General features: G+C 48.1%; 2 protein-coding genes across 17 annotated transcripts; both read right to left on the reverse strand.

The window, feature by feature from the left end:
- Window positions 1-20747: 20747 nt before the first annotated feature.
- ERGIC3 (ERGIC and golgi 3) lies at window positions 20748-79931 on the reverse strand. 5 transcript variants are annotated; one of them, XM_054045633.1, is made up of 15 exons: window positions 79822-79931; window positions 67635-67705; window positions 65848-65935; window positions 64177-64296; window positions 61514-61607; window positions 59929-60094; window positions 58612-58669; window positions 46735-46749; window positions 35675-35706; window positions 35094-35190; window positions 32789-32853; window positions 28045-28230; window positions 23748-23884; window positions 22488-22543; window positions 20748-21626 (listed from the first exon to the last, which is right to left on the reverse strand). In XM_054045633.1, exons 1-15 carry the CDS (start codon window positions 79907-79909, stop codon window positions 21547-21549), a joined length of 1353 nt encoding a protein of 450 aa, XP_053901608.1. In that variant the 5' UTR covers window positions 79910-79931; the 3' UTR covers window positions 20748-21546. The 5 variants fall into 5 exon arrangements, with proteins under 5 accessions (XP_053901608.1, XP_053901609.1, XP_053901610.1 ...); XM_054045634.1 differs by lacking the exon at window positions 46735-46749; XM_054045635.1 differs by lacking the exon at window positions 28045-28230.
- Window positions 79932-111140: 31209 nt separating this feature from the next.
- On the reverse strand, window positions 111141-242860 carry CEP250 (centrosomal protein 250). 12 transcript variants are annotated; one of them, XR_008446801.1, is made up of 34 exons: window positions 242581-242860; window positions 240913-241098; window positions 235614-235679; window positions 234833-234915; window positions 233433-233598; window positions 231443-231549; window positions 201635-201880; window positions 200274-200370; window positions 199660-199758; window positions 187888-188049; window positions 187296-187474; window positions 186632-186814; window positions 178278-178422; window positions 177708-177854; window positions 177289-177519; window positions 169471-169664; window positions 162250-162377; window positions 161884-162053; window positions 158045-158224; window positions 143917-144048; window positions 143379-143522; window positions 141419-142860; window positions 139539-139698; window positions 138447-138771; window positions 136875-137002; window positions 136468-136588; window positions 134712-134866; window positions 128659-131079; window positions 122175-122282; window positions 121722-121877; window positions 120227-120340; window positions 120061-120108; window positions 116850-117481; window positions 115286-115855 (listed from the first exon to the last, which is right to left on the reverse strand). XR_008446801.1 is itself a non-coding variant. In XM_054045820.1 (33 exons), exons 2-33 carry the CDS (start codon window positions 241096-241098, stop codon window positions 111948-111950), a joined length of 8517 nt encoding a protein of 2838 aa, XP_053901795.1. In that variant the 5' UTR covers window positions 242581-242860; the 3' UTR covers window positions 111141-111947. The 12 variants fall into 12 exon arrangements, 11 of the variants coding, with proteins under 11 accessions (XP_053901795.1, XP_053901797.1, XP_053901791.1 ...); XM_054045820.1 differs by lacking the exons at window positions 115286-115855; window positions 116850-117481 and adding an exon at window positions 111141-112241; XM_054045822.1 differs by lacking the exon at window positions 116850-117481.
- Between the last annotated feature and the right edge of the window lie 36467 nt (window positions 242861-279327).

The following is a 279327-nucleotide window of genomic DNA, read 5'->3' on the forward strand; positions in this document are numbered from 1 at the left end:
CCATAACCTTTGGGCATAAGCAGCAACAGCAAATCCAGGAGCTGTGCATCAGCTTCGTGCTAATGTTTTCAGCCACCTCAGGACAAACAGAACGGGCGTACCACTCCATTAACACAGGTGATGCTCGCCCAATTAAAGCTCAACCCTTCCGGATGGCTCCTCAAGCCAAAACCGCTAAAAAGGGAAATCAAGAACATGTTACAAATGGTTGTAATCCGCCCCTCTAAAAGTGCATGGGCTTCTCCAGTGGTTCTGGTTCCCAAACCAGATGGGGAAATCCGCATTTGCGTGGACTACCATAAGCTAAATGCTGTAACTCACCCGAAAAACTATCCAATGCCACACACAAATAAGCTATTAAAAAAACTGGGACATGCCCAATTCATCTCCACCTTTGACTTAATTAAGGGGTACTGGCAAGTGCCACTAAATGACCCAACCAAGGAAAGGTCAGCCTTCATCACCTATGTAGGGCTGTATGAATTTAATGTGCTCCCTTTTGAACTGCAAAATGCATCTGCCACCTTCCAGAGACTGGTAAATAACCTTCTGGCTGGATTTGGGGAATTTGCAGTCGCCTACCTTAATTATGGCCATATTCTCAAATTCATGGGCAAAACACCTGGAACACCTCCAAGCTGTCTTCCAGTGCATAAGGAAGGCAGAATTAACTGTTAAGGCCAAAAAATGTCAAATAGGCCTGTGATAAATGAAGGGGGGGGGGGGGTAGCTCCCTTTTATGGACACCCAGCCAGCCAGTTAGCTATAAAACCCCTGTCAGTGGTTGCTCTCTACTTGCTTTACCTGTAAAGGGTTAACAAGCCCACAGGTAAAAGGAAAGGAGTGGGCACCTGACTAATAGAACCAATGGGCAGGCTAGAACTTTTTAAAATTGGGGAAAAAACTTCTCTTTGTCTGTGTGTTGTGGTTCTCCGGGAAAGAGGGGAACAGATATGCTGTGAGAAGTTGAAAGCCAGGTATGCTACACGTCTATTTGCTATCAGGTGAATCTCTACGGTGTGTTAAATAAACGTTTGCTTGTTTATGCTATAAACACATCCAAGTGCTGTGTGTTAAGTGCCGTTACCTGAGGAGAACTGGTAAGCAAGGCGGGGAGGATGCTGTTTCCTTAGATGCAGTGTCCAGTGGCAGGTGCTGGCGGCTCCAGGGGGATGCTCAGAGTGCTCAGGGGTTTGAATGTGCCTGTTGCTAACCTGCAGTGAGAAAGGAGGCCTGCAGAGGCCTAGAGAAGAGCGGCCAGTGGAGCCAGGGAGCTGACCGATGGCAGGCACAGAAGAGGCTTCCTCACACTAAGGACAGGTGGTAGCCAGGGGCCTCTCAGCCCTAGGTACCCCCAGGAAGGGTCACACACAGCAGGCAGCTTTCACTTGGAGTTGCTGTGTTTAATGAGGGCCATAGGCCTGCCCAGAGGCATCAATTTTAAAGCCAAAAGGGACCATTCTGATTGTGAGGGGTTCCCCCTGGGGTGCCATCTGGAACTGGGGTATCACTGAGCTCTCTGACTCACCAGCCTGGGCTCCTTCTCCCACTATGCTGCTGGGACAAGCTGCAAAGCCCTCCAAGTTTGCACTTTCACCAGCACTCACACAGACAGGGACACATCCAGCTGCAGTTACATGCAGGCTCTGACCAGCCACTGCATGCAGCAACAGTAGAGAGGCTACAGCCAAAATAGAAACCAGCTTCCCAACCTAGGACCCCAGAGCAGTACCGTCCTGCCCTGGTCAAATCTGACCAGTATATGGGTTTAATACCCAGCCCACCTCTCCCTCAATGTGAAGAGGATCATGCACACGTGTGGTAACCAAGCTGAGATTTTCCCCAGACACCTCAGTCAAACACACATTGGTTTAGATTAAAGCATAAAATAAGTTTATTAACTACAAAAGATGGATGTTAAGTGATTATAAGTGATAACAAACAAATCAAAGCAGATTACCTAGCAAATAAACAAAAATGCAAACTAAGCTTAACATACTGCATAGAGTGGATATGAATTAGTAGTTTCTCACCCTGATGGTACAAGCAGGCTGGCAGATTCTTAAGGCACAAGCTGCCTTTGCTTTGCAGCTTGGGTTTCCCAGGTTTTCATACACAGGCTAGCAATCCCTTTATCCTGGTACCAGCACTTCCCACCAGTTCAGTCTTTGTTCCTTAGATGTTTCCAGGTGTCCTCTTGTGTGGGGAGTGAAGAACAACAGATGATGTCACTCCCTGCATTATATAGCTTTAGCATATGACGGGAACCCTTTGTTCTCAAAACTACGTTTGTGGAAAAACACTGACATCACAAGATGGAGATCATGTGATCTGGTCACATGCCCTGGTAGAGTCATAGCAGCCTTCTCAGGAAGGCTCATCAGGTGGGGTATATGCTACTCCTGAAGCCTATTGTTTTCCCTAATGGCTCATTACCCTAAATAGGCCCTTCCCAACCAGCTATCTAGACTAAAAGCTTCTTGCCTAGTGGGCGTCACCCAGGTGTGACTACATTTGAAATACAGACACATAGTCAATATTCCTAACTTCAGATACAGAAATGATACATGCATGCAAATAGGATAATCATATTCAGCCAATTAAACTTTTCCAATGACCCCTTATATGACCCATTTTGTACAAAATGCATCATAATTATGCTATAATCATATCATAATAATATCACTATGAAGAATATGGGGTGCAGTGTCACACTGATCATCTAGTCTGACCTCTCACATTACACAGGCCAGAGAACAGTCCCGAAACAATTCCTGTTTGAACTGGAGCAGATAGTTTAGAAAAAACATCCGATCTTGATTTTAAAATGGTCAGTGATGGAGAAAAAACGGTTACCTACCTTTCGTAACTGTTGTTCTTCGAGATGTGTTGCTCGCGTCCATTCCAAGTAGGTGTGTGCACGCCATGTGCACACTCATCGGAAGATTTTTCCCCTAGCAGCACCCGTTGGGTCAGCTGTGGAGCCCCCTGGAGTGGCATCTTCATGATGGTGTATATAGGTCCCTGCCAACCAGCCGTCTCTTCAGTTCCTTCTTACCAGATACTCTGACAGAGGGGAGGTGGGTGGGCTTGGAATGGACGTGAGCAACACATCTCGAAGTACAAAAATTATGAAAGGTAGGTAACTGTTTTTTCTTCTTTGAGTGATTGCTCATGTCGATTTCAAGTAGGTGACTCCCAAGCAGGGCCGGTGCAACCTATTAGGCGACCTAGGCGGTCGCCTAGGACACTGGCATTTGGGGGGCAGCATTTTCTTTGGCGACAACCGCGGTGGCGACCGCAGTGGCCGGATCTTTGGCCGCCCCGGTCGGCGGTGGCATTTAGGCGGAGGGAGCTGGGGCAGAGGGGCGTGGGAAGGGCCTCCTGCAGCAAGTGGTGGGGAGGGTGGCACGCAGGGGAACTCCCTGCCCCAGCTCACTTCTGCTTCGCCTCCTCCCCTGAGTACGCCACCCTGCTCTGCTTCTCTCCCTCCCAGGCTTGCGGCGCCAAACAGCTGATTGGCACCGCAAGCCTGGGAGGCAGGAGAAGTGGAGCAGTGACGGCATGCTCGGGGAGGAGGCGGAGCAGAGGTGAGCTGGGGTGGGGAGCTGCCGCACGGCTCCCCGGGCCGGGGGGGGGGGAAACTGCCGTGGGGGGGCTCCTCAGGGCGGAGGGGGGGTGGGGAGCTGCTGCAGGAGGGGCACCTCAGGGCAGAGGGGGGGTGGGGAGTTGTCACGGGGGGGTGCCTCAGAGTGTGGGGGGCAGGGAGCTGCCGCAGGGCTCAGGGAGGGCGTAAGGTGGAAGTTTCACCTAGGGTGTGAAACATCTTTGCACCGACCCTGCTCCCAAGCAGTCTCCCGGAGGAGGGGTCAGAGTTCACCGAGTTACAGACTGTAGCACGGCTCTACCAAACACGGCATCGTGTCTAGCCTGCTGAGTTATGGCATAGTGTGACGTAAAGGTGTGAACAGACGACCATGTCACCGCCCTGCAGATGTCCTGGATAGGGACCTGCACCAGGAATGCTGCAGATGAAGCTTGCACTCTCGTGGAGTGTGCTGTTAACGCTGGGGCTGGTATCTTTGCTAGGTCATAGCACAACCTGATACAGGCTGTGATCCATGAAGAGATCCTTTGGGATGAGACAGGGAGACCTTTCATTCGCTGAGCAATCACAATGAAGAGCTGTCGACTTTCTAAACGGCTTTGTCTACTCAATGTAAAAAGCTAACGCCCATCTGACTTCCAGGGAATGGAGTGTGCGTTCCTTGTCATTAGCATGAGGCTTGGGGCAGAACACCAGCAGAAAGATGTCCTGATTCACATGAAATTGCAAAACTACCTTCGGGAGGAACGCCGGGTGTGGTCGTAACAGTACTTTGTCCTTATAAAGCATGGTATAAGGGAGCTCGGACGTCAGAGTCTTGAGCTCAGACGCTCTTCTGGCTGACGTTATAGCCACTAGGAACACCACCTTCCAAGAGAGGTAAAGTAGAGAGCACGTTGCCAGGGGATCGAAGGGAGGGCCCATCAGCCTGGGGAGCACCAGATTGAGATCCCATGGGGGAATCAGCTGCAGTACCTGAGATAGGGTGACCAGAGAGCAAATGTGAAAAATCGGGACAAGGGTGGGGGGTAATAGGAGCCTATATAAGAAAAAGACCCCAAAATCGGGACTGTCCCTATAAAATTGGGACCTCTGGTCACCCTAACCTGAGGGTACAGTCTGTCTAGACCCTTGAGAAATGGCCAACCATGGGGTTAGCAAATACTGAGTGACCCACTGAGTCAGGATGGAAAGCTGAAATCGCAGCCGGGTGAACCTTTACTGATGTAAGCAGAGTCAGGATGAGCTCTACCCTGACATCTGGTGGTGAATTGTGGCGAGCTAATTCTGGCACTAAACATTGAAAAGGTTGTAGAGCAGTTTTTAAACTAGGAGATGGGGGAAAGCCGACTGCTGCAGAGGAGCATGTGGATGGGACAGAGACTTCTCTTAGAGGAGAGTCTAATGATAGAGAATCTCCAGGTTATAGTTAGGAGCAGAGGATGGAGGAGGATAATGTAAGGGCCAGATCAGATGAGAAACATTCACATAAAAAAGAATCTGACACATCAGAAAAGGGCAGACAAATAAACAGTGACAAGTTTTTAAAGTGCTTGTACACAAATACTAAGTCTAAATAATAAGAAGGGTGAACTAGAGTGCCTCGTGTTAAAGGAGGATATTGATATAATAAGCATCACAGAAACCTGGTGGACTGAGGACAATCAATGGGACACAATCAATGGGTACAAAATATATCGGAAGGACAGAACAGGTCATGCAGGGGGTGGGGTGGGGGTGTGGCACTATATGTGAAAGAAAATGTAGAATCAAATGAAGTAAAAATCTTAAGTCAATCCACATGTTCCATAGAATCTCTATGGATAGTAATTTCATGCTCTAATAAGAATGTAACATTAGGTATCTATTATCAACTGCCTGACCAGGACAGTGATAGTGATGGTGAAATGCTAAGCGAAATTAGAGAGGCTATCAAAATTAAGAACTCAATAATAGTGGGGCATTTCAATTATCCCCATATTGACTGGGAACATGTCACCTCAGGACGAAATGCAGAGACAAAATTTCTCGATACTTTAAACGACTGCTTTTTTGAGCAGCTGGTACAGGAACCCACAATGGAGAGGCAACTCTAGATTTAGTCCTGAGTGGAGCGCAGGAGCTGGTCCAAGAGGTAATAATAACAGGACCGCTTTGAAATAGTGACCATAATATAATAACATTTAACATCCCTGTGGTGGGAAGAACATCTCAACAGCCCAACACTGTGGCATTTAATTTCAAAAAGGGGAACTATGCAAAAATGAGGAGGTTAGTTAAACAGAAATTAAAAGGTACAGTGACTAAAGTGTTGTAGAGCCTGCAAGCTGCATGGGTGCTTTTTAAAGACACCATAATAGAGGCCCAACTTAAATGTATACCCCAAATTAAGAACCACGGTAAAAAAACTAAAAAAGAGCCACAACCATGTAAAAGAAGCAGTGAGAGATAAAAAGACTTCCTTTAAAAAGTGGAAGTCAAATCCTAGCGAAGTAAATAGAAAGGAGCATAAACACTGCCAAATTAAGTGTAGAAATAAAATAAGAAAAGCCAAAGAGGAGTTTGAAGAACGGCTAGCCAAAAACTCAAAAGGTAATAACAAAATGTTTTTTAAGTACATCAGAAGCAGGAAGCCTGCTAAATAACCAGTGGGGCCCCTCAATGATAGAGATAGAAAAGGAGCGCTTAAAGACAATAAAGTCATTGCAGAGAAACTAAACTAATTCTTTGCTTCAGTCTTCACGGCTGAGGATGTTAGGGAGATTCCCAAACCTGAGCCGGCTTTTGTAGGTGACAAATCTGAGGAACTGTCACAGATTGAAGTGTCACAAGAGGAGGTTTTGGAATTAATTGATAAACTTAACATTAACAAGTCACCGGGACCAGATGGCATTCACCCAAGAGTTCTGAAAGAAGTTTAGTTGTGAAGGTGCGGAACTATTAACTAGGGTTTGTAACCTGTCCTTTAAATCGGCTTCTGTACCCAATGACTGGAAGATAGCTAATGTAACGCCAATATTTTAAAAGGGCTCTAGAGGTGATCCAGGCAATTACAGACCGATAAGTCTAACATCGGTACCAGGCAAATTAGTCGAAACAATAGTAAAGAATAAAATTGTCAGACACGTAGAAGAACATAAATTGTTGGGTAAAAGTCAACATGGTTTCTCTAAAGGGAAATCGTGTCTTACTAATCTATTAGAGTTCTTTGAAGGGGTCAACAAACATGTGGACAAGGGGGATCCAGTGGACATAGTGTACTTAGATTTACAGAAAGCCTTTGACAAGGTCCCTCACCAAAGGCTCTTACATATATTAAGTGGTCATGGGATAAAAGGGAAGGTCCTTTCATGGATTGAGAACTGGTTAAAAGACAGGGAACAAAGGGTAGGAATTAATGGTAAATTCTCAGAATGGAGAAGGGTAACTAGTGGTGTTTCCCAAGGGTGAGTCCTCGGACCAATCCTATTCAACTTATTCATAAATGATCTGGAGAAAGGGATAAAAAGTGAGGTGGCAAAGTTTGCAGATGATACTAAACTGCTCAGGATAGTTAAGACCAAAGCAAACTGTGAAGAACTTCAAAAAGATCTCACAAAACTAAGTGATTGGGCAACAAAATGTCAAATGAAATTTAATGTGGATAAATGTAAAGTAATGCACACTGGAAAAAATAACCCCAACTATACATACAATATGATGGGGGCTAATTTAGCTACAACGAATCAGGAAAAAGATCTTGGAGTCATCGTGGATAGTTCTCTGAAGATGTCCACTGGGTTGCTGGACTCAAGAGACTTTTGGGGTGTTGGACTTTTGGGACTTTGGGTGATTTTTTTGGGTTGCTGGACTTAACACCCTGAGGGGAAAAGGACACTGCCAAACTTACTTGGGGGTGGGACTTTTGCTCATGGTTTGTGTTATGAATTCTGTTTGTGGTGTTTCCCCAACATAATGCCACATTGTTTCTGATGGTCTTGTATAGATATTCATTGACAATTGCATGACTTAAAATGAGACTGAGGGGGAGAGATAGCTCAGTGGTTTGAGCATTGGCCTGCTAAACCCAGAGTTGTCGGCTCAATCCTTGAGGGGGCCACTTAGGGATCTAAGTACTTGGTCCTGCTAGTGAAGGCAGGGGGCTGGACTCAATGACCTTTCAGGGCCCCTTCCAGCTCTATGAGATAGGTATATCTCCATATATTTTATTTCCTTTATTAAAAGGAGTTTGCTACACTCAGACTCTCTGCTTGTGAGAGGGGAGGCCAGGGGGTGGTATGTAATTGTTCCAGGTCACTGGGTGGGGGCTCGAGCCAGCTTTGCATTGTTTATTGAACCGGAACCCCTAGATACTGAACCCAGCCCTTGTTGCTGCCAACTCAGATGGGCAGAAGGGTTACACTGATGATACTGCCAACCCCTGCTGTTTTAACTGTAGTAAATAGTCCAGGATGAAGGGAATCGTGCCCTTCTGAAGAAACCAAATTGAAAACTTCTTCCACTTAGCCAGCTAAGTGGCGCGAGTGGAAGGCTTTCTGCTTCCAAAGAGGACCCCCGAATCGAGTCAGAGCACGCGAGCTCCAACAGGTTCAGCCATGGAGTTTCCATGCTGTGAGGTGGAGAGACTACAGGTTGGGGTATTGGAGGCAGCCGTGCTCCTGCATGATCAAGTCTAAAAACCAGGAGCAGAGTTATAGGTGCATCCACGGACAGGTCTAGCAGCATGGTGAACCAGTGCTAATGTGGCCACACTGGTGCTATCAAGACTAATGACACTTTCTCCTGTTGGACCTTGAGGAAGACCTTGTGGATGAGCGGGAACGGCAGGAATGCATACAGCAGGCACCCCTTCCATGAGAAGAGAAAGGCGTCCGTGAGCGAGCGAGCCCAGGCTGTGGTTCAGAAAGGAGCAGAACTGCTGACACTTCCTGTTGTGCCGTGTCACAAACAGGTCTATCTGGAGAGAGCCCCACCTTTGGAAAATGCTGATGGTGATGTCCAGGCAAAGAGACCACTCATGGCCATGAAAAGACCTGCTGAGGTGATGGGCCAGTTCGTTCTGCGAGCCCGGAAGGTACGATGCTGTGGGGATGTATCATCCCTACACCAACCTAATGAAAAGTTCCATAAGGAGGTAAGGGTCACGATGGGACACTTGCCAGGTAAACAAATCATGGCCTTATGTAAGGCCCCCTGGTGGTATCATGGCCTTATGTAAGGCCCCCTGGTGGTCTAGGATTATATAAGATGATCATGGCCTTATGTAAGGCCCCCTGGTGGTCTAGGATTACATAAGATGAGGTAAACAAATCATGGCCTTATGTAAGGAACGGTTGAACCAATCGGTGTGGGGTTATACATGTGATAAACACATGATTCTCCTTCTTGTCCAATCCGTAGATGTGTTATTATAGCCTAATTGTGTTATGTAATGTAGAGAAAAACTATAAAAGAAAGCTTGCAATAAACAGGATTCGGATTCAACTTGCAACCACATTGGTCGTGTGCTTTATCTGCTCCATATGGAACCCCACAAATGGTGACCCCGACGTGATTCGGCTTGAACATCAAGGCAGCCAGGACTTTGCCCAGAGTAAGCTAACAGAAATCATACTAAACACAGCCGCCAGTGGAGCAGGGATCAATGTTCTCAGACAGTAGACCCAACAGGTGTTGTCTCAAAAGCTGAGCAAAGAAAAAGCAGATCCAACCAGAAGAAGGATCTGAGTGGTCAGACTCTATGTCATCTCTCATGAAGAAACTGGAACAATTGAATTTAGATATTGAAGAGGCTCTCAGTGCTGGCTCTTCTCCTTCCAGCACTCCTTCTACCAAAAGGCACAAACAGCCATGCCCTGTTAAGGTGGAGACAGACCTTCTTCATAGAAATCATCAGAGAAAGGGAATCTGTGGGAATAAAAGGGCAGGCTACCAAGATTTAGATGGTTTGCCAAGCTCAGTGTCAACTGGAGCATGACCAAAAACTGAACATGGTTTGAGAAAAGGCAGAGGTGGCAGCCAAGACAGGAGGTACCGGAGAATACCGGCTCCTGGTCGTCCGAGAGAGATGTTCGTGAGCTCACAGCTGACTGAAGCGTTCGGTGAAAAAAGGCGGAGGTGGCAGCCGCGGCAGGAGGTACCGGAGGATACCGGCTCCTGGTCGTCCAAGAGAGACGTTCGTGAGCTCACAGCCGACTGAAGCGTTCGGTGAAAAAAGGTGGAGGTGGCAGCCGCGGCAGGAAGTACCGGAGGATACCGGCTCCTGGTCGTCCGAGAGAGACGTTCGTGAGCTCACAGGTGAGCGGCTGCATTTAATAAAATGGGCTCTGCTTTGTCTGCAGAGGAGGAGACGGTGCATGATTTTTTATTACGCATCGCTAAAAAGCGGGGAGAGAAGCTTCCCTCTGACGCGTTGTCCCGTTTGTTGAAATGGGGGCAGAAACGCGGGAATGTACAAACAGGGCCTTCAGCTACAGGACATGCTAAATCAGTTGTCCCATTTGGCCGGTAAGAGCCATCCCCCGCAGTCCCACACATTGCGAGCCCTGAACCAGCCCGGCTTTCCTGTCACCAATGATGTTTGTACCCCAAAGTTCCGGGCGGAGTTCCCGGGGCAGGGTGAGAAGTTGCGGAATAGGTTGAAAAGAATGGCGGAGCCAGGCTTATCTAACTTTGAAAGGACATATACGAAAAAACCGCCGGATAAGATCCCCCCTGTCCTCGTTGTGGTTTGTGGGGCTGCGCAATTGGGTGCACTGGACGGGATAACGTGTCCACGCACCGGCCACTGGATGTCGCCAACCCGTTTGCTCATCCGATGTTTCCACCCTGCGACATGCTTCGGACAATATCCCGGGCGGCTCGGGCCCCCCAGACTCCGTACGGCGTTGGCACGGACTTATTAGGGAAGCCCATATAGAAGGGGAATTTGCGCCCGAGGCTTATCCAGTAGTGACACCGGATCCACAGGACCCCGCAGCACCGGACCTGCACTTATTGTTTGTCACAGCCTAGACACCTGATAATGTGGTACTTCTATTTGTTCGGACTCCTTATTATAGGAGCAGGGGTCTTTGTATGTCCAAACTCTGTACCTTTTGTTAACCCACGACAAAATGTTTGTATCACCTGGGCGAACCAGACTGGCCAAGAAGCCCTTTTTGCTTGTCCATGGCCACCCCGTCGGATCCCTTTAGAACATGTCTTATTGGCTATCCTTATTTACACCCCAATGGTTTTCGTGGGTATTTATGTAATATTATGTTTTTTAATAGTTCTCCATATATTTCCCAGTTGTTAAATGTCACCTGTCGTCAGTTTTATAGGTTCAAAAAAAGTAGTCAGGTGGCTAGTAATTGTCCTAATGTTAGTTGGACCCTCCTATAGGTTGTTAACCCACGACAAAATGTTTGGATCACCTGGGCGAACCCCCAATGGTTTTCGTGGGTATTTCCTTATTTAAGAAAAAGGGGGGAGGTGTGGGGATGTATCATCCCTACACCAACCTAATGAAAAGTTCCATAAGGAGGTAAGGGTCACGATGGGACACTTGCCAGGTAAACAAATCATGGCCTTATGTAAGGCCCCCTGGTGGTATCATGGCCTTATGTAAGGCCCCCTGGTGGTCTAGGATTATATAAGATGATCATGGCCTTATGTAAGGCCCCCTGGTGGTCTAGGATTATATAAGATGAGGTAAACAAATCATGGCCTTATGTAAGGAACGGTTGAACCAATCGGTGTGGGGCTATACATGTGATAAACACATGATTCTCCTTCTTGTCCAATCCGTAGATGTGTTATTATAGCCTAATTGTGTTATGTAATGTAGAGAAAAACTATAAAAGAAAGCTTGCAATAAACAGGATTCGGATTCAGCTTGCAACCACATTGGTCGTGTGCTTTATCTGCTCCATATGGAACCCCACACGATGCCTCCAAGTGTATCGAGTGGGTGATGCAAAAATCCCACAGCCTGAGGGCTTCTGACACAGGGAAGAGGAGTGAGCACCACCCTGTCTGTTTGTATAGAACATCGCTGTGGCATTGTCTGTCAACACTGATACACATCTGCCCTGTAGATGGGTTTGAAACGTCTGGCAAGCGAGGCGCACTGCATGCAGCTCCCCTGATGTTGACATGCAGCAAAAGTTCTGCCTCGGACCATAGACCCCCCAAGTCCTGAGTCCGCCTAGGTGCGCTCCCCATCCCATCACTGATGCATCTGTGACTAGTGCCAGCGAGGGCTGAGGGCTGGAGAAGGGTATGCCTGCTGTAGCGGGGTGGCCACCCACTCCTGCCCTGAAGGGCTTAAAACAGCCCTGGGAGAGGGCTGTGGTAGGGGAAAACCTGGGCTGATTGGGAAAGTAGCCACAGCTGGTCCACGCCCCAATCAGGCCACAGCTGGCCCTATAAAGAGGCTGTGGGCCGGGAGCACAGGCAGTCTCTCTCTAGGCGCAGAGAGAGAAGGGCCTGTGACTTCAGTAAGGTTCCGGAGTAGAGCAGTGCTGGGGAATAGGGAAGGGAGCCGGGGAGCTCCCGCCTGGAAAACCTCCAGGCTGCAGGCCTAGCCAAAGGCCTGAAAAGGTACTGGGGTTGCAGCCCAGGGGTAGGTGGAAGTAGCAGGTTCAAACCCCCCTTGTCGATGATGAGCGATATGGACTGCAGTCTGCCCCAGAGTGCGGGGGCTAGATGAGGACTGGCAGTGAACATTAAGGCAAGGTGGGGATAGAGGGTGCGGATTCCCCTGGGAGGGGAGCCCAGAGAGTGGGGGTACTGCCAGGGAGCAGCACCTAAGGGAAAGGGGCACCGGGGTCCGGGAGGGTCACGGGGCCAGCGACAGCGGGACATTGGCCTGCAGAGGGTGCTCCAAGGCTGGAGAGCTAATTCCCATACTGGACCAGCAGGAGGTGCCGCAGGGGTGAGTCCCGCATTGCTACACCTGCACATACTGTCTGTGGGTTGAGTCACCACCGGAGGGACTCGAGAACCTGAGGGGTAAGAGTGACCAGTCTGTCTAAGTGGTCTCGGGTTGGCCTGTAAACTCAGGCCAGCCACGCCTGAAGGGGATGAAGCCTCAGTCTGGCATGCTGTACCACGTATGTGCAAGCAGCCATATGTGACGTCCAAATAATTTTAGGCAATTCCGCACCGTCGTGGTGGAGAATCTGCTGAGATCCTCTATGATGACGCTCATGGCGAGGAACTGGGATTCCGGGATGAATGCTCTGGCCTGATTGGAGTCCAGGAGGGCCCGATGAACTCTATCCGTTGAGTGGGAGTTATGGTCGACTTCACCATGTTCAGGATGAGGCAGAGCCGGAGGAACGTCGTCTGCACCAGGCTCACGTGGTCCTCCACTTGGGCCCGGGAGCGGCCCTTGATTAGCCAGTCAGCTAGATACGCGAATACCTGCACCTGCCGCTTCCATAGGAAGGCTGCCATGACCACCAGGCACTTGGTGAACACCCAAGGGGTTGCCAAGAGGCCGAAGAGGAGGATCGTGAACTGATAGTGAATGTTGCTGACCACGAAACAGAGGAACCATCTGTGGGAGAGTTATGGACACAAGTCGAGGGCGGCGTACCAGTCCCCCGGATCCAGGGAGGGAATGATGGAAGCCAGAGACCACATGGAATTTCAACTTCTTCATGAATCTGTTGAGGTTTCGCAGGTCTAAAATAGGCCTGAGCCCACCCTTGGCCTTGGGGATTAGGCAATATTGGGAGTAGAACCCCCTGTCCCTGAACTCTAGAGCAGCGGTTCTCTAACTTTAGCAACCCGAGGACCACCATTTTGATTTAAATTTTTTCGGGGACCCCCAAGCTCCCCCACTCAGCCCTTGCCCAGCACTCTTCTCTGAGGCCATGCCCCCGCTCACTCCATCCTCCCTCCGTCCATTGCTCACTCTCCCCCAGCCTCGGGCAGGGGGTGGTGGTGCGTGAGGGGGTGAGGAGTGCAGGCTCTGGGAGGAAATTTGGGTGCAGCCACTGGGCTCTTAGAGGCAGTTTGGGTGCGGGAGGGGGTGAGGGGTTCAGGCACTGCGAGGGAGTTTGGGTGCAGGAGGGGGTGCAGGGTCTGGGCTCTGGGAGGGAGTTTGGGTGCAGGAGGGAGTGTGGGGTCTGGGCTCTGGGAGGGAGTTTGGGTGCAGGAGGGGATAAGGGGTGCAGGCTCTGGGAGGGAGTTGGGTGCGGGGTCTGGGCTCTGAGAGGGAGTTGGGTGCAGGGTCTGGGCTCTGGGAGGGAGTTGGGTGCGGGAGATGGTGAAAGGGGCGGGCTCCAGCCAGGGGGCGCTTATCTCAGGCAGCTCCTGAAAGTGACCAGCACATCCCTCTGGCAGCGGCTCCTAGGTGGAGGGCCAGGGGAACTGCGGAGTCGATGTTTGGGGCTGGGGCAGTTCACGGACACCTCCTGGGCCCCCCCACTCCAGGGGCCACAGGGACATGCCGGCAGCTTCCGGGAGCAGCGTGGAGCCAGGGCAGGTACCTTAGCCCTGCTGCACTGCAGGAATTTTAGTGTGCAGGAGGCACTGGGAGGGAGGGGGAAGAGTTGAGCGGCGGGGGCTGCGGGCCCCAGGGTACCCTGGGGGACCACCAGGGGTCCGCAGGCCCCAGTTTGAAAAAATCCCTGAAGAGGGATGGGGAAGGTGGGTGGGAAGGTGGGAGGATTCAGAATTGGAGAGAATATCCCAATTCTACCATGTGCAAGACTCACTGGTCTGGAGGTTATTTGAGTCCAAGCATGGTAAAAATGGGATAGACGGTTCACAAAGATGGGGGAAGGATCCAGGATGTGGACTGGTGAGTTGCCCCTGGCGTATCTTCAAAAGTTTTCTTGGAAGCCGGAGACTGCCTCGTCGAGCCCTGGCCCTGGTTGGAGGCGGACTGTGGAGGCCTCCTCCTATTACTCCTATCCCATTTCCTGCTACAGTCCTGTCTCTGCTGAGAGGAGTAGAAGTGAGATGGGGCTGAGGCTTAAAATGTTTCCTCTGCAGGGCTGGAATGTGGAGGCCCAGCAACTTTAAGGGTGCTCTAGAGTCTTTTAGGCTGTGGAGCCTAGAGTCTGTCTGTTCTGAGAACAGACCTGAGCTGTCAAATGTCTGCTGTACCTCTGGAGGGAGGCCCGAGACCTGCAGCCACCAACTTCGGCGCATAACAATGGCGGTGGACATTGTACAGGTGGCCAAGTCCTCCACGTCCAACGCAGCCTGCAAAGAAGTCGTTGCCATTGCCTTACCCTCCCTGAGGATAGCCCCAAAGTCGGATGAGGAGTCTGCTGGGAGGAGCGCCTTTAACTTGGACAGAGTTCCAAGAATTACAATTCTAGCGGCTGAGCACCACTTGCTGATTAGCAATTCGAAGTTGGAGCCTCCCAGTGGAATAGACCTTATGGCCGAGGAGGTCCAGCTTCTTTGCCTCTTTGGATTTTGGCATAGGGATCTTGGTGCCCTTGCCTTTCCTCGACGTTGGCTGCGTCCACGAGCAGCATACCTTGTTGAGATCGGGTGAAAAGGTATTTGTACCCCTTGGAGGGTACAAAGTACTTCCTTTCTACACCCTTCGCTGTGGGAGGAATGGAGGCGGGACTTTGCCAGAGGGTCTTTGTGGTGTTGTGAATGGTCTTGATCAAGGGCAAGGCCACCCTTGATGGCCCTACCAGCATCAGAATATCCACCATGGGATCAATGTCTTCTGACACCTCCTCTGCCTGAAGACCTCGGTTTTGAGATACTCTTCTAAGCAGCTCTTAATGGGCCCTATTGTCCAGGGCCAGCAAAGAGGCAGACAAGCCCACTACTGCCTCGTCTGGGGAGGAAGATGAAGAAGCCCCCATGGACACAGGTTCCTCCTGATCCTTTAATTCTCTGGGGTCCTCCCCTCAGTGATGCTGCCTGCACAGTGGCAGGTACGGTGCCAGCCGTCACCTCAGTGCCGACTTCGGTGCCGGGTTGGGCGCCAGGCTCTGATCCCTTTGGAGGTTCCCTCACCCTTGAGGAAGACGGGGGGGCTTGATTGAGGTTACAGACAGGGACTTGGAGCTCAGCCCCTGGGCTTGATGGTACACCCAGGGAGTCCAGAAAGGCCACTGCGCCGGAGCCTGCCATTGAGGTAGCCAGGGACCTGGTGTGTCTCCTCTCACCATGGATGATGAGAATGGTGCTGGCTCCGCCTGGAGATATAAGATTCCGGCTCTGACTCCGAGCTTGAGTCTGACCTTGGGAATCACGGAGATGCTGTGTGGGATGGTGCTGGAGAGTGGTGCCGAGGAGAGTGGAGCCGAAGCATGGCAGGTTTGCCCTGGGAGAGAACTGGCCCCCTATGTGGTGCCAGTTCCAGTGCCAGGGATTGCTGGGCTGCCATCTCTATGAGGTCGCTTGCAGCCTCAAATGTGTCTGGAGTAGATGGCAGGTCCAACTCTCCCATTTGGCTCTCCTGTGCCGGGGAATCCAATGGGACTGGACTCAAGGGTTCCATCTGAGCAGCCGGAGTCAATGGTGTCGGTTTTGCCTGAGCAGGAGCAGAGTGCACGGGACACACTCTGCAGGCACCATCATGCTCAACTGCTCTGACTGTTGGCGAACGCTCCCGCTCAGCTCTTCTTTGCTTTTTATGTGGCACCGGTGAGTGTGACCAGTGCCGAGAGGCTGCCGAACTCGTCTTCGGTGCTGGAGAATGGTGGTGCTGTGAGTCTCTGGGTGCAGGGTCCTTTGCCGACGCGCAGCCTCCCTCACTGAGAGAAGCTTAAGTCTAAGTCCCTCTCCTTTTTTCTTCTTGGGCAGAAGCTCCTGCAGATTAGGGTGACCAGACAGCAAGTGTGAAAAATTGGGATGGGGGTGAGGGGTAATAGGCTTCTATATAAGACAAAGCCCCAAAAAATCGGGACTGTCCTATAAAATTGGGACATCTGGTCACCCTACTGCAGATCCTACCTTATCAGTCTGATGGGCTTCCCCCAAGCACTTTAAGCAGGAGTCGTGAGGATCTCCCCTGGGCATAGGCTTCTGGCAGGACCCATAGGTATGAAACCTTAAGACCGAAGCATGCCCCAGTCCCCGAAGGAGAGAGCAGGAGGGGGTAGCCCTCAACAAAACTTAATTATTAACTAACTACATTAAAAACTATGCTATGCGAATACAATGATTTACAATACAAAGAAAGGGAATGCTAGGAAATCACTTGCCCAAGGCAAGAGCGAGAAGCTCCAACAACCGTCACTGGCAGTAAGAAGGAACCGAAGAGGCAGCAGGTCGGCAGGGATCTACATACACCTCCATGAAGGCACCACTCCAGGGGGCTCCACGGCCAACCCAAAGGGTACCAGCAAGGGAAAAACTTTCCGACGACTGTGCACTCGGCGCGCACACACCTACTTGGAATGGACGTGAGCGATCGCTTGAAGAAGAATCCACCACTACCCCTGTTTGAATTTGTCTAGCTTCAACTTCTAGCCATTGGCTCCTGTTATATCTTTGTCTGTTAGGTTCTGCATGTAACAGTAACATCATCTCCTTCACTTCTGTGCACCAATAGGAGCTAAAGCTGAAAAAGGCCACTACAGACCATCTAGTCACCACCCAAGGTAGGCTCTTCACTACAGTACAGCTGCTAGTGCTCTGTTTAATCTACTTAGAAATTTCTCAATCCATGAGGCTTCGCATCACCTAGTCCCCAACCATAGCACAGTTCCAGATTTCTGCTTTCAAGCTTTGGGTAAGGACCCAAAATGGCTCCTGCTCCCATCACTGTCAGTGAGTGTGAAATCAGGGGCTTCCCTTAGCAAGATGGTTGCCATGTTCCTTAGATGGTAATTACCTCCCATTGTTTCCAGTGGGTCTGATCTCAGGGAAGATGGAAGCCCATTCATCACCATGGCCTTATTGAAGTCAATAGGACTTTTACCCTGGATGAGGGCATGAGAATGTGATGGTTCCAGGAATGGGACTGAGGGGTGTGTGCAGGGTGAGGAAATTGTGTTAGGAAACAGGCTAGGAAATGACGAGTAGTCAGTGGAGGCAGACTGAAAGGGGCAGGAGGTAGACAGAGGGGTGCAGGTGATGTGGGGTGCAGGTAGCGGTCAGAGGAGTGCAGGCAATGTGGAGGCCAAGTGGCAGACAGAAGGCTGGGAATATGGGGGGGCAAGAGGGACGTGGGGCTGTGGTGGAAGAGGGGACAGAAGAGGGGTAGGAGACCCTGGAAGAGCATGGAGAGGGAATGTGAGTGGGACAGCAGTCTGTCCTGTTGAGGTAAGGAGGGGGCTAGGGCCAACTGAATGGCAGTTCCCCAGACCCCAGTGGATAGGATGGGGTAAGTGGTGAACAGGGATCTGCAGCTGTGTGTATATTTGAAGGTGAATTTGAACCTGAGATGATCCCACCCTGCCTGGGGGAAAAAATCCCAGGCAGGCAAAAACAACATAATCTATTATTTTTAAAATTCATGATTTTAAGGTCTGACTCATGGTGTTTGAGCTCTTGGGGTTGACAATAGTGGGAAACATGGTGCCACGCACAGCCTCATGCTATACACTGTTGACCTCAGCAAGAGGGAAAAATGGCATGGGGCACAAAGGAGAAAGATGGAACAGGCCCAAAATTATGACTTCTGTGATAAGTTACTTCCCGATGGAATTGACAGGAAGAGGGAACTGGGGATTTAGAACATGCTTACACATGCAGACTTGGCAAATGTCACACATTGCATGGCACATGCATTTGACAGGTCTGTCACAAAGCGAGATTACAGGCAGAGCTGGTAGCACTGTCCATGGCTCAGGCAGCATGACACTTCCCATTATAAGACCTTGCTTTCAGTTGCTTCGATGTTGCCAATTTTTGCCATTTGGGCTGAAATTTTCCATGCCATGTGTCTGCTTCAGGCTTTTGCTTTTTTTTCCAAAAAAGTTTAAGCACAACAGTCCAAGCATTTCTCAGAACAAGGCTAGGGAAAAATACAGTTCTTCCCATGTTAAAAATATTCTTCCCACTGTTAGTTAAGAAACTCTAGCACCTCCATGCTTTGGAGCAAGGATTTGGAATTTGGCAGGAAGGTTGCCCTGGTGTCAGAGCTGTGTCTTTTGCGATCCCCTATAAAAATCCACCTGAATTTGACCAAGTTACGAGCCCCTGAATTAGTTCTTAACGGTGGGGACCTGTTAAGTTTGGCAACTAAATTCTTTGAAAATGCTGTGTACTGATCCTGCTCCAGCCCACGGCTACAGAGACTGAGTAGGTCTTTAAAGAACATAAGAGTGGTCATACTGGGTCAGAGCAAAGGTCCATCTAACCCAGTATCCTGTCTGCCAACAGTGGCCAATACCAGGTGCTTCGGAGGGAAGGAGCAGAACAGGTAATTATCATACTTTCCCTGCAATTGCTGCACCTAGCTGCTGCATACTGGTCACAGGAACTGAGAGCAGACTCTCTCTCTGGTGCTCTCATTGGTCCCTGTCACAGGGTCAGTGGTGGCTCTCCCACTTTTATGCCTGCACCCTGTGTTTAGGCTGGTATAATAAAGACTCTTCCACACCTTCCTTTGCTGGGTCACCTAAGTGTCTTTATTTACAGCGTTCGTGCAGTTCCCGTCTCCCAACAGCTAGTGCCCCACAGACCCTCCCCAGGGTCTCCTGCCTTGGAGGCTTCCCTCTTTGGTAAGGAGACAGCGATACCACCCTCCTGTCTCCTCCCGGTCTAGGCCTCTGTCTGAGGTTTGTTCAGGGTTTTTATAGTCCTCACTTGCCTCAGCCCAGCTGTCAGCACTCAGCTCAGCATGTTCTTCTGAGCCAGCCCTGATTAGGGCTTGCAGCTGGGCTCACTGCTGAATACTTAAAAAGCAACAGAGGGTCCTGTTTCAGAGTAGCAGCCGTGTTAGTCTGTATCCGCAAAAAGAACAGGAGTACTTGTGGCACAGTAGTACTTAGAGACTAACAAATTTATTAGAGCATAAGCTTTCGTGGACTACAGCCCACTTCTTCGGATGCATATAGAATGGACTTCCACTCCATACGGCTAAATGCAATGCCTTGCATAATGACAGGTTTCAGAGTAGCAGCCATGTTCTTGCTTCTTCAGATGCAAGAAGTGAGGTTCTTACCCATGAAAGTTTATGCTCCCAATACTTCGGTTAGTCTCAAAGGTGCCACAGGACCCTCTGTTGCTTTTTACAGATTCAGACTAACACGGCTACCCCTCTGATGCTGAATACCTGTCTCTCTACTCGGGCCTCCTGGCCAGAGAGCAGACTGCAGCCAGAATTTTGGCAGGGCTTTAAAGGGGGTTTTATCCCTGCCCTGCCACAGTCCCCCTTGGGTGTTCGGGAAGCCTGGAATAGGAAGAGGAAGCAACCTGACTGGGCCTAAAGATGGGTGGGGGAAAGAGAAACTGGGACTGGGACAAGAACAGGCTGGAGGGGACAGGGCAGAAGAATGCAGGCTCCTTAGACACTGGAATAGTACCAAGGATTTCTGAATGTCAGGATTCCTCTGCTGCCAGTCTCTCATTGCCTTCTAATGGCTGGGCCCCAGAGAATGACAACCTACTACTGCTGACAAAGGTTACTCTGTGCGAGGGATGTAAAGATACTACCCCTGCTGATGAACTATGGGGGAGTCATTTGGTTCCACAGAATGGCATTTTTATTTGTTTGCTTTTTTATACTGTAGGAAATTACATTAAAAACCCCTACAATACATGAACATTAAGGTGACCAAGTCAAGCCCTCAAAAGTTAGGAAATGCCTGAATTAAGGGTGCCCTCACATTGGGGCCAAGGTGCCTTAATGGTGCATTTCCATACCTTGAATAAATTGGGCTTCTTTTAACTTAAAGCTTAACTCAGAATTTCTTGGACTGACAGCGTTTGGTTTGGGGATAATTGCACCATTCCTGTAACGTATTTTACACTAAATTACTGCTATACGCTCACAAACATTACTCCATCCTGATGTACACTGTTATAATTCCAGTTTGTCCCAGAGTCAGAGTCAGTTTTAGTATCATCTGCTAGCTTTGTTAACATGCAGTTTGGCCAATCACTAATATAAATGATAAGAACAGATCTAACCGTGCCATCCTGCCTGCATACTTTGCCATTCATCATTACCTTTGTGGTTCTTCAGACAGTTTTCCATTCACGTACCAGTATGGGATCAAAGTTAATTAACCAATTTTAATAAATTAATTAGTTAGTTACATTGAGTCAGTCTACCAAATGCTTTACTAAAATCCACAGATGATATATTTTATTACAAAAGGTAAGGATATGGGGAGTGAAAATACGATTCAATTTAAAAAGTTGACGAAACATTTTTAAAAACAGCCAAGATTGGTTTCTTACTAGCACAGATCACTTTTCTTGCATTGAAAGAGCAGTTTTGAGCATCCCTACTGCTGGAGTTTTGAGGTGCCCTAGGCAGAGATTTATCATCTTGTAACCATGTCTCGTGTGCTAGGTCTTACACCTTACTGCCTGAGATTCGGCAGGGCAAGATAGGAGGGGTCAGCACATTTTGACAGATGTCTGATGCTGTATCCAGTGAGCACATTTGTAAATATTCTGAACATAAAGGAAATAACTGCTGGGTGGCGTTGCCAGAAAGTTTATTTGATGGCAACTTTAATCCATTCAGCATCTCATAACTGGATGCTGCTCCTCCTACAACAGCCTCAGGGGCAATTCAACAGCGATGGGCACGAAAGGCTGCCCACAGGAGGGTCTGCACAGCCTGACAAGATGGCTAATGAAAAATCCTCACAGGAACAAGGATCAAGCTGTCCTGTCCATAAATCAATGCCAAACAAAGCACAAAGAGATGGCGATGGAAGGATGAGTGGGGGTGTCTGGTAATCCCAGGTATCTTCTCTTTGCGCACTCAGGGGGTCACTTGTGTCTTGAAGGATTTGTTTAGTTCCTCTCTGCATTCTTCATGGGCTGCAGCAATTTCATATCTACGTCGTCTTCCCAAGCTCTATTTTCTTCTGAATGGCACGAGCAGAGTGATAGATCAAGGAATCAATGAGTCCTGCCACTGAAAGAAGAAAAGAAGGATCAGCCCAGACATTCCACAAAACAGAAGAAAATGCTTTATCTCATGGGACAAACACAGAACCCTTCCCCCAAGGGCGAAGTTCCAGCTCTATGCACAGAGAACAGAATCCTTGCAGCTCCCTGGGAGATTGTGGAGACCCTGATCTCCTCTGATGGAGATGAGACACAGATGGGATTATGCTTCTCAGGACAAAGATCATTCTCACCAAGGCAGCTGATGCATGCGCTGAAGAACAGAATGGTATCCAAAAGACAAGAGATTAAACCCCATTCTCACAGAACTTAAGGGGCCAGGATTCCAAAGCAAAAGGACAAGACGTCTCCCTTTGACAGATGGGCCCCTACCCCATGTGTCTCATTGTGCATATTTATTTCCAAACCTATCTGCATACCCTGAAAGCCCCAACCACCCTGCTTAGAACAAGACAGATTCATTTGACAAAAGAAATTGCTTCTGGAAAGCTTTTCCCTGGTCAGACACATTTTCTAGACAAATATGACTCAAATGTATAGTAACAACAGAGATTCTGTTATATTTCTTCAACTTTGTTATTGTTTCAAATGGAAATTCGGTGTAAAGTTAGCTTCTTTTCGTACTGCCACTTATGCTGAAATTAGACATTATTGTCTTTATACTTCTATTGTGAACTGGATCTTTGTAAATAAATGAACTTTCATGCTAATGATAATGTATAGCTCCAAATGGGGTGTGGCACCTCAGGGACGGCAAAGAAAGCCCTAATCTCTGCCCAAAGGAGATTCAATCCACATTTCAGCCCTAGTATGAGCAGGACGACAAGCCTGCACATTTTAGAAAAAATGAAACTAAAAGCTCTGATACCTGTAAATACTCCTCCAACAATGGCACAGACTCCTGTGAGGAAGTGTGTAAAGGGCCTAGAGAGAGGAAAACAGGTTGAATAATCTCCATGAGCTCAGGTGCCATGATGACAGATCAATACCTAGACCAATCGCTTGCAAGTTATAAATATAGAGCTTAAACAAAACAAAAAGGAAGAGTTTAATGGTGAAGAAAATGAAATCCCAAAACTCATTCAGGCGAAGGGGTGCCATACTTTGCAAACAGGGCCAGTGCTATCAATGTCACTATTCATGAAGTGATATACTCACTTTATACAATAAAATATGCAGAGGTCCTCATGCCAAATAATTTACCATCAATGCCTATCTGCACTGACAATGAAAAACCTCAAAACTAAACAAAAACCCCATGTTAATACGTGATTAATATGGAGAACCATGGAAAAAGTTAGGATATCACATGGCTAAGTAACACGACCTGAGACACATTGCACAGTCTGCTTGTTTAAGGGTATATATTTAACAAAGAGTAATATATGTAATTAATGTATGACATAAGAGAAATAGGAACCGAAACTACGACATCCTGTGTGTGCTTTTCAGTTTGCTGAATTCTATCTGCACGATCTGGAGGAACTATCTTCACGATCTTCATGTAGCATTAACGTGGTTGTGTTTGAGATTAACCCCCCCAAATATGAATGTCTTTACTCTTTTCTGCTGTACTTCCACCATTGCACAACGATCAATGGGGCTCTGCTGCGAGACAGCACCACAAAAGCTCACTTTCCAAAACTGATAACACACAGTGCAATATACCGTATCCTGTGAGCACATTTGTTAATATTCTTAACACAAAGGAATTAATTGCAGGGCGATGTTGCCAGAAAGTTTATTTGATGGCAACTTTAATCCATCCATCAGTACCATTCCATAGTAACAGAAATGCTGTGAATTCTCCTTTCATCAGATCACTGATTTAAAATATGGCTATGTTAAACAAAACACTTTCGTACCCTTTGACTGTGTTTTATTTGTTGACTACTGGTTAGAAATACTTGGTGTTTCACTGTGTGTGCCATCCCCAATATAGCTGCCTACAATAAAATACATAGACACACCACTGAAAACATCACAAAACACAGATTTCACATATATTGTGTGTTACTGTCACTATAGGCCATATTATGTCAGAATATCTGGAGAGGTTCAGGTTGTATAAGAACTGGCCTCATCCTTCCAAGCAGGGTGAATGAAGTGAATAGAAACACCCCCTTACCTGTGTTTCTCTGTCAGTTTCACCATCATGGGAGAAAGCTCATAGAGCACAAATACACCAGGGAGGCCCTGATCTCCTATTAGCCCATTGGCAATTTTCTCATGCCGGGTAACTGAAAACTGGTTAGTCCTCACCACCTAGCAGGAAATAAATATGGGAAATATTGTTTCATTAATAAAGTAACTAAAAGACTACGTAGTACAGACTGCACTTTGGAGCCACTGCTGAAGGCCACCCTACCCCTAGAGGATGCTAGGAGGGGCACTCCCAGACCTAACCCTATCTTCACTAAAGACGACATCCTGCAGGATTCTGGAGAACTGAAAGCCAGGAGTGAGAATGAGCCATGCACAAGTCCCCAAGCTCTTAACGATTTTTGGTGCCTAATGGTAGTGATCGTGGGTAGGAACACAAGTCCTCCCCACCCCCCACATCATCTTTGGAACCTTCCAGACAGTTCCTCCTTGAGAGCTGCCTGCAGCCACTGTTCCAGCACTTCTCAACCCTCCCCTAATGCTCCACCCTGTCTTCCAGTCTTTGGAATTTTTATTCTGGTGACCTTTCGGCTCCCTGACTGCTGATAGTTCCTCCAGCCTTCGGAGGCTGTGGAGGAACCTTGGTTCTGTGGCCTGGATCTTTGTACTTGTGCTCTGGTATTCTTGCTTCAGAGCATCTGCATTTCAAAGCCTTGTTGCTCTCTCAAGGCCTCAGTTCTTTTCTGACGCACTCTGGAGATCTCCGAACTTCGGAGCGATTTGCCTCGAGTGTTTCTTTCCTTGTCCCCTGAGCAAATGTCATCCTCTATCTTGACACATCAGGCGCTTTCAAGCAACATCTACATGGCAGAAAGATGTCTATCATGTAAGAAATATTCACTGCTTCCTCTGCAAAGAGGTTGGGCATGCTGTGTGGCGATGTTTGCAGAATGCAGCCTGTGTACTGAACCATTATGTTTCCAATCGTTTCTCAGAGAATCCAGTAAGTTCAGCATGAGCCCAGACTGCAGGGCTTCAAAAGGAGAAATCCCAAAAGGGTAAGCCTGAGTTAGTTTTGATCCACCCTCCCTCGTAGGCCTAGGGGCATAGCTTTCACTAAAGCACAGTCTATCTTCCCATCCAAAGCAGGGAACAATGCTACAGAATGACTCCCCAACACCCTCCAGGTCTCAGTAGTTGAGTTGGTTGTACCAAGCTCCCTCTAAATGGATGAGACACCACCTTGCCTCAACAGGAGATGGAGTAGGAGACAGCTGCTCTCTGGCTCGTCACTGCGAAACCTCCTGGGCTCACATTAGTTTTACATAAAAGCTTCCTGTGTCCCCTCCCCATACTGATTTAGGATTGAGAGATTGATCCAAGGAGCCTCAATGTCATCCAGATCAATCTAGTGTCCACTCTTCAAAAAGGATCTTGACAAACTGGAAAGTGTTCAGAAAAGAACTATAAGAAAGATTCAAGGTCCAGAAAACTCACCTTACAGTAAGAGATGCGAGAAGCTCAATCTATTTAGCTTATAAAGGGTAAAGTTAAGAGGGGCTTGATCATGGGTCTATAAGTATCTACAGAGGCAGAGTTCTGATCGCATAGGGCTCTTCAATCTACCAGACAAAGGCAGAACAAGATCCAAAGGCTAGAAGCCAAAGCTAGACAAATTCAACTGGATACAAGGCGCAGTGGGGGGAATTAACTACTGGAAAAACTTACCAAGGGATGTGGTAGATTCTCCATCACTTGCAGTCTTTAAATCAAGACTGAATATCTTTCTAAAAGATACATTCTAGCTCAGCTACAAGTTATGGGATTGACACAGGAATCATGGGGTGAAATTCTATGATCCATGGTACGCATGAGGTCAGATTATATGACCATTATGGCCCCTCTGGCCTCAAAAAAAAAAAAAAAAAAAGTGTCAACATCTTCTGAGGAATGACTGATGCTCCAGGCTCCCCATCAGCTCAGCAGGTTAACCTTAACAGAAGCAGTGAAATGATCAGGGTGGCTTTGGCAGCTAGTTGGACACTGATGTGCTGGAGAACTCTTCTGATGCCAAGTATGTGTCTGTCCAATTCACAGGAACGGAAGAATAACAACTCAACGTGAGGATCCAATTTTATCTCTAAAAGAGCAGGCTAAGTCAGCCAGCTTTGAGTTCCCCGGCTCCAACAATCTCACGGGCCAGAGTGGACAGACCCCTGGAGCCTCTGTCTAATAAAGGTGCTGTGCCTTTGCACCCTCTTTTGGACCAGCTAATGAAGATGTGGCACCCTCCTCACCCTAATCCCTGTTTGAAGTTGCTTGAGAAAAAGCACATATTGCCCCAGGATGCCCTTGACAGCATCCCTCACTTCCCACACCGCCAAAAGGAAGCGTGGCCACTGTACCAGCAAAGCACACCAGCACTGGGAGCTTCAGCACTGTGGCTTATTTGGAAGAAGTGTTTCCACTCCATTGCAGAAACACTTTGCATTATGGCCCTTCTGGATAAAGAGCAGGTAGAGCTGCGGAAAAGGGACAAGTCTCTTCACCGGGATAAGTATCAGGAGCTCAGAAAGATTGTGTATGAAGGCACAGACCTAGTCTGGCAACAGGTTTGGGGGACCTCTACTTCACTGGCTACCTCAGAGTCACTATCTGAGGCTCCAGGTTCAACCAGGAGATGCAAAAAGGCTGCAGTCCCTCTTACCTGAGAGAACCTCTGTGGGGAACAGATGAAGACCTCTCTATTGAGAGCAAAGGCATTAAAGGCTACTCTGTGTTCTCTCAGATCTCTCTCTCATCCCAGGGGCCCTTCCCACAAGGAAGGAAAGGAAGAAATTCCAAGTAAAGTTGGTTTTCACATCAAAGGCCACATTCCAAGGGGCTCAGTACTCCGCAGGCTCAGGAGCGCAATTCCAAAATCAACAAGAGAAGCCAAAGCATCCTACGTTTCCTTCCAATAAGCATCAAAATCCAACGAAAATCTGAAGCTCTGGTAATTTCTGTAGCCTGCCAGAACCTGCCTGGTGGAGGCAGAATGGGAGCATTTCTTCCTCACTGGCCTACATCACTTTGGACAACTGTGTCCTTAGCGTTGCTCATGGGGTACAAGATCAGGTTTTCTGAAAATGCTCCACACCTTTCCCTAAGAACACACTTGGGGTCCTCTACATGAGGCAAAGATACTGCAGGGTATCCACTCCTTCCTGGCAAAGAAAGCCACAGACCCTGGGTGAAACAGGGAGAGGGATTACTCCAGATACTTCCTGATAGTCAGACAAGAGGGCTCCAGCCAGCCCATCCTAGATATCAGGGACCTGAAAAAGGAAATACTCAGGACTGTCACTCTGAGAGCCATCATGCCTCTTCTGGAAGGATGCTATGTGCTCTGGAGCTTGCAGATACTTCCATGCACATAGGGGTACTTCCCAAGCATGAGAAGGATCTTGGATGTGTCCTACGGAAACAGCTCTACCACACTAATTTCTGGCCTGGCATTGGCACAATGGGTTTTCATGAAAGGCTTGATGGTACCAGTACAGGCTGGGAGTGTATACATTCCCCTACTTGGATGATTGACTGATCAATGACAAGTCACTGGAAGCAGTTGAAAGATCAATCCGTGTTCAGCATCAGGGTGCTGGATTCACCAGTGTTCATGATAAACTACCCAATTCCCATCTTCTCCCCAGCAGACACCAGGGTCATGTAGGAGCCCTGCTCAACGCAGCTCAACTCAAAGCTTATCCACACCATGATGAGATCCAGGACATTGCTAGTCTGGCAGAAAGGCTATATGAGAGCCAGCAAGAGACAGCTTGGACCATGCTTTGATTATTTGGTTTCACGGCTGCACCTGTATTAATAGTACCTATGGCACTAGCAACACAACATCATAGTGGATGCTGAGATCCCAGCAGAAGCAAGCCTCCCAGGGACTCTTGCATTACACCTGGGAAATGAACAATCTCGCTGATTTGGTGGCAGTTCAGTGACAATGTGACATTGAAAGAGATTTCCAAGTCTCTCCCACTCAAACTGTAAGGATCATAGATGTGTCCCACCTGACTAAGGAGCTCATGCAGAGGAATCCTCACCGGGGACTTGGACTCTCCAGAAAGAGCCGCAAGAGATAGGAACAGTCCTGTATGCTTGAAGGTCCTTGGAGACCTGGTATCCCAGGAAGTGAGCCTGATTCATACAGACATTCAAACCGCTGTGTTTTTACATAACCAAGCAAGAAAGCAAGAGGTGGCAACTCCTGTGTCAGAAAGCCCACTCCCACATCCGTAGACTATGTCCTACAAGACATTTCCGGTTACCTGGCAGAAGAGAACAGGACTACAGACAGCCAGAGCGGATCTGAGACTGATCCTGATGATGAGTGGTCTCTGGAACTTCCAGTTGAGAACATCAGAATTAGACTCTTTACCACTCACTGAACAAGTTGCCAGACTCCTGCTCATGGTGCTGAGAAGAGACCACACTGATGAGTCAGCAATGTGATGCTGTTGCAAAAGAAGCAAATGCAATTTAGGGTTGAATTAACAGAGGTATAGCATGCAAGTCATGGGAGGAGACAGTACTGCTCTACTCAGCGCTGATTAGGTGTTGCAGGATACTGTGTCCAATTTTGGTCACCGCTGTATAGAAAGAATGTAGAGAAATGGGGAAGGATCCAGAGGTGAGCGACAAAGATGATCAAAGGGATGGAATGCAAGCAATACGAGCAAAGGCTGAAGGAACTGGGTATGTTTAGTTTGGAAAAAAGAAGATTATGGAGGCACATGATGGCGGTTGTCAAATACTTGAAAGACTGACATAAAAAAGGAGAAAAATTGTTCTTTCTTGCCACAGATGGCAGGATGAGAGGCAATGGGTTCAAACTACAGCATAGCAGATTTAGATTAAGTCTCAGGAAAAACTTCCTAATTGTAAGAACAGTAGGACAATGGAACAGACTGGGAGGTTGTGGAAGCTCCTTCACTGGAGGTTTTCAAAGGGAGGCTGGAGAACATCTGTCTTGGATGGTTTAGACACAACAAATCCTGCATCTTGGCAGGGATTAGACTAGATGACCCTTGCGGTCCCTTCTACGCCTAGGGTTCTAGAATTCTCTATGTCTTCTTTATCCACTGAAACTAACTATCTGGCCTCAGATATCAATCAGAATCAAGACACCTGACTCTATCCTAGCAGAGGCGCTCTCCCTGATTGGTTAGCTCCTGGTCGTGTAGAGCTCTGTAGGCATGGTGCCTTTGAGCAGCAGTGAGTATTTCTACACAAGGTATTTTTAGATACAAGATAATTACTCACCTGCTAATTCTGGTTCTCTGAAGATTAGGGCTGTTGCATGACTAAAAAAATTAAATTGCGCGGTGACATTGTAAATAAGAAGTGGGCAGCATTATCTCCCATAAATGTAAACAAACTTGTTTCTCTTAGCAACTGGCTGAAGAAGAAGTAGGACTAAGTGGACTTGTAGACTCTAAAATTTTACAGTGTTTTGTTTTTGAATGCAGATATATAACAAAAAAAATCTACATTTGTAAGTTGTACTTTCACAATAAAGAATCGCACTACAGTACTTGTCTGAGGTGAACTGAAAAATACTATTTATCATTTTTAGAGTGCAAATATTTGTAATAAAAAAATAATATAAAGTGAGCGCTGTACATTTTGTATTCTGCATTGTAACTGAAATCAATATATTTGAAAATATAAAAAAACATTTAATATTAATATTTAATACATTTCAGTTGGTATTCTATTGTTTAATAGTGCAATTAAAACTGCAATTAGTCACTATTAATTTTTTTGAATCGCGTTAATTTTGAGTTAATTGCGTGAGTTAACTGCGATTAATTGATAGCCCTACTGAAGATATCTCCTCTTAGTTTGGAGCGGAAGTTTTCTGAGGTGCTCTTCATATTTACATCTTTGTGTTTATTGTTCTACCTTTGAAGCACTAACCTTTCAATCATTTTGCTTTCAGGATTGGTTTGTTGTTCTTTGAATTTAACATACTTGTTATTAATATCATTGTAAAATATATGTGTTAATGCTATATATGAAGTTCTGAATTCCCTCAGTATTATGTTATTAAAATTTGTTTAAGACAAGACAGCTTAGCCTAGGTAAAGGTGATGGACAGGTCTGTCCTAGACACAGAAATGTGGGTTTACCTCAATTTACATGTTAGCTGTAAACAAAGCCATCAAGCTAAACCAGCAGGGATTATCCTGATTCTGAACTTTAGAGAGACAGAACTAGCATGGAGACTGAATCCCCAGGAGACCTTCCTGACTAGTAAGACAAAGACCGTCCCATTAGGGATACAAAGAACAGAGAGAGACTCCACCTTGTTCCTTCACCTTAGGAGACAAAGAAACCAGCTATCTGATCTCTGTGATGGGTCCTGGCCTGGCTGGCCAGTAAAAGCTGTAAAGGAGACCCGGGGGAGAGAAAAAACATCTTGAACAAAGACTAGGGTGACCAGACAGCAAGTGTGAAAAATCGGAACGGGGGTGGGGGGTAATAGGAGCCTATATAAGAAAAAGACCCAAAAATCGGGACTGTCCCTATAAAATCGGGACATCTGGTTACCCTTAACAAAGACTATCTTGCTAGATTAAATTTTAGACTTCTAGATGTCTGGTTTCACTTTTATTTGCTTGTAACCATCTCTACCATTATCCTCTATTTGGTATCACTTAATCCAGTTTCTTTTGTTAATAAACTTATTTTGCTTTCATTATAAATCATCAGTGCTGTGTAAGTGTGTGCTTCTAGAAAGTTGACAGCTTGGAGTTTGACTGTCTCTGTAAAGGCAGCAAACCTAGCACTATCTCTGTGAGGATCCCCTGGACTGGATTCTGAGGGAGGATTATTTGGGGGAAAATTCAGGGCTGGAAAGGTACTAAGGTCAGCCTGCAAGGAGTAACCAGGTTGGTCAGAGCCAGGATGAGGTTTGTGGACTGCTGGCAGGCTGCTTGGGTCAGAGCTCTGGACCAAAGCTTCATAGCCACAAGACAGCCAAGGATACAGGACAGAAACCTCTTACTGGCCTGGGTGACCCCATAACATCACACTAAGGTTCAGTATCTCTTCCAAACTTTTTGCTAGCATTAATTATTCTAACCCTGGATATTCTTGGTATCCACATAAATGTAGACATAATCCCTTTTTGAATCTTGCCACGTTCTTGACCTCAACAACTTCCTGTGCAATGTGTTCCTCGGTCTAATTACTCATTGTGTGAAAAAGTATTCCCTTTTATCAGTTCTGAATTTCCCATTTTTAAAATTCATTGAATGTCCCTTTGTTCTTGTGTTATCAGTCACAGAGAACAGAAGCTCCTGAGCCAACTTTCCTAGACCATGTATCTTGTCCTGTATTATGCATCATCTTTCTCAGGGAAACACTCTTTCCAATCTCTCTTCATAGGAAGAGTTTTCCAGGCTCCAAATCATTCTTATCTAATTGTGCAATACTCTGTGTAAGATGGGGTAACCAGTACTGCACATGGTATCCAGATGAGGCTGCACCCATTTTTTATATGACGTTGTGAAAACGAATGATGCAGTTACCATCTGAACTTCATTTCTGATCAGTCATGTGACTTGGGCTTGATTCTCTGCATGACTTCCTTGCCCTCTAATTCCAAAGTCTTGGCCCTGCCATTTCATTTCTCCTGTGAACACAAGTGAAGCTGGGAGGAGGGCATGTAACACTGAAAGAAGAAGTTGATGGTGGGGCCTGCTTTAAGGAAAGTGACAGGAAAGCAAGATTAGGTTTATTCAACCAGAGAACAATGGCCTGTTGAATAAAGTGCAGCAGGCACAGGAGTAAGGGAGACATCTAAATTAAGAACCAGGCCACACACATCTGGGACTCCCTGCCACAATCACAACAATACACAGTTTGGCATCTGGCACGGTCTACTGTTTTAAAGGGCAGAGGGCTATGTCCAGAGAGGCCACTTGAGGCCTGACAAGGTCTGCAGCCTTCAAATGACCCCCCCCCCGCTGTAAGCTTTCATTTCTGTGGGAATACACTGTATTTTACTTGGTTCCCTTGTAACCTGGCTATAGAGTGCTTTAGGGGTATGCCAGGGGTTCTTAAAAGTCTTTTCACAGGGAGGACCGCATCTCACTCAACAGGTCTCGTCTCATGGATTCCCTCCGTCCCCACTTCAATTCCATTCATTATTGCACAATATTCTTGTGGCATTTACATGCTACTGCAATAATATCTGTCTGAGTATCATATGAAAGCTAATAACAATTGCTTACATGGAAATATGACGACAGCAAATTATACAGGTCATTTTAACTGTGTTCCTTCTTTAAAAGAGTGATTTCTACTGTCTCCTCCTGTTTATCACTCCATCTACCACTCCTGTGTGTCCTGCTCCTCTCTCTCCCCCTACTCCTTCACATGATTCTCTGCCACTTGGTCCCGTTCTCCCTTACATATGCTGTCCTGCTGCTCAGACCTCTCCACCTGAACCTACTTTTCTGCAAGGTGATCTTCTTTTCCACTGGACATGGTACCAGGTTCCTCACTCCCCCATCCCCCTTTCCAGTCATTCCGCTACAACTCATGGCTCCGTGCCATTGGCATCTCTAGTCTTGCTGGTGAAGCTGGAGCATGGGGGCAGCTCCCATTTCCATGCCCACACTCTCCTCCCTTTATGTAGCAGCAGCAGCACCACATAATGGAAATGATGAGGCTAGCTCCTTCTTGTTTCCAGCTGCTTTTACAGCCATCCAAGCTTTTTCGCCATGGACACCCGAGACCCACAGAAGCAGCTGGAAGCAGATACCCCATTGATGAGTGGGACATAAATGGATAGTCAGAAGGAAGAGCAAACAAGTGCCCTCCAGCAAGTGCTCCACCAATCACAGTTTGAGAAGGCTTTACACATTCAAAGATAAGAGACGCTTTAAAACAAAATTAATAAAGCACAGAAGCATATAAACACAGGAGTGTTTCTGGGGTTGGGCCTGCAGAAAGAGACCAGCATCCCCAATGTGTGTACAGAGAAAAAAAAACGGTGCTTACCTCACCATCGACTTTCATATAGACTGTAGGGACCACTTTGACGAAGTACTGAAACATCATAGAAGCTAGCAGCAGAAGACAAAGAGACACAGTGAATAACCAGAAAAGACAGATGTGCCCATTCTGAACTTCATTGACCCTTATTAATAAATTTCTCTTTTATATGCTAATGCAGATACTTTCTACAGCCACTACAGACAGCAGAAGACAGCCACATCATGATGAATTACTTAGATGTGTTACAGGCTGGGAGAACTCTGACTAGCCATAGTATATATAATGTGGAATAACCACAGCACACAAAATAGACACAAAAAAGCATTGCCAAACCATGCTGTAGAGCCATGCTGCATGGCCATGACATAGCCATGGCACACAGAATAGCTATAGTCAAGAATGGTAGTAGAAACCTGCAGCTAAGTTAAAGTACGCTGATTTTCTCTAAATAGTTAGGAACTTGTCTACCTGAGAGGAGATCTCTCTCCCCATGCCATCACTGCTTAATTTAGAGGCCCCTTAGTTTAGACAGATGGGCCTGCTGGGAGGGCATTTTCCACAGAGGATACTGGCCATGGAACTTGGTTTGCAACAGCGCAGATCTGCTACCCTCCTGGATACCATGCTCACTCTTTTCCCCAGGCATTTAGGGTGAGGGTTAGATTGAGGGAAGGGAACAGATCTCTCTGAGGCAATGGTGAGATAAAATGAATCTCTAAAGGGTGAAGGGACTATTGCACATGTTTCTTTTAAATTGTTTACAGGGCATATTTTAATTTTGGTCAAAGGCACCTAGAGCAAGGGATTGATGCTTGAAATACAATACAAATAAATCCCTACAACCAGGCCATCGATTGTGGTCTTTTGCCACAGAGGGATTCTCAAGGGACCTTCCCCTCTGAGGGAGGCCACAGCTAGTTTAGAAAATTCACCTTTGGGGCTGGAACTTTCCAAGTTTTGTCTCAGAGAGTGAATGGCAAAGTTCTCAGGAATCAGGAAGACTGAAGGCAACTATTCTGCAAGGAAGATAGAAAGAGGAGGGGGCTCTTCTAGTCCTCCCCACAGCTTTTAGTCACATGCCCCATCAAGCTACCTGTGGCTCATGGTGGGCTGTAACTGAGAATTTCTCCTTCAGGAGGGGCTGACGAATAATGTTCTATTACAGAGAAGTCCATGACAAACTCCCCTCTTTCAAAATGGCTGCCATATCCCACTGTTCTCAATAAGACTGAAGCTACACACTGCCCTCAGGTAGCCATTTTGAGAAAGGAATTTATCTGCCTCCAGCTCAATGGGGCTGAGTATTCCTTTTCACATTCTGACACACAGGCAGCCATTTGAGGCCTTGTTTACACCGGAAATATTTTTTTGAATAACTTAAGATGAGAATTTAAACTGATACTGTTTACAGGTATAACTGCTGCGTGGACTCTCTTATTCTGGTATACAAGTGTCTTTTTCAGGTTTGTTTATGCTGCACAGGAAGGGGTTTATGCTAAATAAAAAAAAGGTACTTTATGGTGGAATACAAGTGTCCAGATGAGGAGTTATACTAGAAGAACTATAATGGTATAAACTTGGATAACTTTCCTGTGCAGACAAGACCTAATAAGAGCTGCTTACTTTTGCTGTTAGTTTCACTTTGGGAGCAATGGAAGGTGCTGGCCGGTTTGAAAGAAGGCATCTTAACTGAAGTCAGCCTATAACCTCAGTCCCACTGAGAACAATGGGAGATGGCAGTCATTTTGAAAGAAGACAATTCTTTGGGTATTTCTCTGAAGGAGAAGAACTTTCATTTATCAGAAATAATGGCAAAAATTACTCACTGCACCAGATCTACTCACCAGAGAGGGGAAGAGGGAGGGGGAACTGTGTGTGCGTGTGTGCACCTGTGTGGGCAGGGGAGTGTGTACGGGCTGTTGGAAGGAAGAGGAAACTGGTATGTGTGTTTGAGAGCATAGAGGACTGTAAGGAGGTGCACACGGCAGGAGGAATTTGGAGGACAGGAGCGAGAGGGAAACGGGGGTGCTTTAAAGTGGCATATGCTATACCAGAAAAAGACACTCATTTCTGTAGGCCGATTTGCCCCACCCCCAAGTGGCTGATGAGCAATGAGTGAGCAAATGTCAGGGAGAGCAGAAGTGTCATTTTTGCTAGGGTGGGAAGGCTCGTCCATTAGGCAGCACCATCAGGGTTCTCCCTGCAGCCTGTCCCAGTTGCTCTGGCTCTGCTGTAGCTCTTTAGGTTGTTCTGAAACACTTATTTGATACAAAAGTTTAGAAAGAGATTCTCCTGCACATGGCTGTACCTTGCTGTGCAGTGATGTCTGTCCCATCCAGAGGATTGATGAGGCCTGGATAATCCCTCCCAAATGAGAGACGTTTGATATAATGCGTCATATTGATCTGAAACAGAAACACTGACACACTCCAACAGCTGGCACAGCATCTACCCAGGGACAGGACGAGAGCCCTGGGGTTTGCAGAATATGAACAACTTTCTTTGGTGAGAGACTCTAAGGGGTAGGCATCTCCTCTCTCCCTCCCATGGGAAATTTCAATGTTCCTGCCCACTGAAATTCCAAGGTGCAAGCAACTTCCCCCACTCTTCCCACCAGGGAAGCTTCCCTCTGGGGAGAGGTTCTGAGGCACAGGTGTCTCTTCCCTCCTGGTGCAGGGCAAAGAAGAGCCAACTCAGATGCAACTGGGGGCACAGTGGGATTCTGTGCCCCCTTTCAAACAGCACTTATATGGCTGTTAGACACATGGCAAGGGAAAAAAAGAATGTCAGAGAAGAGCTAGAAGTTAAGAAGGAAGAAGAAAGGAGAAATCCAGTCTTTTTAAATAATATTTTCCATCATGTCAATAAGCATGCTCTTGCAACACTTACGTTATCAAGTCCAAAGCTCTGTAAATCATGAACTGCAATAGAGAAACAGCATGTTAAAACAATCCAGACCATGGAACCAAGGACATTTATTTGTCTCAGAAGGGAGCTCCCATCACATCTATTGCCATCTAAAGCATTAAGAAAACACCCTGGATTTCTCCCCTCTGCAGTAGGGCATAGGACAGATAAACACTAAAATTCCCCCTCCCAACATTAACTAATTATCTCCAGAAGAAGGGATGGAAAGTTAGTTGAACTTGGGGGTTTATTTAAATGACACGTCAATCATATTTGCCCATGGTCTTTAGGAAGTAAACATTCAGTGTTTGTAGGTTGGCTAGGAGAGCTCCACTGGTGTTCATGCCCACTTGCTGAGCTCCAACTCTGGTCCTTGCTTAGCTCCTCAGACTGTCGTAGAATGTGAAGGCAGAATAATATTCATACGCATTTTACACGAGTGACTGAACAGAGCATTTTCCTACAGAACTGTAAAAACCACCAGATGAAGCATCTAAACAGATCCTCTACATCCCAGTAGCAGCTAGCCCTCATCTGTCCTTCCCCGCTGCAGCTCTGAGCCCACAGAGTGGAAAAAATGGAGGTTATTTACTGTAACTGGAAGTTCTTTGAGATGTGTGGTCCCTATCTGTATTCTGCATTTGGGTATGCATGCACGCCATGAACCCAAGTCTGGAAAATCTTACAAGCAGTGTCTATTGGCCTATACATGCTCAGTAGGTCTTATCATTTTCTTGACTGAGGGTATAAGTGCCAGTGTGGGCTGACACCTATCCAGTTCCTCTTCTTACCTCGAATCCAACAGGATCCAAAGCAGAGAGGATAATGGGCGGGTAGTGAAATACATATAGGGACCACCCATCTCAAAGAGCCTCCAGTTATAGTAAGTAACCTCCACTACTTTTTCAAGTGCTGGTCCCTATGTATATTCCATACATGGGTGACGCACAAGCAACGCTCACACTGGAGTTGGGTGCGAGGAACCCGGCAGCAAAGATGCCAATCACACTGCTGCATCTGCAGCGATTGAACGTGTAGCGTATAGTGAATGGATGGAGCTCCAGATGGCCACCTGCAAATGCCCTGTATCAGGACCTCCTGCAGGGATGCTGTAGAGGCGGCTTACGCTCTTGTGGAGTGAGCCATGACACCTCCAAGGGAGGGATGTGTGCTAACCTGTAGCATTCTAGGAGGCATCCCAAAACCCACTTAGAAATCCTTTGAGAGGATATAGATTGCCCATGTGATCTTTCTGCTATGATGATAAAAAGTCTTGGTGACTTTCTGACTGCTTTGATTCTCTACACACAGAACACCAGGGCAAGCTAGATGTCAAGGGAGTTAAGTCTCTTGAGAAGCAGCATGGGGCTTCAGAAAAAAGGCAATTAAGGAGATACTTTGGTTGATGTGGAATTCAGAAACAACTTTGGGGAGAAATTTAGGATGTAAGTGAAGAGAAACCTCCTTGTGAAAAAACATACAAGGAAGGTCTGCCATGATGGCACCCAGATTGCTGACCCTTCTGGCCAAAAATGATAGCCACTAGAAATGCAACCTTTGTGGACAGGTGAGACATACAGCGTGTCACTAAGGGTTCAAATGGTGGTCTGGTGAGTGTCAACAGAATGAAATTAAGGTCCCATATAGGTATAGGTTTGATCATAAACCATACTGTAGTTGGGTGTCTGAAAACAGAACATCTGTCTACCAGAGGGAGGCAGGCACCAATTGCTGCAAGGTGGACACACAACAAACTAATGGAGAGACCCGAGGCTTTTAAGGACAAGAGATAATCTAAGATGACTGGAATACTTGCTGTAATTGGAGAATGTTGATTGTGCTGTGCCCAGGCAGAGAAAAGCCTCTGTTTGGCCAGGTAGCAGGTTCCAGTTGAATCATTCCTACTTTGGGTAAGAACAGCCTGAACAGGAGCTGAGCAGAAATGTTCTATTTCTGATGCCCATCCAAACATCAGGCTGAGAGGTGGAGTGAGCCCAGACTGGGGTGTTTGATTCTGCCCTCTCCTGAGTTAGGAGGTCTGGGGAGGGCCAAATCTTGATTGGGGGTAGGGGGGAAGGAGGAGGGAAAGATACTGGTGATACTGAAGCCAGACGCGTTCTATTGCCTGTCAGTGTTGGAGGGATTCTGCTTTCTGCCAAAGAATCACCTCTCGGTCCCCGAAGGGGGTTTGTGAGGAGGAAAGGAGAGGAACTCTATGAAGTATCCCTGATGGATAATCTCCAAGACCCAAGTGTCTGGCAAAATCAGCTGCCAGTTGTGGGTGAACAGTGTGAGATCTCCCCCAAAAATGATGGGGGAAGAGGTGGGTGGTAGGTGGGTCTGGCCAGTTCTAGAATGGCTTCATTAACCAGGAGGGCTACCTTATTTGGTCCTTGAGGTTGCAGGACATCCAGGAGCTGATGTTGTGGGTCCTGGACTTTCTCCAGTGGAATTTGGAGATCATTGGCAACCCTTTGCAGTAGCTCCTGGTACTACCTATGGTCGTCTGGCAGAGACAGGGAAGAAGGGGTGACTACTTCATTCGGGGACGAGGACGAGATACCCGTCACAAACTGTAGATCCGGGTCAATGCCTTCCTCCTCTTACACCGATGGATCTGGTTGGCGAGAAGAGGAGCAGCACGATTCCTAAGAAGGACCCAGGTGTTTGTCGTAGGGACCAGAAAGGGGGGTCAGCCGGTTGCAAGGGACCCCGAGTGGTCCCTGGGGAATTCATATCTGGAGGGACAGCAAGTGTAACTCCTTAAATGTCTGTCAAGGCGCGACTCTCACTGCAGAGACACAGGAGCAGCCAACACATCTGACTCATCCAAGTCTGAAAACCGCTCCTCTGGTAGCAATGGGGCCTCTCCTGTCAGAGGGCTGGAGGTAAAATGTCTCCTGGGACACCAAAGTAGTATCCTCCTCCAGTGTAGTAATGTCTCCCAAGGGATAGGCTGGAGAGGAGGGGAGGGGGATACATCTTGGTGTCTGGGGGGTTCTGGCAGTCAAGTCTGACGGAACTAGTGCATCCCAGGAAACAGAGCAGTCTTTGGTCAAATGAAGTGGTACCAATGATGAATTGGACCCGCACTCGTGGATGGAACTGGTGGATGTTGGTCCTTACATTTTGGTATTGGGGTGACCGATGGAACTGGTGGATTTTTCTTTCTAAATGCTTTACCCTCCAATCTGGGGGCTTTTCAGCAGAGCTGGTTCCTTAGGGTTTCCATATAAAGGCTCATCCAACCTTGACGGACTTGGGAAGGGGGAGAGGAGGACTGGTCAGTTGAGGCTGATGGGGGGTGGGGGGGGTGTCTCCCTGGCCCAGATAGGAGAGGGGCCTCACAGCATCCTCCATCAGGTGTTTTCTCAAGCGACGCTCACAAGCTTCTCAAATTCTGGGTGGGAACAAGCAACAAATACTGCACTTTGCAGAAATACATGTCTCACCCAGACTGTAGAGGCAGCGCTGATGGTTGTCGCTAATGCAGAAGGAGTGAGGGCAAGAGACACAATTCTTGAAACCCAGGACTCTGGGCATAGTCTCAGACCCAGGGAGGGAATCCCCAGCCAGGAAAAACTTACTATACAAACTATACTACTGTACTATAAATTTTAACTAGCTAAGAAGAATAAAACTATTTTAAATATATTTACAGGTTCTACAAAGGAGCTGAAGGAAGAAAGGAGACAGGATTCCGACTCAGGTGCAGTGGTAAGAAGGAACTGGCGAGGTGTCAGCCCACCCTGGCTCTTAAACCTTCAATTGGGAACACAAGGAGACCTCGTGCACATGTGTGGGCCAACAGATTCTGCTTGTAAGAATTTCTGGACTCAGGCACAGGGCGCACATGTGTACCCATGTGTGGAAGACACATAGGGACCAGCACTCAAAGAAAAAATATCTGCGGAGACTGTCTGCGTTCTGACTTTGGGTGGTTACCAGCATCTGACTTGATCTGAAATAATTTTATCATTGCCAGACCTTGAGTACAAGCCTACTCTCTCTGTCTCTCCTGGTTTCCAGCACACTTTGACACCACATTACTGGGAGCACTGCTCAACCAGAAACAGCATGATGCACTTCATTTATGCCTTTGCCCACATGAAAGGGAATCAAACAGTTGCCCACTTCAGCTTTCTCCTCTTAGGCTAACAAGCTGCGATTGCAGAGTGAGGGTACAGCTTATGTCTAAATTCCTGCATATCTCTCATGAAATGTGTCCATCAGGACTTACAACGCAGCTATAAAAATTAAAAAACAATATATAACAAATGGAAGAAAGGGGAAATTAATAGCAATGAATATAATTCAGAAGTTAGGAATTGCAGAAAACTGATGAGGGAAGCAAAGGCACACAAGGAGAAATCTATGGACAGCAGAGTTAAGGACAACAAGGAGTTTTTTAAATATATTAAAAACAAAAAGTATCCTGGCAATGGTATTGGTCCATTACTAGATGGAAATCATAGAATTATCAGTAATAATGCAGAAAAGGAAAAAGGGTTCAATAAATACTTCTGTTCTGTATTTGGGGAAAAAACAGATGATATAGTCTCACTATATGGTGAGGATAACACTCTTTCCATTCCACTGGTATCTGTGAAAGATGTTAAATCAGCAGCTACTAAAGTTAGACATTTCTGAATCAGCAGGTCCAGATAATTTGCATCCAAGAGTTTTAAAAGAGGCTGAGGAGCAAGATGGACCATTAACGTTTACTTTCAATAAGCCTTGGAGCAACTGAGGAAGTTCCAAAAGAATGGAAGAAAGCTAATGTGCCCATTTTAAAAAGGGTAAATGAGATAACCAGGGTAATTATGGTGTGTCAGTCTGAAATCAATCCTAGACAAGACAACGAAAAGTGGTTGATACAGACTCGATTAATAATGAATTCAAGGAGGGTAATGTAATTAATGCAAATCAAATTTGGCCTATGGAAAATAGATCCTGTCAAATTAACTTGGTATCTTTTTATTATGAGATTACAAGTTTGGATGATAATGATAATAATATTTATCTAATATGCTAAGACTTCTGTAAGGCATTTGACTTGATCCTGCATGACATTTGGACTAAAAAAAACTAGAATGACATCTGGCATACATTAAATGGATTAAAAGATGGATAATAGATCTCAAAATGTAATTGTAAATGGGGAATTGTCATCAAGTGGTTGTGTGTTCAGTGGGGTCCCACAGGGATCAGTTCTTGGCCCTACGCTATATAACACTTTTATTAGCCACCTGTACGAAAACAAAATCATCACTGACAAAGTTTGAAGATGACAATAATTGGGGGAGTGGTAAATAATGAAGAGGACAGGTCACTGATTTAGAGTGATCGGGATCGCTTGGTAAACTGGACACAAACAAACATTATGCGTTTTAATATGTCTAAATGTAAATGTATACATCTAGGAACAAAGAACGGAGATCATACTTGCAGGATGGGGGTGTCTCTCCTGGGAAGCAGTAACTCTGAAAAAGATTTGGGAAACATGGTAGATAATCAACTGAACATGAACTCACAGTGTGATGTTGTGGGCAAAAGAGCGAATGTGATCCCGTGATGTATAAACAGGGGAACCTGCAGAAGGAGTATAGAGGTTACTTTATCTTTACATTTGACACTGGTGCTACTGCTACTGGAATATTGTGTCCAACTCTGGTGCCCAGAATTCAAAAAATATATTGATAAATTGGAGCATGTTCAAAGAGAATGAGACACAAGAATTGGAAGTCCTGGCACAGTCAACGAACTATGATGTGACTGAAATAACAGAGATTTGGTGGGGTAACTCACATGACTGGAGCACTGTCACGGATGGGTATAAACTGTTCAGGAAGGACAGGTGGGAGAGAAAAAGTGGAGGAGTTGCACAGTATGTAAGAGAGCGGTAGGATTGCTCAGAGCTCCGGTATGAAACTGGAGAAAAGCCTGTTGAGAGTCTTTGGGTTAAGTTTAGAGGCAAGAGCAACAAGGGTGATGTCGTGGTGGGCATCTGCTATAGACCACCAGACCAGGAGGATGAGGTAGACGAGGCTTTCTTTGGACAACTAACAGAAGTTTCTAGATCATAGCCCCTGGTTCTTCTGGGGACTTTGATCACCCTAACATCTGCTGGGAGAGCAATACAGCAGTGTACAGAAAATCCAGGAAGTTTTTGGAGAGTGTTGGGAACAACTTCCTGGTGCAAGTGATGGAGGAACCAACTAGGGGCCATGCTCCCTCTTGACCTGCTGCTCACAAACAGGGAAGAATTGGTAGGGGAAGTAGAAGCAGGTGGCAACCCGGGCAGCAGTGACCATGAGATGGTCGAGTTCAGGATCCTGACAAAAGGAAAGAGGAGAGCAGCAGAATACAGACCCTGGATTTCAGAAAAGCAGACTTTGACTCCCTCAGGGAGCTGATGGGCAGGATCCCCTGGGGGCTAATCTGAGGGGGAAAGGAGTCCAGGAGAGCTGGCTGTATTTTAAAGAAGCCTTATTTAGGACACAGGAACAAACCATCCTGATGTGCAGAAAAAATAGCAAATATGGCAGGTGACCAGATTGGCTTAACAGAGAAATCTTCGGTGAGCTTAAACACAGAAAGGAAGCTGACAAGAAGTAGAAACTTGGACAGATGACAGGGGTATAAAAATATCGCTTGAGCATGCAGGGGTATAATCAGGAAGGCCAAAGCACAATTGGAGTTGCAACTAGCAAGGGATGTGAAGGGTAACAAGAAGGGTTTCTACAAGTATGTTAGCAACAAGAAGGTGGTCAGGGAAAGTGTGGGACCCTTACTGAATGGGGGAGGCAACCTAGTGACAGATGATGTGGAAAAAGCTGAAGTACTCAATGCTTTTTTTTGCCTCAGTCTTCACAGACAAGGTCAGCTCCCAGACTGCTGCACTGGGCAGCACAGTATGGGGAGGAGGTGAGCAGCCCTCAGTGGTGAAAGAAGAGATTGAGGATTATTTAGAAAAGCTGGAAATGCACAAGTCCATGGGGCAGATGCAATGCATCCGAGGGTGCTGAGGGAGTTGGCTGATGTGATTGCAGAGCCACTGACCATTATCTTTGAAAACTTGTGATGATCGGTGGAGGTACCGGACGATTGGAAAAAGGCAAATACAGTGCCACCTGTAAAAAAAGCAGGAGGAGAACCCAGAGAACTACAGACTACAGCCTCACCCTAATCCCCAGAAAAATCATGGAGCAAGTCCTCAAGGAATCTATTTTGAAGCACTAGGAGGAGAGGAAGGTGATCAGGAACAGTCAACATGGATTCCTCAAAGGAAAGTCATGCCTGACCAACCTGATTGCCTTCCATAAGGAGATAACTAGCTCTGTGGATATGGGGAAAGTGATGGACTAGATATATCTTGAATTTAGCAAAGCTTTTGATACGGTCTCCCACAGTATTCTTGACAGCAAGTTAAAAAAGCATGGATTGGATGAATGGACTATAAGGTGGATAGAAAGCTGGCTAGATCATCAAGCTCAATGGGCAGTGATCAACGGCTCGATATCTAGTTGGCAGGTCGGTCTTGGGACTGGTTTTGTTCCACATTTTCATTAATGATCTGGACAATGGGATGGATTGCACCCACAGCAAGTTTGTGGTTGACACTAAGCTGGGGGCAGAGGTAGATATGCTGGAGGGTAGAGATAGGGTCCAGAGTGACCTAGACAAATTGGACAATTGGGCCAAAAGAAATCTGATGAGGTTCAACAAGGACAGGTGACGAGTCCTGCGCTTAGGATGGAAGAATCCCATGCACTGCTACAGGCTGGGGACTGACTGGCTAAGCAGAAAAGGACCTGGGGATTACAGTGGACGAGAAGTTGGATATGAGTCAAGAGTGTGCCCTTGTTGCCAAGAAGGCTAATGGCACATTGGGCTGCATTAGTAGGAGCACTGCCAGTAGATCAAGGGAAGTGATTATTCCCCTCTATTCGGCCTGCGTGAGGCCACATCTGGAGCACTGCGTCCAGTTTTGGGCTCCCCACTACAGAAAGGATGTGGACAAATTGGAAAGAGTCCAGCTGAGGGCAACAAAAATTATTAGGAGCACATGACTTATGAGGAGAGGCTGAGGGAACTAAGCTTATTTAGTCTGCAGAAGAGTGAGGGGAGATTTGATAGCAGCCTCCAACTACCTGAAGGGGAGGGGCGGGTTCCAAAGAGGATGGAGCTAGGCTGTTCTCAGTGGTGGCAGATGACAGAACAAGGAGCAATGGACTCAAGTTGCAGTGGGGAAGACCTAGGTTGGATATTAGGAAAAACTATTTCACTAGGAGGGTGATGAAGCACTGGATTGGGTTACCTAGCGAGATGGTGGAATCTCCATCCTTAGAGGTTTTTAAGGTCCAGCTTGACAAAGCCCTATCTGGGATGATTTAGTTGGGGTTGGTCCTGCTTTGAGTGGGGGGGTTGGACTAGATGACCTCCTGAGGTCTCTTCCAACTCTAATAGTCTATGATTCTATGATGCAGGATGCTATACATTTGTAATTGTCTGTGAAGAGACCGCTTGACCCTTCATGTGATCTGCATATGACACAAACGAGATGAAGCACGAGACAGTTTAGTCCTGTCCACACAGAAGGCTAGACATTGCCTGATATCTAAGGGACGAAGACGTTGCTCCTTTAGGGATGAATGTGGCTTCGGAAAGAACACAGGTAAATATATCACCTGGTTCAAATGAAACTGAGAAACTAGTTTACACAACAATTTTGGATGTGGTCATAAAGTCACTCTGTCTTTGGAGAATTGTGTATAAGGTGGCTCTGCCATCAGAGCCTGCAACTTGTAGATTCTCTTGCAGATGTTATCGCTACTAGGAATGCAAGTTTTCTAACACACTAAGCGTACTACTAACTATATACAACAAGCGAAAAAACTAAACTAGTTGAGAGGTTGTGAGGTTAAAACCACGCAGAGCTCCGACTCCAGCCACGGGTGGTAAGAAGAAATGTTGAGAACGGTGCTGCCTCATGTAGCCAGCGGAGGGGCTATGACCACTAAGCCCTCCATGGGTACTGCTAGGCAAATTTCTCCAGCTCCGGTGCGCTGGGCATGCACACACCTAAGTGGAATACAGAGCTTCATCTACTCAGAGATGAATCATTTTACAGATGGAATAACTAAGGTACAAAGAGGTTCTGTGATCCAGCCACTGTCAGAGTAAATAGTTGTCAATATGAGGATGAGAATCCATTTCTCATTGATGAGGTTTGTGCCCAGTATAGTTGGCCCTCTCCTTTTGTTCCTACATACCATTAAAACCCATGTGTTCCACTATCATTCCTCTGCTCAGTACTTAAAAATACACATACGTTCCCCTTTCTCAAACACAGACATAGCCATCGTTGACCTCTAACCTCCAGCCCAGACCCCTGAATCCATCCTCTTGGATGTCGTCCTACCACCTTAAACTCCACATGGCTATGAATGAACACGTTCTTTCCTCCTTACCCTGTCAGCAATACCATATTCCTTGCCATCACCCACGCTTGTAACCTTAGTATCATCCTTGATCCCTCCCTTGCCTTCTCCTCCTCATATCCAAGACCTCACCAAATCGTAATGTTACTTTCTCAATGATTTATACATACAGTATACCTCTCCATGTTGAATAATATTACATATGTGTGCCCAATTGCTATAGTTAAAGTGTTTCCAATACACAGCCTATTCACCACGTATTTAGAACTCTACTGAAATGCACTTTGAGGCTAACATGAAATGTTGTAGGTGACTAACAAGTAACACTGTATTAAAGGTGAATAGGAACATTATTTATAGTGGAGATTGCAGATCAATACAATGTACAGCAGGATTAGCGGTTTATGTGACGTGATGGAGGGAATCTACGCACTCTGCGGACACTTTAGCCAAAGGTACCAAAGGGATGGCAATGGGCAACCTATGGGGTATTTGGGGTGGGAGAGCTGGGGCTGCCCCTCCCATCTTGCCTCTACACCCTACTGGCCTTCACAATTGTAACCATCCCCATTGCTTCAGCCCCTTGCTACTCTCGACTTCAGCTTCCCTTCGCTTCTTCACTAGAAGGCACAGAGGGTGGTTGGATCATCCTTGCTGCTGGCTCCTCCAGGATGTCTGGGATCCAGCACAGAGAGCAGCCTTCCACTGACGAAAGGTTGGCCGCTGCCACAACCAGGGTGCAGGGTTCATTCTTCCCACCTCGCCTATGAAGAGCAATAAGCTCTACCCCCACAACCACCAAAATCCTGCGGGAGACCTCTGCCCGTAAATAAGATTATTTTAAAACGAATGTAGAAGCTAAGTAAAGCACCGTCATTATTATTATTATTACTTATCTGTATTACTATAGCACCTCAGAATACTTGGCATGGCCCGCACTGTGCTAGGCGATGTACAAGCACAGAACAAAAAGGCAGTCCCTGCCCCATGAAGCTTCTAATCTAAGAATGCCAGGTCATTCAAGCAGGCAACAACGTTTGGATTTTTAGCTCTGAAGAAATCAACTTCTACATCAATCAATTTGTACTTAACACCTGAAAATGAAACCCATGATTTGTAACCCTCTTGATCTGCTCTAGCTCAGTCATAAGCTAGTGGGCTGGATGCAGGAATCACTGGGGCACATTCTCTGGCTTGTGGTATGAAGGAGGTCAGGCTCAATGATCATCTCTTCTGGTCTTTAAATCTATTAACTCTACCTCTCCAAATTGTTATCAGGCCTCACTCAGCTAGTCCACCAGACTAAATACATCCACCAACCTGTCTCTTACAGACTTATTAAAGTAATCCAGGCCAGAGCTTCTCAACCTTTTCTATACTGGGACCCCCAGTTAAAACAGATCCACCCTCCACTCTAGTGACAAAGAAAGGGTCAGTGGTCATGCCCTCTGAAACCTACTCACAAATCCCAGGCTAAGAACCTAATACTAATGCTCTATGTGCCCTCCCCAAGGGGATTTATGGAGACAGCACATAACAGAAATTATATTAATTCCATAGTGAACAGTATAGAAAAGGAAAGAAGTAAGCATCACTTACGCTCAACTGCGTGCACTGCAAATAAGGGCAGGAATAAGGAAAGAAAAGAGAAACATTCAGATTTTTACATTGAAAAGCACAGATTCAGATAAGGCTGCATTTAAAAATTGCACCTTCTAGAAGAGGAGGAATCATCACTTTGCCAACCAGTCCCTAGAGCAGGGGTTCTCACAACTAATTTTTGGTGGCCTCAGAGTGCGGCCACCAGCTTTTGCTAAATTACTTAATTAACTTTAGGAAAAACAAATATACACACACATCTCCATGTCAGGGTTTTTTGTAAGGTGCTTTGCACATTCTTGCCTTTTTTATTTCTTTTGCTTTTCTGGTTGCCCTTTTTTATATATATATATATATATATATATATATATATAAAGACTTGCTAACTAGTAAGTCTATTTCTGTAAAAAGTGATATTTGTATGTTTGTTCATATCACTTTTCACAGCAGCAGACTTGCTAGCTAGCTGGGAGGCAGTGAAAAGGGATATTAACAAACATAGAAATATCATTTTTCACAACAGACTTACTCAGCCCTGGCAATCTGGGGGACAAATTAAATCCTGGATGAGGAAGTGGGTACGGAGGCAGCTGGGGGCCAGAAGCAATGATGGGGTGGGAGGTGAGCCTGAAACTGGAGCCCTGCAACCAAGGGCAAAAGAAAAGCAAAAGAAATAACAAAAAAGTCAAGAACATGCAAAGCACCTTAGAATCATAGAAGATTAGGGTTGGAAGAGACTTCAGGACGTCATCTAGTCCAACCCCCTCCTCAAAGCTGGACCAACCCCAACTAAATCATCCCAGCCAGGGCTTTATCAAGCCAGGCCTTAAAAACCTCTAAGGATAGAGATTTCTCCACCTACCTAGGTAACCCATTCCAGTGCTTCATCACCATTCTAATGAAACAGTTTTTATTTCACTTATTTGTTTCTATTCTGTTTGGGTCCAGTAAAGAATAGAGATGACTGTATACTATTTTTATTATTAAGTCTGCAAAAAAAAACCCCTAAAAACCCTACATACATAAATTACAATGATGTGGACATGTGTATGTGCATATTTATTTGTTTTTCCTAAAGTTAATTAAGTATTTTAGGAAAAATTGTCAGAGCGGCTACCAGCAAGAGTTGGTGGCCACACTCTAAGGCCTGGTCCACACTAACCCCCGACTTCGGACTAAGGTACGCAAATTCAGCTATGTTAATAACGTAGCTGAATTCGAAGTACCTTAGTCCGAACTTACCGTGGGTCCAGACGCGGCAGGCAGGCTCCCGCGTCGATGCCGCGTACTCCTCTTGCTGAGTTGGAGTACCGGCGTCGACGGCAAGCACTTCCGGGATCGATCCCAGAAGATGGATCGCTTACATTCGGACCAGGAAGTAAGTATAAACGTACCCCAAGGCCACCAAAAAATTTGTTGTGAGAACCCCTGGGCTAGCTTTCCTTGAAAGAGTAAGCTTCATTAGCTAGCCCTCCTCCTAAAAACCAACTGTCCCAAAGCATGGATTCTCTTGATCTTTCTCACAGAGAAATCTGGGCTAAAACACAAACACAAGCCATGTAATCTTTTCAATAGGCAATTCAAAATGTCCGAATGTGGATCGGAAAGCAAAATTCTGAGGCTCAGTCAGCCCCACGAAAGAGGTTGAAAGATTTAAAATGTGAAAAAACGCTAAAACCTGAAGAGAAGCTGTTGTTACAAGGCGGCGGGGGAGGAGGGGGGAGGAAGGGAAGTGCAGTAGTTACCTTTCGGCATTTTCCGGACTAGGAAAAGTGATTGAGTTAAGATCAAGATTAGCTAGCCCATGCTTGCTAAACCCAACCTAAACTCAAACCTTTTTCCTAGTCCAGACAAGACCTCAGAGGTTCCTTGGTTTAGGGAAAGATCGGGGGTTGCACTTCAGCCAGATACAAAGCAATCAATTTTGTGGCTGCAACGCATGGAATTAATTCATGTGAACAAGACTGCTCAGACCCTTTACCTATACCTTTCACGTAATGCATCTATCTCTGGCTTGTGCTGCTAGACCTCAACTAACAGTGTGTGTACTACGGTCTAGAAGAGCATTTGTTTGGAAGTGTGTTTTGAGAGCAGGGTTTGTGTATGTGAAAACAAAATGTATATGTGGGAAGGCACAACCAGGACCGGCTCCAGGCACCAGCTTAACAAGCAGGTGCGTGGGGCGGCCAAGGGAGAGGGGTGGCATGTGCGGCAATTCGGGTGCGGCAGGTCCCTCACTCCCTCTAGGAGCGAAGGACCTGCCACCGATAGCGGCTTTTTTTTTTTTTGCCAATTGCTGTCGCCGGTCGCGATTGCGACTTTTTTTTTTTTTGTTTGGGGCGGCAGAAATGCTGGAGCCGGCCCTGGGCACAACACACTGTGTATGAAAATGGGGCTCTAACCAAGGAATGAATCAACCCAGACAGAGGGGAGTTGTGGGAATGAAATGAGGGGCCTGCCCAAAGGTCAGTCTATACTGAAATCAGATCAGTTGTACTTCACACTATTCCACTTTATGTCTAGACAAGCCCTAAACCTCCTCTCATCTCTCACCCTACTTCCTGGAAGTAGAAACTTCTGCCTCCTGCGTCCGCAGGGGAGAGCGGTGGGGGTGGGGGATCCCGGCCCCCCACCCCACTCAGCCCCCCCCACCCACCTCTCTCCCCTGTGGGGGCAGGAGTCAGAAGCTTGGTCCTGCGGCACCCAAGCTTCCCCCCTCCCCCGTTTCTTCCCCCAGCGTGGTGCATTCCGCCCCGCCCCTCCCTGCTGGCTATGGCCCTTGCGAGGGGGAGGGGGAGCGGAGCAGAGCCGAGCGGCAGCGTGCTCCCTGCTCCATAGAGCAGGCAGAGAGAGGTAGGGACAGAGTCTGGGGGAAAGGGGTGGAACAGGGCATATCCCTCCCAAACCCCTGCCCTGAGCGGCTCATGGCAAGGGGCTGGGAGCACCCCCATGAGCCAAGCACCCCAGCCTTCTGCCCTGCACCCCCCCAGCCCTCTGCCCTGACCTCCCCCCAACACACAACCCAGCCTTCTGCCCCGCACCCCCCACACCTCCCAGCCCTCTGCCCTGACCTCCCACCAACACCCAGCCTTCTGCCCTGCACCTCCACACACCCCCAGCCCTCTGCCCTGACCTCCCCACCTCACCCAGCCTTCTGCCCTGAACCCCCCCACACCCCCAGCCCTCTGCCCTGACCTCCCCACCTCACCCAGCCTTCTGCCCTGAACCCCCCACACCCCCAGCCCTCTGCCCTGACCTCCCCACCTCACCCAGCCTTCTGCCCTGAACCCCCCACACCCCCAGCCCTCTGCCCTGACCTCCCCACCACACCCAGCCTTCTGCCCTGCACCTCCACACACACCCCAGCCCTCTGCCCTGACCTTCAGTCCCCCCAATACCCAGCCTTCTGCTCTGCACCCCCCCAGCCCTCTGCCCTGAACCCCCCACATCCCCAGCCTTCTGCCCTGCACCTCCAAACACCCCCAGCCCTCTGCCCTGACCTCGAGTCCCCCCACACCCAGCCTTCTGCCCTGCACCTCCACACACCCCTCCAGACTTATAGAGAGAGACCTTCTAAAAAACGTTAACATGTATTACCGGCACGCAAAACCTTAAATTAAAGTGAATAAATGAAGACTCGGCACACCACTTCTGAAAGGTTGCCTACCCCTGAACTAAAGAGACTGAAGATCTGCTCTCCTGAAACAAGGATCTGATCTAGCTTGAATATTGAGAGGATTCTGACGAGTAAAAGCGTGGACTCAATTCCAAGTGGCAGCTTTATAAATTTGATACAGGCACTTTGGTAGTAAGCCAGAAGCAGCCAAGAATTTTGGATGAGGGTATAAAAATATACTTTGTCCTCATGGCAGCTGAGAGAACCCACCTTGCTCAGTTCTCATGGAGGAGCTATTAATTTGGGACTGACAATCACAGTGCCTAATTTTTAGCTGCCTAGAAAAATCACAGGAACCACACTGTGATCCACAAAGCCTGAGCTAGGCACCTAGGCTTCCTTTACAATATATGGGGAGAGACAGACACCTTCAAATGCGATTCACAACAGCCAGCATGCGAGGCAGGAAGCTGTCTAAACTAGCCAATGGCAGATGCCAACCAGAGGGATGTGTCCTAAAACCCGCCCCCTCTTGTGGTGCCTAGGTCCGAGTTGCAGGATGGTGCCTACCTCTGCTCAGCAATCCATGAACGGGAACCAGCTGCCACCTGGAGTTAAGCAGCTTCTTGGGGGAATGAGTTAGGCACAAAACAGCTGGAGGAGGAGGAGGGGCTGCCACTACCCACCTGATAAATTTTAGCCCAGTGGTTAGAGCACTCACCTGGGCGTGGGAGACCCAGGTCCTTGACTGAAGGAGGAGAAAGCATTTGAATAGGGGTCCCCACCTTGCAGGAGGATGCTCTAACCACTGAGCTAAGTGATATTCTGATGTGGGGCTTCCTCAGTCTCTCCTGCTGAAGTTGTTTCACGGTGGATAAATAAAGAGAGATTGGAGTAGGGGACCTGGACATAGGTCTCCCACCTTCCAGGTGGATGCCCTAATGACTGGACTACAGAACCATTCTCATTCTCTCTCTTTCTGTCTGACCCAATGACTATTCCATGGTGGATAAATATTTATCTAGAGATAGGTGGCAGTGTGCATGTCCAGATGCAGAAAGTTAGGTGCTGTCATAAACAGAGATAAAGGTAGCATAAAATCCCTCCTTGGCAGCTGTATGAATCGCTTTACCTGTAAGGGGTTAAGTAGCTCAAATCACTTAGTTGGCACCTGACCAGAAGGACCAATAAGGAAAGAAGATATTTTCAAATCTAGGGGGAGAATTTATTTATGACTCTCTCTTTTTTTTTGTTCCCTCTCCGGATGGAGAGAGAGAGACCAGGCAGGTACATCATCTCCTGAAAACATACCTGAAATGATCCATCTAAAATTACAAAAATTGTAAGTAAGGCAAGGAAATGCATTAGGTTATCTTTTGTTTTGGCTTGTGAATTTTCCTATGCTACAAAGCTATTTCTGTTTCTGTAACTGTGAAGCTGAGTCCAGTAAAGTTACCTTCCATCCTGATTTTGCAGGTGTGAGTCTTTTACTTTTTTCTTCATAATAAAGTTCTTCTTTTAAGAACCTGATTGATTTTAGTGTCCTAAAGATAAAAGGTCTGGTCTCTACTCACACTGATAAGACAATTAGTTGGTATATTATTCTCAAGCCTCCCCAGGAAAGGGGGTGAAGGGACTTGGGGGGATATTTTGAGTGGGACAGGGATTCCAAGTGACCCTCCCCTGAATTTGTGTGTAAATCAGTTGGTAGTGGCGGCAATACTGTCCAAGGACAAGGAAAGGAATTTGTGCCTTGGGGAAGTTTTTAACCTAAGCTGGTAGAATATAAGCTTAGGGGGTCTTTCATGCAGGTCCCCACATCTGTACCCCAGAGTTCAGAGTGGGGTGGAACCCTGACATGGTGGCAGCGTGGTGGGATCATTTTGAACCAGAAGCATAGACCTAAGGATTTTAAAAGGACATATTTTTTCCTTTTGGCTGCTTGAAAACCAGGGAGGTTTTTTTTAAAGGGCACATATTTATTTTTTTTATTTATTTATTTAAGCTGAGAGCAGCTGGAGTTTTTTCTGTGCCTGAGGGCAGAGTAGTTAAGCTACAGCAAGGAAATTCACAAGCTGTTTTTTTTTTTTCTAGCTCTTGGGCTAGGCTACGGTAAGGACGGGAAGGTTAGCAAATATGACAAAGTGAGGTCCAGAAAAAAACGGAATTAGCCAGACTGGAGGCTAAAGAGAAAAAGAAGGAACATGAAAGACAAATGGAATTCAAACAAATGGAGACTGATGCACAAGTGGCCAGAGAAAAAGCTGCTCAGGAGGAGAGGGGAAAAAGAGAGGCAGCATGCCAAGGAGGAGAGGGAAAGAGAGGCAGCATGCCAAGGAGGAGAGGGAAAGAGAGAGGAAGCATGAACTGGAGGTGATGGAGTGGAAGAAACAGAACCCTTCAGTAGCTGGCGCCACTTCCCCAAAAATCCACAAATAGGAGCGACTATGTCCACAGTATGATGAATCCAGTGATATTGCTGAATATTTTATCATCTTTGAGAGACTTTGCACCCTCTGTGCAATTCCTGACAATCAAAAATGACTATGTTAATGGCAAAATTGACTGGAAGAGCTCTGGACATATTCAACAAGATGCCTATTGAGGATGCTTCTGACTATGGTAAATTTAAGGATTTGGTTTTGAAACAATTTCAAATTACACCTGAAACTTACAGAGTAAAATTTAGAACCCTTAAGAGAGGAGCTGGACTAAGTAATGTGGCTTATGTAAGGAAGAGGTGTAACTAGCTTTGAAGGGATGTGTGATTTGGTTGTACAGGAGCAATTCCTGACTATGTCCAATGATGATGTAAAACAGTGTTTATGGGATAAGAAAATGAACTCAGCAGAAAGTCTTGCTTCTTATGCTAATAATATGAGCAGTCCCAGACCGTCAGAGAGGTGGGGCAAATCGGAACAAGATGGGTGGAGGTAGCAGAGAGGAACAACCCTGGTCGCAGTTTGGGCGGATACCAGAAGGGATGCCCCAAACCAATACCCTACCACAGGGGCAGCCCAAGGCAACCCCTACACCTCAAGGAAAATCCCTGATACCTTATTGTCCCACCACACCATCCTCCAGCAACCCACCTCGCTCCAGGGACCAGTCAGCTGGGCGATGTTTTAAATGTAACAAGCTGGGACATGTGAAGGCCAACTGCCCCAAGAACCCTAACAGATTGCAGTTCATTGCATCGGAATCACATCAAAGGTCCTCAGGCCCAGATGCCTTCCAGATACCCTCAGAGCAAAGGGAAACTGTGAGTGTGGGCAGGAAGAAGGTTATTGCGTGGAGGGACACTGGAGCATAGGTGTCAGCTATCCACCAATCCTTAGTGGACCCCAATTTCATCAACCCAGAGGCCCAAGTGACAATTCAACCCTTCAAGTCAAACTCTTTTAACTTGCCTACAGCCACGCTGCCTGTCCAGTACAAGGGCTGGTCAGGAATGTGGACTTTTGCAGTCTATGATGATTATCCCATTCCTATGCTGCTGGGGGAAAACTTGGCCAACCATGTGAAGCTAGCCAAGTGGGTGGGAATGGTCACTCACAGCAAGGCTAAGCAAGCTTTCACACCTATCCCTGTTCCTGAGGTCTGGTCTATACTACCCGCCTGAATCGGCGGGTAGAAATCGACCTCTCGGGGATCGATTTATCGCGTCCCGTCGGGACGCGACAATCGATCCCCGAATCGGCGCTCTAACTCCACCAGCAGAGGTGGTAGTAAGCGCCGCCGACAAAAAGCGGCAGAAGTCGATTTTGCCGCCGTCCTCACAACAGGGTAAGTCGGCTGCAATATGTCGAATTCAGCTACGCTATTCACGTAGCTGAATTTGCGTATCTTAAATCGACTCCCCGCTGTAGTGTAGATGTACCCTGAGACTTCTACAAGGGCCCCATCTGTGTTACCAGAGACCCAGACTGAGATGGTGGAACCGGACCCCGTGCAAACATCTGCGACAGCAGTAGTGGATCCAGTCCTAGAGACCCAATCAGAACCAGTCCCAGAACCATTGCCAGCACTGAATCCAGTGCTTGCAACCCCGCCTGCAACTCCAACGCCAGAGCCTGCACTGGCAGCAGCAGCTAAACCTGCGCAAGAGGCTCAGCCGGAGCCTGAAATACAACATAGCGCACCAGCGGAGAGCGGTTCACAGTCAACGGAAACAACCCCATCACCTACATCCCTTCCAGAGGGACCAAGCCCAAGGCCACAGATTTATATATGGGTCCTGAGATGACTCAGGAATCCGATCCTGGAACCACAGATCTACCTGTAGTAGGTACAGACATTTCCTGGTAGGTCAGCTGCCTGCTGGGAGAAAGTTCTTTCTTTTTCTTTCCTTTTCTGTCTCTTTTCATCTTTGAGGGCAAAGCGCTTCTCCTCGAAGTGGGCCACTGCCTGATGGAGGCTGTGGCACTGATTGGGGTCGGGTGGTGGCGGCTTGCCCCTCCCAGCTTGTGATGTCCACATCAGTTTTCTTGAAATACACTTTCAGTGCGTCTTTGTAGCTTTTCCTCTGACCACCATGGGATCTCTGATCATGGGTGAGCTGAGAGTAGAGGACAGGAGGTGAGAGTCTGGCATCCGCACACAATGTCTATCCCAGTGGAGTTGGTGCATGAGGATCATTGCTTCTATGCTGGTGACACTGGCTTCAGTGAGACTGCTGGCGTTAGTGTAGTGATTTTCCCATTTGATGCGAAGGATCTTCCGGAGGCATCATTGGCGGTACCTCTCCAGACTCTTGAGATGCTGTTGACAGTCACACAGGTTTCGCATCCATAGAGGAGTGTAGGAATAACAATTGTCACATAGATCTGGATCTTGGTGTCCTGCCGTAAGTCACTGTCCGTGAAAACATGTCAGAGCAATTTCCCAAAGGAAGCACTTGGCACTGGATCCCATGTTGGAGGTCACTGTCGATTTATGCGTTTTGAGAAAGTTGGCTACCAAGGTAGCAGAAATGCTCGACGATCTCCTAAGTCTGTCCCTCAATGGTGATTTGTGGTGGGTCATGTGCAAGGCTGGAAGCAGGCTGATGGGCATTTTTTTAATTTTCTACGTCTCCGCTCAAAGTCCTCAGGGCATCCACTACTGATCTTCAGTATGCTGATGACTGTGCCATCCTCACGCACACTGAGAATGGTCTTAAGTCCACACTGGATTTTTTTGCACTAGCTTACTGAAGCCTAGGACTCTCAATATGGAGAAGACTAAAGTGCTCCATCAGCCTGCTTCCAGCCTTGCACATGACCACAGAATAGCATTGTGTTGTGATAGGACCTACACTGTTTATTTCTTGTTTTTAATAGTTAACAATAAAAGTAGAATTTAGCTTACTACCTTCCTATGAGGGTAGAGTCCTCTCTCTTGGGCTATTATAGAAAAGGCAGTGTGTAGAAGGGGGGATGGCACTCTACATTAAAAATGCCATTACCTGTTTTAGAATTACTGACAATTCAGGACAGGACCTTGAATCCTTACAAATTAATGTTCTAACCAATCAATCACAAGACATCTATCTATGTGTAGAAATAAAATTTGTATGATCATGGAGGATGTCAATCTGGGGGAACCAATGTTTGAGATCTCAGACTGCCACCAGTAAAACATCTTTGGAGTTCCTAAAATTTACAGATGATAACATTCTAACACAAAAAGTATTTCAACCAATGCAGGGTAATTCTCTCTTCTTATTCTGATGGATAAGATGGACAGATGACCAAAATAAAAATTAGTGGTTGTCTGGGTGCAAGTGATCATTATCTAATTTCATTTGTTATCTGCTAACAGAATATAGCCCTGTCCAATAATATATAAATATATACTTGGTGCTTTAAATAGGTAAAATTTCCAAAACTTTAAACAATCGTGAGTCAAATTGAGTGTTAAGAAAAATTTACACATAAAAGTGTAAACAATGGTTCCTTCTGGCCTTAAAATCTAAAAATTAATTTGATCTCTTTATGTAGAAAAGTCACTTTTCTGATAGAACCTATCAAGAATTTGTTTAACTTGGGTTCCAAGTATCCAATAGCCTGTACAGGATCACAGGGAGAAAGCTGTGAGTGGTATATGAATTGCCCCAAGTACTATTACACCGACCTGGCTTCTTTTGGCTTTCATAGGCTTTAAGTAGTGAGATGACCTATGGCAGCTCCCTATCCTGAAACAAAAGCACCACTCCCTAAGACTGAGAAAGCAGAGCATATGACATTCTGCAGGACATTTTGTGAAACTGACCACCACCTAATGCCGCCTAAATTGGCTGAGGAAGCCTGACCACCACACTGAGACCAGCCAAGTAATGGCTGTTTAACCATGTGTGGAGCAGTCGCATTTGAAGTCACGCAATTGTCAATGAATATCTATACAAGACCATCAGCTCCGGGATCCTGATCTTTCAGCTACAACACTGCTACCAGGAAGTTCTAAGACAGAGATCGGCAACATTTGGCACACGGCTCGCCAGGGTAAGCGTCGGCAGGTTCAGGCAATCGCGGCTCCCACTGGCCACGGTTCACCGCTCCAGGCCAATGGGAGCTGCGGGAAGCGGCGGCCAGCACATCCCTCAGCCTGCGCCACTTTCCACAGCCCCCATTGGCCTGGAGTGGCGAACCGCGGCCAGTGGGAGCTGCGATCGGCCAAACCTGCGGACGCGGCAGATAAACAAACTGGCCCAGCCCGCAAGGGTGCTTACCCTGGCGAGCTGCGTGCCAAAGGTTGCCGATCCCTGCTCTAAGAAGTGGAGTGGAGGGAGGAAAACTGAAGCAGCACTTATATCTACCATTGCTACTATGACTGTCAAAACTTGGGTAGGTTGAAAAACACACTGTAGTGAATACAGCCACCAATGCCAGAAATCTGGTGAAAACTCTGAGGTCTGCAGCTAGCACCTTGTTTTGAAGACTGTCCCTCAGTCTGAACCTGAGGTAACTCTAGTGCAGCTGCATTATTGAGGTGTGGAAGTACTTATCTCAGAAGCCAAGTGTTTGAAACAATCCTGAGAACTCAAGAAGAGGATTCTGGTACATGGCCACCATGTGGAATCTGAGCTCTGATAGGCTAGTTGAGACTTTTCAGATTTCAGATAGGCTCCCCTTTCTTTTTTTGGACCAAGAAAAAAGAAGAATCCTCTTTAAACAGATTGAAAGTATTTCTATTCTATTGCAACCAAATCCCTTCTCCTTCAACAATTTTTCATTTGAAGGAATTCCTCAAAAGTGAAAGATGTGTGCGTGCATACATGCAGCATCATGAGGAACTGAATAGTGTAACTCCTCCCCGACCTTCCTATTACAGTCAAAAGCATATTTTCATGAAACTTATCCTCTGCATACAGGCTATAGTAACTACACAGCTCTATCCACCATTCTACAAGACCGTTCTATCCCTTCCACCCTCTCTACACAGACTAGAGCCACTATTATCATATTCATGCTCCTGATGTGGGTCCAACACCTCACCAATCACATACAGTCAGATAGTTATGCTGAACTCATCCACTGTACAGAGCCACAGACTGGCGGAGTACCTCACTCTTGAAAGTGGACTAGCTAGTCTACGCTCATATGCACAGAGGAGTTGAAATAGGCATTTAAGTCACTTCTCATTAATGTAACTATTTATTATAAAGCTGTAAATATGGGTCTGTATGTGTTACATGATGGGTTGTTACATGGTGCAGCCAATTATAAGGGTAGAGTTAAAAATCTTTGTCAAAACGTAACTCTGAACCCCCGGAGTTTCAAACATTTATGTTTCTGGAACTGCAACATACTATTCAGTTACATAAATACTTCCAATCTTTCATCTATTTTAAAAGGTTCTTGAGAATATATATTAAGGCATAAATTAAAACACTCTGTTACCCCAGAAATACTAACTTGCCTAACTTCTGTATAAAAATCACTTGAATTGCTCTAAAATTCTCCATGAAACATTTTTGGACTCAACACGCTGACAGAGCTGTTTATAGCAGAACAGGGTTGCTTAATGAGATGGGACAGGCTCCTCCTTGGCCCCACTTCCTCCCAGTTCTTCCTCAACCCAACATTTCTCCACTTGCTCCTGATGGTTCTCTTCTCCTACCATGGCACTTCTGCCAATTCCTCCCCATCCTGGCAGTGCTACTTCAGACAACTTTATCCATCATGGTTCATGACATGGAAATCAGAGGGAAATGTTCAAAGAGAAAAGCAGACATGCCAGGAAGTCAGGAGGCCACAGGAAAAAAAACCAAAATACTTTACCATGGACATGAGACTGCTGAAAGCTTTTTCCAGGTGCAAAGTGAAAGTTTCCAGCTACCTGTAGGAAACAGTCATCTTTCATTAAAAGGCCCCATTCTACATAATAAAGTGAAGCATTAACACTTGCTGTCCCCTTTTCAAAGGTGGATTGCCCCCTCCCATGTTACTTACCTGCTGACACAGTCACAGTGAACCAGCTACTCCCCCAAAGAACCTTTTTCCAAATAAAACAATCAGTACTCTTCAGGAATTTGTAGAGCAGAGATGTCAGACACCTGGCTCACAGACCAGATCTGATGTGTGTGAGGGGCCTACACAGATTGTGCAGAATCTAAGTTCTCATTTAAAATATATATATTTCGATCTTTCCTGCTTGTGAATATAATCTTGTAAATGGGAACAAAATATAACCAATGCACATGCAGCCAGCCTGAAACAATGTCTCTGAGAGATGTGAATTTCACAATCCACCTGAATTTCACTGGGGTGTCAACACTAAAGACCGTATGTTAATGTCAACATTAACTATTTCATTGTTGATCGTTTTTAGCAGATACAATAATGGGGAGGGCGTAAGAGTGAAGTCCAGAGGAGTAGAACTGAAAGTTGCTGCAGGGAAGATGAGAGGAGACTCCCCTAGGAAGGGGGAAGAAAAACAGAAAAGGAAGATGAGGAAGGAAAATAAAGTGGAGTAACACTGTTGGTCCTAAAGGGGAAGATATATTCCCAGAGTGATGCTGAATGCGACAATAAATCACTGAACAAACAATAAAGATAACTAAAAGTTCAGCCTGGGATGTTTAAAAGGGGCCTAAGGGAGTTAGGCACCAGTTCCACATACTTTCGATAGCAATTGGACACCTAATTCCCTTAGGGCCCTTTGAACATCCCAACTTTCCTTTGTAGACCGAGGCTAGCTAAAATGAGAGCCAGCAAGACCCTGCCATATGTGTTCTGTACTGGGCCTTTCAGCAATTGTTTAGACAGCATATAGAGCTGGTGGCCATGGGTTAAAAATCCACCAGCCTCTCTGTCCCCACACGTTCTGAAAGGTCCAGCCAACAAAACACACACGGCCATTCCTTTTTATTGCTTTTCTTTCTCCGATTTGCAAAACTAACTGCTGTTTTATTTAGGCTCTTATGCTGCACTTAGCACCTAACCATACCTAAGTCCCAGCACCATAGAACTGTGGAGACATTGTGCAAAGTGGGGGAAGGATGGGAATTCCCAACCTCTGCCCTTTCCTGGTCACTGACAGTGGTGGGATTTCAGGTGCCTGGCACAGCTTAGTGTTCAAGGGAAGCTCTCTCTCACCTTGTTGACCTCTAAGAATCCATACACTTGGCAGCCCTCATTCTTCTGCTCCTGCATTTTCTGGCTGAACCCTTCTCTCTTACATTGTTCTATAGTGTCAGGGTTCTTGAAGGCCCAGCCACGCCGCCTGTATGCTTCTCTCACATCATCACAGGAATTACAGCACCTGCAAAAGCACAGGCACCTTCTCACTCACCCTGAATGGAGGACAAACATAAATCAAGAGCAGAGACCACAAAATGTGGAACAATCTCTCTGCAGAGGACACAGAAGCGAATTCTCCTTCATACTGGGGGCTACTAGTCTCTCTCAGCAGATGGTCTCTGGGTCAAGGGAAGATTAAATTCCCAGAACTGAAGCTGTGCATCCACCTAGCTGAGCAGCCTTGAGTCAATACCTTCCTGAAGCTGACAGCTATCAGAGGACCTCTGCATTCACAATAGAGCTCTGAGGATCTTCCCAATGGCCTGACTCCCTTTAGAACATGGTGATATCACTTTTTAACCAGCCAGAGAAGTCCCATAAGGAGGTCTGTTAATGCACCTCTCACCTTACTGGCTTGGAGTCTCCCCTCCATGAATAAACAATTCACTCCTGCGGTGCACCCCCACTAGTCTACAGGTCTCAGGCCAAGGCTTCCAAAGGGGTGGGGAGGAAACCCCCTTCACTCCCCTGCATCAAAGGGGAGACCAGGGTGGACTCTGGACAGAGGACTGTGGTTTCTTTATTCTTTTGACATTTTTGTTACCTGAGAAGGGGAGGCTGGAGGGCTGAATCCCCAATGCCCCAGGAGAGAGCATCTCCAGGCAGGGGCTGCAACCTGATGGATTATTCTAAGCCCAGAAAAGAAAAAACAGGGGAGGATAAAGAATCCAAGACCTTGTGGGCCAGATTCTGATCTGTTCTTGCAGGAGCATGCAAGAAGATGGGGAGAGCAATGTAGCACCAGTTTGCCCCACACACAGAGCGCAAGCAAACACGATGAACTAGCCCTGAGTGTGCTCACAGCTAGTGGGGGACCCTCTTCCTTCTATACCCTGAGAATCCCACCCAAGGGGAGAGGCCCCAAGGGACACTTCTTTCCAGTCTGATCCAAGCTCACATGCCCAGAAGTGCTTAGCCCAAAACTGTAGATCCATATGGGAATTCTTGAAGGAGAACTCACACACAATATGGATTCATTCAACATCTGGGGCAAATGCTGCTGAGAAGTTATGGAACAGGTCCCCCACTTCACTCTCTGAGATCAGGAGACCAGAAAATCGTGCACTCACATGCACTCACACACACATTTTCCCCCACCCTCCCATCAGGAGAATAGAGAAGTACGTGGGGTCTGTCACAAACCAGGAGGTTATGCAAGTGTGGGCTCACCCAACTGACCTCTGTCCAGATCAGGATATTAGAGAAACACACACTCAAACCCCACTTCCCCCATGCAGGTCAGAACACCAAGGATGTGTCATTCCACCCCTCTCCTCCAATTCTAGAGGTTAGGAATATGCATACACCCCATTCCTGTCAGATCAGGATCAGCGTACAACCCCCCTCCCTAAGTAAGGAGATCAGGAAATCCTTCATTTACCGGATGTCCTCCGACTCTGCTCCATAACAGCTCTCACAGCGATCAGCATCTAAGGAATCTGGATCAAACACTTTCTCCTCCTCTTTGCCCAGCTCTGAAACAAAATAAGACTTCCAAATAGTGTGACAGTTTTATGAATATGTCTCTGTGTCATCTTATGAATTTAACTGTGGTTTGTATCACTCATGATCCCACTCTGCACTATGGATTAGAACTTCCCTTTTTTAATCTGACTCCATTTTGTGTCCAGTGTAGAGCCAGTTGTGCTGGCATTTTTGTAGTTTGTTGAGATGTATAACAAGCTGGAGGGGGTGTTTCCCACCTCAGGGACAGCAAACACAGGAAGAGTCATCCAACCAATTCCCATGAATGACTGGCTTGCTAATAGGCGACAAAGAGACTTGTGGTACCTTATAGACTAACAGACGTATTGGAGCATAAGTTTTCGTGGGTGAATACCCACTTCGTCAGACGCACGTCATCAGACGAAGCGGGTATTCACCCATGAAAGCTTATGCTCCAATACGTCTGTTAATCCATAAGGTGTCACAGGACACACTGTTGCTTTTTACAGATCCAGATTAACACAGCTACCCCTCTGATACTTGGCTTGCTAATGATTCTTAATCACGTTACCATCCTCTATGCAACCAGACTGTTGGGCTTGTGAACTCAGCATGGCTGGGGCTTGGAGCTGTATACTGGGGCTCATAACTAAGGCTACGGTTTAGTCTCAGGTATTTTTAGTAAATGTCATGGACAGGTCAAGGGCAATAAACAAAAAGTCACAGCCAGTGACCTGTCCATAACTTCTACTAAAAATACCCCAAACTAAATCTTAGGTGCTTGGGGAGATGGGGTGCTCCAGCAGACGCTGCTGCTCTGGGGCTGGGGGCCTCTGGCGGTTGCTGCTGCTGGGGTGTGGGGGGGGGCCTGGGGGCCCTGCCGCTGCTACTCCCGGACCACTGCTCCGGGCAGCGCCAGGACAAGCTGTCTGGGGCTACTCAAGCAGTTGCCAGTGCAGCTGGCCCCAGGGCCACCCCAGCTGCTCGGGTAGCCCTAGGGTCAGTCACACCGGCTGCAGAGCTGCAGTAGTCATGGAGGTCCCATAAAGTCACGGAATCCATGACCTCTGTGAAAGACTTGCAGCCTTACTCACGACCAAGACTGGCTTGTAAGCAGAAGAGGCTCTGTGTGCAGGAGGTTAAGGAATTTGCTGCAGGGGAGAGACAGGATTCTCCCACCTACCCTGAACATGGACAGACCACAGACCCAAACTGGAGACATGTGATAAGTCTCACAGGGGATGGGTGGGAGTTATGTTCAGGTATTTGTTGTTTTGCCTAAATCTATAAATCTCTTGTGCTTTGTAATAGTAAACTCTGGATGTGGATAAGAAGTTCTTACACATCCCTTACTTTAATTGCCCCTGAAGAATTAAACAATAAACTAAACTAGAGAGGTCCACACTCAGTTGGAGTTCTGGTATACACAAGCTGCTGGGGAGTGAGGTTTGGCACAAGTCTCGGGGCCAAAGGAAGTTGGACTGCAGAGTCCTGTCATCCCAAAGAGGGGCACAAGACAGGAAGTCTGTACTATGGGAATGCCCGGGAGACCAGAACTAGAAACACTATGTGGACATTGCTCAGATCCAGTTGCCTTGGAAGCATGTGGGATCCAGAAGTTGGATCCAATGCAGCAGACTGGTGATCATCCAGTAGGTTGGCTGGTATAACTTGTTACCTCATGAGTGTGACAGTCAGTGTGGATCATGAACATGGATGAGCTTTGTGCCCTTCTGGTCAAGAAATGCAGACATCACACCTCCTCCGCTGCATTTACCTTAAAGCACTGGGCCCACACCCACATTAGCCTTTTGATCCCTAAGATTCCCCACCACTGCTAACTTCAGTGCAGCTCCACTGACAGTATCAAAAGTGTGAACTCCAGTATAGACAGAACGCCACCATGGAGGGATAGCCCAGTGGTTTGAGCATTGGCCTGCTAAACCCAGGGTTGTGAGTTCAATCCTTGAGGGGGCCATTTAGGGATCTGGGGCAAAAATCTGTCTGAGGATTGGTCCTGCTTTGAGTGGGGGTTGGACTAGATGACCACCTGAGATCCCTTCCAACCCTGATATTCTATGATTCTATCTCATGTAGACTTGCTCTGAGCAAAGTCGGGGCATGATGGTCGAAGCCCACCAGTATCTTGTCCACACTGGTGCTCCCTGTACTAATGTTAGCAAAGGGAATACATTTTAGAGGAAAGAGACTAGTGTAGGCAGTCTGAGTAGCTGTCAGCTCCAGAGCTGAGGGCAGCCTCTAATGTATTCCAGCTATGCAACGACCAGGTCCTATGAAATCCCAAAGACCAAAAAAAGGAGAAAATAAATGGCATGGGGTGACAGACACCCTTAAACCAGGCTCAGTCATAGGCTCGAGCAGGGCAGATCCCTGAAGAGCACCCATCTCTGCACATCCCACACCAGTGCACTTGAGACAACAGCATTACACTGCTGTGAACTCTCTGCTCAGAGTTCAAATACCCTTTGGCTGCCACTTCAGTCCTAGGGATTCCCTATGGAAGGCAACAGAGGAAGACCAGTGGCAGTCAGGCCATTAGAGCATCCAACAGAGGAAGGCAGCAGGGCGTTGTACTACCGTGTCTCTCGGCCTCCGGGGTCACAGGATTGCCATCTTTATCCAAACGTTGCTTAAAGAGATTGTGCTCCACATCTAGCTGCTGCTCTCCTGCCACATCCATGGCATCAATGCTCAAATCTGAAACCAGCAAGCAAGGGGAATTAAGGTAGGTTCTTTGTGGTCTGAGATGGTGTATGGAAGCAGCAAGCCAGTGAGAAACCACAAGCCTATTAACAAGGGGAAGATCACCAAGGCAGGCACCTAGGAGGAAGACTTCATCTGCAGATTAGGAGAAAATCAAGGAGTGGAAGGGGACTGGCATAAGAGGCTGCATTGTGTGGCTGAGAACCTCAAGGTGACTCCAAACTGCATCCCTGCATTTCAATCTCTCCTGCAAACAAGGCTTTTGGGCTGCTGTCCAAGAGGGATCCTCTTCAGCTAGCGCTCATGTAAATCATATTTTCACCTGGGCAGATAAACTCAGGCTAAATAACCTGTCCAACCCTTTGCAGATACCTCAACTTGCTGGTCAAGCTTGAATTCATTTGGAGAACTCCCCCACCATTCCAATCCCAGCCGCTCTCCCCTGTGGCCCTTTTCCCATTACCTTTCACCAAAGGGTTTCAGATAGTCTTTGCTGGGCCCTAATGTGTTACTTGGGGACACGTCAATATCTTCCCTGGGGAAGGGGAAAGAAGCTGCCAGACCTGCTGGACTCTCCACTCCATCTTAAACATAGTAGGGGAGGAAGTCTGAGATTGGAGTAGGGGAAGAATCCTCCCTAGGGTGATGGTATCTTCCGCAACTACATTTCAATGGGGTGATCTGAGACAGAGCACACAGAACAGCCCACCTTACTAAAAACAGAATAGAAATTGCAGTGTACACTTGAGTGGTGGGATTTTTAATCACTTTCACTTTGCAGTTAAATTACCAAATCCCTATTCCTCAGAGGAAATGTGAGGCTCCAGTGTTATACTTGAGCTATCTGTGATCAAGGGCCTGAAAAAATTTTAAGTGTAAAAATATTCTCCCCTCAAAAACAGCACAAATAGCTGAATGGATTTAGTTGCAACAAACCTCACAATTCAGCTAAGAAGTATTCAGACCAATAGAAACATTTTGGAGGAAGTTATTACAGAGTGAAAAATGTGTCACATGACATCGGTAACATAATTGATTTGGTTCCACATGACATTAATGTACATGTTCAGAATTTAAACACAAGAGTCAAGAAAGTAGCTGGTTCCAAGATCTACTCTACAATGATTTCCATAATAGCTTCTGCACATTACAAAAATTAATGGCAACTGGGACAAGCCCGTGGGAGCAAGTCAGTATTGTACTCCTTTCATACAGGTTCTTCTTCCTCACATGCAGGTCTCAAAGTACTTTACAGAAGTGGATAAAGAGCTTTATCCTCATTGCACGAATTAGGAAACACACTCAGAGAAATGAAGCAACTGGACCAGAGTCCTACTGTGTCAAATGACAATGCTGGGAATAGAACCCAGGAGTCCTGACTGAATTCCCTGTTCTAACTACAGGGAAATGTAATTCCTTACTGCTGACAAGACAAGCAGATGAATAGCAAATCAAAATTCTGCATGCACTGACTGGCCAGTATGCCCAAGCTCCAGCAGAGAGTGAAAGCTCCCTTCTTCCCAACTCTTTAGCAGACTTACTTACAAGCACAAGGCATATGCGGAAAGACAACATCTATATTAATCTTCAATTTGTCTCCTCTCGATTTGTCAACATACAGTTCAGGATGAACCTAGGAACAAAGAAAACAGAAGTCTCATTCCACCTGGAAGTACATGGCAAGGCCTTTTCCCTTGCCTTCTCCCCAGCCCAGGAGCCTCTCTCCAGGTGCCATGCCACCATACTTCCAAAGCCTCCTCCACATGGGGTGCACAAGCTGGCACCTTCCAGAATGCTGTGACAGAGCAGTTGAAGTGACTTCCAAACCTGGCTGTGATGTGTGATGCTCCTAGCCAGCAAAGTGATAATTTGGGGATTTAAATTAAATAAAAGTCATTTAAAATATTTTACTTTTTGCAATTTCTTCCCCACTAGAGAGTCTGCAAGTGGGAAACTGGTGGCTATCTCCTACTGGTGACATAGGAGAGTGCTCCGTTCACAGCAGAAGCTGGAGGAACCAGCAGCCCAGTATGACTTCTGCTGCCTTCTCCAGGAGGGGGATCCAGGCCTTAGTGGAGTTGACAGGTACCGAAAGCCCAACTGGAGGCATAGGAAGCCAATCCTAGGGTGACCAAGAGGGGAAAGAGGCTCCCTACAGGGCCAGTGCTCATCTTTTTTGAGATATGCAGGGAGGAAAGAGGAAGGGAGCAGCAATAGCAATTCACTCTCATCTCACTAGTCGGGCTGTCAGCAGGGTCAGTGCCACTTCAAAACACAGTAAAGCAAAGTCTTAGTGCAAGTCACCGATCCTACTTCCTTCCCTGGTTCACAACAGAACTAGACAAAGCACTGCAAACTGCTGGCTCTGTGTGGCAGAAATTTATATTAAATTCTAGCCACCATCACAGCAACAAGGCAGGTCCTCTGAGCCACCTGGGCTGCGCAGCCTAATGACCCAAGACAATAAGGCTGCCCACGAACACAGGGCGGTGTGGCCTAGTGGCCAGAGTCAGTACAGCAGCCCTCGAGTGCAGGGCAGCGTGGCCTAGTGGCCAGAGTCTGTACAGTGGCCATCGAGTGCAGGACAGCGTGGCCTAGTGGCCAAATCCTGGGGCCATCACCAAAGGAGGTGGCGGCCAGGGTAAGGGGACCCGGGCCCACCCGACTCCACCATGTCCTGACTCAGGCCCCTAACAGTGGAGGAGTGGTACATCACTGGGTCAGCGGGGAAATCCAACCACAACATGCTGACCTTCCACAGGTGGAAGATACCACTCACTCCACCTCCCTGGGTCACTTCCTACAGGGCTTCCTGAAGCTGCAGTCTATACAACATCAGGGTCTCTGGGTTCCTTGGCGCTGGTTTTCGACTGGGATTTTGACTCCAGCCAGTCAGCTGTAGGCCACAGGCCTCCGGTCTGGGTCGTGGGATCTCTGGCTCCCGCAGGCAAGGGCTGTAACGGCTCCTGGGCCGGAGCCTCCACCAAGCATCCTTCCTCCTTACTGAGCTGGGCTGCTCTCCTTTGTACTAGCAGAGCAGTTGGAGCATGTGGAGCATGGTCTGAGGGGCAGGACTTCCTCTGCTCAGAGTGTGGGATTAACCTTTTCCTGCCTAGTGCGGGGTATGCACATCCCGTCACAGCATGGAAAAGGCGAGACAATGTGCAGTTATAGAATGGTCCTGTGCCTTGCAAAACTTGGGAGCCTGGCTCAGATGTTGACAAACGGTGGACCCTGGTTGAATATGTGGCCCTACCTTCTTCCAGGGCTCCAACAGGACAGCACAGGGAAAACATAAACCCAAAAAGACAGCAATACAAAGCTCTACTTACTTCTTTAGTGAGGTAGTACTGCAGCTCCGAGAAGAAAAGCAGGAGCATGATAAGTCCACTGATTATTGTCACTGCAAATGGAGAATGACAAGCATTACCATGGGCTGTGGTGGAGCAGCCCTGGGACTCACTAATCCGCTGCCTGACTCCAGTGAAGAAAGCAGCTGGCATTACAGCAGGTAAGAAGAAACCAGGCTGCTCATGAAAATCGCTATCCTCCTCCCAGGTGCTCTGTAAAAAACACATGCTGATAGCCCAACACAATTGCCAATTAGACAGTAAATCTTGAAGGCTAGACCACAAAGCAAATCTTTGATCCATGCATTTCAAAGTTATTAAAGAGAAGAGTGAACCAGTACCAAGTACCAAGATAGGAGCTGTTTTCATTCATTTGGGCACATTCCTCCTCTCCTGGCTACCAAAGGAAACATTTCACATGGAAAAGATGCTTTTTGATGTGGCTGCAGCCCCAACCTGACTACGATTAGACCTTTATTTGGATAATGAGAGCATGAATGAATTAGACCTTTATTTGGATAATGAGTCACAGAAGATATGATTAAAAAAGAACATAAGAATGGTCATACTGGGTCAGACCAAAGGTCCATCAGTATCCTGTCTTCTGACAGTGGCCAATGCCAGGTGCTTCAGAGGGAATGAACAGAACAGGTAATCATCAAGTGATCCATCTCCTGTCGCCCATTACCAGCTTCTGGCAAACAGAGGCTAGGGACACCACCCCTGCCCATCTTGGCTAATAGCCATTGATGGACATATCCTCCATGAACGTATATAGTTCTTTTTTGAACCCTCTTATGGTCTTGGCCTTCAAAATATATTAAAAATATTATAAATATATTATAGGTGGAGATGGTAGCACTGCCTATATTTCAGGCTGACTGACACGTCCCATTATAAGACTCTGTTTTCAGTTGCTTATAACTTTAACCATTCAAGATAAAAATTTCCATGCTTGGTGTCTGCCTTAGGCTGAATTTGTTTTTGGAAAGTTTCAGCTAAAAGGGTTCAGCCCTTTCTGGAATGAAATTAGGGAAAATATGTTATTCTGCCCAAGCTAAAAAAATCTTATAACCATTTTGTTGAGACACAGTAGAGCCTCTATGCTTTGGAATAGAGACTTGGAATTTGGGGTCTCCCTTGGGTCAGAGAGGTGCCTTCTGACATCCCCATGAAAATTCAGCCAAATTTGGCCACACTATAAGCCTCTGAAAAAACTGTTTGTGCATGCTCAGTAGAGACTTGTTAGAGTTTGACAACTCAACTATCCAAAGAGTCCATCTGCACTGAGCATGCTCCATCCCCTCACAGCTCTGATGTGCTGACCACACTGAATGCGCCATTCCCACTGAGCATGCTCCAGTCCCATGCTACAGGGGCAGAGTGGGATTTCCCTGCAATTTTTACTTCTGGCTGCCAGGGGTCACAGTAGCAGAGGGCACTAGAAGTGAGAGCAAGTACACACTCTATTCTGTGCTCTCACATTGATGCTCTCCCACCTGGAGCCCAGTCAGCCTAAAGAAGGAGGAAGCTGCCTCCTTGAATGTTGAGGAATTAGAGGGATAGGGAGCAGAGTAAAAGCAGGGTGAGAGAAGGGCAGGGATATGGGAGAATAGATAGTGCAGGACGTGTGTGTGTGTGTGTGTGTGTGTGTGGTTGGACAGCAGCTGTATGGGGGGAGGGGGGCAGAAACCTCCGTGGGAACTGGATAGGAGCAGAGCAGAAAGGGGGCAGGAGCAGGAAGATGGGGGGATGGATAAGTGCCAAATGGGAGGAGGTCAGAAGGAGAGGGGGATGAGGACAGGCTGGGCGCACAGGGGTAGAGGAGTCTATAACCAGCAAAGCACATTCCCCTCCAGAATCTGGAACTGAACCCAGCTAGTGAAAAGCAGGCAGCAAACAGGCAAGCTTGAGAGGGAGAAAGAATACAATCACCATGATTTGGAAAGGTTGCATCGTCAATGCCAACACTGCTCCTGGCTCTTCCACCTGCACCTGAACCCAATCATGGGTGCCTGGTAACAGAAGATGAGAAGAAGGTGGAACTGCTCAATGCCTACTTTGCTTCAGTCTTCACATACAAAATAACATGTGACCCGACAACTAGCAAAGTTACCATAGACAATAAAGGGGAAGGCATGCAGATCAGGACAAATAAAGAACACATCAGAGATCTTTTAATTACAATGAATTCAAGTCAGCAGGGCCTGATGCTATTCAACTCAACATGCTGAAGGAATTAGCTGAAGAAATCTCAGAGCCACCTGGCAATAATATATTCAACCTCACTGATGACAGGAGAGGTCCTGGAAGACTGGAGAAGGGCTAACATAGTGCTCATCTTTAGAAAGGGGAAAAAGGAGGAGCCAAGGAACTATAGACCAGTCAGCCTGACCTTGTTACCTGGGAAGCTATTAGAGAAACGTATAAAACATTCAATTTCCAAATACCTGGAGGATGAAGGGGTAAGCACTAGCAGCAGCATGAATTTACTAAGAACAAATCATGCTAAACTAGCTTGATTTCCTTCTTTGACGTGGCAACTGGTTTGATGGATGGGGGAATGCAGTGGACATAATATACCTGGACTTCAGCAATACTTTTGACACAGTCCCACATAATATTCTCATAAGTAAGCTGGAGAACTCCGAGCTCGGTAGAACTACCATTAAGTGGATATATAATTGGTTAAATAATCGCAAACAAAAAGTGACTATTAAAGGAAAGATGTCAGATTGGAAGGAGGTCTCAAGTGAGGTTCCACAGGCATTTGTTCTGAGTCTGGTGTTATTTAACAACTTTATTAATGACCTGGATGTAAGAATAGAGAACATTCTGATAAAATCTGCTGATGACACAAAGCTAGGTGGGGTTGCAAACACTTGGAAGGACAGTGCTAAAATTCAAAGGGATCATGATAAATTGGAGAACTGGGCTATACACAACAAGATGAAATTCAGCAAAGACAAATGTAAGGTGCTACAGTTAGAGAAGAACAACCAAATGCACAAATACAGAATGGGGGATAACTGGCTTGGCAACAGCACTGCTAAGAAAGATCTGGGAGTTGTGGATCACAACCTCAACATGAGTCAACAATGCAGCTGTTGCAAAAAAAAAAAAAGCAAATGCGATTTTGGGATGCATTAACAGAGGCATAGCATGGAGGCTTTCAAAAGGAGGCTGGATAGCCATCTGTCTTGGATGCTTTAAACACAGCAAATCCTGCATCTTGGCAAGGATTTAGACTACATGACCCTTGAGGTCCCTTCTAACCCTATGATTCTATGAAAATGGAAAATGACTGCAAAAAAGAAAGATGAGAAGAAGGTGTAGCTGCTCAGTGCCTATTTTGATTCAGTCTTCACACAAAAAATAACATGTGACCAGACAACTAGCAAAGTTACCAGGAGTAACTGCAAAAAGGGATTTGGAGTTATAGTGGACACAACCTAATTGTGAGGGAACAATGTAACACTGCTGTCAAAAAAGCAAACATCATTCTGGGATGTTGTGATGAGGTGTCCCACCCCACCCCGACTCGCCGCTAGGGTTAATGAGGGCCAAGAAGGAGGCTAATTAACCCAACAGGCCACAGCTGAGGGGAATCAGGCAGGCAAGTAATCCCGAGTGAGTGAGGGACCAGCTGGGGAGGAATGAGCTGAGCAGGACATATAAAGACAGAAAATTGGAAGCATCAAGGCTGCTGGGAAAGGGCAGACACTCCCAAGAGAAGGGGAGGAATGTTTGGAGACTATAGGGATGTTGGCTGCTGGCTGCAGTGGCTCGCTTGGAAGAGAGAGGAGGCTGTGGGAACTGATAGACCAAGAAAGAGACAGGGAACCAGTGGTAGAAAGCAGCCCAAGCAAAGAGCAGTGAGGGTAGAGGAGGACAGCCCGGACTGCTGAGCTGAGGTTCCCGGGCTGGAACCCAGAGCAGAGGGCGGGCCCAGGTTCCCCTACCAGCCACTGGGGGAGTGGCACAGAGGCAGTGAATGGGAAGACTGCCTAGGACTGCTGAGGAACTATATCACGGAAGGGAGAACTTTGAGTGACCTAGCCAGAGGACTGAGGAAGGGAGAGGAAGCTGCAATTCCTGAGATGGAGAAAGGGGCTGCAGGCTGCATAGCACTGGAGCAATGGCGTGCAAACCATTAAATAGGGGTCTACTCAATGAGCTAATAAATAAATAAATGGAGATATCCCATCTCCTAGAACTGGAAGGGACCTTGAAAGGTCATCAAGTCCAGCCCCCTGCCTTCAGTAGCAGGACCAAGTACTGCTTTTGCCCCAGATCCCTAAGTGGCCCCCTCAAGGATTGAACTCACAACCCTGGGTTTAGCAGGCCAATGCTCAAACCACTGAGCTATCCCTCCCCACAGAGTCCAGAGTGACCAGGAGGTGCCAGACCAGCAGTGAGTGGTGCACCCCATGACAGATGTATTAGCAGGAGTGTAGTAAACAAGACACAAGGAGTAAGTCTTCCACTCTACTCAGCACTGATAAGGCCTCCACTGGAGTATTGTGTTCGACTGTGGGCACCAAATTTCGGGAAGGATGTGGACGAATTGGAGAAAGTCCAGAGAAGAGCAACAAAAATGATTAAAGATCTAGAAAACATGACCTACGAGGAAAGATTGAAAAAATTGGGTTTATTTAGTCTAGAGAAGACTGAGGGGGGACATGGTAACAGTCTAGATGTATGTAAAAGATTGTTATTCTCCTTATCCGCTGAGAACAGGACAAAAAGTAATGAAATTAAATTGCAGCGAGGGAGATTTAGGTTAGACATAGAAGAAACTTCCTAACTGTAAGGGATAGTTAAGCACTGGAACAAATTACTTAGGGAGGCTGCTGAACCTCCATCATTGGAGATTTTAAAAACAGGTTAGACAAACTGTCAGGAAGGGTCGATACCACAGAGGTGTCTAGACTGAAAACTTACATCAGAATACCTCTATCTCTGAGGTATGAAAAATCATCTCAGGGAGACATAGCTATGCCAACCTAACCCCTGGTATAGATAGCAATTGGAAGAATTCTTCTATCAACCTAGTTACTGCCTGTTATAACTATAAAAGGAAGGGTAATAGCTGTTCTGTGTACAGTACTATAAAATCCCTCCTGGCCAGAGACTCCAAAATCCTTTTTCCTGTAAAGGGTTAAGAAGCTTAGGTAACCTGGCTGGCATTTGACCTAAAGGACCAATAAGGGGACAAGATACTTTCAAATCTTGGGGGGGGAAGGCTTTTGTTTGTGTTCTTTGTTTGGAAGTGTGTTCGTTCTCGGGACTGAGAGGGACCAGACATCAATCCAGGTTCTCCACATCTTTCTAAACAAGTCTCTCCTATTTCAAACTTGTAAGTAAATAGCCAGGCAAGGCGTCTTAGTTTTCCTTTGTTTTCTCAACTTGTAAATGTACCTTTTACTAGAGTGTTTATCTTTGTTTGCTGTACTTTGAACCTAAGACTAGAGGGGAGTCCTCTGAGCTCTTTAAGTTTAATTACCCTGTAAGGTTAATTTCCATACTGATTTTACAGAAATGATTTTTACCTTTTTCTTTAATTAAAAACCTTCTTTTTAAGAACCTGATTGATTTTTCCTTGTTTTAGATCCAAGGGGTTTGGATCTGTATTCACCAGGAGTTGGTGGGAGGAAGGAGGGGAATGGTTAATTTCTCCTTGTTTTAAAATCCAAGGGGGTTGGATCTGTATTCACCAGGAGTTGGTGGGAGGAAGGAGGGGAATGGTTAATTTCTCCTTGTTTTAAAATCCAAGGGGTTTGGATCTGTATTCACCAGGGATTTGGTAAAGGTTTTTCAAGGTTTCCCAGGAATGGAATCCATTGAAATGGTGGCAGCAGAACCAGAGCTAAGCTGGTAGTTAAGCTTAGAAGTTTTCATGCAGGCCCCTACATTTGTACCCTAAAGTTCAAAGTGGGAATCCAGCCTTGACACTGCCTCTTTGGGAAGTGGATTCACTCCAGATGTCGCTACAGTGAGTGTTTAGATGGAAGTGCTACCGTGGCACAGCTGCAGTTCTGCTACTTTGCCGCTGTAGCGTTTTAAGTGCAGATATACCCCAAATCCTGCCTCAGCGCAGGGGACTAGACTAGAAATCCATATTTCTCAACAACCAGTCCACGGATGGGTGCTGGACTATGGCAGCCTCCTTGCGAATCCCTGAGACTTACCTGACACGGTTTACGAAGGCAGCAAGCCAGTCCCTGGTATCAAAAAGTTTGAGTAACATTGGATTAGATGACCCAATGAGGTCCCTTCCATCCTACATTTCTATGATTCTGAGAGTCCCTATATTCCGCTCCTGTCAGCAAATAGCTATGAAACCGATTGGTAAAGTGCATATCTCATCACTGTCTAGTGCTGGTCCCCATAGAGCAGGGGTTCTCAATCTTTTTCTTTCTGAGGTCCTGCCCAACACGCTATAAAAACTCCACGGACCAACGGTGCCACAACATACAAAACCCAGGGTCAGCAGTAGGGAGGTAGCAAGCAGGGCAATTGCCTGGGGCCCCACATCACAGGGGTCCCTGAAAAGCTGAGTTGCTCAGGCTTTGACTTCAGTGCCAGGTGGCAGGGCTCAGAGCCCCAGGGCTTCAGCCCCACACAGCAGGGCTTCAGCTTTCTGCCGTGGGCCCCAGCAAATCTAAAATTGGCCCTGCTTGGCAGCCCCGCAGGAGACCTTGGACCCCTGGTCCAGAACCACTTACAGAGGATAACAAAGCCTATCGTCGCTACCAGTTGACTCCATTAACTGAAGTGGTGAAGATCTGTGTTGTGGATCTAAAGATCATAATCCTTCTGACAACACAGGTTGGGGGTCAGTATGGTTCCACACGATAGAATGTCTGATTTCAGTGTTTTTGTTTTGTTTTTTAAATAGGAAATTGCAAGAAAAAGAAATGACTTTAAAAGAACATTGAAGTTTCAAAGTCAAGGACACAGGGACATACACAGGTTAAAGTTTTCCTTGCAACCTTAATTCACCCTGTCACCAGTGTGTCTGCATTATGATGCGGTCTTTAGTTACATGAGCACATACTATTTTTTCCACAGAAACCCTGCCTCATTCATTGCACAAAATGGTTGGTGTGACAGATGCAAGATTTTGGAATCATGGAAATCCTATGCGAATGGCCATACAGGATCTGACTAATGGTCCATCTAGCCCAGGATCCTGTCTTCCAACAGTGACCAAGGCCAGATACTTCAGAGTGAAAGAACAGGACAATTATTCAGTGTCAACCAGTCCCAGCTTCTGGCAGTCAGAGGTTTATGGATACTCACAGCATGGGACTGCGTCCCTAGTCCCCTAATAGCCATTGATGGACCTATCCTCCATGAATTTATCTAGTTCTTTCTGAACCCAGTTATGCTATTGGCCTTCACAGCATCTCCTGGCAACGAGTTCCACAGGTTGACTGTGTGGTGTGTGAAGAAGTACTTCCTTTATGTTTGTTTTAAACCTGCTGCCTATTAATTGCATTGGATGCCCCCAATTCTTGTGTTATGTGAAGGGGGCAAATAACACTTTCTTCTTCACTTTCTCCACACCATTCATGATTTTATAGACAGCTATCATACCCCCCCTTAATCATCTCTTTTCTAACATAAACAGTCCCACTCTTTTCAATCTCTCCTCATATGGAAGCTGTTCCATATCCCTAATCATTTTGTTGCCCTTCTCTGTATTTTTTAAAATTCAAATATATCTTTTTTGAGATGAGGTGACCAGAACTGCACACAGTATTCAAGATGTGGGCATACCATGGGTTTATATAGTGCCATTATGATATTTCCCTTCCCTAATGGTTCCTAACATTGTTAGCTTTTTTTGATTGTCAGTGCACACTGAGCAGATGTTTTCAGAGAACTATCCACAATGACTCCAAGATCTCTTTCTTGAGTGCTAACAGCTAATTTAGACCCCATTATTTTGTATGTACAGTTGGGGTTATGTTTTCCAATGTGCATTACTTTGCATTTATCAACATTGAATTTCATTTGCCATTTTGTTGCCCAGTCACCCAGTTTTGTGAGTTCCCTGTGTAATTCCTTGCAGTCAGCTGTGAATTTAACTATCTATACATGTGATATAACTTTGTGAGTTACAGACACTATTCCAGCCCACGGCAGAGGGTTACTGAGTTTACCCCAACATCTGAAATCAATGAGGGTAATCACTGCAAATCCTGGGGCAGGTAAACAACTCCAGAGAAGTACTACCCTTCGAAAGGTACACAGACCAGTTCAGCCGTGATCCAGGAGACAAAGAAAGAGCTTGTGGCATAAAGGATCGGCCTGAACTGGCTGAGGTACCTCTGATCCAAGAACTGACATGAAACTATAACCAAGATGACAAAACCTTGTTGGAAGGGTGTGAAGGACTGGAACCTGCCAGTGTCTCGGTGTCAGAAGATGGGTCAGTAAACTAGCATGCAATGGGGACTGTTTATTGCCTTATTATGTTTTTTCTGTAATGATTTTGTCCTAAATAATTGCATTGTGGTTTATGGAAACTGTCTGGTCACTGACAACTCTGGCATAGTCCCTGGCAGAGGGGTGCTGGACAAAGGTCAGATCTGCTGTGATAATCACAGCAAATTGAAGGAGGATTGCAATCCTTGATCTGAAGGGACGGGGATGCAAGTCCCTGCCCAGAGAAAGGTGAGGACTGGAGGCCTGAGACCTCAAGGGGTGCCCCTTGAGGAGACCACAGAGGGGGCAGAGATGCAGTTAATCCTAGAACTGAGAGATGGTGCTCTGGGGATGAATCAGGTTTGTGTAGCAAAGGAGGCTGTTGTCTATAGGACTCCTGCTTCAACTGTTGCGATAGTTGGAAGGTACGTTCTATTTGCGGGTATCGGGACAGGTGGATCTAGGCCCACACAAAACTAAAGGTCTGCCTCCTCAGCTAAGGGGGAGGAACCAGTAAGCCCAAGCCACAAGTGAGTACATGGGACAACAAAGGAGAAAACAGAAACAGGAGCAAGGTCAAAGGTTAATAATCAGGGAACCAGAAGGGGACACTGAGCAGAGAATCCTGGTCAGTGCCCACCACTCCTCAAAGACATCTAAAGAGTCTGTGGATACTGCCTGGAGGAACTCTACCTCGAGACATGATCAGACAAGGGACAATAGGCCCCCCAGTCACAGAGTACCCCCATGCAGCTTCCGTCTCCTGGAATGATGGATGGCCATCTTGCCCAGTGCCAGGAAGAGATTGACAAGGAGGTCCTGCAACTTTATAGGATCATGGATGGGGTGTGCAAGAATTAGGAAGAATGTGGAAAAGTGCACCTAGAACCTCAATAAGAGATTCTGGGAGAGCCAGAAGAGGGACTGCAACCTGACATACACTACACAGATGTGTGCCAGGTTCTCCCTTTCACCCCAGAAGGGACAGGTGTAGGGAGAATTCATGAACTGTGTCAGGTACAAACTCGTGCTCGTAGCTCCATGGAGGGGCTGCCACCTAATATCGCCAGTGGATTGTGGAACCAGAGTAGAGTACAGACTGGCCCACCCTCCTTAGGTGGCAACAGGTCTCACCATTTAGTGCCAGGGTCATTTACCACTGGAAAGCTTCACTTCTCTGTGCTAACCTAAGGACTTCCCATGCTGTGTGCCAGGGGACTAATAAACCCAACTGGTTTGAAACCCCTGTTTGAGTGTCCCTGTAAATACTTTGCGAGGTGCGTTAATCCCTGCAGAGTGGACAAGTCTCTCCCAGGAATCTGTCTCAGTTGGACTCACTGAACAGAGCTCACAGTATGAAGCAGGAGTACTGCAGCCCCCGAGGTTCAGTCTTAGGAGGCAGTGAGACTGGGTGGCCTACCCTGAGGAAAGAGTGAGACCCCTGGGGGTCTGGCACATCAAAGGGTTCCTCCAAGAGACTGTTCCAAAGCTGGGGGTGTAGCACTGAGCTTGTGGCTCCATGACACTATCTATTCCCTGAATGAGGCAAGGGTCCTGTGGAAAAAATAGTATGGGATCACGTAATTAAAGACTGTATCATAACACACACCATTAGCAGAGGGAAGAGGATTAAGGTTCGATGGTAACCTTAATTCTGACATTTCCTAATTTTGGAGAGCTTGACTTTGCCACTTTAATATTCTTTTAATGGGGTGGTTTTGGCTCTATTATTTAAACATATATATTTGCATAAGCAAACCCTCCTGCTTTAGGGCACCAGCGAACAACTGACAGAACTAGGGAGTAACTTCCCTATATGCTGTTTATTCCATAATGGCCCATTGGGAGGTTTTTTGTTCTTTTCTCTGAACTAATTTGTATTGGCCACTGTCAGGAACAGGCTACTTGATTGGCTGGATCACTACTTTGCTCCACAATTCTGCACTACAGAAATCTTACATATGAATACTTGGCTCTCATATACAGCAACAAACAGACAGGGTCTTTCTTATAGCAAAACACAGTCTCTTATGACTTACTTAGGTCAAATACATACCATGTTTAAGGGTGCCTGTGGGACTCCTAGCACCTCACTATACCTAAAACTCCCAAAACAACACAACTAACAAAAGAACAAGAGCTTACGGAGCCTTGCCTGGAAGGATGACACAGACAGAAGGGAGACACATCCTTTATTTGAAATTTTAAATCTGAGGTGAGGAGTCAAAGGGCTAGTCTACACTGGCAATGCTCGGCGCAGCACTGGGACAGAGCTCTCTCAGCGCTCTAAGAAACACACCTCCATGAGAGGTGTGGCTCTCAGCGCAGGTACCCTGTCTACACTGGCACTTTTCTGCGCTAAAACTTGCTACGCTCAGGGGGGTGTTTTTTCACACCCCTGAACGAGAAAGTTGCAGCGCAATAAATTGCCAGTGTAGACAATCCCAAACATCATGCCCACTGACCACCTTCAGAGTTAAAAGAGGATGCAGCCTCTTCTCTGTCACTGCAAAACGAGGATCCAGGCCAGGTTCTGGGGCCTGAGTGGAGACTGAACTGCCTCTACCCTACCCATCCCTCACTGCTGTTGCTGGCTGTGCTGGCACTGGTCAGGTTACTCCTCAAAGCAGGGGTGGAAGAAGTAACAGAGAGAAGAGGAATAGAGGACAATGGGAAAAGGAAGCAGGGAGACAATCAGAAGGAAGGTGTGTGTGAACAACAGAGTGAGGGAATATATGCCACTCCTAGCCCATTTGTCACCACCTCTGGCCCACAAATTCCAGCTAGAAACATCAGTCTGGCTTTGGGATGATCAGACATTATCTGCCCTATATGAGGGCTGGATGTTCTGCTTTGTAAGTGATGACATGGATGGGGAGGCTGGGATTGTTGTTTCTGGGTTGAGGGCTAGGTACTGCTCTAGAACTGAGGAGTGTGCTTGGACAGTTTGTTTCAAGTGGTACTGATGGTTCTTACCATGCAGGCAGGGAGGTGGCTCTTCTTTTCTTTTTACACAAGCACATGCCCTTTATTCCAGCTTTGATGGCCAAGGGCTGGAGTGGGTTAGGTGACAACCTTTCCCCTGCGCGTGGAGTGGTTCACCTTAGCGACTACGAAGGTGAAAGACTCTCAGGGAGGAAGAGATAAGGATGTAGCTGGACTTGAAACGACCTAGTCTTTAGCCTTAGCAGGAGAGGAACAGGCTGGGGTTGTTCACCCTTCAAAGCGAGGAGGTATTTTCTCTCCCATCACATTCTGTATTTGAGGGCGTTTCAGGCTGGGGGCTGGTGACGGGAAGGGGAGAATTAGGTGGGTTGTGTAGCAAGCCCCCTGGCTCGGTGCTGAGATGCCCGGTTGCACGTGAGAGGAGACAGATCAATGCAGAGGCGGGGGGAGCGCGGGAAAGTCTCACTCCCTGCGGCCGAGGGCAGGCACCAGCGTGTGGCTGCGGGGCAAGAGAGCGATGGTCTCGGCGCTGGCCCGGGAGCCCCACGCCCCGGGAACTCGCTTGCCCCGCACGCTGCACGCCGACGTGACGGCCGCAGCCCAGGCTCCGGGGCAGGCGGCGGAGGGGCCTGTCTGCCCCCGGCCCACTGGGGAGGCGCGGCCTGAGCCCGGCCGGGGCCCGCAGCGAGCGGCAGGCTGCTGATGGGCGCCCCAGCAGGGGACGGGCTCAGCAAGGGGGACCTGGCAGCTCCACCCGCCCCTCACCGAGCGCGCCCCCGCCCCTCACCGAGCGCGCCCCCGCAGGTCTTGACTCGAAAATCCTCCAGCGTCTTGGGAAACGCATCGAACTGCTTCAGCCTCCACAGCGAGTCCATAGCGGCAGCGACCCACTTCCGGCGCCAGCCCCCGCCTGCTGGGCGGAGCACTCGGCTGTGTGCCCCTCCCCCCCGCCGCAGGGCACCCTGGGAGCCCGCCCTGGGCTGGGGGCGGGGGTTAGTGACGTGGCGAGCCGGAGCCTCGCGCCTGGGCGTGGGGACATTGGGGGTGTTGCGGGCTGAGAATGCTGGTGTCGGGTGGGGTGACGTAGGAGGGTCATTGGGGGTGAGATTAGGTGTTTGGTGACAGTGGGGTGTCATGGGGTGACAGTGGGATGTGGAGGTGTTGGGGTGACATTGGGTGTTTGGTGACACTTAGTGGGGTGACAATGGGATATGGAGGTGTTGGGGTGAGATTGGGGAAGTTGTGGCGTGACGGTGGTGGTGTGTCATAGGCTGATATTGGGTTGTCAGAGTGACATTGGGGGTACTGGCAACCAAGATAACTAGCCAATTGCCCTACTTTCTCATTATGAATCAGGAGGCCTCCCCTGTTTACCCTCCTCCTTGTGTTTCCTTCTAGTATCCCACTTCCCCACTTACCTCAGGGCTTAAGTCTCCATCCCCTGGCAAGCCTCCTTACTTCCTGTTCATTGGTTAAAATGTTGAAATAGCATTGGGCTACTGCTGCTCCCTGCAGAAGCCCGCTAGAATCACTCACATTCAATGTTGACCCCCTATCAACAGCTACTTTTTGAGACCGGTCAGCCATTTCTGAATCCATTTAATGTATATTTTATTGATATGGTAGAGTGCTAACTTTTAAATCAGAATGTTGGGCAGTACTAAGTCAAAGACCTTGCAAAAGTCTACCTATATTATATCTATTTTGTTCTACAGAGGTTCTTATACTGTGCTCCTCATTGCAGTATCTGAGTGCCTTCCTGTAGTGCATTAAGCAATGACACATCTGTCATATGGTGTTCGTTTTCTCATCCTCTTCCCGGGAAAGAAGTGTGTGCAATACAGAGTCTTGTTTTTGTTGGGGTTTAGGTTTGTTTTTTTATTATTTAAATATACACCTCTACCTCGATATAACACTGTCCTCGGGAGCCAAAAAATCTTACCGCGTTATAACTGAAACCGTATTATATTGAACTTGCTTTAATCCACCGGAGTGCACAGCCCCACCCCCCCGGAGCACTGCTTTACCGCGTTATAGCCGAATTCGTATTATATCGGGTCGCGTTATATCGAGGTAGAGGTGTACAAGTTGCTATATGTTTATGTTAGAAAAGGCCAGGTCAAAAGCCTGGTCCCCACTAAGTCCCCACTTAGGACTAAGGTACGCAAATTCAGCTACGTTAATAACGTAGCTGAATTCGAAGTACCTTAGTCCGAACTTACCGCGGTCCAGACGCGGCAGGCAGGCTCCCCCGTCGATGCCGCGTACTCCTCTCGGCGAGCTGGAGTATCGGCGCCGACTGCGAGCACTTCCGGGATCGATCCAGGATCAATTTATCGCGTCTTAACCAGACGCGATAAATTGATCCCAGAACATCAATTGCCTGCCGCCGGACCCTCCGGTAAGTGAAGACAAGGCCAAAGATATGAGCCTGGCACTTGGAGCAGAAGGTGGTGAGGTTTGTGTTGTTCCCTAGTTCCTGGGGAAGTTCACTTCCACAGTCTGGAACCGACCCCCGAGAAAGTTATTTCTGCTGCACAAACAAGTGTTACCCTTACTGCAGAGAGTTCCATGTGCCTGAGGGGTGAGGTTGTTGACTGTTCTGGAGCTTAGAAAATCTTTTAGATATCCTGGGTCTAGGCCATAGAGCACCTGGGAAGCTACTGTAGGGAGTGGAGGACAGGTGCAGTGTATTCATGGGAGTTTTGTAACTGCTGAAGACTTCATGCCCAGATATATTGAATTGTTGTAGTCCAGTCAAGACATGATGAAGGTGTGAGTAACTGAGACCAGGTCATTTTTCACTAGGGTGGGATCGAGTCTCCTAACCAACTGGAGATGGCAGAGAGCATTACTCATGGTTGATGTAATGTGAGAGCTTAGTATCAGCAAGGACTCCAAGAGCACTCCTAGACTACAGATCTTACTGACTAATTGTGAATATGTACCTTTAACCAAAAGAGGCTGCATTGTGGCTGCAAACTCTTTACCTGTATTGACCAGACTTGTCATCAAAGAATGAAAACAGGTTTGCCTGACAGGATCTATTTTTCATATAATCATATTGACTGGAATTAATTATATTCCTATTCTTTAACTCATTAGTAATTGATTTCCATATAAGATTTCCCACTATTTTACCTAGGATTGATGTCAAGCTAACTGGCCTCAACTTACCCAGCTCATATCGCTTCTACTTTTTGAATATTGGCACAACATTAGTCTTTTGCTAGTCTTCTGGAATTTCCCTGGTACTCTAAAATATATTAAAAATTAACACTAGTGGGCCACATATCTCCAGAGCTCTTTCTTTTAGGACTCTTAGGTGCAAGTTATTAGGACCTGCTGATGGGCTGGAAAATAGTTTGTCAGCTTCATATGATACAAGTACATTGTCCTGCTTTTTTCCAGGTACAGAACGGAAATATTACGTAAGAACGGTTGTAACGAAGCCGCCTTTGGCAGGACTCTACTGAGAGTATCAATTCAGGACAAATTGCTTAGAGCAGTGTCATAACTATAAAGGGAAGGGTAATAGCTGTCCTGTGTACAGTACTATAAATCCCTCCTGGCCAGAGACTCCAAAATCCTTTTCCCTGTAAAGGGTTAAGAAGCTCAGGTAACCTGGCTGGCATCTGACCTAAAGGACCAATAAGGGGACAAGATACTTTCAAATCTTGGGGGGGGAAGGCTTTTGTTTGTGTTCTTTGTTTGGGAGTGTGTTCGTTCTCCGGGAATGAGAGGGACCAGACATCAATCCAGGTTCTCCACATCTTTCTAAACAAGCCTCTCCTATTTCAAACTTGTAAGTAAATAGCCAGGCAAGGCGTGTTAGTTTTCCTTTGTTTTCTCAACTTGTAAATGTACCTTTTACTAGAGTGTTTCTCTTTGTTTGCTGTACTTTGAACCTGAGACTAGAGGGGAGTCCTCTGAGCTCTTTAAGTTTGATTACCCTGTAAGGTTGATTTCCATACTGATTTTACAGAGATGATTTTTACCTTTTTCTTTAATTAAAAACCTTCTTTTTAAGAACCTGATTGATTTTTTCCTTGTTTTAGATCCAAAGGGGTTTTGGATCTTGATTCACCAGGAGTTGGTGGGAGGAAGGAGGGGAATGGTTAATTTCCCCTTGTTTTAAATCCAAGGGGTTGGATTTGTTTTCACCAGGGATTTGGTGAAGGTTTTTCAAGGTTTCCCAGGGAGGGAATCCATTGAAAATGGTGGCAGCCGAACCAGAGCTAAGCTGGTAATTAAGCTTAGAAGTTTTTATGCAGGCCCCTACATTTGTACCCTAAAGTTCAAAGTAGGGATCTCAGTCCTGACATGGTGAATAGCGGTGGGATCATTTTAAACCCAAAAGCCAGTGAGATTTTTTTTTCCTTCTAGCTGCTTGGAAAGCCGAGCTGGAAGTAGATAGATGCATATCTTATCTCTCCTTGCCTGAAGGCAGAGGTGTTAAGTTTTTTTTACAGGTCCTTTGTTAAGAGAAGGGTTCAATTAGCAAATGACTGGTAAAAGGTATTTACAAGCTGAATTGTTTTTTTTTTTCTTTTTACATCCTCGGGAGTAGCTAGTTAGAAAGTTACTGTTAACTCTGCAGCAGCCAGAGCTGAGAGCTTCCCAGTTTGTCAACTGCAAAGGGGGTTACCCAGCACAAGAAAACAGGAAAATGACTACCAAAGAAGTAGCTAACAAAATAGAACTGGCCAAACTAGAAGCAGAAGAAAATGAAAGAAAACATCAGAGACTGCTTCAATTAACAAAACTCGAGACAGAGCAGAGAGAAAGAGAAGAAAAAGCCAAAGAGGAGGCCCACAAGAGAGAGATGGAGCTGAAAGAAAAAGAGATGAAGATGAAAGAAAAAGAGATGGAGGAGAGAGAAAAAGAAAGGAAGCATGAACTGGAAGTAGCAAAGGCTAAGCAGGATGCACCAGCCAATGCTAACAACCCCCCTCCAGGTACCACTTCCCATCCCAGAAGATTCCCCACCTACAAGGCAGGCGATGATACTGAGGCCTTCTTAGAAAATTTTGAAAGGGCCTGCCTTGGATACAGCATCGCTATAGACCAGTACATGGTAGAGCTGAGGCCGCAGCTCAGTGGACCCTTAGCAGAGGTGGCGGCTGAAATGCCTAAGGAACACATGAACAGTTATGAACTTTTTAAAAACAAGGCCAGACTCAGAATGGGGCTAACACCCGAGCATGCCCGTCGGCGGTTCAGAGCCCTAAAGTGGAAACCGGATGTGACATTTACCCGTCATGCCTACCACATTGACAAAAATTGTGATGCCTGGGTATCAGGAGCAAATGTTAAATCTCTGGAAGATCTGCTTTCCCTAGTAAAAATGGAGCAGTTTTTAGAGGGTGTTCCTGAGGAAATAGAAAGGTACATCCTAGATAGGAAGCCCAAAACTGTAACTGAGGCGGGGGAGATTGGAGCCCAATGGGTGGAGGTGGCAGAAAAGAAAAAAACTAGTAGCAGTTGGAGCGAATATCAGAAGGGGCAAGCCGAAACAAAACCTTACCACCGGGGACAACCCAAGGCCCCACCCACATCTCAAGGGAAACCCCAGACGCCTTCTCACCCCACCACACCAGTCTCCACCAACCAACATCGCCCCGGTGATACCTTAGCAGGGCGATGTTTTAAATGTAATGAACTGGGACATATAAAGGCTCACTGCCCCAAGAACCCTAACCGATTACAGTTCATTACACCCCAATCACACCAAAGATCCCCAAACCCAGATGCCTCTCTCATACCCTCGGAGCGAAGGGAAACCTTGAGAGTGGGCGGAAAGAAGGTTACCGCCTGGAGGGACACTGGGGCTCAAGTGTCAACTATCCACCAATCCCTAGTGGACCCCAAACTCATCAACCCAGAGGCTACAGTGACAATTCAACCCTTCGTGTCACAATCTGTAACCTTGCCTACAGCCACGTTGCATGTCCAGTACAAGGGCTGGTCAGGAATGTGGACTTTTGCAGTCTATGACAATTATCCCATTCCCATGCTGCTGGGGGAAGATTTGGCCAACCATGTGAAGGTAGCCAAGAGGGTGGGAATAGTCACCCGCAGCCAGGCTAAGCAAGCTTTCACCCCCATCCCTGTTCCTGAGCCGTCCACCAGGGCCCCGTCTGTGTTACCGGAGACCCAGACAAAGGTGGTGGAACTGGATCCTCTGCCAACGACTGCAACAGCCGTAGTGGATCCAATCCCAGAGACCCAGCCAAAGCCAGTCCCAGAACCGGAACTGGCAACGCAACCAGCACCAGAACCATTGCCAGCCCTGAGTCCAGCCCTTGCAAACCCGTCTACAACTCCAACGCCAGAGGGCACCAGCGAGCCTGAACTGGCAGAAGCAGCAGATAACCCTACCCAAGAGGCTCAGCCAGAGCCTGAGTTACCACATAGTGCACCAGCGGACAGCGGTTCACAGTCAATGGAAACAGCCCCAGCACCTGCATCGCTTCCAGAGGGACCAAGCCCCAGTCCACAGTCCAAGGAGGAACTGATGTCTCCAGCATCAAGGGAACAGTTCCAGGCCGAGCAGGAAGCAGATGACAGCCTTCAGAAAGCTTGGGTGGCGGCGCGGAGCACCCCACCGCCTCTCAGCTCTTCTAACCGATCCCGGTTTGTTGTAGAACAAGGACTTTTATACAAGGAGACTCTTTCTGGTGGGCACCAGGAAGACTGGCATCCTCAAAGACAGTTGGTAGTTCCCACTAAGTATCGGGTAAAGCTCTTGAGCTTAGCCCATGATCATCCCAGTGGCCATTCTGGGGTGAACAGAACCAAGGACCGGTTGGGGAAGTCCTTCCACTGGGAGGGAATGGGCAAGGACGTTGCTAATTATGTCCGGTCTTGTGAGGTGTGCCAACGAGTGGGAAAACCCCAAGACCAGGTTAAAGCCCCTCTCCAGCCACTACCCATAATTGAGGTCCCATTTCAGCGCGTAGCTGTGGATATTCTGGGTCCTTTCCCAAAGAAGACACCCAGAGGAAAGCAGTACGTACTGACTTTCATGGATTTTGCTACCCGATGGCCGGAAGCAGTACCCTTAAGCAACACCAGGGCTAAAAGTGTGTGCCAGGCATTAACAGACATTTTTGCCAGGGTAGGTTGGCCCTCCGACATCCTTACAGATTCGGGAACTAACTTCCTGGCAGGAACCATGGAAAACCTGTGGGAAGCTCATGGGGTGAATCACTTGGTTGCCACCCCTTACCACCATGAAACCAATGGCCTGGTGGAGAGGTTTAATGGAACTTTGGGGGCCATGATACGTAAATTTGTAAATGAACACTCCAATGATTGGGACCTCGTGTTGCAGCAGTTGCTTTTTGCCTACAGGGCTGTACCACATCCCAGTTTAGGGTTTTCACCATTTGAACTTGTGTATGGCCGTGAGGTTAAGGGGCCATTACAGTTGGTGAAGCAGCAATGGGAGGGGTTTACGCCTTCTCCAGGAACAAACATTCTAGACTTTGTAAGCAACCTACAAAACACCCTCCGACATTCTTTGGCCCTTGCTAAAGAAAACCTAAAGGATGCTCAGGAAGAGCAAAAGGCCTGGTATGATAAACATTCCAGAGAACGGTCCTTCAAAGAAGGAGACCAAGTCATGGTCTTAAAGGCGCTCCAGGCCCATAAAATGGAAGCGTCGTGGGAAGGACCATTCACGGTCCAGGAGCGCCTAGGAGCTGTTAACTATCTCATAGCCTCCCCCACCTCCAACATAAAGCCTAAAGTATACCATGTTAATTCTCTTAAGCCCTTTTATTCCAGAGAATTAAACGTTTGCCAGTTTACAGCCCAGGAAACAGATGACGCGGAGTGGCCTGAAGGTGTCTACTACGAAGGAAAAAAGGATGGTGGCGTGGAAGAGGTGAACCTCTCCATGACCCTTGGACGTCTGCAGCGACAGCAGATCAAGGAGCTGTGCACAAGCTTTGCACCAATTTTCTCAGCCACTCCAGGATGGACCGAACGGGCATACCACTCCATTGACACAGGTAATGCTCACCCTATTAGAACCCCACCCTACCGGGAGTCACCTCATGCCAAAACTGCTATACAAAGGGAGATCCAGGACATGCTACAGATGGGTATAATCCGCCCCTCTAAGAGTGCATGGGCATCTCCAGTGGTTCTAGTTCCCAAACCAGATGGGGAAATACGCTTTTGCGTGGACTACCGTAAGCTAAATGCTGTAACTCGTCCTGACAACTATCCAATGCCACGCACAGATGAGCTATTGGAGAAATTGGGACATGCCCAATTCATCTCTACTTTAGACTTAACCAAGGGGTACTGGCAAGTACCACTAGATGAACCCGCTAAGGAAAGGTCAGCCTTCGTCACCCAGGCAGGGGTGTATGAATTCAATGTACTCCCTTTCGGGTTGCGAAATGCACCCGCCACCTTCCAAAGACTTGTAGATGGTCTCCTAGCGGGATTGGGAGAATCTGCAGTTGCCTACCTCGATGATGTGGCCATTTTTTCTGATTCATGGGCAGAGCACATGGAGCACCTGGAAAAAGTTTTCGAGCGCATCCAGCAGGCAGGACTAACTGTTAAGGCTAAAAAGTGTCAAATAGGCCAAAACAGAGTGACTTACCTGGGGCACCAGGTGGGTCAAGGAACTATAAATCCCATACAGGCCAAAGTGGATGCTATCCAAAAGTGGCCGGTTCCAAAGTCTAAGAAACAGGTCCAATCCTTCTTAGGCTTGGCTGGATATTATAGGCGATTTGTACCCCACTACAGCCAAATCGCCGCCCCGCTGACAGACCTAACCAGAAAGAACCAGCCAAATGCAGTTCAGTGGACTGATGAGTGTCAAAAGGCCTTTAACCAGCTTAAGGCAACACTCATGTCTGACCCTGTGCTAAGGGCCCCAGACTTTGACAAACTGTTCCTAGTAACCACAGATGCGTCCGAGCGAGGCGTGGGAGCAGTTTTAATGCAGGAAGGACCGGATCAAGAATTCCATCCTGTCGTCTTTCTCAGTAAAAAACTGTCTGAGAGGGAAAGCCATTGGTCAATCAGCGAAAAGGAATGCTACGCCATTGTGTACGCGCTGGAAAAGCTACGCCCATATGTTTGGGGACGGCGTTTCCAACTACAAACAGACCATGCTGCGCTACAGTGGCTTCATACCGCCAAGGGAAATAACAAAAAACTTCTTCGGTGGAGTTTAGCTCTCCAAGATTTTGATTTTGAAATACAACACATTTCGGGAGCTTCTAACAAAGTGGCTGATGCACTCTCCCGGGAAAGTTTCCCAGAGTTAACTGATTAACAATTGTTCTTGGAATGAAACATATTGTTAGTTTTTATATAATCAGTAGTATGTCTAAAGGTACATGTGTCTTATTAACTCTGTTTTCTCCTAGAACTCCAGGAAGAAATCACAGCCAGTGTGGAACCGAACATCCAACACTATCTGTGATTTGGGGGGCGTGTCATAACTATAAAGGGAAGGGTAATAGCTGTCCTGTGTACAGTACTATAAATCCCTCCTGGCCAGAGACTCCAAAATCCTTTTCCCTGTAAAGGGTTAAGAAGCTCAGGTAACCTGGCTGGCATCTGACCTAAAGGACCAATAAGGGGACAAGATACTTTCAAATCTTGGGGGGGGAAGGCTTTTGTTTGTGTTCTTTGTTTGGGAGTGTGTTCGTTCTCCGGGAATGAGAGGGACCAGACATCAATCCAGGTTCTCCACATCTTTCTAAACAAGCCTCTCCTATTTCAAACTTGTAAGTAAATAGCCAGGCAAGGCGTGTTAGTTTTCCTTTGTTTTCTCAACTTGTAAATGTACCTTTTACTAGAGTGTTTCTCTTTGTTTGCTGTACTTTGAACCTGAGACTAGAGGGGAGTCCTCTGAGCTCTTTAAGTTTGATTACCCTGTAAGGTTGATTTCCATACTGATTTTACAGAGATGATTTTTACCTTTTTCTTTAATTAAAAACCTTCTTTTTAAGAACCTGATTGATTTTTTCCTTGTTTTAGATCCAAAGGGGTTTTGGATCTTGATTCACCAGGAGTTGGTGGGAGGAAGGAGGGGAATGGTTAATTTCCCCTTGTTTTAAATCCAAGGGGTTGGATTTGTTTTCACCAGGGATTTGGTGAAGGTTTTTCAAGGTTTCCCAGGGAGGGAATCCATTGAAAATGGTGGCAGCCGAACCAGAGCTAAGCTGGTAATTAAGCTTAGAAGTTTTTATGCAGGCCCCTACATTTGTACCCTAAAGTTCAAAGTAGGGATCTCAGTCCTGACAAGCAGCGTAGTCACAGCCCAAGGCTGGGGTTCCTTTACTACTAAGGCACCAAACCAGCCAAACAGAGAGGGCTTCGGTTTTACCCCACTAGCTAACCACCGGAAGTCATATAAGCAATTCCCTCAGACACACCAGTATCACCACCAGTGCCACTCCTTATGGGGATGAATGATTATGAAAACCAATACCCCGGTAAAACAAAAAAGGTTCTCCCAATTCCATAGGGCCACTCCCCAGACCCAGGTCAATATATCAGTTAGCTCTTACCCACAAATCACGCTGTTGCCAATCCTTTAGAATCTAAAATCTAAAGGTTTATTCATAAAAAGAAAGAAATATAGATGAGAACTAAAATTGGTTAAATGGAATCAATTACATACAGTAATGGCAAAGTTCTTGGTTCAGGCTTGTAGCAGTGATGCAATAAACTGCAGGTTCAAATCAAGTCTCTGGAGTACATCCACAGCTTGGATGGGTCATTCAGTCCTTTATTCAGAGCTTCAGTTTGTAGCAAGAGGTAAGAAGCAGGATTGAAGACAAAATGGAGAAGATACAGCTGCTTTTTATAGTCTCTTGCCATGTGGCCTGTACTTCCTTTGTTCCAAACACAAGCTACCCAGCACATGGCTTGAAAGCCTTAGAGTCCTCTCCATAGGCATGCCCCTGCGGCCTTGCTGAGTCATAAGGGGTATCTGCCTTCTCTCAATGGGTCAGTTATATGGATCAGTCGTATAGCTGATGGTCCTTAATGGGCCATCAAGCAGGCCATTCAGTGCTGATGCCAGACTGTCTGGGGTGTCACCCAGAAGCATAGCACAGGTTTGAAATACAGACAGTATAGAGCCAATACTTATAACTTTAAATACAAAAATGATACATGCATACAGACAGCATAATCATAACCAGCAAATCATAACCTTTTTATAGACATCTTACTTGACCTCCTTTGTACAGGATTTGGTGCAACTATAGGACCTTGGTTGCAACAATGATCTATACATTCACAGTTCATGTCAATAACGTCACAACGGTCACATTGGGTCCGACCAATGGTCCATCCAGCCCAGTATGTCGTCTTCTGACAGTGGCCATTGGCAGGTTCTTCAGAGAGAATGAACAGAACAAGGCAATTATCAAGTGATCCGTCCTGTCATTCACTCCCAGCTTCTGGCTATGAGAGGTTTAAGGATACCCAGAGCATGGGGTTGCATCCAGGACCATCTTGGTTAATAGCCATTGATGGACATATCTTCCATGAACTTATCTCAATCTTTTCTGAACCCTGTTATAGTATTGCCCTTCATAACATTCCCTGGCAATGAGTTCCCCATAGGTTGACTGTGTGTTGTATGAAGTAGCACTTCCTAGTGTTTGTTTTAAAGGTGCTGCTTTCTGTGTTATGTAAAAGAGTAAATAACGCTTTGTTATTCACTTTCTCCACAGCATTCATCATTTTACAGACGTCTCTCCTATCCCTCTAGTCATTTCTTTTCCAAGCTGAACAGTGCCAGTCTTTTTAATCTCTCCTCATACAGAAGCTGTTCCATACCCCTAATAATGTTTGTTGTTCGTCTCTGTACATTTTCCAATTCTAATATATCTTTTTTGAGACAGGGCAACCAGAACTGTATGCCATATTCAAGATGTGGGCATACCACAGATTTATATAGTGGCATGATATTTACTTCTGTGCCATACCAGCATGCAATCCAGACCAATGGGGAACTGTGTCACCCTTGCCTTCAATCTGGGGTGCATTGCAATGCCTTACTGTTGTAGCTCCCAACCTGGACTGCTCACAAACAGCTTGCCAGCAAGCAGGTCACCCTAAGATATGTATGTGTTGTAGCCTGATCTATAGATTATGTATTAATTACATTGATTACTTAAGAATTCCCAGTTATCACTTTGAGGGTTGACAGGTTCTTGTCCCAAGATCAGGCCCAGCATTATTCAAACTATAATATAGTTGGGAATCCCAGTGTGCACAGTTGTAATACTCACACTTAGGAACTCTTCTATCTTTACAAATAGTTTATTAATACATTTAGCAAAGTGATAAACACCCCCCAACCCAGTAAGGTAGATCGAGATAATACAGAATGTACATCTGAACATCTATATACTCACACTATCCCTTGCAGAACAATGTTAGCCATCATCTTCCTCATCACCATCACCTTCCCCCGCATCACCAGTGACCTTCATTGGGGCACTTCTCTCTCTTCTATTGACCATGGGCTGGAATGCAACTTTTATATGATACGCTGATGCCACTATGTCTGTTGCATATTCAGTGGAGGTTTCTCCTCTCTTCCTTATTTGTATTTCCTCACCTTACTAATGTTGGAGTGTACTTCTCCTGTAGGCTAGTATATCAATGATCTCAACTTATTATCACTGATGTCAATTCGTTGCCACCTCACTCTCCAGTCATTTGGTACAGAAGCTGATTTAAATGATTGGTTACAGACAGGGCTGGCTCCAGGCACCAGCTTACCAAGCAGGTGCTTGGGGCGGCCACTTCGGAGAGAGACGGCACGTCCAGCTGTTCGGCAGCAATTCGGCGGACGGTCCCTCACGCCTGCTGGGAGCGAAGGACCTCCCACCGAATTGCCGCCGCCGCAGATCACGATCGCGGCTTTTTTTGTTTTTTTGTTTTTGTTTGGCTGCTTGGGGCAGCCAAAACCCTGGAACCGGCCCTGGTTACAGACTAACTACAGTTAGTAGTTCTGCAATTTCACATTTAAGTTCCTTCAGAACTCTTGGGCAAATACCATCTTGTCCTGGTGACTTATTACTGTTTAGTTTTATCAAATTGTTCCAAAACCTCCTCTAATGACACCTTAATCTGGGACAGTTCCTCAGATTTGTCACCTAAAAAGAATGGCTCAGGTTTGGGAATCTCCCTCACATCCTCAACTGTGAAGACCAATGCAAAGAATTCATTTAGTTTCTCTGCCATGGCCTTATCGTCCTTGAGTGCTCCTTTAACATCTCGATCATCCAGTAGCCCCACTGGTTGTTTAGCAGGCTTCCTGCTTCTGATGTACTTAAAAAAACTTTTGCTATTACTTTTTGAGTCTTTGGCTAGCTGTTCTTCAAATTCTTTTTTGGCCTTCCTAAGTGTATTTTTACACTTCATTTGCCAGTGTTTATGCTCCTTTCTATTTTCCTCACTAAGATTTAACTTCCACTTTTTAAAGGATGCCTTTTTGCCTCCCACTGCTTCTTTTACTTTGTTGTTTAGCTACGGTGGCACTTTTTTGGTTCTCTTACTATGTTTTTTAATTTGGGGTATACATTTAAGTTGAGCCTCTATTATGGTGTCTTTAAAAAGTTTCCATGCAGCTTGCAGGGATTTCACTTTTGGCGCTGTATCTTTTAATTTCTGTTTCACTAACTTCCTCATTTTTGTGTAGTTCCCCTTTCTGAAATTAAATGCTACAGTGTTGGGCCACTGTGGTGTTTTCCCCGTCCCAGGGATGTTAAATTTAATTATATTATGGTCACTATTACCAAGTGGTCCAGCTATATTCATCTCTTGGACAAGATCTTGTGCTCCACTTAGGACTAAATCAAGAATTGCCTCTCCTCTTGTGGGTTCCAGGACTAGCTGCTCCAGGAAGCAGTCATTTAAGGTGTCAAGAAACTTTATCTCTGCATCCCATCCTGAGGTGACATGTACCCAATTAATATGGGGATAACTGAAATCCCCCATTATTATTATTGCGTTTTTTATTTTAATAGCCTCTCTAATCTTCCTGAGCATTCCACAGTTACTATCACTATCCTGGTCAGGTGGTCAGTAATATATCCCTACTGCTATATTCTTATTATTAAAGCATGGAATTACTATCCATAGAGATTCTGTGGTACAGTTTAGTTCATTTAAGATTTTCATTTGATTCTACGCTTTCTTTCACATATAGTGCCACTCCCCCACCAGCACGACCTGTTCTGTCCGTCTGATATATTTTGTACCCTGGATGCATTGGTGTTCTTCCTGAAAACACCATCCTGGCCACCATGGATGTAGAAGCACTTTACACCAATATTCCACATGAGGATGGACTACAAGCTGTCAGGAACAGTATCCCTGATGAGGCCACAGCAAGCCTGGTGGCTGAGCTTTGTGACTTTGTCCTCACCCACAACCACTTCAGATTTGGGGACAACTTATACCTTCAAGTTAGTGGCACTGCTATGGGTACCCGCATGGCCCCACAGTATGCCAACATTTTTATGGCTGACTTAGAACAAAGCTTCCTCAGCTCTCGTCCCCAAGTGCCCCTCCTCTACTTGCGCTACATTGATGACATCTTCATCATATGGACCCACGGAAAGGAGGCCCTTGAAGAATTCCACCTGGACTTCAACAATTTCCACCCCACCATCAACCTCAGCCTGGACCAGTCCACACAAGAGATCCACTTCCTGGACACTACAGTGCAAATAAGTGATGGTCACATAAACACCACCCTATACCGGAAACCTACTGACCATTATACGTACCTACATGCCTCCAGCTTCCATCCAAGACACATCACCATTGTCTACAGCCAAGCCCTAAGATACAACCGAATTTGCTCCATCCCCTCAAACAGAGACAAACACCTACAAGATCTTTATCAAGCATTCGTAAAACTACAATACCCACCTGGGGAAGTGAGGAAACAGATTGACAGAGCAAGACGCGTACCCAGAAATCACCTACTACAGGACAGGCCCAACAAGGACAATAACAGAACACCACTGGCCATCACATACAGCCCCCAGTTAAAACCTCTCCAGCGCATTATCCACGATCTACAACCTATCCTGGAAAATGATCCCTCACTCTCACAGACCTTGGGAGGCAGGCCAGTCCTCGCTTACAGACAACCCCCCAACCTGATGCAAATACTCACCAGCAACTACACACCACACCACAGAAACACCAACCCAGGAACCAATCCCTGTAGCAAACCTCGTTGTCTACTTTGGCGACACCATCAAAGGACCCAACCACATCAGCCACACCATCAAGGGCTCATTCACCTGCACATCCACTAATGTTATATATGCCATCATGTGCCAGCAATGCCCCTCTACCATGTACATTGTCCAAACCAGACAGTCCCTCCGCAAAAGAATAAATGGACACAAATCGGACATCAGGAATGGTAACATACATAAGCCAGTAAGTGAACACTTCAATCTCCCTGGTCATTCAATTACAGATTTAAAAGTCACTATCATTGAACAAAAAAACTTCAGAAACAGACTTCAAAGAGAAACAGCAGAACTAAAATTCATTTGCAAATTCAACACCATTAATCTGGGCTTGAATAGGGACTGGGAGTGGCTGGCTCATTACAGAAGCAGCTTTTCCTCTCCTGGAATTGACATCTCCTCATCTATTATTGGAGTGGACTACATCCACCCTGATTGAATTGGCCCTCTCAACACTGGTTCTCCACTTGCGAAGTAACTCCCTGCTCTCCATGTGTCAGTATATAATGCCTGCATCTGTAACTTTCACTCTATGCATCCGAAGAAGTGAGATTTTCACCCATGAAAGCTTATGTCCAAATAAATCTGTTAGTCTTTAAGGTGCCACCAGACTCCTTGTTGTTTTTGTAGATACAGACTAACACGGCTACCCCCTGATACTTGTGTCCCACTGATTATCCTCATTCCACCAAGTTTCTGTTATGCCTATTATATCAATATCCTCATTTAATACAAGGCACTCTGTTATCCCCGCAAAATTCTCTGTTACACACACTCTAGGGCACCCACCCCTACCCCGTTCCTAGGGCTCAGGCGTAACCTTACACTCTGTGGGTTTGCGGGCTCTTTTACCAGTGAAAGAGCCTTACACAGTAATATCCTACATAACCTCTATTTATTAATAATCACCAAAACAGAATGCACATGCTACATATGCAATGTTCACCACTCCCAATAAGACAGATGAACTCTTCTTGATGGCCAGTCAGGATCAGGTCATCTGGGGACTCCAGTTTCTACACAGTGTCATTGGCAGAGTCAGTGGCGGATTAATGATTTTGCCGCCCCTAGGCCCTGAAATAATTGCCGTCCCCGGCCCCATATGAACTTGTTTTAGTTTTTTTACAGATTCGTTTGAACTAAAATGAATCTATCATTAAAATAATTGAACATTTACAAGTTTTATTATAAATAAAATTACAAGAACAACGGACCCATGCTTGAACGCGCGGCTGTATAGCGCAATTTCGCTTATAGAACAGGACCACGCATGGATCCAAAACCCCGCGTTCAAGCGGGGATCTGGTGTATATCAAATATTTATTTTTTAATTTATGTAGATACAATAAAATAAATAAAAGTATGTGAGTAGTAAGTAGTTACATTTGTTTACGCCTACACCTTTGAGTGGCAAGCTTATTAATTAATTCTGTATAATCCAGAGAAGTTGTTAGATCCTTTTCAATTGTCAGGAGAGAAAGGGAGTTTAATTTTTCTTCACTGAGATTAGCCCTCAAATAGTTTTTCACCCTTTTTAATGCCAAAAATGATCATTCTGCTGAATGTGTAGCAGGTGTGCAAACGAACATTCGGAAGGCAATATCAATAATTGGATATACTGAATGAATGTTTCAATTTCAAAGAAGGCTGCAATATATTAAAATTGACTTCTTTTCATTTTCAGGAATTTCGACACCTTCCAAATGTAAGCAGAGTCAGGATGAGCTCTACCCTGACATCTGGTGGTGAATTATGGCAAGTGTGGAAAAGAACTCCAGGGGCTGATCTTGTTTGCATAGGCACACCCACTGACCTAGCATGAGCCCATAGCAACTGCAAGTGGTTACTCTGGCTGGTGTGGGATCCCCAGTTTCTCTGTTATTGGGGCAGGAAGAATAAAGTTTTGTTACCCTGATTCTGTGAATCAAGGCCAGTGAAACTGTTGTATGACAGAGGGACTCACCATTAACTATGTAGCACTTGCTAGACAAGGGGCATGGGTTACGGGTCCCTTGTGAGAGCCTGAAACACCAATTGCACTACCTCCTCTCTCCACTGTTAAATAGCAGAGCTAATTTTTATTCCATTAAGAGTCTAATTACAGGCTGCTATGCTGAATTCACTTTGGGCCAATAGTGCACCAGCACTGGGGCTCCCCTACTCCAAGCTGAAATCACTAAGAGCCGAGATCACTGAGTGCTGTGTTAACTAGTGGGGGAAGATTTATTGCTAAGCGGCCAGTGGAGTGGAGCAGTTTGTGGGACAGTTGGTGCGGCCCATGGGATGGTGAGTGGAGTGGAGCAGTTTGCAGAATGGCTGGAGCGGCTCACGGGATGGCTGGTAGAGTGAAGCGGCTTGTGGTGAAGGCTGCAGCAGAACCCCATGGAGAGGTGGGGCAGTCGGCCTCAGACCACATAAGGTGTCACTTAATACCCTGTGTGCCCCTTTCTCCCCCCATTCCCACGGGGGCGGGGGGTAAGACTGCAGATAAACTTTTGAACTCTGGGGCTGCACTGACCAGGGACAGAGACTTTTGGGTTGTTGGACTTTTGGGTTGCTGGACTCGAGACTTTTGGGGTAATGGACTTGAATTCTATGCGCTGGCCTGGAACTAATGTGGATTTCTCCTTGTTTACCACTAAGCCTAGATTTCAGCAGGTGCGTAGCAGGAGGGTTATTTGCTGCTGCACCTGGGACTGGGACTTGCCCTTGAGCAGCCAATCATCTAGGTAGGGAAAGATCTGCAGCCCTCTCCTCCTGAGGTGGGCCGCTACCACCGCTATACACTTCGTGAAGACCCTGGGGGCCGTCGAGAGGCCAAAGGGGAGGAGCGTAAACTGGTAGTGGTCCTGGCCCACCAGGAAACGGAGGAAGCGCCTGTGACCCTCGAAAATATGGCTGTGGAAGTACGCATCCTGGAGGTCCAGTGCTGCAAACCAATCCCCCAGGTCTAGGGAGGGAATAATAGAGGCTAGGGACGCCATGCGGAATTTGCAATGAACCAAGAACTGGTTGAGCTTCCGCAGATCGAGGATGGGCCGAAGCCCGCCCTTTGCCTTTGGGATGAGGAAATATCTGGAGTAAAACCCCTTACCCCAGAATTCCCAAGGTACCCTCTCCATGGCTCCCAGGGAGAGGAGGTGCTGTACTTCCTGATCTAGAAGGAGTGCATGTTCCGGGTCCTCCGCTGACCCCCTGGCCAGAGGGCAACTGGGAGGGGGTGAAACAAACTGCAACCTGTACCGCAGGGATATAGTGTTGAGGACCTAGCGGTCCGTGGTAATACGGAACCACTGCAGACTGAAGGCAGGTAAACGATTGGCAAACCTGAACTTTATTAACTGGGGGAGTTAACCTGGCAACAGGCCCAGTAACCCCCCGCAAGTCAAAAACGCCGCTTCCCTGGCCTCCTGGCCTTAGAGGGCCCCGGACAAGGGGCCGAACGGGATTGGCGTTGTGACCGGCACCTCTGCTCCTGCTGCTTCTTAGGCGGAGGCTCATATCCGCCCCAAGCCTGTGGAGCGGAGGTGTGAGGCCTGGGCTTGTCCTTGGCCAGTGGGACGTACAGGCCCAGCGTCTGCAGGGTGGTACGGGAGTCTTTCATCCCGTGCAGACGCGTGTCTGTTTGATCTGCAAACAGGGCCCGACCATCGAATGGCAGGTCCTGTGTGATCGACTGGGACTCAGCCGATAGTCCAGAGAGCGAAAGCCAGGACGCCCTTCTCATGGAGATTGCTGCAGCCATCGAACGAGCGGCCGTGTCCACCGCATCGGAGGCCTCCTAGAGCGCTGCTTTAGCCGCCGCCGCACCTTCCTCAGCTAGAGCCCGGAACTCCTTCCCGTCCTGCTCGTGAAGAGAAGGCTCAAATTTGGGCGGGGATCCCCAAAGGTTAAAGTCATATCTGCTCAAGAGTGCCTGATGGTTAGCCACTCTGAGCTGAAAGCTCACAGACGAATAAACCTTTCTTCCAAAGGAATCCAGCCTGCGAGCGTCTTTGTCCCTGGGGGTGGGAGCGGGTTGGTCGTGTCTCTCCCGGTGGTTCACAGACTCCATCACTAGAGAGTTTGGAGTTGGGTGGGAGTAGAGGTACTCGTGCCCATTTGCGGGCACAAAGTACTTCCGTTCAGCCTTTTTGGAGATAGGACCCATGGATGCCGGGGTTTGCCAGAGGCCAGTAGTGATATTAGCCACCCCCTGATGGAGCGGGAGAGCCACGTGTCCTGGTGTCGAGGAGGTAAGGACATTGAACAACGTGTCCGATGGTTCCTCCATCTCCTCGGTCTGGAGCTGGAGGTTTGATGCCACCCTCCTGAGTAGCTCCTGGTGGGCCTTGAAATCCTCCTGAGAGACCGGAGGAAGTGGAGCCACGGAGTCATCTGGTGCCGAGGAGGTCGGTGCCGCGGTGTCGTCTGCACCCAGCTGTACCAGTAGCTCGACATCCTGTCCCAGGGCCCGAGTCGGTGCTGGAGGGTTGGTGCCCACTGCCTCATCATGGTGCTGAGGCGGCGACGTCGGCTGGGCCTGGGACGCTCCTGCCATGGAGCGGGGTCCCGGCGGTGCCGGTGCCTGGGGCCACGGTGCCCACTGGCACCACTGTCCCTGCCAGGGAACGGCCTGGCCCTGGGACGCAAGGGGGCCCGAAAGGGCCGGCTGGTCCTGCGGCACCGAGGGGTGGCTGCATGCCAAGGCGAAGATCCAGAACGAGCGAACGGTGCCGTATGAACGGCTGGATCGGTCCCGAACATGATGTCTCCGGCCCCTGGAGGAGGACAGGTAGGAGTCGGGAGTGCTGTCCCAGTAATCCCTCCGGCGCCCAAGACTATGACGCCTCGGTGCCTGGGACTCCCGTGACGAGCTCCGGGCGGGTGCCGGAGCATGACTGGCAGTGCTGCTGCCACCGAGACCTGTCCCTGAGAGCAAGGCTTGAAGAGGAGCGGCGCCGCCTCTTAGTGCCTCCCCTACGGTCTCCCGGAGTGGAGGTGGAAAGCTCGCTCGCAGACGACCCTGCTTGCAGTGTGGAGGCGCGCCGTGGTCCGTGGCTTGGCCCTTCAACTCGGGACGGTGCCTCGGCCTCGGAGACGTCCGGAGAAGGTTGATGGGCACTGAGCGATGGCTTCCCACGGGATCGGGGACCCGACTGAAGCGGCGCTCCCGATACTGGAAGCGTCATGATGTCGCACGCGGCCTGAGCTGCCTCCGGCATCGAAGGCATTCTCACCTCTGGCGAGGTGCGCGTGGACGGCACTGGACTACTCCGCTCCACCCGAGTCGGAGGTCTCGGTCCCGATGGGGATCGTGGGCTGCCCAGCGCGGGTCTGCCGTCACCTCGTTCTTTCTCCCGGTGCCACTGAGTCTTCCCTTGTTTCTTAGCAGGGGAGCGGTGCCGGCTCGTCGACAGGGCCTCGCTGCGCTCCGACGGCGTGGTACCGGGCGCGGAATCAGGATGGCGTGCCGGGGCCGCTTCGCTGCGCGCTGAGGACGCGGTGCCCAGCGCGGGGTCGGCTCGACGCGCCGGTGCCGGGGCCAACGCCGACTCCATTAGGAGAGCTCAGAGTTGGATCTCATGCTCCTTCTTTGTTTGCGGCTTGAAGGAGCGGCAAATTTTACACTTCTCACTAATGTGAACCTCGCCCAGACAGCGAAGACGCTGAGTGTGTGGATCGCTTCTGGGAATAGAATTGCGACAAGAGTCGCACGACTTGAAGCCTGGGCCACGGGGCATGCCCAGCACTAACAGAGAAAAGTTCAACAAGTAACTTCAGTGAAAGCTGGGCTAGAAATGCTGCAGCAAAGCTGGAGCACAAAGTTCCAACTACCTTCACTGGCGGCAAGAAGGAACTGAGGGTGGGAGGAGCACGCGGCCCCCTTTATGGCGCAGTATGTCGGCGCCACTCCAGGGGTTGCAGCGGTGCTCCCCCACTATGGGTACTACTAAGGGAAAAATTTCCGGCACCGGTGCACGTGGCGAGCACACACCCCAACTGTGGAATACACAGGAGCAATCACTTGAAGAAGAACAGCACCTGGCAGACTCTACAAGGATACTAAGACAAGTTTGCCCGTGACAACGGATGCAGCTCAGTCGGTGATGGGACTTTCCACTGCTCCCTAGGTTGGCCAAAGACACTTCCTCTAAGATACATTTTTGTACACCAATACAAACAAATTATGTATTGCCCCTGACATATAGGGTGCCACCCATTACCTTGTACGTGTTGGTTTGATCAAAACATCTCTATCCATCATGCTGTGATCCCGAATTTATCCTTAAGATGTGTCAGCGTGTTCCTGTTATCTTTGGGGGATGTGTTTGGTATTGAGGTGGTACCACCTTTCTGGAATGTGTTTACATATATATCCTTGTGCCTAGCACTACTTAGAAATGTGTGTTTCTGCAATATCAGCCCTGTTCTTGCCAGATTCTGTGAGCAGGATCTGCCTCTTGCTCACAACTTAACTTTGCTTTATATCAATGAAGTTTTGACTACTTTAGCCCAGGCCTCAGGCCTCTGATACATGGGCTTATGTTTCAGGCCCTCTTCTTACTACATTACCCCACTTTTTGTCTTTTTATAGGGAGGATCTTTACCCATCATCCCGGAAAAGCATAATGCATGGACTGAAGATGACCCAGTGGGCTAAACATTGTTATGTGGTCACCTTACTTTGCCATTTACACATTTATACCTCATCTGTCCTTTAGTCTGCACATTCCCTTGTACGTCCGATGGACAGATTTTATTTTCCAATCATACGTCTAGTCCCTTATAGTGGGTCTGGGAATGTTGGGCCTGGGACTTTGATTGAGGAATGTAGTTTTATGATTGAGCCTTGGTGGCAATCCCAGATAATTAATATATATGGATATGGTATTTGTATTGTATATGGGTGTGTGTGTGTATATATATATATATATATATGTGTATGTAATATTTGTGTATACATATGACATCACCTCATATCCAAGCATAACAATTCTTTTCCAATCTGGTGTTGTAGTCTGGCACTTTTACTTTGGTACCACAGATAGAAACACACTGCTAATAGGGCAATTACAGTTATCACCTGTATTATTATTGGTAGTAGGCTGAGTGTTTTGAAATACTGGGCTAGGCATTGTTATAGTGTGTCCCACAGTGCTATGTATATGAGAAGTAAAACAGAAATTTGGAGTAGTGACATTACAAATTAGGCCTTTATATATCAATATTTTGTAATTAATTATTACCCAGTACTGTCCATTCATGTTACAGGTTACCCTTACTGCTGGTTGTCACCCTCTGGTAAGCTTTGCTGGGCAGGAAACAGGAACAGCTAGTTCTCTGGTTTATTGGTTGCATTCCTATGTGATATACCAGTAGCTGACACGGATTTAGTTACAGAAAGTCATGTGCCACCTTTAAGACACCATGCATCCGACAAAGTGGGCATTCACCCACGAAAGCTTATGCTCCAATACATCTGTTAGTCTTAAAGGTGTCACAGGACTTTCTGTTGCTTTTTACAGATCCAGACTAACACGCTACCCCTCTGATACATGGATTTAGTTGTTTCTTATGGATGCTGTCTTTCAGAGAACCTACTGAATGGACAGTAACCAATTTATTAAATATTGTTGTGTCACCATTTAGTATTGGTCCCCAGACACTGAACAAGATTGTTTTGAATAAAATGTGCCTTACTTAGGATGCAGTGTTATTGACCCCAGAGTGTGACTGGTACTACCAGGGAATTTGTTTACCCAATTTGTAGTTACCGTGTAACTTAATTTCTTTACCAATTTGTTTTTTCCTTGCCTTCATGTTGTTTGCTGCCATTCGTTTGTTGATTTTTACCTGTGTGTTGGTTAAACAGTTTAGCCATGTTATGCACATTGTAAATGATGTATGGCAATAATATAATACAGCAATACTACAGTTGCTTTTACATAGTGGCCAAGTTTAAATTAACTGACGGTGATTTCTAGCTGATTGCCAACTTAACTGTCCATATATGGTAGATTGAGGTGTATTTGACCAGTTTTTTATTTATAAGGCACTTCATTTTTCTTTTCTTGATGCTTGGGAGTTCCTGTCTACTGAGATCTTCTGGTGTCTTTGTGTTGTGATATTTTCTGGTGTCTTTGGTCTGTGGGATGTAACCTTAAACAGCTTAAGTTAGTTAACATAATAAAGTTTTTTGTTTCTTTGTTTTACATGGTTTTTGTTTCTAGTAACTCAAATTTCATACACAGATTAATGAAGTGTGTTTACAACGTAATAGGGACCAAGTTTTTTATATCACAAGCTATACTTTTGCAATTGTTGTATAGACATTCATTTTTACATGAGCTGCATTACTAATATTTTATACTAAATGTAATGCTTAACAGCTAGAATAGATGCTCACAATCTTCTATGAGAAGGTGAATTGCTTTCCCTTGCTGAGCACTCTGGTTTAGCAAAAGAGTTAATAACAGATTTTTTACCAAGATTTTTAGAGTTAATTTGGTTGTAATACCAATTCCATTTTTATAAACTGTTTCGAAGCACAAGCTTTAATAACCACTATTTCCCTATAACATAAAAGAAAAGTGTATAAAATTAAACCAAAATAAATGTTAAATGCAAGTCTATGCAAACACTTTAAGGATATCAAATTTGCACAATGCTTTGTTGTGTTTGGGAGCCAAAGGTGGAAACCTGATGAAATTGTTTGGTTAGCTTTATGCATAAATTGTTATTTTTAAACATTTTTGCTATGATATTCTTATAACTATATTTAAAAGTGCAAACAAGTTTATAGAAACCCAAATAAGACATTGACTTTTTGTTAATATTACCTTTACCTTAATGTTGAGGTTTCCCCTCCTTTTTTTCTTTGAATAAAGAATTTTTTTTAAACAAACAGCTCCAGCCGAAGCCTTGGGGAAGGGATGGCTGCAGAAGTGAGGAGGAGAGCCCTGGCCTGACACTTGGGGAACTGAGGTGAGATCCGCACAAAATCCTCTTCCTCTGGTTCCCTCAGGAACAGTGGAGTGCCTGGAGACATCTGAGGTGAACGAATTGGTACCGGGCACATCTCTGGTTATCTAGATGTCATTGTTACTGAAAGCACGTCGGAGCCCGATGAATGGTCAGTTGGGAGTCTCTGATCCAGTCAGGTCCTGAGGAAAACAGAACTCCTGTGGGCATCGGTACCAATGCTGATGACTGTGCTGAAGTAGTTGTGGCCGCGGGTGTTTACAGTAGTGCAATCTTTGATGAAGTTGAGTGCTTCACACCCTCCAAGGGAGGTGCAATCAGAGCGTGAGCAGGCATCTTCAATGCCGAGGGAGCAGCGGAAGAGCTCTTCTTGGTGCTTCGATCTGATGATGGTACTGAGTTTTGCTCTGGGGCCAAAGCCTTGCGCTAGCTGTGCCCTGGGTATGGGAGGAACTGGAAGCCTCATCAGTACCTGACTGGAGAGCTGCTGGTGCCAGGGTAGCTGATGGAACCGATGACCTGGGCCTTTTAGAGGTAGAGTCTCTATCTGGTGAAGTTGGGGCTCTTTTCTTCGAGGGTTTGTGAGAGGAATCCCGTATCTGCCTCTTGGGTGCCCTGAAAGTGTGGGGCTCTGAGGCAGCAGACTTACTTGGGGCCTGGCACACGGGGGAAGGGGGTCCCTTGGCCTGGATTGGAGGCCAGGTGTAAAGAGAGCTCCATCATAAGGAGGCAAAGTTTAATTTCTCGGTTTTTCCTGGCTCTTGATTTTTAATGCCAGGCAAAAGTTGCACTTTGGAGAGACATGCAATTCCTCGAAGGCAGCGGATACAACCAGAATGTCCATCACTGACCGGGAGGGCCTTCTGCTACGACAAACAGCATTTGAAGCCAGGCTAACTAGGCATCATCTCACAAACAGAAAATGTCTAACTACCTAAAACTATCTAAATAGTGTAGAGAAAGGAGAAAGAAAAACTATTTTTAAAGAGAGAAAAGAAGCTAGAATAAAAGGAAATATGGGCTATGTGAGAACAAACGCTACAACAAACACTACAACTACAACTGCCAGAGCTTCGTCTCAGGCCGTGGTGGTTGAGAAGGAACTGAGGGGTTGTTCACCCATGCAGTGCTATCTAACAATAGGATGGGGCATGAAACTGACTAATGCATTCATGGACCGAGTGGACACCGCTATGCAAAATCTCCACTCAAAGGTGCAGGGGCGCTAGCACATCTTGAGTGGAGCTCCTGTAGGGACACTACTCGAAAAGCAGGATATTCTTGTAATCCTCTTGCTAGTTGGCGTTAAGGTGTTCTTGGGTCACAGGAGGTCACTAGGATAGACCAGCCCACTTGATCCTTGCTTCTTTCTCTCAGTGGCAGGCTGAGCCATTCAATTGCTGCTCAGACCTTTGAGATTGACAGCTAGCTCAGCCAGTTTTTGCTCGACATTTCCCTACTAATGGTCAGATCAGCCAATCTCTATTTTCTACTGTCTCTAAGTGACAGCCAATTCCAGCTCCGCAATCCTGATGGACAGTAATCCTCGCCATTCACTGCTCCTTGTCTCCCAAATGCTGCTCATTTTACCCTTTGACCACATGGGGCCCTGGCAGCAGGAGATAACATGACTAAATTGGGAATCCAGAGTTTTTTAGTTGTAAGTGAGAGTCTCCTTAATGTACCAGGAGATGAAGTCAGTCTGATATCATGTGCCATGCAGCCTACAGTGGCTTAGTGAATAGGGGGTTGGACTAGGACTTAGGAGAGCTGGGTTCAGGTCCAAGTTCTGCCACTGGTTAGCTGGGTGATCTTTGCTAAGTCACTTTATCATCGTTTGCCTCAGTTTCTCTATCTGTAAAATGGGGATAATGATACTGCCCCCTCGCTAAAGTGCTTTGAGATCTACTGATGAAAAGTGCTATGTAACAGATAGGGGGTATTATCATGTATTGATCAACACCACTGAGCATCAAGGTTGGAAATACTGTAAGTCAGTAGCTAGTATCATTAAAGGAAATGACGTTTTATAAAAATAAAATATAAATTTGCTGGAAAAGATTGAAATATTTCTTGATATAGAAAGGAATTGACATTTACTTATTGCCCAGACTTTAAGACGTGTTGATTTTAAAAAAAGTGTGCCTTACCTTAACTCAACTTACAGAGCCTTAACTGAATCTGATTCACTGTTGTCTTGGGTGGGCAGAGCCTGTCACAGTATGCCTTGTCCCCCCTGTGCATAACCTCTGGAGAGGTACCAGCTTGTTTTCAGGTGTGGGGAGGAGGAGGAATTATCTCACCAGAGCCCCTTTGTTACGGTGCCCACCTCTTTGGCTCAAACCAGGTGTTCCTGGGCATCTAGTCTCTCACTGTGTTAGACTGCAGCTCCCTGGGGACTGTTAGGAACACAGGAATTGCTCTGCTGGTTCAGACGATGGCCCATCTGGCCCAGTGACCTGTCAAACAGTGGCCAGCATCACTGCTTAAGAGGATGGTGCAAAGAACCCCCTAATGGACAGTAATGGAATGTCCTTCCCCAGAGAAAGTCTCTCCCTCATTCTGTCAGTCTGAGGGTGGTGCTTGCCCCACAGCAGGAGGAGTTAGACCTTGCACCCACATTGTTTGATCCTTCAGACCCACTAGTTCACAGGGAGGCTGGGGAACTGCTTGATTCACACGAGAGCAACAGGGAGGAACCATGCTTAATCTTTTGAATAGATCATCATGACTTTCTACAACAATTTTCAGAGCTCGTTGGAAGGTGTCAGCAAAGTGATATAATCCTGTGGCAGTCCCACACATACTGCATTAGATAGCGCATACCATTTCTTGTAGGTCAAGAGAAAAAACTCATCCCAGTCAGACTTGACTAAACACTTGGACTTTTTCTTTGGCTACAGCCTGAGAAGTCATTCACCTCAGAAGAATGGCCTCAGAACAGGGGGCTGGAACTAAACTATACTAGCACCTCCTTAAGCTCTTCTGAAAAGATCTAATTATGTCACCCTAGTGCTAGAAAATGCACTTGCTCACTACGCTCCCACAGGGCAAGGGCCATCATCTTTGATCAAATCTAAGCGTTCATTTAAAGAGTAAGCTTGTAGCTCCAGGGGTTATGAAAAACCTTCCAAACACAAGAGGATTCCAGGGCTGAGCTGTCTTCCCCAGGGCCTGGCTACATGGGAGTGCTGTACCACTGTAACTAGGTACCAAGGTACGCCACTGCCCACGGGTGCTGTCAAGGCTGGATCCCCACTTTGAACTTTAGGGTACAAATGTAGGGGCCTGCATGAAAACTTCTAAGCTTAACTACCAGCTTAGCTCTGGTTCTGCTGCCACCATTTTAATGGATTCCATTCCTGGGAAACCTTGAAAAAGCTTTCACCAATTCCCTGGTGAATACAGATTCAAACCCGTTGGATCTAAAACAAGGAGAAATTAACCATTCCCCTCCTTTCTCTCACCAACTCCTGGTGAATCAAGATCCAAACCCCTTGGATCTTAAAACAAGGAGAAATTAACCATTCCCCTCCTTCCTTTTACCAACTCCTGGTGAATCAAGATCCAAACCCCTTGGATCTTAAAACAAGGAGAAATTAACCATTCCCCTCCTTCCTTTCACCAACTCCTGGTGAATCAAGATCCAAACCCCTTGGATCTTAAAACAAGGAAAAATCAATCAGGTTCTTAAAAAGAAGACATTTAATTAAAGAAAAAGGTAAAAATCATTTCTGTAAAATCAGTATGGAAATTAACCTTACAGGGTAATCAAATTTAAAGAGTTCAGAGGACTCAGGTTCAAAGTACAGCAAACAAAGATAAACACTCTAGTAAAAGGTACATTTACAAGTTGAGAAAAACAAAGGAAAACTAACATGCCTTGCCTGGCTATTTACTTACAAGTTTGAAATAGAGACTTGTTTAGAAAGATGTGGAGAACCTGGATTGATGTCTGGTCCCTCTCAGTCCCGAGAACGAACACACTCCCAAACAAAGAACACAAACAACAGCCTTCCCCCCCCAAGATTTGAAAGTATCTTGTCCCCTTATTGGTCCTTTAGGTCAGATGCCAGCCAGGTTACCTGAGCTTCTTAACCCTTTACAGGGAAAAGGATTTTGGAGTCTCTGGCCAGGAGGGATTTTTATAATACTGTACACAGGACAGCTGTTATCCTTCCCTTTATAGTTATGACACGCCCCCCAAATCACAGATAGTGTTGGATGTTCGGTTCCACACTGGCTGTGATTTCTTCCTGGAGTTCTAGGAGAAAACAGAGTTAATAAGACCACTTATTTAGACCTTTAGACATACTACTGATTATATAAAAACTAACAATATGTTTTATTCCAAGAACAATTGTTAACCAGTTAACTCTGGGAAACTTTCCCGGGAGAGTGCATCAGCCACTTTGTTAGAAGCTCCCGAAATGTGTTGTATTTCAAAATCAAAATCTTGGAGAGCTAAACTCCACCGAAGAAGTTTTTTGTTATTTCCCTTGGCGGTATGAAGCCACTGTAGCGCAGCATGGTCTGTTTGTAGTTGGAAACGCCGTCCCCAAACATATGGGCGTAGCTTTTCCAGCGCGTACACAATGGCATAGCATTCCTTTTCGCTGATTGACCAATGGCTTTCCCTCTCAGACAGTTTCTTACTGAGAAACACGACAGGATGGAATTCTTGATCCGGTCCTTCCTGCATTAAAACTGCTCCCACGCCTCGCTCGGACGCATCTGTGGTTACTAGGAACGGTTTGTCAAAGTCTGGGGCCCTTAGCACAGGGTCAGACATGAGTGTTGCCTTAAGCTGGTTAAAGGCCTTTTGGCACTCATCAGTCCACTGAACTGCATTTGGCTGTTTCTTTCTGGTTAGGTCTGTCAGCGGGGCGGCGATTTGGCTGTAGTGGGGTACAAATCGCCTATAATATCCAGCCAAGCCTAAGAAGGATTGGACCTGTTTTTTAGACTTTGGAACCGGCCACTTTTGGATAGCATCCACTTTGGCCTGTAGGGGATTTATAGTTCCTTGACCCACCTGGTGCCCCAGGTAAGTCACTCTGTTTTGGCCTATTTGACGCTTTTTAGCCTTAACAGTTAGTCCTGCCTGCTGGATGCGCTCGAAAACTTTTTCCAGGTGCTTCATGTGCTCTGCCCACGAATCAGAAAAAATGGCCACATCATCGAGGTAGGCAACTGCAGATTCTCCCAATCCCGCTAGGAAACCATCTACAAGTCTTTGGAAGGTGGCGGGTGCATTTCGCAACCCGAAAGGGAGTACATTGAATTCATACACCCCTGCCTGGGTGATGAAGGCTGACCTTTCCTTAGCGGGTTCATCTAGTGGTACTTGCCAGTACCCCTTGGTTAAGTCCAAAGTAGAGATGAATTGGGCATGTCCCAATTTCTCCAATAGCTCATCTGTGCGTGGCATTGGATAGTTGTCAGGACGAGTTACAGCATTTAGCTTATGGTAGTCCACGCAAAAGCGTATTTCCCCATCTGGTTTGGGAACTAGAACCACTGGAGATGCCCATGCACTCTTAGAGGGGCGGATTATACCCATCTGTAGCATGTCCTGGATCTCCCTTTGTATAGCAGTTTTGGCATGAGGTGACTCCCGGTAGGGTGGGGTTCTAATAGGGTGAGCATTACCTGTGTCAATGGAGTGGTATGCCTGTTCAGTCCATCCTGGAGTGGCTGAGAAAATTGGTGCAAAGCTTGTGCACAGCTCCTTGATCTGCTGTCGCTGCAGACGTCCAAGGGTCGTGGAGAGGTTCACCTCTTCCACGCCACCATCCTTTTTTCCTTCGTAGTAGACACCTTCAGGCCACTCCGCGTCATCTGTTTCCTGGGCTGTAAACTGGCAAACGTTTAATTCTCTGGAATAAAAGGGCTTAAGAGAATTAACATGGTATACCTTAGGCTTTATGTTGGAGGTGGGGGAGGCTATGAGATAGTTAACAGCTCCTAGGCGCTCCTGGACCATGAATGGTCCTTCCCACGATGCTTCCATTTTATGGGCCTGGAGCACCTTTAAGACCATGACTTGGTCTCCTACTTTGAAGGACCGTTCTCTGGAATGTTTATCATACCAGGCCTTTTGCTCTTCCTGAGCATCCTTTAGGTTTTCTTTAGCAAGGGCTAAAGAATGTCGGAGGGTGTTTTGTAGGTTGCTTACAAAGTCTAGAATGTTAGTTCCTGGAGAAGACGTAAACCCCTCCCATTGCTGCTTCACCAACTGTAATGGCCCCTTAACCTCGCGGCCATACACAAGTTCAAATGGTGAAAACCCTAAACTGGGATGTGGTACAGCCCTGTAGGCAAAAAGCAACTGCTGCAACACTAGGTCCCAATCATTGGAGTGTTCATTTACAAATTTACGTATCATGGCCCCCAAAGTTCCATTAAATCTCTCCACCAGGCCATTGGTTTCATGGTGGTAAGGGGTGGCAACCAAGTGATTCACCCCATGAGCTTCCCACAGGTTTTCCATGGTCCCTGCCAGGAAATTAGTTCCCGAATCTGTAAGGATGTCGGAGGGCCAACCTACCCTCGCAAAAATGTCTGTTAATGCCTGGCACACACTTTTAGCCCTGGTGTTGCTTAAGGGTACTGCTTCTGGCCATCGGGTAGCAAAATCCATGAAAGTCAGTACGTACCGCTTTCCTCTGGGTGTCTTCTTTGGGAAAGGACCCAGAATATCCACAGCTACGCGCTGAAATGGGACCTCAATTATGGGTAGTGGCTGGAGAGGGGCTTTAACCTGGTCTTGGGGCTTTCCCACTCGTTGGCACACCTCACAAGACCGGACATATTTAGCAACGTCCTTGCCCATTCCCTCCCAGTGGAAGGACTTCCCCAACCGGTCTTTGGTTCTGTTCACCCCAGAATGGCCACTGGGATGATCATGGGCTAAGCTCAAGAGCTTTACCCGATACTTAGTGGGAACTACCAACTGTCTTTGAGGATGCCAGTCTTCCTGGTGCCCACCAGAAAGAGTCTCCTTGCATAAAAGTCCTTGTTCTACAACAAACCGGGATCAGTTCGAAGAGCTGAGAGGCGGTGGGGTGCTCCGCGCCGCCGCCCAAGCTTTCTGAAGGCTGTCATCCGCTTCCTGCTCGGCCTGGAACTGTTCCCTTGATGCTGGAAACATCAGTTCCTCCTTGGACTGTGGATTGGGGCTTGGTCCCTCTGGAAGCGATGTAGGTGCTGGGGCTGTTTCCATTGACTGTGAACCGCTGTCCCCATACAGCTGTTCCCATACAGGAAGGGCAATAACTGCATCACTGTAACTACATCCACACTAGGGCTCGTATCAGTATACCTATCTTAGTAAAAATCATCTCCCAGCCAAGAGTTATACTGGTGTAACTTTCAGGTGGAGCCCAGGCCTTGCTGCCACTGCTCGTCAGAGCTTTTACAAACTGCATTAGTGAGTCTGGGCAGTTTCCAGCCACTATCTGCCATTTCCACCCCAGCTCTCTACCTCCTTTTGAAGCTCTGTGTTTTGGTTTATTTTCCAGAGGTGCCTTAGCTGCCTTTTCCCACATTGAGTTTGTGGTGTCTGTGTTGTGCTTCCCTCCTGCAGCACAGGCAACAAACAGCTGGCCTGCCGTAGGGGAGCAGGGCAGGGAATGTGCAGAAGAGACATTTCCTGGGGCTATCCCCTTCTGCCCAGCTTCCTCACAGCTCAGCCAGGCACAAAGCAAACTGCACAAGGAAGAGCTCCACTGCAGGACAGCGCCCATCTCACGGTACTGAAGCGCAGGTCAGGAAGAGAAAGCCCCAAGGACATTTTTAGAACTGGAGCCACATGGAAGGAGGTTTTTGATAGAGGGAAAAGATGAAACGAGGGAAAATAAACCTCTTTCATAGGGAATAACTTTATTGTAAAAGCTGAAAATACAGCTCCCGCTGGAGCTCTTACTAAAAAGGAAACAGTACAACGTCATTTGGGAGCAGGTCTCCAGGCAGCAGGAGGGCAATCTCTGGGGGCACCTTGTAACAGCAACATTTCTGGGGCAGGCAACAATCGTGTGCTTCAGAAAAGGAAAATTCCACCAATCTGCTGCGGCCAGTCAACCTTAGAGGCTTTTTCCAGCTCGCCTGCAATCTCTGAGCCCTGCTCAGGCCAGCTCCAGCCTCTGATCCCCTAGCATAGTCCGGCTGGAAAGTTTCCATGGTGAACACTGCTGCCTATAGTGTTTCCATAGCGAGCACTATTGTCCCCCTGCCCCAGGTCTCAGCTTTGACACAACCCCATGCTCCTGAATTCACTCCCTGCAGCAGGTCTCTGCACACTCTGGGGACATTCCCCAGGATACACAGGCTGTGAAGAAGGGGGAAAACCCATGTTCTTATTGGTTCCATCCTCCCATGTGGCACAACCAACCATGTGGTTCAATGTTCCTGAGGACTGGTATTCGGCTGGGGCTACAAGAGGCGGAGCCACGTCAGCAGGCAGGCTGGACCCTGAGGAGGTCTGGCCCATGAAAACGGAAGGGATGGCTCTTGAAGAGACAATCACCACCTTTTCCACTGCCACATAGGATTCTTCGGCAAGGTGGACAAGAGTCTATTGTCCATGGCACCTTTGACAACGGCATTGCCAAACCACATGTAGGGTTGGACCTTGCTCGTGTTGTGACCCATTTGCTGAATGCTGATCCTGCTACCTCAACTCATTCTGCTGGGCTGCTCTAGGTGTGGAACTCAGAAGGTGTATCTCAGGAGATTGGCCGTCCCACCCTAGAGCCACCAAGGCCAAGCTGCGGTTCAGGGATTCATCCAACTTCTGCGTTTCTGCTTCTAGAACAGCAGCCTTGGGCTCCCTGGCCACAGCTGCTAAGGAGTGAGAGAGCTCCTGGTGTAGGCCCGACAGCTCCTGGCTGGTCTTTGCACAGCACTTGATGTAGTCCTGCTTGTGCTTCCGCTCCAGCACCAGCTGGGTTTGCAAAAGAGACACCTGAAGGAAGAGGAACAGGTTGAGCTCAAGGGGCCGAAGGAAAAGAAGTGACTTGCCTGGCTTCTGCTTCTCTCAAGATCCCGCCCCAGTGTTACCAGTTCCCCAACAGTCATGCCCCACCCAGGCCCAGCGCCCCAGGGCTACCAGCCCACTCACAGCCATGCCCTGCCCCGCCCAGCACCCCAATGCTACAAACCCTCCCATCCGTGCCCCACCCTCCTCAGCACCCCAACGCTACAATCTCCTCCCAGCCCTGCCCCCACCCAGCTCAGCACCCCAAGCTACAAACCCCTCCCAGCCGCGCCCCCACCCTGCTCAGCACCCAATGCTACAACCCCCTCCCAGCCCTGCCCCAACCCCGCTCAGCACCCCAACGCTACAACCCCCCCAGCCACGCCCCACCCCGCTCAGCATCCCAAAGCTACAACCCCCTCCCAGCCCTGCCCCCACCCTTCTCAGCACCCCAACGCTACAAACCCCTCCCAGCTGCACCCCCACCCTGCTCAGCACCCCAACACTACAACCCCCCCATCCATGCCCCACCCCGCCCAGCACCCCAACGCTACAAACCCCTCCCAGCCATGCCCCACCCCGCTCAGCATAGAATCATAGAATATCAGGGTTGGAAGGGACCTCAAGAGGTCATCTAGTCCAACCCCCTGCTCAAAGCAGGACCAATTCCCAACTAAATCATCCCAGCCAGGGCTTTGTCAAGCCGGGCCTTAAAAACCTCTAAGGGTATGTCTACACTACGAGAGTAGTTCGATTTTACTTAAATCGAATTTTTGGAATCGATATTGCAAAGTCGAACGTGTATGTCCACACTAAGGACAGTAATTCGACTTTGTGAGTCCACAGTAACGGGGAAAGCGTCGACATTGGAAGCGGTGCACTGTGGGCAGCTATCCCACAGTTCCCGCAGTCCCCGCTGCCCATTGGAATTCTGGGTGGAGCCGCAAATGCCTTCTGGGTAAAAAAAATGTCTCGAGGGTGCTTTTGGGTAACTGTCGTCATCCGTCCATCACTCCCGCCCTCCCTCCCTGAAAGCGCCGGCGGGAAATCAGTTCGCGCACTTTTCTAGTCAGTGACAGCGCGGACGCCACAGCACTGCGAGCATGGAGCCTGCTGCGACCATCGCTGCAGTTGTGGCCGCTCTCAACGCCTCGCAGCTTATCATCCACCTTTCCCTGAGGCAGATGCAGATAAGTCAGGCGAGGCGGCTACGGCACCGCGGTGAGGGCCTGAAGTCTGAGAGTAGCACAGACCTCTCAGAAAGCACGGGACCCAGCGCCGAGGACATCACGGTGGCAATGGGTCATGTTGATGCCGTGGAACGGCGATTCTGGGCCCGGGAAACAAGCACTGAGTGGTGGGACCGCATAGTGCTGCAGGTCTGGGATGAATCCCAGTGGCTGCGAAACTTTCGCATGCGGAAGGGAACTTTCCTGGAACTTTGTGAGTTGCTGTCCCCTGCCCTGAAGCGCAAGGACACCCGGATGCGAGCAGCCCTGACTGTCCAGAAGCGAGTGGCCATAGCCCTCTGGAAGCTTGCAACGCCAGACAGCTACCGGTCAGTCGCGAACCACTTTGGCGTGGGCAAATCTACCGCGGGGGTTGTTGTGATGCAAGTGGCCAAGTCAATCGTTGATGTACTGCTGTCAAAGGTAGTGACCCTGGGAAACGTGGAGGCGATCATAGATGGCTTCGCAGCGATGGGATTCCCAAACTGCGGTGGGGCCATAGATGGAACTCACATCCCTATCCTGGCACCGGACCACCAGGCCAGCCAGTACATTAACAGAAAGGGGTACTTTTCCATGGTGCTGCAAGCACTGGTGGACCACAGGGGACGTTTTACGAACATCTACGTCGGATGGCCGGGCAAGGTTCATGACGCTCGTGTTTTCAGGAACTCTGGTCTGTTTAGACGGCTGCAGCAAGGTATTTACTTCCCGGACCACAAAATAACTGTTGGGGATGTGGAGATGCCTATAGTCATCCTCGGGGACCCAGCCTACCCGCTAATGCCCTGGCTCATGAAGCCCTATACTGGCGCCCTGGACAGTGAAAAAGAACTCTTCAACTACCGGCTGAGCAAGTGCAGAATGGTGGTGGAGTGTGCTTTTGGACGTCTCAAGGGGAGATGGAGAAGCTTACTGACTCGCTGTGATCTCAGCGAAACCAATATCCCCATTGTTATAGCAGCTTGCTGTGTGCTCCACAATCTCTGTGAGAGCAAGGGGGAGACCTTTATGGCGGGGTGGGAGGTTGAGGCAAATAGCCTGGCTTCTGATTACGCCCAGCCAGACAGCCGGGCAATTAGAAGAGACCAGCGGGACGCGCTGTGCATCCGGGAGGCTTTGAAAGCTAGGTTCCTGACTGAGCAGGGTAACCTGTGACTTTTAAGTTAGTGTACAGAGAAGCTGAACCTGCCCCCGTTTCTTTACCCAGTTAATGTTGACTATCCTCTCCAGTTACATACCCCCTTCACCCCCTTCCAACACATGTTTAGAAATAAAATCACTTCTACTTTGTTAATGAACACCGTTGTCTTTATTACTGTTTTCGCGGGAATGTTTTAAAACTGGGACGTAGACTGTGGTGGGGAGCGGGTGTAGTGTACTGACGCAAACGAAGCTTCTAAACTCCAGGATTGACAGGCTCCGCTGTGGTGGACTGGTTGTTTCAACGGAGCTTGTCACCCCTCCTGATCGGGACTGTGCGTATGGGGGGGCGATGTGACTTTGTGGCGGGGGGAGGACGGTTACAGATCCCCTGCTGCGTGGCTCTGTGATCCAGGATAAGGACCGCCGCTTAAGATCTGTAACTGCCCTTCCCCGCCACAAAGTCACAGAGCAACCCACCCCCCACCACAGAACATGAAAACCACCTCCCAGACTGACCAGGGTAACTAGTCACTGCACTGTGTATGTGCCCTGCTGCTGGACCTGCCCCCGCCTATGTACCCTGCCAAAGGTGACTGTCCTGTCCAATTACCAACCCCCTTCCCCCCATCCTCCAAAAGAACATGATGGAAACAGTAATTAACAGAAACGTATTTTTTATTATCAACTACACATGGAACTGGGAGGTGAAACTTGGACGGGGGCTTGTGTGAGGCGGGAAGGAAAGAACTTGTCAAATTTTGGGAAATGAGAGCCTTCTCCTACTAGAGCTCTCTGCAGGGGTGGAGTGAGAGTTAGCACGGACTCTGCCGCCCCTCCTTCTTTGCACTTTCGGTGAGGGGGGTATGGGACTTGGTGGTGGGGGAGGGCGGTTAGAGATAGACTGCAGCGGGGCTCTGTCCTCCTGCCTCCGGTCCTGCAGAACATCCACAAGGCGCCGGAGCGTGTCCGTTTGCTCCCTCAGTAGTCCAAGCAGCGTTTGAGTCGCCTGCTGGTCTTCCTGCCGCCACCTCTCCTCCCGATCCATGTTTGCTTGGTGCATTTGGGACAAGTTTTCCCGCTACTGGGTCTGCTGTGCTGCCTGGGCTCGGGAGCAGGCCATAACCTCCGAGAACATGTCCTCCCGTGTCCTCTTCTTCCTACGCCTAATCTGCGCTAGCCTCTGGGAGTGTGATGCCAGGCTAGGTTGTGAGACAGTCGCAGATGTGGCTGTGGGAATGGGAGAAAGGGAGTGAATTCCTCAGAAAGATAAATGTAGTTGCGAACAAAGAACATAGTCTTTCTCTGTGAACAAGACCATGCACAGCACCTATCACATGCGCACTCAGCACAAGGTCGAATTCTCGGCCTTCGCATTCAGTGCCTGAGGTCTTGCACAGCAGATTTGAGAAGCGGGGCAGGACACCGGAATTTCTGTAGCAGGCAGACATGGTAAGCCGTAGACTTGTGGCAGCTTAAAACTTTAATATTAGCACTGGCCTCATTTCACATTGAAAGCAATGTCAGTCCCTGCTGCCAGGAATCCGGCAAGCAGGAACTCTGCCCCTGTCCCACCCCCTCGCGGCTGTCCCCGGGAAAGATCCCTGTAGGCTGCCCCTCTCACGCCTCCACCGCGTGGCCGCAAACCAGTGGTTACAGTTCTGTAAAGGAACGGGCAAGCAGTCCCAACACTAACATTCCCCTACCTAATTCAAAGCAGGTCACCATGAGTGACATCACCCTGATGAGGATCTCAGACAGCGAGAAAGAAAGAATGCTTCGGGAAAGCCTCCAAAGACCAGGGCCGTATGCCGCCCTGCTCTGCAGGGCAATGATCCCTGAGTACTTGCTTGTCTCGTGGCGTGGAAACGTTTCCTACTACGGAGGACCCAATAAGGCCGCTCTCCCCAGGAACCTGATGCAAAGGCTTTCCAATTACCTCCAGGAGAGCTTCCTCGAGATGTCCCAGGAGGATTTCTGCTCTATCCCCGGACATATAGACCGCATTTTACTGTAGCTGCACTGGCAGGGACTAAACAGTAGAGCAGCTTGGGCAGAACAATCATGCTAAACCGGACATTGTTAGATTTTTTTTCAATAGTTGCACTGTCCAGGACTGAAATGTTAAGCGCCTAGGGCAAACTAATCATGAGAAACCCATTTTTGTTATTCTTAATATTCCTGTTCTGTTAAAAATAAATGTTTAGATGTTTAAAACACTTACTGGATGATCCTTCCCCAGATTCTGTGTCCGGGTTAACGGCTGGGGACGGTTGATAGGGGATCTCTGTAAGGGTGATGAAGAGATCCTGGCTGTCGGGGAAATCAGCGTTGTAAGCGCTGTCGACTGCCTCGTCCTCCTCATCTCCTTCCTCATCTTCCCCGTCCGCTAACATGTCCGAGGAACCGGCCGTGGACAATATCCCATCCTCAGAGTCCACGGTCAGTGGTGGGGTAGTGGTGGCGGCCGCACCTAGGATGGAATGCAGTGCCTCGTAGAAACGGGATGTCTGGGGATGGGATCCAGAGCGTCCGTTTGCCTCTTTGGTCTTCTGGTAGCCTTGTCTCAGCTCCTTGATTTTCACACGGCACTGCGTTGCATCCCGGCTGTATCCTCTCTCTGACATGTCTTTAGAGATCTTCTCCTAGATCTTTGCATTGCGTTTCTTGGAGCGCAGCTCGGAAAGCACGGACTCATCGCCCCACACAGCGATCAGATCCAAGACTTCCCGATCAGTCCATGCTGGGGCCCTCTTTCTATTCTGAGATTGCACGGCCATCACTGCTGGAGAGCTCTGCATCGTTGCCAGTGCTGCTGAGCTCGCCACGATGTCCAGACAGGAAATGAGATTCAAACTGCCCAGACAAGAAAAGGAATTCAAATTTTCCTGGGGCTTTTCCTGTGTGGCTGGTCAGAGCATCCGAGCTCGGACTGCTGTCCAGAGCGTCAACAGAGTGGTGCACTGTGGGATAGTTCCCGGAGCTATTAGCGTCGATTTCCATCCACACCTAGCCTAATTCGACATGGTCATGTCGAATTTAGCGGTACTCCCCTCGTCGGGGAGGAGTACAGAAGTCGAATTAAAGAGACCTCTGTGTCGAACTAAATAGCTTCGCGGTGTGGACGGGTGCAGGGTTAATTCGATGTAACGGCGCTAACTTCGACATAAACGCCTAGTGTAGACCAGGCCTAAGGATGGAGATTCCACCACCTCCCTAGGGAATCCATTCCAGTGCTTCACCACCCTCCTAGTGAAATAGTGTTTCCTAATATCCAACCTACACCTCCCCCACTGCAACTTGAGACCATTGCTCCTTGTTCTGTCATCTGCCACCACTGAGAACAGCCAAGCTCCATCCTCTTTGGAAACCCCCTTCAGGTAGTTGAAGGCTGCTATCAAATCCCCCCTCTTTCTTCTCTTCTGGAGACTAAACAATCCCAGATCCCTCAGCCTCTCCTCATAAGTCATGTGCTCCAGACCCCTAATCATTTTTGTTGCCCTCCGCTGGACTCTTTCCAATTTTTCCACATCCTTCTTGTAGTGTGGGGCCCAAAACTGGACACAGTATTCCAGATGAGGCCTCATCAATGTCGAATAAAGGGGAACGATCACGTTCCTCGATCTGCTGGCTATGCCCCTACTTATACAGCCCAAAATGCTGTTAGCCTTCTTGGCAACAAGAGCACACTGTTGACTCATATCCAGCTTCTCGTCCACTGTGACCTCTAGGTCCTTTTCTGCAGAACTGCTACCTAGCCATTCGGTCCCCAGTCTGTAGCGGTGCATGGGATTCTTCCGTCCTAAGTGCAGGACTCTGCACTTGTCCTTGTTGAACCTCATCAGGTTTTTTTTGGCCCAATCCTCTATTTTGTCTAGGTCCCTCTGTATCTGATCCCTACCCTCTAGTGTATCTACCACGCCTCCTAGTTTAGTGTCATCTGCAAACTTGCTGAGAGTGCAGTCCACGCCATCCTCCAGATCATTAATGAAGATATTGAACAAAACTGGCCCCAGGACCGACCCTTGGGGCACTCCGCTTGATACCGGCTGCCAACTAGACATGGAGCCATTGATCACTCCCATTGAGCCTGACGATCTAGCCAACTTTCTATCCACCTTACAGTCCATTCATCCAGCCCATACTTCTTTAACTTGCCGGCAAGAATACTGTGGGAGACCGTATCAAAAGCTTTGCTAAAGTCAAGGAATAACACATCCACTGCTTTCCCCTCATCCACAGAGCCAGTTATCTCATCATAGAAGGCAATTAGGTTAGTCAGGCACAACTTCCCCTTGGTGAATCCATGCTGACTGATCCTGATCACTTTCCTCTCCTCTAAGTGTTTCATAACTGATTCCTTGAGGACCTGCTCCATGATTTTTCCAGGGACTGAGGTGAAGCTGATGGGCCTGTAGTTCCCCGGATCCTCCTCCTTCCCTTTTTTAAAGATGGGCACTACATTAGCCTTTTTCCAGTCATCTGGGACCTCCCCCGATCGCCATGAGTTTTCAAAAATAATGGCTAATGGCTCTGCAATCTCATCCGCCAACTCCTTTAGCACCCTCGGATGCAGCGCATCCGGCCCCATGGACTTGTGCACGTCCAGTTTTTCTAAATAGTCCCGAACCACTTCTTTTTCCACAGAGGGCTGGTCACCTTCTCCCCATATTGTGCTGCCCAGTGCAGCAGTCTGGGAGCTGACCTTGTTTGTGAAGACAGAGGCAAAAAAAGCATTGAGTACATTAGCTTTTTCCACATCCTCGGTCACTAGGTTGCCTCCCTCATTCAGTAAGGGGCCCACACTTTCCTTGACTTTCTTCTTGTTGTTAACATACCTGAAGAAACCCTTCTTGTTACTCTTAACATCTCTTGCTAGCTGCAACTCCAAGTGTGATTTGGCCTTCCTGATTGCACTCCTGCATGCCTGAGCAATATTTTTATACTCCTCCCTGGTCATTTGTCCAATCTTCCACTTCTTGTAAGCTTCTTTTTTGCGTTTAAGATCAGCAAGGATTTCACTGTTTAGCCAAGCTGGTTGCCTGCCATATTTACTATTCTTTCTACACATCATGATGGTTTGTTCCTGCAACCCAATGCTACAGCCCCCTCCCAGCTGCAGCCCACCTGGTGCCTCAGCACTGTGAGCCCCATCACAGCCACGCCTTACCCGGTCTGGCATTCCAGTGCTATGAGTGCCCTCAAAGCTCTTCCCAGCCTGGCACTGAGATCCCCTCACAGCTGCTTCTTCCCTCACAGCCCTGCTCTGCCCTGGGCCCTAGCACTACAGCCCCCTCACAGCCTGGGCTGGCCCAGTGCTACAAGCTCCCTCAGAGCCAGGCCCCTTCCAGGCCCCCATTCCTAGGAGTTTCCACACTGGTGTGCCCCACCCGTGCAGATACGACCATCTAGATGAGAGGTTTTCTACTCCTAACCTGCTTCTGCAACTCAGCAAGTCGCCTACGGAGAGTCCGGGCCTCCTCCTGGGAAGAAAATGCAAAGAGAAGGCCTTTAGTCCTCAGTCTACTTGGGGCAGGACTAGATCAGAGCAGGCGGGACTCTGCCAGGGTCACATGCTCAGGCTCCCCTCCCTGTTCTTACCTGTCCTGAAGTTGATGCCTTATTCTGCCCAGAGTCAGACATAGGAAGTCCACAGGCATCTGGCAGTGAGAGGCCAGCACGGTCCCTCTTCAGCCTCCTCCGCTCATGCTCCACCTGCACACAGGACACAGAGAAAGGGTCACAGCAGTCTGCCAGGGAGCGAGGAGCTAATAACCTGGGGTATCAGGTGGGCCTCCACTCAGAGGCACTTACCTCCAGGCGATGGTGGGGGAAGGAAGTGGGACAGAAATGGCTTCACCCTGGAGCAAGACCAGCTGATGCTGGAGTGTGTGTGGGTACAATGGGCAGGCAGTGCTGGAGTGCGTGGGGGTGGGCGGGAAGTGCTGGAGGACATGGGCAAGCGGTGCTGGAGTGCTGGGTGGCGGGTGGTACTGGTGGGCATGGTCAGGCAGTGCTGGAGCACGAGAGTGCAGTGCTGGAGGGAGGGCGTGGGCAGTACTGGAGAGCGTGGGCAGGTGGTGCTGCAGCGCTAGGGGGCGGGAGATGCCAGAGGGCGTGGGCACGGGTGGGTGGTGCTGGTGGGCGTGGCCGGGCAGTGCTGGAGCACATGAGAGTGCAGTGCTGGAGAGCGTGGGCAGGCGGTGCTGGAGTGCTGGGGAGTGGGCGGTGCCGGAGGCGGTGGGGACAGGTGGGCGGTGCTGGTGGGCGTGGCTGGGCAGTGCTGGAGCACATGAGAATGCAGTGCTGGAGGGCATGGGCAGGCGGTGCTGGAGTGCTGGGGAGTGGGCGGTGCCGGAGGCGGTGGGGACAGGTGGGCGGTGCTGGTGGGCGTGGCTGGGCAGTGCTGGAGCACATGAGAATGCAGTGCTGGAGGGCATGGGCAGTGCTGGAGGATGTGGGCAGGCGGTGCTGGAACGCTGGGGAGTGGGCAGTGCTGGAGGGCGTGGGCACGGGTGAGCGGTGCTGATGGGCGTGGACGGGCAGTGTGGGAGTACATGAGAGTGCAGTGCTAGAGGGCGTGGGCAGGTGGTAATGGAGTGCTGGGGAGTGGGCGGTGCCGGAGGCGGTGGGGACGGGTGGGGACGGGTGCTCAGCGTGGCTGGGCAGTGCTGGAGCACATGAGAGTGCAGTGCTGGAGAGCGTGGGCAGGCGGTGCTGGAGGGCATGGGCATGGGTGGGCGGTGCTGATGGGCATGGACGGGCAGTGTGGGAGTACATGAGAGTGCAGTGCTAGAGGGCGTGGGCAGGCAGTGATGGAGCGCTGGGGAGTGGGCGGTGCCGGAGGCGGTGGGCACGGGTGCTCGGCGTGGTTGGGCAGTGCTGGAGCACATGAGAATGCAGTGCTGGAGGGCGTGGGCAGGCGGTGATGGAGCGCTGGGGAGTGGGCGGTGCCAGAGGGCATGGGCACGGCTGGTGAGGGCGGACGGGCAGTGCTGGAGCGTGCGGGGGTGGGCAGGTGGTGCCGGAGCACATGGGGCTGATGTCATCCCAGAGTGCCAAAGGGAACTGGGGAGGCGCTAGGAATCTGGCTCACCTGCTCCAGAGTCCTCCTGAGTTGGGCATTGAGCTGCTGCAGCTCAGTTTTGTCATGTTCCAGCTTTGCGACAGCTCGCTGCAGACGTTCCAGCCGCTGCTGCAGGAGTCTCCTCTCTGCCCCTGCTGCCAGCTGCTCCTCTTCCTCTCCCATGGCCTGGAGGGTGTAGAGAGCAGAGTCTTGGCGAGCCTGTGCCAGATGGATATGTGCCCCAGATGCTCAGAGTGGGGAATCTGTACAAAGCTGGCTAGAGAGGCCTACAAAGAAGCACACTGTGCCTGATGGGGAGCGCTCATCAGTCGCTCCCTCTGCTCCCAAAGCATAGGCACCAGCACCCCTCAGGGACCACTCTCCAGCACAGCCACAGGGCAGAATTAATCCAGGCCAGATACACACTTCTTACTTCTCCTCTCCCATGTGTACAGAGGCCCTGCCCACTCTCCCCTCCCTCACCTGCTGTTTCCCTGCTCTCTCCTCTCTAAGCAACAGAGCCGCATCTCCATTCAGAGCCTTGTTTGGAACGCTCTCCTCTAGGTCTCTGAGAGCTGAAGCAAGCTGCTCCTGTAGGAGTGACAAACAGCACAGATCATCCTCTGGAAGCCAGGGCTGCAGTGCCCCCTGCTGGAGAGGGCACTCACCGCTGTTCCCAGTGAGGCAGACATATCTTGCTCGCTGCAGGCCTCTGCCCCAGCTGCCGAGCTGGGTGGTGCCCTGACCATGGAGGAGACTGAGTCCACAGAGGAGCTGGTGGGACTGCTAGTGGCTGAATACCCCAATGAGGCAGAGGACCCCAGGACAACAGAGCCCCAGTCCGAACTGTATTAGGAAGTAGCCCAGGGAAGCCAGAGTTTAGTCTGGTTATTGCTGTCAGTGCTGGCGTCAGCATGTTTCAGCTGGATCCAGACTGACCCAGTGGCAGAACATGCCGTCACTGTTAGGGCCCTAGGCTGGGACCTGGTGGAGTAGTGTGGGCCCAGGTCCTCTTACCCGCTGCTGCCAAACCCATCCCTGGGGTGGCTGTCTCTCCACTTCAGGCTGAACAGCCTGTGTTTGCCTGTTAGCTCTGTCCTGCCTAGGCCCCAGACTGTTTGGTGCTCTGCCCTGCCAAGAGGGTCTAGGCACTAGCACCTGATATTAGGCAGTGACCCCTGTGATGTATTGTGGCCTCCCTCCGACCCAGAGAGGGAGAGATGACTGCCACCACAATACGTGGACTTACTGGCTACCTTGCAGCGCAGTTAGTCAGGGAGCAGCCCAGCAGGTGGTCCTAGGTGGTCTGATCCTTGACAGCAGGGCCACGAAGGTCTGTTAGTCCTGAACGTGAAGGGTCATAGCCAGTGAGGTACACCCTTCATCCCAATGGATCTCAGTGCCATTGCTGTGCAGTGGGCCAGCACTGTGTGTATTGCCAGCCACTCATAGCCACCTCCACCACCTCACTCTCTGTGGAGACTGGACATACTTTTTCTGGTACTTCCATTGAGACTGGGCAGCAGCTTGAGGGGGTATGCTACACAGTCTCCACCAGCCAGCCCACAGCAAGGAGCAAAGGTGCTGCATCCCTATTGACAGGATTTCCTAGCCCAAGTGATTCCTAATTCATGGACTGGTTTCAGCTCTGATTCTGCTGTCTGCACCAGCTTTTACAAACACATGGGTAAGGTAAGATCCTCCCATCAGCTTGCTGTCCTCCACAGTAGATATGGCATCACCCGGCTCCTCTTCGCACTGACCTCAGCCAGCCCCCACCCTAACTGTCTAGATCATGAAGTGAAGACAGAGCCTCTCAAAGCACTGACACTGGCTGCACTGCAGCCACCAGCAAGGTGTCGGGGGGAGCCAGCACTGAAGCCAGAGTTTTCTGTACCAGGAGCACCACATATCAGAGCTCAGCACAAAGAATGCTGCAAGGCACAAGAGCACCTACCCTGAGGAGAGAGAGCGAGAAGGCAGTCCTGAAAGCAGGACTCTCAGAGCACCAGGAGTGACTGGGCCAAGCATATACTGCTACCCAGAATTACCCCACAAATGCAGAAGGGGCGATTCCAGCAATGGAGCTGCCTATGGCAAGGCCATGTTGGGATGCAGCTGCTTCTCTTTTGGCACCTCTTGCCTTATCATTTTAGGCAGAGGTTCTGCCTCATTGCCTCTATATAAATCCACGGTACGCCCACATCTTGAATACTGCATGCAGATGTGCCCCCCCCCCCTCTAAAAAAAGATATATTGGAATTGAAAACGGTTCAGAAAAGGGCAACAAAAATGATTAGGGGTATGGAACAGCTTCAGTATGAGGAGAGATCAATAAGACTGGGACTTTTCAGCTTGGAAAAGAGATGGCTAAGGGGCGATATGATAGAGGTCTATAAAATCATGACTGGTGTGGAGAAAGTAGGTAAGGAAGTATTATTTACTCCTTCTCAAAACACAAGAACTAGGGGTCACCAAATGAAATTAATAGGCAGCAGGTTTAAAACAAACAAAAGGAAGTATTTGTTTACCCAACACACAGTCAGCCCGTGGAACTCTTTGCCAGAAGATGTTGTGAAGGCCAAGACTATAACAGGGTTCAAAAAGGAACTAAATAAATGCATGGAGGATAGGTCCATCAATGGCTATTAGCCAGGATGGGTTGGGATGGTGTCCCTAGCCTCTGTTTGCCAGAAGCTGGGAATGGGTGACAGGGGATGGATCACTTGAGGATTACCTGTTCCATTCATTCCCTCTGGGGCACCTGGCATAGGCCACTGTCGGTAGACAGGATACTGGGCTAGATGGACCTTTGGTCTGACCTAATATGGCTGTTCTTATGTTCTCATTGAGTGGACTGGAGGTCACTGGATCACACTGATTGCAAGTATTGAGGCCCCAACTGTGCCCCTGAAAACATCTGAATGCCAGCCGGTGCTGGGTTCACTGTTCTACAACAGCAACTCCTGTCAGACCTGACAAACTCACAATGCTTTCATAGTATTACCAAACAGGGTCATGTCAAGTCCCTAATAAAAGCTTATGTCATACTGATCCTCATAATCTTTGTGAGATATATGTACAAATGATATTTAAGGAGTTGTAAAGATGTACAGGAAAATATGTTTTAAAGTCTGAATCAAAGCAGGGTTGACATGCAGGTTTTCACCAGACACAGGATGTATATTCACCAGTCTGCCTTGGTTCACATGTAAAACAAGCATTATAAGCCAACATAATGGAAACCTATTTGCATAAGACATCAGCATCAGGATGTGAAGACAACATGGAGCCAGCACATCAGAGAAGGGGTAAGGAGATTGTCCTGACTCTGGGGACAAAACAATGAGTTTTGGAGAATATAAGGAGGAGAAGAAAAGACATTTTGTTATTCTTCACTGAGGAAGAAAAAAGGACAATGCTTTTTACATTCATGAAAAATGATTCCCAACCTCCTGGCTGGACATGTTGGGAGATTGCTTTAGGTGAGATAAAACTACTTTAGACAAGGGCTTAGCCTGTTAAATTTAATCTCTAGGAAGGGTTTTATACTTTTGTTTTATATGTAACCTTACTCACTATCTCTGAAATCTTAGCATGTGATAATAAACTTATGGGTGTTCTCACTATAAATATATCTCAGTTCTGTGATGATATCAAAGACCTGAACCTGAGTTGTACCAGTCAAGTGTTGTGTATACTATTCCTTTGGGGAGAGCAACCCTCATAATACCTGTGAGTGTCCAGTGACAGGGACTGGATACTACAGGAGGATGCTTTCCGAGGGGCTCGAAGATTGGGGGTGAACCTACTGTTAACCTGCAAAGCAGAGTGAATGCTAGCAGAGCCCTGAGTATATTGGGTGGTTAGCAAACTGGTGGTGTCAGGGAGCACAGTTAAGCATCAGCAAGTCTCTCTCTCTCATTAGAGGCAGGAGGATAACAAGGTGACTCAGTCCTGGGCACTCCAAGAAGAGTCACGTGAACTATATCAAAGAGCTGACATTTGGGGTCTCTGGCCTTTATGGTGATGGTGCAGGATGTATCAGTGGTGAAGCCATCTGACTGGGCTTAGTGAATGGGGCTAGGTCTGCACTGCCAGAGCTCTCATCTAGTATGGCATTTAGTGGTTTTGGCTGATCCAAGCTTCTGTTTTGAGGCTTTGTTCTTTAGGAAACTCTGGGCTGCTCTTGTGCCAGACTTAAGGATTTCTTGGAGTACCTCCAGGAGGGTTATGAAATCCTCTTCACATCTTCAGTGCTAAAGGCAATATCTGCTCTGAGGCAGATGGAATGGTTCTGCTGCACTGAATCAAAGCTGGGGGGCAGAGGATGAACAATGTACCAACTGCTAAAAGTTTATAGTGCTGAGAATACAGAGCAGGTGCATATGCACCAGGAGGCCCAGGAAACACAGAGCAATAGGTTTCCTAGCCCAGGAGACTGGGAAGGTATGGGTCTATCTAATTGTGACAAAGTGAAAATTTCTCCTAGTGCTTTGGATGAGAATCGTGTGTGCCACAGTTTCCACTATTTGCTGCATGTGTACCCAGACAGTGGGGAAAGGGTGATTACTTTTTGCAGAGACCCAGAAATCCAGGTGTGACTGTCGCCTAGCTGCCTAGGCCGCACACCCATGGAGAACCCAGAAGACAATGACCCGGACATCTGGCTGCCTAGCAACTAATGACCCTGGACTGCCAATCCACCCCCCATTACCAGTTGTCATGGTACCACAGGCCCAGTGCTCTTTCCCTTGGCTCCGTACAGTTCCTGGGAGGAACCCCCTTTAGTGTGTCAGACCTCTTCGAGGGTTGCACTCTCTCTGTGGGGCTAAGCCCTTTAAGCCTCCATCACCTCCTGGGACCACACCTCTGAGCCTTCAGCACGCCTGCCTCACTCCGTGAGGTCCCCCCAGCGAGTCCACTCGCACTGGACCCCTGAAGGGAGACTTGCACACCCAAAGGAAGCAATGCATCCCCAACCTCTTTAGACTGGAGTGACTCTCAGACAGCACTGTAAAACAGAAGATTTGTTAAATGTCTGTAATACAGCGTAGAAAGCCTTTAGGTGAGCATAGAGAATGGGAAGCTACAGCCAAATCTATCTGAATCTGACCAGAGCCCAGGGCTCCCTCTCACTGCCCCCAGTTCAGCAGCATTCCTGCTTCTTGCAGACCACACTTAACTCATTCAACCTGCTCCTTCTCCCTCCTTTGTCCCTCTTCCTGGGCAAAGAACTCTTGGTTCTCAGTTGGTTCAAAGTGGCTGGTTTCCTCCAGAGGGGAGGGGGCTGGCAATCCGTGGTTAGTAGTTGCTAGACAACCAGATGTGTGACAGCTAAACCTGCCTGGACATGGCAGAGCTGACCAGCTGAAGGTACCCACACCCGTCACTGTGGAGCTCTGTTTAGTTTTAATAGTGAGGGTGATCATTTACCACTGGAAAGATTACCAAGGGACGTAGTGGATTCTCCATCACTTGAAGTGTTTACACTGAAATGGGAGGTCACTTTTTCTCTCTAGCTCAGCCAGAATCTACAGGTTCAATGCAGAAAACACTGGATGAGGTTCTCTGGCCTGTGCTATGCAGGAGGTCACACTAGATGAGTCAGCAGTGTGCCCTTATTGCCAAGAAAGCTAACAGCAAACTGGGCTGTATAAGTAGGAGCATTGCCAGCAGATCAAGGGATGTGATCATTCCCCTCTATTTGGCACTGGTGGGGCCTCATCTGGAGTCCTGTGTCCAGTTTTGGGCCCCACACTACAAGAAGGATGTGGAAAAATTGGAAAGAGTCAAGCGGAGGGCAACAAAAATGATCAGGGGGCCAGGGCACATGACTTATGAGGAGAGGCTGAGGAAACTGGGATTATTTAGTCTGCAGAAAAGAAGAATGAGGGGGGATTTGATAGCTGCTTTCAACTACCTGAAGGGGGGTTCCAAAGAGGATGGATCTAGACTGTTCTTAGTGGTAGCAGATGACAGAACAAGGAGTAATGGTCTCAAGTTGCAGTGGAGGAAGCTGAGGTTGGATATTAGGAAAAACTTTTTCACTAGGAGGGTGGTGAAGCACGGAATGAGTTATCTAGGGAGGTGGTGGAATCTCCTTCCTTAGAGGTCTTTAAGGTCAGGCTTGACAAAGCCCTGGCTGGGATGATTTAGTTGGGGATTGGTCCTGCTTTGAGCAGGGGATTGGACTAGATGACCCTCTGAGGTCCCTTCCAACCCTGATATTCCATCTCCGGTGGCACAGCAGGGCTGCTGCTAAGACAGGCTCCCTGCCTGCCCCACCCCCAAGCTGCTCCTTCCGCGTACTGCTCCTGCGGGCAAGCACTGCTCCCGCAGCTCCCATTGGCCAGGAACAGGGAGCTGTGGCCAATGGGAGCTGAGGGAGCAGCGCTTGCAAAGAGGGGCAGCGCGTGGAGTGCTTGCAAAGGGTAGGCAGGGAGCCTACCTTAGCGGTAAGTGCAGCCCAGCAGGAGGTCGCACCCCAAACCCCAGCAATGAGCCCCCTCCCAGAGCCAGCACCCCCACCCCCTCCTACACCCCAACACTCTGCCCCAGACCAGATCCCCCTCGTGCACCCAGGCCCCAGGCTCAGCCCAGAGCCCCCTCCCACATTGCAAACCCCTCGGTTCCAGCCCACAGCCCGCACCCCCCCTGAACCCCAACCCTCTACCCCAGCCCAGTGGAAGTGAGTGAGGGTGGGGGAGAGCGAGTGACCGGGGTGGGGGGGAGGAATGGAGTGAGTGGGGCAGGGCTTTGGGGGAAGGGGTGGGATAGATCCTTGGTTGCCCTTAAATTCAAAAACTGATCTTGGGCGTAAAAAGGTTGTAGCCCACTGGACTAGATGATCATAATGGTTCCTTCTGGACTGAACATCTCTGAATCTAAACAAAGTGCCATTGGATTCCTAAGACAGAAATAGACAGGCATCCTTTTCATGCAAATCACCCCACAAACTGCCTACCTGAAGATGAAGCCGATCCTTATCCCGCTCTGATACCATGCACTGTAGGACAGCCATTTCCTCCCTCAGGGTCCTACTGGCTGCTTGGCTCTGGGCCAGGGACAAAGCCAAGGCCTGTGCTTTCTCCCTCCATTCTATCTCCACACTCTCAGTCTGCTTCAGAACAGCCATCATGTGCTCCAGTTCCTGATCCTTCACTTTTTTCTCCTCTTCCAGCTGTTGGATCCACACCTTCTGCCTTTCCAACTGCTGGTCTCTCTCCTGGAGAACCTTCCTCTTGGCTGCCTCCTCTGTCTCCCATCTCAGGAGTTTCTGGATTTGGCTCTTTAGAGTCTCCCCTTCACCAGCTCTCCTTTGCAGAGCTGAGGTGAGCTGCTTCAGGAGCTCACCCTGTGTCCTCAGCTCCTGCTCTCTCCCTCTCAGAGTCTCCTCCAGGCCCCTGACTCGCTCTCTCTGGTGTTTTATCTCCTCATCCTTTTTGGCCAGTGTCTGCTGGAGATGCTGGAGATTTTCTTGAAGACCCTTTGCCTCCTCCTCTTCCAATTGTTTTCGCTCATCTTGGGCCTTGATCTCCTGTTCCCTCTTGTTCAGGGCTTCTTCTAGAAGCTGCTCTCTCTCTCTGTGATGTCTCTCCTCATTCTCAGCCAGTGTAAGCTGGAGATGGTGCAGGGTCTCCTGCTCTTCCTCTCGGTGCTGGAGCTGTTGAATGAGAGTCTCATTCTCCCACTCTCGCTCTCTTACAACTTCCTCTAGACAACTTGCTTGGTTCTGGCAGGACTTTAGTGCCACCTGCATTCTTTTTTCTTGAAGTTGATATATGCTCATTTGCTCCGCCTGCTTGAGGAGTTCTACATCCTTCTCCTTCACTATTTGGCTCATTCTGTCTAGATCCTGCTGTAAGCTTCTGACACACTTTTCTTCCAGCTCTTTCTGCCCTAACAGCTCCTTGACATGCCCTTGCAAAGACTCTATCTCCTGGTCTCTGGCTTGTAGAGACGATTTGGTATATTCCAATGTCTTCAAGACAGCCTTAGTCTGTGTCACTGCATCTTCCTCATGCTGCTGAAGCTTATGGATTTCTTCCTCAAGGGCCTCTATTTCCCCCTCTCTCTCCCTCAGAGTCACCTGTATTTGTTGAAGATTTGCTTGCATGACTCTTGCCTGCTTCTCCTCCTCTGTCTTATGCTCCTCATATTGCTTTTGCAGGGATTCGATTTCTTGCTCTCGCTCCCTTAATATTGCTTCAAGACGGTCAAGAGTTTTCACCTGTTGCTCAACTTCTCTTTCTTGTTTTTGGAGTGTCCAGATCTGCTCTTTCTGAGACTTAATCACTCCATCTCTCTCCTTTAGTGCTTCCTTGGCATATTCTAAATCTCTCTGTAAAACCTTCATCTGCCCTTCTGCTTCTTCCTCATGTTTCTGTATTTGCTGCATTTGGAATTCCAGCTCTCTGTCTTTGTCTTTTAAGGCTGCTTGTGTTTGCTCCAGATGTTCACAAAGAGGCTTTAGCTTCATTTCCACCTCTTCCTTAATATTCTGAATTTGCTTTTGTTGTGACTCAAGCTCTTGATCTCTCTGAGTCAGAGTGAGGGTCATCTGTTTTACTTTCTCCCGCAGGTCCTGTAGCTCTTCCTCCCGCTGATCCTCATACTGCTGGAAAATCCTTATCTGCTCCCGCTGCAATTCGATCTCACGCTCTTTGTCCCCGAGAATTGTTTTCACGTGTTCTAGGCTTGTGCGCAGAACCTTCACCTGCTTTTTCTCCTCCTCTTTCAATTCTTCAGCTACTTTTCTCTGAGACATAAGCTCACAATCTTTTTCCCTCAAGTCTGCTTTGATCAGATAGAGCTCCTCCAGCAAAGCTTTCATTTGTGATCTTCCATGTTCTTCCAGAGTCTGGATTTTCTCTTCCTGGAATTTAATTTCCTTTACTTTCTCCTCTAGGTTTAAAGTCAGTCGTTCTAGAGCAGACTTCTGCATTTCCCTCTGATTCTCTAGTTCCTGAATCTGTTCTTGTTGGGATTCCACCTCTCTGTCCTTCTCCTCTAGGTCTTTAGTAAGGTGATCTAAAGCTGTTCTTTGCACTTCTCCCTGCTGCTCCAGCTCGCTAACCTGTTCTTGCAGTGTTTCCATTTCTCCATCTCTCTGGCTTAAGGCAAGAGTCAGGTGATCCAGATTTTCCTGCAAAGCCTTCCCCAAGGCAGCCTCCTTCTGCAATGTTTGGATTCCCTCCTGTTGAGTCTCTGCTTCCTCACTTTTCATTTTCAGGGCAGAAAGGGTTGTTTGAAGCTCTTGTTCTAGGGAGCGGCTCATCTTTGCTGCTATGTTTGCCCGAGTCTCAGAGGCAGAGACTGATTCCTGGAGAAGGTCCATCTCCCGTACCAGTTTCTCCTTAGCTGCTTGCAGCATGTCCCGTTCATGCTGAAACGGAAAGAAAATGACTTGAAAATAAATCTAGATGACTCTTCCCATCTCAGAACTGGGCTGTAGCTCTACTGCCTGGATGATGTGACACCCAAGTTCTACAAGTGTGGCTCTTAGTGGAATAACTCTTACAGGTGGGGTGGCTTTTCTCTCCCATCTAATTTTTCTTATTCTTTGGTCACTAGTGGAAACTCGAGAATTGCCCTTTCTCCCCTAGGACTTGGCTACACAAGGATATAGCACTGTTTCAGCAGCTGATTTAGTTGAGTTGATGATACCTGTGGTGTAGCTGTACATGCAGACATGGGCAAGCTGTAATCACCATTGATTCAGCCAAAATCATTAATGAAACAGCACTATTTTGGAGTGTAGATCATACCTTTGAGTTACTTCTGGTTGTAGCTCCTGAAGGGTGGGTGAAATTACTCTCTTAGCAGAGATAATTAGGAATGGGGAAAAAATCCCTGAATCATAATTCAAACATACATGAATCTAGCAACTTCATGTTTTTATTCATATGACTATTGTGACATTCTATACCATGGGAGTGTGCCCTGTAACCCCCATATTCCTCATTTATATATAATTGTGATCTTACATATAAAGCATGCCACATGAGGACTCATGGGAAAGGTTATGATCTGCTGAAACCCACTGTTCCATCTAAATATGTGTATCATTAATGCATATGAGGTTATGAGAATGTGCTGCATGGTTGTCACTAAAATATGCTGTGAGTTTGGCAAGCACCCAGATACTAGCTCTCCAGAGACAATGCCAAGGAAAGTAAGCAATGCCCGGTTGGGTGTCAAACAAACCATCAACAGCCATTGTCTAGCAAGGGAGCTACAATTCAATGACTCGCTTGCATAAGGCCACACCAGGGGACTTGCTCAACCTTGCCTGGGGTCTCAGAAATGCTCACCAGACATGCCTGGACTTGTGCTCTCCAAGCACCTGAGACTAAGAACATAAAACAGAACACAATGGCCCCATACTTGGGCCTTTCTCCTTCCCCCACCTATGCTGCAAGCAACAAGGACATTCTGAAGACTCCAATAGAGGGGATTGGCCTAGGTTTCAAGGGTGAAACCTGTGTACTATGAATTGCAATATCCAGTGAGGGTGAGAAAAACTGCTTCATCTAGATGTTGCCCAGTCTAATAGGGTTGAGAGTTTAGACTGCGTGCTTATATTTTATTTTATTTTGGTAACCACTCTGACTTTTTGCCTATCACTTATAATCACTTAAAATCTATCTTTTGTAGTCAATAAATGTATTTAACTGTTTATCTTTACCAGTGAGTTTGCCTGAAGTGTCTGGTGAATCTGCTCAGGTATGCAAAGGCTAGTGTATATCCACTTGCCTTTGATGAAGTGGTGAATGAATTAATACATTTGCACTGCTCAAGACGAGCAGCGCAAGGTGGTATGTTCCTGTGTACAAGGCTGGGAGCTGGAGGGGATTCAGCTGGTGCCTTTCTCTGTGTGATTCATGAGTGGCTCTGGGAGCATTCATGCAATGTAGCCGGGTGTGGTGCTCCGCATGCGGTTATCCTGAGTGATAACAGCACCTGGAGGGGTTTGCTGCTTGTCGCTAGCAAAGCATTGTGAGAGACAGCTCAGGCTGGAGAGTTAAGAGGGCACAGTGGTCCAATGGTCCCAGGCTGCACCCCAGGGATCCCATCACAACTATTACAAAAGTTAACCTGAAAAATTGTATTGTAATTGTATTGAAAAACTACTGTAAGAATGTCTGGTTAATTCCATTCCCCTCCAGCTATCCTCGTTCACCCCTTTCCTCTTCCTCCTGCCTACTGTGCTGTGTTCATCTCCTTGCTAAGATAAACAGTCCCATGCCTTTCAACTTCTCGTCATATGGAAGTTTATCCAGGTCTCTAATCATTCTCATCATGTGTCCTGAATCAAGCACCTCCATTACTGCAACACTCCGAGATGGGATGAACAGAACTGCACACCGTGTTACAGGTGAGGGTATTCCATTAATTTAGAGAATGGCATTACAATTATTTTTAAAATTCTCTTTGCATTTATCAACATGGAATTTCATTTGCCATCATGCTGTTTATCTGTGTAACTTAGTTAGGTCCTTCTGAAGTTAGTCTTCTCCAGCCTTGACTAGTCCTAACACAAAATTATTACCTGAAAATTTTGCTTCCTCAATACATACACACCTTTTCCAGATAACTCATATATTAAACAACACTTGTGCAAGCACAGAGCCCTGGGGCAGCCAGCTGTTAACCTTTTTTCAACTATGAAAGTGAACCAAGCATTCCTTCGCTTTGTTTTCTGTCTTCTAGGCCCCAACTCTGCAAATACTTATGCATGTGCTTAACTTCACTGCTGTGAGTAGTTCCAATGATCTCAGGAAGACTACTCACAGCAGTAAAGCAAAGCATATGTGGAAATCTTTGCAGAGTCAGTACCTTAACCAATTTCTGATCCATAACAATACTTTGCCTCTCATACCATGTCTATTCCATTTCCTTTACAACCCCTTCTGAGGAACATTGTCAAAGACTTTGAAAGTCCAATAAATTACATCAACCAGTTCTCCTTTACCCATTACTTTAATGACAGAATTCTAATAAAATTAAATAAATAAATTAATGGAGATATCCCATCTCCTAGAACTGGAAGGGACCTTGAAAGGTCATTGAGTCCAGTCCCCTGCCTTCACTAGCAGGACCAAGTACTGATTTTTGCCCCAGATCCCTAAGTGGCCCCCTCAAGGATTGAACTCACAACCCTGGGTTTAGCAGGCCAATGCTCAAACCACTGAGCTATCCCTCCCCCCATTAATAGATTAATGAGGCACAGTTTTCCTTGGCAGAAGCTGTGCTGTTTAAACACTATGATAGGCTCTTTTAGATGTTTTATAAAACTTACCAGGTATGGAAGTACCTAAATCCAAATTTAGCTTCCTGAGCTCCCAGTGTCGCTGGTACTAGTATGTACCATGGCCACAGCCTGCTCCCCAGAACTCACTGGAAGTCTGTCCATATGTCGCATAATATCAGCCACCTGCACACACACACCAAAGGGTTCTCACGCTCACCAGATGCCTGCCCAGCTATTGATATTCACAGTGAACAAACCCTGCCTGTGTCTCCAACTGTAACCCCCTCTTTCCTTAGAGCAGTCTCCTCAGTGCGTGAAGATTATCAGTGGCTCATGAAAATCCCAAGCCTGGAACAGCAGGGGTGTGAGTGGATAGAAGTGAAATGCATTGGCAGAACTCTAGGGGTGGAACTCAGACTGGAATAGTGAGGATACTTGGGATCAGCAGCCCAGTAGCTCAGTAGCACTGCATGGGAAGCCTAGGACTGGATAGTGGGGCATGACAGAGGGGCTGCAGGAGGGATAGGGGAAACTTGCTCAATGTCTGCACACTCTGTCTGGTTACACATGCTTCTAACCTTGAGGGGAGCACCAGAAATTAGAAAATAGACCTGGGAGATGGCACTGTGCAGGGGTTTTCCATTCAGTGGCTCTGGGGCCAGGGCAGGGTTGTTCCCAAGAATGCAGTGTTAAAAGAGCTCTGTCCAGGCTTTCCTTGAATGGCCATTATGTAACAAAGCTTCAGGGCCATCTGCCAGCCTCACCACAACATCTCTTCTTTGCTTCTTGGTGCCCTCAAGGCTCCTCTCCAAGGATGCAACCTCCCCATGCAACGTCACAACCTCCTTCTTTAGGGCAATGACCTCTTCTTGCAGCATGGCCTGGAGTGAGCCCTGCTTCCCTTCTACCATCCGCATCTCTGCAATGGGGAAGGGGGAGAAGAGGAACCAAAACAAAACCAAACAATGCTGGGCAAGAGCCATAATCTTTCCATTCAACTGCCCTTTGCTTCCCAGGCTCCAGCCCACAAAGGGGAGATTGGGTTATGCTCAGAGAAGTATCTTGGTCTGAGGTATTTGGCTTAAGGAAGTTCAGGTGAAACCAGAGTTCAGGCAAAGGGAGTGAAGAAGGAGCAGTCAATAAGATTAGATTAACAGACTGGTGCAGTGAGCATCTTCAGTATAGTAGTGAGAGCAGAGGTGGATAAGATTACAAAAGGAAAATATATAGGACGGAAAAGGATGAATACCAACTGACGGAGGGCTCCATCCAAGGACAAGTCTGGGTGCAGAGGAGCTGGTACCACAAAGGAGGGAGCAATAAGGTTGCAAAATGGGGCAGGGATCGCTAGCAGGAGGGTTCTCTGCCAATTGAAGTCACTAAGCCACAGGATTTGGGGACTTCAACAGCAGAGTCAAGGGAAAGGGTAGGGACGGCTTTGTGGCCTGCAGCATGCAGGGGGTCAGACCAGATGATCATAATGGTCCCTTCTGACCTTAAAGTCTATGAGTCTATGAGGATGTTGCAGAATTAGATAGAATTCCAAGACGGGCAATAAGGGGCTCTGCCATAGAGATAGACTGAAAAGACTCGGACAGTTCAACTAGGCCTAGGAGATGTGATAGAAGCCTATAAAATACTGACTGGTCTAGGGCAGGAGGATAGGGAGTTTATGTTCCACTACACAGGGGACAATCCATTACACTGAAAGGCAGACAATTCCAAGTGTTTGGTGGGTACGAGTGGTGCCATGACAGACGAGAAGCCAAGATGCCTGCACAGTTGTAGTATGGAGGGGTTCACAGTACTGGAGGCCGTGGGAAGCGAGGAAGAGTGAGAGAGACAGGACAATTAGCTACATGGGGAGTAGTTACTGTGCTATAGCCTAGGGCAAGACCCAGAGTGAGATCTGTTCGAGGGGCTGCTGTTGTATGCGAAAAGTGACTGGGGAGATGAGAGACAGTGTCTCCATCAAGCATTTTGCTGAGGGCAGGAGGTTCAGCAGCAGCCTGTGCTCAGACTGTATCAGGGCTAGGAAGGGGAGGGTTGAGAAGGAAGCAGAAGCAGCAGATTGTGGAAAACTGGGGAAGGTAGCAGAGGCACATGATTTATTGACAACTGCAATAACTCAAGGATCCTGGGGGAGGAGACAGAGCTAATGCACTGGAAAACGGAGGAGAAGCCTCCATTACTCAGGAATGCCCTAGGTTAGCACAGGGCAGGAGGAGAGAAGATAGAACTCTTCAAGTACTGCAAGGAGCACAGCAGGGAACCAGGGCTGTCTCTCTGCAATGAGAACAGGAGTACTTGTGGCACCTTAGAGACTAACAAATTTATTAGAGCATAAGCTTTCGTGGACTACAGCCCACTTCTTCGGATGCATATGAGTCACAGTCTATTCAGGAGCGCCAGTCTGTGTGGGCTCTCACAGTGGCTCTTCCTCTCCCCCAACTGCCATCTTCACTCCCTTGCTGATAAAGCAGAGTGGGCCTGGTACAGTGGGAAGGAGGGCAGCCATACCTTCCTGGCTTTGGGACAACCACTTCTGCAGCTCTTGGGTGTGGGTTCTGAGACAGTCCCTCTCGGCCTCCTTTTTGCTCAGCTCCTGCTCCAGCTTCTGAGCCTTGTTCCTGGCATCATCCTGGAAAAAGCAGGAGAGGCTGTATGAAGCTATACACACACGGTGCCAAGACAGCAGAGAGAGGGAAGCCTAGGGCATAGACTCAGACAGAGCAGGGCCATTACCAACAGGGGCAGTAGTAGTAAGTGGGATCCCTACAGAGGGGGTATTCCCCTCTCCCCATGATGGAGCAGGTCTAGGCTGCACTGGCACAGGGAACTAGAGCCAGCTCGGCCACACCACCTTATTTTGCTGCTAAGCTCAGCAGAGGGGCAGGGGAAGTGAGTGCACTGAGGAGAGCTGTTACCCGATCTCGCAGAGTCTGCCTCAGGTCCTGGTGCAGGTTCCGGAAGGCTGTTGCCACTTTCTCTGCTGTGAGCTCTATGGGGAGGTCCTTAGGTTGAGGCCCAGTAAGCCCACAAACATGGTCCTGTTCTGGAAAAATGAGCCCTGGGATTAGTATTTGGCCAAAGGGTCGCCAGTGACAGAGCCCTGCTTACACGTAGGAGAAGCTGGCAGGAGAAGCTCCCAGGGGCAGGTCCCATAGATGCGACAGTGAATAGGTGACACACTGCACATTACCTTGACTGCCCAGTAGTGCCACTGCAGATGTTGCATTCTCCAATGGCTACTGGAGCTGTATTTCACCCTGGGGCTGAGGTCGCTTCCACATTCACAAACACTGCCTTAGTTCTCTCTGCAGTGAGCTTTTTGGGGCATAGGCCTGCCCTCCGTGCCCCTCCTGGCTTTAGAAACAAAGGCTGCCACGCTTGCCAACAGCCCCATGTTTCTGTTCTGTGTCTCACATCCCTGTTTGTTCCAGCAAATGAGGCTGAAATATGATCCAGCCGCCGATCTCTTATAGACACTAGATGCTATTGCCAGGCGTGCATCCTGCTGGCTTTCCCTTCACACAGGAGTGCTCTGCAGCACTACGCCAGGAGAGACAGTCTCCTCCCACACCACCAGCCCTCAGCAGCAGTTCCTCTCAGGAGGCAGTAACATGCAGAGCGAGAGGGGATGTCAGAGACCCCTCTTGGAGGCACTGGCAAGGGAGGGAGAAATGGCCCCTGGAGAAAAACGGGGGAGGGGAGTAAAGCACACAATGCAATTTCATCAGCTCTGAGAAACACTGGCACATCCCCAAACAGCCCTGCCCCCTGCCCACCTGGATTTCTACCACCTAGGCTTGGTACCTGTTTTTGATACGTTGACAGGGAGGTTGCAATGAAATATCCTTACAAAATCCATGCAATATTTTCTGGAGGCTTCTTGGAGCAATGTCCCAGGGGACATTTCTAAGTATTGGCAACTGGGCCATGTGGGACTCCATGCAATCAGCAGCACAGGTGGGCTGGTGACCGGCCCTGGGCTCTCTGGCTTGTAGTGCTTCCTGCATCTTGCACGGCATCCCGTAAGATGTATAACCCATCATCCATGGTGCCTGCTATTGAGGTCAGCCATGCAGATCTGGAGTCCCTGGAAGCTTCTGACCAGCCCTAAGGCTAACCTAATCAGCAGTTCCAGAAGAAGTGGAAGAACACTCCTTCTGGGGGCCAGAACTTGCTAGAACATGTTACACTTTTCAAATGGAATATGCTGTCCGTTCGCCCAGAATGGAGGGCCAAGAATTGCTGTGTCAGAGACTGAGGACTTCTCTTGGGCCAAGAGCCAGAGTAAAGGGTTTCCCACTGTTCCTAGCCTTCCCCAACCAGAGCAAGGCCACTGGGAAGCGACATGGGCCAGGAAATCAGGATTAGGAAGGGAACCCCAGCTCTCCTCCACTAGGCTGTAAAGCCTTCTCAGCCTAGGGACAGATCCACATGGCCTTCTGGGAGTAAGCCTCGAGCACACTGCCACAGACACCAGCCACACTCACCTGCACTCCATGTGACGAGGTCTCCACTTGCCAGAGTGCTGCCACACAGTGTGTGCTGCAGAACGGTGTGCAGCCTGGCCAGCTGGGACTCTGATTCACTGCGGGCACTGCTGGCGAGGTGGCACTCCACAGCCAGTGCCTCTGCCCGGCTCTCGGTGCTGCAAAGGCTAAGGCGCAGCTGAGACACCTCTGCCTCTAGTGTCCGCAGCAAATCCCTCAAATGCCGCTCTCCCGCCCGCGACTCCTCCAGATCCTGTGACAGCTGCTTCTCATGGGCCACTAAACCAGCCTCTTTCTCTAGCACTGCCTGCCTGAGTGAGTGGACCTGCAGAGAAGAGAAACACAGGCCCTCGGGGGCTCCGCATGACTACTGCGAGGGCAGGGAGGAGTAGAGAGCCCAACGGAGGAAGCTGCTTTCAGGCAGACACCGTCCTACAGCCAAAGGCACAAAACTGAGGCAGTGCTGAGATCAGATTGGAAATAAGCTCTGGGACCTTCAGGGACCAAGAGCTCCCCACCCGCAGGGAAACACAGATATTGCTCCCTGCCCCACCATGCCCTCACCCTCACAAAGAAACCAGAAGAAAAACACGGGGTGAAAGAGGCTCCTGAGCGGGAGCCAGTTACGTCATAGTGGAGGTGAACTACCCGACAAAAACATGGAGGCAGGAACAGCGAGATGGTCAGTCCCTCACGTTGAGTGTCTGGGACCTCCCACCTTCCCAGCTCTGAGCTCCCTTCCTCCTCCCCGTAGCAGAGAGAGAAGTTAGTGCTTTGCAGGGCTAGGCACAGCCACCTGGAGCCAACAACTGCGATAGAGGCTTTGAGATGCTCCACAGGAGTCTGCTGTTCTCTCTGGGGCTCAGGGTCTGCAATCAGGGGGTTAAGACGTAGGGAGGGCAGAGCCAGAGCCAGGCTTCGGCACCATAGCTCCAAGGCTACGAGCAGGTGAGGGGAGAGGAGGCAGTGTTACAGGAGTGGAAGCAGTGGAGGAGGGGACAGGGACCAGAATACAGTGGCTGGGGAGGGTGGGGCTGGTCCTGGGCAAGGCTGATGTGCTGCTGGGGAAGGGAATGCTGGTGTGCAGGGCACCTGTGTGTTGAGCTCCTGTATCTCTCTTCTGTGGTCAGAATGGAGCTGTTGAGCTTGGCAAATGGCTGCCTGCAGGCTGATGATCTCACTCAGCTGGGCATCATCTCTCTCCTGGAAGGTCCTGAGTCTCAGCTCCTTCCCCTCCAGGGCCAGAGCCAGGCTGAAAGAGAGAAGGGACTCAGTGATCCTGGCAAGAACAACAAGGAGTCCAGTGGCACCTTAAAGACTAACAGATTTATTTGGGCATAAGCTTTCGTAGGTAAAAAACCCACTTCTTCAGATGCATGGAGTGAAAGTTACCTGGCAGCTCAGTGCCTGGAGTGGGGGAGGGGTGATGCTCTGATGGCAATGTGATGTCAGTGCCTGGAGTGGGGGAGGGGTGATGCTCTGATGGCAATGTGATGGAGGGGGTGGCGGCTCTGTAATCCTGGAGGCTCAGTGCCTGGAATGGGGGAGGGGTGACGCTCTGATGGCAATGTGATGGGAGGGGCGGCTCTGTAATCCTGGCGGCTGTGTGACAAAGGTGGGGAGACTCTCTCTAAGCCTGGCAGCACCACAACAGGGGGGTTTCGTAAACCCAGTGGTGCCGCGATGGGAGGGACAGAGGTGGGATCTCCGTAAACCCGGGGCTCTTTGTCACGTGGTTTAATATTTAACAAGCCCTCATGAGTCAAATCTGGCAGGAGAGAAGGCCGGGCCCTTTCCTAATCCCACAGACACTCTGCTCATTCAGTCCCATGCTAGCACTACAGTCTTGTCCCCGTATTAGCAGTCCCAATGTATCTGCTGTTTTTAAAGAGGGAGAGATGATCTCATAAGAATGGCCACACTGGCTCAGACCAATGGTCCATCTTGTCCAGCATCCTGTCTTTTGATGGGGCCAGTACCAGCTGCTTCAGAGGGAATGAAAAGAACAATAAAAATTATCAGGAGAGCCATCCCTGTCAGCCAGTCCCAGCTTCTGGCACTCACAGGTTTATGAACACCCAGAGTGTTGAGTGAACAACCAGAGGGTTATGAACAACCAGAGGGTTGAGTCCCTGATCATCATGGCTAGTAGCCATTGATGAACCTATTCTCCAGGAACTTATCTCGTTCTTTTTTTAACCCAGTTATACTTCTGGCCTTCACAACATCCGCTGGCAACAAGTTCCGCAGGTTGACTGTGGTATGTGAAGTACTTCCTTTCGTTTGCTTTAAACCTGCTGCCTATTATTTCATCAGGTGCCTCCTGGTTCGTGTGTTATGCGAAAACGTAAACAACACTTCCCTATTCATTTTCTCCATGCCATTCATGATGTTCTAGATCAGTGGTGCTCAAACTTGTGTACTGGTGACCCCTTTCACACAGCAAGCCTCTGAGTGCGACCCCCCCATTACAAATTAAAAACACTTTTTAATATATTTATCACTATTATAAATATTGGAGGCTAAGTGGGGTTTGGGGTGGAGGCTGAGAAGCTCACGACCCCTCATGTAATAACCTCGCGACCCCCGAGGATGTTCCATACAAGGCCCTCAGACATTTGAAATGTCATTAAGGGCAACCAGCTGGGTAAAGGAATTGGCTAATCATGCTGAACTGTGAGAAATCCAGCAGTCTCCAGGAGGCAAACCTGGGCAAAACCACTACAGCTGCAGCTATGTCCCTAGGGAGTGCCTTTGCTGACTGCTGTCAGAAGGAAACTGCCAGGCTACTGCATAGTGCAGTACAGGCACCCCAGTGGGAGAACGTAAGAGCAGGCCCCTAATTGTGCCAACACCTCAGAGCTCTGGGAGATGCTCCCAGATTAGCTTGCATGTGCACAGACCTGAAAGCAGGAATCAGTTAAGATTGAAAACAAAATATCTAGCCCACATCACACTTGATTTCTGCCCACCTGGCTCTTTCACCCTCCAGGGCTCTGAGCCTGGCCTGGAGCTCTGTGTTCTGACGCTCCGCCACCTCCCGTCGGCTCCTCTCCCCCTCCAGGGCTCCGAGCGTGGCCCGGAGCTCTGTGTTCTGACGCTCCGCCTCCTCCCGTCGGCTCCTTTCCCCTTCCAGGGCTCTAAGCGTGGCCTGGAGCTCTGTGTTCTGACGCTCCGCCTCCTCCCGTCGGCTCCTCTCCCGCTCCAGGGCTCCGAGCGTGGCCCGGAGCTCTGTGTTCTGACGCTCCGCCTCCTCCCGTCGGCTCCTCTCCCCCTCCAGGGCTCCGAGCGTGGCCTGGAGCTCTGTGTTCTGACGCTCCGCCTCCTCCCGTCGGCTCCTCTCCCCCTCCAGGGCTCTAAGCGTGGCCCGGAGCTCTGTGTTCTGACGCTCTGCCTCCTCCTGTCGGCTCCTTTCCCCCTCCAGGGCTCTGAGCCTGGCCTGGAGCTCTGTGTTCTGATGCTCGGCCTCCTCCCGTCGGCTCCTCTCCCCCTCCAGGGCTCTGAGCGTGGCCCGGAGCTCTGTGTTCTGACGCTCCGCCTCCTCCCGTCGGCTCCTCTCCCCCTCCAGGGCTCTGAGCGTGGCCCGGAGCTCTGTGTTCTGACGCTCCGCCTCCTCCCGTCGGCTCCTCTCCCCCTCCAGGGCTCTGAGCGTGGCCCGGAGCTCTGTGTTCTGACGCTCCACCTCCTCCCATTGGCTCTGCTCCCCCTCCAGGACTCTGAGCCTGGTCTGGAGCTCTGTGTTCTGACGCTCTGCCTCCTCCTGTCGGCTCCTTTCCCCCTCCAGGGCTCTGAGCCTGGCCTGGAGCTCTGTGTTCTGATGCTCGGCCTCCTCCCGTCGGCTCCTCTCCCCCTCCAGGGCTCTGAGCGTGGCCCGGAGCTCTGTGTTCTGACGCTCCGCCTCCTCCCGTCGGCTCCTCTCCCCCTCCAGGGCTCTGAGCGTGGCCCGGAGCTCTGTGTTCTGACGCTCCGCCTCCTCCCGTCGGCTCCTCTCCCCCTCCAGGGCTCTGAGCGTGGCCCGGAGCTCTGTGTTCTGACGCTCCACCTCCTCCCGTCGGCTCTTCTCCCCCTCCAGGACTCCTAGTGTGGCCTGGAGCTCTGTGTTCTGATGCTCCACCTCCTCTCGTCGGCTCTTCTCCCCCTCCAGAGCTCCTAGCGTGGCCCGGAGCTCTGTGTTCTGACGCTCCGCCTCCTCCCATTGGCTCCTCTCCCCCTCTAGAGCTCTGAGTGTGGCCCTGAGCTCTGTGTTCTGACACTCCGCCTCCTCCTGTCGACTCCTCTCCCCCTCTAACATCTTCTGGATATGAGCAGCCTCCACTATCTTCTGGTTGAATAATTTTTGCGCCTCGTTCAATTGTCGCTGAGCCTCCAGGCCAATCTGTTGCCAGGAATCCTTGGTGACCATTAGCTCTTGCACCTGAAATATGACAGAATAGTGGAGGAGCCAGAGGTTAAAGCATGCAATAGCCTTCCTGAATCCTGTGGGGAAAGCAAACAAGCAAATTGAAGTATCATCTGATCTTCAGAGTGCCAGGTTCAAACTAGATATGTTTGGAGACCTAAGAGGAGTAGTTTGTTCACCCAATCCCTTTACCCCCAGAAATAAAAACACCAGCAGCAGGACAGATGGCGATATGCCACTGTGCAGCTGGGATCAGGAGCAAATGGCAGGGGGGCAGGCAGAGGGACTGTCCCTGCCAGCCAAGACCGGGGTGGGACTGGAGTGAGCAGCAGAGTGACGGGGAGAGGGACCGTCCCCACCAGCTGAGATCAGGGGTGAACAACCAGGCAAAAGACAGAGGGACCTCCCCCCTCTGCCCAGCCAGGATCAGGGCTGAGTAGCATGGTGAGAGTCATATTGAGGGTGAGTGACAGGCAGGGGGACTGCCACCCTCCTGGGTGGAATCCCCATTGCACTGTGCCTGGGGCAGTCACCTGGTTTCGCAGGGTGTCTCGCTGCGGAAGGAGAAAGTCTATTTCCAGTTTGAGGGTTTTGACCTCTTCCAGGTGCCTGCTCTCCACTGCCTCCATCTGATTCTGAGCTTCCTGGAGCTCAGCTTGCAGCCCCTCCACGGTGTCCTGCAGCCAGGCCAAAGAGTGAGTCACTGAAAGCTGTGAAATATCAAATCCTGCTCCTTCCTTTCTGTGTCCCAGAGTCCCTCTCACCAACCACATATTTCTGCCTTTGCTCCGCCTGGGTGGTTGTGTGCACAAAACCCACCTGGCTCCATCTTTGCCTCTAGCCTATCCTTCCTTTTACTGAGCTCTCTGGCTTACCAGCTAACCAGGCCTCTGCCCAGGCGCAGCCCTCTCCCTTTCTGCCCCAGTGCTTCTCTCCCAGCTCTGCACTGCCCTCCAGTCTCTGACTTGGTCCTCTTTCTCTCTCCTTTCATCCCCATCTTTTTCTGTCCTATGTATTGGACTCTAACAGCCCGTTCCTTCCTCTCTACTGCTCCCTGCTGGTCAAACCTACCTGCTCCTTCAGTTGCTTCTTCACCTCTTGGCGAAGCTGCTCCAGCTGCTGACAGGCATCTGTCAACTCTTCCTGTGTGTGGAGCAGTGCCTCCAGCAAAGACTCCTTCTCCCTCTCTTTCTCTAGCAGCACCTGCACAAAGAGAAAAGGGGAGAGGGAAGGCTTAACCCTCACAGATATAATGAGTTTGCAAATCCCAGAGGCTAGCTTCTTGTCTCCACTTCACCAGAGACCCAGGTTCTATGGGGAGAATGACAGTGAGAGAACTCCACATTCGATGAGTGTCTCCTCTTATGTGGTGCCAAACCACATGGCACCTCCCAGTTGCCTTAGGTCAATGCAAACATCTGCCTGACTCTGCTGGACCATCTTCAGTGAGGGCATCCCCAGCCTGCAGCTATGCTCCTCAGTTCTTCCCACGAAGCCAGCAGCAGCTCTTGTTTGTGCACATTGGGTTTCAGTAGCAGAGTGTCATGGTCCAAAGAGGACAGGAATCTTTGGCTCTCTTGGAAAGAGTAGGTGGTTAAATGAAAATATCCAGTAGGGCTTGGGAAATCTCTGAGGTGTCATGAGCACATTTTCATCTCTGAGATCTGGTGCAGTCATTCTGATGCTTGCAAGTGCATTGTAGGGATATTGCTGTGCCCAGGAACTCAGACAGAAGAGTGGGGCTTTGGGTGGCACACAATAAGGGCCCCTACTGTGGGGATGATCTGGCAGGTGAATTTTGCATACTTAAGAAATGCAGCACATGGACAGCAAGTGGAACAGGAATGGACAACTTCCAATCCCAGGCAATTCTCTGAAAATGGTTTACAAAAAGTTATGGAAATCCACAACTAAAAACTTCATCTAGCTGCACTCAAGGTTGTAAACATGGGTCAATAACTTCAGGGAAAGAGCCTTAAAGAATAATGAATTCTTGAAACACAAATGGTTGAACTGAGGAAAACTGTAAGTTAAAGAAAGACTTTTAAACCCCAAATATCTTAGCTGTTGCAGATCCCAGTAATAGAACAAACATCTAAGATGCAAGTGGACTCCTGTAGAGCTCATTAGCCAGCCTTCACCGACATTACTGGTGCAGGCCTGTGTGCATTCCTACTTCATGCAGTCTGAGAAAGAAAGCATACCAGCGCTTCTTCAGTGCTGTCAGAAAAGCAGCAACAAAAGTCAGGGAACGTATCCAAGAAACCAGATTCCTACATCTTCCGCATCTTCTTCATCTCTCTGGACAGCATTTCTACTAGGCTCACCACCTTGGTATCTAAGCATGGAATCCATGCTGCCCTCGTGCACACAATGCCCCCCCTCTCTGGATGCCAGGCATTCGCCTTCTCTGTCTCAAATCCCATTGCAAAACACTGTGCTCTTGTAAAGCACACAAAGTGTCAAGCCTAAAACTTGGAGCAAAGGCTCAGGCAAAAGTTAACAGACATGCTGGACCTTCCTGGCAGCCAGCTGCACTCCTGAGCAGCTTGGTGCTGCTGAGAGATAAACAAGGGGCTTCTTCAAAAACATTCCTCCTCAGCTTGCAATACATGCAATGCTCCCTGGCTAAAATACCCAGCAGCCCAGGCTCTACCCCCAAAATCTAATCTGTACTGCCCCCGACTTTAATCTATCAATCCTGCCACCCCCATACACCATGCTGTTTTCCCTTGGGATTCTGGGTGTGTGTCTGAGGAGAATGGCTTTCCAGACTCCCTTCCAAAACCAGCTCTTCACACCATGGGCAGGGGCACAGGCAATGCTAGGGAGAGAGGTGAGGCTATAGCAGTGGCTTGGCCCTCCCTCCTCGTCATGTGCTAGCAACACTGGTGGAAGGGAGATCCCCTTGCAGCAATGACAGTGACTGCAGCATCCAAGAAGACTAAACATTTTAACAAGCAGAGCCAGCCTTTGCATTTTGAGGCTGCACAACCTATTGCAAACATAACAGCATCCTGCCCACCAAGCTCACATCATTATGCTCTGGGCTGGCCAGCCCAAACATAGCCAATTTACTTTATATTAAAAGCCTGTGGATTAAAGATCTGTAAGTCTCCCCCAGCTTTCTGCTGCAGAGTGAATCCTTTCCTCTCTACATATTCAGTCCCTAGCAAGGCTCTAGGGTCACTTTCCATTGCACAGAGCTTTGCGAGAAAATGAGTTAGACATGTATTTAAAATGAAGAAGAAAGTGAGACTGTCTCTCCTGAAGCCCAACGGCAGATCTGTCCCAAGGGGCTCAGAGCCCCTCCAGCTCATCAGTGCTCTTATGTGGATATTACACAATGCCTGAAGGTACAGCTAATTAATGAGAGAACAACTAATCCCTCCAAGACCACTTCAAAAACAGCACCAGTAAAAGCAACAGTTAGAAATGTTTCTCCCTGCCTGGAAGGTTGCAGAGAAAGCTAAAAAAGGAAAGAAGAAACAGCAATAAAAAGAATAAAACCCGTCAGCTGACACACAAAAATTCCAGTGCATTAGCAGTGGTGGAGAACTTGAGGCAAGCAGTTGCCCAACATGTGGACAAGTATGTCATAATTGCAATAGACCATCATCGTTTTCCAAAGGTCTTACCCATATGTGAAGCCAAAAGCGTCCCAGTGCTTGGTGCAGAGCAAGGCAGAGCTGTCGTTCTCCTTGGACATGCAGCGACTGCACAGCACACTGCTTGGGACTGGACATTAATGGCAGAGTGCTAGCCTTTACATTGGATACTGGACGCATAATATAGAAAGTGATCACAAACTCTTTGAATATTGTTTAAAAATCATTAGCACCACCTAGAATCCAAGTGTGAGAGTGTGGACATACTACACACTAATTCAGGCAGGAAGAGTTTAATTCCCAGCGAAGGGAGCCATGCAAAGGACCTATCGCATCCTGGCAACTTGCCTCAGTTGTCAGGAAGAGGGAGTACATATCTAAGCAGGGAAAGGGCACAGCTTGAGGATGGGTCAGAGGGATGAAGGCTTCTGGACCAAGCTGCAAAGATGGATTTCCATATAGAATGTAAACTGGATAACAAATACATGTAGTGCATACACTAGGGTTACCATTCGTCCGGATTCTCCCGGACATGTCCAGCTTTTTGAGTTTAAAAATAGCGTCCGGGGGGAATTTGTAAATGTCTGGATTTCTCCCCCTCCTGCAGAGCGCGGCACGGCTGACAGGGCAGCCAGCCGGATTGAGCCACTCGCACGGGGCTCCGGCAGCCAGAGCCCCTCCTCCTCTCCCCTGCAGCTTCAGATCCCGCCCCCACCCCCCCAACCCCCCCGCATTCGCAGATCACCAGCCATTCGCATCGGGCCTCCAGGAGTCTGGAGCGCCTCCCCCTGCTCCCCCTCCCCTGCTGCTCAGCGCGCTGCTCAGCAGCACTCTGCGAGGGCGGGAACTGGGCTATGCGCTCCGTGGGGGAGCGCAGCAGTGTGGAGCCCGACACGCTGTTCTGAGCGGCACGGTAAGGGGCCCAAGGGGTCAGAGAAGGGGCAGGGGGGTTCTGGAGGGGGGCAATCAAGAAACAGGGAGCAGGGGGAGGGTTGGATGGGACGGGAGTTCTGGGGAGGGGTGTCAGGGGGCGGGGGTGTGGATAAGGTTTTGGGCAGTCGGGACAGGTAGGGGGTAGGGTCCTAGGGGGGCAGTTAGGATGGGGGGGGTCTCAGGAGGGGGCAGTCAGGGGACAAGGAGCAGGGGGGTTGGGAGTTCTGGGGAGGGGCTGTCAGGGGGCAGGGGTGGGGAGAGGGATCGGAGCAGTCAGGGGTCAGGGAGCAGGGGGGTTTAGATGGGTCAGGAGTTCTGGGGAGAGGGTCTGTCAGGGGGCGGGGATGTGGATAAGGTTTTGGACAGTCAGGGGACAGGTAGGGGGTAGGGTCCTAGGGGGGCAGTTAGGATTGGGGGTCTCAGGAGGGGGCAGTCAGGGGACAAGGAGCAGGGAGGCTTAGGTAGGGGGTGGGGTCCTGGGGGGCAGTTAGGGGCAGGGGTCCCAGGAGGGGGCAGTCAGGGGACAAGGAGTGGGGGGGGGTTAGGGGTTCTGAGGGGGGCAGTCAGGGGGCAGGAAGTGGGAGGGGTAGAGCTATGGTGGGGCTCCCACCGTCCTCTTTTTTGATTGTTGAAATATGGTAACCCTAACATACACTTAGCAGAACAGTAAGCACATCAACCCCAGCAGACACGGAAATGGATTAATATCAAGTCCATGTTGTGAGACTACTTCAGAGTTAGCAGTTCAAACAGAAACAGGCAGACCCAATTTTGCATAAACTCTCAGGGTTAAGAGGATAGCTTTTGGAAACAGCAGAGTTCAGCCCCCAGGTGAGATCATTAGCGCCATCAATCGATTAAAAAAATTCATTGTGATTAATCATGCTGTTAAACAATAAAAGAATACCATATGATCTGTGACGGGGTATACCAGATCCTCTGAGGCCCCCTACTGGAGGCCTTGTGGCCGTGCCACACCCTGCCCCCAAAAAGGGCAGTGGAGAGGGTCCTCCAAGCTGCCTAGAGTGGCTGGGTGGGACATAGCCAATCAGGGCCCAGCAGCCTAGTGTAAGAAGAGCTACAGGGCCAGAAGGAGTTCAGTTCCTTCCTGGAGCTGTAGGAATGTGGCTGGCTGAGGGAGCTGAAGGCCCTCGGACAAGGTCAAGCTGCAAGAAGCCAGGGAAAGCGAGAAGGAACCCTGAGCCGATTGTGGGGACTCCATCAGGACAAGCCCTGAGATAAGGGTGAAGACGGCACAGGGCCGCAGGGAAGTGGCCCAGGGAATTAGAGCAGCAGCACGACTTAGATAAAGGGACACAGCAGACAGCTGCTATCTACAGGGTCCCTGGGCTGGGCCCAGTTCCCCCCCTTAATCCCCATTAGCCACTGGGGGAAGTGGCCTGGACAGTGAAGCACCCCAGAGGGGAGGACTGAACTATAGTGGCCCAGCTGGAGAGCTGTAGCCAGGAAGCCCAAGAGGGCGAAGACATTGTCTCCAGGGAGGGAGCCCTGGGACACTGCTCTATCCCAGAGCAGGGGCAACCAGAGAGAGAGAGACAGCAGGCACACACATGTCCCCAAGGGGGTGCTCACAAGGGGTGAGTGCACCCCTTTACATGCTCTTACAGTTAAAAGGAGTCACAAGGGAGTACTATTACTGGGTGATGGCCTATTCATGCAGGAGGGAGTTGCCACCCCTATCTGGTCAGCTGTCGAAGTAATAGAAGGTTCTCTGGTATACTACTGCCCCATCCCAGAACAGCCAATGGAAAACCTTTTAGAGAGAGCTACAAACAACTGAAACCACTTTTGAAGGTAAAGAAGGGACATTATAAGAGACAGGGACTGTTCTGTCTATAAAGAGAGACCAAAGGCTGTTTCAGTATAACACAGAATGGAGAGAGGCCCCCTGGATCCTCTGAGGAGCCATCTTGAGAAGTGGAGGTGTCCTCACGAAAAATTGAATCCTTGGTCCTATGAAGCCAGTCAGCTCTGCAACAGACTGAACTTTGGGGGGAACCTACTTTATTAGGCAGGAAAGATCTATTAAAAAGTGAAGACTCAGGTTCATGTCTTATGATTTTGTTTTGTACTTTAATCATTTGTTTCCATCACTCCCTCTTGTTTCTAGTAGAATCTCTATCCTTTCTGAAATAAACCTTCTTCTGTTTCATTATAAGTGCTGGGTGGTTTACAGGAGCAGTGATTTAAGGTAAAACTGGGATACACTGCACCTTTGGGGACAGAGAATCTGGGATTTGTGTGAGGAAGCAGTGTCAGGGGCTGGATATCACAGGAGAATACTTAAAAGGGACTTGGGGAGTAAGACGCATCTATTGTTAACATACAAGGCAAATGCAGGGCTGGCATAGCCCAGAGGAGAATGCTGGAGTGGCTGGTTGGGTGGTGGTGTCAGGGAGCTGACACTCAACTAGGCACAAGCAAGATTCCCTCACTCTCGAGGTAGAGGGTAACAAGATGACTCACAGCCCTGAGTGCCCCAAGAACATCACAAAAGGTAATAGCATTGATGTAATATACTAAGACTTGTGTAAGGCATTTGACTCGGTACTGCATGTTATTTTGATTAAGAAATGTGCATGGTACCAAATCAACATGGTACATACTAAATGGATTTACAACAGGCAATCTCAAGCTGTAATTGTTAATGGAAAATCATCATCAAGTGGCTGTGTTTCTAGTGGGGTCCTGCACGGATAGGTTCTTGGTCCTAAGCTATTTAACATGTTTATCAATGATATAGAAGAAAACAATCAGGACTGATAAAGTTTGCAGATGACACAAAGATTGGGGAAGTGGTAAAGAAGATCACTGCTACAGAGTGATCTGGATCACTTGGTAAGCTGGGTGCAAGCAAACTATGTGTTTTAATACAGCAGATGTAAAGTTACACAGTAGAACCTCAGAGTTATGAACACCTCGGGAATGGAGGTTGTTCATAACTCTGAAATATTCGTAACTCTGAACAAAATGTTATAAACTTTTAAAGAACAACCAGACCTTTTCTAATCTTTTTTTCTAAACTTTCCCTTTAATTTTTAGTAGTTTACATTTAACATACTACTATACTATATTTGCTATTTTTCCATCTCCACTGCTGCCTGATTGCGTACTTCTGATTCCAAATATCGTGTGTAGTTAGTCAGTTCCTAACTCTGATGTTCATAAGTCCGAGGTTCTACTGTACACGTAGGCACAATAAACATAGGCCTTACTCACAGGATAGGGGCTTCTATCCCAGGAGGCCGTGACTGAAAAAAAGTTGGAGGTCATGGTGAAATAAACAGCTGAACATGAGGTCCCAGTGCGACGCTGAGGCCAAAGGGGCTAATGCAATCCTTGGATGCATAAATAAGGGAATCTTGATTGGGAGCAGAGAGGTTGTCGTACCTATGTATTTGTCACTGGTGTGATGACTGCTGGAATACTATGTCCAGTTCTGGTGCCCACAATTCAAGAAGCAGGTTCAGAAAAAAGCTACAAGAATGATTAGAGGACTGGAAAATACACCTCAGAGTGGAAGACTTAAGGAACTTAATCTATTTAGCTAAACAAAAAGAGAGTTAAGGGATGGCTTGATCACAGTTTATAAGTACCTACATCGGGAACAGAAATTTGATAATGAGCTTTTCAGTCTAGCAGACAAAGGTATAACAAGATCCAACTGCTTGGAAGTTGAAGCTAGACAAATTTAGACTGGAAATAAGGTATAAATTTTTAACAGTGAGAGTAATTAACCATTGGGACAAATTACCAAGGGTTGTGATGGATTCTCCATCACTAGCAATTTTAAAATCAAGATTGAATGTTTTCCTAAAAGATCTACTTTAGTTCAAAGAGGAATTCAAGGAAGTCCTGTTGCCTGTGTTATGCAGGAGATCACAGCAGATGATCACAATGGTCCCTTCTGGCCTTAGAATCTATAGTAGAACCTCAGAGTTACAAACACCAGAGTTACAAACTGACAGGTCAACCACACACCTCATTTGGAACCGGAAGTACACAATCAGGCAGTAGCAGAGACGAAAAAAAGCCAAATACAGTACAGTACTGTGTTAAACATAAACTACTAAAAAAAAAGGGGGGGGGTTAAAAAAAGATTTGACAAGGTAAGGAAATTGTTTCTGTGCTTGTTTCATTTGAAGTAAGATGGTTAAAAGCCACATTTTTATTCTGCATAGTAAAGTTTCAAAGCTGTACTAAGTCAGTGTTCAGCTGGAAACTTTTCAAAGAACAACCATAACATTTTGTTCAGAGTTACAAACATTTCAGTTATGAACAACCTCCATTCCCAAAGGGTTCATAACTTTTGAGATTCTACTCTACTAATCTAGATTTCAGCTTCTGCCAGAGAAAAACTGTGAAACTTAATTCCTTAAGGAACAGTAAAAGAAATGAGAAAGTCTACCTCCCAGCATAAAAAAACCAAACAAACCCACACCTACCAAAACAAGACACTCCACTGCACACAATTCTCTCTTGGGGAGAGGATGAAAGAACAAACAACACACGAGAGATGTATAGTCGCATTGCTTAATGCACTACTAGAAGGTGTTCAGATACCACAGAGTTAAGTGCAATACAAAACCCTATATAGAAGACAATAGCATCACAAAGATTGCAAACTCCAAGTAACACTGGGCTGATGCCAAAGCATAATCAGTATGGAGTGAATCATGTTAGCAGCTATACATACAGGTCTGAAATAATATATAAAGGCCATCATTTTCAAACTTAGGGGCCTAAAATTTGCAGTCTCAATAAGTGGCCTGATTTTCAGAGATGCTGAGTGCCTGTAGCTCCTATTTATGTCAACGGGCACTATGGGAATTCAATGACCTTTGGTGCCTATACATGAATTTCAAAAGCACCTACACACTCCTAAGTCATATGTCCCATTAACTTTGACTTAGGGGCTTTTGAAAATCCCAACCCAGGGTGGTCAACTTTAGGCATCTATGTTTGAAAATTTGGAGAGCGAAGACTAATTAAATTGTTCTGAAAGCTATTTCCAAATCCATGGACCTGTACTATGTGTTATTTCCAATCGAAAAAGAGTGCTGCTTGAGATGAACTGAAGTAGCTAAAGAGGAAGATGAAAGGAGGAGTATAAAATTACTAGTATGGGAGCAACTATGCTAAAACTGGTGTTAAACCTCTGAGCATGCCCAGTGTGTGGTAGATGCTTTTCAGAAGACTATGCAGACTGACTGAATTGAAGGCTCATGAGGCTAATAATGTGCTTGGCCTGTTCTCCTGATCAACTGGACTCCTGGGAGCTTGTTAAATATATGACAGTCTGAAGCTACACAATGGTTCTCTAGGATAGCTCCCTAAGTTGGCCACTGTGCAACAGCCCAGTCTCCAAGTGACATATCACATACAAATAGGAAAACTGCAGTATACACTGGTCACTTTGCAGTTTCCTTATTTAACCACGAAGCAAGCTCTCAGCACTTGCTCTTTACCCTCCACTGACAACATTCCAGCTCCTGATTTACCTTCTGGCTCCATGCCTTAAAAGGAGGCAGATTTCCCTGCCTCAAAGCTGTTCCTGTTTTCTGACATCTTCCTCTACAAGGAGGGTAAGGAAGAAATAGATACCTACCTTTCCATAACTGTTCTTCAAAGTGTGCTGCACATGTCTATGCCACTGTAGGTGATGCCTCATGCACAGATGTCAGAAATTTTTTCCCCTCAGTGGTACCTGTCAGGGTACCTTGAGTGCCCTCTCTCACTTTGCACTACTGTGTGCTGGTGTAAGAGTGTGGAGCTGCCCCCGACTCCCCTCAGTTCCTTCATACAGGTCTGACTCCGATACAGAGTGGAAGGAGGTGGGTTGTGGAACTGATATGTGCAACACATCTTGAAGAACAACAGTTACAGAAAGGTAAGTAACAGTTGTTTCTTCTTTGAGTGATTGCACATGTCAGTTCCACTGTAGGTGACACAAACAAACAGCTACAGAGAGGATTCAGAGTCTATCTGAACAGTGATTGTAAGACTACCCATCTGAAACAGGAATCATCTCTGGACTGATGGGAAATGGAGTAACGAGAAGTGAAGGTGTAGACTGATAAAAAAGTCACTGCTTTACAAATGTCAATAATGGGTACTTGAACCAGGAAAGTTGCAGAAGCTGCTTGTGTGCTGTCCAGTAGTATGCGCCTCTAGATAGTGGGGTTGTGTTAGTCAGTTCTTTACATAACAGATGGAGGAAGAGGTCCAGGAGGAAATTCTCTGAGAGGACACTGGACTGCCCTGAACTTCATCAGCAACTGCCACAAAAAGTTGTGTAGAGGATCTGAATGCTCTAGTGTGCTCCAGATAGAAAGCTACAGCCCTTCTAACATCCAATGCTTCTGGTGATAGGGTTTTGGAAAAATGTGAGCAAATAGATAGCTTGTTTAATGTGAAAACTAGAGACTATTTTTGTAAGAAACTTTGGGTGATGCCGGAGATAAACTTTATCCTTATAAAAAACTGTATGTGGGGTGGGTTCTAATCCCAGATCTCTCAACTCACCAATCCTTCTGGCTGAGGTGATCGCTATTAGAAATGCCAACTTCATGGAGAGGTAGAGGAGAGAGCAAGTTGCAAAAGGGTCCCATCAGAATTTCCAGGACTAAATTGAGATCCCAAGGAGGGATGGGGTCTTGTACTTGAGGATATAATCTGGCCAAGCCCTTCAGAAATCGAGTAACAACGGGGTTGGACAAAAGGGATCTATTATCCACCCGTACCAAATACACCCTTCTAGAGCTAATCATCAAATTCTGTTTTAGATCTAGAAGATAGTCCAGCACAAGGTCCAGGGGTGCTCACAGTGGAGATACATCTTCCCCAAGAGACCAAATGGAGAAGTGTTCCCACTTAGCCAGGGAAGTGATCCTAGCTGGGGGTTTTAAATTAAATAAATAAATAAATTTCTACTATTTTACAAACACATTCTGGATAGCCTTCAAGCAGGACTTTTCAAAGGGCGTCAGCCATGAAGCATCCACGCTGTAAGATGGAGAGCTTGGAGGCTGGAGTGCAGTATGCGGCTGTGGTCTTGGGAAATTATGTCTGGATCCAATGGGGAGGGACAGATGGGGCTCGGCCGACAGGGTTAGTAGGACCGTGTACCAGTGTTGGCAGGGCCATGCAGGTGCTATAAGGATGAGACGAGCATGGTCCTGCTTTATTCTGAACACGACTTTGCGAAGCAAAGAAATCTGAAGGAAGATGTATAGAAGGGTATTCTCCTGGGATAGGAGAAAAGCATCTGTCAGTGAGCCTGAGTTGAGATCCCCTCGGGAACAGAATTGATTGCATTTTCTGTTGGTTCTTGTCACAAATAGATCCACTTGGGGAATCCTCCAGAGTTTGGACATGGACCTGGCCACATCTAAGCATAATGACCAACTCGTGTTGATGGGTGAAGGACCTGCTCAGCTGATCTGCCAATGTGTTTTGTTTTTCCGGAACGTAAACAGCTTCAAGATGAACTGAGTGGGTTATACAGAAGTCCCAGAGGCGAACTGCCTCCTGACAGAGTCGTTTTGACCTCTTTTGTCTGTTTATGTAAAATATGATCGCCAAGTTGTCTTCAGAATCAATAGATTTTCCCCACTATGTGTGGGAGGAAGGTTAATCAGAATGTTAGGAACCATTAGGAAAAGAACAGATAATAAGACAGAAAATATCATAATGCCTCTATATAAATGCATGGTATGCCAACATCTTCAATACTGCGTGACCCAGTATGACTGTTCTTATGTTCTTAAGTGAGAGGTAGCCCAAACCTGGGGATGGCAGTACCGGGGAAATCATAGGAGGTTTTCCTCTCGATAAGACCAGCTTGAGAGGTTTGGACAGCAGTACTGGGGGTTCTCAGTGTGGTGAGGAATGAGGTGCAGGCACAGGGACTGGCTGACAGTTTTCAGTGCTGGTGAAACTGGTACCGAGAGGCTAAGCAAGTCTCTTGTGGCTGCATATGCCTCTGGAGTGGATGGGAGAGGTATCATTTGTTGACTCCTTAAATGTCTCTCAGGGGACAAACTAGATGGACTTGGCACGGGCTCTGGAGGCAATGAACCCTTCTTAGGAGGTGATGCCTCTGAGGTGGCTCTCTCTGCCACATGCTTAATGGAGTCCCTGCCTCTGTCTCGCCTTGATACTGATGCAACAGAAGAAGATGTGGAACCCGAGGAAGGTCTGAGTCTCTTCTTTGGCACCAGGGATCGGGGTCAAGGAGTCGGAGATACGTCCAGTGGAGTACGCCGAACCGACACTTAAGTACTCAGGGCACTCTCCCCATGCATGACTCCAGTGGGAGGGTCGAAGTGCTGCTTCCATAAGCAAGCACTTAAGTCTCAGCGCTCTGTCCTTTTTTGAGCAGGGCTTGAATCCACAACAAATGTGGCACTTGTCACCACTGTGGGATTCTCCTAAACATTTCAGACAGGTCGGATGGGGGTCACTGGCGGGGATGGGTTTTGAGCAGGTCCCACAGGATTTAAACTCCAAGCAAGGTATCCTACTGGTACCAGTACTGAAAGAGAAAAAATTGTCCAAAAAGAATGCGAAACCAGAAACCCATCACTAATTTATCTATAAACTAACTATCCAGCACTAACAACTACTAATTATAACTATATACAATGAGTGAGAGAAGCACTTGAATCAACAAGTCTGGAATTTCTCCGACAACCATCACTGACGATAAGAAGGACCTGAGGGGAATCGGGGGTGGCTCTGCCCTCTTATACCAGCACGTGGCAACAGAGGGTATTCAAGCCATCCCGACGGGCACCACTGAGGGAAGAATATCTCCTACATCTGTGCACGAAGCACGCACACCCCTACAGTGGAATTGGCATGTGCAATCACTCAAAGAAGAACATAACTTCTACCTCCAAACTGGCTCCTGCTACTCTTGGACCGGCAGCCCCTGTCAGGCATTGGGAAGATGGTTGCCTTTATCCTATGCTCCATGCGAGATATTCTCTGCCAGGAGCATTACATTAAGGCCAAAAGGCAGTTTTCCGGATGCAGGTTAAGGAGCGGGGACAGTAATGCTGGCACTAGGGTGACCAGACGTCCTGATAAAATCGGGACTGTCCCGATATTCAGTTGTTTGTCCCGCGTCCCGACGGATGTATGGTCGGGACACCATTTGTCCCGATATTTTGGCTCGGGGCACTCCGTTTTTTTTTGTTTTTTTTTTGCTTTGGCGGCACTCCGGCTTTTTTATTTATTTTTTTTTGCTTTGGCCCTGCCCCCTCATGTGTCCCGATATTTTGTTCTTGTCGTCTGGTCACCCTAGCTGGCCCTGGGACATAGCTTAGAGGGCCTAACTGAGAGTTTAGTGACTTTAATTGGAAGATAAACTGAGAAAAAAACCCTGTTACAATGACAGGAGAATTGGGCTCAGCCTGGTGAAGGTGTTGCCTCATGTTACAATGGCTCATCTAACATCAGGCTCCCTGCTACAGTGAAGATATGAAAATTGCTCTGTTGACTTCTCCCCCCCAGACACCTGAGCTGAACCTTTTTCTGCAGACAGCTCATTCCAAGAAGCCAGGAGTCCCCATCCTAGAACAGAATAAAGGTGAGTGAAGTACAAATCCCTCATGCACTATTAATGCAAGTAGCAAAGATAAATGAAAAGGCTCTCATATTTGCTCCTTTGGGCATAAGTAAGGCTATGTTTTAGTCATGGGTATTTTTAGTAAAAGTCATGGAAGGTCACAGGCAGTAAACAAAAATTCACAGCCCGTGACATGTCCATGACTTTTACTATATTCGCCTGACTAAAACTTGGGGGGAGGGGAGAAGGCTTGGGAGGGCGGCCCTGGGGGCACCATGGATGCTGGGGGGAATAGCCTGGGGGGGGCGCCATGGGTGCTGGGGAGTGGGGGAGGGGGTTGGTGGGGCTGGGGCAGGCTCCCTACCTGGCTCCTAGGAAGCGGGGACCCCAGCTCCTTGCTCCACGTGCTGCCTCTGCTCTGCCCCAAGCCCCGGTTCTACAACTCCCATTGGCTGGGAACTGTGGCCAATGGGAGCTGCAGAGGCGGTGCCTACGGGCGGAGGAAGCAGGTGGAGCTAGGAGCTGAGGGAGGGGAGTTGCAGTTGCCAATCCAGGGAGCCCCCGCCCCAAGTAAACTACTATTGCTGGGGGTTGGGAGGGGCCAAGACTGCCCCAGCAGCAGCCAGTGCACCTGGCCCGGGGGCTGCCCGAGCTGCTCAGGCCGCCCCCCAGCCAGGCGCACCGGCTGCTACAGAAGTCATGGAAAGTCATGGAATCTGTGACTTCTGTGGCCTCCTTGACAAACATGGAGCCTTAGGCAGTTCAGGAAAGATTTCCCCCACTCCCTACTCTGCATTGCACAATTGCCCAGCTGTGGGCATTTCATCTTCCTTTGCAGTATCAACTATCCATCACTGTCAGAAGTAGGACACAGACTTTCATGGGCAATCACCTGATCTGGGTTGGTAGATCCCGATTTCCTATGCTAAAGAGAAGATATTTTATCACCTTCAAGAAGACTCTTACTTCTGCCTAGACACCTGTGTTATGGGAAACTTCACCAGTCAGGAGACAAAAGATATCTGCTGTTTAAATGCACAAGTTTCCCTCCCAAACTCTTTACCTCTTGCCTGGCATTTTCAGCCCTAGCTCGCTCCTCTTCTTTCTGAGATTGCATAGTAGCAGCCTCCTGCTTCAGCTCCAACAGCTTCTTCTCATAAGCACCTTCTGCTTCTGCTTTCTCTTGGGCTGAGAGCTCCGACACCTCTTTCAGCTCTGCGCGGTGCCATTCCTGCTCACTCTTCTAACAATCAGAAAAAGAGCCATTAGGTGCTTCAGACTTAGGCCACCTCCTTCTATCACAGCTTGCTGATATGGCACCAGCCAAAGGCCCAGGTCAGAGTTCCCTCCACCAACATGAAGCATCAACAGCATACACATTATTGGCAGTGCTGTAGGAAGCAATTATTTTCCAAGGGGACTCCTAGTGACCTTGGAGGGGAAACTGCACCCTGCCTCCCTCCACCTGCTGCCCTTCCCTCCTGTGAGGATTCTCTCCCTCTGTTCCTGTAGGATTTTCTGTATCACCATCCCCAGTATTTGCTTCTACTCTTATTTCCTGTGATCCCAGAGCTTAATTCAACATTTTGATTAATGCATAATAAGCGCAAACTGCATACAGAATGAGGAGACCCGCCCCCATGACTCAGGCTGGGCCAGACAGTGTGGAGCTATTCCATGGCTCCCTCAGCCAAAGTCCATCAGGAAAGGAGCACAGCTTCCTGCAGCTCTTCTGAGGCTCCTCCTGACTTCTGCATTATTACACCCCCTGGGCAACCCGCTGCAAGGTGCCAGAGCCTCAGGTGGCTGTTTCATATCAATCTGTGAGCCTGGGCAGAATTTCAACCCCTGGCTGTCAGGCCTTCTGAACATAGTTGATTGCAGGGCCAGTCCCAGGGCCCTCCTGAACTTGGGGCTGGATGTGGTGCCCCATGGCAGGTCACATAAAAGCAGCAGGGAAGAGCCTGAGAAAGGAGCCTTTGCATACCTGCAGCAGCCACTTTCAACCACTGCTGCCTGGCCCCAGCAAGGAGTTGAGGAGGAAAGGTACTCACGCCTATCACCACCAGCCACTGTCACCAGCTAGGTGTTCCCTATGCTGCCTTGACCAGAGGAGTGACTTGATCAGGCATCCCCAACTAGCCATGTACGCAGCATGTTACCAGTAGCAAACCATAAAGCAACAATAGCCACAAACGGCATGCATGAAATCCCTCTTCACATACACCAATTGCTGACTAATTTCAGGTAACTGAGCCACTGGGAAAAGTCACCATCTGTTTGTGGGTGCAGGGGATGTGTAAAGAGTTTTATGTGTCTAGTTCATCCTGCCCTACTGTGCTTGGGTGTCTATGCTGAGCAATTTCTCCTTCCATTGCCCAGTCCTTATCCCACACAGTGTTGCTCCTTGAGCACTGGATAAATAAATTGCAATACAAAAAATAAACAACCAGATTTGATCACATGACAAGTCACATTAGGACAGGGTTAAAGTGAGACGATAAACTCCCTCCAAGGCACTGAGATACAGCTTTACTTACATCTCCCCTGTGTGTCACTGGGTTGGTTATTTCTACCCAATTCACGGTTGTGAAAAACGCGTCATGGTCGTGAAAATCTGGTCTCCACTGTGAAATCTGGTCTTTTGTGTACTACTATCCTGTACTATATAGATTTCACAGGGGAGACCAGCATTTCTCAAGCTGGGGGTCCCGACCCAAAAGGAGGTTGCAGGGCGGGGGTTACAAGATTATTGTAGCGGGATCATGGTATTGCCACCCTTACTTCTGCGCTGCTTTCAGAGGTGGGTGTCTGGAAAGCAGTGGCTGCTGGCCAGGTGCCCAGCTCTGAAGGCAGCACTATCAGCAGCAGCACAGAAGTAAGGGTGGCAACTGGCAGTCGGAGAGTGGTGGCTGCTGGCCAAGGGCCTAGCTCTGAAGGCAGCAGCACAGAAGTAAGGGTGACAATACCATACCATCCTTATTTCTATGCTGCTGCTGGCAATGGCGCTGTCTTCAGAGCTAGGCTCCGGGCCAGCAGATACCGCTCTCCGGCCACCCAACTCTGAAGGCAGTGCTGCGGCCAGCAGCAGCGCAGAAGTAAGGGTGGCAATACCACAACCCCCCTACAATAACCTTGCAATGCCCCCACTACCCCCTTTTGGGTCAGTACCCCTACAGTTACAACACTGTGAAATTTCAGATTTAAATATCCGAAACATGAAATTTATGATTTTTTAAATCCTATAACCATGAAATTGGCCAAAATGGACTGTGAATTTGGTAGGGCCTTGGTTAATTCCTTTCTCTGAGCAGGTCTGTACAGCAGAGTTAACTCAGGGGATCAGTACCCGGGTTGGCCTAATTCAGGTGTGAGCAGTCACACTGCAGAGCCATATGAGAGTTGCTGTGTCTACAGTGGATGGATTCACCCATGTGAGATGCTAAGACTTCTGGTGGAACATCCTATGGTTCTCTGTGCTGCACCAAGCTGAGCTGCTCTAATTCTTTCCCAGTGAATTGTGGGAGAATCTGACAATCCCGGGCACACTGGGAGAATTGTGGGAAGGCGCTGGAGGACTATCTGCACTTGAGTGGTTTAGCCTGTGTCCTCACTGCAAAGTTGGTATGTTACCAACCTGGGTCAAAGTGACACCCGGGCTTAAGCCTACAACCCAGGATGGATCAGCTAGACCAGGTGGAAAGCATTATCAGGCTTGGGTGAGAGGTCTGAGTTTTCAGCTGGGAGGTGGATTAGGAACAACATGTGAGTAAGAGCCCGGGTTAAATCAGCAGTTCAGCACTTTGTCAGAACTTCATGACTTTGTTTCCTGTTGCCCCCAATCTAATCTCTTCAGGTCCCATTGAAGCTTGGCTTTGACACCATTGTGTTTCTTCCCCCTCCACTGTGGTATTGTCTGCAAATTGTTCACAATTATATTCCCCTTGAACACCCAACGAAGAATAAGGCTTGATGATAAACTTCACCTCCAGAGCAACAGCCCAAACAAGCAAAGGCATGAGAGGGAGCTCTACTTGAAGAGCAACACATACTGAGAGACTGTCTTGTTTCACTTGATTGCCTCTATGATGCAAGCAGCCCCAGGATCCACTTGGAGAAGCTATATGGACCAGCACCAGTCTGCAGACCAAACTTTAGAAACACCATCATCATACCCAGCTGTACACGCAGCCATGCAGTGCACTATTGGTGGACTGACAGACCCATATTAAACAGCAACTTATTCATAACATTTATTCCACAAACATCACCCTCTTCTGCTTGAAGAGCATCTGCAAACAGGTTAAAGTTTTCCCAGATTTGTCCATTGTTTCATGAACATTGTGTGCATACACATCATAGTCTATGGATTGCTTAAAAATGGTCCACTGCAAATATCTGCTGTACAGGATATACTTCTATTTTTCCTCTATAGAATGGATTATGTAACAAAGGATTTTCAAAACTGTCTGAGGGATCTGGATGCCCAATTCCTATTAGAAATTAATAGGCATTGACACTCTCATTCTTACTGTACTTAGTGGCCTTCTATTTTTTGTCACCACCACAATCATGATCACAAAGTAATTGTATGAACATAGCCATGTATTGGCAGCGAGTCTGTATATGAAGCACATGCACCTCTCAAAGAGACAAAACAAAACTTTAGAGCTTTGGAACGTCCTAGCTGTCTTGCAGTGGAATGGAATCCAGCATACAAGGTGTTGTTAGTAAATCATACAAGGTTGCAGTAGCAAACATTGTACAGGGAGGGTCAGTACAGTGTCTGAGGAGAGCAATAAACATTAATGAAAACATTAAAATGGGCCCAGGGGCTTGCCTGGTCTTAACCATTCAAACCCACTGGGTTTGCCCTTTGACATTGGCCATCCTACCACCTACCAGCTCTTGCAGGAGCTTGTTCATTTCCTCCTCATACGCAGCTTGCCGAAGGCTAAGGGTATCTTGATATTGCTGCTCTGTCCGTGAGAGCTGCTGTGCCATATCCTCCCGCTCCCGCTCCATTGTGGACCTCTCTGTTTCCAGCTCACAACGAAGGCACTTCACTTCTCCTGCAGAAGAGGAGACATAGCAAGAGTCTGAACCCCTCTCACTTCCTTGAGCTATTAAGTGCTCAGCTGCACCATGCCAGGGCCTTCTCTGTCCCAGACAGTGAAAGGGCCATGTCCATCTCTCATTCCCCAGAGGCACCTCTGCCCCATCCACGGAAGGGGCATCTCCGGTGGGCTGTGCTTCTCAGCTTCTTACCTTGTATCACCTCTTTGGCCTGGATGACTGTTTGAACGTTGATTTCCAACTGACCCCTAGTGACCTCCAGCTGAGACACCTGCTGCTGAGCCTCGAACAGGCTGGATTCTAAGATCTCCTTTGCTGATCTACAGGATATAAATACAGAGCAATAATGAATCTCTTGCACTTGCAGGGTAGCTGCAGTCATGTCAGTCCCTAGATATTAGAGACATAGTGGATGAGATAATATCTTTTATTGGACCAACTTCCGTTGATGAGAAAGACAAGCTTCTGAACTTACACCGAGCTATTCTTCAGGTCTTGGATTCTGTACACAGAATGTCACAGCTATATATATGGTGGAACACATTGTTTATCGTAAGTAGTTAACACATATTTCAAGGGGCCATTCCAGGTAAAGTGAAGTTAATGGGCCACTTCCATGCAGTCCATTTCCATGCTGATGGCACCATTCCCAGAACTCCATCACCTCCCTGCACAGTGGAAATGATCAAGTGCCTCTCTGCTTGTTTATATAGTAATTGCCGAAGTGTTGTCCATCAGGACCTACACTGTGGCATTTTGGAGGACTGGTGGGAATGCTATCCAAACCAGTTTGATGGCTCTCGGTTCAAAAACGTTTGTGTGGCGCTTGAGATCATCCTGGGATCACAAGCCTAGCATTTGCAGGTGGTGTAAGTGGGCCCCCCACCTTGTCCCTGACAAATCTGTGACCAGTGTCATCATCATGGAGGGGGCCATTGATGACTTCAGTGCCAGGGTTGATACTAGTGCCAATGCTGATGCCGGCGCCAGGTCAGCTTCGGTGCCTCTTTTTCTGCAGAGGTCTTTAGAGTTGCCTGCCTGCTAGATGGAGTGCTGAAAGATGTGGGTTTGGCCATCAAAGGGGTCTTCAAGCTTGGCTTTTCTGGATCAGATGCCACTCTCATAGATTGCTCCAGAAGATGGAGTTTCAGATTTGTATCCCTTGACTTGCAAGTTCTTGCAGAGAAGAGGCAGACAGAGCACTGGCTTGGGACATGAGACTTTCTCAAAGAGAATAGGCATCTGCAGGGCCCATCTTTCAGAGGAATTAGCTCATTGCAGGGCAGACAAGGCTTAAAGCCTGTGGGTTTTGAATTTCCCATTCTAGGAGCCTATGCAGGGGGCCCTTGTATGGGGGGGCCTGGACACCAGGGTCTGCAGGCAGCTTTTGGTTCAACAAGTGCTAGAACAGACTATGGAACAAAAATAAATAATGAAGATGGTTCTGAGGAATCTCAGAAGATTTGAAGGACTTTTTTTTTTTTTTTTTGAGAAATTTAGCTGGAGCTAAAGTCCATGGGTCTGATACCAGCTAAGTTCTGTCTCACTGCCAGAAGCAGTAAGAGGGAACTGTGTGAGGGTTGTGGACACCCTGGCCTTTATAGCCTCATAAAGCAGCATTGCGGCAGTACAGGATGCATGTGTAGCCTCTAATTGACAGTGCTCTTCAAAAATATCTGGTTCTGTGCACAAGGTCACAGCGCACCTAGTGTGGGGTCCACACTGACGCATACACAAAGAACAGCTCTGAGTATCAAAAGCTGTAAGGAGACCGTAGTCAATACCAGAGAACTGCTCTGGATGGATAACTGCTGTTACACAGAATCCAAGAATTTCTGTGCACTGATATGATGGATGTGTGAAACTAGATGTCTTTGACGTCAAAAGCCACAAATCAATCTCCTGGACTCAGGGAAGAAATCACAGAAGTCAAAATCACCATACAAAATTTGAACTTTCTGATGTACTCATTTAGTTTTTGAAGATTCAATATGGAACAAAGACGTCTGCTTTTTGGAAACAAGCACTGGTGAAAGATCACTTCTATAGCTCCTAGACTGAGGAATGATGGGACTATATCCCTTAGCACTTTCTCCTGACAAGGATGCCCATAAAGGGATCAGAAAGGGAAACTGAGTGCAAATGAATGGCATAACCTGATTCTACTATCTCAAGGACCCATTAGTAACTGTACTCTGTGCTTCAAGGAAGAAGGAAAGTCAGTACCCAAACAGAAACCCAGAAGGAAATTACTCCAGAATGGGAAGTGAGCCAACATCCCCTGGGAGCCCCATTTGATTTGTAGTGTGGAGGATTAAGATGCAGTTGTAGAAACAGCAGCAGCTCTTGGTGTCTTCTCTGAAGTGCTTTGACTTCTGCCTATCAAAGCATCTTTGTAACCCACCCTATCACCTGTTGTGACTGATGATCACATTGGCAAAGGAAGGGAGCTGGTCTCGTCTAATAACGACTATATAAATCTACAGATTGCTAGTTTTTCCATTGTCTCATCAGTTTTCATACTGAAAAGGTTTGGTCCATCAAACAGAAAGTCCTCTGCTTTAGCTTGTACATTGATGAAGGGTGAGTGGTAGTCCTGATGAGGGAGCAAAAAGCTGTCTGAATCTGTCATCTGGACACAATGGATTTGGATTTGGTTGTAGTCTCCTCTGGAACTGTTCCAGGAAAGGCGGAAGTGAATCCCAGAAGAAAAATTTTTAACTTGGAAATAGAGCCTGATAAATTGCAATACACATTTCAGCATGGCATCACCCAATATAGATCCTGGGCATACAGAAGATGGAGTAAATCCAGAACTCAGGCTTGTTCCAGGAAGTCCTTATTTATCGGGATAGCTAAATTAACCCTATTCTTGAGTTTCATAATGACAAAAGTCAATTATATTTCTCTAGCATGACTGACAACTCAAAGTCAAAGGCATCACCAATATAACCTAGCCATTTCTGGGAGCTTCTAAAAATCACCTAGGAGGGATGAAGAACTATTTCTAACCACTTCACAAGAGAGGCAGAAGATGGAACAGCTTGTTCTCTAGGTCCAGTAACTATCTCTTGTTTTTCTACAAGATAAACTCTAGGGATTATTTTGGGGAAGTTCTATGACCTTTGTTACACAGGAGGTTGGACTAGATGTGTGAAATTCTATACCTTGGGAGCACCCTGTATCCCCCATATTCTTTATTTATATATAATTGTGATATTGCTATAAATCAGGCCATGTGAGGTATCAGGAGAAAGATTATGATCTGCTGAAAGTCACTGTTCTATCTAAATATGTATATCATTGGCACATATGAAGTTATGAGATTGTGTTGTATGGTTGTCACTAAAACATGGTATAAGTTGGGGAACTGACCAAACGTTAGCTCCCTAGAGACTCTGAGACAACAGCAAGGAAAGTAACCAACGCCCGGGCGGGTGTCGAACAACCATCAACAGCCATTGTCCAGCAAGGTAGCTACAATGCAATGACTCACCTGCATGAGGCCACACCAGGGGAATTGTTCAACCTTGCCTGGGGACTCAGCAATGCCCACCAGATATGCTTGGTCTTGTGTTCTCCAAGCACATGGGACTAAAGGTCTAAAACAGAACACAGTGGCCCAATACCTGGCCTTTCTCCTTCCCCCACCTATGCTGCAAGCAACAAGGACACTCAGAAGACTGAAGACTCCAACAGAGGAGACTGGCCCAGATTTCTAGAGAAAAACCTATGTACTATGAACTGCAATATCCAGTGGGGTGATATCTTAATCTAGATGTTGCCCAATCTAATAGGGTTGAGACTTTAGATTGCGTGCTTATATTTTCTTTTCTTTGGTAGCTAACTCTGACTTTTTGCCTATCACTTAAAATCTATCTTTTGTAGTCAATACATTTGTTTAACTGTTTACCTTTACCAATGAGCTTGCCTGAAGTGTTTGGTAAATCTGCTCAGGTTTACAAAGGCTGGTGTATATGCACTTTCCATTGATGAAGTGGTGAATCAATTAATAAATTTGCATTGCTCAAGAAAGGGTCTCGAGCAGTGCAAGACAGTATATTCCTGAGGTACAAGGCTGGGAGCTGGGGGGATTTGGCTGGTGCCTTGCTCTGTGTGATTCATGAGTGGCTCTGGAAGCATTCATGCAATCTAGCTGGGTGTGGGGCTCCACATGCCATTGTGCTGAGTGATAACAGCGCCTGGAGGGATTTGCTACATGTCACTTGCAAAGCATTGTGAGAGACAGCTCAGGCTGGAGAGTTAAGGGGGCACGGCGGTCCCACCATCCCAGGTTGCACCCTGGGATCCTGTCACAAGATGATCACAATGGTCCCATCTGGCCCTGGAATCTATGATTCTCCTGTTCCTCTTCATAGAATCATAGAAGATTATAGCTAGAAGAGACCTCAGGAGGTCATCTAGTCCAACCCCCTGCTCAAAGCAGGGCCAACCCCAACTAAATCATCCCAGCCAGGGCTTTGTCAAGCCGGGCCTTAAAAACCTCTAAGAATGGAGATTCCACCACCTCCCTAGGGAACCCATTCCAGTGCTTCACCACCCTCCCACTGAAATAGTTTTCCCTAATATCCAACCGAGACCTCCCCCACTGCAACTTGAGACCTTTGCTCCTTGTTCTGTTATCTGCTACCACTGAGAACAGCCTAGCTCCATCCTCTTTGGAACCCCCATTCAAGTAGTTGGAGGCTGCTATCAAATCCCCCCTCACTCTTCTTTTCTGCAGACTAAATAAGCCCAGTTCCCTCAGCCTCTCCTCCTAAGTCATGTGCCCCAGCCCTCTAATCATTTTTGTTGCCCTCCACTGGACTCTCTCCAATGTATCCACATCCTTTCTGTAGTGGGGGGCCCAAAACGGGATGCAATACTCCTTTTCCTCACATTGGAGCACAGGACTGGAAGGGACCTCCTGAGTCATCGAGTCCAGTCCCCTATTATTGAAGGCTACCACATCACCTAATCTCAGTCATACATTTATCAAGAGCTATCATAAAATTAACTCGGTTTCTTGCCCCCGCAACTTCTATTGAAAGACTGCTCTAGAACCTCATTCCTCTGATAGCTAGAAACCTTCGTTTAATTTCCAGCCTAAATCTATTCATGGCCTGTTTATACCCATTTCCTCTTGTGCCAACACTGTCCTTTAGTTTAAACAGTTCTTCTCCCTCCCTGGTGTTTACCCCCTAATTTATTTATAGAGAACAATCAGATCCCCTTTCAGCCTTCATTTTGCTAGGCTAAACAAACCAAGCCCTTTGTCTCCTCTCATAAAATAGGCTCTTCATTCCCTGAATTATTCTGGTAGCCCAGATTCTTAAGAAGAATCATACTCTTCCATGGCAACATGTCAACTAACAGTAAACTCTCTCTGGACCAGAGGATTACTCAGATATTTGATCCTGATGCAGCAGCAAATATAGTGTAATATTGTTGGGATATAATCATATATGTTGTGACACATATATACACATATATATTGTGGAAGCAGAGAAAGAACTGACAGGAAGGGGATTGCAATGCATGACAGTTTGTTAGCAAGAGTCAGGCTAACTGTAACCCTAATAACGCGAGATTTGTAGAAGCGAGGATTGTGTGAGGCGAGTGGGAAAGAACTGTGTGAGAAGTTGTTGCGACCTTGTGTAGATAATATTGTATGTAGACTAGAGTCTAAACAAGCGAGGAAAACAAGATATCAGAATGACCTATGTATAAACAAAATGCAGCTGTTGCTCATTATTGTCTGTAACAAAAGGTATAAATGCTTGCTGTAATTGTTTACCTGTTGAGAGACCTGTTTAGCTCTCTCCCGCTACGCAATTGTTTGAGAAAATAAAGTATCTGACTTGCTGTACCCAAACAAAAAGTGAGATCTCTGTTATTCTCCGACAATATGAATACGTTGTAATACGTTATAGGCCAGTAGGCCTAGTGTGTGTGAAGTATGCTTGAGATGAGTACGTGGGTTGCGTGCTGGCAACCGAAGCGAGGATTTAAGGTTGCGAATGGTCAAGGACTGTTCTGTGAAAAACAACTTGTTGTGTCCATGGGAAAGATAAAGAATCAGCAGAAAAAGGAATAACATCAGTGGTGTTGTCACAGCAATGTATTTGCTACAGCTGTGAAGCTGTGGACAAAAATTGGGGGAAATGAAATGCCTTGGATTATGGCAGCCTGCCCAGGACTGTTTTCTTGGCAAAGGTAAAGGACAGATGATGCGACGGAATGGACTATAAATGGTTGTCTATGATATCTGCAATTTGGAGTCAGACATCGATCCAGAGCCCTAATTTTGAAGAGGTGTGCAACGCTGGCTCCCCAGGCCTTATGACTGGAAGTGGACCTCGACTGGCCATCGGGACTTCGTTCTAATCGTCAGACTCTGATACAATATGAAAGGGGTATGAATGTGGAGTGAGTGGGGTTTACATTGTAATCAATAAAAGTATTTAGAGTATTATATACCAACACTGTGTCTGGCATCAGCCTGCTCCCCCATCCTATAGGGAGGCCTCTATCAGGACCAAACAATTTCGCCTTGATACCTGATCCTACAGGTCAGCAAGGCTCAGGAGTAAAGGATCCATAAAACAGGGAAGGACTAGAAATCAAAAGAGGCTGGAGAGGGCCAAGGGGAAAATGGAATCTCGGTCTGTGGCACATTCCTACAACCCCCATCATTCCCAACATAAACAAACATAGAAATGGATCCGTGAAGGTTTCTGGGTTTCCAGCACTTTCAGAATAAGTCTCTAGCTCCATCTTAGTCGGATGTGGGACTGACTCTGACTGTCCTCAGGTCAAAGCCTTGGATCCAGAAGTGTCCGCTCCAAAATCCATGGTGTTGTAATCAGGGAATGATGTCTGCTCAATCAACAGAAGTGTGCAGCCTGCAGAAAACTCAACCTCAGACTCCATTCCACAATCCCGATAATCCAAGCAAACAGCTTGTGCCAAAGAAGATGGCCCAGGGGCAGCTCACTCTGTCAGAGCTGAGGAACCAGATATCGAAGAATTATACTGGATTGTTTTGAAGTTTACACAGTACCATGCTGCAGGAAAGGGACATGGGCAGATACTTCTGCTTCAGTTTATTAAACTTGCACCAAAAATAAATCCTCACTGGGACTTCGGGTTTTCTCTTGTGACTCCTGATGAGCGGCTGAGCGAACTCTGGCCCTGGCACATGGATATTAAAATGGCCCTACCTCCCAGAGGTGGTGAGGCTGTTTGCAAAACATACAGTGATCCTCAGATGGAAAGCACTCTCTCAGAGCATGTCTTCACTATGGGGGTAAGTCGACCTATACTATTCCAGCTACTCAGTGCCGAGTGACATTACAACTAGATCCAACAAGTATATCTGTGTGCTGCACAAGGCCCTTTCCCCAACCTCACCTGAGCTCTGCCAGCTGCTCTGAAAGGCCACGTCTGTCCCGCTCCACAGCCCCTAGTCGCACCTCCAGTGCTGCCTTCTCACGCACCAGGGCTTCCTTTTCTCTGGATACTTTAGCCAGTGCATCTCCACGGTGACTTGACTCCAGCCGTGTTTTCTCCAAGTCAGTGCTGGATGACTCCTCCTGGCGACACATCTGAAAATGGGGGGAAAGGAGGAAACGGGCTCCTACTACTAGCCAAGGTACTCTCCAGAACTCATCAGCTTCACTCTTGAGCTAGCCAGAGGAGAAAGGCTGAAGGACTGAGATAATCTCCCTTCATGGTGTCACTCTGCACTGATGTACCAGGAGACAACCAGGCCTGAAAATGACAATTTGGAAATGATGTCTATGTCCATATTGGGTTGCTTGGGATAGTACTATAGCTCTGGTCCCTGGGTGCATGGGGCCCCAGTAATGCGTGAGTGTTGTGGGAATGTGGAATTGATCAGTGCTACGCTCAGCTGATGTGGCAACTCATGGTATTGGACTCCATCAGGTAGTCGAGGGACACATCGACTATTTAGAACACATCACCAGACATCGGCAATACCAGGAGAGATGAGCTGGAGTGCCATTGAGAAGTGAAGTCAGGAAAGTAACTGAAATACTTCTGTGATGGATTGTATTTACCTACCCTAAATTCTCAATTACTGAGGGACAATCTACACTCATTGCTATATTTGCTTTCCATAATCTACTCTTAGCCCTGGTCTACACTATGAGTTTAGGTCGAATTGAGCAGCATTAGATCGATTTAACCCTGTACCCGTCCACACGACGAAGCCATTTTTGTCGACTTAAAGGGCTCTTAAAATTGATTTCTGTACTCCTCCCCGACGAGGGGATTAGCGCTGAAATCGACCTTGCTGGGTCGAATTTGGGGTAGTGTGGACGCAATTCAATGGTATTGGCCTCCGGGAGCTATCCCAGTGTGTTCCATTGTGACCGCTCTGGACAGCACTCTCAACTCAGATGCACTGGCCAGATAGACAGGAAAAGCCCCGCGAATTTTTGAATTTCATTTCCTGTTTGGCCAGCGTGGCAAGCTCAGAGGTGATCGTGCAGATCTCATCAGCAGAGGTGACCATGGAGTCCCAGAATTGGAAATTGGCTTACAGGGAATTAAAATCAACAAAGGGGGCGGATTTGCATCAAGGAGAAACACACACAACTGTCACACCGAAGCCTGGCCAGTCATGAAACTGGTTTTCAAAGCCTCTGTGATGCACAGCGTGCCTTCTAATCACAAACAGCCTAGTCAGCAAACAGTGCCAGCGAGATTTTAAACGTCCAAAGGCACATTCTACCACCATTCTGCACTTGTTCAGCCTATAGTTGAACTGCTCCTTACTACTATCCAGGCTTCATGAGCCATGGGAGCAAGGGGTAGGCTGGGGTAGGTGCGACCGCGCAGTGCTGCTGGCTGGGAGAGCAGCCTAAGGCAAAAGCCTCCAGCTCGCATGATATTCCACGCAGGACTGAATCTCCATTAGACGAAACTTGAAGAGAATGACCTGGAGTCACTCCCATTTATGTCCAGGCTAGGGTGACCAGATATCGGGATGCAGGGGGAGGGTGACGCGGGGGGGGGGAGGGGGTGTGGTGTGGCGGGGGGGCAGGGCCAAAAAAAAAAAAAAAAAACCCTTCCTCCGCAAGCGCTGGAGGGAGGCCCGGGAGACTCAGGGGAAGCGCGGGGCCAGGGTGAGTAAGAGTCCGGCCTGGCCCCGAGCACGCAGGACTCAGTTGGGTGGTAGGGAGAGGAGGGGGGCGGCCCGCGCTGCCAGGCAGCGGCTGTTCTCACCCCCGGGCAGCGGGACTCGGGAGCAGCCGCTGCTGCAGCTCCCACTGCCGCGGGGGAGGAAGCGGCCATGGCGCTTGGCGGCTGCGGCTCTGGCGCCCCCGAACCCCCCGAGCCGGGGCCTGCTGCGGGAACCCAGCAGCGCGCACGCTGTGCCCAGCCCCTGGCCAGTCGCGTCTGGGCTGCTGCCCAGCTGGTGCTATCCCGCAGCGGCCCCGGAGCAGGGGCAGCAGGCCCCAGCCCCCCCGTCCCGCTCGGGTCCCGTAGGGGAACGAACGGGGCTGAGCTGCCGATGCCTCCGCCCCGGGGCCACCGCGGGATAGCACCAGCTGGGCAGCAGCCCAGACGCAACTGGCCAGGGGCTGGGCCCAGCGTGCGTGCTGCTGGGTCCCTGCAGCAGGCCCCGGCTCGGGGGGTTCGGGCCCGGGCGCCAGAGCCGCAGACGCCAAGCGCCATGGCCGCTTCCTCCCCCGCGGCAGTGGGAGCTGCAGCAGCGGCTGCTCCCGTGTCCCGCTGCCCAGGGGGGAGAACAGCCGCCGCCTGGCCCCGCGGGCCGCCCCCCTCCTCTCCCTACCACCCAACTGAGTCCTGCCTGCACTGGGTCAGGCCGGACTCTTACTCACCCCGGCCCCGCGCTCCCTCTGAGTCTCCCGGGCCTCCCTCCAGCGCTTGCGGAGGGGGGAGGAATGGTGAGCCTGGGGAAGAGGCGGGGATTCGGGGAGGGAGCCAGCCAATCGGGGGAGTAGGGGGTGGAGTCGGGGCGTGGGGGGGGTGCGAGCACTTCCGGGCTCCAGGCTCTGGCGCATTTCCTTGTTTGTCCAGTGTCCCGACCGCACGTCGGTCAGGACGCGGGACAAACAAGGAAATATTGGGACAGTCCCGATAAAATCGGGACGTCTGGTCACCCTAGTCCAGGCGCCCCCGACCGACCTCACCGAGGCTGGCCAGGAGCACCCATGTCTGCCCAGGTGCCCCTGACCGACCTCACCGAGGTCGGCCAGGAGCACCCAGGAGATGACAACGTCGGCTAGCAGTTGTACTGCACTGTCTGCTGCCGCGAAGGCAAGGAGCTGCTGCTGTGTAGCAATGCAGTACCGCGTCTGCCAGCAGCACCCAGGAGACGTACGGTGACAGTGAGCTGAGCGAGCTCCATGCTTGCCATGGTATGTCATCTGCATGGGTAACCCAGGAAAAAAGGTGAGAAACGATTGTTTGCCGTTGCTTTCACGGAGGGAGGGGGGCCTGATGACATGTACCCAAAACCACCCGCGACAATGTTTTTGCCCCATCAGCCATTGGGAGCTCAACCCAGAATTCCAATGGGCAGTGGAGACTGCGGGAACTGTGGGATAGCTACCCACAGTGCAACGCTCCGAAAGTCGACGCTAGCCTCAGTACTGTGGATGCACTCCACCAACTTCATGCGCTTAGTGGGGGGACACACAATCAACTGTATAAAATCAATTTCTAAAAAATCAACTTCTATAAAATCGACCTAATTTCATAGTGTAGACATACCCTTAGTATAACCTCTTATGAGTGATGTGCCCAAATATTTGGATGCTAATACTTTTAACTGTATCACTGAATTTATTAACCCTAATTTGTTATTGCAGATTATATATTATATGTATTTATGACTTTTAAATCAGACTTTATACTTTTGGATAATTTAAGCATTATACCCAGAAGTACAGACACTCTTTCCTTAACCTGTATATTAGACAATTCTAACATTAGCTCAGGCACTACCAACACATAGGGCGAAGGCTGCCTAAGTGTTTCCATGCAAAGATCCTGTATTAAACTTTCCAAAGCTTTCACCTTTCAAACTGAAATCTTTTGAGAGTCCTGGTCGAAGTATGCCCAAAGGTGACTTTTTGAAAAGTTTGAGCAAAGACAGTTTAGGCATTTGTGAGACCGACGAGAGTAATAAATAAATATGCTTTCCCATTCTTAAAAAATGACAATTTAATCCCACTTTTCTTTTAAGTGGCTGGGTGTAAATAGCTTAGATTTGGCAGGAAAACAGCTCTTGCGGATGAGAAGTGTTTTCCAGCACTCTGTGAAAATCAGTTTGATGTGGCCAAGATATGAAAGTGGGGAGATGGTAGACTGCAAACGTGCCTGCACCAACAAGGCTTTTGATTTATAACATAGTCCTGTCCATAAGTGCTGCACAGATCAGATTCCTCCTACACATTTCCAACAGACAGCCAAGCTTGGACACTAATCCAAGCTATTTAGCTTTTCTTTCATCATAGCACCCCAGCTGGGTATTTGTCAAACAAAGCATAGTACACAAAACCTCAGATTATCAAACAAAGAAAAGGCCTTAAAATGAAATAAGATAACAAACCTATCCTATATTATAATACCCAAAATTAGTATAGCAGATTATGAAACAATCAAACAAGTGAAGACAAATTCCCCATTCTACTCCATTGACACATGATGCTCACAAATTTTCTTTTTGATAAACTAAACTAAAATTAGTTCAGTGTCAGTTTAAACTGTCTGTTTGTTGACTTCTCTCTTCTCTTCTTCCTCAGGGCTTGAGGAAGGGCTCCCACGTAATCAAAGTTGTGTTACCACCTTTCCTAAAAGTTTACCGGTGAATTTTGAAAACAGGTACATCTGATGCTCCATTTCCACCTGTAACAGGGCATGATGGCCCTTTAAGGCCGGCTACAGCTCTGCTCTGTTACAACCCAGAATAAATGGAATCTTGGGAGCAGTAGGCTTTCCAGCAAAGAATGCTGGAAAATTAGACTTTTTATAAAGGGTTCTCTCACTTCAGTAAAGGAATGATGAGGGAGGGAGCAAGAATTGCTGTGGATCTCTCTTTGGACATGGACAGAAGCAGAAGTTCGAGGCCTCTCCAGGCAAAAGACCTGCAAGTGGCTTTAGAAGAATTCTGTCCAAGGAGCTTAGGAGGAGGCCCCACAGACAGCTGGGTAAAGTACACAGAGGAGTAGGAGTTTCCCTTGAGACCCAGGCCTTGGGAAGTTGAGGGTTGGTGGTAGAGTGAAGCAAGTAGCCTTGGGGAAAAGAAACTGGGAGGGTTTGGGGTTGGACTTGACTTTAGCAAAGCTTTTGATATGGTCTCCCACAGTATCCTTGCCAGCAAGTTAAAAAAGTATGGATTGGATGAATGGAGTACAAAGATAGATAGAAAGCTGGCTAGATCATCAGGCTCAACGGGTAGCAATCAATGGCTCGATGTCTAGTTGGCAGCCGGTATCAAGCGAAGTGCCCCAGGGGTCGGTCCTGGGGCCGGTTTTATTCAACATCTTCATTAATGATCTGGATGATGGGATGGATTGCACCCTCAGCAAGTTCACAAATGACATCAAGTGGGGGGGAGAGGTAGATATGCTGGAGGGTAGGGATAGGGTCCAGAGTGACCTAGACAAATTGGGGGATTGGGCCAAAAGAAATCTGATGAGGTTCAACAAAGACAAGTGCAGAGTAGAGAATTGCCAGCAGATCGAGGGAAATGATTATTCCCCTCTATTCAGTACTGGTGAGGCCACATCTGGAGTATTGCATCCAGTTTTGGGTCCCCCACTACAGAAAGGATGTGGACAAATTGGAGAGAGTCCAGTGGAGGGCAACGAAAATGGTTAGGGGGCCGGGGCACATGACTTAAGAGGAGAGGCTGAGGGAACTGAGCTTATTTAGTCTGCAGAAGAGAAGAGTGAGGGGATTTGATAGCAGCCTTCAACCACCTGAAGGGGGGTTCCAAAGAGGATGGAACTCGGCTGTTCTCATTGGTGGCAGATGACAGAACAAGGAGCAATGGGCTCAAGTTGCAGTGGGGGAGGTCTCGGTTGGATATTAGGAAACACTATTTCACTAGGAGGGTGGTGAAGCACTGGAATGGGTTCCCTAGGGAGGTGGTGGAATCTCCATCCTTAGAGGTTTTTAAAGCCTGGCTTGACAAAGCCCTGGCTGGGATGATTTAGTTGGGGTTGGTCCTGCTTTGAGCAGGGGATTGGACTAGATGACCTCCTGAGATCTCTTCCAACCCTAATCTTCTATGATTCTATGAAATGGGGTGGCTCAGCTTGCAGCCAGTGGGGTGAGGGTGATGATGGGATAGGAGGAAGGCATGGCCTAGGAGACATGTTGCTGAAGACAGGACAGGGAGAAGGTAAGAGGATTTGTGAGAATGAGGTTGGGAAGGGGAGAACTGGATGAGGACAAGTGAGGAGTGGATCGAGAAGATGAGTGAAGGAAGCCTGGTGGTGGCTGGAGAGTGGTTAGCAGAGACAGAGGACAAGGTGTAAATGACAAGTCATTTATAACAGACAACAAGATAAGCATTCAGTTATAGCAAGTAATCAAGGCAGGGTACCCCGAAGGAACTAACTAATAAGTCAAGACACGAGGCAGCAGTATCATCCTGGTCAGCTTGGAATGAATAACAAAGGTTGCTTAAGGCCAGCTACCCTTGGCATGGAGGCTCTTCTAGAAAGCATGGGCATTTATAAATCATTCCCAGGAGCTGCAGGCAGGGTAAGTGAGGAGCAAGGGCCCATGGGATTCAGAGGGCCAAAATAATCTGTAGGAACACAAGAATTGCCAGAGTGGATCAACCAATGGTCCAACCAGGCCACTATCCTATCTATCTCTGACACTGACCAATACCAGCTGCTTCAGAGAAAGGTGCAAGACACACCAAAGAAAAGTGCATGAATCCCTGCCCATAGGATAATCCCCCCAGGGGACTGTCCTCCAAATCCAGAACTGTTAGAGACTGGCTTCAGCCCCAATGCAAGCAGATTTATAGCCCTTCCATTTCCTTTCTTAGTAGTTACTATTCTAACTCTCAATATTTTGGTCACCCATATAAATGTCCTCTCTGTATCCTGCTAAGTCCTTGGCCTCAGTGGTGGCATCCTGTGGCAATGGAGTTCCGTACTCTAAATACACGCTGTATGAAAAAGCATTTCCTTTTATCAATTTACCATTGTCTCATTTCATTGAATCTGCCCTTGTTCTTGAGTTAGGAGTCAGGGTGACTAAATCTCCCTTCTCTAGACCATTCGGTATTTTATATATTCTTATGATGTCTCCTCCCTAATGTAAACAATGCCAATCTTCTCAACGGCTCTTTATAGGAGTTTTTCCAGGCCCCTAACTGCTCTCACCATTACCTCTTTCAGAGCCCCCTCTAATTGTGCAATATCCTTTTGAAATGGGGTGACCAGTACTGCATACATTATCTAGTGGAGGCCGGATGGCTGATTTATACAAGGGCATTACATTTTCCATATTTTCTATTCCATTCCTTATGCTTCCTGACATTTTGGACCTAGTACACAACCTTGCATTCCACTACCCTAGTGTCATGAGACTGCAAAGCTGCTCAAGCCAGCCCATGGGGAAATCCCCTAACAAGAGCTGGTCAGGAATTTTTCATCAGAAAATGCAGATTCGTTGGGTGCAGGGATGAAATGGGACCCTATTGCAATACACAACATTTCCCAGTGAGTTCTCCTTGGGGCAATGACAGGTGCAGTGGTAGTGCTAGAAGAATGGCAGGACTGGGTCCTATTCCATGCTTTGTCATAGGCCTGCAATCTTCAGCCTCAGATTCCTATAACATGGGGCTAGTGTCCCTCCCTCTCAGGGAGGTTGTGAGGCTGAACTCACTAATATTTATGAAGTGTTTTGGGTTCCTGGGGTGGAAAGTGACCGTCTTCACTATATGCATTATACTCTCCATTGGACAATTCAACTCCCAAGAAAACATGGAGAGTCATCGCAAACCCCACCCTTCACCATCAGTCTGAGACATGCCGAGTAGGAAATGCACAAGAGTCATGTGAACTCTGACCCTGTATTGTTTCCAACAGCACTGGATGTCTTAGTGCTGAAGGTGTTCTAAAACCCAATAGCACCACGCCCAGCCTCAGCACCACAGTGCTGGTGCTGCCAGATTCCTGTGGAGGACAGGGGGGTCTCTCTCACCTGACTCATCACCTCATGGGTCTCTTTTCTCTCATCTCTCAGCACACCCAACTCTGCCTGCAGTTCCTCCTGCACCTCCTTAGCTTTCTGCAGCAACTGCTCCAGAAGGGTTTTCTCTGCACAGAGCTCCTCATTTGCTCTTTCGGACAGGCTCAGCTCCTCCTGCACAGAGGCTGTTGCTCTCTGCATGTCCTTCACTTTGCTTGACAAAGCCTGATTCTCCTGCTCCAACTACAGTCAAGGAAAAAAACAAAAAAGGAAATCAAGGAGCAGAGAACACAGACATACTCTTTTTGGGGCCTCTGCCCTGGGCAGAGAACACTGTGCCATGTCCACACTCAGTCAGCCCCAGTATTCCCTGGAGAAGCTTCAAGGAGACCTCACCAAGGTAAACCCAACTCTTGGAGACCTCTACTCACCTGCAGGACAAGCTGATTCAACTGCATTTTATCCAAAGCTAGAGCCTCATTAATGCCACTCATCTTCTCAGCCACATCATGCAGATCAGCGGTTTCTGCCTTCAGTTTATTCTGAACCCCTGTCAACTCAGCAATTGACTGTTCTGCCTAGCAGAGCAAAGAAGAAAGGAAGGAGATGAAAACAAAACCCCTCAAAGGCTTTCCTTGCTTTAACCCAAGGATCGCCTTTTCCATACCAAACCCCTGACATCAGCTGTGTCTCCAAGACAGTCCTCCTCCCTCATTCCCAAAGTGCATCCCTCTCACCATACACACCCCTAATCCTCTAGGAATTCCTCTTTCCCTCTAGTCGGGGTCCCAATCCTCTCTCAGCCATCCCTCTATGCACATGAAGGCTTAACTCCCTGAAGTGTTTTTCTGGCTTGATTCTGGTGTCCCCTTATGGGAGATAACACTATCTAGCCTTTTCATACTGCAGGGAGCAGTGTATGGTGAGCCTGCTATTTGAACTCGCTCTTGAAATAACAAGCTGGGCTTGATGCTGCCTGGGAATAACAGATGAGCCCGTACCCTCTCCAGTGCCATGGCAAGCTCATGTTTCTCTTGCTTCATCAACTCCCCATCAAGGTGAGATTTCTCCAGCGCCTCCCTCCTGGCAACCAACTCGCTCTTTAACAATGAATGCTTTGCTTCAAGTGCAGCTAAAGCCTTCTGACTGAGAGGAGGGGAGGGAGACAGACAGAGAGATAGACACACAAACACACACACACACAATGGTGGAAGGTGGGAGAGAGAGGAGAGAAGCTTTTAGATTTAAAGGCATTATCATTTCAAAATCCTAGGCAACAAGAAGACATGTCCAAATGACTCCTATCCCAGACCCACTGTTTCCCAGCCAATTCCATCAGCCCTTCTAGGTCTCAGGGTCCAAGGACATTGTTGGCTTGAGCCATTCATCCTCTGTCTCTGCTGTGGTGAGAGGCCCTGGAACTGGCCAGCTGTGCAATGCTGGACATGGAAATGTTCCTCACCTCAGTGGGATTACCCTGATTTTAGAATTCATAACATTATCCAGCCATGCTATTGACTGTCTGACCTTCTTCAGTTACAAATTCCACAAGCTGAATACATGTTGCCTAAAGGAGCTCTGAGCACTTCAGAGGATGGTGGGAGCTAGCTCAAAAATAGAGCTCCATTCCCACCCCTACAGTTCAGTGAACAGATGTCAACGAGCTTTGCAAACCACACAGGACATAAATTAAATTTATCTACCCAAAGAGATACTATTTCCTCTCATTCAGATACCAAAATATCCCCAACAAACCATAAGATACCAACTTTGAAACAACTTAAACCTAAGTAAATACCAAAAAAGTAAATTAATAACATTTAAAAAGAGAATCCTACCCCAAGCAGAGTTTTTACCCTGAAAAATAAAAGTGCCAGAGGCCCCATGAAGTCTGCTAGAGATTTTGTTATTGCTATTGATTTTATGTGGAAGGCACTTGGGCCATATTTTTAAAAGTGGTCCCTAAAGATGCAGATAGGTGTTCTTGAAAGTCCCCCTAGGCACCAAGGTGCCTAACTCCCATTTAAGTCAATAGTAGTAAGATGCCTACCAGGCATCTTTAGGCATGTAAATACCTTTAAAAACCTGACCTTCAGATACTACAGTGATGGGCAGTGGTATAAAAGCCTTATGCAACTTGATGTTGTCAAGTGAAGCTGCTACGAAATAAAACCACATTATTCCCTTTCCCTCTTCCATGGAGACAGTTCAAAGAAGAGCTACATGAATGATTTGTGGTCTGAAAAAATAATTTACAGTGAGAGACTAGAAGTTCAATCTACTTCATTTATCAAAAAGGGTATGTTAAGAAGCTATTCAATAAGCCTGTAAGTGACTACACCACGGAAGCTATCAGATATTAGAGGGTTCTTCCGTCTAGCACTCAAAGGCAGAACAAAGTCCAATGACTGGAAGCTGAAGTCAGTAAAATTCAAAGTGGAAATGAGCAAACGTTTAACAGTGAGGGTAATTAGCCTCTGGAACACATTGCCAAGGAATGTGGTAAATTCTCCATCACTTGAAATCTTTAAAGTATGATTAGATGGCTTACTATAAGAGATACTCTAATTAAATTACAAGTTAATGCGTTAAATGCAGGAAATACTGAGTGAAATTCTATAGCTTAAGCTATGCAGAAGGTTGCACTAGTTGATCACAATGGTCCTTCCATCTATAAATAACAGCTAACTTGATAGAAAGCCTTGAAGGAGGCAAGTTGAGTTTAACAGCTATTACAAAGTTGTGGTCATGACTCCATAGTTGATCATATTGGGTTTATAAAGAATAATCAAACCTGATTGCTTGTTTGAACAGAATTATAACACTAATGAGAGGAATGTAGACGTGATCCAAACAATCTGTGGGGCCACTGGAGAATCAAGGTGTTAAAGGAGCACTCAAGGAAAACAAGGCCGTTGCAGAGAAGCTAAATGAATTTTTTGCATCAGTCTTCACTGCCAAAGACGTGAGGGAGATTCCCACACCTGAGCCATTCTTTTTACGTGACATATCTGAAAACTGTCCCAGGTTGACATGTAAATAGAGGAGGTTTTGGAACAAACAGTAGTAAGTCACCAGGACCAGATGGTATTCACCCAAGAGTTCTGAAGGAACTCAAATGTGAAACTGCAGAATTGCTAACTGTGGCATGTAACCTATCACTTATGTCAACTTCTCTACCAAATGACTGGAGGGTTGCCAATATAACATCAATTTTTAAAAAAGGCTCCAGAGGAAATCCTGGCAATTACAGATGAGTAATCCTAACTTCAGTATCCGGGAAACTGATTGAAACTCTAGCAAAGAACAGAATTATCAGATACACAGATGAAAACAATATGTTGGGGAAGAGTCAAAAAGCTTTTGCAGATGGAAATCATGACTCACCAACCTATTGAAAATGTTTGAGGGAGTCAACAAGCATGTGGACAAGGGTGATCCAAGTGATATAGCGAATATGGACTTTCAGAAAGCTTTTGACAAGGTCCCTCACCAAAGGCTCTTAAACAAAGTAAGCAGTCATAGGATAGGAGGAAAGGTCCTCTCATGGATCAGTAACTGATTAAAAGATAGGAAACAAAGGATAGGAATAAATGGTCAGTTTTCACAGTGGAGAGAGACATATAGGAGGTTCCATCAAGGATCTGTACTGGGACCTGTGCTGTTCAACATATTCATAAATGAACTGGAAAAGGGAGTAAACAGTGAGGTGGTAAAATCTGAAGATGACACAAAATTATTCAAGATAGTTAAGTCCAAAGCTGACTGCGAAGAATTACAAGGGGAAGTCAGTAAACCAGGTGACTGGGCAACAAAATGGCAGATGAAATTCAGTGTTGATAAGTGCAAAATAATTTACACTGGAAAACATAATCCCAACTATACATACAAAATGGCGGGATCTAAATTATCTGTTACCACTCAAGAAAGAAATCATAGAGTCATTGTGGATAGGTCTCTGAAAACATTCGCTCAATGTGCAGCAGCAGTCAAAAAATGCTAACAGAACGTTAGGAACCATCAGGAAAGGGAGAGACTCAAATATCATAATGCCACTATATAAATCCATGGTACACCCACACATTGAATACCGTGTACAATTCTGGTCGTCCCATCTCAAAAAAAGATATATTAGAATTGGAAAAGAAACAAAAAGGGCAATAAAATGATTAGAGGTATGGAACAGCTTCCATAAAAAAAGGAGATTAAAAAGACCAGGACTGTTCACCTTAGAAAAGAGACGACTAAGTGGGGGATATGATAGAAGTCTATAAAATTATGGATGAAGAAAAATTGTTATTTACCTTTCATCTATCAGAAGAACCAGAGTAACCCAATGAAATAAATAGGCAGAAAGTTTAAAATTAACATAAGGAAGTACTTCTTCACACAACACACAGTAAACCTGTGGAACTCATTGCCAGGGGATGTTGTGGAAGTCAAAATTATAACTGGGTTTAAAAAAATTTACTAAGTTCATGAAGGATAGGTCCATAAATGACTATTAGCCAAGCTGGTCAGGGACATAACCCCATACCCTGAGTGTTCCTCAATCTCTGAGTGCCAGAAGCTGGGACTGGATGACGGGATGGATCACTCAATAACTGCCCTGTTCAGTTCATTCTTTCTGATGCACCTGGCACTGGCCACTGTCAGAAGACAGGATACTGGGCTAGATGGACCATTGATCTGGCCCAGTATGGCCATTCTTATAATCTACAGATCAATAATGAAAGTATTTGATACTGTGTCTCAGAATCTTCACTGAAAAAATGAGTTCTAATTGGCTTGCACAGAAACAATGTAATAAACACTAAAAACTGTCCTTGGGAAGAGATCTAGTGGGATGCCTCAAGCATTGAGGTTAAGTACCAGTATGATGGGGGCAGTGCAATTTTGGGAGTCAGGGAGGGAACCCTTCTGGATTGATAGCACGCTCAAGATGGTCCCTGGGAGGAAATCTTAGAGCCCTTAATCGAGGATCAGCAGGGATTAAATAAATATTTGTTCAGAGGGTGAGCCTTGATAACCTCCAGATTAGCTTGATGACACTGCTTGGAGGGCATGGGGGGACTTATGAGCAGCACAACAGTTCACAAGTAAGGACAACCGCCTCGAGATCTGGGAATGGGCAGTCCTCTCTACATGTGATATAACTGCTGCTGTTAAAGACCACAAGGAAACGGTGGGTCTAAGAACTGAGACAGGGCCAGGCAGCTATTATGGGTTTTATTTGGTTTGTTCTGCTAACAGGCTGATAGCTGGGGGAAGGATAGCTCAGTGGTTTGAGCATTGGCCTGCTAAACCCAGGGTTGTGAGCTCAATCCTTGAGGAAGCCATTTACGGATCTGGGGCAAAACTCTGTCTGGGGATTGGTCCTGCTTTGAGCAGTGGGTTGGGCTAGATGACCTCCTGAGGTCCCTTCCAACCCTGATAGTCTATGAGAAATACCATGCCTAGAAAGAGAGATGTTTACTCAGCAAGAGCATTTGGTATATCTGAGACTGGGGGTGAATCCAGCCTTGTTTAAATTATTAATGGCTGGGGGAGAGGGCATACCATCCCTCAATGAAGTCACAGCTGACTCCAATGGAGAGAGTTCTTAATACCATCATGGACAATGAAATAATGCAAAGGGGGTCAATGAAAATCAATTGTGGAAAGAAAAGAATAAGAGTTCTGCATATGCTTGAAAGCTTGTCTTTCTCACCAACAGAAGTTGGTCCAATAAAAGATATTACCTCACCCACAATGTCTCTCTAGAGAGAAAAATAAGACATTCCTTTTAGGAAATATAGGCTAATATACAACAGGGAAATGATTAACAGGATGCAAAAATCTGGGAAGCAGGAACACCAAAAACAGATCTAGTTAGACAGAAGTTTGCAACCTGATGTGGCTGCAAAAAAGCCAACATAGAATTGGGTATGACCGGGTATAGGCCCCTCACTGGCCAAGAAGGGGTTAAGGAATAGTTATTGGATAAGGAGGCCCCTCTCCTTAGCCCTTGTGAGCATGCTGGGACTGGAGGCAGAGCTAAAAAGCCAGCCAGGCAGCTCAGGCTAGGCCTGACCAGCCAGGGAGGAGGATGTAACTTGGGAGCTCCTGGAGAGAATCAGGGTGGAGCCTGCCTCGGGTCAGCAAGCAGTCGAGACTCAGAGCTGGTGCCAGGGATGAGGGCTGGGGCCCCCAAAGGTGATGTTACCCAGAGCCAGGCAGTGATTAGATGGGATGCAGACTGGAGTAGGAAGTGGCCCAGGGAAGCTGATGGGCCAGGTGAGCAGCCAAGTCGGCCCACAGAACCCTGGGTCCGAACCCAATGTAGTAGGGTGGTCCTGGGTTCCCCTACTCCCACTCGAGTGGGGACTACTAAACGGGGCTGCCGCCACCTGACTGGTCGCCACTAGGCAAGGCCGCCTCCGTCTTGGACTATAACCATTAACCAGGGGACTCCTGCACCACCCTCCCGATCGCAGGCTGTATACACATGCATAATGTCCCAAAGCAGAGGCAGCTCCTCCAAATGCCTCTGCTCTTCCACCAGGAACACTGCTCCCATTTACGGGCTTCCATTCAATGACCAATGGAGGAGACAAGTGGGAAGGATTGATTAATGAGGAAATATTCAGCTCTTTTCATAAGTAGGGCTTGTCTCAGTGCCCACAGACTATGAGCTTACGTGTGCAGGGGAGAAGGAGAACTAGAGACCTCTATAAATGTTTGCAGGGGGTTGATGTGGAAGAGTGAGAGGCGTTATTTATTGTGCTCCAGGGGACAGAACTGCACTTACTTGCATGCTGTCCCTTAACACATGGCACAAATTCTTTCAAAATGTGTAAGTCCATAAGACTTGTCTCTGCTATGATGTCTACAGAACTCTGCCAGCTGGTATAGCTGGCAAGTTACACTGTGCACACAGCTACTGTGCATAACAACATGCTTCTATTATTTTTACTTCTCCTCCCTCTCACCTATTTGTTTCACCCTCCTGTTTATTATTACCCTAGATTATACACTTTCTGGGGCAGGGACTGTCACATTGGTAGGCATGGTATGCCTGTGTAATTAAATAGACCCCAATTCTGACTGGTCTTCCAGTCACTTCCATAATACTATGCTTATTACTAATCAAATAAAGAAAGGGAAGATTCAGACTGAATATCAGGGAAACTTCTTGAGTATGTTAGAGCCTTTGCAATGAGAGCCTCATCTTGTGGATCATTTAAAATTACTCTGGACAAAACACCTGAAAATGTACTGTATGGAACAATGCCACACTGTGCAGAAAACGAATAGGTGATTACAAACTTATTCCTCTTGGTCTGAAAATTCTCACTTTGTTCAGACAAGACATGATTTTTTTTAAAGGTTTGGTCTGGTTGTTTTCTTCAGTTGTACTGTATTGAAAACTTAACATCTTTCCAAATTTTTAAGAGTGTCTAGCTTTGCTTTGGAAGCCATAACACAAAGGTCTGACTCTTACAAGTTCTACAATTCTCAGGCACTCAGGCATGCATAAGAACTAATACTTGGGTAGCTTTGAAAAAATACCACTAAAAAACAAACCAACTTTATTAAAAGGTTTAGTTGAAAATTGAATGGTTGTGGTAGCTATTGCAGAAGAGAACTGAGTATGAATCAAAGGGTGCTGCAAAAATCAAGATATGTACTGACTCGTTCTGTAGAGATTACAGTTGCCAAAAGAATCTGTAGTACAGTGTGGAGCTTTTAATATATTATGGAGATTATACTCAAGGATAAAAAAGTGTAACTTTAGAAACATCAAAGGAAGACTGATCTCTCTCGGAGAGTCCTATGAAGATTTCAACATAGAGAGTATGGAATATTTATATAATTTTATATAACAATATTTTTCTTATCTTGAACTTGTCCTGTAGCCCTAAATACTGCACTAAATTGTTTCAAAGTAAAATATAAGGCTTTTTTGGTAAAATTGTAAACGTGAAAACAAGGACATTCTCACAAGAACTGTTGCTAATGCACCTGTGAGTATGATTGCATAAACTTACCAAAAACCAAGTGCATTAAAGTTCAGAATGTAAATACCCAAAGTTGGAAACCCTCAGTTAAGGTTTCAGCTCAGACCTTAAACTCTGCCACTCCACCACCACCACTACCTGTCTGTCCTCTGGAAATAGACTAGAGAGCCCATGTCCCCTCATGTTCCCAACATTAGCCTGACACTGCTGTCCTCCCTCCACAGACTGGTTGGAGGCTGCTGTTCTGACTTTAGCTCTACCTCCACCCACTTTACCCATGTGTTACATGATAGATCAACGGACTGGAATCAGGGGAGGATTTGGATTATTTTAGTAGGATTAATCTATTATAATCTATTATCCACCAGCTGTCATCAATACTGTTGAGCACAAGGTCATGCAAATTAGGACGCTGGCTGGGACAGTTGGTGGCATCTGAGTGGTTCTGCTCTTTTCAAACAGATCCAGTGAGGCAGTGCATTATTGAACAGGAAGGAATGGCCGAACCACTGAAGTTGCACTACATGTGTCACTCTGCAGTGTGGACTGCACCAGCTGGGCCAGATGTAACCTAGGTCTATTGATTTGGATATCATATAGCGCCTGTCCCAGTGATATCCAAGTGTAGCATAAAAATCCAGAACAAAAGGGCTGTTTCTCTCATTGTTCTGGGCAAAGGAATGTAACTTGGTACATGCAGGACTGTTTAACACTTGGTAGTGCCAACACTTGTACAAAGCCAAGGACAGCAAGATACAAAGGAACTGATTCTCTAGTGGCTTACACTAGTTTTTCATGGGTGTAACTCCACTGACTTTAGGGGAATTACTTTTGATTAACACTGGAGTGAGAGAAAAGAACTGGGCCCTGCAGGTTCCCACGAGTTGTCCCAAAAGCCCAGCACTGCAGCAACCACTTGTTTTGCCTAGCACAAGCTGGCTGAGATGGATGAGCTCAGGGAAAAGAGAGCAAAAATCAGGAGTAATCTCTGCAAGGAAGAACCATTTTCATGTCTCAGTCAGTAAGCAAAGACTGAAAAGAGTTAGGCCAGCAGCGATGACCAAGTAAAAACCCTGCCCTCCAAGGACCAAGAGTGGAATGATGGGAAGAGGCCTCTTAGATATTAGATTAGCAATAATCTAATATCATGGAAATAAAAGCCACCAATTGCACTAACCATCCTAACTCAATCCCATGTTCCCTTGCCTGGTGCTTCCCTTCAGCTCCTAGCTACCACTTCTTCCATACCTGTGCAGTCACTCATCACTTCCACTCCAGCACTCAGCCACCAATCCCAGCATGCTCCCACAGTGCCCCAACCCCTTGCTCTGTGGAGGGATGACAGAAGAGCTCACAGGCGCTCCCTCTCCCGAAGGATCCTCTCCAACTCCAGCTGTTGCTCCTCCTTCTCCCCTTGAGCCAAATCTTCCTTCAGTTGTAGCTCAGTGTTGCTTCGGCGCAATCGCCAGGCCTCCTGCTCAGACACCTCCAGTTGTTGCTGCAGCTCTTCCCTGGCCTTCTCCAGGTTCATACGGTCACTGCAAAGAGGCAGGGCCCAGTCAGCAGAATGAGGAGAATCCAGCATGAGCAGACCCCATCCGCACCAGTGAGGATGGAATGGGAGGGGAGGGGTTTGAAATGCTTGCTGCATGTGAACCTCTTTTCCTCTCTGGCAGCTGAGGTGGAAGAAAAGGGGCTGGAGAGGCTGTTGCTCTCACTCAGTGGGAAGCAGTGCTCAGCAGAGGGCCTCTCTACAACCTGGGGATGCAGGATGCACCTAGGGAGCTTAATTTAGGGGTGGCAGAGGTTGGACTGGACACACACTATACTCGGGCAGCTCTCCAATTTCCTCAGGCAGCCTGGACATGGGGTGGTGGCTAGGAACATTAATTGCTAGTGACAGGGAAAGAGTAACCTGAGAAGCAGAGCCAGACTTACTATGGAACAGGAGCGTTCTTAGCCCCCAACACTCTGCTACTGAAGTCCCTATACGATGTGGAGGGAGGACATAGGGCTGACCTGCTGAGAGTTTCCACCAGGGACTGGAGGTGCTGCGTCTGGCTGGTGAGTGTCTTGCAGTTCTCTTCCAGCTGCTGGAGCCTCTGCCTCAGCATCTTGCATTCCTCTTCCTGCTGCCTTTGCTGATGTTGCAGAGAATGGACAGAGTCTTGGCTGTCTGAAAGCTGCTCCCTTAGGGCCTGCCAGGGGAAGAGGCAGAATGAGTGCATGAGCAGAATGGGGCTGAGAAGATGGGCCCAGGCGGACCAGCTAGGAGGAGGTCAACAGTTAGGCCTGAGGGCAACAGCAGCTGAAGAGTTTAGGGAGATAGTTCAAACATGAGTCAGCTGGGAGAGTCAGGAGAGAAGCAGATCATCTGAGGGCAAAAGATGTGATCCAGTGTGGGAGGGTGCTCAGGTGGAAGGGGGAATTACAGAGAAAGTGGGGGCAGAGAAAAGGCAGTCTCAGTGTGGAGAGAAGGATGGCTGGAGGGCAGAAGTAAGTGGAGGGGGAAAGGCTGGATGAGACATAGACATTTGAGAAAGTGGGCTTGCAGTGGGGTTGGGGAAATTGCTGCCAGTGTAAAGAGAGTCCTGCACCAGATCCCTCTCACCTGTACAGCCTGGCACCTCCTTGACAATGCTTCGTGCACCAGAACAAGGGCCCTTTCCATGTCACTGGAACGCAGCAGGGAGGAGAGGTTGCTGGATTCAGGACGCTGGGAGCTCTCAACCCATGAGATGCTGACTGCGTTGTCAGTATCGTCTAGCACTGCCTGAAACCCCAGACCAAGCTGTTACTCCTTCCCTCCTACCACTCACTCTTATTTACTTATTTCTCCCTCCTCCTCCATGCCACCCTTCAGTCAGAGGTTACAGGCTGTCTGACTTACGGCAATAGGGAAGATTGGTTCTGGTGGCCATGACCTCCTGCATTTCAGGTATGGGTGATTCCAAAATAATGCAGAACAGGAGAAAAACCATAGGGCAGGAATGGATGTTATGTTTGTACTCCCTCTATTCTAGGCCTTCTGGGGGCTTACTTTAACCAGTGCTCAGTTTCTTTTTGGCCCTCAGGCACCGTTTCTGCCTCCTTTAAGGCTTCTTTATGCAGTCAAAGTGATATAAAAAGCTTTAATGTAACAGAATCAAGCCTCTAGTGACCAATAGCCATGAAAAGTAGTATTAAAACTCCCCAGAGGAGAAAGCAGCTGATGAATTCTGAAGAATATGATAATAGAAGAGCAACTGATCATAATTCCTCTGAAACAGTAGCATGAAAGGAGCAAGAATTGGCCAAAGAAGCTTCATGAGGGTCTATGCAAAGATCTGAGGTTAAAATTCCTGTCCTGGGAATGGAGAAAGGGAGGCAACCTAAGAGGAACAGTCCGTCAACTAAAGAATGAGTTAATGTTACCAGCACATGCAAAGGAAACATGGAGGATTTATACAGATGTGCAGGGAAAGAAGAATTACTCATCAGCACATCAGATTGACTGAAAAATACAAGTGAAAAGACATTTAAACTTAAATGGATTAAATGAACAAACAGACAGAACAATGATGACTCGCCTCTCACATCATGCATGTGGACCATGCAGCTAACACTAAGGTTGCCCAGTTAAAGGTCACAATCAGGAAAGGAAGTCCAGGAGGCATGTGGGTAAGGAACCCCAAACAGACAGAACTTCTAAGATTTTGTCAAAGTGCTCTTGGGCAGACAGCCAGGGAGCTAGTAACAAAGGGCTCTGGAAGTACCAGAAAAAGAGTGGTGTGTTACAGGGTCCCTGTGAGCAGACCAGACCCAACTTCCCTGTGTCAGAGCAGGTGGGCCCAATGAAAAGGGGAAGGTCTACACCTGGGGCTATAAAGACCTGTTAGAGGGCAGGACAGAGAGGAATGATTGGGGCAGGCTGTGCCTGGGGAGAGATTCCCCCAGAGGAGTGGAGTTAACTCCTGTGGTAGATCTCTGGAGCAAGGACCAGGTTCCCAGGAAGAAGCCCTAGAGCAGGTGTTCCAGAAAGGGAGAAGAGTGGGCTGGGACTGGGAAGCTGCAAATAGCAGGATTGTCAGAGATCCCTGGGAGTGGGGTCATGAAGCCCTACCACAACAGGGTAAGCAAAGGGACTGTTTGTGTTTGTTTTATTTCCTTATGTTTGTACAATAAATCTTAAAGGAGACTGGGCATGGCAGTATATACTTGGAAGTTGGGGAGAAGCCCTACCATGTCACATGGTGTTAAACTTAAGAGCCAGAAGTAGTCAAGCTGCTGACAGAGTGACAGGAGCGGCCATTGTAAAAGGGAACACAGTGGGGTTGGGTAGGGTTACCATACGTCCTCTTTTTCCCGGACATGTCCGGCTTTTCGGCAGTCAAACCCCCGTCCGGGGGGAACTGCCAAAAAGCCGAACATGTCCGGGAAAATGGCGGCTCTGCTCCTCCCCGACTCTTCGGCTCTGTTTAAGAGCCGAGCTGCCCGAGCGCTACCGGCTTCGGGCAGCCCCCATGCCTCCGGACCCTGCGCTGCCGGAGCCCGGGAGGGGAAGTGCCCGGCTGGGGGCGCAGGGTCCGGAGGCAAGGGGGCCCTGCGCCCCCGGCTGGGAGCTTCCCCTCCCGGCTCCAGCTGCGCTGGGGAAGCGCCGGCTGGGGGCGCAGGGTCTGGGGGCTGCCCGGCAAACCCTGAAGCCGGTAGCGCTGGGGCAGCCCTTTCCCCCTGGCTGGGAGTGGGAGGGAGGAGGGGGCGGAGTTAGGGCAGGGAAGGGGTGGAGTTGGGGCGGGGCTAGGGGTGGGGAAATGGGCGGGGCCAGGGCCAGTGGAGGGTCCTCTTTTTTTACTTATGAGATATGGTAACCCTAGTTGGGACATGAAATAAGTGCCAGCATCCTGTTTCAGGGCCCACATCTAGGGCTTCTGAGACAGGCTGGGAGGAAGTTCTCTTTCACTTCCTGAATCCTGGAAGGGGCTTCCCAGCTGATCCTGGTAGGGCTGTGGCCCAGAATGAGAGCCAGTTATGTAGTGCTGTATAGGGAGAAGAAAATAATGTCCCTCCTGACCCCTGCAGCAATCAGGCAAGGCCCTGAAGTAGGAGATTTGATTACTCTTATATTGGGATTTCTAACAAGTGTTATTGGTCATAAAAAATAAATAGAGCCACCATATTTGATCTAGTAACCTGCAGTACATTTCCCAGGCAGACTTTGTTGTGTGAAGCACCATTTCCTTTCATTTGTTCTATATTCACTGCACCCTAACCTCAGCAAAGGACCCTCCCTTATTCTTCTGCCATGGGACAGTGAAGATCTATAATCTGGATAATAATACTTAGCATTTCTTTAGTGATTTTCTTTTGGTCATCTCACATGGCTTTACAAAGGAAGGCAAGTGTTATTTCCACTTTACAGATGCGAGATGAAAGCGATAGTTTTCAAACCAGGATGTCTCAATAAAAATAACCTAATTTTTCATTTAAATCATTTGAAAGCAGCACTTGCTCAGCCCTTCTCAAAGGCAGGCCACTTTCATTTAGGAGTCTTAGTATGAAGTCAGGAAATTAACTTTAAGCACCCAACTCTGAGAATTCTGGCCAAAATCACTTGGCCAAAGTCACAGATTAAGCAGAAATAGAATCTCTAGTTCCCTAGCCACTGGATGCTGTCAGTTCCCTTCCTACACTTGTTCATCCAATCTAAATAATGCCAGTTTTACAGTCGATTAATCATGAATTTAAGGCCAGATGGGAACATTATGATCTACCCTGATCTCCTGCATACATGGGCCAGAGAATTTCATCCAATAATTCCTGCATCAGACCCATAACTTCTGGTTATGGTAGATCTGATCTTTTACAAAATACATCCTGATCTTGAATCAAAGATTTCAGGTGATGAAGAATCCATAACATGCCTGAGTAATTATAGCAGAGCAGTAGCTCCACTATAGTAACGGTTGAGACTCACTGTTTAGCAGACTACTTTTCCATATAGTCTAAACGCCACATACTGAATCAGATTGTCCTGATATTTGCTGTGCTTCATGGGTGGCGTGAGTGGACCAAATCTGGGGTCACTTGAGCAACACATTCCTGAGAAAAAGCCATGTGATATCAAAATCCTCTTTTTTTTTTTTTTTTTTTTTTTTTCCTGCCCACCACACACCTGGGTCTCAAACTATGCCCAAACTGATATCACCTGCTCAGGGTTGATCTCAGCTAGCACACAGCCCCTTTCCCTATGGGGAAGCAATACTGAAAGAGTTTGAGTAAAGTTGGGAACTCCAATATGAGTTAACCATAACTGACATGTTAAAGAGAGTGAAATGTGCATATGTAGAAAGGCTAAGGCTGTGTTGCCAAGTCAGTTTAACTGGGTGGCCCAAAGTGACGTGATGCGGCCACTGAACTTGAGCAGCACAGTGAGTTTGAGTCCTAAATTCACACCTCTCTGAACTATTATTTCAGGCAGTATTCATCTCCATGGGGTATTCTCATCCATCTGAGAACATCTCATTGACATCAATGGGGCATGTCACTCCTCTCTGAAGGTACATCTATACTTACCTCCGGGTTCGGCGGTAAGCAATCGATCCCAGAAGTGCTCGCCGTCGACGCCGGTACTCCTGCTCCGTGAGAGGAGTACGTGGAGTCGACGGGGGAGCCTGCCTGCCGAGTGTGGACCCGCGGTAAGTACTTTGTAGTTTGAACGAAGGTACTTCGACTTCAGCTACGTTATTCACGTAGCTGAAGTTGCGTATCTTAGTTCGAACTGGGGGGTTAGAGTGGACTAGCCCTGAGCCTCCTCTAGTGCATGCGTGTGTGTAGAAACCCAAGCCCACACACTACGTACAGATCTGGGGTAGGGAATCTGGATCTCAACTCATCTTACTGCCCCTTCTTGTCTCATAAGAACAGCCATACTGGGTCAGACCAAAGATCCATCTAGCCCAGTATCCTGCCTTCCAACTGTGGCCAATGCCAGGTGCTTCAGAGGGACTGAATAGAACAGTTGAATAGAAGAGGTATCCATCCCCAGTTGCCCATTACTAACTTCTAGCAAACAGAGGCTATGGATACCATCCCTGCCCATCCTGGCTAATAGTCATTGATGGACCTATCCAGCTATTAATGCACTTCTAAGACCCCATTACCTGCCCTCCTCTCCATGGCCGCTCTAAGCTTACCCAGGACATGTGGTGGCAAGGAAGAGGGTGCAGCTAGCAGGCGGTGGCAGCCTCAGGGCAGTGAGGGTGTGGGGAGGATGGTCAGAGAAATAGATGAGCTGGAGGGAAGGCTGAAGGCATTGGAGCAGTGTGAAGGGTGTAAGGGACCATCCAAATACTGTTTTTCAAAACCCAGTTTAATGACTAGCACTTTGGAGAGGGAGGACTGGGCTGGGCTGGAGAGGCAAAGAGATGAGATGAGATAATGCAGGAGCAGTGGAGGCATTAAAATACAGCCAGTGCATTCTGTGGCCGGGGCAATTGTTGCCAAGGAGTCAGAGGCAGTGGAACGTGGGGATGCCAATTTTATTTTTTTTAACTAAGGAAATTAACTGTCCAAAAACATCATCAACACGGAGTTAAGGTTGCCCTTGTGCCCTTCAAAAATATGAAGAGAAGCTAAACTTAAACATCTGAAAACCAGGAAAAAGACGGTTACTCACCGTTGTAACTGTTGTTCTTCGAGATGTGTTGCTCATATCCATTCCATTAGGTGTGTGCGCGCCGCGTGCACGATCGTCGGAAGATTTTCTACCCTAGCAACACCGGCGGGTCGGCTGTGGAGCCCCCTAGAGTGGCGCCTTCATGGCGCTGAATATATACCCCAGCCGACCCGGCGCCCCCTCAGTTCCTTCTTGCCGGCTACTCCGACAGTGGGGACGGGGGGCGGGTTTGGAATGGATATGAGCAACACATCTCGAAGAACAACAGTTACAACGGTGAGTAACCGTCTTTTCTTCTTCGAGTGCTTGCTCATATCCATTCCATTAGGTGACTCCCAAGCCCAACTTAGGTGGTGGGGTCGGAGTGAGACATTGCTGTGTGCAAAACCGCTGATCCGAAAGCAGCATCATCTCTGGACTGCTGCACTAGTGCATAGTGAGCTGTAAATGTGTGGACTGATGACTAAACCGCCGCTCTACAAATGTCCTGTATCGGAACATGTGCCAGGAAAGCAGTCGAGGAGGCTTGGGCCCTCGTGGAGTGAGCGGTGAGGTGCGGTGCTGAGACACCTGCCAGGTCATAGCAAGTCCGGATGCAAGACGTAATCCAGGAGGATAGGCGCTGTGAGGAGACCGGTGAGCCTTTCATTCGGTCGGCCACTGCAACGAAGAGCTGCGTCGTCTTTCTAAAGTGCTTTGTGCGGTCAATATAGAAGGCCAGGGCCCTACGTACGTCCAGGGAATGCAAACGTTGATCCTGGCGAGTGGCATGTGGTTTGGGATGAAAGACCGGGAGAAAGATGTCCTGGTTGATGTGAAAAGGAGAAACCACCTTAGGGAGAAAGGCAGGATGTGGACGAAGCTGCACTTTATCCTTATGGAAAACTGTATAAGGGGGCTCGGATGTCAGCGCCCTGAGTTCAGAAACGCGCCTTGCTGAGGTGATGGCTACGAGGAAGGCTGTCTTCCAGGATAGGTACAGAAGTGAACAGGTGGCCAGTGGCTCGAATGGAGGACCTGTGAGCTTGGAGAGAACCAGGTTGAGGTCCCACGTCGGGACGGGCTGACGTTGTTGTGGGTACATCCGGTCTAAGCCCTTGAGGAATCTAACGACCATCGGGTTAGAGAATACCGAGGACGCGAGTTCCCCTGGGTGAAAGGCCGATATAGCGGCCAGGTGAACCCTAATTGAAGATATCGCCAACCCCTGATGTTTTAGGGAGAGGAGATACTCCAAAATGAGAGGAATGGGTGCCTGCAACGGGGACGTGGCTCGTTGTTCGCACCAACAGGAGAACCGCTTCCACTTGGCCAGGTACGTGGTGCGTGTTGAGGGCTTCCTACTGCTCAGCAGAATCTGTTGGACAGAGTGCGAGCATTGCTGCTCTGCCTGGGTGAACCATGGAGCAGCCACGCCGTGAGGTGGAGTGATTGCAGGTCGGGGTGACGCAGCCGGCCGTGGTCCTGCGTGATGAGATCCGGATACAACGGAAGCGGGATCGGTGTCTGAACCGAGAGTTCCAACAGTGTGGTGTACCAATGTTGTCTCGGCCACGCTGGAGCGACCAGAATTACCTGTGCCTGGTCTCTGCGCAATTTGAGCAGTACCTTGTGGACCAGAGGAAACGGAGGGAAGGCGTAAAACAGGTGGTCTTTCCAGGGAAGGAGAAACGCATCCGAGAGGGAGCCCGGAGCTCGACCTTGTAGGGAGCAGAACACGTGGCACTTCCTGTTGTCTCGGGATGCAAACAGGTCTATCTGGGGAAACCCCCACCTCTGGAAGATGGAATGTATGATGTCCGGACGGATAGACCACTCGTGCGTCTGGAAGGACCTGCTGAGTCGGTCCGCTAGAGTGTTCTGGACTCCAGGGAGGAACGATGCCGTGAGGTGGATTGAGTGGGCGATGCAGAAGTCCCACAGGCGAATGGCCTCTTGGCATAGGATTGACGAACGTGCTCCTCCTTGCTTGTTGATGTAAAACATGGCCGTGGTGTTGTCGATGAGAACTAACACACATCGGCCACGTAGGAGGTTGAGAAATGCCTGGCACGCCAGTCGTACCGCCATCAGTTCCCGAACATTGATGTGCAGGGCTAGCTGGGATGCAGTCCACAGGCCCTGGGTATGGTGTTCGTTGAGATGGGCGCCCCAACCCAGAGATGAAGCGTCTGTGACCAGGTGCAGAGAGGGTTGTGGGGCGTGAAATGGTATCCCCTCGCAGACCACATTGCGATCTAGCCACCAGGTGAGGGAGGCCAGGACCGAGTTCGGGACCGTGACCACCATGTTCAGACTGTCCCGATGTGGACGGTATATTGATGACACCCAGGTTTGAAGTGGGCGAAGCCGAAGTCTGGCATGCCTGGTTACGTACGTGCAGGAAGCCATGTGACCCAGCAGGGTAAGGCACGACCTCACCGTGGTCGTTGGGAAGGCCTGGAGCCCTTGAATGAGGCTCGTGATGGTGCCGAATCTGTTGTCTGGCAGGATGGCTTGTGCACGTCTGGAGTCTAGAACTGCGCCGATGAATTCTATTCTCTGGGTAGGTTCTAGAGTGGATTTGTCCTTGTTGAGTAGGATGCCCAACTCGTTGAATGTGTGCACTATTATGTGGACGTGAGCTTGAACTTGCTCCTTGGTGCGACTGCGTACCAGCCAGTCGTCTAGGTACGGGAACACCTGTATCCCTTGCCGACGAAGGTATGCTGCCACGACAGCCATACATTTCGTGAACACTCTTGGGGCCGAGGATAGGCCGAAGGGAAGGACTGCAAATTGGTAGTGCACTGTGTTTACCACGAATCGCAGGAAGCGTCTGTGAGGTGGGTAAATTGAGATGTGAAAGTATGCGTCTTTCATGTCGAGGGCGGCGAACCAGTCTCCAGGATCGAGGGAAGGGATAATGGCCCCCAAAGAGACCATGCGGAACTTCAACTTTACTACGAATTTGTTGAGTCCGCGCAAGTCCAAGATGGGCCGCAGACCTCCCTTGGACTTGGGGATCAGGAAATAACGGGAATAAAATCCCCTGCCCCTTAACTCTATCGGAACCTCCTCTATGGCCCCCATGGCCAGGAGCGTAGAAACCTCCTGAATAAGAAGTTGCTCGTGAGAAGGGTCCCTGAAGAGGGACGGGGAAGGGGGGTGGGAGGGGGGGATAGAAGAAAATTGGATAGCGTATCCCCTCTCCACCGTGCGGAGGACCCAACGGTCCGAAGTTATAAGGGACCAAGCACGGTGGAAGTGGGAGAGGCGATCCCGAAAGGAGGGGGTTGGATCCTGGGGGATGACTGGGGCGCCGTCCTCGACCGCACCTTCAAAAGTTCTGCCTGGGGCCTGAAGGTGGTCTAGGTGGCCCCTGGTTCTGGCCGGGTTGAGGGCCGGTCCACCTTCTTCTACCACCTCGCCCTCGCCTCCTGGCCGAGTCCTGTCTCTGACGAGGTGGGGGGGGGTAGAAGCGCTGAGGCTGCGGCCTAAATGGCCTGCGCTGAGGGCCCACAACATGCATCCCCAGGGAGCGCATGATTGTTCTCGAGTCCTTTAGGCTCTGCAGGCGAGAGTCCGTTTTGTCTGAGAACAATCCGTGTCCCTCAAAGGGGAGATCCTGTAGGGTTTGCTGCAGCTCCGGAGGCAAACCCGAGACCTGAAGCCAGGAGATCCTACGCATAGCGATACCCGAAGCCAGGGTCCTCGCAGCTGAGTCTGCTATGTCCAAGGAGGCCTGCAAGGAGGTCCGAGCCACCTTCTTGCCCTCCTCTACCATGGCTCCAAACTCTTCCCTGGACTCTTGGGGAATCAGCTCCTTAAACTTCCCCATAGAGTTCCAGGAGTTGAAACTGTAGCGGCTCAGCAGCGCCTGTTGGTTCGCTGCTCTAAGTTGTAGCCCTCCGGCTGAGTAAACCTTACGGCCAAACAAATCGAGCCGCTTAGCCTCTTTTGATTTAGGCGCTGCAGCCTGCTGGCCGTGGCGCTCTCGTGCGTTCACTGATTCCACCACCAGTGAACACGGTTGGGGGTGGGTATACAAGTACCCATAGTCCTTAGACGGGACAAAGTATTTCCTTTCCACCCCTCTCGCTGTGGGTGGGATAGAGGCAGGAGTCTGCCATATCGTATCCGCATTCATTTGAATCGTGCGGATCAGGGGTAACGCTACCCTCGATGGGGCATCCGCTCCAAGGATATTCACGATCGGGTCATGAACCTCCACTATCTCCTCCGCCTGCAGGTCCATATTACGGGCCATCCTGCGCAGAAGATCCTGGTGAGCCCGAAGATCTATTGGAGGCGGGCCTGTGCACGATGTGCCCGCCACTGCCTCATCGGGAGAAGAAGAGGAAGATGCCTCCGGTGGAACAGGATCCAAGGGCTGGTCCTGGTCTCCCTGTTCCTGGGCTGGAGCATCACCTGTGCCTGGGTCCAGGGTGTCAGGTGGTGCGGACCCAGAGGCCTCCATGCCCCCTGGCGGAGGCCGAGAGATGGTGGACTCCGGGGCCCCTTTGACGGAGTGACCGGAGCGAGAGGTCGACGCAATTGGAGCCCCTTGCGCCTGATGGTACGCCCACGGGGTCCAGAACGACCAGTGAGATGGGCCATGAGCAGGGTCCTCTGCTACCTCCTGCCAATGGCCTATGTCCTGCTCCTCGGCTTGACCCTGAGGGGGGTATGCCGATCTCGATACTTCCTCAGAGGAGCGGGACACCGATCTCGATGGCCATGGCGGTGCCGAGTGCGTCGAGACGAATCCCGTGGGATGCGGTGCCGCACGGTGCCGGTCCGGGGATGTTCTATCTCCACGCGGTGCCGGCGATCGGTGCCGGGATCGCGACCGGTGCCGATGACCTCGTCGGTGCCGGGAGTCGGATCTGGACCTCGACGAGGACCTGGAGTATGCCCGGTGCCGGGAGCGGCCTCTCGACGTCGAGCGTCGACCGTAGCGGTGCCGAGAGCTACGTCTCGACGTTGATCGGTGCCGACGATCATATCGGTGCCGAGACGTAGAGCGGTGCCGCGAAGAAGATCTTGGCCGCGAGTACGACCGGTGCCGAGATGATATTCGGTGCCGGGACTGCGAGCGGCGTGGGGACCTGCTTCGGGACCTGGAGCGGTGCCGAGGTTCCAGTCCTTGTGGAGGGCGCATCAAGGCAGGTTTCCCCCTCGACTGGACCGGGCGAGTCAGCGGTGCAGTCGGTGCCGGTGGTTGAGGCGGTGCCGGCTCCGTGAGAGCTATTAAGTCTCTCGCCGCCGCGAAGGTCTCTGGAGTCGACGGTAGGCACTGTATCACCGCCGGCCTCGGTGGAGACGCTATCTGCACCGGACTCAACGGCTTCGGTGCCGGAGTCGACGGTGCTGGAGGCACCTGTTTCCTTTGCTCCACCGGCGGACGCGGCTCTACCCCCGGCACTGGGGGAGCCGGCGTCTTCGGCACGGACGTCCCCGTCTTATGGGCTTTTTTATGCCCCGGGGATAATGATCGGCGCCGAGGCACTGCTTGCGGTGCCGACGAGGTCCGGTGCCGGGGAGGCTTGTCTGACGCCACTCGCGTGGTCGTCAAAGCCGGTGCTGCCGGTGCACTGCGCACCGAGGTGCTAGGCGCCGGGGTCTGGCCCGTAGAGGGAGTGTCCGGGCTAAGTGCCGCCTCCATCAGGAGTTGCCTGAGCCGAAAGTCCCGCTCCTTCTTGGTCCTTGGTCTGAAGGCCTTACAGATCTTGCACTTATCTGTTTGGTGGGACTCTCCCAGGCACTTCAGACAGGAGTCGTGCGGGTCGCTCGTGGGCATAGGCTTCGCGCAGGAGGCGCACTGCTTGAAGCCGGGAGCGTTGGGCATGAGCCCGGCCCCGCGGCCGGGGAAGAAAGGGGGAGACGACCCCCTTAATCCCCTGAGCTACTTAGAACAACTATAACAACTTTTTTAAAACTATTTAACTATTTAACTATAAACACTATAACTATAACTGCTAATAACCAACAAAGCTAGGGAGAGTGGAGAACAGCTAAGCAGCGCTCCACAGTTCCAACGACCGTCAGGGGCGGTAAGAAGGAACTGAGGGGGCGCCGGGTCGGCTGGGGTATATATTCAGCGCCATGAAGGCGCCACTCTAGGGGGCTCCACAGCCGACCCGCCGGTGTTGCTAGGGTAGAAAATCTTCCGACGATCGTGCACGCGGCGCGCACACACCTAATGGAATGGATATGAGCAAGCACTCGAAGAAGAATAAAAGGTTAAGGATACATATTACTCCTGCAACACGTTATGTGAGTGGTGCATAGCACCCAGTCAGAAGCATCAGGTTTTGGCCACTACTGGATGCAGCATGCTAGGCTGCTCCTGTATGAAAATTACTAGTTTTCTTTTAGTCCTTTATTCAGGAAGTTATTAAGGCAGAAGGTTGAGCAAGTGTTTCAGCAAAGCCAGGATAAGGTTAAAAAAAATGCTGGTAATGTTCCAAAAAACAAGGTAATGTTCCAAAAAGACATGACTTGACCCCTACATTTCTTCTCAGACAAAACTCCTAGCGATTTCAATGTTTGCCTGAGTAGAGTCTAAGCAAAGTCTACAGGATCTGGCCCACAGTGAGAGGCAATTTACAGGCAAGTGAGATGTGAGAAGTTAGATTTTCCAAGTCAAGAGCTCTACCGAGATTTCTGGCCTTTGAACATCTACATATATATTGTGCACTTCCCACGCCTTTCCCAAATATTTCTGTAGCAGAACATGTTATTTACCTGAGTTATGTCTTTTAGCATCTGATGAAGGGAAAGGGTCTCTTCTTTGGCATTCTTGGTCAGTGAAGCTTTATATTCTACCTCCAACCGACTGGCCTCCTAGAAACAGAATAAAGAAAGGATGAGTTGGAGCATTCCCATCTCCCCTAGCACTGACTTGCCACTGTGCCTCAGCTCCAAACTGAAGGGCCAGCTCTAGCCACTCTTCATGGCCCATTCAATCCTTACCTTCTCTGCTGGAAACTAACGAGGACACCAACTTCAATGTGAACACCTGATAACTCTGAATGAGATAGGCCAACAAATCATTCGGGATAAACTGAGAAGCTGTCACACGCTGACAGTCTTTGGTCACTGGTGACCTAACTGGATTACAAGTGCCTGAGGTGAAATGTTCTGTTACAAGCTCTCCGATGCTGGATCAGATGTGCACGCAGTTCCCCTGCCACTGCCCAGCCTTCAGTTGCCAACCACGAAACACACATTTAGACAAAGTGCCTTATGTTCCCATATAGGGAGGAAGCCACAGCTCTTTGTGGTGAGGCTGGGAAATAAAAAAAAAAAGCTCAAACCCAATAGCTGTTGGGTTGCTTTCCCACAGATTTCTCACACACCAGAATTTCCATCGTGTGACTAAGCGTCTTCACGGTCTTTTCTTTCTCCTCATTCTGCTTCTGGGACTGCGCCAGCAAGGCTGAGAGCTCCATCACCCTGAGAAGAAAAAGTCTGTGTAATATTCCAAAAACTTAGCACACCATCAGCTGCATAGGAACTATGTCTGAAAGTCTGTGCAGCACCTCCATGAGATACACCACAGAAGACTCAGCCCAGAGGAAGGGGACCGAGATGGCTTTAAGCCACCTTTGGGCCTTCAGGATTCTGAGGTGCTCTGTGGTTCTGGTATGGAGGGCTGTCTACACGCTGTGTCACAGTCCAGGAACCTTGTAACATTGAGCACTGTGTAGATGACCCCAACACGTCCCTGCACCTGAGCTTGCAAGGGGGCAGTATAACTGGCAGCCCCATGCAGCATCTGCACTGTGGGATTCTCTCTCCAGCCCCTTGCAGCATAGTCTGGTTATCATGGCATTGCACTGGGGTGGGGGACAGAACTGGTCCCTTTATACTGCTCAGCATTTCTCTCCAACTACATTACAGTAGAACCTCAGAGTTACGAACACCTCGGGAATGGAGGTTGTTCGTAACTCTAAAATGTTTGTAACTCTGAACAAAACGTTATGGTTGTTCTTTCAAAAGTTTACAACTGAACATTGACTTAACACAGCTTTGAAACTTTACTATGCAAAATAAAAATGATGCTTTTAACCATCTTGCTTTAAATGAAACAAGCACAGAAACAGTTTCCTTGCTCTGTCAAATCTTTTCTTTAAACTTTCCCTTTATTTTTTTAGTAGTTTACATTTAATACAATTCTGTACTGTTTCCTTTTTTCTTTTTATGGTCTCTGCTGCTGCTTGACTGCATACCTCCGGTTCCAAATGAGCTGTGTGCTTGACCAGTCAGTACGTAACTCTGGTGTTCGTAACTCTTAAGGTTCTATTGTAACTGTAAACCCAACTCTGCCACCCACCCTCCAAGAAAACCCCTTTCCACACACACCATTACTCCCAACTTCATCTCACTCAGAGACAGGGTGACCAGACAGCAAGTGTGAAAAATCAGGACAGGGGGTGGGGGGTAATAGGTACCTATATAAGACGAAGCCCCAAATATCGGGACTGTCCCTATAAAATCGGGACATCTGGTCACCCTACTCAGAAAGCCCATTTTCTTTATTCAGGCGCCTCTCTGCCTATTTCTTTTTAAAGCCCACAGTAGATACCATTTTGAAAAACAAACCCAGTATGAAGTGGCTGTGCTTTGAAGGAGAATGCAGACTGAATCCAAAGGCCTCTGTGATAAATGGTGGGAAACATTCCCCAAAGGTTGTGTAGGGTTTTTAAGACTAATTTACCTGCCCTGAAGCTCCTCTTTCTCTATATCCCCTTTGACCTGCAAGCACATCACTTCTTGGGTTTTCTGGTATACTTCCTTTTCCAGCTCCTGAGCCCTGGCACAAAGCTGCTGTGTCTGATCCCTCGGGGCAGATCTTTCCAAAGTGTTCGACTCCCAGGGCCGTGTACCAGAACTTAGATGGAAGCAGCTGACAAGTATTGATCCAGAAAGTCTTATCTGGTCTGCCTTCAGTGCTGACAAGTCCCTGAAGCAGAATAAAATAGTAAAATAGATCCTCAAGAACACTTTCATCTGCAAATTCACCTTTTAAACATGTCACAGCATGACAATTACAACCCATTGTTGAGGATCAGTCGTAACATTTTCCAAAGATGTTCAGCCATCTCAGATACTTAGAGGATCAGTGATCTGGTTTGTAATCAACTAAGGAAGAAGAAGGATGTTTCAGTGGTTACAGTGCTAATCTAGGACTAGGGAGACCCAGTTTTAATTCCCAGCTGTGCCACCAGACTTCCTGTGTCTCAATTCCCCATCTGCAAAATGGGGATAAAGCACTTCTCTACCTCACAGGAGTGTTGTAAAGAAAAATACATTAAAATTGTGAAACATTCAGACATGGCCAGATAAATATCTAAGGGCTTGCATGGAATTTCTTTTTGCACAACCCCCACTCCTCCAAAAAACCCAAACAAAACAAACACACACCTAAAAACCTGAATGCAAAAATCTTGCATTATTATACCATTAAAGGTGATCTACACTAAAAATCAGGAAATCCCAAAAGCTGAGCTACTTCCTGAAGTATTGACTTTGCCTCATTATAGATACATAATGTTTTTCTAGTGTTGTTTCCTTTGTTGAAGCATTACATGTGTGCAACATGCAAAGATTCATGGGAGAAACCTGAACTTTGTGAATTTTCTGGTTGAGTGCTTGATTTAGCAACTTTAATTTTTACACTGATACTAAGGGGGTTCTCCCCAATCTATCTTCCCTGTCTTGTAAGGAAAAGGTTGGAACTCTCAGGCTTCTGCAGCTCACAATTTCCAAAGGCTTGACCAATGGCTTGTTCCTCAAATTCCAACTACAAAAGTGTTATAATCTTCTTAGTTGGGAAACATGGCAGGAAATGTATATTGATGTACTTGTCTCCAGCAGGGTGTATGGGGTGGTATGAGGCACAAGAGAAGCAGAGGAGGTTGTGAAAATACAGGTCTCCAGCCCAAAAATTAGACTGGCTGTATGCAAGTCCAGGGATGAAGTTAAGATGGGGCTAATTACAGGCATACAGTAAAGGTTGCCCAACACACCCTCTTGTAAGACTATACTATAGTTAAGGTTAAGAACAGCTTTCTGTTTAAAGGACTACTCTAAGTGCCCTATAATCCACATAGTTACTTGGATTGCCTTGACATCTGGGGGCAGAGAGTAGGGCTAGTGAACCAGATTTGGAGTCTGTTGTAATAATTGGAACCTAGCAGTCCTACTCCAATTATGAGTTTATCTGGTGGAAAATGGGTAAAGATTTGTGAACTGTCACAACAAGTTGTCTCAAAATTGTTTCAAAAGAAAACCGGAAGGCTGAAGTACTTCAGATAGCAAGGGTTTACTAACAACATGCAAGGACTGTATCAAGATCATGCTTAGTAAACAAGAGGAGTATAGGACCAGAAATCAATGGACCAAAATTGGTGCTTCAAAAATTAGGCCTAATTGGCAAACAAAATAATGAGAGGATGGGCTATTCTACCCATCACTCCTTTTTGGGGCCCTTAAAAAGAGACTTGAGGGGAAAATTAGTGGACACTGACTGACTGGGAGGTGGATGGACAGGAAGGAGCGAGCTTTACCATCATGGCTGCCACTGCCACTACTTCCTGGGATTCCAGGATACACATTTTCACCATTGGGCCTTCACTGTCCTGATTGTGAAGATATCCTGACCAGACTGGGCCAGAGAGAGGGACACAGATGACATCACCACCTCCACCAGCTTTGGCTAAATCATGAATACCACCTGGGATGGGAGACTTTGTCACCCTTTCCCTCGTGTGTCCTGTTCATTCCCCACCTTATTTCTTCTATTCCCTTTTGCCTTCTGTTTAATAAGAGACTGGCTTAGCTGACCAAGACTGTACATTTTGTACCACCACTTAAAGTCTGCGCCCAGGGAGTTGGCTAACAGCAATGACTGAAACAGTCTGATGCTTGTAAAAGTTTACCAGGTCTCTGAATGGCTGATCAGAGCTATGCTTTCGCTAATGTTTCTCCACCAATGAGACTGCAGGTGAGAGTCACCATCAAAAAGACAGAAGCTGTTCTTTTCTTTCCCCTTTTGCGTGTGTTTGTCTGGTTTTCTCGTCAAGGAAGCAGGATCCGACTTTAACAACAACTCCAGCCCAGCTCAATTAACTTTTTCCCCAAAAGGAGAGTTACCACCATCTCTAATACCATCTTAGAGACTGTCAAACAGGGGTTTTCTCCTTGGAAGGACTCTCTAAAGTTAAAGGGGAAATGGAATAAAGCAGGGGTTCTCAAACTCGGGGTCTTGACCCCTCAGGGTGTCATAAGGGTTTATGTAGGGGCTTGCGAGCTATCAGCCTCCACCCCCAAACCCCACTTTGCCTCCAGCATTTATAATAGTGTTACATTAAAAACACATTTTTTATATATTTATAAAGTCACACTCAGAGGTTTGCTGTGTGAAAGGCGTCACCAATACAAAAGTTTGAGAACCACTAGGATAAAGGATAGTTAAAATGAAAGCCTTACTTAATACTTTACACTCAATTGCTTTAACTGTTTTTCCTTTTTTTGTATCTTTAATAAAGTTTAAAAGCATTTTTAAAGTTGTATTTGCTATGGTACTAAACAGACCAAGGTCTCAGCATTTGGAACTCCAAATTTTGTCTGTTAATGTCATACAGTGACAGGAACAGGTTAATACTTTTGACACTCTGGGTCCCTTTATTCTATAGAAGCTAACACAGCCGGTCATTTAATTAATGAGATACTGTGCACCCTGAACCTCCTCTCCCTCCCCCACCCCACCAGCTTTTCCTAACGCTGACAGATTCTACCAGCCTTTTTTTTTTTTTTTTTTTTTTTGCCCAGAACTGTGGATCAAGCATGGTTTCAATCCTGCCCACAATGGTCTCAATTTCTCAGCATATACTCCAGCTAGCGCATGGCATCCATTGCCCCTTGGGGAGAGCAAAACTGAACACAGTATCCACATGATAGTTCTGTTTGGCATGTGAGCCTTAGGGTTACACTGTGCATGCACAGAGAGAGTGGCCAAGAGGATTTCAAGCCTGCCATTTATCACTGAAACTGGCTGACCCATCCCCTGTCATCCACTCCCAGCTTCCGGCAGTCAGAGGTTTGGGGACACCCAGAGCATGGGATTGCATTCCTGATCATCATTCCCTCTGAAGCATCTGGTATTAACCACTGTCAGAAGATAGTATATTGAGATAGACGAACTATTGGTCTGACCCATAATGGCCATTCTTATGTTGTTAATGTTGCAGAGTTTCTGGCGGAAGTCAATTGTGTCCTGTGGGAAGCTGTCTGTCTGTTTGCTGAGTGGTTTGAGGGTGCTTTCCCATGGGTCCTGATATTCCTTCAGTAAGAGTGCCATAGAACTGGAAGGGACTTGGAGAGGTCATCTAGTCCAGTCTCCTGCACTCAGGGCAGGATTAAGTATTATCTAGACCATCCCTGACAGGTGTTTGTCCAACCTGCTCTTAAAAATCCCCATGATGGAGATTCCACAACCTCCCTAGGCAATTTATTCCAATGCTTAACCACTCTGACAGTTAGGAAGTTTTTTCCTACTGTCCAATCTAAACTGCTCTTGCTGCAATTTAAACCCATTGCTTCTTGTCCTATCCTCAGAGATTAAGAACAATTTTTCTCCCTCCTCCTTGTAACAACCTTCGATGTATTTGAAAACTGTTATCATGTCCCCTCTGTCTTCTCTTCTCCAGACTAAACAAACCCAATTTTTTCAATCTTTCCTCATAGGTCCTGTTTTCTAGACCCTTAATCATTTTTGTTGCTCTTCTCTGGACTTTTTCCAATTTGTCCACATCTTTCTGGAAATGTGGCGCCCAGAACTGGACACAATACTCCAGTTGAAGCCTAATCAGCGTAGAGTAGTGTGGAAGAATTACTTTTCATGTCTTGCTTACAATACTCCTGCTAATATATCCCAGAATGATGTTTGCTTTTTTTGCAACAGCATTACACTGTTGATTCGTATTTAGCTTGTGATCCACTATGACCCCCAGATCCCTTTCCGCAGTACTCCTTCCTAGGCAGTCATTTCCCATTTTGTATGTGTGCAACTGATTGTTCCTTCCTAAGTGGAGTACTTTGCATTTGTCCTTATTGAATTTCATCCTATTTACTTCAGACCATTTCTCCAGATTGTCCAGATCATTTTGAATTTGAATCCTATCCTCCAAAGCATTTGCAACCCCTCCCAGCTTGGTATCGTCCGCAAACTTTACAAGTGTACTCTCTATGCCATTATCTAAATTGTTGATGAAGATATTGAACAGAACTGGACCCAGAACTGATCCCTGCGGGACCCCACTCGTTATGCCCTTTCCAGCATGACTGTGAACCACTGATAACTACTCTCTGGGAACGATTTTCCAACCAGTTATGCACCCACCTTATAGTAGCTCCATCTAGGTTGTATTTCCCTAGTTTGTTTATGAGAAGGTCATGCAAGATAGTATCAAAAGCCTTACTAAACTCAAGATATACCACATCTACCACTTTCCCCCATCCACAAGGCTTGTTACCATGTCAAAGGCTAGATCTATACTACCCGCCTGAATCGGCGGGTAGAAATCGACCTCTCGGGGATCGATTTATCGCATCCCGTTGGGACGCGACAATCAATCCCCGAATCAGCGCTCTTACTCCACCAGCGGAGGTGGTAGTAAGCGCCGCCAACAGAAAGCCGCAGAAGTCGATTTTGCCGCCGTCCTCACAACGGGGTAAGTCGGCTGCGATACGTCGAATTCAGCTATGCTAGTCACGTAGCTGAATTTGCGTATCTTAAATCGACTCCCCCCTGTAGTGTAGATGTACCCAAAGAAATCTATCAGGTTGGTTTGACACGATTTGTTCTTGACAAATGCATGCTGACTGTTACTTATCACCTTATTATATTCTAGGTGTTTGTAAATTGATTTCTTAATTATTTGCTCCATTATCTTTCTGGGTACAGAAATTAAGCTGACTGGTCTGTAATTCCCCAGGTTGTCCTTATTTCCGTTTTTATATGCGGTGGTCATTGAACCTAACCTTCACCTAGGTAGTGTCACTTCAAATCTGACTTATGGAAGAAATCTGAAAAATGTCTGGAGACTTCTGTAAGGGCTTTGGGAGGGGTTTCCCCTAATTTGTGGGAAATATGATTGTGTGTATTCCCTATGTATGCAATCCCAGCTCTGCGCAGGTAGCTGGCACAGCAGACCTCAAGCGAACCGCCCAATGACCACAAGATCCATTAAGATACGAAGGCATCCGGCCAGGTTTATTGTCGACGAAGCATGGTAACAAACTCTACGACGATATTAAGACATGTATGCCCGTGACAATGGACACAGCTCAGTGAATGGCGGGACTTTTCATCCCCCCCCCTTGGCTGGCCAAAGACACTCCCTCTGAGATACCTTTTTATACACTGATACAAACAAGTTACGAATTGCCTCTCTGACCTGGCCAGGTGCCACCCTCTGACGTATCTAGATGCCACCCATTACCTTATACATGTTGGTTCGATCAAAACATTTCTATCCCTCATGCTGTCATCCTGACCTTATCTTTAAGATGGGTGAGCGTGTCCCTGTTATCTTTGGGGAATGTGTTAGTATTGAGGTTTCCTGGTACCACCCTCCTGGGATGTGTTTACGTGTGTATTCTTGTGCCTAGCACTACTTAGGAATGTGTGTTTCTGCAATATCAGCCCTGTTCTTGCCAGATTCTGTGAGCAGGGCTTGCCTCTAGTCACAGCCTGACTCTGCTTTATATTAGCAAAGTATTGACCACTACTTTAGCCCAGGCCTCAGGCCTCATACCAGGCCATTGATACAAGGTCTTATGTTTCAGGCCCTCTTCCTACTACAGGAGGTCTGAGTCCCATTCAGTGTCCCTATCATATGAGCTGGGATTGGGGGCCCTGCCTCTCTAGGGACTCTCTGAGTGCCTCTCCCTGTCCTTTTGAGGGGGCCTGAATAGGAACAGGCCTCCTTACACACCTGTGTTTGAGGGTTACTTGCTGTGTGCTGAGCTTGTGTTTGTCAGTCTGTTTGTTTGTTTTGGTTGTTTGAAGGACCGTGTGCTGTGGCTGGCAGTTGGAAGCTGTGAGCTTCAAAGGAAGGTTTGAAAGCTAGAAGCCTCTGGTAAGTGGCTGAGCCTTAATCAGTGGGCGGGGCATTCATACAGGCCAGGGCTTTATAAAGCAGCGCACAAGCGACCAGGGGCTGCGAACAGGGAGTTTCGCAAGGGAGTTCTCCAGGTGAAGGAGGAGCAATACAGCAACCTTTTGGGATAAGTGACTGTCTGTAGTGTGTGTTTGTTTGTGTTTGAGGGTTACTTGCTGTGTGCTGAGCTTGTGTTTGTCAGTCTGTTTGTTTGTTTTGGTTGTTTGAAGGACCGTGTGCTGTGGCTGGCAGTTGGAAGCTGTGAGCTTCAAAGGAAGGTTTGAAAGCTAGAAGCCTCTGGTAAGTGGCTGAGCCTTAATCAGTGGGCGGGGCATTCATACAGGCCAGGGCTTTATAAAGCAGCGCACAAGCGACCAGGGGCTGCGAACAGGGAGTTTCGCAAGGGAGTTCTCCAGGTGAAGGAGGAGCAATACAGCAACCTTTTGGGGTAAGTGACTGTCTGTAGTGTGTGTTTGTTTGTGTTTGAGGGTTACTTGCTGTGTGCTGAGCTTGTGTTTGTCAGTCTGTTTGTTTGTTTTGGTTGTTTGAAGGACCGTGTGCTGTGGCTGGCAGTTGGAAGCTGTGAGCTTCAAAGGAAGGTTTGAAAGCTAGAAGCCTCTGGTAAGTGGCTGAGCCTTAATCAGTGGGCGGGGCATTCATACAGGCCAGGGCTTTATAAAGCAGCGCACAAGCGACCAGGGGCTGCTAACAGGGAGTTTCGCAAGGGAGTTCTCCAGGTGAAGGAGGAGCAATACAGCAACCTTTTGGGGTAAGTGACTGTCTGTAGTGTGTGTTTGTTTGTGTTTGAGGGTTACTTGCTGTGTGCTGAGCTTGTGTTTGTCAGTCTGTTTGTTTGTTTTGGTTGTTTGAAGGACCGTGTGCTGTGGCTGGCAGTTGGAAGCTGTGAGCTTCAAAGGAAGGTTTGAAAGCTAGAAGCCTCTGGTAAGTGGCTGAGCCTTAATCAGTGGGCGGGGCATTCATACAGGCCAGGGCTTTATAAAGCAGCGCACAAGCGACCAGGGAGCTTTGCGACCAGGGGCTGCTAACAGGGAGTTTCGCAAGGGAGTTTGGAAGGGAGCAGGAAGGGGGCGAGGGTCCCTTGCCGGTTCCATCTGTTTTTCTCTTGATTCCCCTTAATACCTATAAAGCAACTACATTCTAACTGTTTGCTTAAACAACCCTTTCAGCGGACAGGGGGCTGCAGACGGGAGTTTGACAGAGGGAGGCTTACGATGGTTAGGAAGACCCGCAACACCTGTGCCAGCACTGCTGCTGTCTCCTCCACCTGTGCCTGTAGCCAGACAGAGTGCCTAAGCATGGATGCCTCTACCCAGATCCTGGTGTGGTTTTGCAAAGACTGTAACTTGCAATTTCCACTTACTGATATCCAGGCTGGGGGGACCATCCAATGTGAAAGGTGCCTGCTGGTGGAATCTCTCAGGCAGCAGGTGGGAGAGCTACAGGAGGAGGTGGCTAGGTTGAGGAGCATCCGTATCCACGAGCAATTCCTCGACAGTGTCCATGTGGAGACAGCTGAGGTAGCTGTCCCAGTACACAGGACTGCTGATACACCACTGGTGGAGGAGGAGATGGCTCAGGGTGGACGCTGGCAGCTGGTTACTTCTGGCAGCAGGCAGTGCTCCACCCTTGCTCCGAACCCTCCTGCCGTGGTTATAGGTAACCGTTATGCTCTTCTTGATACAGGAAAGAAGGTATCACTCCCTACAGTAAAGGAGGAGAAGCCTCGTACCCCTAAGGCTGGAGAGTCTGCTGCCACCACTGCGAATAGGAAACGTAGGGTAGTGGTGGTCGGAGACTCTCTGCTGAGGGGGACGGAGGCGCCCATCTGTCGCCCTGACATTTCATCTCGGGAGGTATGCTGCCTGCCGGGGGCCCGTATCCGAGACGTTACGGAGGCATTGTCGAGGATTATCCGGCCCTCTGACTACTACCCCATGCTACTCATCCATGTGGGCACAAATGATACTGCGCGGTGTGACACTGAGCGGATCAAGAGTGACTACAGGGCTCTGGGAGCACGGGTGAAGGAGTTTGGAGCACAGGTGGTATTCTCTTCAATTCTTCCTGTTAAAGGTAGGGGCCCGGGCAGAGACAGATGCATCATGGAGGTGAATGCCTGGCTGCGAAGATGGTGTCGCCAGGAGGGCTTTGGCTTCCTAGACCACGGGATGCTATTCGAGGAAGGACTGCTAGGCAGAGATGGCGTTCACCTTTCGAGGAGAGGGAAGACCCTATTCGGACACAGACTGGCTAACCTAGTGAGGAGGGCTTTAAACTAGGTTCGACGGGGACAGGTGAGCAAAGCCCACAGGTAAGTGGGGAACATGGAGACCGGGGAAATGAGTCGGAAACAAGAGGGAGTGTGGGCTATATTGGCAGAGAGAAAGGAGAGTCAGGAAAAAACTGGGAGGAAAGATCAAACCAGTATCTTAGATGCCTATATACAAATGCGAGAAGTATGGGGAATAAGCAGGAAGAACTGGAAGTGCTAATAAATAAATACAACTATGACATTGTTGGCATCACTGAAACTTGGTGGGATAATACACATGATTGGAATGTTGGTGTGGATGGGTACAGCTTGCTCAGGAAGGATAGACAGGGGAAAAAGGGAGGAGGTGTTGCCTTATATATTAAAAATGTACACACTTGGACTGAGGTAGAGATGGACATAGGAGACGGAAGTGTTGAGAGTCTCTGGGTTAGGCTTAAAGGGGCAAAAAACAAGGGAGATGTCATGCTAGGCGTCTACTACAGGCCACCTAACCAGGTGGAAGAGGTGGATGAGGCTTTTTTCAAGCAACTAACAAAATCATCCAAAGCCCAAGATTTGGTGGTGATGGGGGACTTCAACTATCCGGATATATGTTGGGAAAATAACACAGCGGGGAACAGACTATCCAACAAATTCTTGGACTGCATTGGAGACAACTTTTTATTACAGAAGGTTGAAAAAGCTACTAGGGGGGAAGCTGTTCTAGACTTGATTTTAACAAATAGGGAGGAACTCGTTGAGAATGTGAAAGTAGAAGGCAGCCTGGGTGAAAGTGATCATGAAATCATAGACTTTGCAATTCTAAGGAAGGGTAGAAGGGAGAACAGCAAAATAGAGACAATGGATTTCAGGAAGGCAGATTTTGGGAAGCTCAGAGAGCTGATAGGTAAGGTCCCATGGGAATCAAGACTGAGGGGAAAAACAACTGAGGAGAGTTGGCAGTTTTTCAAAGGGACACTATTAAGGGCCCAAAAGCAAGCTATTCCGCTGGTTAGGAAAGATAGAAAATGTGGCAAAAGACCACCTTGGCTTAACCACGAGATCTTGCACGATCTAAAAAATAAAAAGGAGTCATATAAAAAATGGAAACTAGGACAGATTACAAAGGATGAATATAGGCAAACAACACAGGAATGCAGGGGCAAGATTAGAAAGGCAAAGGCACAAAATGAGCTCAAACTAGCTACGGGAATAAAAGGAAACAAGAAGACTTTTTATCAATACATTAGAAGCAAGAGGAAGACCAAAGACAGGGTAGGCCCACTGCTTAGTGAAGAGGGAGAAACAGTAACAGGAAACTTGGAAATGGCAGAGATGCTTAATGACTTTTGTTTCGGTCTTCACCGAGAAGTCTGAAGGAATGCCTAACATAGTGAATGCTAATGGGAAGGGGGTAGGTTTAGCGGATAAAATAAAAAAAGAACAAGTTAAACATCACTTAGAAAAGTTAGATGCCTGCAAGTCACCCGGGCCTGATGAAATGCATCCTAGAATACTCAAGGAGCTAATAGAGGAGGTATCTGAGCCTCTAGCTATTATCTTTGGAAAGTCATGGGAGACGGGAGAGATTCCAGAAGACTGGAAAAGGGCAAATATAGTGCCCATCTATAAAAAGGGAAATAAAAACAACCCAGGTAACTACAGACCAGTTAGTTTAACTTCTGTGCCAGGGAAGATAATGGAGCAAGTAATTAAGGAAATCGTCTGCCAACACTTGGAAGGTGGTAAGGTGATAGGGAATAGCCAGCATGGATTTGTGAAGAACAAATCATGTCAAACCAATCTGATAGCTTTCTTTGATAGGATAACGAGCCTTGTGGATAAGGGTGAAGCGGTGGATGTGGTATACCTAGACTTTAGTAAGGCATTTGATACGGTCTCACATGATATTCTTATCGATAAACTAGGCAAATACAAATTAGATGGGGCTACTATAAGATGGGTGCATAACTGGCTGGATAATCGTACTCAGAGAGTTGTTATTAATGGTTCCCAATCCTGCTGGAAAGGCGTAACGAGTGGGGTACCGCAGGGGTCTGTTTTGGGACCGGCTCTGTTCAATATCTTCATCAACGACTTAGATATTGGCATAGAAAGTACGCTTATTAAGTTTGCGGATGATACCAAACTGGGAGGGATTGCAACTACTTTGGAGGACAGGGTCATAATTCAAAATGATCTGGACAAATTGGAGAAATGGTCTGAGTTAAACAGGATGAAGTTTAACAAAGACAAATGCAAAGTGCTCCACTTAGGAAGGAAAAATCAATTTCACACATACAGAATGGGAAAAGACTGTCTAGGAAGGAGTACGGCAGAAAGGGATCTAGGGGTTATAGTGGACCACAAGCTAAATATGAGTCAACAGTGTGATGCTGTTGCAAAAAAAGCAAACATGATTCTGGGATGCATTAACAGGTGTGTTGTGAGCAAGACACGAGAAGTCATTCTTCCGCTCTACTCTGCTCTGGTTAGGCCTCAGCTGGAATATTGTGTCCAGTTCTGGGCGCCGCATTTTAAAAAAGATGTGGAGAAACTGGAAAGGGTCCAAAGAAGAGCAACAAGAATGATTAAAGGTCTTGAGAACATGACCTATGAAGGAAGGCTGAAAGAATTGGGTTTGTTTAGTTTGGAAAAGAGAAGACTGAGAGGGGACATGATAGCAGTTTTCAGGTATATAAAAGGGTGTCATAAGGAGGAGGGAGAGAACTTGTTCACCTTAGCCTCTAAGGATAGAACCAGAAACAATGGGTTTAAACTGCAGCAAGGGAGGTCGAGATTGGACATTAGGAAAAAGTTCCTAACTGTCAGGGTGGTTAAACACTGGAACAAATTGCCTAGGGAGGTTGTGGAATCTCCGTCTCTGGAGATATTTAAGAGTAGGTTAGATAAATGTCTATTAGGGATGGTCTAGGCAGTATTTGATCCTGCCATGCGGGCAGGGGACTGGACTCGATGACCTCTCGAGGTCCCTTCCAGTCCTAGAATCTATGAATCTATGAATCTACCTATAATACATAGGGGAAAAAACTGATCATGGGGGATTTCAATTTGAGTGATATATGCTGGAGATCTCATACTGCCAATACTAAAACCCCCCTTAGTTGTCTCTTTTCCAAGCTGAAAAGTCCCAGTCTTATTAATCTCTCCTCATATAGAAGCTGTTCCAGACCACTAATCATTTTTGTTATCTTCCTCCTAACTGTTTCCAATTCTAATGTATCTTTTTTGAGATGGGGAAACCACATCCGCACACAGTATTCAACATGTGGGCATGCCATGGATTTATATAGAGGCAATATGATATTTTCTGTCTTATTATCTATCCCTTTCCTAACGATTCCCAACATTCTGTTCACTTTTTTGACTGCCACTGTATATGGAGTGGATGTTTTCAGAGAACTATCCACAATGACTCCAAGAACTCTTCCTTGAGTGGTAACAGCTAATTTAGGGTTACCATATTTAAAAAATAAAAAAAGAGGACACTCCACGGGCCCTGGCCCCGCCCCTTTCCCACCCCCGGCCCCGCCCCAACTCCGCCCCTACTCCGCCCATTCCCCCAAAGTCCCCACCCTAACTCCCCCTCCTCCCTCCCAGCCACACGAAAAGGGCTGCCCAAGCGCTACCGGCTTCACGGTTTGCCGGGCAGCCGCCAGACCCTGCGCCCCCGACCGGCGCTTCCCCAGCACAGCTGGAGCCCGGGAGGGGAAGAACCCAGCCAGGGGCGCAGGGTCTGGAGGCTGCCCGGCAAACCCGTGAAGCCGGTAGCGCTCGGGCTTTGGGCAGCCCCTATGCCTCCGGACCCTGCGCCCCCGGCCGGGCACTTTCCCTCCCGGGTTCCAGCTGCTCTGCTCCTCCCCTGACTCTTTGGCTCTGTTTAAGAGCCAAGCTGCCCGAGCCAGTGCTACTGGCTTCGGGCAGCCCCCTTGCCTCCAGACCCTGCGCCACCAGGACAGAGCAGCTGGAGCCCGGGAAGGGAAGTGCCCGGCCGGCGGCTTGGGGTCCGGAGACACGGGGGCTGCCTGAAGCCGGTAGCGCTGGCTCGGGCAGCTTGGCTCTTAAACAGAGCCGAAGTCTGAGTCAGGGGAGGAGCAGAGGAGCCGCGGGAGAGGAAGTGCCCGTCCGGTATTTTTCGTGGACATGTTCGGCTTTTTGGCAATTTCCCCCGGATGGGGGTTTGATTGCCGAAAAACCGGACGTATGGTAACCCTACGTGACTGGTGCCGGGGGCGCAGCTCCAGCCCCAGGGGGACGCAAATCCGGACAGTGCCGGCTCCCCGCAACGCGCTGGCGTCCACAACCCTCCCTGGGGCGCCCCCAAGCCCTGCGATGGCTGCCGAGCAGCGCCCAGAGACACCCCCCACCCAAAGGACAGGGGCCCGCGCCCTCCCTCCCCCCCGCCCGACGGCTTGCTGCCTCACAGGGGCCGGTTGGTCGCATCACAGGGGCCGCTGGGAGTTGTAGTTCTCGGCCGCTCCCCTCTCCCGGCTCTCCCTGGAGCGTGAGGCCCGGCCGGACTACAGCCCCCAGCATGCCCTGGGCAGGAGCCGAGTGTCGCACCGAGATGATGTCACAGCGGGTGACCAACACACACAGATTCAGAGATCCTAGCCTCCCTATTTCCCCGGACATGTTCGGCTTTTTGGCAATTCCCCCTGGACGGGGATTTGGGGACCAAAAAGCCAGACATGTCCGGGGAAATCCGGACGTATGGTAACCCTAAGCTAATTTAGACCCCATCATTTTGTATGTACAGTTGGGGTTGTGTTTTCCAATGTGCATTACTTTGTATTTATCAACATTGAATTTCATCTGCCATTTTGTTGTCCAGTCACCCAGTTTTGTGAGATCCCTTTGTAACTCTTCGCAGTCTGCTCTGGACTTAACTATTACTCCTAGGGGAATTCTGAGCCACTGCACAATGCAGAATTTTGCAGAAATTAATGTTTTTCGCGCATAACTTCCTTTCCCCAACAGAAATGGGCTGCAGTGCTGCTGATGACCACTAGGGGCCACTAGACCTGGCAGAGCCCAGGTTGCACATAGACGACCCTGCAGGGCGTGGGGAGGCGGGGGGGAGAGAGTAAAGAGTTCCTAGCAGCTGCAGTTCCCTGCACGCCCGGAGGGAAGGAAACAGTGGCACACAGGAAACTCCACACAAGCCTGGCTGGAACCCAGTAACAGGGTCTCCTTATTGATCCGCAGGCAGTAGGGGGACAGGTGTCTGGGCTGGGGGGGAACCACATCTGGGCTCAGGGGGAGGGGGCAGGTGTCTGGCCCCCCAGCTAGACTCTGGGGCGGGAGGAGGGAGAGAAACACGAACTCGGTTGCCATAGGGGTTTCTTTAACTCTCTACTCCTGGGGGAATTTTGTGTGTGTCTGTTTTGTTAGCATTAGCTTTTTTCACGACCATACCACATTGGCAGCTCATAGTCATCCTGTGATCAACCAATATTCCAAGGTCCTTCTCTGTTATTTCCAACTGATGAGTCCCCAGCTTATAACAAAAATTCTTGTTATAAATCCCTAAATGCATGACCTTGCACTTTTCACTATTAAATTTCATCCTATTACTATTACTCCAGTTTACAAGGTCATCCAGATCTTCCTGTATGACATCACGGTCCTTCTCTGTATTGGCAATACCTCCCAGCTTTGTGTCATCTGCAAACTTTATTAGCACACTCCAACTTTTTGTGCCAAGGTCAGTAATAAAAAGATTAAATAAGATTGGTCCCAAAACCGATCCCTGAGGAACTTCACTAGTAACCTCCCTCCAGCCTGACAGTTCACCTTTCAGTACGACCCGTTGTAGTCTCCCCTTTAACCAGTTCCTTATCCACCTTTCAATTTTCATATTGATCCCCGTCTTTTCCAATTTAGCTAATAATTCCCCATGTGGAACCATATCAAATGCCTTACTGAAATCGAGGTAAATTAGATCCACTGTGTTTCCTTTGTCTAAAAAATCTGTTACCTTCTCAAAGAAGATCAGGTTGGTTTGGCATGATCTACCTTTTGTAAAACCATGTTGTATTTTGTTCCAATTACCATTGACCTCAATGTCCTTAACTACTTTCTCCTTCAAAAATTTTTCCAAGACCTTGCATACTACAGATGTCAAAGTAACAGGCCTGCAGTTACCCGGATCACATTTTTTTCCTTTCTTAAAAATAGGAACTATGTTAGCAATTCTCCAGTCATATGGTACAACCCCTGAGTTTACAGATTAATTAAAAATTCTTGCTAATGGGCTTGCAATTTCATGTGCCAGTTCCTTTAATATTCTTGGATGAAGATTATCTGGGCCCCCCGATTTAGTCCCATTAGGCTGTTCGAGTTTGGCTTCTACCTCGGATGCGGTAATATCTACCTCCATATCCTCATTCCTATTTATCATCCTACCATTATCCCTAAGCTCCTCATTAGCCTCATTAAAGACTGAGGCAAAGTATTTGTTTAGATACTGGGCCATGCCTAAATTATCCTTAACCTCCACTCCATCCTCAGTGTTTAGCTTCTTTCTTTGTTTTCTTCTCATTTATATGGCTATAGACCCTTTTACTATTGGTTTTAATTCCCTTTGCAAGGTTCAACTCTGCATGGCTTTTGGTCTTTCTCACTTTATCCCTACATGTTCTGACCTCAATAAGGTAGCTTTCCCTACTGATCCCGCCCATCTTTCACTCCTTGTAGGCTTTCTGCTTTTTCTTAATAATCTCTGAGATGCTTGCTCATCCAGTTTGCTCTACAACTCCCCTTTCTTTGGAGGCAGGCTTCTGATAGCTTCTGCAACTTTTACTTGAAGTAATTCCAGGCCTCCTCTGCCTTTAGATCCACAAGTTCTTCAGTCCAATCCACTTCCCTAACTAATTTTCTTAATTTTTTTAAGTTAGCCCTTTTGAAATCAAAAACCCTAGTCACAGACCTATTTTTGTTTATCCTTCCATTTAGTTTGAACTGAGTTAGCTCATGATCGCTCGAACCAAAGTTGTCCCCTACAACCATTTCTTCTATGAGATCTTCATTACTCACCAAAACCAAATCTAAAATGGCATCCCCTCTTGTTGGTTCAGCAACTACTTGGTGAAGGAATCCATCAGCTATCACATCCAGGAAAATCTGAGCCCTATTATTATTACTAGCACTTGTCCTCCAGTCTATATCTGGGAAGTTAAAGTCTCCCATGATCACACAATTCCCATTAGTATTTACTTCATTAAAAACATTAAAGAGGTCTCTAGCCATATCCAAATCAGATCCCGGTGGTCTATAGCACACCCCAAGCACTATCCCAGGGGAGGCTCTAGTAGCTTTCTTCCCCAATGTGATTTTTGCCCAAACAGACTCTGTCTTATCCGGTCCAACACTTCTTATTTCTTTACAGTCTACCTCATCATTGATATACAATGCTACTCCACCACCTTTGCCTTTATTTCTGTCTTTCCTAAACAGTACATACCCTTCAATACCTGTACTCCAGTCATGACTATTATTCCACCATATTTCTGTTATCCCTATAATATCTGGTTTCACTTCCTGCACCAGTAACTCTAGTTCCTCCATTTTGTTACCTAGGCTCCTCGCATTGGTGTACAAACATCTTAATTTTTGCTGTTTGGCTTCGCTCACTTTCTTTACTCAATTAGGCACAGACATGCTATCGCCAGTATCACCTATTAGACTGGTATCTAGACTACCCTTCCTCCTTATGTCCATTCTCCTACCCACGGCTGTATCCTTTCTTACTTCGTTTTCATCCCTCTCAATGTTAAAATCCGGCGTGGAGATTACCTGGACATCTCCCAAACATCTCCCTCAAATTCCTAGTTTAAAGCTCTCTTAATCAGTTGTGCCAGCCTCCATCCTAGAAGTCTATTTCCCTCCCTACTCAGGTGAAGTCCATCCCGAGAGAACAATCCTCTGTCCATGAATGCCTCCCAGTGGCCATACATCCCAAAGCCCTCCTTATAGCACCACTGCCTGAGCCATCTGTTGATCATCATAATCTTGTCACACCTTTGTTGCCCTTCTCTAGGAACAGGCAGAATCCCACTGAAGATCACCTGAGCCTCGATTTCCTTAAGCGTCTTCCCTAGCATAGTCTCCCCTTCCTATACACAACATCCCTCACAATGACATCAGTGTCTGCCTCAAATACCTACAAGACTATAGACAATACTCAGAGATCCACACCAAACACATCACTAAGCTCATCCATTTCACCCTCACCCATAAAAATGTTACATTCAACAACACTTTGTCCAAACTTTGGGAACAGACATGGTACAGATGGACTGAGAGGTCAGATATGGAGTGATTACTTTGTGAAAAGTGTTCACCCATGGGTTTTATGGTGTTTTTGTCTTTTATCATTTTTCTATATGAGCTCATTCAGGAGTGTAGTGCTTGTCTTGTTTCACCCACATAATTATTGTTGGGACACTTATTGCACTTGATGACGAGCTCCCATGTTGTGAGAGTCCTGTGTAGGACCCATGGATGTTGAAAGGTGTGTTGTGCGAGATATTGATCATTGTAGCAATGGAGATATGTCTGCAGGTTTTGCATCTGTTGTTCTGGGAGGGTCTGGTGCTGCTTTGAGTTGGAGAGTCGTGGTCTGGGAGGAGCTTGCCTCTGATGATGAACTTGGTGAGGTTGGGGGCTGTTTGAAGGGTAGAAGTGAGGGTTCAAGGAACATATTTCTTTCAGGATGTGGTTCCCATCGAGTAGGGGTTGTAATTGTTTAACAATATCCCATATGGGTTCCAGTGTGGAGTGGAAGGTGACAACTAGAGATGTGTGGTCAGAGTTGTCAGCACCCCCACCCCGCACCTTCTATTGAAGCAGATTCTCTTGCGGTATTTGGTTGGCCCATTCAATATTTTCTACTTTTCTGAGAGTGTGTCCTTGTTTGGTGAAGGCAGTTTTAAGTGTGTTAAGGTGTATATCCTGGACTTCTACTCAGAGTACATTCTGCATTGAGTGCCAGGCTGAAGATAACAGATTACTTGGTGTGTTTGGGGTGGTTACTGGATCTGTGAAGGTAGGTTTAGTGAGCCATAGGTTTCTTGTATATACAGTAACTCCTCACTTAAAGTTGTCCCGTTTAACGTTGTTTCATTGTTACACTGCTGATCAATTAGAGAACATGCTCATTTAAAGTTGGTTTCAGAGTAGCAGCCGTGTTAGTCCGTATCCGCAAAAAGAACAGGAGTACTTGTGGCACCTTAGAGACTAACAAATTTATTAGAGCATAAGCTTTCGTGGACTACAGCCCACTTCTTCGGATGCATATAGAGTGAAACATATATTGAGGAGATATATATACACACATACAGAGAGCATGAACAGGTGGGAGTTGTCTTACCAACTCTGAGAGGCCAATTAAGTAAGAGAAAAAAACTTTTGAAGTGATAATCAAGATAGCCCAGTACAGACAGTTTGATAAGAAGTGTGAGAATACTTACAAGGGGAGATAGATTCAATGTTTGTAAAGTTGCACAATGCTTCCTTAATAACATTGTTTGGCAGCTACCTGCTTTGTCCACTGCTTGCAGAAAGAGCAGCCCGTTGGAGCTAGCTGGTGGGGGCTTGGAACTAGGGTGGGCTGACAGCCCCCCTATCAGCTCTCTGCTCCCCTAAGTTCCCTGTGCGACAGCTGTCCAGCAGGCTATCAATTGCCAGGCAGTCCAGCTGTCCCTCCCCACACTGCCGTGTGCTGCTCCCGCCCTCTGCCTTGGAGCTGCTCCGGGGAGTCTCCTGCTTGCTGTGCAGAGGGGGGTGGGGAAGAAGGGTGCTAATGTCAGGGTGTCCCCCTTGACGCACTCCTGCCCCCCCCCGTTACCCCATCTCCACATAGCGGGGGGGACACGACAGGGCTCAGAACAGAGGGAGCTTGCGGGCAGCAGCTGCTGTCTCAACTTGCTGATCTACTTTAAAAGGCAATGTACGTCGAGTGCGGTCAGCGTACTTAAAGGGGCAATGCGCATCTCTCTTTCTCTCTCACACACACGGTGTGTGTCTCTGTCATGCTGTCTCCCCTCCCTCCATTTGTGCTGTCTTGGAGAGTGTGAGGCTACATTAACAACGTGTTAACCCTTGAGAGCTCAGCTGAGTGCTAGTTCATCATTTAGCAGTAAAGCATTCCCTGGGAAATATCCCACCCTCTGACTCCACCACCTCAACCATGCTTCACAATCATCATTGCTGTGCACAATATTAAATTGTTTGTTTAAAACTTATACTGTGTGTGTGTCTTTTGTCTGGCGAAAAAAATGTCCCTAGAAACTAACCCGCCTTATTGACATTAATCATTACGGGGAAATTGGATTTGCTTAACATCGTTTCGCTTAAAGTAGCATTTTTCAGGAACATAACTACATTAAGCGAGGAGTTACTGTAGTTGTCCGTAGGGTTCCGTTGTTGAAGCTGATCATGGGTCTAGGAAGTTGATGCTGGTATGGGAGTGTTCTAGACACAATTTGATCAATGGGTGATTGTGATGTTCCCCTCTGGTGTTATCTGGACTAGTGATCTGCTAGGTCACTCCAATCCTTGACTCTGGGAGCCAGCCTTATCCTGCTCTGCTGTGAGAACCCCCACTCCTGGACTGTTCACGCACAGCCTCCGGCATGTAAGCTGCTCCTTGGATTGTGCAACCGAATGACACTAGCCAATACCTCCAGTCCCAGACACAACCCTAAGAACCTCCTGTGATGCTCTGTACCTCAAGGGAACTGTGACGAACTGGGACTGTTCTTGCTGGGGTGTGGGAATGCTGACAGGGGAGTGTGACTAGGATGGTCTGCATCGGGGGATGGGAGTCGGCCCAAGGGAACATACCTGAGCTTGTAACATGAGAACCCAGGAGGGGATTGGAGGTCAGGTGACTCCGGGGCCCGGGAAACTGAACAAAGGCTGTGGGAGGGGTCGCTGAAGGGAGAGTGCTGGAAGCAGGCTGGAAGGAGGCTGGAGAGATGGCTGGGAGGCAGAGATGGCTCTCACCCCCCCAAAGGGGGGTGGGCTGGCATGCCCTGGGACCCCAAGCTGGACCTAACTGAGGGGGGCCCTGTTGTCTGTGCCTGCAAGACCTGTCTTGGACTGTATTCCTGTCATCCAAATAAACCTTCTGCTTTACTGGCTGGCTGAGAGTCATGGTGAATCGCAGGAAGCCGGGGGTGCAGGGCCCTGAGTCCCCCAATACTCCGTGACAGGAACACCCAGCACCCCCATGCTCATCCTTGTAAAATGATTGTGTGGTATCCAATTGCAAAGTTTGTCAAGTCGGCGCTCACACTGCTCCAGGGGGGCAGTGCTCTTCCAAATTGCTCTAACTAATCCCTCCACCGCTCAGTACAGCTACGCCTAACACAGTGAATGCAGCTGCAATGGATGCAGGTAACTCCCAGTGGCTATTGCCAGCTCCACAGGGACAGAGTTCAGGTTGTGTGCGCATGTACCTTATCTCTGTATTTCCTCATTTTCACAAGTTTGAGGTTTGCTGAATTTCAGAAGGTTATGAGATACCACTGTGCAACCTTAACTCTGCATTACCAAAGTTTTTTGTCACTGAATTTGCTTATAAACTTTGCAAAACTTTAACCATTTGCGTTGAAATTTTCCATCTCAGGTGTCTGTCTCAGGCTGAATTTTTCAAGAAAATTACAAAAAAAAATGGTTCGGAGATTTCTTAGTACAAAATTAAGGAAAAAATGTTTTGCCTATGTTAAAAAATTCATAAAGCTGTTCTGTAGAGAAGCTCTAGAACAGTGGTGAGTAACCTGCGGCCCATCAAGGTAATCCGCTGGCGGGCCGTGAGAGTGTTTACATTGACTGTCTGCAGGCATGGCCTCCTGCAGCTCCCAGTGGCCACGGTTAGCCGTTCCCAGCCAATGGGAGCTGCGGGAAGCAGCATGGGCTGACTGCAGCTTCCTGGAGCTCCCATTGGCCAGGAATGGTGAACCATGACCACTGCTAGCTGCAGGTGGCCGTGCCTATGGACGGTCAATGTAAACACTGTCTCACGGCCTGCCAGCGGATTACCCTGACGGGCCACGTGTGGCCCGCAGGTTGCCCACCACTGCTCTAGAACCTCCATGGCTTTGCAGCAAGGTCTTAGAATTTGGAGGTTACCCTGGGGTCAAAGATGTGCCTTTTGCTTTCCCTGTGGAAAAACTACCCAAATGTAAACAAGTTATAAGCCTTTGGGGGGGGGGGGGGGAACCTCACTTATCGTTCTCTCAGAGACTTGTTAGAGTTTGGCAGCTAAATTCTCAGAAGATTCTATTTATACTGAGCATACTTCAGCCAAGGGATGCAGTGACTGAGCAGGACTTTTTTCCATACAATTACTGCTCCAGGGGACCACTGTGGTGCTAGGCACAGGAATTGGGAGCAGGGAGACAGTCTCTCTTGTGTTCTCAGTGCTCCCCCAGCAGGTGCCCAGATAGCATGGAAGAATGGAGGATCAGGTGGAAGCAGCATGCCTAGGACTGGAATACAGAGGGGTGGGGGGAGTTGAGCCTGCTAGAATAGAAGGGGAGTGGAGCGAGTAGATTTGGACAAGGAACCTGGTTGGGAAGAATAGACTCGGGAGCTTGGTGTGGGGCATAGGAGGAGACTGAGAATGACAAAGCAAGGAGAGGGACTGGAATCAGTGGGAGCAGGGTGGAAGATGGATCTGTCAAGGAGGTGAGGGTTGTGGAAGGTTGGAACTAGCTTGGCAAGAAGACTGGGGGCATGAAGTCAAAGGGGAGACTGGAACTGGGAGCCACGGTGGGGGCAGAAAAATTCAAATGTCATTGAGAAGCCTGGAGAGGAGACTAGGACTGGCTGGTCAAGGAGGCTGGGATGAGGATGAGAAATCAGGGTGAGTGGAGACTGGGAGAGAAGGGACACGGAACTGGAAGAGACACAGGCAGAAGGATCTGTACCCACTACAGAATTCTTCCTTCCAGAGCCTGGAATGGAACCCAAGATTCTTCCAGGGTCTCACCAGTCTTCTACTGTCAGCAAATATCTGTGAAACCCATGGCAAAGTGACAGGTTTCAGAGTGGTAGCCGTGTTAGTCTGTATCAGCAAAAACAATTAATTGAATTGGCTCGTTAGCACTGAACCTCCACTTGGTAAGCAACTCCCATCTTTTCATATGCTATAATATATATTCTGCTTACTGTATTTTTCACTCCATGCATCTGATGAAGTGGGTTTTAGCCCACGAAAGCTTATGCCCAAATACATTTGTTAATCTTTAAGGTAGAATCATAGAATCATAGAATATCAGGGTTGGAAGGGACCTCAGGAGGTCATCTAGTCCAACCCCCTGCTCAAAGCAGGACCAACTCCCAACTAAATCATCCCAGCCAGGGCTTTGTCAAGCCGGGCCTTAAAAACCTCCAAGGAAAGAGACTCCACCACCTCCCTAGGTAACGCATTCCAGTGCTTCACCACCCTCCTAGTGAAATAGTGTTTCCTAATATCCAACCTGGACCTCCCCCACTGCAACTTGAGACCATTGCTCCTTGTTCTGTCATCTGCCACCACTGAGAACAGCCGAGCTCCATCCTCTTTGGAACCCCCCTTCAGGTAGTTGAAGGCTGCTATCAAATCCCCTCTCATTCTTCTCTTCTGGAGACTAAACAATCCCAGTTCCCTCAGCCTCTCCTCATAAGTCATGTGCTCCAGACCCCTAATCATTTTTGTTGCCCTCCGCTGGACTCTTTCCAATTTTTCCACATCCTTCGTGTAGTGTGGGGCCCAAAACTGGACACAGTATTCCAGATGAGGCCTCACCAATGTCGAATAAAGGGGAATGATCACATTCCTCGATCTGCTGGCAATGCCCCTACTTATACAGCCCAAAATGCCATTAGCCTTCTTGGCAACAAGAGCACACTGTTGACTCATATCCAGCTTCTCATCCACTGTGACACCTAGGTCCTTTTCTGCAGAACTGCTACCTAGCCATTCGGTTCCTAGTCTGTAGCAGTGCATAGGATTCTTCCGTCAGGACTCTGCACTTGTCCTTGTTGAACCTCATCAGGTTTCTTTTGGCCCAATCCTCTAATTTGTCTAGGTCCCTCTGTATCCGATCCCTACCCTCTAGTGTACCTACCACGCCTCCTAGTTTAGTGTCATCTGCAAACTTGCTGAGAGTGCAGTCCACACCATCCTCCAGATCACTAATAAAGATATTAAACAAAACCAGCCCCAGGACCGACCCTTGGGGCACTCCGCTTGATACCGGCTGCCAACTAGACATGGAGCCATTGATCACTACCCGTTGAGCCCGACGATCTAGCCAACTTTCTATCCACCTTACAGTCCATTCATCCAGCCCATACTTCTTTAACTTGGCGGCAAGAATACTGTGGGAGACCGTATCAAAAGCTTTGCTAAAGTCAAGGAATAACACATCCACTGCTTTCCCCTCATCCACAGAGCCAGTTATCTCATCATAGAAGGCAATTAGGTTAGTTAGGCACGATTTCCCCTTGGTGCATCCATGCTGACTGTTCCTGATCACTTTCCTCTCCTCTAAGTGTTTCATAATTGATTCCTTGAGGACCTGCTCCATGATTTTTCCAGGGACTGAGGTGAGGCTGACTGGCCAGTAGTTCCCTGGATCCTCCTCCTTCCCTTTTTTAAAGATGGGCACTACATTAGCCTTTTTCCTGTCATCTGGGACCTCCCCCGATTGCCATGAGTTTTCAAAAATAATGGCTAAAGGCTCTGCAATCTCATCCGCCAACTCCTTTAGCACCCTCGGCTGCAGCGCATCCGGCCCCATGGACTTGTGCATGTCCAGTTTTTCTAAATAGTCCTGAACCACTTCTTTCTCCACAGAGGGCTGGTCACCTTCTCCCCATATTGTGCTGCCCAGTGCAGCAGTCTGGGAGCTGACCTTGTTCGTGAAGACAGAGGCAAAAAAAGCATCGAGTACATTAGCCTTTTCCACATCCTCGGTCACTAGGTTGCCTCCCTCATTCAGTAAGGGGCCCACACTTTCCTTGACTTTCTTCTTGTTGCTAACATACCTGAAGAAACCCTTCTTGTTACTCTTAACATCTCTTGCTAGCTGCAACTCCAAGAGTGATTTGGCCTTCCTGATTTCACTACTGCACGCCTGAGCAATATTTTTATACTCCTCCCGGGTCATTTGTCCAATCTTCCACTTCTTGTAAGCTTCTTTTTTGCATTTAAGATCAGCAAGGATTTCACTGTTTAGCCAAGCTGGTCGCCTGCCATATTTACTATTCTTTCTACACATCGGGATGGTTTGTTCCTGCAACTGCAATAAGGATTCTTTAAAATACAGCCAGCTCTCCTGGACCCCTTTGCCCTTCATGTTATTCTCCCAGGGGATCCTGCCCATCTGTTCCCTGAGGGAGTCAAAGTCTGCTTTTCTGAAGTCCAGGGTCCATATTCTGCTGCTCTCCTTTCTTCCTTGTGTCAGGATCCTGAACTTGACCATCTCATGGTCACTGCCTCCCAGGTTCCCATCCACTTTTGCTTCCCCTACTAATTCTTCCCTGTTTGTGAGCAGCAGGTCAAGAAAAGCTCTGCCCTTAGTTGGTTCCTCCAGCATTTGCACCAGGAAATTGTCCCCTACACTTTCCAAAAACTTCCTGGATTGTCTGTGCACCGCTGTATTGCTCTTCCAGCAGATATCAGGGTGATTAAAGGTACCACAAGGACTCCTTGTTTTCCCCCTGGCAAAGTGTGCACCCCATCCCCCTCTAGTGTTCAAAGGATGAAAATCTACTATTGTTGCCAGTTACTCCATTAGCTCAAGTGGTAGAAGTCTGTGCGGTGGATATAAAGATTCCAACCCCATCAATGATCCATGGGGGTGTCAATATGATGCCACGTGACGGAATTTCTCTCTTTTCAGTTTGCTTTTTCAGAAACCCAAGAAATTACATATACAAAAATAAATTAAAAGAATTAGGGTTGCAAAATCAAGCACTCAAATGTTAGGAAATGTCTGAATTATGGTTGCCTGTGCAAAACTTTAATTCAACCCCCTTGCATATGTGAATTAAGATATGGTCTTTAACTATGATTACATATTCCTCCTCCACGTACGGATGGCCCACTGGCAGCCATTTAAGCTTTTTATCTTCACTATTCACTGAGTGGCCTATGCATTTACTGCAAAGCATCAAAACCCTGCAGTAGATATAAAATTACTAATTTCCTCATGGATTTTTCTATGGTGCTCTTACCATATTACTTTGGTGCTTTACAAACATTAATTAATTGACTTTTGATCCACTTCTGTGAGGTGAGGCGGTGGTATTATCCCCATTTTATAGATAAGGAAGTGAGGCACCAAACTGTCAGTCAATCTGAGATGCCTAAAGCCTGATTTTTCAAAAGTTTACAGCACTTTGTATGTTCCAAGCACAGCTCCCATTGACTTCAGCTACAGCCGAGGGTGCTCAGTACTTCTGCAAATCAAACCCAAGTGTCTGAAGTCAAGTGCCCACAAAATAAGAAACATAGAATTAGTGACCCTCTGTGAAAAGTCTGGTTTGTGACATGCCCAGAATCCCACAGGAACTCTGCAGAAGAGGCAAGGATAGAATTCATTTGTCCAGAATAACATGCAACTGTCTTAACCCTGAAATGCTTCATTCTCTCCCTGCAGACTCCTGCCTCATTCACTATACACCTTCAACTTCTACAACAAATGAGGCAGGGGTCCTACAAACAACCTCCTTTACTATACACCCAATTCATTCCCAAAGCATTGTCCATCCTTGGACTGCATGACATAGGGACTCTGTGGGAAAAATAGTATGCAAAATTTTAATTAAAGACTGTATCACAATGCATACGCACTAGAGTGCTGAATTAAGGTTGCTGAATTAAGGTTGCACAGGCAATTATCTTCTGAGTCCTTGATGTTGAAACCTTCATGTTCTTTTAACATAGTTTTTGAATATAATATTAAAATATAGATCGCATGCTGCATCGGAATCCCTGGCTGAGTTTACAGGATTCCTCTTTCTGCAATGGCACTGGAGACACTGTTCTCAGTGACTTCAACGGCCATATTTTTACTAGGTTAACTCAACATATCATGGCTGCCATAGAATCACAGGACTGGAAGGGACCGCAAGGGGTCATCTAATCCAGCCCTCATGGCAGGACTAAGTATTAGCTAAACCAACCCGGACAAGTGATTGTCTAACCTGCTTTTAAAAACCTCAAATGACAGAGATTCCATAATCTTCCTACGCAATTTATTCCAGTGCTCAACTACGCTGACAGTTAGAAAGTTTTTCCTAATAGCCAACCTAAACCGCCCTTGCTGCAATTTAAGCCCATTGCTTCTTGTCCTATCCTCAGAGATTAACAAGAACAATTTTTCACCCTCCTCCTTGTAACAACCTTTTATGTACTTGAAAACTATTATGTCCCCTCTCAGTCTTCTCTTCTCCAGACTAAACAAACCCAATTTTTTCAGCCTTCTCTCTCACAGATCATGTTTTCTAGACATTTAATCATTTTTGTTGCTCTTCTCTGGACTTTCTCCAATTTGTCCACATCTTTCCTGAAATGTGGTGCCCAGAACTGGACACAACTCTCTAGTTGAGGCTGTATCAGCATGGAGTAGAGCAGAAGAATTACTTCTCATGTCTTGCTTACAACACGCCTGCTAATACATAGCAGAATTATGTTTGCTTTTTTTTTTTTTGCAACAGTGTTACACTGTTGACTCATATTTAGCTTGTAATCTACTATGACCCCCAGATCCCTGTCTGCAGTACTCCTTCCTAGGCAGTCACTTCCCATTTTGTATGTGTACAATTGACTTTCCTTCCTAAGTGGAGTACTTTGCACTTGTCCTTATTGAATTTTATTCTATTTTCTTCAGACCATTTCTCCAGTTTGTCCAGATCATTTCTGAATTTTAATCCTATCCTCCAAAGCACTTGCAACTCCTCCCAGCTCGGTATCATCTGCAAACTTTAAAGCAGGGGTCTCAAACTTAATTTACCTGCGGGCCAGTGCCAGTCCTCAAATCCTCCCAGTGGGCCAATAATGTCACTGAAGATGGTGTTCAGAAAAGAAAACATTTATATTGTATTTTTTATTTCAAATTTCTCCAAAATAATAAAATTGTCATACAATTTTATACAATTCGTCGCCTTCCAGAGAGTTTTTAGTGTTTGCGAGACACCTGGCAATGCTTCAGTTCTGTTAGTTTGTTGATGTTTGGCCTCAGTGACTGAGCAGTTGAACCCTTCAGGATTGCAGCAAGGTGTGCATCAGATAGTTGTGTTCGGTATTTTGACTTGTTTATATTCATTGTGGGGAAAAAGTGAGAGTGCCTCCATGGCTGACTCCACCCGGCAACTAATGATGCTGCCCCCATGGCTGACTCTGCCCAGCGACTAATGATGCTGCCTCCATGGCTGACTCTGCTTGGCGACTAATGATGGTATCTCTGTACCTCTCCCCCTACCAATGGGCACTGCGGGGAGGCAATGCCTGCAGCAGACAGAGCCAGCAGCATGGCTGCATGGGTCTCTCCTCCGCAGGCCGCAGTGGGGAGGTTCTCGGGCCGCAGATGGCCCACGGGCCGGGACTTTGAGACTCCTACTTTAAAGTGTACTCTCTGATGAAGATATTGAACAGAACTGGACCCAGAACTGATCCCTGCAAGACCCCACTTGATATGCCCTTGCAGCTTGACTGTGAACCACTTTTTGGGAATTGTTTTCCAACCAGTTATGCACCAACCTTTTAGTAGCTTCATCTAGACTGTATTGTACCTAGGGCCATGAAACTCTTGGAGCTGTCCCAAGTGGTTTTTGGCTCAGCACATATACTTGGCCATGCTCTAGATCTGGTGTTTGGATTGGGAGTGAAGATTACACCTTTTTCATGGACTGACCATTCCTTTTACACTTTGGGGTCTGACACACCTTTACAGTTGGGCCAATTAATCTATTTTATCCTTGGAGATAAATGGAACCTGTCAATTTCCAGATGGCTCTGAAGAATTCAAATTACTCTATTAATGGCCTTGTGGAATTGTATCATTTTCTTTTGTCCTCAGCTATTAATTCAGTGACTTCTAAATGCCTTTGTCCAAAGTCTCACTCTCGTAGGCCTCCTGGTTTACAGGCTCCAACTGACAAATGGAACAGGGGACGATAGATGCGGCACTGGTGGCAGAAGTCCACTGCTGAGACTGATTGAAATTTTTTTTTTTAAAGTCTTACGCCATGGGTGTGCAAGACATGGAGGTTACCTAGTCTCCACCATAGTATCTGCAAAGTCCGACTTAGTAAAGCAATTCCAGTTGTCAAGTAGGCAAACTATTCTTGATTCACAGAGTTTAAGACCAGATGGGAGCATTAGATCATCTAGTCTGACCTCTTGTACAACACAGGACATTTAAATTTCACCAGCTACCCCTGTATTGAGTCAAATAACTTGTGTCTGACTAAAGCATAATATCTAGACTGTCTCCCATCAGACAGAGTAGAAATTTCCTCACCATGAAGAATGTATGTTATTTTGTTTTCATAGTTACTGAGCAATGTCTTAAGGAAACAAATGCAAAATGTTCTCTGCTTGAGTTTCAGCTCCTATAGCCAACTGTAGTTCTGGAGGTACTGTGACTAATTCCAGATACAACCTGCAAGTTAGGCTCACGCACTTTCTGGCTGATGAAGGCCAGCATACTAACTCTCTTTTCTCTATATAGGTAACTTGCTGCTTATATGACCCTTATCACCACAGGATCAAGACTATCAAGCCCCCGTTATCTATCAATATTGACAGTGCTATCACTTATCTACCTATGATCAATCTTCCTCTTCTGGGAAAGAGTTCCTTGTGGCTGGGCAATTCTGGCAGTACCTGATGTCCTCAGATATCTTTCCCCTCAGTTACTTTTCAGGCATGGGCATGGGACAGAAACTGCACTGGTGGGTTTTGAGCAATGTCCACGTCACACAGGACAAAGTTCCTGCGCTGATTCTTTCCCATTTGCCTTTCATGCTGTTGAACATTAGGTATTATTTGCACAGGGGTCAGTGGAGTCATTTTAATGGTTCCTTTTCTTTCTTTGTGAAAGATCCCAGAGATTGGGATGACTGATCTTCTACCCTGTGGGCTTTCTCCTATGGGGTTCTGCAGCATCCTATCTTCTCGGCCTTCCTGTTGACAGCGTACAGGGCCGGACAATAAGGAGGATTATTGAGTTAATGTGGCTGCAGTGTCCTCAATATGCTTACATCACCCAGCTCTAAAATGCCCAAACCCAGCATTTGGTTCCAAATATGTTTAAGAGGACCTGGTCCTCATCTTTAGTATAGTGTCCCAAGAGATGCTCTGAAAGCCCACCAACTGAGATATTTACAATGATAAAACAGAGAGAGTACTAGAAAAACAAATGGAGACAAACAAGTCTGACTATGGACTAGATTAACCCTATGCATCTTTCCTATCTCTAACCTTCATGATTCTGTTAAAGAAACAGAGGAAGGATGAGGAGCGACAGAGGAGGTGGAGAAGGAAATAGGAGCTGCACGAATCAAGCCCATCTGCTGAAATGCCTCAGAGAATTAGATGCCCATCTCCCATTGACTTTCACTGGGATTTGGGTGCCTAACTCACCTAGGCCCTTTTGAAAATTCAGGCCCCTCCATTATCATTGAACAACTGGCGTGTATTTTAGGCATTTTTGAAAGTGAACATCTTGACTTTTTAATGAGGCAATTTGAAAATATGCCCAGACCTCACCACTGTCAAGTTCATTCTCCAGGGACTCTTCACAGTGCTCTGGCAACCCTAACCCATCCTCACCAACATCTCTGCTTGGGACCCCATACCTGCCAGCCCAGAGAATAAGATTCCTAAGGTAACCCAGGTCTTCCAAGGAAAGTGTCAGAACAAGACATAGTTATCTCTTATTTCCAGCTGTCAGAGGGAACACTGTGTCCTTTAACTGTAAACCCAGCACCATGGGGATCAGAACAAGGTGTTAGGGGAAGCACCCATTTTTCAACAGCTTGAGTCCCCATTCCTGCTCACCTGTCAGTTGCAGTCTTCATCTCCAGGAAGTGCCGGCGGAAGGTCACCACCTGTCGCCACAGACTGAGAAGTCGATCATGTTCACACCTCAAGTACCCGTCAAAGAACTAAATGTGCAGAGACAAAAGCAAATAGCAGCTCAGCCACATGGTGCTGGTCCCCTGCACACCACTCACACCATATGAGGTGCCCTTTTCTCCCAGCAGGGAGAGAGTCACCACCTCAGACACAAAGAACTTCTTTGATAGCAGTCCCAGCAGAAAGGCCAAGGACGTACTCTGAGCATCCTTCCTAGGGTCACCACCTGTGCGCAACTAATAACAGGCCCAAACCTCAGCCACCATGGATATTAACAAATAGTCACTTAACAATCCGGTCTCACCCTGCAGAGATGTCCAAGAGCCAGTCTTGAGGGACGATGATGAATATATGCTGGGGCTAGCATATATATTTATATAATATTAATAATATGTATTATCCACGCCATATAGATATATTTTAGTATGCCTGAAGCACCAATATTGTAACAGTGATATAGCCGAAACTGGACTATTCCATAAACCCGGTCACTTGTGCTAAGCATTCCATAACTCCTTGCATTTGCTGAAGTAAACATTTTGCACGAAACTTGTCAAAATCAAGATACATTCATTCTATGTCTTAGTATAAGCTAGGCGTTAAGGGGGCCTTTCCTTCACCCCCTCCACTGGTTCCTGTCATGCAGACAGAAAGCAGAAGTCCGAAGTGCAGGCAATGCGATGTTTATTGGGGTTAGTTTCAAGCAAGCATATCCATAGCTCTACACGCCGGCAGAGTCTGTTTCCCAGTGCTCCGTTCCCAGCTCTGATGCCGCAGAGCCTTACCTGTGTCCCCTTTCCCAGCTCCTTTCTCTTAAGGTGGTCTGTTAACTCTCCTTTTGACTCCATACCCTGTAGTGCCAAATTATCTTTAACCACCCCAACTCTAATTTACAATCCTCCAGTTGCCTTTACTGGAGTAGCACCAAACTCGAAAGATTACTGGCAGCCTTCCATACTGCTTCCTTTACTTCAAACCTCTTACAAGTGGACTTAAGTGCCTCCTTTCCTTGAAAGGCATCCTGTCCCCATGGGCATGGACCTCATTCCGCTACCCATTTACCAAAGAGTGTGGGCTTCTCAGCAACCCCCCATCCCCTAACACAAAGGAAATACTTTCATGGATCAGTACTTGGAATGCTAGTATCCAAAACAAAGATAAGGAGGGAACAGAACAACAAATTAGGGAACTGAGACAAATTGACAGAATGGATTTTAGTGACGTGTAGTTGTAAAATCATATAATACCAGCTGAAATGTATAACTTGGGGAGCACACCCTCTGCATAAGGTGAATGTAACATCACTGCACGGGATTGCTCTTTGGAGACTGGTATTGTGAAGAACCTTTTTTCTGTACCATATTAATAAACCTGAGTGACATTGGCCTCGAGTATATTTTATAACAAAATAATGAACCAAAGTGTGGTCAAGCAACTGACTACATAATTTATCAACAGGACAGAAACAGGGGTGAGGCACACTGGCAGGAGGGAAACCTGTGATGCTGCTGCCAGGGCTCTACCAGTTCTGGAGATACACAGTCCTCCAGTCTATAAACTGCTGATCCAGCATCTTGTCCGAGTGTAAATGCAAAACTAACTCCAACAAGGCAATAACCCAGTGTAACTGGACTCAGTGTTCAGCACAGATAGGGCTCAGCTCCCAGTGCCCCCCAAGTCCCAGCATTCACAATGATCTCGCTAATATTTGCCCCCACCAGCAGCACAGCCTTGCCTCATCAACACCTTCCACCAATACAATCTGATCCCCTCCACTCCGCTAGCCAACATCAATCCATACCCAAAACTGCAAAAACTTCCACAAATGGTCCTGGTTGGAGGAAGAGAGAATCTCACTGTTTCTCTCTCCTCTGTCTTGCATCTTGCTCGCTGCTCCCCACCACAACCCTACCTCACGTTCAGTGCGCCATTCGCTCTCCTTGAGCTCCAGTTCGTCCCGGGCCCTTGTCCAATCAACTGTCAGTTTTTGCACATCCTCTCTAAGGGCTGTATTCACCTCATTTGCCTTGCCCAGGTGCTCCCGGAGCAGGGTGTTCACTTCAGCTAGATTCTCACATCTGGGGAGGGGAGAGAACAGTGATGAGCGTACCCAGTAAATAGCACCAGAGTTGCGACTATGAAATCACCTGGGGATCTGAAAGTAACATCCCTGGGGCTACACTCTTGGATTCCACCACCACCATGCAGCTGGATTTCCTGAGTCATGACTTTCTCTCCAGGCTGAGAGGTGGGATGACCTCCCTCCAAGATCTCCTGAGCCCCCTGTCATTGCTGACTCCTCGCCCCACACATCCAGTCCTTTGCCACATTATGCCTTCACTTTCCCATCTGCAAAATTCATCCTTTCCTCTCTACCCCCTCTGCCAAGATACAAATCTACACTCTCCATTTCTTGTCTCAATGACTGCAGCCTTCTCCTCTCCAGCTTGCACGACTCCCCTCTCTCCACATTTGAGTTTATTGTGTCTTCCTGCTCTCTCCATCTCTCCCTCCACCCTTGTATCTCTGCAGTGGCTTCTGCACTTCTGCATGAAGTTCGAGTTTCTTTGCCCATGCAAAGCTTTCTAATACTCTGCCCCTGCCAACTTTCTTGCCCTCTTCCTAGAACCACTACTATCCTTGGGCTCCAAACCAGGACAAGGACTGCAGTCAACAACTCAACCCCTCTGACACATTATTCAACACAAGGGTCAAGAACACAGGGACAGAGCTTTCTTGGAGGTCAGTTTAAAATTGTGGAATGAACTCCAAAAACCAACACAAGTCTCATCCCTTTCCACTCCGAGTATCAGGCACACTTCTCTCACTTTCCCTCACTGAGAACATGCACAGCACAACACATAAATAGGAGGTCTTTTAAAATCCAAACACAACATTTTCCCTGGGGGGAGGAGGAGGGAAAGGAAAGAAAATAACAGAGTGTAATAGAGGCTAGTCACAGTGCCAAATGCACTACTAGAAGGCACCCAGACAACGCAGCGTTGGACTCAGCATAGGAACCTGAACAGAACAGAAACCACATCCATTCCACGAAGCACTCAAGATAACAGGCTTGATTTTCTGTCTGAAGTTGTGACCTGTTATTCATCTGGCATTGTCCGCCACCATGTCACACTATGCTGTTCACACTTATGGCACCACACAATGCAGTCATAATGCTTCTCCTTTCAGGGTTATTTGCCCAGTTGCCCCGCCAGGTTGAGCAAGCAGCACTGCTGGGATTATCCCATCTCTCCACACATCATTCTGGGATAGCCAGAAAACCCAGAATACTACGGTTTTTCCTCTCACCTCTGCTGCTCCTCCTCCAACTGGACCAGTGCCCTCTCCAGGCTGTGCTCCTCCTTGGCTTCCCACCTATGTGAAAGGGGCCCCTTAGAGAGAGAGAGAGGACTTAATCAAACTTTCTCCCCAGTTAAACATCCATTCCTCTCCCCTATGCTCTCTCAGCACCACAGATTTTGTGACTGCTACCTTGGCACAATAATGCAATGACTGAACAGAATGGGACACAGTCTGAGTGTGGCTCCACGTTCCTTACAGTTCCTGTTTCTTTGTGCAGTACACAATCAACTAGCCTGTGCCAGAATTAGAGCACTGCAGCGGCAGATGGGGCTGTTAGTGAGGAATGCTCACTTAGGCTTGGGCCCAGGAATGTGCATTCTCTGGTTCTTTCCCTCTTTGCCTTCTAATTCTGCTCTCCATTAAACAGGAGAAGTAACCAAAGTGAGCCACATGTTGAACATCTAAATGTCATACCCCTCAAATTCCTATTCAGAGACAGCAGAGCTAGATCAGTCAGCTCAGCCCACACCAGGTTGTGGGGGGAGGGACCCAAAACAACATTATGCAACCATGTCTAACCTAACTGTTAACACTCTGCTTGTTAGGGTTTTTGGAAATGGTACCTGAAGAAGCTACTCTGGCAGAGATAGAACAAGGCAGTGGAAGGAGAGAGAGACAGTGTCTTTTAAATTTCAGTGTCAATAGAAACATATTTCCCTCTGTTTTTGCTTTTTGACTCTTATAACAACATTAACTCGCTCTGTATCTACTGTCCTCAGTGAGCTACCTGCACAACCCTTTCCGTTTCCAGCCTCTGTTGCAGCTCCCGACACCAACTCCGGTACTGCAGCACCTGGACAAGAAGGGAGAGTCAGTATGAGCCACTGAGGCATGCAAGAGTACCGGCACTTCATGCCCTCACCTAGCCTAACAAATCCCTGCCTACCTAAGACTCTATGGCTATGCACAGTAGATTTCACAGTAATGTTAACATGATCAGCAAGAAATTGTTAACCACATGGAAGAGTCTCAATTAGCTCACCATAATGAAAGAATGAATCTTAGGCCTGGTCTACACTGGGGGGCTTGGGGAAGGGATCAATCTAAGTTACGCAACTTCAGCTATGTGAACAACATAGCTGAAGTCGACATACTCAGATTTACTTACCATGGTGTCTTCACTGCGGTAAGTCGACGGCTGACGCTCTCCCGTTGACTCCGCCTGTGCTTCTCGCCCTGGTGGAGTACCGGAGTCCATGGGAGAGCGCTCGATGGTCGATTTATCGCGTCTAGACTAGACACGATAAATTGACACACACACACACACACCCCGCTGGATCGATCGCTGCCCGACGATCCAGTGGGTAATGTAGACAAGCCCATAGAATCGTAGGACTGCAAGTAGGGTTGCCAACTTTCTAATCACACAAAACCAAAAGCCTTAAGCCCACCCCTTCTCCAAAGCTCCGCCCCCTATCCCACCCCCTTCCCAAGGCTCTGCCCCCTGCTCACTATATTCCCCCTCCCTCCGTGGCTCACTCTCCCCCACCCTCACTCACTTTCACTGAGCTGGGGAATGGGATTGGGGTGCAGGCTCCAAGGTGGGGCCAGAAATGAGGGGTTCAGGGTGCAGAAGGGGGCTCTGGGCTGGGGGTGAGGGCTCCGTTTGGGGTTGCAGGCTCTGGGGTGGGGCTGGGGATGAACAGTTCAGGATGCAGGAGGGGGCTGCGGGTTGAGGCAGGGGGTTGGGGTGCAGCGGGGGGTGAGGGCTCTGTCGGGCGCTGTGGGGTGGTGCTGGGGATGAGGGATTTGGGGTGCAGGAGGGGGCTCCGGGTTTGGGGGAGGGGGCGGCTCAGGGCTGAGGCAGGGTGTTGGGGCTGGGGCACGAGCTTACCTCCAGCAGCTCCCAGTCAGCAGCGCAGCTGGGGGGCTCTAAGGCAGTCTCCCTGCCTGTCCTGACTCCCCACTGCACCCCGGAAACAGCCAGCAGGTCCGGCTCCTAGGCGGAGGCATGGCAGGCGGTTCTGCGTACTGCTCTCGCCCGCAGGCACTACCCCCACAGTTCCCATTGGCCATGGTTCCCAGCCAATGGGAATGTAGAGATGGTGCTCAGGGCAGGGGCATGCGCACAGAGCCACGTGGCTCCCCCGCATAGGAGCCAGACTTGCTGGCCGCTTCCGGGGCGCAGCACGGAGCCAGGACAGGTAGGGACTAGTCTGCCTTAGACCCACAGCACTGCTGACCTGACTTTTAACGGCCCAGGGTCCCTTTTTTACCAGGTTTTCCAGTCAAAAACCGGACACCTGGTCACCCTAACTGGAAGGGACCTCGAGAGGTAATCTAGTCCAGTCCCCTGCACTCACGGCAGGACTAAGTATTATCTAGACCAACCCTGAAAGGTGTTTGTCTAATCTGCCCTTAAAAATCTCCAATGATGGAGATTCCACAACTTCCCTGGTCAATTTATTCCAGTGCTTAACCACCCTGACAGGAAGTTTTTCCTAATGTCCAATGTAAACCACCCTTGCTGCAATTTAAGCCCATTGCTTCTTGTCCTGTCCTCAGAGGTTAACAAGAACCCTTCTGCTGTACTCCTTCCTAGGCAGTCATCTCCCATTTTGTATGTGTGCAATTGACTGTTCTTCCTTCCAAGTGGAGTACTTTGCATTTGTCCTCATTGAATTTCATCCTATTTTCTTCACACCATTTCTTCAGTTTGTCCAGATCATTTTGAATTTTAATCCTATCCTCCCTCTCAAATTGCTATCATCTGCAAATTTTATAAGTGTACTCTCTATGCCATTATCTAAATCACTGATGAAGATATTGAACAGAAATGGACCCAGAATTGATTCCTGCAGGACCCCACTCGGTATGCCCTTCCAGCTTGACTGTGAACCACTGATAACTAAGGCTCCATGTCTCTCATGGAGGTCACGGATTCCATGACTTTCCATGACCTCCATGACTTTTGCAGCAGCCAGTGTGCCTGGCTGAGAGGCTGCCCGAACACTTAGGCAGCAGCAGGGCCAGCAGCAGTTTGGGTGTGGGAGGGGGCTCAGGCGGGGGTTGGGGTGTGGGGCGGCGCTCACCTGGTGGGGAGGCTCTCCGGAAGTGCCCGGCATAACCCTGCAACTCCTGACCTAGGCGGAGGGAGCCCTTGCTTGCTTGCCGGCACCACCCCCTCAGTTCCCATTGGCTGCGATTCCTGGCCAATCGGAGCTGCAGAACCGGAGCTCAGCGAGGACAGCGTGCGGAGCCCCCCGGCCTTCCCTCCCTCTAGGAGCTGTAGGGACATGCACAGCCAGGTAAGGAGCCTACTAGCCCCGCCAACCCTTCTCCCCACCCGGGCCCCCATCCCAGCACCAGCCAGGGTCCTATGCCATGTACCACCGCCCGCCCCAGTGCCAGCAGGGATCCCGGACAGCACACAACCGCCTGCTTCTCTTCCCCCCAGCGCCAGCGAGGGTCCCGGGCTGCGCACTGCCACCCGGCCCTCCCAGCACCAGCAGGGGTTCCAGGCCACACCGCCCAGCACCTGAGGTGGCCCCTAGACTGCCCCCGCCCCCAGAAGACCTGGCCCATGTTTTAGTTATGGGTAAATAGTACAAGTCATGGACAGGTCATGGGCCGTGAATTTTTGTTTATAGCCTGTGACCTGTCCATTACTATTACTAAAAATACCCATGACTAAAACGTAGCCTTACTGATAACTACTCTCTGGGAACAGTTATGCATCCACCTTATAGTAGCTCCATCTTAGGTTGTATTTTCCTACTTTGTTTATGAGAAGGTCATGCGAGACAGTATCAAAAGCCTTACTAAAGTGAAGATATATCACATCTACCGCTCCCCCATCCACAAGACTTGTTCCCCTCTCAAAGAAAACTATTAGGTTGGTTTGACATGATTTGTTCTTGACAAATCTATGCTGATTGTTATTTATCACATTATCTTCTAGGTGTTTTCAAATTGATTGCTTAATTATTTGCTCCATTATCTTTCCAGGCACTGAAGATGGGCTCCATTCTCAGACACATTCAGCTCACCGAAAAGCAATGGTGGGATTGAGGAGAGCAAGAGAGAACCGGATAGCAGGGAAATAATGCCCACATACCTACCAAACTACAGTCAACTCAGCTGATAGCTAACAAACCATCCCAAAACCTAGAAAAACCACTGAGCACAAAACCCCTATGAAATCCAAGCAATATTATATACAGGAATTAAACTCCAAAAAGTATACAAAGCAAACCTACAGATCCCCGCTACAGCAAACTTAATACAACACACTAAATTATAATTAACAGCATGAATGATACCAGTCACCTACATGGAGCTAACAATAGAGAAGTAAACCAATCCAGCCACACAACCAGAAAAAGTACACACCATAGAGAGAGAGAGAAAGGGGAGAAGAGAGCAACAGAAAAGGTTATAAATATAATATTTTGATATATTTCAAAATATTATTGAAAGGGTTAAGAAAGCAGTCTTAAAAACTACAGAGACCCCTGAGCAGCAACCTGCACGATTCTGAAGGAACAACAAACATTTCTATGTGGAAGGGAAGCTGTCAAAATTTGATGAGGCAATAGACAGAAACCCTCCTGGACTATCTGGAGGAAACGTACTTCTCACCTATTTTTTATTATTAGTGTCATTATTTGTTCTCCAATAAATGCCCATAATGTGCTAGCTGCTATCCAAGCACACAGGACATCATTCTTCAAAATCTGCGCTGAAGAGTTCACAATCTAAATTCTTCAATTTCTGGGGTATTAATCAGTGGGAGTGGTGCCTGTAAACAATGTCCATCTTTAACCTTCCCCCTAGGAGCTTCCTCTTGGGTATTCATTTCAATAGCATCAGTTTTTTTCATATCTGCACCTTAAGAACATACCTTTTTCATATCTGCAGCCCACAAAACAAGGTAGCAGCAATGAGGGTATTAAAATGTTCACAGATTATATTCTCATTTGGAGTGCCCCAGAACAAGTACTCATGTCAGGCTTGTACAAGTTCTGCAGCTTGCTAGAGACAATGGACTGAAACTGAATAAAGCAAAATGCCAATTTCAGAAAAAAGAACTGTTGAATTTGGAGGAATTTCTCTCAGAAAATTGGGTTGCCAGATCCTGCAAAAATACATGTTATCCAGAGGAAGCTCAACTACAGAAGATCACATCAAAGTAGACAATCTTAAAACATACAGCTATTTTTGTCATATCAGATATCCCTAAAATAGAGAGGGCAGACAGTGGCCTCAGTTTGTTAGTAAAGATTTTAAGACCTTCACACCAGATTATGGAATTGAACATTTTACCTCCAGTCCTAAATATCCACCAAGTAATGGACTGGCAGAATGGGGAGTTAAAATTGTTAAGTTGCTAAAAAAGGCTAGAAATGCAATGGACCCACTTATTGCCTTTTTCAACCACATGGCAACACTGTATGTTCCACTGCTGGCTCCATTTCCCCTTCCTTGTTACCCACACCACTCTACAGCTCCCCGCAGCTCTACCTACTCCTTTCCCCATCTCCACCCCAACCTCCCCTCCACTCTCCAACACCACCACCTACCCACACTCACAGTCCTCTTTGCCCTGCTGGACCCAATCCCTACGATAGGTGCTGTCCTATCCTCCATAATGACAGATTTTGTGGAAGCCACCCTCAAACTCTTCAGAATTCGTGAGCAGGCTGCAGAGGCTTTCAAGCAAACACCAGGGCTGCCAGCACAAAAGATTCTGGGGCTCTTATTTTCCCTGCTTCTCTTTCCCTCTAGGTTGCTTCATACTTCCCTTTCCTTCTTAGTGATTTTGTTTTCATTTCTTCCCCCTTTGTCCCTTTTCTGCCATGTTTGCCCTTCTCTACCCTACCTTTTTGCCTCTTTTTTTTTTGGCCTCTCCACATGTAAAAAGGCTGCAGAAGGAAATTAGCTGTCAGTTATAGTTATGCTCCTCACTCCTGATCCACAACACCCCTTTCTCTTCCACACCTGGTCTTCCCACATCTCGGCCAATGTCTTTCACTCCTGATCACTGCCTCCCTGTTTGGATGCTCATGGATGTACTTTTGCTTTACCTTTGCTTGTAGCTTCTGCACAAGCACTGCCTGTCTATGTTGTGCCTCTTGGGAGCTCTGCAGCTTGCGTTGATAGGATGCCTGACTTTCCACCATCTGTTGACGAAGTGTTACTATCTGCTCCTCGGGCAGTAACTGCAATGTCTGCAGTTTCATGCTGTTCACCTCCTGGTCTCCTGCCTCCATCTGAGGATCAAAGAATGGTATAATGGTAATACAGGAAGAGGATAATGGCCCTGCAGTAAGTCAGACGCCTAGGCTGTTGTCAGAAGCAGGGAAGAGGATGAAGAAGACTGAAACTAATCAGATCTGCCTGCCTATTGGATCTGGCTGTGACTCTAGCAAGACATCCAAAGTATCCAATCAGGAGGCTCCTGCACTGGAATAAGCTGAACAGAGCAAGCTACAGTGTCTGGACTAGTCTGTGGAAGCAGCATGCCCCAGAATAGCCTGGCACCTGATCTGGACCAGAGGTTCACCAGTATTTAGCAGCAAGATTACTCTAGGAGTAGGAGGCAGCCCTACAGGCAGCAGCGCAAGGTGCAGCCTTCTCACAGCCACTGCCAAATGTCCGGCAGCAAACTCCAGTCCCGAGAGCAGCTCCCAGACATATCACCACCTCCTTGCTAGGCCCATGCAAGTGAGGGAGCAAAAAAGCCAGACAGAAGTGAGCGTGGGCAGGCTTGGACAGCGCATCTCCCGCCTCTGTCACCCACCTGGCCCCTTGGTGCATCTTCTGCCTCTGTCGACCCCCTGGCGCGTCTCCCGCCTCTGTCCCCCCCCCCCCCGATGCATCTCCTGCCACTGTCACCCTCCCGACCCACCGGTGCAGCCCCACCCTGCCACTGTCACATACACACACCCATCATGCCTCCAGACACTGTCAACCCCGCCCCCCGCGTGTCTCCGGCCACTGTCAACCCCCCGGGCACGTCTCCAGCCACTGTCACACACACCCCAGCGCGTCTCCGGCCACTGTCAACGCCCCAGCGCGTCTCCGGCCACTGTCACACACCCCCCAGCGCGTCTCCGGCCACTGTCACCCTCGCCCCCGGCACGTCTCCGGCCACTGTCACCCTCGCCCCCGGCACGTCTCCGGCCACTGTCACCCTCGCCCCCGGCACGTCTCCGGCCACTGTCACCCTCGCCCCCGGCACGTCTCCGGCCACTGTCACCCTCGCCCCCGGCACATCTCCCGCCTCTGTCCCCCCCCGATGCATCTCCCGCCACTGTCACCCTCCCGACCCACCAGTGTAGCCCCACCCTGCCACTGTCACATACACACACCCATCACGTCTCCAGGCACTGTCAACTCCCCGGCGCGTCTCTGGCCACTGTCACCCTCCAGACCCACCGGTGCAGCCCCACCCCGCCACTGTCACACATACATCCCCAGTATGTCTCCAGACACTGCCACCCACCCCGGGGCATCTCCGGCCACTGTCACCCACCCCGGCTCCCCCAGCACGTCTCCAGCCACTGCCAACCCCCCGGCACATCTCCCGCCTCTGTCACCCACCTGGCCCACCATTGCAGCCCCACCCCACCACTGTCTCACACATACACACACACACAGCACGTCTCCAGCCACTGTAAACCCCCCCGGCCTGTCTCTCTCTCTCACACACACACACACACCCCAGCGCGTCTCCGGCCACTGTCACTCACCTCGCGCCCCGGCGCGTCTCCCGCCACTTTCACCCACAGCGCCGCTCCCGAGTCCCGCCACTGGCCGCTCTGCGCCCCGGGGCCGGCTCGGGGAGTCCCCAGGAGCGTCGGGCCGCGCGCTCAGGGCCGCCCTCGCCCGCTCCGGCTCAAAGGGGCTCGGCCAGGAGCTCCGCGTTCTCGCCCTCCCGCCACCTCGGCCTGCTCCTCGCGGGCCCCGCCCGGCGCCCCCGGGCCGGCCGGACCCACCCTTCGGCCCGAGCGAACGGCCCCGCCAGGCCGCACCGGGCGCCCCGCCCCCGGCGTGCAGGCGATGCGCGCTCCAGCGTTGGGAGCCCGCTCAGCGCGCCTAGCAGGGGCCTGCGCGCGGCCGCGGCCTGGAAGCGCGTGTCCGGCTTCCCCAGCGGGGTCTGGCTGGGCCCGTCCCGGAACTCCCGGGGTTGCCCAGGCCGGGCACGTTGCTGGGCACTTGGCGCTGCCGCTCTTTTCCCGGGCCCTAGACGCATTGCTGGCCCTGGCTGTGATGTGACCAAGGTGCAGCTGCGCCAGTCGGGCCACATGGCTGTGTCTACACTGCAGTCAAACACCTACAGCTGGGCTGGACCAGCTGCTTGGGGCTGTAACATCACGGGTGTAGAGATTTGGGCTCTGGCTACAGCTCGATCTCTGCGCCCTGCTGCGATGCTGGTAGACGAGGTGCCAGCGCTTGCCCAGGGTGCAGGCATCAGCTCAGCCCTGACAAATTCATAGCTGGAAACCAGACCAGCTCACGTGTATGATAGCCTTGTTCAAGCTGGGTGCTCCATTTGTAAAGACCTGTTTACGCTCTATAAAATGCTTGCAAGTTGGTGCATGAAAACCATACTTGTAATGTTTGTGCCCCCTGATAAAAGGTAATATGTAAGTTTTGCTTTATGATGATAAACAATGCCTGCTCTGAACTTGTGAACGTGGCCAGGAGAAGTGGTTCTCCCACCCATCAAGAAGGACAATCAAAACTGGGCCCTTGCAGAACATCACAATACAAACACTTAGTTAAGGGCCCTCTGTCACGGACTCACAGGTTGTGCCCACTGTTGGCCCCTGTCAAGGCTGCGTCCCCACTCTGAACTTTAGGGTACAAATGTGGGGGCCTGCATGAAAACTTTTAAGCTTAACTACCAGCTTAGATCTGGTCCGCTGCCATCACTCCCAAATGTGCTAATTCCCTTCCCTGGGTAGCCTTGAGAGACTCTTCACCAATTCCCTGGTGAATACAGATCCAAACCCCTTGGATCTTAAAACAAGGAGAAATTAACCATCCCCCCTCCTACCTCCCACCAACTCCTGGTGGATCAAGATCCAACCCCCTTGGATCTAAAACAAGGAAAAATCAATCAGGTTCTCAAAAAGAAGGCTTTTAATTAAAGAAAAAGGTAAAAATCATCTCTGTAAAATCAGGAGGGAAAATAACTTTACAGGGTAATCAAACTTAAAGAGCCCAGAGGAATCCCCTCTAGTCTTAGGTTCAAAGTTACAGCAAACAGAGATAAACATTCTAGCAAAAAGATACATTTACAAGTTGAGAAAACAAAGAAAAACTAACACGCCTTGCCTGGCTGTTTACTTACAAGTCTGAAATATGAGAGACTTGTTCAGAAAGATGTGGAGAGCCTGGATTGATGTCTGGTCCCTCTCAGTCCCAAGAGCGAACAACCCCCAAAACAAAGAGCACAAACAAAAGCCTTCCCCCCCGCAAGATTTGAAAGTATCTTGTCCCCTTATTGGTCCTTTGGGTCAGATGTCAGCCAGGTTACCTGAGCTTCTTAACCCTTTACAGGTAAAAGGATTTTGGAGTCTCTGGCCAGGAGGGATTTTATAGTATTGTACACAGGAGGGCTGTTACCCTTCCCTTTATAGTTATGACACCCCCCCCCCAAATCACAGATAGTGTTGGACAGCCAGTTCCACACTGGCTGTGATTTCTTCCTGGAGCGCTAGGAGAAAACAGAGTTAATAAGACACATGCACCTTTAGACATACTACTGATTATATAAAAACTAACAATATGTTTCACTTTCCAAGAACAATGTTTAACCAGTTGATTCTGGGAAACTTTCCCGGGAAAGTGCATTAGCCACTTTGTTAGAAGCTCCTGAAATGTGTTGTATTTCAAAATAGAAATCTTGGAGAACTAAACTCCACCGAAGAAGTTTTTTGTCATTCCCCTTGGCAGTATGAAGCCACTGTAGCGCAGCATGGTCTGTTTGTAGTTGGAAACGACGTCCCTAAACGTATGGGCGTAGCTTTTCCAGCGCATACACAATGGCGTAGCATTCCTTTTCGCTGATTGACCAGTGGCTTTCCCTCTCAGACAGTTTCTTGCTGAGAAACACAACAGGAAGGAATTCTTGATCCGGTCCTTCCTGCATTAAAACTGCTCCCACACCCCGCTCGGACGCATCTGTGGTTACTAGGAACGGTTTGTCAAAGTCTGGAGCCCTTAGTACAGGGTCAGACATGAGTGTTGCCTTAAGCTGGTTAAAGGCCTTTTGACGCTCATCAGTCCACCGAACTGCATTTGGCTATTTCTTTCTAGTTAGGTCTGTCAGTGGGGCGGCGATTTGGCTGTAGTGTGGTACAAATCGCCTATAATATCCAGCCAAGCCTAAGAAGGATTGGACCTGTTTCTTTGACTTTGGAACCAGCCACTTTTGGATAGCATCCACTTTGGCCTGTAGGGGATTTATAGTTCCTTGACCCACCTGGTGCCCCAGGTAAGTCACTCAGCAGACGTCCAAGGGTCGCGGAGAGGTTTACCTCTTCCACGCCACCATTACTTTTTCCTTCGTACTAGACACCTTCAAGCCACTCCGTGTTACCTGTTTCCTGGGCTGTAAACTGGGATACCTTTAATTCTCTGGAATAAAAGGGCTTAAGAGAATTAACATGGTATACCTTAGGCTTTATGTTGGAGGTGGGGGATGCTATGAGATAGTTAACAGCTCCTAGGCGCTCCTGGACCGTGAATGGTCCTTCCCACAACGCTTCCATTTTATGGGCCTGGAGGGCCTTTAAGACCATGACTTGGTCTCCTACTTTGAAGGACCGTTCTCTGGAATGTTTATCATACCAGACCTTTTGCTCTTCCTGAGCATCCTTTAGGTTTTCTTTAGCAAGAACTAAAGAGTGTCGGAGGGCGCTTTGTAGGTTGCTTACAAAGTCTAGAATGTTAGTTCCTGGAGAAGGCGTAAACCCCTCCCATTGCTGCTTCACCAACTGTAATGGCCCCTTAACCTCGCGGCCATACACAAGTTCAAATGGTGAAAACCCTAAACTGGGATGTGGTACAGCCCTGTAGGCAAAAAGCAACTGCTGCAACACTGGGTCCCAATCATTGGAGTGTTCATTTACGAATTTATGTATCATAGTCCCCAAAGTTCCATTAAACCTCTCCACCAGACCATTGGTTTGATGGTGGTAAGGGGTGGCAACCAAGTGATTCACCCCATGAGCTTCCCACAGGTTTTTCATGGTCCCAGCCAGGAAATTAGTTCCCGAATCTGTAAGGATGTCGGAGGGCCAACCTACCCTGGCAAAAATGTCTGCTAATGCCTGGCACACACTTTTAGCCCTGTTGTTGCTTAAGGGTACTGCTTCTGGCCATCGGGTAGAAAATCCATGAAAGTCAATATGTACTGCTTTCCTCTGGGTGTCTTCTTTGGGAAAGGACCCAGAACATCCACAGCTACTCGCTGAAATGGGACCTCAATTATGGGTAGTGGCTGGAGAGGGGCTTTGACCTGGTCTTGGGGCTTTCCAACTTGTTGGCACACCTCACAAGACCGGACATAATTAGCAACGTCCTTGCCCATTCCCTCCCAGTGGAAGGACTTCCCCAACCGGTCTTTGGTTCTGTTCACCCCAGAATGGCCACTGGGATGATCATGGGCTAAGTTCAAGAGCTTTACCCGATACTTAGTGGGAACTACCAACTGTCTTTGAGGATGCCAGTCTTCCTGGTGCCCACCAGAAAGAGTCTCCTTGTATAAAAGTCCTTGTTCTACAACAAACTGGGATCGGTTAGAAGAGCTGAGAGGCGGTGGGATGCTCCGTGCCGCCGCCCAAGCTTTCTGAAGGCTGTCATCTGCTTCCTGCTCAGCCTGGAACTGTTCCCTCGATGCTGGAGACATCAGTTCTTCCTTGGACTGTGGACTTGGGCTTGGTCCCTCTGGAAGCGATGCAGGTGCTGGGGCTGTTTCCGTTGACTGTGAACCGCTGTCCGCTGGTGCACTATGCGGTATCTCAGACTCTGGCTGAGCCTCTTGGGTAGGGTTATCTGCTGCTTCCGCCAGGTCAGGCTCGCTGGTGCCCTCTGGCGTTGGAGTTGTAGACGGGTTTGCAAGCGCTGGACTCAGTGCTGGCCATGGTTCTGGTGCTGGTCACGTTGCCAGTTCCTGTTCTGGGACTGGCTTTGGCTGAGTCTCTGGATTGGATCCACTATGGCTGTTGCAGTCGTTGGCAGGGGATCCAGTTCCACCACCTTTGGCTGGGTCTCTGGTAACACAGACGGGGCCCTGGGAGACAGCTCAGGAACAGGGATGGGGGTGGAGGCTTGCTTAGCCTGGCTGCGGGTGACTATTCCCACCCTCTTGGCTAACTTCACATGGTTGGCCAAGTCTTCCCCCAGCAGCATGGGGATGGGATAATTGTCATAGACTGCAAAAGTCCACATTCCTGACCTGCCCTTGTACTGAACATGCAACTTGACTGTAGGCAAGGTTACAGACTGTGACATGAAGGGTTGAATGGTCACTGGAGCCTCCGGGTTGATGAGTTTGGGGTCCATTAGGGATTGGTGGATAGTCGACACTTGTGCCCCAGTGTCTCTCCAAGCGATAACCTTCTTTCCGCCCACTCTCAAGGTTTCCTTTCGCTCCAAGGGTATGAGAGAGGCATCTGGGCCTGGGGATCTTTGGTGTGAGTGTGGTGTAATGAACTGTAATCAGTTGGAGTTCTTGGGGCAGTGGGCCTTTATATGTCCCAGTTCATTACATTTAAAACATCGCCCTGCTAAGGTATCACCAGGGCGATGTTGGTTGGTGGAGACTGGTGTGGTGGGGTGAGAAGGCATCTGGGGTTTCCCTTGGAATGTGGGTGGGGCCTTAGGTTGTCCCCAGTGGTAAGGTTTTGTTTCGGGTTGCCCCTTCTGATATTCACTCCAACTGCTACTAGTTTTTTTCTTTTCTGCCACCTCCACCCATTTGGCTCCAATCTCCCCCACCTCGGTTACAGTTTTGGGCTTTCCATCTAGGATGTACCTTTATTTCCTCAGGAACACTCTCTAAAAACTGCTCCACTTTTACTAGGAAAACCAGATCTTCCAGAGATTTAACACTTGCTCCTGATACCCAGGCATCACAATTTTTGTCAATGTGGTAGGCATGTCGGGTAAATGACACGTCTGGTTTCCACCTTAGGGCTCTGAACCGCCGACGGGCATGCTCGGGTGTTAGCCCCATTCTGATTCTGGCCTTGTTTTTAAAAAGTTCATAACAGTTCATGTGTTCCTTAGGCATTTCAGCCGCCACCTCTGCTAAGGGTCCACTGAGCTGTGGCCTCAGCTCTACCATGTACTGGTCTGTAGTGATGCTGTACCCTAGACAGGCCCTTTCAAAATTTTCTAAGAAGGCCTCAGTATCATCGCCTGCCTTGTAGGTGGGGAATTTTCTGGGATGGGAAGTGGTACCTGGACAGGGGTTGCTAGGATTGGCTGGTATATCCGGCCTAGCCCTTGCTAATTCCAGTTCATGCTTCCTCTCTTTTTCCCTCTTCTCCATCTCTTTTTCTTTCAGCTCCATAGCTCTCTTGTGGGCCTCCTCTTTGGCTTTCTCTTCAGCTTCTTTATAGAGTTTTTTTAATTGTAGCAGTCTCTGATGTTTTTTTTTTCATTTTCTTCTGCTTCTAGTCTGGCCAGTTCTAGTTTGTTAGCTACTTCTTTGGTAGTCATTTTCCTGTTTTCTTGTGCTGGGCCACACCCCTCTGCAGTTGGCTGAAACTGGGATGCACTCAGCTCAGGCAACAGAGACTTTCTAACTAGCTATCCCCGATAGAGAGAAAAAAAAAAAATTCAGCTTGTAAATTCTTTTTGCCAGCTGTTTGCTCACTGCTTGACTCCTTCTCTTAACAAAGACCCTTGTTAAAAAAACTTAACATCTCTGCCTTCAGACAAGGAGAGATAAGATATGCATCTATCTATAGCTCTGCTTTCCAAGCAGCTAGAAAGGAGAAAAAAAAAATCTTACTGACTTTTGGTTTAAAATTATCCCACCGCTCTGCCACCATGTCAAGGCTGCTTCCCCACTCTGAACTTTAGGGTACAAATGTGGGGGCCTACATGAAAACTTCTAAGCTTAACTACCAGCTTAGATCTGGTCCGCTGCCATCACTCCCAAATGTGCTAATTCCCTTCCCTGGGTAGCCTTGAGAGACTCTTCACCAATTCCCCGGTGAATACAGATCCAAACCCCTTGGATCTTAAAACAAGGAGAAATTAACCATCCCCCCTCCTACCTCCCACCAACTCCTGGTGGATCAAGATCCAACCCCCTTGGATCTAAAAACAAGGAAAAATCAATCAGGTTCTCAAAAAGAAGGCTTTTAATTAAAGAAAAAGGTAAAAATCATCTCTGTAAAATCAGGAGGGAAAATAACTTTACAGGGTAATCAAACTTAAAGAGCCCAGAGGAATCCCCTCTAGCCTTAGGTTCAAAGTTACAGCAAACAGAGATAAACACTAGCAAAACGGTACATTTACAAGTTGAGAAAACAAAGATAAAAACTAACACGCCTTGCCTGGCTGTTTACTTACAAGTCTGAAATATGAGAGACTTGTTCAGAAAGATTTGGAGAGCCTGGATTGATGTCTGGTCCCTCTCAGTCCCAAGAGCGAACAACCCCCAAAACAAAGAGCACAAACAAAAGCCTTCCCCCCCGCAAGATTTGAAAGTATCTTGTCCCCTTATTGGTCCTTTGGGTCAGATGTCAGCCAGGTTACCTGAGCTTCTTAACCCTTTACAGGTAAAAGGATTTTGGAGTCTCTGGCCAGGAGGGATTTTATAGTACTGTACACAGGAGGGCTGTTACCCTTCCCTTTATAGTTATGACAGCCCCGTACAGTCCCTGGGGGGAACCCCCTTCAGTGTGACACCCCTTCTCCAGCGTCCACTCTCTCTTGGGGGCTAAGCCCCTCTGCCTTCTGGTACTGCACCTGTCTGAGCCTTTAGCATGCCTTTCTCTGGCCAGGGGCCCCCTCAGGGAGTCCACTCATTCTGGACCCACAGGGCCTCCACGCCAAGAGGAAATAATGCAACCCTGTTCTCTAGACCGGAGCGACTCCCAGACAGCGTAAAACAGGAGGGTTCATCGAGCATCTGAACACAGCATAAGAAACTCTCAGGGCCCTCAGACCTGGCCTCCCTCAGCACAGTACATCTAAGTCTCCCCTGAATCCAGGTGGGCTCTGCCTGCTCTCTCTCTCTCTCCAGTCCAGAGACCCCATGCTTTCCAGCTGGACATCCGATATCACCTGCCCCAAAGCCCTGCCTCTGTCCTTTGTCTTCTGTCCAGGTAAACAGGGTCGCCTGGCCTCCTCTCCTCTCAGCCATCTTTTGTTCACCACTGGCTGGAAAGGTCACTGGGGTCCTCTCTCCGCAGCCCATTGTCCTCCCGCTGGCCAGAACTGGCTGTGGCATCCAAGCTGGGCCTCCTGGTCACCAGTTCCTGGGGTATCCATTTTCCAGGCCATTGGCCAGGATCCCAAGTTCCGTTGCTAGTCCTCTGTGTTAGGTCCAAGGAAAATGGAGTATAGAACAGGTTGTTTGGCCAGCTTAGCCAAAGTTAGGCTAACTGTAGTTGCTGGGCCATTCCTGTCTCTGTGAAACATGAGGACATGCTTGCTTGGGCTTCAAAGAATGAGATAAGGGGGGGGCCGTATTCTTGTACCAAATGTACTAGGAACGGTTTGTTTGGACATATGGAGACTTGCAGTCTCCACTCCCTGTTTCTGTTCTTAACTCCCTACTTTCTCCTAGTTTCTAGTGCATGACGAAAAAGCTGATAAGAAGCTGCTGAGGCATCATGAACTGTTTGTACTGTCAAAGAACATAGATATGCATGAATATTAGAAGCTTTTAACTAGTAAAGGAGGGAATTGGGTTGCTTTAACTATGACGCAACGGAACTGTCTATATAATCTCACTAGTTATTGTAATCGTGGCTGGTTCTCTCTGGAGACGGGCCGCTCTCTATTGTTGTGTGCACTCTTCAATAAAGAGCTTGTATTGGACCTTGCTGGTGTTGCCTGTCTCTCACTCTGCGGTCAGACAACGAACCTTGCCGTCTGGGTTAAAAAGTCCCCGGACATCTGTAACAACAAACTCCCTCTTCCATCACCTCGTTAAACCAGTAACACCCAGGGAAACGGAGTTCTACCCCCTGTGCATGCAAACCATTGAAAAAAAAAACAAGAAAATTCCCCACTTTAGAACATCCTCTCACACCCATGAAGGTACTATGTGTAAGAAAATTTGTCCCACAAGCCTGAATTCTGGAAGAAGGAAATAAAGATAGCTGACATGAAAAATTTTCATCTTTGCTGTTTGAACTCTCACAGGGCTGGAGCTAGAAAACAAAAACAAAGATCCCCAGGGTCAACCTGGGTTAGCCATAGAAGACATTCAGTGCTGGCAGATTACTACAACTCTGCCACCTTTTGGAACTATATGTAGTAGGATTTTATGTTTGTATTTTATATAATTTACAATGAAGGATAAAGAATAATAATGTAGCATGTATTAAATGTATTGGTGTATGATTTGATCATATCCTGCCAGACACCCTTTTTGAATAGCAGAAAGGAACGGCCTAATGGGCCATTGGTAGAGATGCCTCAGCCAGAATTTGTGACTGGACTGATTTCAAGGCAGTAACAGACCTTTGAGGGTCACCAATTTGTTGTAGGTTTAGCATTTTAAAAGAAGTAAAATAATGCCATGATTGTTTTCTTTTGCATTGCAACTTAATGTTCCTGTACAAAATGTTCTGTGTAAATTAATTCTGTTGTGTGTGAATGAGGAATGTGTGTGTTAAGAGATAAGTGTGAAGGCCATCGCTGAACCAGATGTACGAGGGAGGAACTGGAGACAGATGCAAGGCTGCCTGGAGGCTGCAACACGCCCCTATTGAAATGTCAGAGGAGGGCAGATTGACGACTCTAAATATGAGACAGGCACCTATCAATGGGGACAAGATAACGGTGATCAAAACCAGCACGGGATAACTCCCTGAGGAACTTGATGAAAGAACAAGATAAAGGATGAGAAGGACAATTTAAGAAAACAAGCACTCATCAAACAACAATTGATTACAGTATGACGATGCAGAACTCATTGGTCCCAATGAAGGAAAATCACTATATAAACAGGGTGCCTTGCCATGAAACTTTGGGTTCGTCCTGCCAAGACTTCCCCGTAGCCTCGTGTCACAACCGACCGACCGAACCTGGCTCCTCCCTACCCGTGATCAAGCTAGCTGGCCACTAGATTGACCCAGACTCTGGACTGGTAATGATAACATCGACTGTCGGGACAGTGTGTGTGTGGTGTGATTGAATGCATATGCTAATTGTTGTATCTTCAATAAATGCAGAGTATTGCCTTTTCCCCTGAAAAAGATCCCATGTGCTTCTTATAAGCATAAGATTTTTGGTGGAGAATTGCGAAAGGGGGAAGACGTGCACTCTGATTGTTGAAAATACTGCTAAATATTGCTAAAAGGTATTCCATCCATAAAGTGATTGATCAATCAGGTGTGCACACCCCTGGTCGTAGAGGTGCCGGGCCATAAGGGGGAGGATTAGAGTCCTCGCTTCGACCCATCTGTCAGGGGAAACTATATAGATAAGGTATATACAAACTGTCTAGGTATATACACCCCCGGTCGTAGAGGTGCCGGGCCATAAGGGGGAGGATTAGAGTCCTCACTCCTCCCATCTGTTGGGGAAAAATTGCATAGGTGAATATACCCTCGGTCATAGCAGGATCAAACCCAAAAGGTAGGGGGCTTAGCGTTTCCCCCTCCTGCTCTGTCAGGCAGAGTTTTTAGTGAGTATAGACTTTTGTGTTGTGTAAGTCCCACACGAGCGTGGGCACAGAAGAGTTATAAAGGTAAAAGATTTATAACGAAATATGTTTAGGGGAAAGGAGTCCCCTAAGGACAAAGCTCAAGAAGAGCAGACAAAATTGCCATTCATACAGGAAATAACTCCTTTTAAGACAATTTTGCAAAAGTTTGGGCACAGCCCATGGACTAAACAAGCATTAGCCAATGTCCATACTATGGCTAATTTGGAAGATAGATTGGCAAAATATCTATTGGTCTACAGGCCATCGACCCCAATAAAAAGAAACTCGGCTGCAATCTGGCTATTGTGGGAAGCATGCAATGAGGCATTCCTCCGCTTGGCTAGCTGCCAGGAGGAGAACACCGCACTGCATGAGAAACTCAATGTATTTGAACCAGAAACTGATAAATTGAAAATACTGGCCACTGGGGTCCAAAGCCAGTTAGACATTCTCAAAGATACCCTAAGAGAAGTTAAAATAAAAGAGAGGGGATTATCTGAACAAATAGAGGGAAAAGATAAAATGCAAACATAAAACCCTACTACTACACATAGGTTAACTCATTTGTGTATATGTGTTGCCTGCTTTAACCTGTAAATAATTCTCATTTCTTTTTCCCAGTTAATAAATCCTTCGTTAGTTTACTATAGGATTGGCTATAAGCACTGTCTTTGGTGTGAGATCGGAGGTACAAATTAACCTGGAGTAAGTGACGGATCTCTTGGGACTGGAAGCAACCTGAACGTTTTTGTCATTGTTGGTGCTTCAGTAGTTCATATTCATTACTGGATTGGTGAAATCTAATCATACATAAAGCTAAGATTTTGTCACGGGTATTTTTAGTAAGAGTCATGGACAGGTCATGGGTAATAAAGAAAAATTCACGAAAGCCCATGACCTGTCCTTGACTTTTACTAAAAATACCCGTGACAAAATGGGGAGCTCAGCTCCAGAGTCCTCCATGGTGGCCGGGAGCTCCAGGGTCCCCCAGCCACCATGGGCTGAAGTCACAGAAGTCACTGGAAAACACAAATTCCATGACCTCTGGGAAAAAAATTGTAGCTTTAATTATAGAACAACCAACCAAGTTTGGGGTTTATACCCTCCTTTTTGACAGCATGCCCTGAGGTTGGCACTCTCAGTTGTGAACCACTCCAGACAGTATGACACCTATGAAGCAGGGAGGTCCCAGAGTCTGGGCTTCAGCCTGAGCCCAAACATGCCACAATGGACACGTACGAAGTAGAGCGGTCCCAGAGCCTGGGCTCCAGCCTGAGCCCAAACATGCTGTGACAGGTTCAATCACAGAAACCCCCTTGGGACTGTCACCTGATGTGCTGAGGCTACCTCTGAGCCTGTTTTCTCTGCCAGTTTGGGCCTTCAGAACCCTGCTTTGTTGAGCCAAATAAGCTAATCTGCTGCAATACAGACCCAGTGGCCTCTATTGGCTTCTTAACTTTTTCAGGCTGACTTTCCATCCTGAATTTCCCTGGGGTACAACTTGGAACTGTGGGATCACTGTGCCCCCATAACTCTCCAGCCTGGATTGTCTCTCACAATGCTTTGCTACTGACAAGCAGCAAACTCCTACGAGCACTGTTATCACTCAGCCACCAGCATGCAGAGACACACCCAGCTAAGTTGCATAAATGCTCTCCAAGCCACTCATGAACTACACAGAGGGAGACATCAGCAAATCCACTCCAGCTCCCAGCCTTGCACCCCAGAAATCTTACACTGTTCAAGACCTTCCCTTGAACAATGCAGACTCATTAATTAGTTCACCACTTCATCAAAGGATAGCAGACATGCTATCTGAGCAGATTCCCCAAGCACTTTAGACAAACTCACTGGTTTAAAATAAAACATTAGAATAAGTTTATTAACTACAGAAAGATAGATTTTAAGTGGTAAGCATAAAAGGTCAGAGATATTTATCTAAGAAAATAAAAAGTAAGTTTCTAAATCCTAAACTTTCAGACTAAGCAAGATTTGAATCAAACAGCTTTTCTCACCCCACTGGATGTTGCAGGTAGGTTACAGTTCTTAATACACATGCTGAATTTCCTTCTCAGGCCTTGTCTACACTACGAGAGTAGTTCGATTTTACTTAAATCGAATTTTTGGAATCGATATTGCAAAGTCGAACGTGTGTGTCCACACTAAGGACAGTAATTCGACTTTGTGAGTCCACACTAACGGGGAAAGCGTCGACATTGGAAGCTGTGCACTGTGGGCAGCTATCCCACAGTTCCCGGAGTCCCCGCTGCCCATTGGAATTCTGGGTGGAGCCGCAAATGCCTTCTGGGTAAAAAAAATGTGTCCAGGGTGCTTTTGGGTAACTGTCGTCATCCGTCCATCACTCCCGCCCTCCCTCCCTGAAAGTGCCGGCGGGAAATCAGTTCGCGCACTTTTCTAGTCAGTGACAGCGCGGATGCCACAGCACTGCGAGCATGGAGCACACTGCGACCATCGCTGCAGTTGTGGCCGCTCTCAACGCCTCGCAGCTTATCATACACCTTTCCCTGAGGCAGATGCAGATAAGTCAGGCGAGGAGGCTACGTCACCGCGGTGATGGCCTGAAGTCTGAGAGTAGCACAGACCTCTCAGAAAGCAGGGGACCCAGCGCCGAGGACATCACGGTCGCAATGGGTCATGTTGATGCCGTGGAACGGCGATTCTGGGCACGGGAAACAAGCACTGAGTGGTGGGACCGCATAGTGCTGCAGGTCTGGGATGAATCCCAGTGGCTGCGAAACTTTCGCATGCGGAAGGGAACTTTCCTGGAACTTTGTGAGTTGCTGTCCCCTGCCCTGAAGCGCAATGACACCCGGATGCGAGTAGCCCTGACTGTCCAGAAGCGAGTGGCCATAGCCCTCTGGAAGCTTGCAACGCCAGACAGCTACCGGTCAGTCGCGAACCAGTTTGGGGTGGGCAAATCTACTGTGGGGGTTGTTGTGATGCAAGTAGCCAAGGCAATCGTTGATGTACTGCTGCCAAAGGTAGTGACCCTGGGAAACGTGGAGGCGATCATAGATGGCTTCGCAGCGATGGGATTCCCAAACTGCGGTGGGGCCATAGATGGAACTCACATCCCTATCCTGGCACCGGACCACCAGGCCAGCCAGTACATTAACAGAAAGGGCTACTTTTCCATGGTGCTGCAAGCACTGGTGGACCACAGGGGACGTTTTACCAACATCTACGTCGGATGGCCGGGCAAGGTTCATGACGCTCGTGTTTTCAGGAACTCTGGTCTGTTTAGACGGCTGCAGCAAGGTATTTACTTCCCGGACCACAAAATAACTGTTGGGGATGTGGAGATGCCTATAGTCATCCTCGGGGACCCAGCCTACCCGCTAATGCCCTGGCTCATGAAGCCCTATACTGGCGCCCTGGACAGTGAAAAAGAACTCTTCAACTACCGGCTGAGCAAGTGCAGAATGGTGGTGGAGTGTGCTTTTGGCCGTCTCAAGGGGAGATGGAGAAGCTTGCTGACTCGCTGTGATCTCAGCGAAACCAATATCCCCATTGTTATAGCAGCTTGCTGTGTGCTCCACAATCTCTGTGAGAGCAAGGGGGAGACCTTTATGGGGGGGTGGGAGGTTGAGGAAAATAGCCTGGCTTCTGATTACGCACAGCCAGACAGCCGGGCGATTAGAAGAGACCAGCGGGACGCGCTGTGCATCCGGGAGGCTTTGAAAGCTAGGTTCCTGAGTGAGCAGGGTAACCTGTGACTGTAAAGTTTGTGTACAGAGAAGCCGAACCTGCCCCCGTTTCTTTACCCAGTTAATGTTGACTATCCTCTCCAGTTACATACCCCCTTCTTCCCCCCTTCCAACACACGTTTCGAAATAAAATCAGTTCTACTTTGTTAATGAACACCGTTGTCTTTATTACTGTTTTCGCGGGAATGTTTTAAAACTGGGACGCGGATTGTGGTGCGGAGCGGGTGTAGTGTAGTGACGCAAAGAAAGCTTCTAAACTCAAGGATTGACAGGCTCCGCTGTGGTGGGCTGGTTCTTTCAACGGAGCCTGTCACCCCTCCTGATCGGGACTGTGTGTATGGGGGGGCTATGTGACTTTGTGGCAGGGGGAGGACGGTTACAGATCTCCTGCTGTGTGGCTCTGTGATCCTGCATAAGGACCGCCGCTTAAGATCTGTAACTGCCCTCCCCCGCCACAAAGTCACAGAGCAACCCACCCCCCACTACAGAACATGAAAACCACCTCCCAGACTGACCAGGGCAACTAGTCACTGCACTGTGTATGTGCCCTGCTGCTGTACCTGCCCCCGCCTATGTACCCTGCCAAAGGTGACTGTCCTGTCCAATTACCATCTCCCTTTCCCCCCCTCCTCCAAAAGAACATGATGGAAACATTAGTTAACAGAAACATATTTTTTATTATCAACTACACATGGAACTGGGAGGTGAAACTTGGACGGGGGCTTGTGTCAGGCGGGAAGGAAAGAACTTGTCAAATTTTGGGGAATGAGAGCCTTCTGCTACTAGAGCTCTCTGCAGGGGTGGAGTGAGAGTTTGCGTGGACTCTGCCGCCTCTCCTTCTGTGCACTTTGGGTGAGGGGGGTATGGGACTTGGTGGCGGGGGAGGGCGGTTAGAGATGGACTGCAGTGGGGCTCTGTCCTCCTGCCTCCGTTCCTGCAGAACATCCACAAGGCGCCGGAGCGTGTCCGTTTGCTCCCTCAGTAGTCCAAGCAGGGTTTGAGTCGCCTGCTGGTCTTCCTGCCGCCACCTCTCCTCCCGATCCATGTTTGCTTGGTGCATTTGGGACAAGTTCTCCCGCCACTGGGTCTGCTGTGCTGCCTGGGCTCGGGAGCAGGCCATAAGCTCTGAGAACATGTCCTCCCGTGTCCTCTTCTTCCTATGCCTAATCCTCGCTAGCCTCTGGGAGTGTGATGCCAGGCTAGGTTGTGAGACAGTCGCAGATGGGGCTGTGGGAATGGGAAAAAGGGAGTGAATTCCTCAGAAAGATAAATGTAGTTGTGAACAAAGAACATAGTCTTTCTCTGTGAACAAGACCATGCACAGCACCTATCACATGCGCACTCAGCACAAGGTCGAATTCTCGGCCTTCGCATTCAGTGCCTGGGGTCTTGCACAGCACATTTGAGAAGCATGTCAGGACAACGTAATTTCTGTAGCAGGCAGACATGGTAAGCCGTAGACTCGTGGCAGCTTAAAACTTTAATATTAGCAATGGCCTCATTTCACATTGAAATCAATGTCGGTCCCTGCTGCCAGCAATCCGGCAAGCAGGAACTCTGCTCCTGTCCCACACCCTCGCGGCTGTCCCCGGGAACGATCCCTTTCGGCTGCCCCTCTCCCGCCTCCACCGCGTGGCTGCAAACCAGCGGTTACAGTTCTGTAAAGGAACGGTAAAGCAGTCCCAACACTAACATTCCCCTACCTCATTCAAAGCAGGTCACCATGAGCGACATCACCCTCATGAGGATCTCTGACAGCGAGAAAGAGAGAATGCTCCGGGAAAGCCTCCAAAGACCAGGGCCGTATGCCGCCCTGCTGTGCAGAGCAATGATTCCCGAGTACTTGCTTGTCTCGTGGCGCGGCAACGTGTCGTACTACGGAGGACCCAATAAGGCCGCTCTCCCCAGGAACCTAATGCAACGGATTTCCAATTACCTCCAGGAGAGCTTCCTCGAGATGTCACAGGAGGATTTCTGCTCCATCCCCGGACATATAGACCGCATTTTACTCTAGCTGCTGTAGCAGTGACTAAACAGTAGAGCGGCTTGGGCAGGACAATCATGCAAAACTGGACATTGCTAGATTTTTTTTTCAATAGTTGCACCGCCCATGACTGAACCGTTAAGCGCCTAGGGCAAACTAATCATGAGAAACCCATTTTTTTAATTGTTAATATTCCTGTTCTGTTAAAAATAAATGTTTAGATGTTTACAACACTTACTGGCTGATCCTTCCCCAGATTCTGTGTCCGGGGTAACGGCTGGGGACGGTTGGTAGGGGATCTCTGTAAGGGTGATGAATAGATCCTGGCTGTCGGGGAAATCAGCGTTGTGAGTGCTGTCGACTGCCTCGTCCACCTCTTCTCCTTCCTCATCTTCCCCATCCGCTAACATGTCCGAGGATCCGGCCGTGGACAATATCCCATCCTCAGAGTCCACGGTCACTGGTGGGGTAGTGGTGGCGGCCGCACCTAGGATGGAATGCAGTGCCTCGTAGAAACGGGATGTCTGGGGATGGGATCCGGAGCGTCCGTTTGCCTCTTTGGTCTTCTGGTAGCCTTGTCTCAGCTCCTTGATTTTCACACGGCACTGCGTTGCATCCCGGCTGTATCCTCTCTCTGACATGTCTTTAGAGATCTTCTCCTAGATCTTTGCATTCCGTTTCTTGGAGTGCAGCTCGGAAAGCACGGACTCATCGCCCCACACAGCGATGAGATCCAAGACTTCCCGATCAGTCCATGCTGGGGCCCTCTTTCTATTCTGAGATTGCACGGCCATCACTGCTGGAGAGCTCTGCATCATTGCCAGTGCTGCTGAGCTCGCCACAATGTCCAGACAGGAAATGAGATTCAAACTGGCCAGACAGGAAAAGGAATTCAAATTCAAATTTTCCCGGGGCTTTTCCTGTGTGGCTGTTCAGAGCATCCGAGCTCGTACTGCTGTCCAGAGCGTCAACAGAGTGGTGCACTGTGGGATAGCTCCCGGAGCTATTAGCGTCGATTTCCATCCACACCTAGCCTAATTCGACATGGCCATGTCGAATTTAGCGCTACTCCCCTCGTCGGGGAGGAGTACAGAAGTCGAATTAAAGAGACCTCTATATCGAACTAAATACCTTCGCGGTGTGGACGGGTGCAGGGTTAATTCGATGTAACGGCGCTAACTTCGACATAAACGCCTAGTGTAGACCAGGCCTCAGCCTGGGACCAGTTTCCTCAGTTCAAAGTCTTTGTTGTCCCAGAGCTCTTGTTGCCTTCAGAGTAGGTGGGGGAGGAAAGAGGTGGTCTCACGATGACACTGTCCCTTATTTTATACTCTCAATTCATATCCCAGGGAAGATACTGTTGAGTCTGAACTTTTGATGAGCTTAAACTTAACCCAGACTTGATGTCTCTGTCTGAACTTTTAACCAAAGCTCTGACCTGCGAACTACTCATGACACCCCCCCTCCCCTTAAGTAGCCATCTCCCCTTATCTCTTTTTGAATTTACATTTTAACCTGTTTTATCCTGTAGAATCTTGTTTGATTATGCATGACCATTATGATCTGTTAATCACTTTGTTTACTTCTGTGTATAAATATTGATGCTCACCCCTAATAAACTTGCCACACTTACTCTGAAGCCTTTCAAGCTAAGGATAGTGTGAGCCCGTTGATCAATGAATTGGTGTCTGGTCTCTGACAGATTGTGAGCCCCATACCAACTCCGCACGAACTCGGGTGCTGGAGAGGTGAGTGAGGACTTGCTTTTTACCTAACAATTTGGGGGCTCGTCCGGGATTTCCTTCTGGTGCGGTGCCTCTGTCCAGTGGTCAGACCACTCATATACGAATTGGCAGGTGCCACGGGAGATTTCTCCCAGCCAATTCAATATTGAGGGGTCGTGTACTGGACAGCAGGGTAAACGCCAGTTGGAGGGCTCCTGTCAGACACCATGGGTCAAGGGACTAGCGTGCCTCTTGAGAGTCCGTTGGGGATTGTAAATAAGTTATGGAACAAAGGGAAACTCCCAGTACAGACAGGAATGTCTAGGAGAAAGTTGTACACACTGTGTGTAAGGAATTGGACTGGGTATACCGCGGTATTGGCCAACCCGGAGATGAGGTGGCCTTCGTATGGCTCTTTCGAACAGGCTGCCTTAAGAGGAGTAAGGAGCCAGATCGAAAAAGACCATCCAGGACAGTTATGTTACTGGTTTTGTTGGGACACAGCAGCAGAGCTGTGGAAATCTTTAAAAATTATGGCAGTCAGGTATTCTCCCGAGAGTGAACCCCCTCCATGTTATTTTGATGAAGGGTGTAAACCACGGCGTGTTTTGACTCGTCAGTTGGTCCCCACTGCACCTGCCCCTATTCCTCCGCAGGGGGACTCTCTCCAGGGCGCAGAGGGGAATCTGCAGGACTCTGGGTCGGAATCTCTGCAGAGGGATAAGGGGGAAATGGAAGGGCACACCTCGGGAGGAGTAATTACTAGGCAAAAGATCAAGCAGATGCAGCAGGTTGCATACCCCTCCCCTGAGGATAGCCCAGAGGCTGCCTCCGCCAAACCTTTTGTGAGTGATAAAGGTGAAAGTAGAGAAATGCCTTTACAGGTGCACGACCAACCTTTTGTGGGCAATGATGGCCAGTTACAACATACTAATATTGTGGAATATAAAGGATGGCTAGAATGGGACTTGAAAGAGTGGGGACGGTTGTCAGGGTCCTTTGGGGAAAATCCCCGAAAGATCACAGAACTTTTAGAAAGATTGTTTTCAAGTCATAATCCTACTTATACGGATGTAGATCAGTTGTTAAGTAGAGTTTTGACCGGAGAGGAACGTAGTAGATTGTGGATGGCAGAAAGGACATGGGGGGATAGCGATGCGGTTAATACTACTTGGATGGATAGGCGGGATCAAGCCGCTGGCTGGAATCCCCTAGACTGGAGTCAGCCAAGGCTGACTCAGCTGCGAACAGATCGAGAGCGATTGTTAGAGAGACTCAAAGAAATGGCTCGCTGCTCGCCTAATCAGGCTAAGTTCATGCAGATTCGGCAGGAATCTGATGAGCCACCCAGAAAGTTCTGGTCGAGGCTATTGGAGGGGGCCCGAATGTTCACTCAGATGGATCCTGAGAGAGAAGCAGACCACCCTACTCTTATTTCGTTTTTTTGTGAATCAGTCAGTGCCCCCTGTAAGGGATTATTTCTTAAAGTTTCGCCCTGGTTGGGGAGGTGAGTCAGTCACTTCAGTGTTGGACGTAGCTGATTTTGCATGGGAGAAAGAAAGGGAAAGTAGTAAAAAGAAAGAGAAAAAGGAAGACTATAAGTTGATGGCTTTAGCTTTTCACGGCGGTGTTCGAGGCAGAGGCCGTGGCCGTGGCAGGGGATTTCAGGGTGCTTGGGGAAGAGGGTCCTGGCAACTCCAGCCACCAGGAAATTGTTTTCAGTGCGGACAGCCCGGTCACTTTAAACGTGAATGCCCCTGGGGACGCCCAGAGGGTCTGGTTGCATCCGCAGATACTTACACCAGGGACGAATACACCCCTGCACCACCAGCTCAGCCCGTTCCCCAGGCCTGGATCAACTACGGGCAACAGCAGCAGCTGCAGCAAACTCAGCCTCCTCAATGACGGTACCCCGGGGGCGAAGGCAAACAATGTGATGGTCTTATTTCCTTAATGTCTTTAGCCGGCTCCTTCCTCACTTTCTCCCCTCCCAGCAAAGAGCCTCGTCTAACCCTTTCAGTCCAGGGACTGCCTGTCTCCTTCCTCATTGATACTGGAGCTACTTTCTCTCTTTTAAATCATGCCCCCTCTCCCTGGCTATCCTCTGAGGTTAAAACTGCAACTGGGGTAGAGGGCAACCCACAGTCTCTGGGACTCACTTTGCCTCTAAATGTTATTTATGCTGATAAATGTTTTTCTCACCGTTTTCTTTTTTCCCCAGCTTGTCCGATCCCTTTGATGGGCCAGGATTTACTCTGTAAGCTTGAGGCTACTTTAACCTGCACTCCTGAAGGGGTAGGATTATTGATGACAGTGTTAGGAGATTCGGCCCCAACTCAGGGTAATTGGGAAACCCCCCCCATCTCTCTCCCCTGACCTCACTGACTTGCCTTTAACCCTCTGGGGAATTTCTGACACTGATGTTGGCCTGCTCCTTTCAGCAGAGCCAGTAAGGATTCAAGTGAAGCCCTCCTTAACCCCCCCGTCAGTCCCTCAATACCCCCTGTCGTTGGAAGCCCGGGAGGGCATCCGCCCCATTATCGAGGGATTCATTGCACAAAAGTTAGTCCGCCCTCAGCGCACCCCCTGTAACACCCCTATACTGCCTGTCAAAAAGCCTCCTAAAAAGGACGGAGACCCTATTCGTTGGCGCTTTGTACAGGATCTACGGGTTGTTAATCAGTATGTGGTCCCTCTTCATGCAGTAGTTCCTGATCCAGCTACTATCATCAGCCAAATCCCCTGGGATGCTGAGTGGTTCACTGTTATTGACTTAAAATCAGCCTTTTTCAGCATTCCTGTGCACCCAGACTCTCAGTATCTCTTTGGTTTCACCTGGGAGGGACAAAGCTATGTCTGGCAATGACTTCCTCAAGGCTACAGAGACAGCCCCACGATTTTCAGCCAATGCCTCCGCCACGACTTGCAAGGCTTCACCAGTCCACAGGGATCCACATTAGTCCTATACGTAGATGACATCCTATTAGGTAATCGCGAAGAAGCTGCCCTCCGCATCGATGGTAAGGCTCTTTTATTATACCTACACACCAGAGGCCACAAGGTAAACCCTAACAAGATTCAGTGGGTCTCACAGAAGGTCCGATATCTGGGCTTCCTGTTAACCCCAGAGGGAAGACAAATGGACCCAGTCCGCATAAAGACTATCCAAAACTGCCCTCTGCCAAACACCAAGAAACAACTTCGAGGTTTCTTAGGATTAATTGGCTTCTGTCGCCCCTGGTTACCGTCCTGCGGGGAGTTAAGCAAACCGCTCCACCGACTCACTGCTAACCTTGCTCCTGACCCTTTGCAGTGGTCCCCGGACACAATCCAAGCCTTTCAGTTACTCAAGGACAGTGTGGCCTCCTCCATGTCTCTCCGCCCCCACAATTACAGCAAACCCTTTCACCTTTTTGTCCACGAGAGGGGCGGAATTGCTAGTGGCGTCCTTACCCAGCTGAGCGGGCCCCACCATTTCCCGCTTGCTTTTTACTCTCAGCAGATCGACCCTGTCGCTCAGGGAACCCCATCCTGCACCCGGACTCTGGCAGCAGCTGCCCTGCTGATCACAAAGGCAAAGAGCCTGACCCTGGGTCATTTTACCACGGTTTGGACCTCTCATGCCTTGTCAGCCCTTCTGCATAGGGGCACAACCCAAGTCTTTTCGGCCCATCGTCAGCAACAGCTAGAGGCCGAACTCTTAGAAGACACTAACCTAATTTTTGAAAGGTGTGGGCCCCTTAATCCAGCTACCTTGCTTCCTGACCTGCCAGTCCTCCAGGATCAGCACGACTGTGTGGAAGTCGTTTATAGCATCTTACAGATAAGGGACAACCTGTTTGACGTGCCACTGGACAACCCTGATTGCATCCTCTTCTCGGACGGAAGCTCCTTCTATGTTGATGGCAAGCGTTTCACCGGTTATGCAGTCACCTCTGAATGGGACATTCAAGAGGCCGCCTGTGATGAACTGGGACTGTTCTTACTGTGGTCTGTGAATGCTGACAGAGGAGTGTGGCTAGGATAGTCTGCATGGGGTGACGGTAGACTGCCCGAAGGCGAATACCTGAGCGTGTAACATGAGAACCCAGGAAGGGGTTAGAGGCCAGGTGACACCTTGGCCCGGGAAACTGAACAAAGGCTGTGGGAGGGGTCGCTGAAGGCAGAGTTTTGGAAGCTGGGTGGTGAGATAGCTGGGAGGCAGAGATGGCTCTGACCTCCCAAGGGGGGCTGGGATGCCTGGGACCCCCAGATGGACCTAACTGAGGGGGGCCCTGTTGTCTGTGCCTGCAAGACCTGTCTTGGACTGTATTCCTGTCATCCAAATAAACCTTCTGCTTTACTGGCTGGCTGAGAGTCATGGTGAATCGTAGGAAGCCGGGGGTGCAGGGCCCTGAGTTCCCCAATACTCCGTGACAACTGGTGGCAGCGGCGGGATCTACTGCACCCCGTGGATGGCGCTTCCTGCAGTAAGTGACTGGGGAGCAGTAAAACGAAGGGGGATTGACGGGGACCAGGCGTGCTGAAGAGTGAGAGAGACGGTTATTACCCCTGGGAGTGTGTGACCAGCGAGAAGGACTTTTGCACTAACAGGGTCCCCCGGGGGGATCGCAGCGAGTGGTCCCAGGGGCGGAGGAGTCTGCAGCTCGACCCTGGCAGAGAGGTGGTGACCTCGAGAAGGGCTGGCACACTAGGGGTCCCCCTGGGAACTGTGGGGAGCTGTGAGCACACAGGCCGGTGAGTGGCCAGCAGGAAGATGTATGCCAAGCGGCTTAAGAGTGACCTGGTGGAGCTGTGCAAGAAGAGGGGGCTGCGCATTGGGAGGCTCACCAAAGAACAGCTCATTGCCCGGCTGGAGGCGGAGGATCGCGCGAATGAACTGATCCCTGTGTCTCAGGGAAGCAGCCTGGCAAATGCAGCGCAGGCACCAGTGTCTGTCCCAGCTGGGAGTGGTCAGCCGGCTGCTGAGGGCTTCCCGAGACCCCTCCTTCCTATGCCTAGGGGAAGGGTGGGGAGGAGCCCAGCAAATACCGAGGGCGCCGTGACCCCCCCGGCCAGCAGGGGATCCTCCCGGCGAAGCTCGCCGGCCAGCAGAGGATCCTCCCGGCGACGTTCGGCATCCATGGAGCGGAATTGGCTGGAATGGGAGAAAGAGCTAAAACTGAGAGAGCTGGAGGATCGTGAACAACAGAGACAGCATGAATGGGAGGAGAAAGAGAGACAGCGTCAGCATGAAGAGAGACAGCGTCAGCATGAACTGGAACTGGCGAGATTGAAGGGCAGCGAACCCCCGGCTGCGGTGAGTGAGGGGGGACCCAGGACTGCACGGAGCTTTGATAAGTGCATCCTGGCCCCACGCAAGGAGGGGGAGGACATGGATGACTTCCTGGAGGCCTTTGAGACGGCCTGCGAGCTGCACCGGGTTGATCCCGCGGACAGACTCCGGGTCCTTACCCCCTTACTGGACCCCAAAGCCGTGGCATTATACCGCCAACTGGAAGAGGCAGAGAAAGGGGACTACGAACTATTCAAAAAGGCCCTGCTACGAGAGTTTGGGCTGACTCCTGAGATGTACCGGGAAAGGTTCCGGAGTCAGGATAAAACCCCTGAGATCTCATATCTGCAACTAGCCGTCCGCATGGAAGGATACGCCAGCAAGTGGGCTGATGGGGCCCAGACGAAGGAGGACCTGGTCAAACTGCTGGTACTGGAGCAACTGTATGAGCAGTGCCCATCTGACCTGAGGCTGTGGTTGGTGGACAGAAAGCCAGAGAACCCGCGACATGCAGGCCGGCTGGCCGATGAGTTTGTAAAGAGCCGGTCAGGAGATAAAAGGGAGGAGTCCCAAAGGAACAGTCCCACCACAACGCAGAGAGAGAGTCACCATGGGACCTCCCCGTGGGAAAATACAGAAAAACCCCATCAGAGGGGAACATCCGGCGTCAGGACCATCCGACCCACTCAAGGGGACCCATGGGACATGGGCTGCTACCACTGTGGCCAGAAAGGCCACATACGGGCCCAGTGCCCCAGGCTCAGGGACAGACTGAGCAGACCGAACCCACAGAGGGTGGACTGGGTAGAGACCCAGCCCGGCGAGAGGCAGCATTCCCAGGGGAGGGGGGCTGGCAGAGTACCACCTGCTAAGGAGGGAGGAGAGCTCCAGGCCAGCTCCTCTAGGGGGCTGGATGCTCCAGACTCAGGGTTTTTGGTTTATACGGTAGGCGCGGGGCTGTCCCTCCGGAGAGAGTACCTTGTTCCCCTGGAGGTGGATGGGAGGAAGGTCAATGGATACTGGGATACGGGCGCAGAGGTGACGCTGGCCCGGCCCAAGGTGGTGGCCCCAGATCAGGTGGTGCCCAACACCTACCTGACCCTGACGGGGGTGGGCGGAACACCAGTCAAAGTGCCCGTGGCAAGGGTACACCTGAAGTGGGGGGCCAAGGAGGGCCCCAAGGATGTAGGGGTACACCCGTATTTGCCCACTGAGGTATTGATGGGGGGGGACCTGGAGAACTGGCCAAGCAACCCCCAAAGGGCACTGGTTGTGACCCGCAGTCAGAGCCGGCGAGGGGCACTGCGCCCTGGCCTTGGGGGGGGGTGCCTTGCCTGAGGCGCAGGACCCTAACCTGGTGGGGAGGGAACGCCCAGGGACACGGCTCAGGGAGGCTGCAGCTTCAGACCCAGTGGGCGAGAAAGAGCAGGTGGCCATCCCTGTCCCAGCTGCTGAGTTCCAGGCCGAGTTGCAGAGAGATCCCTCCTTGCGGAAGATAAAGGACCTGGCCGACCTCAATGCGGTACAGACTATGGGACGAGGTGGCCGGAAAAGATTCCTGTGGGAGAAGGGGTTCCTGTACCGAGAATGGGCTCCCCCAGGGAAAATGGAGTCAGGGGGGATCAGGAGGCAGCTGGTGGTACCCCAGAAGTATCGCCGCCAGCTGCTGTGCCGGGCCCATGACATTCCCCTCTCAGGGCACCAGGGAACCTGGCGTACCCAGCAGAGGCTGCTACGGAGCTTTTACTGGCCTGGGGTCTTTGTTACTGTCCGACAGTACTGCGGATCCTGTGACCCCTGTCAGAGGGGGAGGAAGGCCTGGGACAAGGGGTAAACAGCTTTAGGACCCTTGCCCAGCATAAAGGATCCTTTCCAGAGGGTGGCCAAGGTTAAAAGGGCGGCTCTAAACCAAGAGAGCCCAAAGCACAGACCTCCAGACTGGAGCGCTGGGAGAAGACCACAGCCCAGTTGGAACCCCAGAGGTATGGGGGTGGGGAAAGGGCACAGGCCACATAAACCTTCCCACATGCGAACTGCGAGTGCCATCAAGCACCCCCGACCTAAGGGGGGGCGTGAAACTGGAGGGGCCTGGTGTAATTCTCACCAAGGAATGGGAGGGATGCGGGGGCATCCATGGGAACGGGGGTAGGTTCGAACTTCCCCGGGTCACTGGCTAAAGTGACCCTGCTCAGTTCGGTCTCGAAGGGGGGAGATGTGATGAACTGGGACTGTTCTTACTGTGGTCTGTGAATGCTGACAGGGGAGTGTGGCTAGGATAGTCTGCATGGGGTGATGGTAGACTGCCCGAAGGCGAATACCTGAGCGTGTAACATGAGAACCCAGGAAGGGGTTAGAGGCCAGGTGACACCTTGGCCCGGGAAACTGAACAAAGGCTGTGGGAGGGGTCGCTGAAGGCAGAGTTTTGGAAGCTGGGTGGTGAGATAGCTGGGAGGCAGAGATGGCTCTGACCTCCCAAGGGGGGCTGGGATGCCTGGGACCCCCAGATGGACCTAACTGAGGGGGGCCCTGTTGTCTGTGCCTGCAAGACCTGTCTTGGACTGTATTCCTGTCATCCAAATAAACCTTCTGCTTTACTGGCTGGCTGAGAGTCATGGTGAATCGCAGGAAGCCGGGGGTGCAGGGCCCTGAGTTCCCCAATACTCCGTGACACCGCCTCACTGCCAGGCAACTGGGGAGCCCAAGCCGCCGAACTCTATGCCCTAGCCCGAGCTTGCCAGTTGGCCGCTGGTAAGACCGTTACCATTTTTACTGATAGCAAGTATGCTTTTGGAGTTGTGCATTGTCACATCCACCTCTGGAAGTTTCGAGGTTTCCAGACAGCTGCCAGTAAACCCATTCAGCACCTCCCCCTCATCCACAAGCTTTTGGACGCCCTCCAAGAACCCTCGGTCCTGGCTGTAGTTCACTGCCGGGCCCATACGAAAGATAATAGCCCCGTCACCCGTGGGAATGCCCTGGCTGACGCCTCCGCCAAGACGGCTGCCGTCTTACCCTTAGCCATGCCCATGTTGGCTATTGCAGCCTCCTCCTTTACTCCACCGTACCCCGTACCAGTACCCGCTGCTGAACTACAGTCGTGGGAGAGCCTCGGAGCCACTCTGGTCAAAGGGACCTGGCTTATGCCAGGTGGCCGAGCCTGCCTCCCTCGCTCTACATACCCCGTGGCAGTTCGCTGGCACCATGATAAGGGGGGTCACTACAGCACGCACGCCCTTGTGGACACCATCGCTCGCTTTTGGTATGCTCCAGGCATTCAACCCTACTGCCTGTCAATAGTGAAAGCATGCAGCACATGTCAGCGTAATGGACCTGCTCCGCCTCTTAAAAAAATTAAGGGTGGAAGACCTCCGCCTGCTGCTCCATTTCAACATCTTCAAATTGACTTTGCAGATATGCCAAAGGCTTTTTGGAAAAAGCACCTCCTTGTTTTGGTTTGCCCTCTGACTTCCTGGGTCGAAGCTTTTCCTACTGCTAATTGTACTGCTGCCACAGTGGCGAAGATTCTCCTTAGAGACATTGTACCCCGTTTTGGCATCCCTCTCGTGCTTGACTCAGATCGCGGACCTCACTTTACTGGTCATGTCCTTGGCCGTTTAGAACAAGGACTGGGCATTTCACACTCCTTTCATACACCCTACCACCCTCAGTCTAGCGGGAAAGTTGAGCCTATGAATAGGGAGCTTAAGTTTACATTGGCTAATTACTGTCAGGAAACAGGATTAAAGTGGCCTCAGGTACTTCCCTTGGTCCTGTTTCACCTTCGTACTCGCCCAACCCGTGTATTGGGATTATCCCCCTTTGAACTGCTCTATGGACACCCCCCTTTCAAAGGCGGGGCGCTACCACGTGCTGATGTTTCACTATTGGGAGGGGATCATATGACCGCGTGCCAGTTTCTCTCCCTACAGGCTCGCCTCCGTACCCAGTTTTCCCAGACCGTGCCGCTGGAAGAACAGATCCACCCGTTCCAACCAGGGGACTTCGTCTGGGCCAAAAAGTTCATTCGTGGCGACACCCTCCAGCCAAGGTTTACTGGACCCCACCAGGTTCTTTTAACAACCCAGACTGCAGTGTTCCTGGAAGGACGCAAATCCTGAATCCACCACTCCCACGTCAAGCCAGCCGTAGTGGACCACAGTGACAGATCAGCAGCTCTTGCCACCACTGAGGACACTGCCTCCGACCAGTGGACCAGCTTACCTCTTTCAGACATCAGACTTAAATTGACTCGGAAAAAATGAGAGGACCTTTTATTCTGACAACTGTATGTTTTTTATTATGCCTTTTTCGTTTATTTTCTGCTTATGAAGATAATGCTTTTATTAGATATTCCCACGAGGTTAAAACTCGTATTTTAGGAAATAGAAGTAATTGCTGGGTATGTACTCAATTTCCAGTAAATGCAGAACAGGGACTCCCCTTCACACCCATTCCCCTGACCACTGCTAATATGACTTGGATGCCACCGGCTAGAGTAAAAGATCCAGTCCAACACAATCTTACATGGGACAAAACAGGAGTGCCAATTAACAGATATCTCAGGGTAACCAATCAGACAGGATCACTGTGTTTTGTTAAAGAAAAGGGGTCAACTTTTGTGGGAACAAGTAAATGCAACATGTATTTTAATGGCACCGCCTTTAGTAAAAATCTTGGCTTCAAGCCTTGCGCATCCCACTTATCCCACATGTGGATCCCTCACCCCGATCCAACTTTTTCATGGGTGGGCAGGCCTTCAGAGTCAGCTTTTAAGAAGCCCTGCTCAGATCACAAGGGTGTCCAACTAATTGCTAAGGGACGTACGATTGCCTTCTACAACTGCTCAAGCAGTACTACACTGCCCTTTGAAAACACCACTACCAAATTGTGCCTCTGCAGTTCGCACAACGACCCCTCTGCATTACCAGGGGAACAGTGGTCCAACGGGTGGTGGGTTACCTCCTACTTTGAGAAATGGAATACCCGAAACGCATTGTATGGAACATTCTGGGTGTGCGGGCCCAAAGCTTATTACTTTCTCTCCCCTGATTGGGCAGGGTCATGTTATTTAGCGTGGCTAACACTGCCTTCTCGCATCTCCCTCACTCCCCCTCATTTTCCCCACGTTCGTAACATCCGTGAAACCTTCAGAGATATTAATATCCGTGATGGTTTGTCGTGGCAGCGGTGGGCTGGTCTCATTAGCTTGAGGGGTGGTGTCATCTGTCTACAGGGACTACTAGAATCTTTAACCAATGAAACTGCGACCCTATTTGAGAATCAGGCCGGGGAAATGTCCCAGCTGCGCCAGTTAGCTTTGCAAAACCGAATGGCTTTAGACATAATGTTAGCAGCCCAGGGAGGAACTTGCGCCCTCATAAATGAAGAATGCTGTGTTTTTGTAAATGACACCTACTCTGACACTTTTCAATGTACCAAACATCTAAGGGAAATAGCTAAGAACTACTCCTCTGGCCAGCCACCTTATGATTGGTGGGGAGCCTTATGGAATTGGCTGCCTGGATTTGGGTGGGTTAAAAAACTCTTGGTGGGTATTGTTGGGGCCATAGTAATCCTTATAATACTGCGTTGCTGTATTCAGTGTGTCCCCTCCCTCATAAACTCATGTAGGTCAGTTTATTCTTTTCCTACTTCAGCCAAGGGCCTTACTCTCTTCGAGTTGGCCCAGGCTGAAATTGCTAAGCGGCCCTTGGCTCCTTAAAATGGGGTGTAGCTTTTGGTAAATAGTTATCCCAAAGCTACAAATGGAGGAATGTTGAGTCTGAACTTTTGATGAGCTTAAACTTAACCCAGACTTGATGTCTCTGTCTGAACTTTTAACCAAAGCTCTGACCTGCGAACTACTCATGACACCCCCCCTCCCCTTAAGTAGCCATCTCCCCTTATCTCTTTTTGAATTTACATTTTAACCTGTTTTATCCTGTAGAATCTTGTTTGATTATGCATGACCATTATGATCTGTTAATCACTTTGTTTACTTCTGTGTATAAATATTGATGCTCACCCCTAATAAACTTGCCACACTTACTCTGAAGCCTTTCAACCTAAGGATAGTGTGAGCCCGTTGATCAATGAATTGGTGTCTGGTCTCTGACAGATTGTGAGCCCCATACCAACTCCGCACGAACTCGGGTGCTGGAGAAGTGAGTGAGGACTTGCTTTTTTACCTAACAATACTGGCCCAGATGTGTCCTGATGGGCCTTGCTGAGTCACAGAGTTGAGCAGTCTCCATTGTACGGTGCTTGTGCAACTGAGTCAGAGTTGAGCAATCCTTGTTGTGTAGTGCTTGCACTACTGTCTCTCACAGAATTGTAAATCTCTTGTTTACAATTCCCCTGCTGGTCAATGGCTCGTGATGGTTGCTTAAGGCCCGTTTGAGTGTGGGTCATTTCCTTTGTTGCCACTGGAAAGCTAGCTATGGGCGTCTCCTGGACAAACAACATATTTCAATTACAACCATATAGCAGAATATCATAATTCCATATACACTGATAATACATATATTATGACAGAACAATAAGTTTGATACCTTGCAAGGCATGCTTTGTATGCAATATCACAACCCCATACCGATGGTGAATATGGTGGTTACAGGGTTCTACTTTGAGGTACAGTGCATAACACCAGGCCCCTGCAGTGTCCAGCCCTCTCACTTACCAAAGTTTGTTGCTTCTTTAAAGAGACAATACATTGCAGCTCATTAATTTAAATGCTATTTGACAAATACTGTTATGTCAATCACAGCACTGAACTGGTTTATGGTAAACATAAAACAAGTTTATTTAACAAAAAGACACAGGATTAACGGATACCAAATATAAGGAATAACAATAGTAATTGTTACAAGCAAACAAAAGTAAAAATACACGTCTAAGACTGAACAATTGCAGCAAGTTACAACCTTTGCCTAAGCAGATGTCTCACCTAAACTCAGTTCCAAGGGACTTCAGCCCTCTTGGTTGAAGGATCCAATGTTCTGTGACTTCAAGAGCTCTGGAACCTTTAATCCCCAAGTGATGAATACTAAAGTAGCTTTCTGTTTAGATCTCCCAAAGTTCATTGACCCTGTTACAAGAGACAGGAAGGCTTCCTGCTGTTCTTCACTTCCTGTTGACTTCCTATTCCCCTGCTGATTCATATGTACATGGGGCTTCCATTGTTTTGATTCATAATGCTTAATATACATTGGAACAGTACTGTCCATACTTGACCTATTCTTTACCTCGTCTCTACATTCATAACTTATCTTGCCCATTGGTATCTAGTTCATAGTAAATGATGCTGTGGGTGTTCTGCCTCTTTTCTTAGTTGGCTCAGGCATTCTGTCTTTTTAGCCTACTGACCTATTTACTTATCTATGTTGCACGAATGTTCTGTTTTCAGCCTAATGATCTGTTTACCTCCCTAATTCTATCTTCCAAGAAGTGATGCCTCTGTCCATGTGTTAATTACTCCTGTCAGACCAGGCCTCAGCTACAGATAGCTGCCATCCCTCCATTCTGGGAGAAAACCTGTTTGTCCCTCTGTTTGGTCACAGACTTTAAAGCACAATATCAGTGAGTCTCCATAATTCCTCATGTAATGTTAATGCAGACATTTCACAATGATCTCACTCACCAATATGTCACAGGCTTTCATAAAAGTCCTTACTCAATATGATTTTATAATACAGTAATGTTGTATACAATTAGTTGACTCAATTGCGTATTCTTTGAGGTTCAGACACCCTGTTGATAGCCCAGTAACCCTTTGAAATGTATTCATTGAAAACAAGCCCAGACCAAGCTTCTCTTGACTGCTGGGATGTAGATGCGATAATGTCATCCCAGAGTTCGTTGATCCTGTTTCAAGAGGCAAGAAGACTTCCTGGGGGTCCATTCCCTCATTGAGATTGGTAAGTATTCATCTTTCCCTGCTTGCTCTCCTGATGGCTTTGTTTACGTTGCATGTAAATGTGCTTTTCTTTGGTTTTGGCCACACCCTTCCTAATTTACATTGGAGACACATCCAAGGAGGTGAAACCACAATCCTTTGTCTGGAACAAATATGGCTTAGGCACTGCTTGCCACACACATTTTAAGAACACATTTGTAGCACATATCTCCATAGTCCTCTGTGGGCTTACCATACATACCGTAGAACCTCAGAGTTATAAACATCAGAGTTACAAACTGATCGGCCAACCATGCACCTCATTGGAACCCGAAGTATGCAATCGGGCAGCAGCAGAGACAAAAATATATATATATATATCAAATACAGTACAGTACTGTGTTGGATGTAAACTATTAAAAAAATAAAGAGAAAGTTTAAATAAAAGATTTGACACGGTAAGAAAACGGTTTATGTGCTTGTTTCATTTAAATTAAGATGGTTAAAAGCAGCATTTTTCTTCTGCATAGTAAAATTTCAGAGTGGTATTAGGTCAATGTTCAGTTGTAAACTTTTGAAAGAACAACCATAATGTTTTGTTCAGTGTTACGAACAACCTCCATTCCTGAGGTGTTAGTAACTCTGAGGTTCTATTGTACATTACACATTGATTTTCAGGACTAGCGTGTTACAAGTTTGTATGTGACACCTTATGTGACACCTTTTAGATATAGTTTATGACAATAGCGTGTTAGGTACAGTGAGTTTGTCAGGCCCGACGACAGAGTACTGAACCACCAATGGGCCTCTATATGTCTCAAACACAAGAAGAAATCTATAGTCAGCAGAGTTAAGGACAATAAGAAGGAATTTTTAAACGTATTAGGAACAAAATAGTCCTGACAATGATATTGGTCTATTACTAGATGGAAATGGTAGAATTACCAATAATAGTGTAGAAAAGGCAGAAGAGTTCAATACATATTTCTGTTCTCTATTTGTGGAAAAAACAGATGATATAGTCTCATCATGTGGTGATAATAACACTCTTTCCATTTCAGTAGTATCTCTGAAAGCTGTTAAACAGAAGCTACTAAAGTTGGATTTAAAAAAAAACAAAACAGGTCCAGATAATTTGCATCCAAGAGTTTTAAAAGAGCTGGCAGAGGAGCTTGCTGGACCATTAACGTTGATTTTCAATAAATCTTGGAGCACTGGGAAGTTCCAGAAGACTGGAAGAAAGCTAATGTTGTGCCAATTTTTTAAAAGGATAAAATGGACGACCTGCGTAATTATAGGCCTGTCGGTTTGATATCAATCCCAGGCAAAATAATGGAGCGGCTGATACAGGACTTAATTAATAAAGAATTAAAGGAGGGTAATGTAATGAATGTAAATCAACATGGGTTTATGGAAAATAGATCCTGTCAAACTAACGATATCTTTTATTGAAGAGATTACAAGTTTGGTTGATAAAGGTAACAGTGTTGATGTAATAGACTTCTGTAAGGCATTTGTCTCAGTACTGCACAACATTTGATTGAAAATAGAATGATATAAAATTAAAATGGCACACATTAAGTGGATAAAAAAGCTGGCTAACTGATCAGTCTCAAAAGGTAACTGTAAATGGGAAATCATCATTGGGCAGGCATGTTTCCAGTGGGGTACTGCCTGGGTCTGTTCTGGGCCCTACAACATTTTTATCAATGACCTGGAAGAACACATAAAATCGTTACTGATAAAGTTTGCAGGTGACACAAAAACTAGGGAAGTGGTAAATAATAATCAAAATGACAGGGAACTGATTCAGAGCAATCTGGGTGCTTGGTTAACTGGGTGCAAGCAAACAATATGCCTTTTAGTACAGCTAAATGCAAATATATACATCTAGAAACAAAAAATGTAGATCATACTTACAGGATAGGGGACTCTATCCTGGGAAGCAGTGACTCTGAAAAAGATTTCTGGGTCATGGTGGATAATCAGCTGAACATGTGCTCCCAGTGTGATCATAAAAATCATAGATTAGGGTTGGAAGAGACCTCAGGAGGTCATCTAGTCCAACCCCCTGCTCAAAGCAGGACCAACTCCAGCTAAATCATCCCAGCCAGGGCTTGTCAAGCCGAGCCTTAAAAACCTCTAAGGATGGAGATTCCACCACCTCCCTAGGGAACCCCTTCCAGTGCTTCACCACCCTCCTACTGAAATAGTTTTTCCTAATATCCAACCTGGATCTCCCACACTGCATCTTGAGACCATTGCTCCTTGTTCTGTCATCTGCCACCAATGAGAACTGCCTAGCTCCATCCTCTTTGGAACCCCACTTCAGGTAGTTGAAGGCTGCTTTCTTTTCTGCAGACTAAATAAGCCCAATTCCCCAGGCTCTCCTCATAAGTCATGTGCCCCAGCCCCCTGATAATTTTCGTTGCCCTCCGCTGGACTCTCTCCAATTTGTCCACATCCTTTCTGTAGTGGGGGGACCCAAAACTGGATGCAATACTCCAGATGTGGCCTCAACAATGCCGAATAGAGGGGAATAATCACTTCTCTCGATCTGCTGGCAATGCTCCTACTAATGCAGCCCAATATGCCGTTAGCCTTCTTGGCAACAAGGGCACACAGTTGACTCATATCCAGCTTCTCGTCCACTGTAATCCCCAGGTCCTTTTCTGCAGAACTGCCGCTTAGCCAGTCAGTCCCCAGCCTATAGCAGTGCATGGGATTCTTCCATCCTAAGTGCAGGACTCTGCACTTGTCCTTTTTGAACCTCATCAGATTTCTTTTGGCTCAATCCTCCAATTTGTCTAGGTCACTCTGGACCCTATCCCTACCCTCCAGCATATCTACCTCTCCCCCCAGCTTAGTGTCATCCGCAAACTTGCTGAGGGTGCAATCCATCCCATCATACAAATCATTCATGAAGATGTTGAACAAAACTGGCCCCAGAACCGACCCCTGGGGCACTCTGCTTGATACTGGCTGCCAACTAGACATCAAGCCGTTGATCACTACCCCTTGAGCCTGATGATCTGGCCAGCTTTCTATCCACCTTATAGTCCATTCATCCAATCCATACTTCTTTAACTTGCTGGCAAGAATACTATGGGAGACCATCTCAAGGCCAAGCTGGTCTCACTCTCCACCTCAGGGTGGAGCTGAGCTCATCCTCCATCAGCTTTGCGTTGCAGAAACACAACTCAAGAAGACAAAGTTAGCAACACTTTAGAACACACAGGAGACAAGAAGATAGCCGCTAACTCCCTCTAATCACCCACATAAATCCTACCTTCTTCTGGGGAGGACACATTACACCCTGCCCTGGGTACTAACTTCCCCATCCTGCAAACAGTTATGTTCCGCTGCCCCCAGCACACATAGGTAGTCACAAACCTTTTCTTGGTAACCCTGTCCCACCTAACACAGAAGAGACCTGTCTCCAGTCAGGAGGACTAGACTCAAAGCTCTAGGTGGACACTTATCTCAGAGATGCCAGCAACTGCTTTGCTCCCAGCTGGACCACTGTTTCCTGGAGCCATCTATCCCAAACAGGGTGGACTTACCTAGTCTCCATTTCTCAAGTCTCGTCTCAGCTCTTCCTATGGCAGAACACAAACCACAAAGGAGAAGTTATGGCCAGAGACTGCAATGGCAGGAGCTCATGCATGTTTCTCTGAAGGGATCTCTCCGATACCCCCATCCACAGCACTCCCCCATCCAGTCAACTGGATGTACCCATACTGTGAAAAACAGCACCTGAAACAGTCACTGCTCAAAGGAAACTATCACCCCCTCCCTTCTTTTTATCCCTGAGCGGGCTGTCCCTGCCTAAGAGGCTCATGTTGTCAGAAGGAAACCAAGATCAAGTACAGAGAAGGAGAAAATGGTGACCAGTGACTACAACCCACCAACGTGTAAGAGGAGCCAAAAGAGGACTGAGCATCTCTGATTACAGGCAGGTCACTCTCCTGGGAACCAATCTTCCTCCAGGGAAGGTGCATGCCCTGTTTAACTGTTGGGCCTGAAAAGTTTGATAGTCATAATAATATGAAAACAATCCTGTTCTGCAGGGTAAATGAACTGTACATATAGGATAACAAGCCTTGTGGATAAGGGTGAAGCGGTGGATGTGGTATACCTAGACTTTAGTAAGGCATTTGATACGGTCTCGCATGATATTCTTATCGATAAACTAGGCAAATACAAATTAGATGGGGCTACTATAAGGTGGGTGCATAACTGGCTGGATAACCGTACTCAGAGAGTTGTTATTAATGGTTCCCAATCCTGCTGGAAAGGCGTAACGAGTGGGGTTCCGCAGGGGTCTGTTTTGGGACCGGCTCTGTTCAATATCTTCATCAACGACTTAGATATTGGCATAGAAAGTACGCTTATTAAGTTTGCGGATGATACCAAACTGGGACGGATTGCAACTACTTTGGAGGACAGGGTCATAATTCAAAATGATCTGGACAAATTGGAGAAATGGGCTGAGGTAAACAGGATGAAGTTTAACAAAGACAAATGCAAAGTGCTCCACTTAGGAAGGAAAAATCAATTTCACACATACAGAATGGGAAAAGACTGTCTAGGAAGGAGTACGGCAGAAAGGGATCTAGGGGTTATAGTGGACCACAAGCTAAATATGAGTCAACAGTGTGATGCTGTTGCAAAAAAAGCAAACATGATTCTGGGATGCATTAACAGGTGTGTAGTGAGCAAGACACGAGAAGTCATTCTTCCGCTCTACTCTGCTCTGGTTAGGCCTCAGCTGGAGTATTGTGTCCAGTTCTGGGCGCCGCATTTTAAAAAAGATGTGGAGAAATTGGAAAGGGTCCAAAGAAGAGCAACAAGAATGATTAAAGGTCTTGAGAATATGACCTATGAAGGAAGGCTGAAAGAACTGGGTTTGTTTAGTTTGGAAAAGAGAAGACTGAGAGGGGACATGATAGCAGTTTTCAGGTATCTAATAGGGTGTCATAAGGAGGAGGGAGAGAACTTGTTCACCTTAGCCTCTAAGGATAGAACCAGAAACAATGGGTTTAAACTGCAGCAAGGGAGGTCTAGGTTGGACATTAGGAAAAAGTTCCTAACTGTCAGGGTGGTTAAACACTGGAACAAATTGCCTAGGGAGGTTGTGGAATCTCCGTCTCTGGAGATATTTAAGAGTAGGTTAGATAAATGTCTATTAGGGATGGTCTAGACAGTATTTGGTCCTGCCATGCGGGCAGGGGACTGGACTCGATGACCTCTCGAGGTCCCTTCCAGTCCTATAATCTATGAATCTATGAATAGCACTGACATGACCAGCTTCAGTTATCTTCCCAGATTAAAAAGGTTTAACCTTGTCTTAGAGAAATATACTTTATAGTTACACCATTTTTAGCCAAGCTTTTCAATTAAGAGACATATCTTAAGCCCCACATTGGCTGCCAGTTAAATATAGGATAATTGTTTGAAATTTATAAATACTAAAGAGCTTTGGTTATTGCTTGAGAACGAGTTCAGTTTGAAAGGTAGTATAAGCAATTTATTAATAATTTGGAGCTTCCCTGAAAGTTTTTATTATCCCAGGGAAGGAATAATCACCAGTAAAAACCAATGTCTTCATTTTAATTTCAAGTGTTACTTCACACATTATCATCTTAAGTCGGGAGGATTGTGGGTGACTTTTTATATATTTAGTACAGAACACGTGATTTTATGTACTTATGTAGCATTTGTATGCTTGGACATAGGGATCAGGCTACTGAAATAGCAATGCAAACAGGGTGAGGCAGTGAAATTACGGTACGTTCCCTAAAGCCTCTATCACACACACACACACCTACTACGGTAGCAAATAGAAGCCTCTCCAACACCTCACCAAGGATCTACAACCTATCCTGGAAGACGATCCCTTGCTCTCACAAACCTTGGGAGGCAGACCAGTCCTCGCCTACAGACAGCCCCCCAACCTCAGGCAAATACTCACCAGCAACC

This window comes from Malaclemys terrapin, chromosome 12 (assembly GCF_027887155.1).
Source record: "Malaclemys terrapin pileata isolate rMalTer1 chromosome 12, rMalTer1.hap1, whole genome shotgun sequence".
Taxonomy (NCBI): domain Eukaryota; kingdom Metazoa; phylum Chordata; order Testudines; family Emydidae; genus Malaclemys; species Malaclemys terrapin.

Bases quoted from the DNA above. Each gene is read 5' to 3' on its own strand.
- ERGIC3 (XM_054045633.1), bottom strand. From the start codon at position 79,909: ATGGACTCGCTGTGGAGGCTGAAGCAGTTCGATGCGTTTCCCAAGACG. The intron at 67,706-79,821 runs GTGAGGGGCGGG...CTCCATTTGCAG, and splicing joins GACCTGCGGGGGCGCGCTCG to TGACAATAATCAGTGGACTT. The intron at 28,231-32,788 runs GTAAGCACCGTT...CTTTTGCAACAG, and splicing joins ATATGAAAGTCGATGGTGAG to CATCACATTGCTGACTCATC.
- CEP250 (XM_054045814.1), bottom strand. From the start codon at position 241,098: ATGGAGGCAGGAGACCAGGAGGTGAACAGCATGAAACTGCAGACATTG. The intron at 187,475-187,887 runs GTGAGAGGGATC...TTCCCCTGGCAG, and splicing joins GGAGGTGCCAGGCTGTACAG to GCCCTAAGGGAGCAGCTTTC. The intron at 162,378-169,470 runs GTGAGGTTGGGG...TATATCCTGTAG, and splicing joins GAGCAGCTGGCAGAGCTCAG to ATCAGCAAAGGAGATCTTAG.